This window comes from Aulonocara sp. 'chitande type north' Nkhata Bay, linkage group LG4 (genome assembly GCF_057382095.1).
Source record: "Aulonocara sp. 'chitande type north' Nkhata Bay isolate Kocher_YH1m ecotype deep benthic linkage group LG4, A_spYH_male_GT1.1, whole genome shotgun sequence".
Classification (NCBI taxonomy): domain Eukaryota; kingdom Metazoa; phylum Chordata; class Actinopteri; order Cichliformes; family Cichlidae; genus Aulonocara; species Aulonocara sp. 'chitande type north' Nkhata Bay.
Genome location: NC_141347.1, coordinates 26,606,742 through 26,843,450, shown reverse-complemented (window position 1 = coordinate 26,843,450; position 236,709 = coordinate 26,606,742). Strand labels below are relative to the sequence as shown.

Sequence of the window (236,709 nt, the reverse complement as noted above, 5' to 3'; positions counted from 1 at the left end):
TTAGATTATGGGATTATAGTATATTGTTGGGAGAATGCCAAATGCTAAAGGGGAAATATTTTTTGATGTAACTCAGTTACCATTAATTGTAGAAACACATGACTGATAACTGTTCTGTTTTAAGTTTATTTTATGACATACATTGGATCATGAGTGGGGAAACTGAGCATTTTAAGTTTTGTATAGTATCTTGACACATGAAATGTATCAAGATAAAGGGGGGTTTAGGGTTTAATAATTTAATTGTTTAATAATTTAGGATCATTTTAGGACCTTTTGGGTTTTTGATCATTTGGATATGGTAAAACTGAAACTGTTATTTTTAAGTTAAGGTTAAAGGATTAAAAGTGAACTTGTCACGGTTTGCGAGACAAGCCGTGTGGAGTTGTAGAAAAGGACCCAAAAGGCGGCAGCTCTGGTGCAGGTGAATATTTATTTACAACGGTGGGCACAAAACAGCACTGGTGGAAAAACAAGAAACCGGAAACCTAAATTGGGTAAGCTAATAACACAAACCAGAAACGAGGATCCTGGAGATCTCGAGGCCTGCTGAACCACAATGTATTGCGACCTCTGGTGTTCCAGAGGTCGTGAGAGGGAGTGTGGAGCAGGGAAATTATTTTACTGCTATTGTTAAATAATTGTCATCATTACCATTGCATTAATAATAAAATCTGGAGTTTATATTGCATTCAGGGGTTAAACAGTGTCTCTTTCAGAAAGACTGAGTTGCAGGCTGACAGGAAGTTGTATGCAGAAGTGAAAGCAGATAGTTATTTTGAGCCGCAGGCTAAGACGAGGCTTTAACAATGTAACAGATAGCTTTAAGAAGGCCTTAAGCAGCTATGACTATTTTATACACAATGCATATCTGTGCTTATTAAAGAGTTGGAGCTCGGTCAATTAATTGGGGGTCGGAAGCTTTGTTCGGCGCGATGTTCGGACAATCTATTGTGCAAGTGACTTGGAGCCATAGAAGGAATTGCAATACATGCTTACAAAACACTTATATATCAGATCATTTTATATTAAGCTTTTAAGTAGAGGTTCTTGATTAAAACATTTATTTAGTAGAAGACATACACATAGTCTCAGTGAGCCTCCGTTCTGGTGAAAGGTCAGAAGTGCAACAGGTGACACAGAGAGCATGTGAGGTCAACACACACACACATTAGTCTGGCTGTAACTGCAAAAGTGTCTCGGTAAAAGAGGAACCGTTCCTTGTTGTCTCGGCAAGAAAGAGGAACAAGACAAGAACTGAAAGGTAGACAGGAAGGGCTAGCCATGAAAATAGAAGATGATTTTCTAGGTGAAAAGTCATGATGATGTTGATCTGATCTATGTATAAAATGTACCGGTGACGCATGAAGGGGCGTCAGTAAACAAACCCTGATGCTATAAAATATCTGTTCATGCTTTGATTAAGTCGAGGACTACTGGCTGTCTGCGTACAGAGTGTCTTCCCACACGTGTGTTCATTAAAATCATTGTTTGACCAAGACCTTCTGGACCATGGGTGGTGTGTACTCTCCTTCCTCAACTTTGAATCTTAACATTTGGTTGCTCGCTCTATTTTCCCTTATCTGATCATCAACATCCTGTGCACAAATTGTCGCTGCTGCAAGTTCCTCTACTCTAAAAGAAAACAACCACTTTAATCAATTAAGTTTAAGCATATAAGCAATTACTCCTGTATACATTTCATCATAGCTAAATGCTGCCTTGAAACAACTCCTATGTGTTAACTTCATTTTAACCTCACATTTCCTATGTTATAACCCATTTTGGTATAGCCTTTATATTTCATTTTCTCCCTTTAATATAACAATACCTTCTAATTCTAATGTACCAGACTTAACCAAAATATATGCTTTCCTTCCTCTTTGGTCCTTCTTTAAGTTCAGTCAAAAAGCTAAATGAATTTAGGGCCTTTTGCCTGGAATCAATACTGTCATGTGTGTTTCTTAACTCTGTGTCTGTAAGCGTGCAATCCTTCAATAACTTCAATAACTCATATCAAAAAATGCAATATGTATAAAAATCATTTCTATTTATAAGCTCCCCCTTTATCCTAAAAATACCTCCTATGTAATATCTGTATGTATAAGCCTACATTATAACCACTACTTCTAGAAATCAAAAAGAAATCAAAGCTGTTCTACTCCTTCAACCCTCACTAATTTTCCCTCTAAGACTCATTCACAGCTTTGAAAAACCGGCATTGTATCTTCTAAACAGGATTCAGTTCTGTCTTGGTCCTGGGCCATGTTGGCCCAGTATTCTTGGTTCCTTGTATTTTCGCTCCTTATTTAGGCCAGGTTTTCTGAGGTGTCCTGTTGTGGTGTTCCCTAAGTGTTTTTTCCCTTTGTGACTCTTACCCCCTTGTGCCCCTCTGTGTATTTATGAGCTCTCGTCTCTCTTTGTGTTTATTCCATGTTTCCCCCAGCCTGTTATGTCTGTGTTCTCCCCTCGGTCTCCCTGCGTCTCGTTTCTGGTTTGTGTTATTAGCTTACCCAGTTTAGGTTTCCGGTTTCTTGTTTTTCCACCAGTGCTGTTTTGTGCCCACCGTTGTAAATAAATATTCACCTGCACCAGAGCTGCCGCCTTTTGGGTCCTTTTCTACAACTCCACACGGCTTGCCTCGCAAACCGTGACAAGTTCACTTTTAATCCTTTAACCTTAACTTAAAAATAACAGTTTCAGTTTTACCATATCCAAATGATCAAAAACCCAAAAGGTCCTAAAATGATCCTAAATTATTAAACAATTAAATTATTAAACCCTAAACCCCCTTTTATCTTGATACATTTCATGTGTCAAGTTTGTTTCTTTTGCAGAAGATCGATCTCGGCGACCACAGGAGGGGCGAGGATCCTGGAGATCTCGAGGCCTGCTGAACCACAATGTATTGCGACCTCTGGTGTTCCAGAGGTCGTGAGAGGGAGTGTGGAGCAGGGAAATTATTTTACTGCTATTGTTAAATAATTGTCATCATTACCATTGCATTAATAATAAAATCTGGAGTTTATATTGCATTCAGGGGTTAAACAGTGTCTCTTTCAGAAAGACTGAGTTGCAGGCTGACAGGAAGTTGTATGCAGAAGTGAAAGCAGATAGTTATTTTGAGCCGCAGGCTAAGACGAGGCTTTAACAATGTAACAGATAGCTTTAAGAAGGCCTTAAGCAGTTATGACTATTTTATACACAATGCATATCTGTGCTTATTAAAGAGTTGGAGCTCGGTCAATTAATTGGGGGTCGGAAGCTTTGTTCGGCGCGATGTTCGGACAATCTATTGTGCAAGTGACTTGGAGCCATAGAAGGAATTGCAATACATGCTTACAAAACACTTATATATCAGATCATTTTATATTAAGGTTTTAGTAGAGGTTCTTGGTTAAAACATTTATTTAGTAGAAGACATACACATAGTCTCAGTGAGCTTCTGGTCTGGTAAAAGGTCAGAAGTGCAACAGGTGAATTGAGAAAGAGCATGTGAGGTCGTGACACACACACATAGAGTTAAATTTATTTAGAGGAACCGTCCTTGTTGTCTCGGCAAGAAAGAGGAACAATTCATTTTAAGATAAGAACGGAAAGTACCAAGCCATGAAAATAGGAGATGATTTTCTGGGTGAAAAGTCATGATGATGTTGATCTGATCTATGTATAAAATGTAACGGTGACGCATGAAGGGGCGTCAGTAAATAAACCCTGATGCTATAAAATATCTGTTCATGCTTTGATTAAGTCGAAGACTACTTCCTGTCTGCGTACAGAGTTGTCTTCCCACACGTGTGTTCATTAAAATCATTGTTTGACCAAAGACCTACTGGACCATGGGTGGTGTGTACTCTCCTTCCTCAACTTTGAATCTTAACAGGTGTGATATGATGATCTGTATAAACTGGACATGAATGCATGGTAGGGTTTGGGAATAATTAGAGTTTTTCATTGTTCGTGTGTGTTGTATCTCACAGCTGAGGGAACTAGAAGTCGAAACTAAGCTGAGATGTGGAGCTGAGTCAGTTCTCTTTTAATTACAGTTAGTAATCTGTATAGACTGAGGAGGAGAAGAAGAATGTGACCAAGCTTCAGGATCTTGCCGTCAAACTGCAGTACTGTATCTTGTTCTTTGTACTGTACTGTTGTTCTTTGTCATTCCATTTCCAAGTCAAAAACCTGATTTATGAGTAAAGTTACAATTTAATGACACTTATGTTTGTTGAAAAGTGTACTCTACTGATCCATAAAACAGTTTAAGTGCAATTTGGCTCTATGTTTCTTAATGTCTCTTAATGTTCCAGTTTTGAGTACCCGGTTCACAGGCTGAGAGCTGGAAAGGGAGCTTTTTATTCAGGTGATAGCTAATAATTGCATTAGAATTGTTCACACATACTTTGCTGGTTAAAAGCTAAAAAAATGACTAAAAGATTTGAGTCTGACTAACACCACCATGGATTAATCATTTTATTATTTAATATAGTGAAACAAATTTTAAGCATTTCGCAATTTCCTAGCAAGCTTCCAAGAAGTGTTTATTGTTGTTTTCCAATTTACTATTCTTAGAAGAACTAAGTAAACAGAAAATAATAATGTTCTGTAATTAAAACTTTCCCAACAGCAACCACTGTCAGGCCAGTGTTTAAGAAGATGTTAGGACTTAACGGGGACTCAACGGCACTTGTAACAGTGAGGCACTTCCTGTTCTGGAATGACAATTAGCTTAGTATAAGCTGAAAACCATTGCAAGAATCCAAGTACTCTCTTGTGGCTTCTTGTTGGCCAGTATTGTCAATGCTATGAAAGCTCAGCAGTATGACAGCAAATTAATAGGAATCCTAATAGTGCTCTAAATTTATGACCAGGACCAGTATTTGTTGCCAACTTAGCCTGCTTGTAAACACAGTGCTGACTGCTGAGTGACCTATTTTAAATGAACCCAGCTTTCATCAAAGGTCACACAGGCCAATAGTAATTGAAGTGCTCCTGTGAGTGTTGGTAAGAAGAAGAAGAAAAAGACGAATCAGAACAAGACAAAGAACTTTATGAATGTTTGTAAAATGATTGATAATTAATATAGTATTACTCAACATTATATTATCTTTGAGGAGTATAATGTAAGACAGTTGTTTTCTTATTTCTTTATTTTTATTTGTGGTACAGCTGGGGTGTCTGCTACAATGGAAAACTACAATGTGAAGGACATGGCTATAACTCAATATTGTACACAGCAGGCTACAGGAGGCATGAAGGAAGTATTAATTAGATGCAGTTAAAGGAGCTTTTGTGCTTGGCACCAGAGGAGGCACAGGTGTTCCAAGCCCCCGGACAGATTGTATTTATGAGATCATATTACACTAGCAGGATGTGAATTTGTGAGCCAGTACATTTTTCGGGGTTAGCTTGAGCATTGTAGTGCACATACCCAGCAGCTGAAAGATATAGTCTCATATGACTGACACAAACTATGTTCCTTTAAACAAAGCTGTTAGCATGTCTCTAATGAATAACTGACCAATTAGGCAAGCAGCAATTGTCTGCTTGAACAAGGAGTGAAACTACTACAATTTAATGTTATTTATTTTCTCACTCAAACTACTGAAGTGTTAGGCATTTTTTTCTCATTTCATAGGAAACATTCTACAAGTATGCAAGAAGGCAAGCACTGTTTAGTTCACAATATTCTCAAACAGTTAAAACTGTGTTCTGTACTTTTTATTTATATGATCATATATAACATATAATAGCTCCAGTTCCAGCATGCTAATTAGTATTAGCTTATTAATGATCTGATGCAAAAATATTGTTAAGCACACATAGAGAGTTTTATAGTTAGTCTCACCTCTTCAAGCTTTCTTTTTCCTTCTTGTATTTTTATGTCACTTTATAAGTTACTACATTTCATATTAAACTAATAAGTTATCTTATAAAGGGGGCACTCTAGAATGTTCCCCTTCTCTGTCTGTACCCTTTTTCTGAAAACATAAAACAAAGATTAAAGTCAAAGAACGAAAGCCAAAGACACTACCCATCATTCTCCCAGTGCTACTACCCCGTCATGGAATAATCTCACACTCTTTTAAAGCTTCTTAGGCTCCTCCTTGCCAGACATGGTTGGCATGTTTTTACTCAGTTTAGGGCTTAGTGCAGAGGGCCATCTATAAGCATCTACACACCCAAGGACATTCAAAGGAGAACATTAGTCAGGACAATCAATCTCTGCCCATGTACCCATTGGCACCTTCTAAAAAAAGGCTTGTTTTATTCACTGTATCCCAGCAGATTAAGTGTAAATTGTATGATGTTTGGATTCACAGTAATAAAAAAGTTTAAGCAAGAAATCATTAAAAACTTTACATTTGTATACATATGCAAACTTCAAACCGTACTTAAAACTATCAAAGGTCAGTTTAAAACTAATTCTGCAACTTGAAGCAGGTTAGAGTCTTTCTGCTCTGGGGTTAATCACACTGGTATTTGAAAGTCTTTGTAATTCTACTGCAGGGATTCATTTATTTGTTGTTTTATTGATGGCAGAGGAGAATACAGTCTAACATATCTGCTTATCACCTCCCATAGGTATTTCATTGAGCTGAGATCGGATTCATACCATTTTCAAATGCATCAAACCATTAGCTGACCCCTCACACCATGTGGATGAAGGAATTGTGATGCTGGAAGAACCAACTTCCCATTCTGTCCCATCAGAATATAACAGTTTCATCACAGGACAAAGGTGATCAATCAGAACAACTCTTAAGTGATTTACAGTACAAGGCTTTCCTCTAAAGGGGGCCCAAACATTGTCAACAAAATACCTCCCAAAGCAAAACAAAGCCACCGGATCCCCTCACTGTGGGGGTCATGCATTTGTGCTTTTCCTTTAATTTGTCAATTGTGTGTATTTGGAACTGTTGTTACATTTTGTCACCAGAGATGAAAAACAGCGTGTATTCAGGGTAGCCCAGCACAGCTTTATTTGTTTTGTTTTTGTTTTTGTGTTTTAGGAAATAAAAAAAAGATGCTGCTAAATTAACATGGATGGAATCACAGATTTATATTTGTATGATATGTATGAAATAGTGTGTAACCATAACTATATCAAGATCATGCATACAAAGTTTTTAACAAGCAAGTTGACCCTGTTAGATCTTAAAACATCTATGGCAAATGCTATTAAGGGTGACTGAAAAAAACTGAAGACATTTGACTTTACTTGGGAAGCACGTGTTCTGCATGTTTGCTCTGAAAACCCACCTGTGCACAGAGGTTATATGGATTACATACCTCAAGGTCATCTCTTTTGAAGAATGAAGGATTGCTAAATTCAAAAAGGCAAAAAGAAAAAAACAAACAAAATACAGCTTTGTTTTCCTTTTTACCTTTATGAATTTATTATTAAGCTAAGCCTTAAATGTAAAAACAATCCCGGATATAGTTTTCATTCACTTTACTATTACAGTCCTGGCATCTCTAAAATCTTGTTTATTGCCACAGGTCTTATTTTGGGTCTTATCCCATTCTAGATGGCAACTGTTCATCCACTCCATTCCAAGACGATATGTAATCTCTTCTAAGCTTTTATGGAATGGCGCTCAATATCAGTTCAGACATCTGAGATGTATGCTTGTCCTGCAACTGTACACCAGTGACATTTATATGCTTCTCCAAAATCACAGCCTGTGTCATGACATGTTCCACTAGGATGATTAATAATAACATTGTAGAGAAGCAAGAACCAGACAGGCTTGTATGTTAATTAAATATTATAAGAATATATTTTCTACAAATGGTTAGAATCTTTGATACGTGCGCAACAACTGTTCTACACATTACAGAGCTAAATCAGATGATACAATGAGTGAGCATTAGGAGAAAAAGACTCATTAATCTGTTGATACTAAAATGTGTTTAAATCAGTCGATCTATATTGAATGTTTTGACCTTGCTTTATGGAACAGTTGTTCACTTGCTGCCCCCTTTTTTTATTGGACCACCAAATCTGACATGTGTGAAGAGCAACTGTACACCAGTGACATTTGGTGCTTCTCCAAAGTAAAAAGTACTTCTAATATACCTTCTGCTCCTACTGCTATGATGATAATAATAATAATAATAATAATAATAATAATTATTATTATTATTATTATTATTATTGATAGAAGTAATAATAGAAATGTATTATTAATAAAAACATTGATGCTCATAAATCGAGTTCATCTTTTATATGAACAGCATTTTACACATCTAAATTAAGAAAAGCCTTGTTACATGCCTTGTAAGTTATATAAATTATCAAATGTAAAATATCTGCTGTGTTATCGTTCAAAGTAATCGATCTTGCAGTAATTTTCTTTCATCTTCAATCAGCACTGTGTCTTATGACTGCTCAGTTTGGCCACCTTCTGTTATAAATGTTCTTGCAAAGCAGTTTAATCACAGCAACTGTCACTGTCACGGGATTAACGGCAACATGGCAAGAATACATGACCAAACTGAGCAAGGCACACCTACTGAGGAAAAAGTTCTCCCTCTATAAAAGAGGGTGCTTCAGTCTGAGTCAGCAACTGATAGGCTTCCAACTCAGGTAAGAACATTAACTTCAGCTATTTTGCATTGTGAAACACAATTTTATCATAGCTTTGGGATATTTAACACTGCACGTTTTAATGCTTTTAGAATTGTTTACGGTTACTACTACTACAACTAATAATAATAATTTTAGCAGTAGTAGTAGTAGTATATTTTGAAATTAATGGACACCCATATTTATTATAGTTGATGATAGGTTTTAGAGCATAAACCTATTCGCTGGAACGTTGAAGACAATATAATTACACTGCAAAGCAAGACTCAAGTAGGCAAGCTTCTTCATGTTACTCGTGCACGGGAGAGAACCGGACAATTCCTGGAATGCACACCAAGCCTTTGGGGCCTGCTAAAGATCACACATCCTATCACTACACAAGTGATTATACACCTCTAAGCATATATGGTTAAATATTTCTAAGCATAAATGACAATCAACAATACAAACTCTAACAGTTGATGGTTTGTTATTAGGATTCAAGCAACAGAATCAAGAGTTTACAGTTTTCTGCTGGGACTAAGGAAGGTACATTATAGTGTATTTTCTGTGATATCTGAACAATTCCCAAACACACACATTAGCATGGGGATGTTTATGAAAATAAAGACAACAAAGAAAACAAAACCTCTCAACCTCTCAATTTCAGCCCCCTAAAGTTCCATCATGAGCACAGATGCAGAGATGCAGGCCTATGGCCCTGCAGCCATTTACCTCCGAAAACCTGAGAAAGAGAGATTAGAGGCTCAGAACACTCCTTTTGATGCCAAAAGTGCCTACTTTGTAACTGATGCTGATGACATGTACGTGAAGGGTAAACTCGTCAAAAGAGAGGGTGGCAAGGCAACTGTTGAGACACTTACAGGAAAGGTAAGTAAAACAATTAATTCTTCAACTTTCTTAGAAAAGATTAGACTCAACTTTATGGATTATGCAATGTTCTGATGCTGGCCTATAAAGCTCTGAATGGTTTAGGACCAAAATACATCAATGACCTCCTGACCCAGTATGAACCATCCAGATCCCTCAGGTCATCTGGATCCGGTCTTTTATCAGTTCCCAGAGTCAGAACCAGACACGGAGAAGCTGCATTCAGCTTTTATGCTCCTTATATCTGGAACAAACTCCCAGAAAGCCTCAGATCAGCTGAAACACTCAGTTTATTTAAATCCAGGTTGAAGACTCACCTGTTCTCAGCTGCATTTGAATAAAGCACCAAATCCACACTTTAAGCTTAAATTTCAAAACTTACATTTAACTACTGATTTTATCTACTGTTCTGATTTTATCTGTTTTGATTTTATATACTGTTGTTTGTTTGTTTGTTTGTTAATTAGTTAGTTAGTTTATTTGCTTGTTTTATTCAATTTTAAATCATGCTTTTTATTTGTTCTTGTTTCTAATGTCTCTGTAAAGCACTTTGAATCACCTTGTTGTTGAATTGTGCTATACAAATAAACTTGCCTTGCCTTGCCTTACTATGTTAAAAAAGGTTTTGTTTAATTTTATTCTTTTTCAAATGCAGACAGTCACTGTAAAAGAGGATGACATCCACCCCATGAATCCTCCAAAGTTTGATAAAATTGAGGACATGGCAATGATGACCCACCTCAATGAGCCTGCCGTGCTGTTTAACCTCAAAGAGCGTTTTTCATCATGGATGATCTATGTAAGCTTTAATCTCATAATATACTTTGCTTGTATTTTCTCAGAGTAACAACTATATATATGTTTCTGTGTCTTTGTTATTACAGACTTATTCCGGCCTCTTCTGCGTCGTGGTGAATCCCTACAAGTGGCTTCCTGTGTATGATGCTCAGGTTGTTGTGGCATACAGAGGCAAGAAGAGGATTGAGGCTCCACCCCACATCTTCTCCATCTCTGATAATGCCTATCAGTTCATGCTCACTGGTAAAATCAAAGTTGATTAAAGATTCAGGTGCATGGGACAATGAGGATTGTCAACTGTAGGTTTAATATGCGTGTGCTCTTATATTTCAGATCGTGAGAATCAGTCTATCCTCATTACGTAAGTATAATATAAACATTACAAGAACACTTCTTTAGTAAAAATCATAATTGTATTGCAAAGTAAAAATCATGCTTTAATTCCCCAGTGGAGAATCTGGTGCAGGAAAGACTGTAAACACCAAGCGTGTTATCCAGTATTTTGCAACAATTGCAGTAGCTGGAGCTAAGAAAGCTGAAACATCCTCAGGAAAAATACAGGTAAAATTGTGTTCAAATCAAATGTGTTTGTCACAGGTGATTGCTGCTGCTGTTTTTAAACAGCTGTTTGATGTCTCTGTGTAGGGTTCACTGGAAGATCAAATCATTGCAGCTAACCCTCTGCTGGAGGCATATGGAAATGCCAAGACTGTGAGGAATGACAACTCCTCTCGTTTTGTAAGTATTCGTGTTCTGGACTCTAAAATTATTTTCTTACACCTACTGTTATCCAGAGCCAAACTGACATTTTGTGGTAAATGTTCAGGGTAAATTCATCAGAATTCACTTTGGCTCCACTGGAAAGCTAGCCTCAGCTGATATTGAAACATGTAAGTTAGCCTTATTTTCCTTTTGTAGTTAGTAGTATACAAATGAAATGCCTGTACTGTTTGATCATCACACTTCCTATTCAACAATTGTTCACAGATCTGCTGGAGAAGTCCCGTGTCACCTTCCAGTTGTCTGCTGAGAGAAGCTACCATATCTTCTATCAGCTGATGACTGGCCATAAGCCTGAGCTCCTGGGTATGTGATGAACTGAACAAGACATACTGTAAATTACTTTCCATACCCCCAGTTGTTTTAAACAAAAGAATAGTCTTTATCTGGGAACCACTCCAATTAAGCTACTTCTTTTGTTGTTTGGGGAAAAAAAAAACATTATTAATTAAATAACTTTTTAAGGTGCTACCTCTCCTCTCTCTCTCTCTTTCTGTTTCTCAACCCACTATATCCTTACACCCACCCAAACATATAATTTCACATAATTTCATAGTGTAAAGTTGTGTTTTTAACATATAATAATCTTGAAGTTACTGTTGGTTTTACTGTTTTCTTCCCCCAGTTTTCCTAACCTAGTCACTTTCTTCTCTGTGTTATATAAATCCTTATGTCAATCACTAATCTTGCACAATTAAAAAACAATAAGGAAATAACCATGTTCCACTCAAGCATTTCTTCTACTTTCTTCTAGAGTCTCTTCTAATCTCCACTAACCCTTATGACTATCCAATGATCAGTCAGGGTGAAATCACAGTCAAAAGTATCAATGATGTGGAGGAGTTCATTGCAACAGATGTAAGTTGATGGTAATGTGTAGAATAAAGGCAAACTGTCACAATAACTTGTTTAAAAATTAATGCTGTGCTTGGATTACAGACTGCTATTGACATCTTGGGCTTCAGTGCTGACGAGAAGGCGGGCATCTACAAGCTGACTGGCGCTGTGATGCATCATGGAAACATGAAATTCAAGCAGAAGCAGCGTGAGGAGCAGGCTGAACCTGATGGCACTGAGGGTAATCAAATTGATTTTGTAATATTACATCCTCATGAAGTAATAATTCACATTAACTCTTAGAACTACAGTGACATCCATAGCATTAACCATTCCCATTTAGACAGATAAATATCATACTAATATAATGACTGAGCAGAGTGACTGCCTGCAATTGTTCATAAAATGTAAAATAAATCTTTAGCACTGCTATCAATGTGGATTTTAGTTGTGTTTTAGCTCATTCCATAGTGTTAACATTTCTTTGTTACATAATGAAACATGTTTGTTTTTCCAATCAGTGGCTGATAAAATCGCCTACCTCATGGGCCTGAATTCAGCTGACATGTTGAAAGCTCTGTGCTACCCAAGAGTCAAGGTTGGGAATGAGTTTGTGACCAAAGGTCAGACTGTCCCACAGGTAATTTTTTAAAAATTGAAAGGATTAAAAAAAAAAAGTTTCATTTTAAAATACTTTTTACAGTGTTATCCAGGAATTTAGGAGAATGTTGAATTCTCTTCTTCCAGGTCAACAATGCTGTCTCGGCTCTGTGCAAATCCGTATATGAGAAAATGTTCTTGTGGATGGTTATCCGTATCAATGAGATGCTGGACACAAAGCAGCCCAGACAGTTCTTCATTGGAGTGCTGGATATCGCTGGGTTTGAGATCTTTGATGTGAGCATTTCAAAAATGTGAGACTGGATTTAAAGATAAATATGATTTTTTTTTCATGATATGAATTAGCTTTCTGTTACTACAGTTCAACAGCTTGGAGCAACTCTGTATCAACTTCACCAATGAGAAACTGCAACAGTTTTTCAACCACCACATGTTTGTCCTGGAGCAAGAGGAGTACAAGAAAGAAGGCATTCAATGGGAGTTCATTGACTTTGGTATGGACTTGGCTGCCTGCATTGAGCTTATTGAGAAGGTAAGACCATTCAGATGTGCCGTTCAGGACTAAAATGGCAGTTTCTGACTAGGTACTAAAATACAGATTTTTCCTGAATACAACTTCTCTTTTCAGCCAATGGGCATCTTCTCCATTCTTGAAGAGGAGTGCATGTTCCCCAAGGCTACAGACACTTCTTTCAAGAACAAGCTGTATGATCAGCATCTTGGCAAGAGCAAGGCATTTGAGAAGCCAAAGCCTGCAAAGGGTAAAGCAGAAGCACACTTCGCCCTGGTTCACTATGCTGGTACAGTGGACTACAATATCACTGGCTGGCTGGACAAGAACAAGGACCCACTGAATGATTCAGTTGTGCAGCTCTACCAGAAGTCATCAAACAAACTGCTGTGCTTCCTGTATGCAGCCCATGCTGGAGCTGATGGTAGGAAATAAATAATGTAAAAAAAATACAGGGCAGCTGTGGCTACAACTGTAGCTTGCCTCCACCTGTGTGTGAATGTGAGAGTGAATGAATAGTGGCATTGTAAAAGAGCTTTGGGTGCCTTGAAAAGCGCTATATAAATCCAATCCATTATTATTATTATTATTATTATTATTATTATGACCATTTGTGAATACTCATTAAATATGTTTCCTCTAGGAAATGAAGTTGAATCAGTGATCACACAGTTATTGTTTTCATTGAAAATATGGTTTAAAATTAAATTATTGTAAAACACTCACTATAGCATTAGTTATTCAGTTCTCTTAATTAAGTGTATTGAACAACAGATGCTGCTGGTGGTGGCAAGAAGGGTGGTGGAAAGAAGAAGGGTGGTTCTTTCCAGACAGTGTCTGCTCTTTTCAGGGTATTTTGAACCGCCACAAAAAAATATATTCAAATGTATTGGTTTATTTTAAGCAGCTATCATTTGTTTAAATATGTCCGTCCCCCCCCCAGGAAAACCTGGGCAAACTGATGACCAACTTAAGGAGCACTCATCCTCACTTTGTTCGTTGCCTGATTCCCAATGAGTCAAAGACCCCAGGTATAAAGCACACAGTCATACTGATTTTTAAAAAATGTTAAAAGTGACATATTGAAATGATTTAAACTATATGAATTTTTAACTTTCAGGTCTTATGGAAAATCATTTGGTCATCCATCAGCTGAGGTGTAACGGTGTACTGGAGGGCATCAGAATCTGCAGAAAGGGTTTCCCCAGCAGAATCCTCTATGGTGACTTCAAGCAGAGGTGACTTCTGTTTTCTTTATAAGAAAGTTAAAATAACTTCAAAGGTACTGGAAAAGGGAAAACACAAGGACAATGGGTGCAAAATCCAAGTAACATCACTATATTTTCTTACAGATACAAAGTGTTGAATGCCAGCGTCATCCCTGAGGGACAGTTCATCGACAACAAGAAAGCTTCAGAGAAGCTGCTTGGCTCCATTGATGTGGATCACACACAGTACATGTTTGGGCACACAAAGGTACACTTTATGATGACCTTTACAACCTCCAGTTGTATTAAACAGAACTAATTCATGTGAACTAATTTGTTTCACTTCAACACAGGTGTTCTTCAAAGCTGGTCTGCTGGGCACTCTTGAGGAGATGAGAGATGAGAAACTGGCTGAGCTGGTGACCATGACTCAGGCTCTCTGCAGAGGATACCTCATGAGGAAAGAGTTTGTGAAGATGATGGAGAGGAGGTATAATTCAGAAATAATATGTCAAATTACTATTTAAATATCATGTGATGTTACGCAAAAGCAGTATATCAAAGCATGGTAATTTGCGTTGTTTTTGTAGAGATGCTATCTTCAGCATCCAGTACAACATCCGTTCATTCATGAATGTCAAGAACTGGCCATGGATGCATCTGTACTTCAAGATCAAGCCTCTTCTGAAGAGTGCTGAGACTGAGAAGGAGTTGCAGAACATGAAGGAGAACTATGAGAAGATGCAGACAGACCTGGCTACTGCTCTGGCTAAGAAAAAAGAACTGGAAGAGAAGATGGTCGGCCTGCTGCAGGAGAAGAATGACCTGCAACTTCAAATAGCAGCTGTGAGTAACAAGGGGGAGGAGAAAATGCATGTTCTATTATAATAATGCTCAATTAGCTGAAAAATAACCACATATTAGTCTATTTATCAGTATGACTTTTTGGCTGGTGTTTGGCTGTGAGATGTGCTGTAACTGAGAACTGTGCTCAATTGCTGTAATTAAAAACATGATAATATTCTTTATTTATAAAAGTATGATAATAATTATTCTTCTTATACTATATTATAATAATATAATTCCCATATTTCTTGCCTTGTCACAGGAAAATGAGAATCTTTCTGATGCTGAAGAAAGGTGTGAGGGGCTCATTAAGAGCAAGATCCAGCTCGAGGCCAAACTCAAAGAGACAAGTGAGAGACTGGAGGATGAAGAGGAAATCAATGCTGAGCTGACTGCTAAGAAGAGGAAGCTGGAGGATGAATGCTCTGAGCTGAAGAAGGACATTGATGACTTGGAGCTCACCTTGGCCAAAGTGGAGAAGGAGAAACATGCCACAGAAAACAAGGTTCAGTTCATAGTGATTGTAGTTTTCACCAAAATACATACACATAATATGTTTATATGCTGTAATGTCTTATTTTGCCATGTTAATTTATTAACTTTCATGGGAAATTCCCATGAAATTCCCAATTATTATTTATGTCAGGTGAAAAACCTGACAGAGGAGATGGCATCTCAAGATGAGTCAATTGCCAAGTTAACCAAGGAGAAGAAAGCCTTACAAGAGGCCCATCAACAAACACTGGATGATCTCCAGGCAGAGGAAGACAAAGTCAACACTCTGACCAAAGCCAAGACAAAACTGGAACAGCAAGTTGATGATGTAAGAAAACATCATCTTTTTAAAAAAGGAGATTTCTTATTTTTATATTATTATGAATTATTCAGTTGTAAAAAAATATGTAACATTTTTTAATAGCTTGAGGGGTCCCTGGAGCAAGAGAAGAAGCTCCGCATGGACTTGGAGAGAGCCAAGAGGAAGCTGGAGGGAGATTTGAAACTGGCCCAGGAATCCATAATGGATCTGGAGAATGACAAGCAGCAGTCTGATGAGAAAATCAAAAAGTAAAAAACAGTCACTGATAAAGTTCCTACACGTGCATTCAGAAGAGCCACAGAGCTGTCAGAGTCATTTGTCTTCTCCACTTACAGGAAGGACTTTGAAATCAGTCAGCTTCTTGGCAAGATTGAGGATGAGCAGTCTCTTGGTACTCAGCTCCAGAAGAAGATCAAAGAACTCCAGGTACCATTATTTTAGGTGAATATTATGTTCAGTAAAACTAAAACATGTCAACTCAGTAAGTCTTTGTGGTGTTATTACCCTAAAGGCTCGTATTGAAGAGCTAGAAGAGGAGATTGAGGCTGAGAGGGCAGCTCGGGCTAAGGTAGAGAAGCAGAGAGCCGACCTCTCCAGGGAGCTTGAAGAGATCAGTGAGAGGCTCGAGGAAGCTGGTGGAGCAACAGCTGCTCAGATTGAGATGAACAAGAAGCGAGAGGCTGAGTTCCAGAAACTGCGTCGTGATCTTGAGGAATCAACTCTGCAGCATGAAGCTACTGCAGCAGCTCTCCGTAAGAAGCAGGCTGACACTGTAGCAGAGCTCGGAGAGCAGATCGACAACCTCCAGCGTGTCAAACAGAAGCTGGAGAAAGAGAAGAGCGAGTACAAGATGGAGATTGATGACCTCTCCAGCAATATGGAGGCTGTTGCCAAAGCAAAGGTATGCAATTTTGAGAAAAAGCGGCTATCTAAACAATGAAAGAGCGCAACAGTTATATCTTTCCTGGATTTGAGTCATGACAATTATGTGCAATTTATAGGGCAATCTGGAGAAAATGTGCCGAACTCTTGAAGACCAGTTAAGTGAGCTCAAGTCCAAAAATGATGAGAATGTTCGCCAGCTGAACGACATGAGTGCACAGAGGGCAAGACTCCAAACTGAGAATGGTGTGTATCCAAAGATATGAAGTATGTAACTGTATTTTATTTAGTAGCCGTTTTAAGTTCAGAAACAATTTAAGTTTCAAACAGATGATATTGTTTGTGTTTAAAATACATGGTGATTTTTCAGTTATGAAAAGTATTTTTCTTTAATCTGTTTTGCCCAGGTGAATTTTCTCGTCAGCTTGAGGAAAAGGAAGCTCTTATTTCCCAGCTTACCAGAGGCAAACAGGCTTACACTCAACAGATTGAAGAGCTTAAGCGACATACTGAGGAGGAAGTGAAGGTACCAGATGTCATATTAAAGAAGTATTATATTCAGCATTACATACATTGTAAAAGAACATTGATGAACCATGGATCTGCAAGTGAAAACAAGAATAAATGCAAGTTACTTAATGTCAACTTATCTCACATTAACTATATCTCACAACCTATATCTCAGATTTAGAATAACTTTACATTACTTTGTCAGCATGCTCTCTGAGAGATAAAAGAAAAGCAAAGACATTTATTATTATTTATTATTATTTAAAATGTATTATTATTAAAATCCAGGCCAAGAACGCCCTGGCTCATGCTGTTCAGTCAGCACGTCATGACTGTGATCTGCTCAGAGAGCAGTTTGAGGAGGAGCAGGAGGCCAAGGCTGAGCTGCAGCGAGGAATGTCCAAGGCCAACAGTGAGGTGGCTCAGTGGCGATCCAAATATGAGACTGATGCCATCCAGCGCACTGAGGAGCTGGAGGAGGCCAAGTACATAAATGCTTTCTTCTCTTTTGTGAATAAAAATGTAATACTGTATTACTTTTAATACATAATGGAATTAATACAAGCAAATTTTTGCAAATTGCAGGAAAAAGCTTGCCCAGCGCCTGCAGGAGGCTGAGGAATCCATTGAGGCTGTGAACTCCAAGTGTGCCTCACTGGAGAAGACCAAGCAGAGGCTGCAGGGTGAGGTGGAGGACCTCATGATTGATGTGGAGAGAGCTAATGCTCTGGCTGCCAACCTTGACAAGAAGCAGAGGAACTTTGATAAAGTAAAGTTTAAACATAACCAATATACTAACAAGAGGAATACACCCATAATGACAACTAACTGAATAACCTATATAAACCTAGGTCCTGGCAGAATGGAAGCAGAAGTATGAGGAGAGCCAGGCAGAGCTGGAAGGAGCCCAAAAGGAGGCTCGTTCTCTCAGCACTGAGTTGTTCAAGATGAAGAACTCATATGAAGAGGCTCTGGATCATCTTGAGACCATGAAGAGAGAGAACAAGAACCTGCAGCGTATGCACCCATAACTTGACAAAAAATGTCAAAGAATATAGATCTGGATCTAAGATAATAACAACAGTTTGGTTAATTTTTCTACTTTAGAGGAGATCTCAGATCTGACTGAGCAGATTGGTGAGACTGGAAAGAGCATCCATGAGCTGGAAAAAGCCAAGAAGACTGTAGAAAGTGAAAAGGCTGAGATTCAGACTGCCCTTGAAGAAGCAGAGGTTTAATATTTTTTATATCAATATTATTTATTTTGATGATTCTACTTGGTATTTGTTACTTATCTGACTTATCTCGCAGGGCACTCTGGAACACGAAGAATCCAAGATTCTTCGTGTTCAGCTTGAGCTGAACCAAGTCAAAAGTGAGATTGACAGGAAGCTGTCAGAGAAGGACGAGGAGATGGAGCAGATCAAGAGGAACAGCCAGAGGGTGATTGACTCCATGCAGAGCACTCTTGATGCTGAGGTCAGGAGCAGGAATGATGCCCTGAGAGTCAAGAAGAAGATGGAGGGAGACCTGAATGAGATGGAGATTCAGCTGAGCCATGCCAACAGACAGGCTGCTGAGGCCCAGAAACAACTGAGGAATGTCCAAGGACAGCTCAAGGTGACCTTTTTTCCTGATCATTTGTTAAAGAAACAGAATAGGTACTTATTTATTGATTGATTTATTTCATCAGGATGCCCAACTGCACCTTGATGAAGCTCTCAGAGGACAGGAAGACATGAAGGAGCAGGTCGCCATGGTGGAGCGCAGAAATGGTCTGATGGTGGCTGAGATTGAGGAGCTGAGAGCCGCTCTGGAGCAGACAGAGAGAGGACGCAAAGTAGCTGAGCAGGAGTTGGTTGATGCTAGCGAGCGTGTCGGACTGCTTCACTCTCAGGTTTGTTTATAATGTTAAGAAACATTTAACCTAATGTAATTTTAATTAGGAAATACATTGTAAATTTACTGTAAATATCTAGTATGTGAACTTACAACATATTTATATCATATAATCTTTCCTAAACCTTTAGAACACCAGTCTTCTGAACACGAAAAAGAAGCTCGAAGCCGATTTTGTGCAGATCCAGAGTGAGGTGGATGATGCTGTGCAGGAAGCAAGAAATGCTGAGGAGAAAGCAAAAAAAGCCATCACTGACGTGAGTTTAACTCTCTAAGTAATCTGTTCTATTAAACACTTCACATTCTTTCAGTGATAATAAAAGCTTACCATAGATTTTTAAATAGATTAATTAAATGGAGAAAATTATTTTAGGCTGCCATGATGGCTGAGGAGCTGAAGAAGGAGCAGGACACCAGTGCTCACCTGGAGAGGATGAAGAAGAACCTGGAGGTCACAGTCAAGGACCTGCAGCACCGTCTGGATGAGGCAGAGAGCCTCGCCATGAAGGGTGGCAAGAAGCAGCTCCAGAAACTGGAGTCCAGGGTATGAAGTGTATATTGCATGCTTATATACATAAAATATATTTTGATTAAATTATATGAATTTAAGTTTTTCTTTATATTTGAAGCAAAGTTAATTCTTTATCATGGCATTAAAGGTCCGTGAACTGGAAGCTGAACTTGAAGCTGAGCAGAGACGTGGTGTTGATGCTGTTAAAGGAGTCCGTAAATATGAGAGGAGAGTGAAAGAGCTCACTTATCAGGTAAGTCTTCTTTTGCCAACAACAAGCAAACGTGCCCTTTGTCTCTTCTCAAATACCTCTAAAGTAACAGCTGTATTTTGTGTAGACTGAGGAAGACAAGAAGAATGTGACCAGACTTCAGGATCTGGTGGACAAGCTGCAGCTCAAAGTCAAGGCTTACAAGAGACAGTCTGAGGAGGCTGTAAGTCAACTACAATTATATGCCAAATCTGCTTCAGCTTGGTTCATTGACTCCCCTATAACTAAGTCAGTATTTTTGTAAATCCTTTACAGGAGGAGCAGGCAAACACTCACATGTCCAGGCTCAGGAAGGTCCAGCATGAGCTGGAGGAAGCTCAGGAGCGTGCTGACATTGCTGAGTCCCAGGTCAACAAGTTGAGAGCCAAGAGCCGTGATGTCGGAAAGGTGGTATTTCATTTGCAATACTTTTTGTTATTTTATTTCTACTGCAGTATATCCCTATAAGCATTAACTCTATGGTCTGTATCTCTCTCTTGCTTTCAGGGAAGTGACTCGGCTGAATAGGAAATGCAATCTAGTTGCAGCATTTAAGAGTTCATACAATATGAACAACTTACTCTGTAAATCCTCAATAAATGGTGAAAATTTCCAAAGTATTATGTTTTCTTTTTATTGCTTAGCATGTTCTACTTCATATGGTCATGTTTTCAGCTCTGTAGGTGGAGTAGACGACCCATATGCTCCAATGCTAAATGCAGATGTCAAAGTTCAGAATTCAGACCAAAGGAAATGATTCCCCATTTATTGCTGTTGGGTTTTTTTTTTTCATGTTTGTTTTGGTTTGGTTTTTGTCACATCTTCACAGAGTTTAACAGACCAAAGGTTTTAATTCAAGATTACAATTATAATTGACAGAAAGAATAGAATTCCTTACAGTGTATTTACATTTAGAAAATTTGCAAAACTGAAAACAATAGACACAATATGTACTGTAAATTTAGCTAGCAAAGGACTATCCTTCAAATGACCCTATAAAGCAGAATCAACATAATTTCTAATAAGAGCTTTTAGCAATACAAATACAATTTTTTTGCTACTTATTTTTTTTACATTTAAATCCCATAATTTACAAGTACATTATTTGCCATTCTTCTTCATGTCTTTCTTTACAGCGCCCTTTCCTTTTCCATGCTGTGCCTTTTCCCTCACCTTTCCAAGTTCTCCTTTCCCCTTTTGTCCTTCTTGAGCAATTCCTTTCTCCAGGTGAGTCTTTTCAGTTGGGGAGAAGGAGTTTACATCTGCACTGATGTGGCTGGTCACAAGCTTCCCCTGTTCATGTGAGCATGTAGGATGTGCTTTACCAGTCGCACCTTTGTTGGGAGATGGTGGCCTGGAGTTGTTTTTTCTGGGACTGGAATGGCTTGGAGAGCAATGCCTGAACTTAACATCTTCCTTCATAACAAGGTTTAAGTCAAAGGACAAGGGCCTGCCACATACTGGACTCAGAGGTATCACAAGGTTGTCCCCTGGGGCTCCAAGAGTTAGATAGACATCTGGAAATGCATCTGGCTCATTGGCATTCTTCTGTTCATTTTCCAGAGAAGAAAAGAGTAGTACTGAAGGCACTTCTTTTATTATGGCAGTACCTTTGGGTAATAAGTTATCTTACAACTTACCTCCTGAGGTGTGAAGCTCACAGATACACTCACTGTTACCTGTAACATGTCACAAGTCACTGAACTCAAACAGTGTTACAGAATCTCTTATCAGCTTTTTTTGTTTTGTTCTGTTTTTTCATTTACTAGGATATCAGCCTTTGTGTTTCTAATTCAGGAGGCTTTCAAAAAGGAGAATCCGTTTGTCCCATACAGAAACATATAATATTTTAGAGAATAAAAATACTGGTAAATTGTTATACTCTACTAATGTGTGTTTACATTACTTGTTATATATTTGTCTACAAACTTGAATGTACTGAAAAAATGGAAAAGTGAAGAATTTACCTTAGCTGGGAAATTAGACTTCTTCTTAAATTCTCCCTTGGGAATAAGTGAAGCAGATTTGGGTAAGGCCTCAGTGGAACCAGGCTTTCCATATGCCATTTGAGGTTGTGAGGCAGGTGTAGGACACTTTTTTGAAGTTGTAGGTGTACATTTAGCCACTGTGATCTGTGGTAGTGGAGAGACCTTACAGAACAGAAATGATGAGAGACCGTTAAACTGGCAAGTGTATTGCAGAAAAACAAATGATCAGTTGCAATTTATTAAAATATAATCAGCAGTAGAATGGTGGAAAAACACTCTTAATTGAGGTTTTTGACAGAGTGGTAACTAAATTTAGAGCCATGAAAGAAATTTTGGTCATGATTATCTAGTTACAGTACTGTAGACAAGCCAAAGGTTACGAGAGATAGCCTAAGGTCTACATAATGGTCATTTACATGGTTGGATATGATGGGTCTCTAAGTATGATAAACTGAGAGAGAGAGAGACATGGTGTCCTGCATGCACTTAACTTCTGTGGGAGTGCATAGAGTTAAAAAAAGTTTAAAAAAAAATATAGAGTTAAAAAATATATATATATATATATATAAATAAAACCACATTTATTACACTTTTCTTAATTTTCACAGTACCAATAATTTAGATGTTGTGTAACTTACTGGGATTTCAGCTGTTGTATGTCGTTGTATGTCTACTTTTCCTTCAGAATTTCCACTTATCCCTGGCAAGGTAGGAAGTGCAACGCGCTGATCATCTAGTCGTTGCGACTGACTGGAGGTGATGATTTTGAAGAACGCCTCTGCTTCTGCACCTATAATGGAGAAATAATTATTCTTGACATTTCAGAGACAAAATACTCATATTCAAGTGCACTGTGCATTTTTCTGACCTATGGGTACTTTATTCAAAGCACTGCCATTGTGTGTAGGTGAGGAAGGTGTGCTTCTGCTGGGTTGTAAAAAGCAGCGTTGCTCTTCCATGCGTCCACTTTGTATTCGACTTATCATTTTAAGGAACTGCTCCTCCTCAGCTGCGGATATTCCCTAAATTTTTTTACAGAAAGATATGTCATAAGAAATGGGACAACTCTCAAAAAGACATAGCAAACAGAGGCTGCCATTAAGCAATCAATACAGCTATGTTATTTCTTTAAAAGACTAGATAATAAAAGTTCTAGTCAATCACTATATAGTTTTTGTGGCTTGCTTAAGAAATATAAAATTACAGGGCAGAAAAAGTATAGGTAAAACAATGTTGAGTGATATGTGGTATGAACATTGACCTGCCCACGCTGTTCAGTTTTGTCACGGTTTAATGAGGCAGACCTCCAAGGAGGTTTACCAGATGTGTGCTGAGCTGATGGGGTACCCAGATTCTGGAAGATGTGGGGTGCAGAACATCTCTGTTCATCCATCCTTGAGCCCTGTGGGTAAAAAGTTTGATTAAAGAAAAACTGATAAATCTATATGTGCAAAAACTTCGTGGATACTTAACAAAGAAACAAAAGCTGTGAATAACTTTTCGCAATGTTACATATAGGGCCAACCTGGACTTTGGAAACCAGATAACACAAGTAGCTTGCATCCGTCTCAGCAGCAGTGGGTGTTAATGTGGTACCTCCATTCTGTATTCCAGGTAGTGAAGGAAGAGACACTCTCTGGTCGTCCAGCCGTCGGCCCTGTGAGTTGGCCAGTAAGCTGAAGAAATTATCAGAATCTGGGCATTGGATGTTAGAGAAAAATAAAATACTTGTTAGCTTCATTGAGAAATGTATGCGCTGTTATATATCAACGTGCAAAACAATTTAGAAAAAATATCAAATGCAAAAAAAGAAACAAAGGGAAAATTTCCTGTTTTCTGACCTTGGGGGATTTCACTTTGACTGAAATGGTGCTTAGGTGTGGACTGGGGTGTAGCATTTAGGACACATCGCTGTTCATCCATCCGGCCATGGTGGGAATTACTAATTAAGGTAAAAAGATCTTCCTGTTCAGCTGGAGTCAAGAACTAGATGGGATAATGTGAATTTTGTTAAGTGAATGAATAATACAAAAATATAACACATGCAAAAAGAAATGGGGTGATCTAAAACCTCATTGTATAGTGTCGATGCCGTTTACAATTTCTTTTGGGGGGCTAAAACTGAAAGCGCGGATATACCTGTTTTTGAGGATTTTTATCCTCACTTTTTAGTTGCTTTATGTCTGAACTGGAGCTGAAGGAGGCTGAGCGTAATGGGTTTAAACCGGATTCAGACTGATCCTTGTTTGATGAACACGGTGTCTCTGGGGGTAGGATTTGAGGTAATGAACACCTTTGATCATCCATTCTGGAGCCCTGAAAATAGATTAGGTCAGCATTTTTGATCAATACGTTGACTATAAATACATAAAATAATATGGTTATTAAACTCTTAACTAAAAAGCTACACTTGTAGTTGACAGCTGTGGAAAATCTGCCTCAAATGTTTTAATGTGGCATTCCTGTTAAAACAGACTCAAAGCAGTTAATATCATAATTTCAAGCAGTCAAGTTCCATGCAGCATTTTGATACTTTGTATTAAAAGAGAACAAAGAAAATTCCTTACTTGAACTTTAGAGACCATGTAACACAAGTAGCTTGAATCTCCCATAGCAGTGTCCTTTTCATTTTGTAAGCCTGGTAATGATGGAAGCGACACTCGCTGGTCATCGAGCCGTCGGCTCTGAGTGTCGGCCAACAGATTGAAGAACATTTCAGGATCTGTCACTGGTCAAATACAGCAAATTTTCAATATAAATATTTAATCTGTCAGAACCTGAAACAGTCAGATTCATAAAGGAAGTTTAAAATGATGAATGCAATTTATTAAAATGGCAAGAAATTATTGAATTTTCAGCCATGTTTAACATACTTGCAACAGTTGTTTTCTCTGTGTATCTGGGTGTGCAAGGAGCACTCTTGCTTGGATCCAATGAGCAGCACTGGTCCTCCATGCGTCCACGCTGTCCATAGGCAATCATCTCCATGAACTTTTGCTGTTCAGCAGATGATTCTGACTTTTTGGGTTAAAACAGCATGATAAAGCTTCAATGAATGGGGTGATGTATATGTGATAACAATTATTAAACAAGTCAACATCAACAAATCTAATTGTTACAGCTATCAGAATAACACTGTTATAACTTGTTAACACATTAACAGACCTTTATAGAATTTGAGCGTTCACGTTGAGAAGGAATCTGTAATTGGTCAACTGGAACTGACAGATGCTTCCTGTTTCTATCTGGAGTACTCTCAGTCACTGAGATATGAGGTGCAGAGACATGATGATCATTACGTCCACTTTCCTGAGAAAACAGGTAATAATTGAGAGCTGATGTAATTTAATCATGTTTTACTTGTACAGTGTATCCCTCATCATATTATAGTCATAAGTCTAGTACTTGGTAATTAAATCCAGGCAACGATAAATGCGAGTTGACATATTGTCCCTGTTTATTATCTGAAGTATGGGATGATCTCTCATCTTTTGACCCTGTGGGAAGCAAGAATGAAACAATCAATAATCAGGCCAAAAAAGGGAGATGTATACTGTACTGTGGTATTTTCACTATTCCAACCTGCAGATGTCGTCTCTATTTTAGCAGGACTTAGAGTGCAACACTGTCCGTCCATTCGTCCACGCTGTGAGTAACTCATTATGTCCAGAATCTGCTCTAGTTCTGGGGATTCCTATTCAGTATAGAGATTGTTAAAATTGTTTGAACTGTCAACATTATAGTTTCTCAATATGAATAGTTTTTTCAGACCATCTTGACTCAAGGTCAAATGTGAATCTTAATGTAAAGATAATTCATCCTAATGGCTAATCTTTTTCCAATATCACAATAAAGGTTCTGTAAAGCTAACATTGAACATTAAAAACAAATTAATTATAGTGTATTACATCAATACATGTATCTATTATGAAGAACTAAAAATGATAACACACATTTTTTTTAACTAATTAGAAGAATTAATATATTTCTAAAATCTAAAGAATATAGTCCTCCCTATATAATTAGAACAAGAACATAGAAATCAGTTTTGCACTGACATCTTACCAGCACAGCATCAGAGGGTTTAGATTTTGAATCCATCCCAGCAGCTGCCATCAAAAAAATAACTGAAAAAATATATATAAACCCCAAAATGAAAACTAGATGCAAGCAAAGTGTTACAAAAAACTTCTATAAAAGATGAACTATGCATAAATGAAATGATACCGAATGATGCTTCTCTCAGTGTGTACTGGATATGAAGTGGAAGAAGGGTTTTAATAGTTTAGTCCTTAGTATAAACCGATTGCCATTAAGACCTCAGCGTCTGCCCTGTTCTTCATATTGCCATCTGTAATCCCAGATGAAAACATAATCCTCAGAGGGATGATCTTTTTTTCGTGGTAGGTGCGCATGCTCTCCTTTCTGACCTAACACTTTACTTAAGGTTCATGTTTACATTTTAAAGGCCCCACTTTCACTTCACATAGAGCAAGCAAGCAGGCAGGCAGCAGATAGACAAACGGGAATCCTAGAATGGTACTATGACTGTAATCCCAAGGCAAGGGGTTACATGAGGAGCATGTGGGACCTGACAATGAAACAACTAGTAGCTCAGATTTCCAACACGCGAAAGAAGCAACTGCTATCAGAACTAGAGATTTATGTGGTATAACACAATTGATACAGGAAGGGGGAGCCAGGACTTCAGGTCAGTGGGAAGTGTCATCATCTCCACCCTCCTCAGAAATACTGTAAGCTGCCCATACCTTTAGGCCTCAGAAACTGCCAAGAAAAGACTCGCAGCTTTGGTTAAAAAAAAAACATGTATACCATCAAAGGTGTACGATCCCCAGAAGGGACTAGTCCCCAGTCTACCTGCAGACCAGTAACCTGCCTCAGTACAACATGGAAGCTCCAGTCAGTCATCATAACAGCTAAAATGAAGAGGAACATGGCCCAATACATGAAATCCCAGAAAACACCAGTGTCAAAACACCAGCTACTGCTACCTAGAGCAGTATTTCGAGACCATAAAACCATACTGACCAACCTGTGCACTGTCCAGATTAAGTACAAGGAAGCCTATGACTCAATGCCCCATAGATGAATCTTAGAATGTCTAAAATATCAGATCATCAGGACCCCAAGAGCCTTCATCATGAATTTGATGGGGAATTAGCAATCAACACTAGAGAACAACACTTGCAGCCAATTCTACAAGTCACCATCAAGTGTGGAATTTCTGTTCTGCATAGGTCTGAACCCCCTCAGGCAGATCATTAACATGGATATGGATACAGACTACGGAATGGAGCAATCATCTACCATCTCTTCCACATGGATGACGTCGAACTGTTTACCAGAATATATATCCAAAGCACTCTGTCAGTGCAAACTGTTCTTTGTTTCATCCTGGAATGCCATTCCAACACTCACTAACCTCACTCTCCTACTTCCTGTTGGCCACAGACCCCAAGGGTGCTGGACTTTGGGTGGGGACCTCTCATTATGAGGAGTTTTTATGAGTTGACATCAGTGACATCTATCTCATCCTGAAGCCTGCTTATTATTCCACCTGGGTATCTAATGACCGGTAAGGACTACTCTGCTACTCTGTCTTCTGGAAATTCCACCCCTTCCAGTGTGGATCACCTTTCCTCTCTTTGTGACCCTTCGATCACACTTATATAGTCAAAATGACATCCTGATATCCTTGCTGTGGATCTGGTGAGTTGGATCAGTAAATTGATGTCTCACTTATTCCTAGCATACAGATTAATGTCACCCATGTACATGTTGTTAATGATCACTCCACACCTTAATCATGTATCCGCTCTTAGTGATGAGCTGGCTTAGGGGGTTGAGGCCTATACAGAACAGCAGCAGTTTTTGAAAAAATAAAGTTAAAATTTGCCTATATGGAGAATACTAGCAAACTTTTTAGCATAATATGAACAAACTATAATTTTTTTAACAAAATGAAAATATTATGCATATTGAAGCATACTAAAAGGTCCTATAGAAAAGAAAAAAGACAAATTAAATTCAATATATATTTTTTTATTTTATTGCTCATTTCCATCAACAAATAAACAAGCACCCACTGCTCTAGCGCCCAGCAATATATTAAAGTATCTAGTAAATGTGCAACGGTCATAACACAGCAGTTCTGACATTATTACTGAGATGAATATTTCAAGAAGAGGGTTGAGGGAGAGAGTTACCAAAAAAAATAATTTTAATCTACTTTTAAATCTATATACAATATGTCCTTCAATTGTGTGCAACTACAATATACTTGAATTAAGAGATTTCTATGAGGTGAGAGCTGCTCTTTCTTTGTGACAATTTTTGGAATTTCTGACTAAATAACTAAGCAAGTCAATTACAACAAAATTAAGAATTTAAATATGAATAGAATAATGAAAATATTAATATTGTTTCATTTATTACTTAAATACAATTTCAATCACAGCAGTATACAGAACCCAACTAACAACAAAAGAGCACACTATAATAGAATAGTCACAACTGCTTTCTTACATGACTACATCTAAGATTTCACATCAGAGATGTTAGAGAAGCTAAACAGGACAACAGAAAGACATCAGTTTAAAGGAACAACCAGACTCCTACTGCAGTATTGCTGTCCCGACTTGGGGATTACGGATCAGGATTAGTATCTTTGTCCAGAGTCTTCAAGTCATTGAGGAAGCTGGTTGGAGTTAGGATGTGAGATGATCCTGTCAAGGAAAAAAACAACAACAAAAAACAACAATATTTAAATAGCAGTTCAACAGTCAGGTTCATCAGTCATAACTTCTTAATTAGCAATTGCTTACCAATCAGGACTTCCCATTTCCCATCTGTGGCTCGAGTCACTTCATAAGCACAACGCATCTCAGAGTATGACACCCCACCAATCACAAAAACAATGAGACGAGGGCCAGACCGATACTCCGTTGGAGACTTATTTTTGTGCCAGTGTCCAAAACGTGCACTGCTGTAAAAGAATTTCGAAAATGATTGAGAAACATAAAACTACTACTAAAACTACAGCTCCCTTTCAGCTATTTATTGATTTTCTGACATTTATTATTTCAAACAATAATTAATACAATTGTCATACAATGGCTCATTTTCATACCGTGTTGTCAGGAAATTGACCCTGATGAATAAGTATGAATGTGAAAATACTAACAGAAACTCCTGAGTTTTTTTGTTTGGTTGGTTGGGTTTTTTTTGTTTTGTTGGGGTTTTTTTTTTTTTTTTTTTGGGGGGGGGGGGGGGGGTTTATAGCCAGTCTATATTATTATCAACTTCTCCATTTTAATTCTGCATTTTGCTTAAAAAGTAGAAAAGTACCTGAACACTCCACAGATTATGAGTAAATCTAGATCTACAAGCGTGGTCAGTATTAGCACCATCATTATGATGGGAATTCCCTAGGGATTATAGAGTATTCAAAAATGACTGAAATTTACCCTTTAAACTCTACTTCACTTTGTCAAAAGCTCGGCTCTGATTCATTTAAAAGGTTTTAAGGGGATAAAAGGTTTTATTTTATAAGATTATCTGTCATTTACCCCACTTGTTGCTAAATACAAACTGTTTTGGAAAGAGATCTACCCATCTATCTATATATATTTATTTATTTCTCAGATAGAGGGAGAGCACCGCCCGACCTGACTGCAGTCTGAGTTGTGTTGATGGGTGCTGGTTCAGCGATGAATGGCCACAGCTTTTTGTCCAGTTTGTCTTCTATGGCATTCTGTGATCCAGAAACAGATGTTATAAAAGCTGTGTTGTGAGCAAAGGTGAGCAGGTCTGCCAGTGACATCTGAAACCTCACTTAGGGCTTAATACCTCCATGATGTCCTTGACAGTGGGTGTCCACCTGGAAAGCTGGTATGTGCTTTCTGTACGCTGCTTACGATCTGGCAGTGTTTTCCCAGAATTGCGACCCTGAAAAACAATGTATGTCAAATATTCAGGGTTTTTTTTTAGGTTTTATAAAATTCTCAGTTCCACAGCATGAGACTGTAGCCAAACTTACCCCAGCTATAATATTACAGCCTAGGTTCTGCAGGTTGTAAATAATGTTGCTGTCGGCCTGAATATTTGCATGCTGGATGAGCTTGGCAAGGTTCTCCTCCCCAATGCCTGAATAGACAACCAGGCAATGAAAACACTGTTTGCTATAAATAAGTAACGACAAATAAAGCTTCTCTTCAATGTAACAAGATTAGGACTTAAAAAGATTTAAAATGTTTTGAGATCTTCTTACCCTTCTTCTTGTGAAATATGAACAGCAGTATGATGCGGATTTTGTCAAAGGCATCAATGTCACTATCTAAGAGCACAGGAACAATGCTCTTCATGGCATCTTTCAGTGGTTCCCCTTCTGCATTTGCTCCCATTGCAAGGTCCTGTGGAAGAAAGCCCTAGTTTACGATCAACCTTTACTGAATATCATCAACTTAAGACAGGCAGTTAAGAGAGGTGAATGAAACCACTTTATTCCCCTTTCCCCCAACACACGTTCTCTTTCAGAGCCATGATATTGCCATAAGACTATTGCAACAAGAAAATCTCAGATTGCAAAGTAAATCTCCAGATTTGCATTTGTAATCAGGTACGTTATGTCAACATAAAGCTAAATATTGGGTACACTAGCTATATGTAGCTTTGAGATTTCCCCTTTTTTGCAATCCTCCAATAAATGGTCACTTGGAACTGTGTAACTGCCTTAAATAATTTTGCTAACCTTACATGAATTTGGACTAAACTTCATTAAAGCCAGCAGCAAAACTTTGCGAGCAACTGAAAGATTATTTTATTTGCAACATTACACACACATTTGTAATGGGCTTCCAAACAATGTAGAACAAATGACAGCTGACAGAGCTGTTGCCATTTGGATCATACTGCACATCTTAAGAGCCAAAGCATGCCCAATGGATTAAAGAGACAGCTTTCAGACATGCTGACAATCCATTAGGGCAGTTGAGCGATTTACTCATAAAAAAGGCCCCATTAACACTTGCACCTCATAATGCCACAGCCATGCATAGCTTATCATTTCTCATGTGCTTGTCACTCATCTGATACTGGACTAGATATGGCCAAACATTTCCCCTCAGGAACACAAGGCATGTCTGGCACATATAACTAAAACACTGGGGTTTGGCTCCAGTTTGGATTGTGGCTTTTTTCCCAGGTCTTGCTGGTGGAAGAACTTCTACTGTACCAAGTGGTACATCTGTGTTATTACATGCCTTTAAGCTTACAGTAAGCTCACAGATCTACGATGATTTACGCTGCTGATGTGTAGTTTAAAGCGTTTTATGAAATATTATTATTTTTTAGTTAACAAATAAAAATATCAACAGACCAGAAGCAAAGAAGCACAGGAATTACAAAGATACATTTCAGGTCACTGAATGTGATGAGTCAATGTAGTTATTCCATGTCAGGCATTTTGTTTAGACAGTCTGTGTCAGTGTATTGCATTGTGCTATTTGACCATATGTGGCAGAAATGTGACAACCTAATAGACTTTTATTGCATTATAATTAATATTTGAAAACTATTAGGTTCAATAGTCCTCAAAGATAATAATTTTGATTACATTTTTTAAGTAGACATACATGATAACAAAAGCCAAAAACTGAACTGGACTTTCAAAGTGTAATTTACCAACAAAAAAAAAAAAAACAAAAACAAAAAAAAAAAAAAACACTATGGTGACTGCTGCAAGTCAAACATTTTATTACAAAAAATTATGTTGTGCACAAGGCTACTAACCTGCTCCACTTCACAAAGTTTATCAAGTGAGGCCTTGAATTTCTTCATACAAGCTTCAGCTAGGTGTAAGTGAGTGGAGTACTGTAAAAAAAATTACATTAAAATACATTACTAATTACTTTAACATATGGCATCATATTTTTATTAAAAAAAAAATTAAACATAATTAAGACTGACAACTCTGATATAAGAAAAAAACGTTTTCTAGGAAGTCTTGTCATAATGGTCAGATTATAACTAGAATTTGGGCCAACTAAACTTTAGCTGGCCCAGCTAATGCTTAATTGGGCAAAACAACCATGGTCTAAATTGTATCTAATTTATCATCACAAATGTATCCTAATATGCTTCAAAAACATTTCCCTATTTTTAAGTAAAGGTCTAAATAAACTGAACAGACAGCGCTTTTGGATTAGATAAATTAAAACAAACAAATAATGATAAGAAGTTACATAAGGGTTTGTTTGTTAGTTAATGTAACTCACCATGCTCAGCTCCTTCTGATACTGTGGCATCTTCTTTAACATCTGAGACAGATCTTTGATATTGGCCTGAAAAGAGAAACATTTTCCCCAAAGTTCCATCATAACACAAAAACAATACTCATGGTCTACCGTGGACTTTTCAAACACCTGAAAAAATAATGCACATAACACTCACATTGTCAGTGCACATCCTCTTGCTCTCACAAAATGTGCGAAGAAGCTCTGTCACCTTCCTACAAGAATCAAATGAGAAAATTAGTAGACACCTAACGCAGGAAAACTTTGACTGAATTACAATGACTCCACAATCAAGTTGTAGCAGTCGTAGAAATGTTACTGTGACAAACATACTTGGTGACATCAGCGATGTGCATGTGTCTGAGCTGAACCCAGAGTTCATCATCTTCATCCAGTAAGACGTCTTTCTCTTTTGAGTTCCCAATGCCGGTTGTCTGATAACTTTAATATCCAAAAATAAATTAAAAAAAATGTTTAAAAGTCCACAAATGGAGGGACTGGTATACCAAAGACACCACACCAAACAGACAGAGCAATATAAAAATATAAAGGTAGTCCCTTACGTATAGATGTCCTGTTTGATGTCTAGCAAATCATAAGCCATTGCTTGGAAGGTCAACTCATGAAGAACAGGTGAGACGGGATCAAACCCACGGTCAACAATGATTAGCTGTGATCGCGCCTTATCTGGACCCTAAAAATAATACAAATTAAGGATATCATCCAGTACTTTTGAAATATATGATTTAATTTAAAGATTCATTAAAAGAGACTGGCTGAAAGTACACATTAACTGTTGCAATGCCATGCAATGAAATCAATTAATTATCAATTATTATAATTTAGCATCACAGCTAGATGTAGAAAAAAGAAAAAAAAATACGTACAGCATAGTATGATAAAGCACCTGACATGCATAGACGCAAAAAGGGAACAGTAATACATGCCTTTTAAGACTCATCTCAGGAGCAAGGAAATGTCAGCTAAGAAAAACAGAAAAGAAGGGAAAAAAGGACAGGTCCAGCAAAGGATGAGAAAATAATCATCAGGAAATAAATCCCAGAAACCAAAGAAATATTCACAACCTGTTAAGCTGAAGAGCTGCAGAATCCCAACAGAGGTTTATTCTCTTACATGAGAAAGATGATTTAGCAGGAAAGAAAAGCAGTGTAAACATTTTGTTCACCATTTTTTTAAGATTTGAAATTACACAGCAGAGAATGTGAGAAATCGAGTGGTTGAAGACCAAAGTATTTCCTACCTCTCCCATGGTTGGGTTTTCAGCTTTGTGAGCAATGAGGCGCTGATAGACCTCTTCAGCCAGTCTAGCATTTTCCTCAGGTCCCCTAAAAACAAAGTAGAATACAACTTTAAAATCAGCATAATACATTCAGTGGGAAAAGATTTATTTGTTTAAATCTATCTCTCTTCTCATGAAGGGGCCCATACTTGCGATAACGAACTGCAGGGTACTCTTTGAGAGTGTCACACAGGGTCGCAATCTGCTCTGCCACATTTTCCATCATTTTATCTCTTGTTTCATTTGCCTTTGAACTGTAGAAGGAGTACAAGGATTTTGGGTCATCCAGTGAGAAAACCTACGGGGACAAGAGAAACTGTGAAAGGTATTGCCTGTCACAATAAACCGACAGACAATATTACTATAACTGATTGCAGCTCGGGAAAACGTTTGTCTTTTTGCCATACAATTAAATGATTAACTGTCAAATAAGTTTTGTCCAAAACCAAAAACATTTCTAATGAAATGTCCAAAGACAATTTGGACTCAATGAAATATAAGAATTTTACCCACCTGCGACTCATATGGAAGAAAAGCAACATTGATCTCTTTTAAAGTCTTGATAAATTTTGAAACTTTGGCTCTTCCAATATCAGCAAAGAGAGGATCTGGACAAGCTAAACAAGGCAAAAAAAAAAAAAAAAAAAAATGAATTAATGTCAGTTTTAGCGTTTTACACTGAAGTCTGGAAAAAAAAATACATTTCTCATATTTATAGTTCCACTCTTACTGTCAGTGAAGAAGATGTGTGCTGCCTTGTATGTAAAGGCTGCATCTTTGAAATCATCAATGAGACCATGAACCGACTGTAATTGAAAACATATTCATCTTTAAAATATTATGCACATAGTTATCTTTAAAATATTATGCACATAGTTATCTTTAAAATATTATGCACATGAGAACAATCTTGAAGATATGGCAACATTAAAAGACGGAACTCTTTTGAACCTTTGCAGATGGGGTGATTAAATAAATGGCCTCCAAACTGGAGATGGGTTCTCTGCGTTTATTGATGTCCTCCACAACTGAAAAACAGAAAAGACAATATGATAATTTAATGTCATTTAAACGCAGAAAATGAATTAAGTTGGCACATTTTACTCTTCAACAGCTAAAGGTTTGATCTCTCATTTATTTAAAAAACTAAACTAAAAACTATGAATTATATCCATACTTACTGGTCACCCCCTCCGCCAAAATGTCAGACATCTTGCAACAAGAGGACAGAATTCTTGTGGTCATGTGATCCACAATAAGAACCTAAACAAAGGCCACACAGTGGTAATAAATTCAGTGCAACAAAAATCAAAAGAATTTCTTCTTTTGTATCTACCGTTACCTTCCATTCTCCATCCTTTTTCACACTCTTGATCACACCACTGATGATTTCTGTAGATGAAAAGATAATTTTGTGATGCAAGAACCCATAACCTCATAACAAAAACAAGCTAAAACGGGTCACAAGTGGAGTAAATTTAGCAACAATAATAATAAAAAAATACTTTATGAAACATTCATATAGTCAAAATGCTCTAGATTGTTGTTGCAGCATTCATTAGTAATTTGAGCTTTTCATGAAATGTAGCTTACTGAATAGTTTCCAAAGAATTTGTGTGACTTATAAAACAACAACAAAAGTCAAAGGTCAGCTCTACTGTCAAAAATTAAAAAAAACAGGAACCCTTTTTAAACATATTTAACACTTGCAGTAACAAACTTGCTTGGGTGCAACTTCCTGGTCTTATATAGACAGAAGCACAATTGTTCCAATGACGTCCTAAGCACAACAGCTAAGGTGTGGTACGTGTGTTAAAACAAACAGCCAAATAGTCTCCTGCAGTGGGCCACTGTTCCCAAAAGAAGTTTTCATTGAATCACACAATAATTAACTAGGGTACAGAAGAAAGCAGTGTGGTAGGAAACATCAAAAGTTGAACTGCACCAATATGATGTCTTCACTTCCTTGTTAAACCACGATTTGAACCTGATTAAAAACATAGATTCTGCTCCCTAAGACATATGACTCACTGTTTTCACAGTAATAGCTGACATAAATAGCTTGTTATGGGAGTTCATAAAAAAAAATGTGTTCTTTATTCCGAGTTAGCCATCACTGTAATCACTATTTTATGATTGCTGTATAAATCCTGGTAAGGTTCCTGGTATTATGGTGGCTACTGAATATATGTGTATTATGGTTCAGGGCTTTTGAGAGAAAGAAATGGGGGAAAAAAAAAAAAAAAAAAAAAGATTTCTTTTTTTGCACCAAGTGTGACCTTCATCACTAACTAATGATTTTCCAGGTCGCTCATACAGGGAACTGGAAAAGATTATACTTTCGAAGAGTTTTGTTAAATCTAAATTAAAAATTAAAAATTAAAAAAAAACCCAGTTTGCAAGGAAACTTCCTTATTGGGATTTATTGTCTCACTGCTCTAAATACAATATTGAATATGAGATTTTATTTGATATTTTTGGCATACTCCAAATAGGTTAAGTCATCTTGTATGGACAACGTTTTCAGCTAATAATAGCAGATAGTAAATTACAAATCATACCGCTTTGTAATGGTATGTTTGTTTTTTATTTTTCAGACTTCTTAAAAGAAGTGAAAATGTGAGATGAAGGAACATAAGCCCAAATTTAATGCTTCTAAAGTCTAGCAGAAGCAATTAGCATATAATTACAAATAAGCATTACTAGATGAGCCTTGTGAATACGTAATGTTTTAACCCCGGCATGCGTTTTTGTTTTTTTGTTTTTTTTTTTTTACTTTCAACGCAATGTACTACAAGTTATTGTGTAACAAAAGTTGTGACTTCCTGACGTTTTACAGCCTAAATGTCCAGGATGATTTAACAGATCACAAGCGAAGTTACTAGACTTCCCTTTCAGATTAGCTAGCCTGGGTTAGCCTATAACTTGGACTGTCACAACATTTTCAATCCCTAACGTCGCGACTTTTAACTTTCAAGTGTGGCTAATGTCACAAAACACATGAAACTTCAGCAAATTAAGCAAATACTGCTATCACTACGTGTAACACTATTATTTTATATATATATATGACTTTTTAAATGATGACATCGGTTCCTTCGGCAACGTTAGCATATATATTAGGAGTGAAGCAGGAAGAGTTGGTGAACCGTCATCCACAACACGATTTTTTTTAATAAATTGAACGTCAGTTCATCAAGTTACAGCGATAAAGGTTACAATAAAGTACTTTTTTTTAACTGTAATAAACTGCTACAGTGAGATTAGATACAATAAATACGTCACTTACTTTCTCCGACTACAGCTTTCAGCCCAATCGGTGCCATCTTGACAGCAGTGTTCTAGAGAGTTGGTCACTTCCTTGTGGTCTAAGCAAAGCTTCGAAGCATTTGAAAGCTAAATACTGCCCCCTACTGTCAAATATATCACCATTACAAGAGTCTCGTGCTTTGGACTTTTTATTTGCCCCGGTCTTATGGAACAACCTTCCTGTTGCTATTCGGGCGTCTGACTCTATGCCACTGTTTAAATTACGGCTGAAGACTTATTTGTTTAATCTTGCCTTTCCACCTAGTTAACGCTTGGTGTGCGTTGGTACATTTTTATCCGTTATGCTTGTGAACTACTTTTATATCTTATGATTGTCAAGGTTTTTATAATTGATACGTGCCAGGTCCTTTCTCTTTTCCCTCCCATCTCCCTTTTCCTATTTTATTTTTGTCAAGCACCTTGGTATACCCTTGGTTTTTTAGTGTGCTTTATAAATAAAGTTTATTATTATTATTATTATTTAAGTTTTTGATTTAAATAACAAACATGTAGAAGTATCCTAGACTGCATTAATGAGTTATTTTCGCCTTAAACAACTGGACACAATGAAATTAGTAAGCCTTTCTATGGTCGTTTTGATTGGTTCAAGTGTAGGCTACATCCATATATCACCGCTTGGCTTCTGTCATTTACATCTATTATCATAAAATGAATAGCACTTACCTGCTTGTTACATCATAAAACAGAGAGCTTAAATATGGCTTCAGAAGTGAATGACAGTTGTAAAAGATAAACAGTAGTAAGAAAGAAATTCACACTCTCTCTCACCAGTGGCCCAGGAGACAGCCATGAGGGATCCAGCTGGCTGTATTGTACTGCCAAATATATTTGAGGATATGAGCTGACAAGCCAAGGGGAAAATCTGTCAGCACTTCAACACCATTGATAAAAAGTTTAGCTGTTGGCTCTCTCAGATGTAAATATTTATACTTAGAAGATTATATTTCCATTTGGTACGACTCCTTCAAAATGATTAATGATTTCAAATCTTCAGGATGTGGGAACAAGTCTCACCTCTTAAAACAAGTAGTATGAAAAGTTGGGCAGCACATTCATTCAAGGAGATATGGTTTAGTAGAGTATCAAGCCTTTACTGAAGGTGTACAAACTCTAAGTGTTGCAAATGAAGCAGTTATTAGCCATTATTAGTGTAATTTTGTTTAAAACATGTCCTACGTTTTGCATAATATGAGATGCACTTTCATATAACATCACTGTCGTTCATTCAGTAAATAAAAGCTTTTGCTTTAATAAATAAAACATTAAAAAAAAACATAATTATATGGTTTGCTAAGTATATGAATAATCAAATAATCAAGCAAATTCTTCCCCACAGTGATACATGGAAAATGCACTTACAAAATATGACATAACTTAATCATCATTATTAAAAATACCCAACTAGCATCATTCATTCAAACAGAAAGCACATCAAGTTGTGCTAACTGGAAAACAATTGGTTTATTCTGTTAATTATTTTAGAGGAGTTTGTGGAGAACTGATTAATAGTTAGTTTTTATTTCTGTTAATCTGAAGCACCATTATCTAGAATACAATGCTGCAATACACTACAATATAAGTAATAGGACAAGGTAAAAACAATTTAGGCACTGCACCTTGCAAATAGATAATAATAAACTAGATTCAATCTGATGTGCAGCTCAGTATTTATTTTAAGGCAATGTAAAAACAACAGCTAAGAAAACAATTGTACCATTTGAAAAACCATGTGGGGAAAAAAAAAGTTGCACACAAATGAAAGCACAATAAACTTATTAGGCATAAATAATTATTACCCAGCGCATCTTTGGGAAGAGTTAATCTAGCAGAAATTTCCAACATGAAATGGGCATACTCCAGTCCAACTTTTTTCCTTGGGCCTCAAAATCACTGCCAGACAGTTGGTATCATTGGTAAAGGGTGGAAAATCATTTTCTTCAACATGTAATTTTCAGTTCTCAGATTCTAGAGGAATATTTTTTAATAGCCGCTGCTCCTTACGAACACGCATTCGCTCTTTGAAGTCCTCCAACTCTTTTCTCTGAAAACAGATATATAGAACAACCATAATCAAATAATGTGCTGTTTAGCAGTAACTCAGCAGTCTTTATGAAAATACTGTTCTTTTTGAACAGGTCAAAGACATTGAGCTATTGACAGACAAGTCAAAATTTACAACTCCCCTATTCTTTTATGAACAGTCCATAAACATCTGGAAACTGAGGACAATAGGTATTCAAATTTTTTAGAAGACTGCTATGTTATGGGATGATATAAGATTCTAGCTGCTCAACAGTCCTGTCTGTCATATGTTTTTGGTTGATGTCGTGCCAAATGTTTTCATTAATGCACCCCTGAACCATTAGAGATAAAGGTTTTTGAACTGAGCAGTGATAAAAAGCTGGATAGCTCCTCTCCTCCTAATAACAAAGAACATTGTGTCCATGTTTTCCAAAAAAGAATTTCAAATTTCAATTTGTTCCACCACATAACAGTTTTCCACTTTGCTCAAGTTCATTTTAAATAAGGATTGACTCAGAGAAGACAGCAGTGTTTCTGGATCAAGTTGCTTCTTCTTTGCAATATAGCACTTTAACATGCAATTATGAATGGTGTGGTGAACTGTATTCATGAGCCTTTGCAGCAATTTTCATGTCAGAATCCTCCCTATTTTTAACACAGTCCCACCTCATGGCCTGGAAATCATGAGCATCCAAGACTGATTTCTGCCAATGTCCCTTGTTCACAGAGATTTCTCCAGATTCTTTGACACTTTTGGTGATATTATGTACTAAATATGACAAAGTCTTTTCAATTCTAAATTAAGGACGATTATTTCAACATTATTGATCCACAAATTTTAAATGCAGTTTTTTGAAGATTAGTGAAACTCTGCCCATCTTTACCTCCCTTTTTAAAATGTCTTTTTTTATGTTTACACACAGCACACACACACATCATGTTATTCACCTTTTGCCAATTTACCAAACTGGTTGCAAAATGTTCCTCCACCTGCTTCTTTTTATTACCACTTACCTTTTGAATTTAATGGCATGTTGCTGCCATTAAATTCAAAATAAGCTAATATTTTTCATGAAACAGTAAAACATTTCAGTTTAAATATTTGACAGTTTTCTATGTTCTACTGTAAATAAAATATGGTTTTGAAATCTGCAAATTATTCTATTCAATTTTATTTAGATTTTAAACAATGCCCAAAGTTATTTTGTTTGCTCTTCATCTAAGTCACAACTATTGATGAATACAGATTTGACTAGGAAGAGAAACACATTTCATGTCTTTATTAAACACACCGAGTCATCATTAGTCCATGCTGGAAATAAAATATTTGAATGTCTGCGCTAGAGTACATGTGTTTATGGCATTATTGAGATACTCCTCCTTATAAATAAAAGCACAAAGTCTAATTACTGACAAAGCCTTTCCCTTCTCGAGAAGGACTGGTTGGTGTGACTTGATGATAAAACCTTTCACAGGGTCCTAGAAAAAACTTTACAGATACACAAAGCTGGGAAAGACTACAAAGCATTCCTTAAGAAGAGGGTATTTGCCAGCCAATACACACTCCATACAAATTCTGGATTCCAGTTCATTCTAACAGTGGGTCTTGGTCAAAGATCACAACATACAAACCTGATAGAAGTGAAAAAACCCACAGAGGCACAGCAAAATACGCACGGACATCAATACAAGATGGGGTTTTTTCGCCACTGAGGTTCTACAAGTTACTAAATTCAACAATTAACGTCGTTTTTTCCAGCCTGCACTGTGAGTGATTCCTAAAGGTACTCAATGCAGATAAGAAAAATACAACCCTTGATTTGTGTTGATCGCAACTAACTTGTGTGCATTTTTCTTACCTGCGATTCCTCGTCGGGGGGGAAGATTTCCCTCTGTATACCACAAAAATAGACAACATGGCACAGAGAAAGATGCAAAAATTGTTACTACAAGAATAATTATCTAGAGAAGACCGATACATAAAATAAATTTCTAACCTTTCTCTTCACTATATACTCTTCAAAGTACTCTGCTTGATTTGAGATCCAAAACATGGTCACAGGAAAGGAGAGATACAGCATCATCTGTGCAAAACAAATTACACGCATCGGTTTTTAACATAGAGTAGAAAACTGTACCTCTGCTAGCATAATGAAAATGGCTAACTAGAGCGAAAACTAAACCCTAGAAAGTCGAAAGGTCTCAGAATGTAGGGAAAATATACATGTCCACGGCCTTAGTATAAAATAAATACTTACTCGAAATACCTCTATTTTAACACCCATTTTCACAGTGAACAAGCAACCTTATCCAAACTCCTACTATAAGCAAAGACCTTCAAACTACTTCCGGGTTACGTCTAGCGCAAGAAAACTATGGCGCATGCGTTGGTGGTTGTGAGAAAAGATTTTTAATAGATAAAAATTGAATGTGTCACTAAATCTGCTGCAATATACTACACAGTACACATTTTGGCTCCTCGATCAAATCAAATTTGTTTCAGACAAACACTTTTACATCGCACTAATGTTTGGATTATGGCATTATAAACCGAGGTTGTCCACAGAGGGGCTCCAAAACCACCGATTCTGTCCAAATGTAGTTGATCGGTCCTTTCTGAGTAATATTTGCAAGCGGATATTTCAGATAACTTTATTTGGTCCGACCTGAATGGTGACTGCAATTCTGTAACTTTGATATAATCTTTTAAGTAATTTCAGAACCAACGAGTGCACGCTAAGCACCATACTTTGGTATAGTTATGTTTATTATAGCTTCAGTCCTTAACGTGATGTATTCCTTCATCACCTGTCCCAGCTACCATAGGGGGAGGGGGACGGTACACCCCGGACAGGTCGCCAGTCTGCCACAGGGATAACACAGACAACCATTCTATGGACAATTTAGAATTACCAATTAACCTAACCCCACTAACTGCATGTCTTTGGAATGTGGGGAGCCTGAGTGCCCGGAGAGAACCCACGCAAACACAGGGAAAACATGCAAACTCCATACAGAAAGGCCCTGGCCTGATGATACAATCAAACTCAGTACCTCCTTGTCAGGCAACAGCGCTAATCACTGCGCCACCGTGCACTTATACTCTTACCTGTTTATTTTTTGCTCTCCCTCATTTTGTATGAGAAAAGGGACAGAGGTCCTTTTAAATGCTTGAGCACCCCTAAAAAGTGTCTAAACTCACCAATATATTCCTTCAAATGCAAAAACTCAGTTGATGCCTTCTTTTCCCCAAAGCTTTATTTCGAATCTTGAAGAAACTGAGAAAGGTAACAGAATAGCTATGTGTTGTAAATACATACAAATCGATCACAGTTACAGAAGGAGGAGAAAAAAATAGATGAAATATTTCAGTAACATTTAATTGCAGTTTCATCCCTTCACTTGAATGCAAAGTTGCCGCTTTTTAAACTTTTAAGTAACCAAGAAAGGTGATGCAAAAATAAAAATAAAAAATACAAACAAATAACTGAGTTAGATCAAGATAATAAAATATCAATAATAGTAATTTAAAAAAAAGAAAATCTTCTTTTGTCAGTGTGGAACAAATCAAGAGGTCAGCAACATGTTTGTCTCAATAATCATAGCGGGCAAATATAAAATTACTATAGAAAAGAGAATACCATATGAAACATTAAAAAAAAAATTATAACATTATACACCTTTCCAGAACCCTTATGTAAAAATAACAAGACCAAGGAACACGTTTCACGAGATTTTCATTCTTTAATTTTTGAAAGAAATTGTTAACTGGACAGAATCTATGGATCCGCTTAAATGAGACTTTGAATTAACTTTCTAACTTTGTTAGAAAGATCTTTTCGTTTGTTTAAATCAATATAATAACAGACTGTTGCTGTATTGGGCAACAAGTTTTCCGGCAACTTACTTGCCGGAAAAACAAACGTTATGAATGCCATCTGCACAGGGTAAGAAGACAACAGACGAGAGCTCCTCATTTGACGCTGAAGTTGCAGTCCGCGACATTTGTGACGCGCTCTCTACGTCCTCATCCAAAGACCTACGCGTGACGTCATCAACAACGAGAGGTGTTCAGGTTCCTCGGAAAGAAAGATCCCGCGCGCCCTAGCAACCTGAGAAACACAGGTAAAGGCTCTTGTTTAAAACGTTGTTGTGCCAGTCATGTTGTCTGTGTAAACCGAATGAATAACCTGCAAAAGAAACGGTAACAGCGGCGGAAAGGCCTAAGGGAGCGCACTGATGACCGGCGCCCACTGAGACCATTCTCTTGCACGGCGGCCTGTTTTTGGTAGCTAGCTTGCTGCTAAAGCTAGTTGGTGGTTGTGGATCAAAAGACACAATAACCGCACCTACAATGTGTGTGTACATGACACTCATTGTCTGTCTCACTCAATGTTAGCCACAACTACGCTAAAATAGTTAAATAAGTGATGATGCGATCATCATGTTTGGCATCTATTGCCAGTTTGCTCGTCGACTGTCTTGTGTTGTGGGAGACGGTGACGCCGTCACGGTGATGATGGCGCACACTGGAGCTTTTTTTTTTTGCTGGGAATGCAGTCAGTTGAGCGTGTAACAAAAAAACACAATCCTTATGTGCATTTTCCAAAGCGGTGCTGTCATAATTTCGGAAATCAAACGCCTTCATCTTCGTCTTGTTTTCTGTTCTGCTGTGCATGGTACCGACGTCCATTACGAAACCCAGGCAGTAATCTATGCCCTGTGGCCTAACTTTAAGATCTTGGCTCCTCGACGATTGTTGCTCGCCAGCAGTCATTACTGTGCAGTTTTTCTTTTTATTCACCACATCTGGTAATTGTTGCCATTCCAGACAGATGTGTTTGAGCATTATAGACACAGAGCACGGGCATTCATCCGACTGGGTTCTTCTAGAGATTGCTCATGCTGAGGCCCGTTACTTAGCTAATCATTCTAAGGCTTTGCAGATACGAAACTTGGGAGTTTATTTTTCAGTCTTTCAATCTTTGTAGTATTTTGGGGTGCAAGTGTGTGACCATGCACAGGGTAGTAATCTAAAAATTACTATTTGTACAAGCTTCTTTCCCTAGAGGCGAGTAATCATGAAGTCATACAGCATTTTAAAGCTTTAGCATAACATTTACTGGTTATTACCTATGGACTTTCTTTTAATTTTCTTTGAGCAGTATCTTTTAGGCTGTTGTTTTATGTATATACTTTAAAAGCCATGGTTGGATTTGGATTTTTGTGATTAACTTATCACCACTGAGGAGATAAATTATTCACCTGAATCTAAGGGATGTTCTCATGTGTGTACACTGTGTGTGTAAATAAATAGGACCAGCTGGGTCAAAGGCTAGTTACTGAGCAATGAGCAAGTCAAACAAGCTCACGGGGCTGAACTATTGATCACATTACTCCTAATTTGTTTTCCTTGTCTAAACTTATCATCTGCACCATAAATTAGCAAAGAAAGACTGGGTCAAAGTCCTTTGAGTAATCGGGTAGGCAGTATATCTGAGGGATTCCTAGAGCTGAACATACTTTTCTTGCACCTTTTTTGGTCCTGTTCTTTCTGGTTTAGTTGCCATGGTAACAACATCCTTGGCCTAGTTGTGAGTGACCCCTAGATCAAAAACCGTGTAGTCTGAGAACAAATGAACAAGCAAACAAAATGTATCCTACTGGTTGTGAATGTATTTCCTTTATTTATTAAGTTTGAATCACTGACAGGAGTCTTAATAGCTTACAACATGATCTTTTTGGTTTAATCAGTTTATTACATTGTGACATCTTGGGGTGAAATACACAGTATTAATAATTTATGTTGTTTTTTGCTTTTGAGGTTTACCTTTGTGTTACCCATTCAATTTTGAGATGTTTATTCATTGTTTTATTGCATGTCAGAGCAATTTGCCTTTGTGCACGGTTAATCATTTATATAAAGAATCCCAAAGTTGAATATGGTCATCTGAATGTAGCGTTTGGAATAGGAGAAATGTTTTGTCTCTGGTCCAAGTAAATTCTTCAGTCTCAGTGACTGCAGGTTTCCCCAACATTTTAAACAGTACATTTACATTATAACCAGAACTAGCACTATTGCCTAACAATGGGCTGTGAGCTCAGTTTCATGATCTTTAAAATGCAAATTGTCATGACTGTTGATTAGTGGCCATGAGTACCATTCACAGAGAGTTGGCTGCAATCACTGGATTCTGTGATTGTGAACGACGTACTCTTAGGACACCTGGGTGAAAATCAAATCTCAGTGATCACAACTTGGTGGACAAACACAGCAAGTTCACCCAGGAGGATATGAAAAATAATAGGTTAGCTTTCTTCAGTTTTATAGTCAACAGTAAACCACTGCATAGGGATCACTAAGGTTTGACTCTAATCATCCACTGGAGCAAAAACTAGATATCACTAGGGCACTACAACACAGAGCTAACATCATCCCCACAGACACAGACATGCCACAGAAGAACATCATAACGAAAAGCCCTGAGTAAATGTGGTTACCCTAGCTGGATATTTGTCAAAAGTTGGAAAGTACCTTAAATATGGTCAAAGTGATACCAGAGAAAAGGACAACCAATTCCTAAATGAAAACCTTCACTAATCCCTTAATATCAGAACAGGTGAGACACATTTTCTCAAAACACTGTCACTGTTGTTTTCAAACACCAAATTGTGCTACACTGAAAATTGGTAGACCCCAAGATTTAGTTCCCCCAACAAAGAGTAATATAATCTATGTTGTTAAGTGCCATGGACATTACAATGAGTTATTTATCAGAGAAACCAATCACCCTCTGGCTAAGCACAACACAGAACTACCTCATCAGGCCAGGACTCTGCAGTCTGTTTTAGAGATGGCACGATACCACTTTTTAATGTCCGATACCGATACCGATATCATAAATTTGGATATCTGCCGATACCGATATGAATCCGATATAGTGTTTTTTAATCAACAAAACTGTTTTTTTAAATATCTTGCTGCATTTTGCAAGTCTGCAAGTTCATACTCAAGTTTAAAACAACAACTACACTAAAGCTATTCTGTTATACCTGTATACAAAAAAAAATTTCATAGTTCAGCAATACTGATCAATCTAATAAACTTAGACCTACACCATCCTCCCTATTCTGGTATTTTAAAGAGTACTTAGCAGAAATATTAAGCAACCTAACTAATAGGGTTCCAACTCCCAGCAACAACAAAAATAAATAAATAAAAAATAGGGAACCACCCCTCACGCGCCACCTCATGATGCTTAATCGACGTAATCAACCTTAATTTGATGCAGTGTGAAAAAAAATGCACAGAAATCAATTATTTTTCAAGAAATATTAAATAGATTCAACATCTTTCTTCAACAAAATTGCAGACTGCACAGATGGTACCTTCCCAAAGGAAAAAGTACTATAGCTTACTAGGGTATATATATTAGACTTAATAGTCACTATATACAGTAATTGACTTCTATTCATTTTACATCAAATTAAAACTTTGTGTGTCAGATAATTATTTATTAAAAGCTAGACATTTTAAATGAGAATAAGAAAGAAAAGTATGTCTTTGTGCCCCCTTTTCCCAGTTAATGCCCTATCGGCCCCCCTGGCTAAACTTTGCTAGATCCGCCCCTGCACAGTTACCAGCGTCAGCTACGTAGAAAAAGATCCTGGTGTAGAAAGTAATATTAAATAAATTCTAACAACAGCTTATCAAGCTTAAACGTGCTGCTGTTGTTCAGCCGCTGGTTTCCTCTTTCTGGTGCAAAGTGGGCCAAAAACAAAGACGGACTCGCGACAGAAAAGCCGATCAGCTGATCATTTAAGCAGTTTCACGATTGAAGTAGCAGCCGGAGAGCGAGAGGCAGTCGCTCGTTAAGCTTAACGCGAGATGGACTTACACACTTGCTTTACTTCTCTCGGGGATAACTTTGTCGGAGATGAAATGCCAGGTTGCTAGCGAAGCTCCAAATGCTATCCAGACCACAGGTCCCGCATGCCACAGCCGCTCTATCACGTGATGCATACTGCTCCGACATGCTAACGTTCTGAGGTGAGTTACGGCGTGTTGCAAGTTTTGTGAGGTGCTTTCGTGATATTTAATGGATCGGATTACATTTTTTATTTTTCTCCGATATCCGATCCAGTCATTTAGGTCAGTATCGGACCGATACCGATACGTAATATCGGATCGGTCCATCTCTAGTCTGTTTACATCTGCACTCCAGTGGTCACTTTTTCAATATTGATGTTGATCCATCCAATGATTGATGTGCACATCCTGGACAGTGAGGAATCCTAATTTGAGTGAGGAGTCAAGGATGCCATTTATGTGAAAAAAAGAGAGAGTGTCTCTGAACTGAGGAGGGGGCAACTTTCACTGTCTTACAATGCTGTGATTGTGGCCATGACAATTTGCATATTAACGATCATGAAACTGAGCTCACGGCCCATTGTTAGGCAACGGTGGTAGTTTCGGGCATTATGCAGATGTACAGTTTAAAAGGTTGAGAATTCCACCGACAGCTGATACTGAAGAAGTCACTTGGAGGTGTGACGAGACATTTCTCCTGCTGAAAGTGCTACTTCCAGATGAACAGAGTCAACTTTCTGGGGTCAGAGCAATTTTTATTTGGTTAAAGTTTTAGGGAGTATCTCTATCTGTTGCCTTAATATATCCTTTCTTTAGTTTTTATTATTTTCGGGGTTTTTTTATTATGTATTGTCATTTTTATTATGCCAGAACCTGACTGCATCATGTCTGCCCTTGTGGTTTAGTAGTGTTGGCTTGTTTGGGGAAAATAACAGTCTACTGTTATGTAGCTATCAACACTATGAGAGCGTGGTAGCTAAACATAAGCTTACATCAATGCACAACTGTTGGCCGTGGCAGATTGTAGTGATAATTCCTGCTATGCTCCACCTTTTACTATGAAGGTATTTGATACATTGTTGTTAACGCTGCTTTATTCAGACCAACCAGTATTACATTTTTTCTTGAAAGTTTTCCATTGCGTTATTCTCTATGCTGTAAGATTGAAACCTAAAGTTGAAGAAGAAAGTGTTGGCATGATATCTATCAAAACATTTTTAATTATTTTCTATTAACTGTAAAAATCTATAATCTGTGTAGGGTAGAGATAAGAAAAACATGATCTTACTTTGGGGTAAAAATGTATTATTGCAAGGGGTGTATGTTTACCTGGCTGAAATAACATTTTGCTTGGATAGGGGCATGATATGCAGAGACAGTAAAAACAAAACATTAATTGAAACAAATTGAAAGTTGTCAAAATTGAAACAGAAAGTAGTAGTCTCTAGAATCAGTCAGGCTTTCTATTTTTAGACCTTCTTTAAGTGCCCTCCTTTTTTTCAAATGCAGTCTTTTTGATAAAACTTGCATGTCAAGGCTAAGTTGATATATGTCTGATGATAGTGAGGTTATTAGATTATTTATTCTGGATTCTTTATTTCATAGTTGAGAAAGTTTTTTTTTTTTGCTACAGAAGATATTAGGAACTTTATAGTATATATTGCATTGTTCTCTGGCAGAATGTCATCAAGTATTTCACTGCAGCCAAGAATGGGTATTGTCGGGATTTCAATGCTGAAATTATTTATCAATACCTATACTTTTCCATAAGTCTGTTGATGTTTTTTTTTTTCAATTCCTGGTGTAAATTAATAACAGAACAGTAGTTATGCCTACCATTGACACTTTGGGCTTCGAGGACCTAAGGAACATTTTCATGTAAAAAAAAAATAAGACAGTGAAATAGAGACATTGTAGTTTTTAGGACATATATTTCAGTGTATTTTAACACTCCTATTTTGAACTATCTAATTTGCCAGCATGAAGGTAACTTAGAGTGACATGGGTGTAGTCAATCAAGGCATAAGTGTATGTTGTTGTTGTTGTTGTTGTTGTTTTTTAACAGTTTCTTTCAACTTGGAAATAAGGTTCTACCATAGAGGGAAACAAAGTAGAATGAAAGTGCTGCATCACAACCAGTGTTGGGAAGGTTACTTTTAAAATGTATTCCACTACAGATTACAGAATACATGCCCCAAAATGTATTTTGTAATAGATTCCGTTACATTACTCAATGAGAGTAACGTATTCTGAATACTTTGGATTACTTAATATATTATCAAGCTTTTTACAACTACATGAATCTACTATTGATGTGTGATTTATTACTATTACTGAAGAATACTCGCCATACCAATACCAACTACATTTTTAAATCTTAATATAAATGAGTAACAGTAGGGTGGACATTACATAAGGCTGCACTTTTTGCAGCAGTCTCGTATAGAAAACTATTCCACGCGTATATAAAACGTATTAAAGGTGACCTCTGGCTAATACTTCGGGTTCTGTGTTGGGCTCGCAAACGAAAACTAGCTTTACTTTATTGTCTGGGTCAACTTTGCTAGTGAGAGGCAGAGAGAGGCGTTGAAAGGCTGCTCCAACGGAACTTATTGTTTCAGAGGAAAACGCGAACACAGTGTACTGTTCAGTAGGGCTGGGCTATATCATACCGCTCACGGTAATACCGGTGTAATGTTGGGCAACGATAAGAAAATGAAATATCGCGATAGAATATTGGTAAAACGCGCATGAGAAGTGCCTATGTTTACATACGCACATGGCAGTGACGCAGAATGAGAAGAGCGAAAGTGGATCGTTGAATGAAACGGATGAAACAGAATTGGTTTGTAAAAATGCTGCAATGTCAGTGGTGTGGAACTGGTTTGGCTTTCGTCCGTCAGATATTCAACAAAGCACTATTTTTGGTAGTGCATGCTAGTGGGCCGTCGTTATAGCCGTGTTTTTTTTTTTGGAAAATATGGCACACTTAAAATCAATCCTTTGATTTTCTGAAAATCGACAGTTCCCCTTATAATCCCGTGTGCCTTATGTATGAATTCTGGTTGTGTTTACTGACCTGGAAACGATTTTATGTGGTACACGGCGCTCGAAAATCTGTCAAATGTTTCAGTACGACTTTGCTAAGCTACGAAGCCGCACCGCTTGATGGATTGTCGGAGCATTACGGCTATTGTAGGAAGGCGTCTCGCGGAGTGATATGTGCTGTGCTTCAACATAATATTACCGTATTGTGTGTGTATAACCTCTTTTTAAGTTTTGTGGATATTATACATGGTTATGCTGAGGATATGTCGGCCAATTTCCACTGGAAATGCCTTTTGGTTAAACTGTCAGCAAGGAATTTGCACTGTAAATTTTTTCATATAACTGTAATGCACTTTAAAAAAGCTGCTTGTTTAAGTGAAAATACATTGATGTGTTGTTTTTTTTTTTGCACTAATAAAGTTGAGGAGTTGTACAGTATTTTGTCTAGTGTCAATTATATCATCACTTATATCGTTATCGCCAATTTTCAAATGTATATCGTGATAAATATTTTTGGTCATATCGCCCTGCTCTACTGTTCAGTCTTAATAGCTTACTTAAAACTGGGCTAAACTGCCCATGAGACTACATTCTTTAAGGCTATGCCTGTTACGCTCTGCCTATTGCCTTCATATTAAATAATTTTTAGAACAATCATTTTGAAAAAATATTTCATCATGTTATTATGCAATCTGCAAGTAGAGGTGACATGGCCCGCGAGATTGAGACACAGGCATTAGAGCCTCTTAATGTGTGTTTTGTATGTTTTGTTTCCACTGGCGTGGACTTACCAAAGATAGAGAGGACATAGCCTAACATATGAAACAGGAAAAGACCGCTGTGTAATCCATTTATTTCAACAAAGTAACTGTATTCTGAATACCACCTTTTTAAACGGTAACAGTAACGGAATGTAGTTACTCATATCAGAGTCTGTGTGTTGTTCATATGAAAACATCAGTGCCTTTACATAGATGGATATCACCTCAATTGGTAAATATACACAAGATAAAAAGATACACATAAATGCTTTTCAGAGAGGACAGAGGTGCGAGTCTGTGCGTGTACCCTGAAACATTTATGTCACAAGTGTTGGTAATGAAATGAAGATGAAATGAGATGAAAATATAATAAGGCAGATTCAATTTTGCATATTTCTTAAGTGTGAACAGTATGGTTTGTCCTTTGAGTGATCGCTTACATACTTTGTTTAAGGTCAGGGATAAATTTGCTTATGAAACTGAGTAGCAGTACAAAATAACAGATGAAATATGATATATAAAGTAGCTTTATATTGGAATTACCTATTCTTGCCAAAAATTATAGATGATCAGCTAGCTGGGATGACATGCAATGAAATTCTGAATTGATACTGATTTTATTTAATTTTATTTATTTATTCTTACCCCACCCACCCACTATAAATTGGTACATCTTAGGGCTGTGCGATATGACCAAAATCTTATATCCCGATATAAGACATGTATCGTCCCGATAATGATATAAATCACAAAAATTTTACATTTTCTGTAAATTCTGTGAATCTCGGGCAGCTCAACTTGCGTGAAGTGTTTCCAGCTGAGCGTCATGTACCTACCTGGAGTTGAGTGTTTTAACCGATGCATGAAATTATACATTTTTAGACATAAGTTGTAACGGCTGCCGTTTTCTTTGTGAGTATTTATCACACAGCGTGCTGCAGGGAAAAGCCTGTTCTAACGTTTGAGTCTAAGGTGTATTTTTTTAGCACCTGAGGGCTCTTTTTTGCTTCTCATCCGTAAATACTCTGCATACTCTTTCACGTGATTCAGTTTATTTTGAAAAGTCTCAACAGGATCTTGAGCTTTATTGTGAAAGGTTTATGTGGAAAATACATAAGCGGACTCGCGATGGTTTTACTGTCGTTCTTGCTAACGACAACGCATAAAAACAGGCGCTTGCCCGTTTTTTATGTGGTTATATTAAATATAAGAGAAAGAGAGAACTTTAAGAAATTAATAGAGCCACTACAGTGACCATCAAAACGATGAAAAAAATCTTGCCGTAAACAGTTTATTTTGCGACACCACGACACAAACGATAGCGTAAAATGAAACGACAGATGTTTTTAATATCGTCATCCAATATATATTGTTATATATACAGCCCTAGTGCATCTCATGTCAATAGTCTTCACAATATTCTAAACAATATGCAAGCATATATAGTACAGTTAAATATATATACTATGCCAGAAATATTGTTGTAACTGGACTGTTAAATGATGATGTCTGAAGATGACATTTTGGTATAAAATGCAACATTTTACTACAGATGAAATATTTGTTAGATTAATTAACTCCCAATTAATTGTTACTACCAGGTACCCATTTCACTATCTTTTTAAGTTTTTTGTTCTTGAAATTGTAATTACCCCCCCCCCCCTCCCCTCCCCCCCCCCCCCCCCCCCCCCCCACACACAACTCAGTGTAAAAGTTGGCAAATTGCCTGTTCCATGTGTTCTCTTATTTTGCACCCCGTAGATTTTGGCTACTCCAATACTCTGATGATTAATGGAAGCACTCTCAGACGTTCATGCAGAATCTCTGTGTGCTACAACCTCTTCTTCTGACCCAGCCCCCCAGTCTAAATGCAATTCTTTTGCATCCCCCTTCTCTCTGCTATCATCCCCCTCCCTTCCTTCCTTCTTTGCTGTGACTGAATATGATCTCCCCCACCCTTCCAATGTCATAGCCATTGGTTTGGCCTTCTCTGTATTTGGTGTAGATTGGAGCTTTGTCACTCTAGCAGCTGCTGTATTGTAACTGGGAATGGTGCATATGGCACATGGACTGGGAAGTGAGTCTGTGAGAACAGCATCATTGTTTGGCTGTTGCACGAAAGTGATGCTGCTTGTTTTATTTAGCAAAAATAAACATTGTGCGTTGCACTCACAAGTCACTTGACAAGTATACTTTGCACAGTGTGGCTCTTGTTTTTGTGTTTTGACATCTGACCGTTTTTAAAGTGCCTACCTTTTCATGAACATGATATTTTAAGAGAGATGTCAACTTGCTTAAAATTATATAATATATTGTATTATATTATGTATTGGTACAAAATTATATAATGTGGTGGTATATGGTGAATTGGAGACTGAAATTCTAGGATGCCTTTTTTTAATGCTTTAAGGAAAAACATAAAGCCATGAAATGTTGAGAATGCGTTCTCAATGCATTCCATGCATGTGAAGAGTTGCTTCCCAGCACGTTTTAAAGTTTGCCACCTGCTCCAGGTTCTTGGAGCGGCCTACAGCTCTCAGAAACAGAAGAATTGTAGTCATCAGCTGTAGTTCTGTAGTGGATGGTAGAGTCAGAGCTTGTCTGACTGCTTGAAGAGAGACTTGAGAAAGCTGATGGACAATTGATTGACAGCTACCACAGCAGCAAATTGACAAGCCTGAACACTAAAACCAGCAAACTGCTTAAGTGATATGCTGGGAAGCAGGGCTTTAGCTTAACTTTGTTAGCTTATAACACTGGTGTTACAGAGGTTACTAGTGTTGCGAGTTCCATGTAGCACAGACCAAAAAGTTGCAGCCCAAAAATGAAATGTCTGTTAGAATCTCTAAAAACCAAAAACAGTGCAGTTCATTACTTAAACACACTGACAAACGACAGTAATGCATACAATGAACACACAATAACAAAAATATTTTCAGACAAACATTTTTATTTGTTAGTGAAAATTTAAACAGAATAACTTGTATTAGTGTGTATGTGTAATACATAGGTATGTGTTGAGAAGTTTGTGTCATACTGCATGTATGTATATGTGTTTTAGAGAGATGTATGTGTCTGTATACAACACATCCATAATTCTGTGTGTCCGTATGTGTGTGTGGAAAGTTACACCACCAGCACATCTGCTGCCCACTGCTTTAATTGAGGCTTCCATGTCCTCTCAGAAGGGGACAACCTTTGTTTCTGCTGTTTGGCCTGGATTATTCAAATGGGCAGCCTTCCCTATTGATTCTGACCATATCTTCTGTAGTAGACACATGAAGGCTGCTGTGAGTGGTGTTCTTAATATGTTTTTGTGCAGAAAATCCTCACTCACACTGAGCAAAGGAGATTTTCAGTACAAGCAGTATTTCAACCAATTGTGGGATGTTCTGAAATATAAGAAGGCAATTATTTTTACATAGCACAGACATGGCTTTGTAAATATTGAAGAATGTCAAATTCTGTCCACACACCTCAAACTCCCAACAGTATGGCTCTTTGGTGAGGGTTGCCTACCACAGCCTTAGTTAGGACTTGTCCTTAAAGGTGGTCCTGACGAGCATTTTCAGCAGCTGCCATTCTCGAAGGACCCGCTCTAGCTGATATCCACCACTTTGTTAATAGAGTAACAGAAGGAAAAAAGGAAGGAAGAAAACTCTGGCACTACGGCCTTAAGTGAGTGGGCGATAGTGCCAGCATGCTCTGGTTGTTGTTTAAAGATGATTGCATCCCTGGGTGTTTGTTAACATTATCTCTTTTAAATATCTTGTTTCCCCCGACATAAGAATTGCTTGATTTGCCCTTTTTCGCTGCTTCTGAGCAATATTAACAAAATAAAAGATGTGCCACACTGTACTTATATAAACTTTTCCTTTCTAGTCAGACAGTTGGTGCAGGTTTTATGTGTCTTTTATCCCGATGGCCTTGTTTTCTTACGTTCTCATTTAAGTGTTTAAAATATCACTCCATTTTTTTCAGTATGAAAGTACAGCTTCCAAATTCCATTAGATTCTCTGAGCCATTTGCACATACGTCTACCAGTGGACTGGCAGCAAACACAAAGGAACTGTGGGAATTGTTGTGGAATTTAAGGCTAATTACGTTGATATGCTAACAATTTGTTATCACAACAGACTACAACTACTCTGCGGCATTACAGCAAGCCATTCCTTAACAACAACAAAAAAAAGCGGCTTGCAAAGCTGTCACACGAGTGCTATGTATGCAAAATAATTTATTGCACAGAGTTTATTTTCATCGCATGTGCACTATACAGCTCTGGAAAGTCAACTTTTTGCACTGCTTTTTCAAACTCACTATTGTACACTCACTGTTACACTGATAGGTGATCCCATGATCACACAGTGTAACAGACATTGGATGCCTAACATTGTTTGCTACACCAGTCTGTTAAGGTCACACGACACTGTCAATTAGACATAGACCACATAACGCCAGTCCTCCTAACAGCTGAAATCAGACATACCCAGGTCACTGATTTAAGAGTGCCACAGTATGTTTGCAATATTAGTCACACTTGCATCTGTGACAGCCATTGTCAATATGAACTAGTGAAGTTTAACTGTTGTCACTAATATCAAATATCAATAGTGTGAATATGCATTTGCTTCAGCAATACTGAAAGAGTTGTTTACAGCACCTAGTCCAGTTTTAGAAAACTAAGGTTCTCTTCTTGATTGTGAATTATAAAAATGTGTAGATGAGCATATAATCTTAGTGCAAATTAAAAACAAAATTAGTGTGATAAAGTGTCATTGTGTTAGACACACATTTTTGCTGTGTGATGCATGCTTTACTAAGCTGAACAGTTCATGCACGTGCACAATAATTGTGTCCGCTTATCTTTTAATATAACTGTATGCGTTCAGGCTTGTGAAATGATATTAGGTCAGATCAGTTAGGAAGATTTACAGCTTCTAATGGAAAGTGACTAGAACACAGATTCAGACACTAAGCTGATACTTTAAGATGCCATCAGATTAATTAGGAAAAAAGTGCATGTCTAGGGTTTTAACCTCTTAAATGCTCACACGTTCACTTTACCGGAGATACTTCTTGCCGCACTAACTAAAGGTCTTATAATATTCTGTATCCTATTCTTACCTCAGAGAGATTTACCTAAGCTTTCTTTTCTCTTTCCTCCACAACATTCTTTGTTCTTTTCTTGTTTGGTCAGCATTAGCACCTCAGCACTGTATATTTTGCAAATCAAGCATCTTATTTCAATATAGGTTACATCTGTGGTTCAAACTTATTTTGAGACAGATGCCCAAAAATGCATCTTTGGGAATGTTACTTTACCTTAGACAGGTAACAGTAATGATACTAAGGATCCCAAGGATAGATGTTGTTAGCATTACACTTCATTAGTGGTTACCTTAGCAAGGTCAGTTGTAAATCCACATGTTCAACTGTACATCTTTAAAACCTGGCAGTGATGTCACTCTCAGCTTACACACGTTCTAGTAGTAAAGTCAGAAGAGAAGGAAAAATGCCTTATTTTAGTCCTTAGCAAGGTAGAGCTGTTCGCTCTCGTGCATCACTTGCAGCATAGCACAGCGCTTGTTTTCTTGTATTTATTTATTTTTTGTGCTTAAAAACACCATTACAGCATGTTCATAGATAGGGCTGTGTTTAGGGCTCAAACGATTCATCGAGTAATTTTAATAATTTGATTATTAAAAAATTCTTGACACAAATTCTTTGCTTTGCTGCTTCATTTAACACACGGCTCCATACCGCACCAGAGTTGGAAATGCGATCCACATTGGCGACTAAAAACAGACTGCAATAGAAGCGTATTTAGGAGCAGCGTATGAGTAAAACATTTGATAACATTAAGCTCACTGACACTGATAACACAACAGCAGGAGACATGATGACGGTGCCGTAGTTTAACATGGAGTCGGAGTCTGTTTACACACCATGAAGAGCAAAGAGGTGGAAATGTTAGTGAGATGTTGAGCTCAGGTTGAGTAAAAGAAAATGTGTTTCTAGTGCAGGGGTAGGCAACTCCAGGCCTCGAGTGCCGGTGTCCTGGAGGTTTTAGATGTGTCCATGATCCATCACAGCTGATTTAAAGGGCTAAATGACTCCTCAGCATTTCTTGAAGTTCTCCAGAGGTCTGGTAATGAACTAATCATTTGATTCAGGTGTGTTAACCCAGGGTGGGATCTAAAACCTGCAGGACACCGGCACTCGAGGCCTGGAGTTGCCTATCCCTGTTCTAGTGTCTAAAACAACAGCGCTGTTCCTGTAATCACCATTCAAACCTTTACTGGGAAAAAGCTAGCTGCCCTTCATCCATCAACGTATAAATCCTGCTGCTTACAATCCATAAAACATAGCTTAATTTTTTTTCTACTTTATTATTTCCAATTTTCTTTAAATATTGTGATAAAATCCCATTTAGAGCCTGGGCAGTGTCCTGCATATGGTTCATTTAATGAGTCACAATTGCACAGCCACACAGTTGAAATGTTTCACTGTTTTACAGATGTTTTGTGCACTGCCGCCATATTGGATTGTAAAGTTGGGGCTGTGATTTAACAATCACCACTCTAAATCTCCCAGTTAGAAGTCTGAGGTGTTCCGGTTGAAATTTTTGAGTGGGGTGCCAGAAATACGACTTCTGACTTAAGATGGAATGCACCAATACTTCCACCCTTACAGCTTTTTCAGCGAGCCAGCCCACTTTTTGCAATGATGCAATGTTTGAATGCTAAACATTATTACGTAATACTCTCAATATTTGCAGTTTAAGTTTTCCACGCAATGATTGCAATCCTGCACTTAAGTTCAAGCCTTGACCTAGTCATGAGTTTATCTCCTGTTTTAAGCAGTCAGTTGGAACTTGAATCTGCCTCATAGATCTGGCCGAATATAGTTATGTTTCCTCTAAAAAAAGTCCCATCATGATATCAGTCTGTGTGCTAGACGAGGAGATGATGGACTACAGATAAGTGAGCCCTTAGATTGGTAGGGGAAGGCATATACAAGATTACTCTAAAGAGACTGATTGTATGGGGGTGGAGCGTGATGAAATGGACTGAGAAAAAGACAGGAAGGGGGTGGGGTCTTAAAGGTGTAATGGAAGGGGGCAGAGAGAGAGAGCATGGACCTCAAGCCATTGATGGAGAAGTGGGGAGGGGTGAAAAGAAAAAAACACGTAGGAGTAAGAGAGAGAGGGAGGGGGAGAGGGAGGGAGGGAGGAGTGTGTGGGCTGAGGCTTGCTGAATGAGGAAGCAGTTGAGCCATTTTTTTTTTTACTGTTGAGTAACTGCATGCTGGCCTGCCTGTGTTAGAGAGGGTGAGAGCGAGACCTGGACGAAAAAGTGTTTCTTCTGGATCTTATCAGAGCTCAGTCCTCTCTTTCACCTTCCCCTCTCAGTTTCGTATACATCTTGATTGCTGTTTGTGACTATTTAAGTTGGGGAGGCCCTGGAGAGGACACACAATGGAGCGAAGAGCCTCTGGCAACTGGGCTGTTGTACTGTTGAGAGGGGGATGGTGTAGAGAGAGGACCGGTTCACACAGCTAACACAGCCTGCCGGCTGTAGGTTTCCAGCAGCCTGTCCTCCCGCCTGGACCTACTCTTTCCCGGCTGGGGCCTCTTTTTCCTGGAACAGCCACCCTCAAACTACACTTGGACTACACTACGGATTACTCACCGTGTTCTGTGGGATTTTATAATACATACTGGAGCCTGAAGAATAAATCTATTATGTTTTTTGGATTGAACAAAGGGAAAAACTAACTTCTCTGTAATTCTTCCGTGCCCTGTTTTGGTTTTTGCTTTCTCTTTCTGTTTAGAGGAGTTCGTAAATGGATTACAAGATGCATGCCAAATCAAACGATTTACTGGATTTCCAAATACTGGATACACTTCTGGAAAAAATTGCGCATTCAGTCTCTGTTAAAAGGTAATGTTATCTGGTTACTTAGAGTATGTTACATTTTTCTTCAGAAACTCTGTTGAGTCACTGAAGGTCTTTATAGTCTTATATTTACAAAATGTTATAAATTTGTGTACATGGTTAAAAAGTATAATAGAAAACACTAAGGACAGCCTGGAGTCATGGTTCTTGGGACTATCATGTGGTTAGAAAGACGAGTTTTACGGGACCCAGCAATTCAATCCTGTTTAGAAATATGTCTTCAGTTTTATTCTGAATTGTATTTGGTATCTAGATTTCAGCCAGAAGCCTACCTCCTGGCGTGAGAGAGAGAGAGGAAGGGGGAGTACAGAGGAAGACTGTAGGGTTTTGTGTGTGTGTGCGCGCGTGTGTGTCTCTTGATTCCTGGCAGGGTTTGGCTTGCTTATCCTAACCAGCTGGAAGTTTAACTTAAAAGAGACTACATGATTCTTGCCTTTTCCTGTTATGTGTCTGACTCATGGTTAGTCTATTCGAGTCAGTCTGTATGACTCATGTAGTAAGCGGTTATAATCAGCACAGGGGGAATTTTTTTTATATGTGTGACCTTTCACTGAATTATTGAAAAGTCATTACTTTTATTTCAAATTTCCATAGAACAAATGTAAACAAAGACAAATTTTGTTTGACTTTCATATGTGATGAAACTGAAGTAGCACAGGTTATGGGTGGTTACTGATAGTCATCGAAAACTAGGATTTGGAGGTATCAAGAGTAAAAATACAGTGCATTGGCCAAGAAGTCTTGAATTGTTCCCATAGAAACATTGGCAAAATTTGTTTTTTCTTTGCTTCAACACCTTGAAATTGAAATTCCTGTCATATGCTGTAGCGTTTCAAGTTTATTTTGGTATGTTTCTTGTTCCACTGGTGTACCATGAGGATTAATACATACATTTTTATAATCAATCTTATTCTTAACTATTATTAATCAAGCATAATTTTACTGTAAGTTCTTCTAGTGCTTTTCTTGATAGTTGGCTTTTTGTTGCTCACTATGAGGCTGCTGTACACAGCCTGATGCGTGCATGTCTGGTGCCATCTGAGCCCTGTTTGCACCTGTAAATTTCACGTGGTGATCGCACGCCCACTGGGACAAGTATTTGCCCTTGCAAGATGGGATTTACAATCAGAAACACCCTTAATTCATGGATGTCTCGTTACCTTATAAAAGTTTTTCACATCAGTGCTTTCAAAATAATAACAACTATATTTGTGCCTCTTTTCCACATGTACGTACTGAGCTTGACTCTACTCTTCTTGGTTTTGGTTGTTTTACATTACAGTCAAGTACCACCTTTTTATGCTTGGTGTCCTTATAGCAACACAGCCAGTGGACCAGTATGCTGGTTTGTGTAGACCCATTTCTGTCATTGCCAGGTTTAAAAACTTATCAGTTTTGATTTTTGTGAAGGGGTCGCTCTAATGACTCATCAGTGACGCCACTAACTGGCCAGTTGGTGGCATTCAGGCTGATGTCACATTTTGTCTCAGAGCGCTTGGAACCCCGGCCAGGTATCAAGTACTACTACCTAATGAAAAACCCTAAAAACTGAGTCAACTCAAGGCAAGCCAAGCAAGCACTAGTGGAAAGGGCTAAAATTGAAACTGACTAAACCCATGTTGAGTTTCAAAAACAAAAGTACACTTACATTTCTTGTCTTACCAGTCGAAAGGAGAGGGGGAATAAAAGGACATATGCAACAAGAGTGTTAACGACCCGAGAAATAAAAACATAGGTGGAATCAGTACAAACTTGAAAATTGACTGTCAAGACAGTAGCATTAGGGTGGAGCTCCTCCCTGAAGAGGAGCTGAAAAGGCTGGTGTGTAAGCAGGGAAATTGTGCTGTTGGCTTTGTCAGTGTGGTTCAATTAATTATTTATTTTCATGCTTTCAGACAACATAAGCCATCATTCGAACTCCTGGGGCAGCCCCCCCCCCCCCCCCCTTAACCTTATACACGAATGATTAATAGCTTACTTTTACAGGGAGCACTGATGTCTTGCTATATTGTGTTTTGCTTCTATGTAGGACAGTCGGTGATGCTATATGTAGGACTAGATATCCTCACTTGAGATTTGTAACCCCCACCCCAGTAACCAGAACCACTTCCTCTCAAGAAAAAAAAAATTCCACAGCAGTCTGTGGTCCAGGTCAAAAGTCAACTATTATTCCAGGCCTAAACCATGCAGCCACAGGAAGCAAGCCTCTTGACCTGTGTTGGGGACTTTTGGAACCTTGATCTTAGATGCAAATATTACTGTTAAATTATCACAGCAGGTCATTCAAACTTGTTATATAAGTTTCTCTTAGAGACAAACTGAATGTGAATTGGTGCTTGCTAATATTTGTGCAGTTTAATATTAAGAAAATCTGAGCAAGCAACTTTGTCTTGCATGTAATTTATTTGAAGTGCGCAGCATCCAAATTAAAACATGTGAGGGCAAAAAGAAATTGCTGGAAAAGGCACTCACAAAAACAAGGCATATGTACACCTGCGCACAATAGCCCCTTTTCCATTTACCTACTTGGATCGACTGGTTTTCCATCCCAATTGAATACCACCTAATGTGTATAATCGTCAATCATATAAATGCTGCTGATCAACTTGTGACTTTCTAATATCTGATACGAATGCTACAAAAAAGGTGGATGTCGAGGCAGCTGTATACCTACCGCTCTGTCTGTGGCTTTTCGTCAGACTCTGGGACCATGGCGCTGTTTTTTGGAGCCATTTCCCTCATTGCCAGGTTTCAAAAATGGCGGTTTTGCTTTTTGTGAACGAGACACTCTCATGACTCATGGAGTGACACCACTGACCAGCCAATCGGTGGCATGTGACATCTTCAGTCACTTCATTTTGGATCGCTTGGAACCCCGCTAACCAGGTTCCATGACCTAATGGAAAACCCTGAAACCTTGAGAAGACTAATGGAGAATTGGCTAATGTTCCCTTTAAGCCGCAGTCAGTCTAAAAATTTGTGAATCAGCCTCAAATGCTGCACTCTAGTCACCCACTTTCAAGCTAGAATGTTTATGTATACAAATGAGAGTACTGATCGGAGGGTTCCTCAAGTCATGGTGTCCTCTGGCCAGTCTACAGCATAACACAAAAGTGTCATCACAGCATGTGAAAAGCATAACTGACTGATCCACAACTTTCGCAAATAATTGTGAGAAATAGTGGAATCCCTCTGCACAGAGATATCAATAAAAAATAGTCACTGATAAAAGTGATGTATTTATTTACATTTTTATATGATAAACTTGGCACTCATCATGAAGATATTGTGCGAGTGCTGTCATTGGCTTTATATACAGTAAGGATGGGGGGAAATTGATGTAGCATATTTTTAAATAAATATTTACTCTGCAAATACATTGAACAGTCACTCAACTCATCAGTTTACTAGTAGAGAATCTCCTTTGCTCATATTTTAAATGTTAAGTTGCTGATAACCAGGTACTCTCAGCACTTTCCTCTTATCCTAGTGGCAGGTTTGCTTGACACTGTTGTGGCAGTCTCATCCTGTAGTTAGACTGATTCCAACTCAATTGTCATGGACTACAGTTCATGTTCAGCTCTTGAGATCTGTTATGAGCTAGACCCCAGTCTAACAAGGACCTGTAACAGGTAGAAAACTGATTCAAGTGCAGCAACACCAAACTCACTGAGGCTGCAGAGCAGAATGACCACTACTACAGTCCAAGACTGTGGAGCTGGAGTTCACCTACAGGATGGGGCTCACTGAATATATAGCCTGTAATGTTGTTCAGTTACATAGTTTTCACGAATAACTTTACACCTATTTTTGGCGTAGAAACTTGTAAACGGAAGTGATAATTCACTTAAGAGAGCGACTGCACCTCCGTTTGCACTGGTCACATATGCAAATACTCACCTCCATAAATTGAATATAAATCTATGGGAAACACTATTTAACTGTTTAATGTTGTTTATGTTTTAAAGACGGTTATGTAGTTGGAAAAGTTTTTTTTTTTTACATGTATTAAACCAAAGTTTCATTTTACTCGGTTCACTTTTACTGGTTACTTCCTAAAACATGAAGGGAACCAGACAGAACAGGTTTAACAGGTTTCCTTCCTAAGTATTTTGTCAACAGCATTTATGGTGTTCTAAATTGCAAAGACCGCAAACCTTGTCCATGTTGTGTTTCTGTTAGTGCAAATGATCAGCAGGCCAAAAACCAAATCACTGCACGGTTATTAAATAACAAAATGCTCAATATTAGGTAAATTGACCAATATAGGTGAATTGGAGATGCCAAGAAAGGTGAAATGAAGGAGCTTTTAAAAACACTAGAGATGAGGCTTGTTGCTCTCTGCAATGTTTGAGTGAAGAGATCTACATGACATTTATGCTTTCAGAACATCTCCTGGAAACATTGTATTATAATGCGCTTGTAGTAATAAGTAAGGATGTAGACAAAAAGCTCAGGCCTGGAAAAAATGCAATAACTAGAAATCTACATACTTACCTGTTTGACATAAACATGAATGATATTGTTCTCAGTAGACACATTTGTACTGATTGTTCTTGACAGTATCCAAAAAAGGTCATGAGACAATATAAGACTAATGTTCATTTATTAGCATGTAGAGGAGAAGATATTTTGGCAAATTGTCAAATACATAACACCCACCTGTTTACAGTAGTGATTGTAAATGTGTCATGATGACAGTCAGAACAGGATATCTAAGATGATCTTTCTGATGTCCAGATAACTTACCCACATGTTGTTATTCTGGTTTTACTAGGCTAATTGTTTTCCTGTGACATTTAGTCTGCCAGGCATCTTCAGTCTTCGGATTTAAATATTTCTTTTAATGTTTGCGATTTTCTACACATCTAGTGATACTGTTGTGTTTTTTAAAGCCAGACAGGGAAAGAAAAATAGTCGTAGACAGCACTAATTTCCTTCGGGATTAATAAAGTATTCTGATTCTGATTTAAACTTTCCCAGGTGTTGTTGAGAAAAATTTAAGACTACAGCCAATGTTTTAAAATGGTGTTTCATTTATGTTGTTGAGCTAGATGGTTCTGCAAATGAAGATGGCAAAACATTTCAGCCAATTTCACTGCAGCCTTTAGGTTTCAAAGACACTATTTCACAGGAATGCATGCAAATGCTGGATGCAGTCAAATTGGGCATTAACCTTTGTTAACCTGCTTACTGTCTTCTGACCTGTGTGATGTCAGATCGTTCTGATTTAACGTGACAACAGAACAAGTGATCATCTAGCGAATTCAGATTGAGTGGAGTTCATGTGATCATAGCTTATGTTCAGCCCTGATAGGGAGGTCAGTTAGACATATACAGTCAAATGTTTAAGTCCACTTGAAAAATGGCAAACATTCATATTTTGCTTGATTGGATCTTAACAAGGTTCCAAGCAGAGTTTCAACATGCAACATTAAGAAATGGGAGTGAGACAAAACATTTTTCTGAGCATGCAATTTATTAAAAACAACATTGAGAGAGGCTGTTTTACAGCTGATCAAAAGTTTAAGACCACATGCCTTTAAAAGGCCAAATCTGTGCAAAAATGAGGCTTCATTGTCATTTTGTGTCATGTAGTCACACTGTCATGACGTTCTGATGGCAAAAGCAAAAAAATGTTCCCTTTTTGAACGTGGTCGGGTTTTTGAGCTATATAAACCAGGTCTCCCGCAATGTGCCATTACTGCTGAGCTGGGATGCAGTAACACAGTCTACTGGAATTTCTTAAATGACCCTAAGGGTTATGGAACAAAAACGTCAAGTGGAAGACCCCCCAAAATTTTGCCAGCACTGAGCCAGAGGATCTAATTGGCTGTCCGTAAAGACTGCAGCCCCATAACCATCAGACGGCACCTGAAACTGAAGGGCTTCAAAAACAAAAAATATCTTCAAAGGCCGTGTCTTCTTGAACGCCACAGAACTGACCGTTTGAATGGTCCTGATGATTTCTAACGTTACTGGCATGAAAAGCAGATTCCACCTGAGATGTTTTCTACGCCCTACATTTCAGGGGGCGCCATGGTCTGGGGTGCTTTTTCCTTCAGTGGAACAACGGCACTTCAGGTGGTGCAGGGCCGTCAAACAGCTGCTGGTTATTTCTAAATGTTGTAGAGAGCATCTCTCATGACTGAGGGCCCTCGTCTGTATGATAACACCTGGGTTTTTTTAACAGTGCTACAGTACACAGTGCCTGCAGGACAAGGGACTTTTTCAAGGAGAATAAAATCAGTCTTTTGGACCACTCTGCATGTTCCCCTGATCTAAATCTAATTGAGAACCTTCGGGTATGGATGACAGGGGAAGTTTACAAAAATGAACAACAGTTCCAGACAGTAGATGCCTTTTGTGCGGCCATCTTCACCACTTAGAGAAATATTCCCACTCATCTCATGGAAACTCTTGCATCAAGTATGATTTTTTTTTTTTTTTTTTTTTTTTTTTTTTTGCAATTTTTCAAGTGGTCTTAAACTTTTGATTGAGATTGTATGAAGGCTGATGCAAACATAAAAGTGTACTGTAGCTGAAGATAATACTGATTCTGAAAAAAGCAACATAATAGTCTTTACAACTATTTATAATGCTGTAATAACTGCAAACTTTTACATATAATTTTCTTGGGGGAAGAGAGGCGAGAGAGGTCTCCAAAGGTTTTCAGCATCATTGCAACATTATTTTCTCTGAGCACAGTGTAGAAAGTGCAGAAAAAAAGCTTGCATGTGCTTTTGGTGTACAAAATATCCATGACAATAAGTTTGATTTTCGTTCTGGTTTCCATCATTAGTCAGGAATGGCATCTGATAGTCAGTAGACTGAAATCATGCACAAAAAGGATGATTTGTCCAACAATCACTAAAGCAGAACACAAAAATGTGTTCTGCAAGTTGTGCGGTGCACAAGTTGTATCTGCATCATCACAGGTGTCATTTTTGGAGATGACCTTGAATATTGTGATATAATGTTTTATCGTGTATTGTCTACCACAACCTTTCATATTATTTTTGATCATTTGACAAACAAATTGTATTTTAGTGTTTAGTAAATTAATCCCTGCTTGGCTTGATTTGCACATCGGTGTGCTGAGTCTAGACAAGTTCTGTGGCTTTGTTTATTTTAAATTTGTTTTTATTTGGTCTTATTCACAGGGTATGGTACTTTTGCCTCCAGCTACAAATGTACCATATCACCTGGACCAGTACTGCTTCTTTTTTATGTGTTATTGGTTGTGGTCATTCAACATATTGGCAGTTATTCAGATTCTCCACTGTGCTTTAGTGCCTCGGGGGGGGGGGGCAACACAGTGATCATGTGGTGTGCAAACTGCTTCCTCCTTCTCAGAAAGTGACTCACCAAGAATGAGATTAGTCACAGATCCATATAGTTGTGTGTGTGCATGTGTTTATCTTTGAAGGCGGATTTCAGAGTATCAGACTGGAAAGCTTGAATACACAATCTGATGATCAGTATTTTTCCCCCAGAATACTGCTGCTGTTGTATTTTTACTCTGTTAGTCTAGATTGGTTTTTAGTTGGACTGTTGTCTTAACAGCCTTTGTGTGTAATTTGAATGTAATGTCCCTGACTGCCTGGGAGAGAGTACATTATGTAGGACTGAGCGTGCGGTGGAACACACAGTCCCTCGGCTGCCAGATGACGCTAATTCTCCTCTACTCTCCACCCCCTGCCCACTCACATCCAAAAGCACTCCCAGGTCTTGAGACAGAGTGGGAACAAAAGATCTACTACAACAACAACAACAACACACACACACAAAAACAAAACTGAAACAGTTTATGATTTTTATTGAATTCACATCAGTAGACGGTTCTTATTTTATATAGTACGCCATAATATACACTTTCTATGATCAATCATGAGTTAATGCATCTGATTGTGATATCTTTTTGGAAATAACATTTCTATTAACAGATAGAGAAACTGTTATGGTAAAATTCAGACAGTTCGTTTTTGGTTTTCATTTGAGTAGTGTTTCTTCTTTCGGTTGAGAGGAAAATTTGTGAGTTGGTGGAACTATGTCATAATACTCACTGAACTAACAGTTTGAAACCATAAAGGAAATTAAATCATGTGGTCAATTCTTATGCTGACAAAATCCCCAGTAGATTAGTCAATGATTTGCAGATCTAGGTGTATTTTACATTACGTCTGTTGCTGCCATGGTTACATATAGTCAGGGACAATTTACTTATCTACCTCAAAAATAGATACAAAGAAAAGTGAGAAAATAATAGAGCAAAAGAAAAGGCAAGAACTGTGCCAGGTTAAAAAGGTGCAATTTTCTGTGTCTGGGTAGTTCAGAGTAGGGCAGGGCAATATGGCCAAAAATATTTATCACGATATACATTTGAAAATTTGCAATAACGATATCACTGACGATATAATTGACGCAAGACAAAATACTTTACAACTCCGCAACTTTATTAGTGCAAAAAACCCCCCATCAATGTATTTTCACTTAAACAAGCAGCTGTTTTTTATGTGCATTAAAGCTATATACAAATTTAACAGTGCAAATGCAAATTTCTTGCTGACAGTTTAACCAAAAGGCATTTCCAGTGGAAACTGGCCGACATATTATACCTGGTTATGCTCAGGATATCCACAAAATTTAAAAAGAGGTTATCCACACACAATACGGTAATATTATGTTGAAGCACAGTACGTATCACTCCGCGAGGTTCCTGACTACGGTAGCCATAATGCTCCAACAATCCATGAAGCGGTGCGGCTTCGTAGCTTAGCAAAGTCGTACTAAAACATTTTTTGACAGATTTTTGAGCAGCATGTACCACATAAAAACAGTTTGGTAATAAAAACGGCCTGCTTGCATGCTCTACCAAAAAATGTGCTTTGGTGTGTATCTGATGGACGAAAGCCAAACCAGTTCCATACCACTGAAGTTGCACCATTTTTGGTTCATCTGTTTCATTCAACAATCCGCTTTCGCCCTTCTCATTCTCCGTTGCCGCCATGCTTTTTCCACCATGCGCGTATTAAAACAAAGGCACTGCACATGCGCGTTTACCCATATTCTATCGCGATATTTCATTTTCTTATCATTGCCTAACATTATTCCGGTATTACTGTGAACAGTACCCCTAGATCAGAGTATAATATCACAGTAACTCTCACATTGGACAAAACTCTAGTCACAACCCGTCCCCTCACCATGTGTGGATGGTGACTTGTATTTTTAAATAATTTCCCCCAGGGATCAATAAAGTATTCTGATTCTGATGGTGGTACGGGATAAGGAAGGGTGCAAATCCATATTAAACTGTATATGCATTTGTAACAATCATATGGTGTAGCTTATTAAGATGATACCATTAAGTTAAAGGAAGGGTACTTCTAACATTTGTTTATTACTTTTTAACCACGTTAGTTCATATGAGATTTATATATCCTGACAACATTAGAAGATGGCTTAAGAATGTCTGCCATATTGGACACGATACAACCACTCTTTGCTAAGGAAAAACATGCATTGCTGGCAATGCTTCTTGGAGTTTTCTAATTGTTGCTGGGTTGCAAAGAATGCAAAGAAAACTGAATAATTGCTTTGGTAGCCAGAAGACTTCCACAGTTGGCTGTTGTTATTAATTTTTGTCTGTAAATACTTGCTAACTGCTTGCTGAGTGGTAGCACAACTTGTGAAAAATTGTGACACGAACCAGAAATTAAAGTAAAAGTTAGACGTTTTGAAACATTGTTGCAATACTTTGAAGGCAAACCTTCTGCATTTCAGGGTTGAACTGCGCGTTTCACAGTCTATTTAAATATGAGGATTGTGTAGTCTTACTTTGAAGGCTTTTATAATTCTGTAATCATTTGTACATTTAAACTAGCCAAAAGTATCTATATAACAAAGACTGGAAGCCAGGGAGAGCTTCAGTTTAATGTACATCTGCAACACCAGTTACTACTTTTGCTTTTTTCCATGTTACCAAGTCTGTCATAGCATTTAATTACAGTTAATACTAATTCTTCCCTATTATACCAAAGTAGATAAAGTATTTAACATATTCAGTTATGAAGGATCTTTAAAAAATTCACCCCGCCAACAGTGTGTTCTGGTTCAAGGCCAGATTTTCTGAATGAAATCATCACTGGGAACTTTGTCTTATTTTTAATATGACTGTGTAAACATTACAGTGCATGTTTCATCCTCTACTCACAATCAGAGCTGACAAAGTGGACATTTTTTCAACTGATAGAAGAAACTAACTCATTGTGTTGTGATTAAATGGCCGGTATACCACTAGCCTTGCAGCTATTTTATTTATTTGATTGTAAACATGGTATAAGGGGTCTAACTAAACTTTGCGTTGAAATGTAAAATGTTATTGGCTGTGTAACAAAAATCATTAGTTTAGCAAAGACTTTGTTTATAGTTTTGCTAATTACTCTTCTTTTCTGTTTTTAGAGAGTCCAGTGAGGAGTGCAATGGGATCAGCAGTGCTCTGTCAGTGGAGTCTGTGCCGGGGCCAAGATTAAACTGGTGTCCTGCCAACACCACTACCTCTACCCCTGCCCCTGCTTCAGCTCCAGGGCCCGAGCCCAGGTCCTGCCTTATCAGAATGGGTGACGGCCTGGACACAGCGCAGATGTCGGGCAGCAGCAGCAGCCAGGGGCAGGTTCAGCAACAGTGTAACCCCCCACCCCCAGAATACATCAATCCCAACAGGCCAAAGCGCCAGACCAATCAGCTACAGTACCTGCTGAAAGTGGTTGTGAAAACCCTGTGGAAGCACCAGTTTGCCTGGCCTTTTCATGCACCAGTGGATGCATTGAAACTCAACCTGCCTGTAAGCTTTGTTTTAACATAAAATGCTTGATTTCTCCAAGATTTCATGGACTGAGTAGATGTCTCATAGATCAGCCCAGCTTCTACACAATCTAATGTCCTGTATTTACTTATTTGTACTTTTTTATGATTTATAAATGCAGGCAAACTGACTAGAGCTGTTCTCTGCATGTATATGCAAGATTGAGAGTAGCAGGGCTCTTTTTTTCTATTTCTATTTTATCATTTAGATTGTTGCATTTGTCATTGCACAGTATGAAGTCATATTAGACACACGCACATTATATCATCCTCAGCTGTTATAATCTGTAGTTAATGGAATTTAAATTTAATTTACAATTTTGGCTTCCACAAAACAATCAGAGCAAGATAACTGGGATTAAACAGTTACTGTGTTGTATGCTATTCTTTTGCTTTGCCTTTCAGCACACCACTCTCCTTTTGCACCTCTATAAAGATCTAAATTTAGTCCCCAGAAAACTGTGGCAGACTCATTTATGTTGATTTATTTATTTTGTTTTTCAATCTAATTACATTTATCATCCAATTGAAAAGCCATTTCTTTTTTTAAGTTTAATGAATCCACATTTTTTCCAAGCCCTGAGTAATCATGTTTAATGATATGCATCTCGCTATATAAAATCCAATCCATTATTATTATTATTATTATTATTATCATTAATTATCAGTCATCTCTCAAGCCACAATAATGAAATGTTTGCCAGAAATTGAACATTTATTGAACCTTCTGACATTTTTTAAAATTAGTTAAATAAAAAATTTTTGTTTGTGCAATTTATTTTGGTTTTTCGTGATGGGGCTGACAATGATGATATAAAAGTGCCAAATATAATACAGGAGGTGTTAAGGGGTTCACTTTAGTAAAGAACCAGATTGCATTGAAGAGTTTCCACTTGAGTTTTTTCTGACCAACTTATTTGTAACCATTTCAGGACTACTACACAATAATCAAAACCCCTATGGACATGGGAACAATCAAGAAAAGGCTTGAGAACAGTTACTACTGGAATGCCCAAGAATGTATCCAAGACTTCAACACGATGTTTACCAATTGCTACATATACAACAAGGTACATAGTTGTACAACAGAGCCTTATCAATATAACGTTGCAATAATTCTGAAGTTGTTCCACTTGAACTAAGACTGTTTTTCTCCCTTTGCAGCCTGGCGATGATATAGTGTTAATGGCTGAGGCTCTAGAGAAGGTTTTCCTCCAGAAAGTCTCAGAAATGCCACAGGAAGAAACTGAGATTGTTGTCATGACAGGAAAGGGACGTGGCCGAGGCCGGAGAGAGGGAGGTATGGGTCTCTAAAATTAATTTCTACCAGTTAGCATGTATTCCTAGTTTTTCCTCTTTAAGATTGTATATTTAGGGTTCTTTATTTATTTATTTCAGTTGAGTTATATTAAAGGATTGAGAAAATGCACCTTTTAAAAAGGCACTCAATGAATCAACATTTTTCTTTCCTCTGAGTAATCATGTTACCCCTATTTGACTTCAGTGTGGCTGCACATTTCGGTGTGCACATGGATAGGCATTTCTTTGGTCTACATTATTATAAAGACCAGAGAGAGTGTGCAAAACTCCGATATTTGTTTCTGATTCTATATGCAAGAAGAGTTTTTAATCTAAAACTTTCATGAGAAAACAACCGTTTTGTTCTTTCACATCCAGGTCTAAACTTGAAACCCGGGGCCATTATGGATCCTTTGTCAACAACTCCTCAAACACGTGGCCTATCAGCCCTCCCAACAGGGCTCCAAACTCGAGGACCAGTGCAGGGTCCGCCTTCACTACCTCCCCAGCCTTTGATGCAGGCCCTGGCAGGCCATGTGCCCCCAGCGTTATCCAGCCATGCACCACAGCTCGGAGCGCCATTCTCCCTGGGTCAGTCAGACTGCCCACCTCAAGTTCCTGTAATGACTTCTGTGCCTCCCCCTTCCCAGACCTCTCTTCCCCCAGCAACAATCCAGAGCACTGCCCCAATGCTGCAGACCTCCATGACCATGACCAAAGTGAGTGTACTTGACAAATGGATGAATGTTTGGGCATGAAGACTCATCTTTGACCATGCTTGGATCAGACATATGTAGATAAGATATAATAACTGCTTAATTCCCTTTCTTGTTTTACTGCTATCCAGCCAAGAAAGAGCCAAAAAAGGAAAGCAGACACTACAACGCCTACTGCAAATGACCAGCTGAGTGAGTCATCGCCAGCAGAATCTAAGTCTGGGAAGACACTACCCAGGCGAGAGAGCGCACGGCCTACGAAGATTAAAAAGGACGCTCCAGACTCTCAGCATCACATAGGCTTGGGGATGGGACTAAGCGGACCGAGTGGAGGTCATAGCCCCAAACCACAGGACCAGCTGGGGTATTGCGCCAGTCTGGTTAGAGAGATGCTGTCCAAGAAACATGCTGCTTATGCCTGGCCATTCTACAAACCAGTTGATGTGGATGCACTGGGACTACATGATTATCATGATATCATCAAACATCCAATGGACCTCAGCACCATTAAGGTGTGCAGAAAACACATATTTTCAGAGAAACTAAACAGGGGGCATTTTTTGATGGCAAGTAATTAATACCCTTGATGTATTTAATAGGCCAAGCTGGAGAACAGGCAATACCGGGATCCCCAGGAGTTTGCTGCTGATGTGCGATTAATGTTTTCCAACTGCTACAAATATAATCCTCCAGACCATGAGGTGGTAGCCATGGCTCGCAAACTACAGGTACGTACATGCTATTGTTACATTTTTAAAAAAGATGCAAGGCAAAAAGTTGATCTATGTAGAGTTTTACTAGCCTTAAAGTATCCAATATAAGGGGAGGCTGTTTTGCTGCCGTTCTGATCTCTGATTGCATTCTACTGAATTTAATTTTTTGTTTTGGAATTATTTGATTTATTTGCTAGTTTATACAGGGCTCCTCTGCAAAAAAAAAAAAAAAGCAAATAAAAAATAACACTGCAATAAATCATCAAGTCTCACATGCTGCAGTTGAACAGGGAGCAGAAGTCATTAATATGTTAGTATCCTGCCCAACTAATGTATGTGTGTGTAAAACACCAATTTTGATAGTATGCTTGCTTCTTTTCATTTGTAGGATGTCTTTGAAATGCGCTTTGCCAAGATGCCAGATGAACCAGAGAGCAAGCCTTTAGTTTCTGCCCCAGCTCCTGCACTTCATCACCCTGCCCCTGTTAAGCCTCAGCCTCCTCTGGCCCACGTCGCCTCATCTTCGGACAGCTCCAGTGACTCATCCTCTGAGTCTGAGTCTTCCACTGATGACTCTGAAGAGGAAAGAGCCCAGAGGTTGGCAGAGTTACAGGAACAGGTCGGTTGTCTAAGAAAATTCAGTTGAGTTGTTGTCCACACCCTGAAAACTTTTGTTGACAACTGATCTAATTTCTGTATGCAGTTGAAGGCTGTCCACGAGCAGCTGGCTGCCCTCTCCCAACCACAAGCCAGCAAACCAAAGAGAAAAGAAAAGGAAAAGAAAGAGAAGAAAAAGGATAAGCATAAAAGGAAAGGAAGCATGCCTGTCGATGAGATCCAGGATGCTACACCTCTTTCGCAGCCGTCTAAGAAGATTAAGACCAGTAACAATAACAACAAAGAGATTGTTCCCAAGAAGAAACCCAGGTGGGTATTAAGCGGTCTCCTAAAGCTTGAACAAAACCTTTATAAAGCAGTCAGCCTGACATTTCACAATCTGTTAATTACCCTTTCTTCATTTTATATACAGCTTATTGTTATGTTTTCAATAAATGCCAAGAGGCTTGGTTATCCTATGACATTTATTACATAGTTTATCTTCTTATAAATTATGAGTCTTAATTGTTGATTGTTGTAATCCAGCTTATTAGGTAACTTTGAGTGGACAGTTTTATTCATGTTAAGAGTTTTAGTCTCCAGCTGTAACTGATTAGCTGTAGGTATGTATTTTCTGTTTTTACCATTTCGAAAAGGTGACTGATTTACTAGAGCTTAGTCAGCATTGGTAAATTTTTGTGTTTTGCCTCTGTAGCAAAAAGGAGACGATGAAACCTGCCAGCTTGCAGCCTGTTCCTAGTCTGGAAGATGACCTGGGAGCCACTCTGTCATCAGTTACAGGGGAAAAGTGCAAACCTATGACCTATGAGGAGAAGAGGCAGCTAAGCCTGGACATCAACAAGCTTCCTGGTGACAAGCTTGGCCGTGTAGTACACATTATCCAGTCCAGAGAGCCCTCACTCAAAAATTCAAACCCTGATGAGATTGAGATTGACTTTGAGACGCTAAAGCCTTCCACTCTGCGTGAACTAGAGAGATATGTGTCTTCCTGCCTCCGCAAGAAGAAAAGGGTTTCAGGTAAGCCAGTGTATGAATTATAGTAAAAACAAACATCGGAACCAACTCCAAATCTATTTAAAAAAAAAAAAACTTAGTCTTGACAGAAAACATTCAGAATTCTGCCATTTACCATCACTATGAAATCAGGAAATGTATGAACATGTGCATTGTTTTGTAGTTGATAAGACTATGGAGCCCATGGCTACCTCTAAAAAGACCGGATCTTCTTCAGACAGCAGTGGCTCCAGCTCAGACAGTGAAGTGGAGGTGCCAGGTGAGTTACTCCAGATATGAGCATTCAGATTTACATAATCTCCCCCCCCCCCCCCCCCCCCCCAAAAAAAAAAAGAGAAAAGTATGAAATGTTTATGTTTGTACATGTTTATTTTCCCAGGAACGATAAAACAGCCGAAAAAGAAGAACCATGCTGTAAAGGAGGGGAAGGGGAAGACACATTCTCATATTCAGACTCTACCCGCTCAGGCTACACATCAGTCTCAAGCTGCAGGCCTTCAGTCCAGCAGTCAGATGAAGCAACAGCAGCACCATCACCACCACCAGCCATCTCCTGCAGGCTTCATGGCGCCCTCTGTTGCTCCTCTCGAGTCTTCTCAGTTACTGGAGACGAGCTTTGACTCCCTGCCACCTTTTGGTCAGCCCATCATGCACATGTCCCACCACACAGGCAACGCATCCTCGTCACCTGCACCTTCTCACCTCAACACTCATTCTGCTGGGCCAGTGTCCCCTGAGACACATCCTTTCCTCAACCAGCATTCCGTCCTCCCATCTCCAGGTAAGGTTTTATGCAGAGGCCAATTGTTTGATGACTCTAGTCCTGATAACTACCTAGGTTGCTATTGCTTTTGAAGCTACAACTGCATTTCTCCTCTACGGAATCCTACAGTTGTAATGCAGGTTACAAAATGACCACTAGTTCACTTTTTTCCTATTAAACCTATGTTCTAATAGAGCACATATACTAAAAATTGTATTTTTGCCAACAAATTCACGCTAATAAAGTTTTGCGTCTTCTACCCTTAGCCTTACACAGTTCCATGCCTCAGCAGCCTTCTCGGCCCAGTCACAAGGCAGCCCCTCTTCATCCCAAACCCCCTCAGCAACCAGCGCCACCTCAGCAGCCGCAGCAACAGCAGCAGCCACCTCTGCAGCAGCAGCCACCTCTGCAGCAACAGCCACCTCTGCAGCAGCTCCAGCCTCAGCCTCTGCCTCAGCCCCAGCCAACAGCACCACCACCACTGCCACAACAGCACCAACTCCCCTCACAGATTCTTCACTCTACTCAGCCTCTGCACCAGCGGCCTATATCCCCCCCAACACTCACACCCCAAGGCTTGTTGTCTTCTCAGCCACCCCAGATGCTGCTGGAGGATGATGAAGAGCCAGTGTCTACAACGCCAATTAACCAGTTATTCCTACCGCAGTTTCAGCAACCGCGTCAGACCCAGCAGGCTCGTCAGCAGCAGCAACAACCAGTACAGACTTCACTCCTGCAGTCTGTTCAGACACAATCTCAGCTTTCGTCTCAGACTACCTTGGCTCCTGCCCAGCACCCTGTTCAGTCCCAGGCTCAGTCAGCCCCGTCACATCAGACGCTGTCCCAACAGATGCCCTTACACCAGGCCCGCCACATGCAACATACTCAGCAGCAACAACAGCAACCACAACAGCAGCAAGTGAACTACCAACATTGTCCCATACTCCCTCCTCAGTCCCAGGGAACACAACACAAAGCGTCCATGCCCACCAATAAAACACAACAGATTATCCAGCAGCAGCAGCAAGAGCAGCCCTCCCCTCGCCCGACCAAGCCTGACCCTTATAACACAGGTTGGTCGAATGAAATAGGACAGAAATATATTTTGTTACCTGGATTTTTTTTTTTTTCCCAAATGAATCATGTTTGCAGACATCTTATTTCCCTTTCTACTGTTTACAGGTCATATGAGAGACAACCCATCCCCTCTCATGATGAATTCTCCCCAACTTCCCCAGTATCCACCTGTGTCGCACCAGTCTCCACCTCACAACATGCAGCCTAAAAAGGTGAGAACATTTCTGTCAGGTTGGCAACTGTTTTTAACTGAGGCAGAGTTCGAGGCTCGAATAAGGTCTGACTTTGATTCAATTTGATTGCCATGCAGCAAAGGGCCCCTGGGACCCAAGGTGTGTTAAAAGAGGAGAAACTTCCTCCATCACCAGTGATGAGAGGGGAGCCATTTAATCCTGCAATGAGACCAGATCATCATAAACATCCTGAGAGCAAGCCTTGTCAACCAAGCCACAGCCAACAGAGTAAGAGCTCCCTAACTACTTCTCCTTAATGTTTTCCCCCCAAAATGAAATTAAGAATTAAGAAACTGTGCAGGATATTGATTCTTCTTGTGTTGAGCAGATGTGAAGTCCATGGAAGGCTCGCGACCTGTTATCCGCTCCGCTGAGCCCAGTGGGCCACCCACCTCTTTGCAAGATAAGGAGAAGTTCAAGCAGGAGTCCAAGGCTCCTTCTGCCCCCAAAAAGGTACAGGTGGGTGCAAGAGTCAGTTTATAAAAGTAACTCATACCTCTATATACATCTGATTGTAGCCCAAAAGGATTCCACCTACCAGAATTTTTGATTTGATCTCTCTGTGTCTGTTCCTCAGGATGTGAAACTGAAGAATATGGGCTCGTGGGCCAGTTTGGCACAAAAATCCACGTCTACGCCCTTATCGGCAGTGAAATCCTCGAGTGACAGTTTTGAACAATTCCGTCGTGCTGCTCGGGAGAAAGAGGAGAGGGAGAAGGCCCTGAAGGCCCAAGCTGAGCAGGCAGAAAAAGACAGGCTACGCAGAGAGCAAGACAAACTACGGTGAGATCGTCAGTAACAAATACAAAAGGGGCAAAAAGCAGCAGTGATTGAGGAGATTCGTGTCCCGTATTTATTGTATATCTGCTTGAAAAAGTCATGACAGAATAATATAAAGTATATTATAGTTAACTGTGTATAGCAATGTGCAGTCATTCAATGAATTTGAATGACTGCAAATATCTGTTTGAGCTGCTTGATGTTTAATACACAGTGTGAATTCCTGGATTTAAAGATATCGTATGCCCTCTTGTGGTCATATTCTGTGACTGCACCAGCCACAGAGATTAAAGTGTACTGAAAGGGCACAGTAGCAGAGGAAATTGATTTAAAAATGATCAGATCTGACAAGGTTATCATGGAATATCATTAATCATGAGCCTGTCGACCCTCCACTTCTGTCTGATGTTTTTCATGCAAGAGGCCACTGAACGAGCTTTTAATTTTTCATCTATTGTAGATGTTGAACTGCTCATGAATTAGGAATAGTCCAGTAAATAATAAGGGTCCTAACACCCTCTTTTTAAAAATAAATACATTTTTGTAGTAATCTTTGTGATGATCCTGTTTTTGTGGGCTTTAAGTGTCCAGCAGGGCACCACATGTATATGTGAGGACATCGCTTATGCAGCCATGAACCCCCTTCAGCAACATGCTGAGCGTTTGACTGATGGCTGTTGCTCTGCTTTCCAGAGGTCGGGATGAAGAGGAGGTCATGGAGCAAAGCAGAAGGATGCACGATGAGCCTCGCAGACGTCTTGAGCAGCCACACATTCAAGCCCCGTCACAACAACAACATCAGCAGCAGCAACAGCAGCAGCAGCAGTCGGTGCAGCAGGAGTCCCAGCCTCCCGCCATTCAGCAGCCTCCTCAACCTCCCACACCGCCTCAGCTCACCACACAGAACCAGTTAGACCAAGAGAGAGAGAGGGCCCGCCTCCGAGAGCAAGAGAGAAGGAGGCGGGAAGCGGTGAGATGATTTTTCTAGGTTTAACCCTTCTGGGATCTGTGGGGGTCTTGAGCTATGTAAAACAAAAGGTAGTGAACTGTTTGAACATAAACAATAATGGCTGTTCTCTTCTCTCTCTACAGATGGCAGCGACTATTGACATGAATTTCCAAAGTGACTTAATGGCTATCTTTGAGGAGAACCTGTTTTGAGAAGAAGAGCAACTGAAACAAAACTGCAAAAAAGAAAGAAAAAAGAAAGAAAGGGAGAAAAAAGATGTAAACCTCCTCTAAAGTAAGAATGTGGAGATCATGCAGCAGAGAGGGACACGGACTGTACGTATATGTGACGGGCCCTGTTGAGACTGAGTACAAACACTGGACGGGCGGTCACAGCTTGGTTTGCCCACGTGGACTGAACACACAAACATCACACGGGGACGAGTCGCTTAGTTTTGGATGTCGTTTTCCTGGATATTTAGCATTACCTGGCTGATATCGCGTAACAGGAAAAAAGCGGACCCCTGATGGCAGCGCTGCCTTTTTCACACTTGGTTTTTACAGTGTGTGCGTGTGTGTCTGTGGGTACAACGGTAACCACAAGCGTGAAGACATCCCACTGATAACGTTCAGACAGACTGCAGAGACACTGAGAGAACTGCCAGATGTCTGAGTTGGTGAAGAAGACTGATCTTTATGTGTTCTGTTTTGTTTCTTGTAAGTGAAAAGATTACATTTTTGTTTTGTTTTGGGGGTTTTTTTTTTTCGGGGGGGGGGGGGGGGGGTGCTACTTCCATACTGTAAATCATGTATATTTCTCAGCAGAGAAGGTACAGTTTGCCTTACACCTCTTTTTCCTAAACTGACCATTATCTTCTGTGGCCTGCACAAACGGACAAACAAACATTTGCAGACGAGGCGAGGAGCAGTGCAGACCTTTTTTCATTATCTAGTATCTACTGTAAAGAAGTATTTTCTTATACTACAATAACTGTTTATTTTGAATCTCTTTTCTTTCTTTTTTCCTTCCTGTTTGAATCTTCTCACCAACACACTCCGCCAGCTACTTCTATGCCAAACAACCCCTGATATCTTTTATGCTAAATTACTTGTCCTAAAACATTTGGTAGCTAGTTAAAAAAAAAAAAAAAATTTAAAAAAAATACCCTCAATATATGCATTATCATAGTTTCAGCAAGTATTTATCAAAGACAGAGTCAGTCAAGTTTTTTCCATCTTGCCTTTTATTTTTTAATTTAAAGCTACAGTAGGAAATCGGTAGCAGAAGAGGGAGAGAGTCTGGTCGTTTCTAAGCTTTAGTTCTGAGTTTTCACTACAAATGTCGCACCATCGTTTGCATTACACTTTTAGATACACTGTTGGAGAAGTTTTTCTGAGTGGCCGGTTCACAACAGTAACTACTGGGTCAGTCAAGCCCCCTTTTGTTCCCTCTGATGAAGCTGGGACTATCAGGGGAATTAGACAAACATCTTTCTGTAGCTGTTACTTCAATCAGGTTAGTAAAGTAGTAGACTGGAGAGAGCTCCCTGTTAGATTTTTCACATCGAATCGTCTTCTAGTTCACCGAGGGCACAGTGTCGACGGTATAAACTAAAAAGAAACAGTTACCGGTACACAAGTCAAGAAACGGAAAATGCTGAAAAAACAGTTTTGATTTCTATCTTTGTTCTTGTTTGATAAAATTGTGGATGTGACTCTTCTAATTATGTTCTTGGAGACATTTGTTTGAGCGGGGATTGACTGAAATCCGAACACATCTCGTCCTCTCTACTTGTCTCTTATGGTGTTTTTTCTCCAGTGCCTGTATTGTATTGCAGTTCTCGTTGGCTTATATTACACTTTGACCGGGTTTAGAAAGGGGCGAGTCAGCAGTGGGCGGTGTAATATTTAAGTGGGGTGGGAGATTTTTTTTGAAGGAGTTTGTGTATAAAAAACAAACAAAACAAAAAACACACAACAAGAAAAAAAGAAAGAAAGGGAAAAAAGAAAAAAGTAATAAAAAAGGAAAAGACAGCGTTTTATACTTTACCCGTTACCAATATTCGGGTTTTAAAGTTAGTTTTAGCTGGACTTCTATGAGTGTACACACCTGACAACTACTTTCTCAGTTTGTTCAATCAGCACATTTTAGATAGATATGTTTCAGTGTCACCACACTAGCGTTTGAGTCTGGTCTGTGAGTGTGATTGTAAATTTGGATGGCTGTATGAGTGTGTGTGTGTGTGTGTGTGTGTGTGTGTGTGTGTGTGTGTGTGTGTGTGTGTGTTTTCATTCTTTTCTCAGTGTGTGGTGCGGGAGGTCTGTTTCCCGATGTAGATAAGCAGTCTGTTAATGAGGAGAATAAAAAGATGGGTGAGTACTTCAGGAGAACTCGTTTCTGTGCTTGAGTCACATCTTTTAATTTCTATGAAGTCCACGATATATAACTATATAATTTTATTATTAGATTGGTTTTGAAAGGGTAAAAAACAAAATGTCATTCCTTTTTAGCCTTTTTTTCCCTTGTCATAATAACTGTTGGACATAACGTGCCATGAGTTTTACGGAGAATGTGCTGACCTGCAGCTCAGCCCAGAGTTTGCTTTATTCAGGTATCTTATTTTGTGTTACATTTGTTCTGTTTTGGGGGTTTTGTTCAGACATTTTCCTCGATTATCGTATGTGAGTGGTCTATCGAGGTCTCTGATTAAGTCTGTTATGATCATTAAATAAACTCATCTCTCTCTTTTTTTTAAATTTTTTTTTTTTATAGAAAATAAAAAAATAAACAAAGATTTTCCCTTTCCAGTCTCTTTCTGTTTGAAATCTAATGGAGCTTGTGTGCAGCACAGTCTCAACTGGGAGCAGATAGTTGGGATTACTATGAAGAATGACAAATGTGTTGCTTTAATTTTCCCTAAACACAGACTAAATGAGCACGGGGCTCTGCTTATTTAGTCTCAAGAAAGCCCCAGTTTAAAAAATAATGCAATCTCCTGTATTTATGAAATTTAAAAAATTGCATTTTTATATTGAGTTCTGCATCATACTTCACAGGTATGAACAAAAAGTCAAAAGTCAAAGAGACAGCTTTTGTAACATACCTGCAGAAAGCACGTATCAAAGTCAAAATTAGCACTTTGTACATGGGGCACAGCTAATCAGTCAGAAAACATTGGCTAAGCGGTTTTCTTACGGTTCTTGCTGTAATAATACATTCTTCAGACTGATAATGTATTATTTCAAGCTGTTTACTAATGTTGTCAAGTAGGAAAATATAGAAATTTAGGATGTCTTATTTTGAAGGTACTTGTCGGAAGTGATGTTATTGTATTATGTCTGACTTGACATCAAACTGGGCACAATGCCAAACGCCCTCTGGTGGTCACATTGGAAAATTTAGAGCGAGCGCATTGTGTAACAAGTCAGATTGAATACGTGTATAAGAATTGTTAATAAAGACTGAAGTTAATAAGGTCACGTCAGATGTTTACTAGAGGGGCATTACAAATAATTAACTGCGGGCTTGGCCCACATGCGCCGTTATAACTGCTTTTAGGTTAGTCAAGATAGGAAAGGTCAATATCTATAATAATAATAATAATAATAATAATAATAATAAAGTTCACTGCCCTCTGGCGGTCAAAGGCAGGAACTACATTTCAACACGTCTTTTCGCCGTCAATACAAACTTATAAGGGACTAACACTTCTGAACCTAATTTAATGAAAAAGTATTAAGCATACTGATATTAAGCATATGAAAGCGCCTAAATTAAATGTGATTTTTAACTTATCAGGTTATATTTATTTATATTGCTGAGTACCTTTGGGCATTCTCTTTTAGCCCTCCCATTTATGCATGCTTTGGACAGGCACTACAATAGAAGTGCACAAGATTGTGACCCCGTGACTTTATTAGTTATTATACAATATTAATTTAAAACACAGATTCCCGAAGATATATCCAGCTACATTAATGGACGTTGCTCACACGCGCAGCTAATAACAGTTTGTTTTTCTTTGGGTTAATAAATAGTCCTTTACTAAAGTGAACGTTTACTGCCCTCTTGCGGTCAAAATGCGGAACTACTGCACAAGTTGCGTCAAGTTGCCGCAAATAACAATTTAAAACGTATATTTCCTGTACGTAATTTCAAAATAACTGTAGCAAACAAACTGACGTGTTTAAAAAAATAACAGTAAAAACGTAAGGTAAAAAAAAATTTGGCTAATTATTAGTTGTATCAATTTAACTGTTGTTTATCAAGTTATATTTGTTACTTCTAAATCAATCAAAAATAGTGTCACACTTCTGTATAAAATTATCATCAGTGATTTCCAGTTTGGGCTAAGTGAAAACTCTCCTCTTGCGGTCACATTATAAAAGGGAAACGTGCCATCACTTTCCGCTAATTAATTTCAAAATAAAGTAGTACATTTAAAATTAAGTAAATATTACCCTTCGTTTCAGTCTATACATCGCTGTGCTTTAAATTGTCAGTGCGATTATTACATGAAATAGTAACAGTTGACCAGTTTACTGTAGCAGAGCTGCCGTTTTCCCATCCAAATCAAGCAATACAGAGCTCTACTTGCGACTGAAAAACTCACCTCACACAACACATTGGTTTACTGTTATTATTATTCTTTTATTACAATACTTAAAAGTATAAAGATAGAAAATTAAAATAATTATGGTCACGTTACAGCCTTCAGAGGTTAATGAACGAAATACGCCACAGTATGCTTTTTTAATGTAGTGTAGTTCCACAAATGACCGCAAGAGGGACCAAATATTAAGTAATGCTATTTGATCACCTCTGTCAATAACAGAAATAAACTTCTACCACCGTGTTTGCTGTTTCAGATATTAAGTGAGATAGCATGTATTTATTACTGGTGTATCATTCATTTAATAAATAGCTTTACTTACTTATTAATATTACTCTACACAACTAGAACAGGAAATTTACTGTGTATTTATTACAGATCAAGAGTATCTTACTACACTCATCTATACAGATCTCGGGATTTATCACAGGATCTGACTTGGACGTCGCTTTCCACATTTCTTTCAGCTGTTCGTTCAGCTCTTGGTATTGGGATTATCACATGTATTGCAACTGCCCTTTTCTTGTAGTCAATAGAAAAGAGACCACTGTGCCTTGCAGCAGCTGATTGAAGTCCAACCGGTGGTATTATCAACCTGCTTCAATTATGTTCCATAGGGTTTGCACGGCTTGCAACCTGGGTCCTGTCGGCATTGCTATACCCCCTCTTTATGTCAACCACCTCGTCTTATCTGCTGTTGATACATCTCATGCTTAGTCTTCCACAGCATTGCATTTTCCTCCTCCTGATCATCTGTTTTCTGCTATGTGAGATGCTCTCTTAACTCTGATGTGCATAAGGTGCATAAGATGCATAAAATCAACCAGTCAGGCTGTTTTCTTAATGAAAACTTTCTATCACTTCATGTTCCAGCTATTCCTCAAAAAACATGTTTTTGATATCATGCCATTTTGCCAGGCTTCTAGGTTCAGGGAGGTTTACAGCACAGAGTTTGGCTTCAGTGTCCACCTTACTGTGGTCAGCTATATCAGAAAGAAAGGAAAGGTTGTTGTGATGATTAATATCAATGGTGGATAAAAATACCAGAAAGAAATAAACAGAACTGATCACATTCTACAACAAGGCCAAAGGAGGTGTAGACCCCATAGACCAAATATGTTGGCATCTACACTTGCAAATGTCACAATAGAGGCTGCCCATGGTGCTGTGGTACAACTGGACATCACCAGCCTGAATGCTTACACCTTTTTCATGGGTCAGCACCCTGAATTCAAGAATGGTATCACCAATGCAAGATAGGTCTTCCTCACTGCGCTCTCAAAAGAGCTTGTCACAACAAACATGAGAAGTCGACTGTAAGGTTGCACCCAACTGCAAACCCTGATCAGCGAAATGGTAAGTTGTGGGGTGACAAAAGCCACAACTCAGCCACAGGAAAAAAGCAGACAGGACTAACCAAATGCCATGTACCTGTGTGAAGTAATTACAGTCAGAAACAGACAGTGTCTCACAAGTGAAAAGAGAGAGAAACTGTATGGACAGTGACACACACACACAAGTGGATGCTGTTGGTTTGTCTCTTTTTGTCCCAATTTACAAAATGTTTTAAAAATGTAAAAATAGTGAAAAATATAAAATTAAAACAATGATTGATTCTTGTGTAGACCAACATATAATACAAATGATTCTTCTTAACCAAAAATGACACCAAATGAAAACAAAAACACACTGATTCTAGACATTTTTGACCCAGTGATGGAAACGTGCAGGGTCCAGCCATTCATGCATCTAAAGATTAACCTTCCACAGAGTTTCAGGGTGCTCAAAGGTGTATACATGCCTTGATATTTAGTTGCATCTCTCTCCACATAGTATCATTGGTGTGATCAAAAGCTATAACTCAATGTGACCGAGAATTTTGTATTTTTAGGGCAGTGTGTGTTTATGGCTGTATCAGAAATGTCATACTTTTTTGCAACTTGGTGAAAACATTAGGTCGTGGGAGAGAAATGCTGTCAGAAATCTGGTTTTGGTGATTTAAAGAGCAGCATCGTTGATTTGCTGGTGTTATTTTCAGTATCATCAGTCTGTATATGTAACATGGTTAGATTTAAACAATGAAAAGACTGTTTATAAATATTTTTAACATATATCAAACGTGTCTTAGAAATATATATATATATATTTTTTTATCAGAAAACAAACTTCTCACACATCTGTTAACTCACGGGATAGCACAAAGCCACCCACTTACGCAAATCTGCATCTTTGATACTAGTTTTGCACTGTTTTAAACGTTAGATTTATATCAGGTAGTCACTGTTTTCCAGCCTTTTTTTTTCTTCCTAATGATTTTAAGTCCCAAAGCTATTAGAATTTACAACAGTGATGAGTCACTTTCATTTCTTGACCTGGAGCAACATTGTGTGGAGTACAGGAAAAATCACTCCGACTGCAATGCGTGATCGCGGCCACTGGAGGGCAATAAACCTTCGCGATTCAACATTCACACTGTTCTAATACTGCAAAAATTAAATAACCATTAAATACAAATACTCTCAACAAATGTGCAGTACTCTGGTAATTTAGTCCACGTTATTAAAATTCTGTTGTTATCACTATAGTGATTTTTCCCTCAGTGTAAATGTCTTTCTATAGTCAGTCCAAATTAAGAATTTGAACTCAGAAAGATGAGGGGGGGTCTGCGTGTGTTTCTTCTGCATTACTGTTTCTAATTCGAGGTGCATTTTCTTTTGTATTCCTCACTGATAAAACTCCTCCAGCAGGTCCCAAAGCTATTTCAAATTTAGTTCATGTTTAGCCTTAAACAGAGTTTCTGTTGTCTGATTTTTCAAGCTGTACGTGGAGGCAGCACCGATACCTGTCTGTCAGGTCCAGCTGATCCTCATTCAAAAAGGCGTCGGCTTGAAAACGTGCGGTCGCCTGAACACTTAACAGTGAGAATAACCAGAGGGTCTTCTGTTTTCCTTTCAAATGGCACCCAACACCCCCTGTTTCATGTCGGACCTGTCTTGATGGAGGACACGCTAAGACGGACGGTAGGGTTCATGTCGTAATTTACTACAATTATTATATATTTTACATGTTAAAAGTCTACATGAGATTAAGTTGCACGAGCGGGTATTAGTGACACATAGGTCACTTCACTTCAGGTCTGAACAGGCTGTATTAACGGAAATGTCTTACTTTCCGACTTTTATCTCCTTTAACCCCAGCGGTCTCAGAAAGAGCACTGTTTTAGACTCTAAGCGCACACCTGAAACTCTAAATTCACAACGAAAGCCTTGCGTGTGCTCACAAAACCAGAATTTCTTGCGCATTTTCTTTCTTCAGATTTCTAAAGCCGCACCTACGCACGGTCTTACTGCTTTTGTAATACTTTTTACTATTAATGTTGTTTTGGATCATTGCACTTGGACGAGGCCAATTAACAATCCAATCCAGCCCTAAATCAATGCAGAGACGTCCATGTTTTAACACTTGAGTCTAAAGTCACTGCTGGGTGTACCATGACTCAGATACGGGAATTATTTGTACAATCGTGTCAGGTGTTTTTACAACAAGTGATATGGGTGCAAAGAATCACTTTCAGTTCAGTCTTTGTAGAAGAATGTCTTTACCTCAGAAGTCACTTAACATGAATTATTCAAGCATAAAAAGGTCTCCAACTTGTGAGATGAACCAGTGTTGAGTCAACAGAAAAAAATAGCAAAATTGAGCAAATTCTAAGTTTGATCTGTAGCCATTTGTTATTAACAGCCTGTGGTGAAAACGCATAATTTGTTCTCGTTTCTTTAGTCGATGACAACAGAATTGGACAGGCAGAAAAGTAGTATATTCTTACACCAATAAGGTGATTCTTCCGTGTGTCCTTCAAAAAATGAGGAAACTAGATAAGTGTAGGACCAAAAAAGAAGGGGTCAAAATGAAACATAAAATGAACAGTATCTGAAAGTAATGTCCTTAAGAAATGGGAAAGACCTGACACAGGAGGGCCGCTGGTGTTTCAGTTGATCCATCAACTGTTCACTAAAGTCTCATCAGAAATGCTTTCGGTGGAAACGGGGAGAGCAGGATGAGGTCTGCCAAATTACACAAGAACTAAACTGAAAATCAGTGGCAACAGGCCTTATGAAGTGATGAATCCAAATTTTGCATTTTTGGTTTAAATCCTTGTCAGCGTGTACACATGAGGTCAAGACAGAAGTACAACAGTGGGTGTCTTCAGCACTTTCTAAAATTCTAAAGCCATTTCCTTTCTGCATTTTAGTCTGTGGTGCTGGGGAGCTTGTCAAAATTGATGTAATTATGAACACAGACAGTACAGTCAGATTTTGATCCACCATGGAATACTCTGGAAAGTGATGTCTCCATTTTTTCAGCGTTGCAGCAATCCAAAAAACAGTGGCAATGCAGTAAAAGCATATTTGGATAGGAAAAAGCTCCCCATTGGAACACTAGCAGACATGGATTGGCCTCCCCAGAGCCTGGACCTCAAACATTATTGAAACAGTGTGGGATCATCTAGACAGAGCACGGAACAAAAGGCAACCAACATCCAAAGAAGAGCTCTGTCCTTCAAGCAGCTTGGAGAAGTATTCCTGAAGTGTACTTGAGAGCTTGCCTAAGAGCGTTCCAGCTGTGCTGAAGAACAAAGGTTTTCATTCCAAACGTTGACTTCAAAGCTTGTTAGAATTGCTTAAACTCTTTTGTTTCATATACGAAATTTTTATGCATGTTTGCACACTTTCCAAACAAAATATAAGCAAATGGGATGTGGCTCAAGGATGAAAAATTTCCTTGTTGACTCACTACTTGTAGACAGCAGGTTAACATCTTGAACATGTACTTTGTGTCTGCAGATATGGCCACAGAGAGCATTGTGGAGAATACCTGTTACTACAACGAGAATGTCACCTTCTTCTACAAAGTGGTGAATAAGACGATCAGTACAGGATGGAATACACGGGACTATGTTGTCATTGGACTGGGCTTGACAGTATGTGTTATTGTACTCCTGGCCAACTTGCTGGTGATGATAGCCATTTTTATGAACCGCCGCTTTCACTTTCCTATCTACTATCTCCTGGGGAACATGGCTGCAGCAGACCTGTTTGCAGGTATTGCTTATACCAACCTGATGTTGCACACAGGCCCGTGGACTAGAACACTTACCAAGGAGCAGTGGTATATCCGCGGCGCTTTGATTGACATCAGCTTGACAGCCTCTGTGGCCAACCTCCTTGCTGTTGCTGTGGAGCGACACCAGACCATCATCACCATGCAGCTTCACAGCACTATGCCAAAGCGGCGTGTGGTGCTGCTGATAGTATGCATCTGGGCCACAGGTATCATCATGGGCCTGGTGCCGACATTTTGGAACTGCGAGTGTGATCTTAAGGACTGCTCCACCCTTGCGCCGCTCTACAGCCGCCGCTTCCTTATCTTCTGGGCAGTCCTCAACCTGCTCACGTTCTTCGTTATGGTGGCCGTGTATACTCGAATCTTTATCTACGTGAAGAACCAAAGTAAGAACACGTCTCAACAAGTCACAGAGATCCGACAGCAGACTGTTGTCAACCTGATGAAGACGATATCCATGGTCCTGGGTGAGGAGCTGTTTACTTTTCGGTCAAAGGGGAAGTTAGAATAGTTTCATTTCTAATAAGCTTGAAAATTTTAGCACTCTTAAATTACTAACGTACATGGTACAAAACTTTAACATACTGATAGTCGTTGGCGGCATTATTTTCAGATTTTTGCAGGAAAGCGTAGTGACTTTTATTGAATTTCACTTCATATGAACTTTCAGTATTGTTTTCTGTAGTAAAGCTGACTATTGTTGATGTGCTTTATCTCACTGATCTTAGTTATAATGCTTGGCGTGTGTACACCCAGTCATTTATCAACCAGTTTTGCAGCTCTTGTTTGTCAGATCATACCCGATTACTGCTGATCTTTTAAGCTGATAGATTGTTAGGATTTCCGAGTAAAACTGACATGTGGTTATCGTCATAATACAACTTTTTCTTTAGGTGACTCATCTCCTGAGCATAAATGTGTTCTCTCTGGCAACTAGCCTTGAAATTAAGCAAGCAAGCTACCAGTATGACCCAAGAGACTCTGCTGTGTCATTATGTCCCATCTTTAAATAAAGTTTACTTCCAGTTCTTATCAACAGTTTGCATCTCTGCAGGTGCCTTTGTAATTTGCTGGACGCCTGGCCTCGTGACTCTCTTACTGGATGGACTGTTGGGTAAAGAGAGTCATGCCAACCGCTATGAGAAATACTGTTTGTTCATAGCTGAGTGCAACTCTCTGGTCAATCCTATCATCTATTCCCTACGGGACGACGAGATGCGGACGACGTTCAAGTGGATCCTGTGCTCTCTGTGTCGGAGAGGTGTTCATCAGCAGAGGCAACTTTCACTTGTCAAGAGGGGCACATCTCTGCGAGAGGTACCCTCACTTATTAGGGTGTTGACCCGGTGGTGCAGAATACAACCTGTGAAATGTAAACCTTAGACCAGGGGTGGCCAACTCCAGGCCTTGAGAGCCGGTGTCCTGCAGGTTTTAGATGTGTCCTATATCCATCACAGCTGATATAATGGCTAAATTACCTCCTCAACATGTCTTGACGTTCTCCAGAGGCCTGGTAATGATTTAGGTGTTTTGACCCAGGGTGACATCTAAAACCTGCAGGACACTGGCTCTCGAGGCCTGGAGTTGCCTGCCTTAGACCTTCAAAGCACTTTAAAAAAGGTACCCCAAAATAGTCTTTGGGGCATCTTTTTCAAACTTGAGATTATTCTTCATTGCTTCAGGTTTCATTTGTGTTTCTCACATTTCTTCACAATGAGTCATGAGAGCTTTCACTTTCCATATCTGCTCTATATGTAAGTGAACAATATGATGCATGAAAGTATTGTTTCCTGTCCTGGGCCTTGTTCCACAAAGCAGGTTCAGCAAAATCAGAGTGTAACATTGAGCTAAGAGGTTTGATCATAGTTGGTTCAATTCATTGTATGTTCATATGACAACCACTTTCTGATGCCAAGATTCACCATGGGAATGGGTAGAAGATGAGCCTCCATTTTTATTTCAATATCAGGGACGGCTTGAGGTTCAGTATCTTGCCCAAGGATATATAGACTGGAGGAGTCGGGGATCAGTCCACCAACTCTTTGTGTGACATTGCCGAAAAACAAAAAAGGGATCAAGAGTCATCTGCTCAGTCCTCATTTACATAAGATTTACATTTTATTTTGAAATCTAATTATTTAGCTGTAACCTGTAGAAACTTGAGATAAAGATGTGGCTCAAACACATAAGATGCAGTTTTATGATATAGGACAGACCCAATAAGATTTTTTTTTCATTGATTTCTTATTTCCTTTAGGTTTTTTAATTTTAGGATTTCTTTGTGTAAATGTTGATGATGTTTACATTTCTGTGAATTTAACTGTATTTAAATCTACAAAGATACTATTTCCTTTCTGTAACCTGGATTTTAAAAAACTAAAGTACAAGACTGTCTTTAGTTCACACATCATCTCCAACACAACATACGAGTCTTCACTGAACAGTATTTTGCCTCAAAAGCTTCATGCAGATTGGGGATGGGATTCAGAGAGAGCCTGCCAGTGAGCAGGTTAATTTCAGTCATTTACTCAAAACTGGTACTCTTCCCGAAACAGAAGACCAAGTGTTTGTCTCATCCAAGTATTAACAAACAAGAGTTTTCACTAAACCTGCTTCCTGGAAAAGGCCCCGATTAGATACAGAATAATTGTTTTGAATCTTTAAACACCACTGGGTAAAAGTGGTTAAAGGAAACACTGAATTAAACTGCTAAATGTAAATTGAGTCCATTTTCACTATAAAATATTATAACTCTACCTTGAAATTCATAAGATATCTTCTGTGTCATGTTACCTTCAAATTATTTTCTTTCCTACAGGAAACACTTGGCTCTGGCCTGAAGTCAGAAGCCGAGGCCTTGTGTTAGGACGACATCAAGAAAGACAACGCCTGGTCAGTGACTAGGTTATAAACGGCAGATCAAAAATAATATAAGTAAGATGTATAGATCAGTTAATTCTTCTAGATATCAGCCAAATTCTGCAAAGCTCACTTTTCCATGTTTGCTTTTTGATACTGAATTAAAGGCTGAACAAGATTTTTTTTTTTTTTTTTTTTTAAAGTCTCCACGAGACTAACAGAGTCACATAATCATCAGATGGTGCAATCTCTCCTTTTATTACGTTTGACTATCACAAGAGCATTTGTGACAAATTATAAAATGAAACACTTCTAAAATCTGAAATCAAATACTGAAGGGGGGAAAAAAATCACACTAAATCATTTTATTAATTTTCTAATAAGAACACTACAATTTGTCATATTCTTCCTTTTTGTTTTACTCTTTCTAGAACAATTCTAAAGTTGAGGTATAAAAGGAGTTCATACAGACTCACAAGTCTGAAAACAGTGGGGGTTATATACAAGAGAAATGGAAAGACAGAGGTAGAGAGAGGGGTAAATACAAGGGAAAGAAGGGAGATACAAATTGACTAATAAAAATCAAAGAAATCAAAGGGTTAAGAAGCCATTTGGTGCTGTGGAAGTCATTTAGTCACTTACAGAATCCAAACAATCATAAGGCTGAAATGTGTCAAGGAGACATACAGTGTATGTATCAACATTACGGGATTTGGACAACTGTATTTAGGCTATATTCACTGTTTATGGTGTGGCACACAAAAACAGATCTTCAGATTAAATGTAAAACAATTTTTTTCTAACAAAAAACCTGAAAAGCATTGACTCCTGTTTGCAAATTTGCTGTCTGTATTTTTTGAAATTACAGGTATCTACATTTTAGATATAACTGAGAGGCTTATTACAGCTCAAAAGAACCAATTTTGTATTTAAACTGCAATTTTCTGTTTCTTGGAATGTTTTGAGAAGGTAAAAATTTCACCAGAATTGGGGAATATTTGGAAAAGTGACTGTATAACTGAGGAAACTTGGAGGAGATTAAGAAAGGAAGTGGATCCATAAATCAATACATGAAATAAAATGTTTATAACCTCAATTCATACAGTTATCTTTCCACAGCACCAAATACAATTACATTTGTATAGCATACATTTCAACCCAAGTATGTAACAAAAGACCTAAATAATATTTTAAACTGATAGTTATTGTGAATCCTGTGATACAAAGGCCAAAAATAAACAGGCATTTCAACCAAACATCAAAACTTATATACGAAAAAAAGAAAAATTACTGAAACATTACACAAACTGTACAGTGACATCCATTACAACAGGTAGAAAAAGGCGGGGGCGTGATAATTTGGTGTGGCAATAACATTATAAGATACAGTCATATGAACTGCAATGAGTAACAAAACGAGTACTCAGGGTTATCACATGTGATCAGCGTTCAAGCTCAAGTTTTGTTCTGTAACATATGCTTCAAAGTCTTGACTGACACTTAAATCTTCATAAGGCTTTACCTTACTATCAAAAATGCTTTGTTATTCACATAATAGCTAATGTATAAAATAGTTCCAAACAATGAAATCACCCAAAATGTTGCGGGGTTGTCTGAAATGTGGGTTAAGAGTTTTGCTACACCCAGGACTGCCTCTTTTTTGGTAACAGAGGAGAGAGAGAAGCCCTTGCCCAATTGGCCATAGAACTAAAGATAAAATAATTGTAGTTTTACCAGAAGGTATTAAAAGATGGGTAAAAAGGAGAGCATTCCTTCTATGCTCACAATCAAATTACAAGTGTGATACGACACTACTCGCCCCACAACGAAAAGCCCCAAAAATCAAATCAACTGAGGCATGACAACACCACACAGAGAGACACAGATACAAATATAATTCCCTCCTCTCCTCAAACTGAGAAGGTGGCTGTGCACCAACTTTAGAGACACAGAGTAGCATTATTACATTACTGAACTTGATATTTTTGGTTTTGGTACAACAGAAGGTTGTAGTGTGTTGCCTCGGGCTCACAAGCTTAAATGTTTCAAGATTGGGGGGAGATCTCAGCTGAACCCCATCTGGTGTGTGATCGGCTGGTGGAAGCACCCAGTCTCTATGTTTACAAAGGTCAGAGGGCACCAGCCATTTTGACTAAGACATCCCAAGAACACTGTACACACGCCCACAGAGACACACACATCATAGCAATACATGATGCACTTTTTTCCTTTTTGGTCTGACTGTAATAATTATACCCTTTATTTTTTGTTAATAAAAATGAAGCTAAAAACTCGGAAGGTTAAATGAAAACAATATCACGCCTAGAAGTCCTACATGCATGGAAGACAGTCACGTTTCTAAATTCATGACACGTTTTGTCCCAATAACACATCAATGCCCCAAAATCTTTCCACCCTTCTTTTATCGTCATTTAGATGCTTTATTGAGCAAATTTTTGGTGGTGGCTGGTGCATTCTTGGTGAAACAGCATTAGAAAATAGCCTACAATCAAATAAACTAGTGGACAGAAAGCAAGAAGTAAAGTCTACAAGCCATCTACCAACACCCTCTATTGGTTAGCAACAAAAAGGGCTATTAGTTACATCCACTCAACCAAAGATGTTGTCCTCGCTCTGCCCTTTCCTCCTCTTCTCATCAGCCCTATTATCACTTGTCCTGCCTGGTTTAGAACAGTGATCCCCTTAACTACCCTTTTACAGGTAGAGACACCCATAACAAGGATGCTAACTTTTGTGCTTGACACATCTTTTATGTCAGCTCACTATGAAAACAACTGTAAAGTTGCAAAGTGTATGTTGTGGAAGGGTCTTTGAAATCTCCAACAGAATGAAACATCGAGCTATAAGGACCAGAAGATACAGTAGTCTCTTGTATTGAGTTGGCAGAAGGTGATCTTTGAGGAAGAGATGTGTTGACGACTACTGGGGCAGCACTTTGGTACGAGCAAGGTGAGCAGAGCTCCCTGGTGATCCGTATCAACAGTTTGGCTGTCAAATGCCAAGGCTTCACGAGATACAGGCAATCACACACAGTTTTCCAAAGCAAAGGGTTAAGTGCAGAGGTCAACAGCACGTGAACAAACTGTAAGTACTGTGTGAAGTTAACGTGCATATACACATAATGTACAGACATCATGATCATCTACACAGCTGGGTGAGTGGTCTTCAGAAATGTCCTTAACAGAACATGTTTTCTCAGCCTCAGTAAACTCCAACCCCCTTTCAAATCTGAGTTACGAAGCGTTGAGCATTAGGGTAGAGCTGAATTCAGAAGAGCTGGATGGAGAAGTCCTCCTAGCTACTGTTCGGCTGTCCTGTGTTCCAGCACAGTGTGTTTATGAAATGCAAATAAAGCCTTGTGTGGCCATCTAGTTGAGTAGAGAGACAAGAAAGTAGTGAAGAGAAAAAAAATAAAAAATAAAAAAAATAAAAGAGGGACTGAAGATGGTAGTCAGAGCAAACTGCGGTGGGACTGAAGTGATGGCAGGAAGAGCCAACAGATCAGTTGGAGGTGTCGGAGTGGACACTGCCAGGAGGACCGGGAGGGGAGGTAACCGAGGGGAGGTTGGTGGTGTCCTGCCAGCTGTTAGCCTGCAAAAAGCAACAGAGGAAGGATTCTACATGAGAAGGGAGGTTTTAATAAATAACAGTCTTAATCAGCTACATTTGTGCTTAGTAATCAAAGGATGCATCCGCAAGACAAAATGGTTCAAATAATAGGGAACCACTTTGTTAAAACACAGTACTGCTTCTTCCTGGTTTTCTGAATGTACTAAGTGAAGGTGCTCAAATCCAGAGGCGTAACTCCAGAACATGTTTACAGTAACTCATGTTTTAGCATGTTTTAACTTGCAGTGGGTATTACTGAAGTAATAGAAGTAAAGTTACCAACCTGTTTCTAAAAAAAAAAAACAATAGGTGCACAACATCAAAACAGAACACACTGATTTGTAAAACATTTAGTTTATGTACAAGTTCAAAACTGAAAAGAACTCTCCACACACACATTTGCAGAAATCAATAAATCCTGGCACATACAACCCCACATTTAATTTAAACTGGAGGGCAAAGCAAAATTTCTCTCTTTCTCTGCTGTTACTTTTCCTGCATGAAGCAAAGTTTATTTTTCTTCTTACATTCATATATTTAGTCATTTTCTTAAGTAACCAAGTCAAAAGCTAAATGAACTGAAACTCAGCGAAAGTGCTTGGATTTCATCGACCTTTAAAAAGTTGACAATTTCAACACAATTAAAATGTTCTATACTTTAAGAGCACTGTACAGAGCAGTATTCAGGCATCCCAAATACTTATTGATCAGCTACACCACATGAGTTTAAGTTGGTACTCACATCCAGGCGATGAGGGGTGTAGAGGCCACTACCTGACAACTCCTCATAGCCGCCCGTCAGGTGTGTAGCAGGGTGCAGGGTATCCACCTGTCAGAGACAAAACATTTAAAACACACACACACAGTTTAGCACAATTAGACAAATATTTTTTCCACAGACTGACCAGTGAAGTTACAGCATCCACAAACCTCTCCTGTAGGCATCAGAGCCAGACTGCACTACTCAAAAATACAGCTCATCTACTACCCTGTTTCAGTGCGAGCACTAAAATTTGCAGCTCACCAATCAGCTTCATGACTCTCCATTAAACCACTTATGGTCTGAATGAAAGACTGCAGCTGAAGCCAAAATGCAGTGCTTTACCTCCTCTTATACTGGTGCTTAACAGAAGAAATCTGTGGATCCATCCAAAACAACAAAATGACAATTCTTTTCACAGACAAGTAACAAGAACAATTCACTTTAATAAAATCTCTTCTGCATCTACGTGAGTATGGTGCACATTACTCCTATGAATTCAACACCTTTTCCAAATGCTAGGATTCTGTATAAAATGCAAATAAAACAGAATGCAATGATTTGCAATAACTAAAATTCTATACAAGTGAAAGTTGAATGAAGATTACATATCACATACTATAATTTGGATTTTTATTGACACGTGGTAACAAAATGCAGTAAAATGACAAGAAAACCACAAACCAATAAATTTAATTGGCAACAGGTCCCTTAACAGGATATGTGCATGTTTGGAGCAACATGTGCTTCGATCTAAGCAACATCCTTTTCAAGGAAAGCCTTGCTTATTTTGGAAAGACGGTGCCAAGCTACATTGTGCATGAATTACTACAGCTTGGCTCCATAATAAAAGAGTCCAGATGCTGACCTGCCCTGCCCGCAATCCAGATCTGTTACCCATTGAAAATATCTGGCAGAGAACAAACAAAAAAGTAAAATAAAGAACACCCTGAAATGTTGAGCAACTGAAATACTAAAGCAAGCAAAAATGGGTAAACAATTCCTTTTCAAAATTACAGTAACTGGAGAAGAGGTGATGCAATAGTCACAAACATGCCCTGTGTCTCCGTTTCAGCATCTGGCTTGCTGGTTTTGTACAATTCTCAATTAAATATAAGGCTTAAATTGTCTGCTGATATCTGCATTCTGTTTTGTTTACATTTTACATAGTGACCCAGTGTTTTTGGAAATGGGTTTTATATAAAGACACGGGATTTTTGGAACACTTGGGGGAAAACAAGGACTGAAAAAGGCAGGATACTGTGACACACTTGGAAATATAGGACAACCTAGACATAGAGAAACAGATGATTAACCAGAGGGACTACAGGATCAATCCCCAGACCTGGTTTGTAGGAATATACCAGCTGCATGAAGACAACTTTGTGAAGAACCCCGATGACCCCACACAGACGTTTCCATATTGAACCGGGTCCTATGCTTGCTGAACATATGACACAAACTACATTGCCTACATTCTCATGAGTAAAGGCAAATGCTCCTCAAGGTTTCCTCTACATAGGTCTGTGTGGAGCAGGAGTCAGTGGTGATAAAGACAAAGCCAAGGGGAGGAAATGAGGAGAGGTCAAAAGGAGCTAGCCTAAGGGAAGATATCTGGGGAAGTGGGGTGGCTAGGTTAACAGCATTGAGGGCAACTGCCAACTCCACAGCTGTCCTCAGTGCATACCTGTAGAGAGGGGGCGATGTTGAGACCCTCCCCGTTGAGGGAACGTAGGCCAAGGTAGGTGTCGCTTGTGTGAGATAAGCTGAATGACCCTGGTGACCCTGCAGGCAATGTATATCCAATAGCCAATCAGCCTCACCACGTTGTAATGGACTCAAAAGGTTACCATTGCTCAGGGACAACGCTTTGAAAATCAGGGTCATTGTTACTATTTTCTCATATTTATAAAACCTAAAGGAAGATTCTGCGCAGAATATGCTTCAGTGTCCACTAACTGGTGAAACAGCAAAACATCAACACAAATACCTTTTTGTTTTGAAATAAGTCGGTTTTGTTATCTCCATGTGTAATGCCTGCACTAAACCGGTATTTCCACACCACTACAACGGGGCCTTTTGAAAATGTAGCTGACTCAGTTTCAATGTGAAAACTCCAGGATTGCGTTTTAGTCCAGATGGCCTGAAATTTAAAGCTCTGGAAATGATGGCACAGACAGCTGCATTTATCCTGTGTCTTATTAGATGAAATTAAGACGAAATTAAGCCAAAAAGCTAAAATTCAAAAGGAAAATGTATGTTTCAGTACACAGAAGCCCCAAGAAGGGAAGCGATTAAATGAACCAGAGCCTCTACCTAAAAAGGTCCACTTAAGCTGCTTGCATATATAAGTTCAAGAAAAAAAACGAATTAATTATGGGGGACCATTTGTGTCAGTGTATCAACAACATCAAGTATCCTTTCTAATATGCTCTACATCCCTGTAACTTTAAAGTCGCAATGTAAGTATTATCATGTCAGGATCTCTGTACGTACATTAACTATGAAAGTAAAACATTCAACATAGCACAGGTCTGAATACACAAAGTCACAATGACAGACTGTAGATATTAATTGAGAATCTTGCACATAAAATTTTGTACAACACTTCAGACAGGTGAGCGCTCAGAGCCGCATTTTATAAGCTACAGTTTAGTGCTGTCACTACTAGAGTTACGAAATGTACCATCTACATTTTACATGTGTGTATGGATGCAGTCCCATATCTACATATAGAACATATCATTAAAAAATACAAAACTATAAAAAAATACAGCAACTGGGGTAATAATGCATTATGACATAATGCATAACATAATGCATTATGTCATTTCAATATTGCTTACAGAGCATAATATCCTGTAAGTACTGTGGCTCATTCCATTAAAAGGTAATTTATGTTTGAATGACAAAATATAATTACTTAAACAGATTGGTGAAGGAACTGCTCAGAAAATATAAGCATATAGTTTCTTGTAAAATATTTGGATAAGCAAGGTTCTTTAAAAAAATAAACAAGCTGAAGGTATGTGCCCAAATTTTCCAAATGGTACATGCAATTTTCTGTTTCAGAATGTAAAAGTGCATACTATGTTACTGCCTCAATACTGATTATTATAACTAATGTAATATGTACCAGCATACATCCTTCTTTCTATGAGATCATTTCAGAGAACTACAAACACTTAGCGTGGTAGCTGAGTGAGAGCTTATTTGCAGTTTGCATTGTGAATTTTCCTGTGAACCATTATGTCAGTCCACTATACACTCATCCTGTGGTCCAGTTATGCAAGGACAAAAGCTTATACAAAAGGAAGAGAAGCTTGTTAACAAGAAAGGTGAAGCCTATGTGGGTAGAAGAAATGGAGCATGCGGTACCTGAGTTGGGCGTTGCCGGAGAATTAGCCTGGCTGGCCTGCGCCGACACATTGGCCGCATCCACCGCTGTTTTAACTGCGTAGAGGTTCGCTTCCTCCTGAAACTTACCAATATTCTTCTTGTAGCGTATTCTCTTGTTGCCAAACCAATTAGAGACCTGAGGACCAGACAGATGTCATTTGCATTTATTTTATCTGCCGTGCATCTCATCTGTTGGCACCCCCACCCCACAATTGTTTAGTTATTCAGTCTTATTTTACTTATATAAAAAAAAAAAAATGAACTGGCTAAAATCCTGGATTCAACAACTATATAATCTCTACTCTATACCGGATGACAGTTATGTTGGCAACTCACCTGAGACACAGTGATCCCACACTTCTTGGCAAGTTCCTCCTTGGCTTCCTCACTTGGATAAGGATTAGAAAGGTGGGAGTAGAAATACTCGTTCAGCACCTCCGTAGCTTGCTTGTTAAAGTTACGCCTCTTACGTCTGAGAGACAGAGAAAGAGAGACAGCAAGATAATGACCAGTATCTTTGGAATGTGCATCTGATAAAACAATCATTTCTAAGTGCTCAGATCATTTCTGCCCACAGGAAGGTAACCAGCCAGTCAACACACAGATGATAAACATATCATGTAGACCCACACAGACAGACCTGGCATCAAGGAAGCGTGAGCGCAAAATCATCACAGCCTCACAGGTGCTCTGTTTGAGCTGCATCTGAATGGAGCTGAACTTGCGGTGGATTATGGCCACCATGCGCTCAATCTCCTTGGGAGAGATGGGCCGTGTGCGAGACTGCTCTCTCAGCAGGTTCATTACATGGTTGGTGAACTCACTACAGGCCTGGAACAAAGAGAGAGGAAGGGGGAGAGAGAGCAGTTGAATACTATTGTCAAAAGAAGGACAAAGCACAAATTCTGCCCAGTGCCAGTGGGATCGTTTTGAAGCATCTGCTTTCAGACTACTCTGAATAACAATATAGCATCTGATAATAGAAATTATTAAACAAATACATTCTTTTAAAACAAATATTAGATACTTTGTTCCCGTTTTAATTCCTGTACATTTTTTTCCATGTGGACCTAAAATATATAATTTCCCAGTGCACTAGAAAATAAACTGGACACTTCTTTTGTCCATTGTACTTTTTGTCTATTACACATCACTAGCCCTGTTGAGCAGTTTCACAAATGTATCTTGTTTTTCCAGTTATCTTGTGTTTGACCAAACAACAAACAAAGTCACTTTTCATCTTACGGTCAAGGGTTGCCAAAATGTTTTTTTGTACAAGCAAGGAATGTGTCACATATGCATGTCCCCGATGTGCATTCAGCACAAACCTGCTCATACTTCTCCAGCTCGGAATGATATATCTGGCGGATCTGGGCAAGCTTGGCTCTGTAGTCAGAGTGTTCGATGCTGCTGTCGGTGGGGGAGCCTCCGGCTGCCGCTGCAGCTGCAGCCGCTGCAGCCGATCCGCCGCCCTTTTCTGGTCCTGACACACCCTCCGCTAGCAACATATTGTCCAGCCGCATGATCTGAGGATCTGGGGGGTCCTCCTCCTGCACACCTCGTATACTCAGAACTGGAAAAAAAGAGAGAGACAATGTGATTTAGGCAGATAAGGTTAGCATTTACCTGTCTGAGAAAACACCTGCTAAACTACTCATCTAGATCTAAGAAAACCTGTTGGTTAAAAAACAAACAACAAAAACAAAAACAAAAAACCAAAACATACACACACACGCAGAGAAAAAGACAGACCATACAATTTTCCAAGCGAAGGTATACTGCTGTGGCTTATAGGAATGCACAGAAAGACAATAAATCACTGCTAAAATTCAAAGAAGTGGAGTACTGTCAAAACCCAGTCACAAGTTTCTCCCCTGAGTCATTGCTATGAATGCCTGACTGAATTCTCAATAAGCCTGAACTTCCTCTAAACCAACAGCAGAGGGCAGTGTGGTCCCTCAGTGGCACACTGCCAGAGATAAGGGCATGAGGCATGGGACCAGTAATAGGAGTGCATGTGCTGTCACTATGAGCCCCAGTGGCCATAAGTATAGTTATCAGTCGCTGCTCTCCACCACTGTATTATACCAGGACCTCTGTCAGCCTGCAGCCATGCTCTCATCTCTCTCTCTCCCCCTCACACATGTGCACAAACACATACTCCCTTAAAGACACCTTTGTTACAGAAAAGTTTTAACTCCAGACAACCATCTTTTCTTCAGAGCCTGGAGCTTTTAACACTTAACTAAATTCAATTTCACTTGCCCCCCTTTTTTTTTTGCCTCTCAATCATTCAACTTCAAAAAGTAAGAGTAGAAACTTGGCACCACAATTTAGTGTCTCGAGCTGAACGTTTACAAACTGTTACATTTTTTGGGAAATCTTATACATTATATTAATAACAATGCATGAATTCAAGAATCGTTTTTTATTGCTGTGATTAAAAGACTGAATTTAAAAAATAGCTATGAATGCCTATTTGACTTTAAAAGGAAAGAAAAAAAATTCTGACAGCAATTTTTTCTCTTTTAATCTTTTGACCATAAATGATTTAAAAAAATAAAATAAAATAAAATAAAATAAAAATACATTTTCTGTTTCCCATCACTTTAAAGTGAATATTCTGACTGTTGGTCACAGAAATCAAGCCATTTAAGGACATCAAAAAAAAAAAACAAAAAAAAAAACTAAGGAATTATGATGCCCCCCCCCCCCTCCCTACTACTAATAATCTAACACACCTAAGCTTTTGCACAATAGTAAAATAAATACATTTAAGGTCATATTTACATTATGATTGGAAATATTGATTCATAGTCACATATAAAACCAGTACTGTAACCACATTTATGTTGATCTTTGTAACTTGAGACTAAAGGAAATAAAAAAAAGAAAAAATTGAAAACAGACAAAGTTAACAGGGATTTTAAGGGAGACAGATTCTACGAGTATGGATGATGAGATTAATCCCTGTGGAAACTGAGTGGCATTAGGCACTTGTCTTCCTTAAGGATTACTCTAGTTTGTCAGCGTATCAAAGTTCAGTTCTTATGAGACCTGTGAGTCTTTACTTGGAGTCCTTAAGGGTCGCAATGAAAAACAAGTTTTCCGCAGCTGTGGAGAAGTCAAAGCTAACAAATGACTGGAGCTGTAGTGTAGGGTAACAGATGTGAAGAAATGAGGACAAAAACAGTTTTGCTTAAATTTTCCAAGTGCAATGGAGCAAATGAGTTTTTTTCTTTTTCATAACTTCTTTTTGATAAATGAGTCTGTTCCACCATTTTACAAGGCCGTAAGTAGTCAAGTGTCCAACTTTCCCCATTTCCTACCCTTCACTTTTTTATTTCTTGTTCCTTCTTGCCTTTTTCTTTTCCCTCTGCTTAGGTCTCTTCTCTCTCCAAGGCACATTCCTGCTCTGCTGCTCCCCCATCTCAGGGCTCAGGAATGCAGCAGACCCAGCCGCCTGAACTAATGACCCTGATTCGCCCATCTCTTTCCCTCCTCTTTTTCCTTTCTTTTCTGTAATTCACAAAAGAACTGTACAATTTTTAGCTATGTGAAGTATATCCAAATTGCATATCAATGGCAAGATCTTTTTTGTATCCAATATATTAATGGTTACGCAATTATTAGTGTTGCCTAAGTTTTATGTATGCCGATTATAACTACATAACTATGTGTAGTTATGCTTTGTTCTTTACAGCCCATTTACAGAGATGTACAACTGACCTACAGTTAAGAGGGCAACTGTGGCTCTTGAAGCTTCTCACCTCTTTCCCCCTCCCTTTTGCCCCCACTCATTATGGCCCCCCAGCTGTAGCCTAATGCCCCTACATTCCCCTAATTACTCCAATTAAGCTGTGATTATCCAGAATCACACTCATGCACAGTCTAGTGGTCTAGTGGTATTATAGCATCTGTTAAGATGAGTTAAGATACCACGCAGAAGAGAACACCATATGACACAGACACATATAAAGACTTTTTAAAGAATAATTTAAAAAGTCCTTGACTCTGAAGCCACCAATACAACTCGTGAAAACTAGAAACAACAAAGAGTCTTCAGGTCTGAAAGCTGGCTGCATATTAGAACCTAAACAGTGTTTCCATTTGATCAAATGTATCCCAATACCCGACTGGGTCTATTACCGAGAAGCTAAAACTCAGCAGTGCTATAAGTAATAATACTTAAATTCACCTTTAAAAAATAAAAAATAAAAAAATAGTACGACTGCTTAAGGCCCATACGCTGCATTCAAAGATCTTAGAAATCACACTATTATGCACACGTTACCAGCCAAGCTGGGCGGTGTGGTATTGAGAGACGAAGCGAGCAACACATACTATGAAATATTCAGGGTATCCAGCTGGGCTTTCACTGCATACATAATCATTCTCATTTCTGCACAGCCAATGTGGAAATGGTGTGCTGTGCAGACAACACAATATATGAAGTGCTGCAGGTAAGGGTGAACAACCTAACCAGTAGTATAGTGCTGTACATTAACTGTAATGCCTTCCACACATAGGCATAGATAAGGCTTAAACGTAATCAGTATATCATTGCTCAGCTCACAGCACAAGCTTTATCCTTGTCTGTCTTTTCCCTCGCTAGCATCCCCTTTTTCACTCCGTCTCCCCAACACACGTCCCCTCCCCCCTCCCTTTCAGCGCACCCCCCTCCCCACACACACCTCCCCCAGTGCCCCCCACCCCCCTGTTCTCCATTTCAGTCGAGTTCTCCATGTGAGCCGCAATCCCTCATGCTGTCAGCCCCCCCCCTCCTTCTCCCTCTCTCTGTAGACAGACAGGATTAGCATTTTAATTGCATCAGCTCCCTTGGGTATTCTCAGCCTTTCACTGGGAGAGAGCAAGGGAGCGGGAGAGAGAGGAGGATAGAGAAGGGAAAAAAAGGGGGAAAAAAGGTAAGGAGAGAGGGTAGAAGGAGAACCAAGGAGAATTGAAAAAAGGAGTCACAGGAGAAGATATGTGTGCGGGAGAGAAAGAGACAGGGGCCACAAATATACAGAATCCAGAGTACAGACGTGCCAGAGAGCGAGGGAGCCAGAAAGGGAAAAAAAAGATAGGACTGTGAAAACATCAGTTTTTCCTTTCATTATACGGAATTCAGATAAAGAGAATGGCCCATAGAAAGACTTTTTTTTTTTTTTTTTACAATGAAAAAAAAAATTGCTACATAAATATGCTAATTTGACTTATAAAAATGCAGAAACAAATCTCAGCACCAGCTCTGGTGTTATGATAGGTAAACCCATGTATAAAAGACTAAAACTGACTGCAAGTGATAAAATAGCACCTGCGTAATAGAAATACAGTGAAGGGAAATAAGAAGTGGGGCCAATCTATCTATTAAACTACTCTTTCACTATTTTATCAGATGAAAAATAAACAAAACCTCTGGGAAAAATAAACTTCTTCTTGAACTACGCATGACACCAAACGGCAGCTGAAAACCCTCCAGGTTGACTGATTTGATTTCCACAAATTATTTATTAAAAAAAAAAACCAACAGTACGGTAAATGCAAGTTTGATGAAACTGGAACAGACTCCTAATTATCTTTTGTTGGATGAGTTTGACTTTCATTCTGCAGAAAAAGAGTGAAATGTACTATTTAAGAGACCAGTTTTCAAACCATGGAATGAAATGCAAACTTTCTATTAATTAAATCCAGATCCATATATGCAATATGACAAATAGTTACCTGGATGCCAAAAGCAATTTCATTACAAAACCATAAGTTATAATGATTAATGTCAATATTCACACCTAACCTCTTCTCTGTGTGAACCATTTTGATTTACCATGCAATTTTGGTAAAAATATGGGTTGCTCAAAAAGGAAAAAAGAAGACCTGTGTGAACAAAACTGTGCCTTAGGCAGGTTGAAAAATATGGCACTCAAACTGTAAAACTAGCATTAAAAATGAATCACTTCCCTGCTGAGTTTTATGCTAAATGGGCGATGTATAAAAAAACAAAAGTGAAAAGTGTAGTTTTACACAAAAATATTCAGTTATTCTTCTAAAAAGGAAACGTTTTGTACTATTCAGTAATTTTAAGCTTTTTCAGATACAGGATTAATCCTGTAATCGAGTGAGTGATGGCATTTTTTCCATTAGGTCATATGTTACACTTACCTCAAATTTCTTCACAACTAAATTTAAGTAAACCCACAACAGCCTTTGACAAGACATGGATATGCTTAATGCAACTAGAGCTATATTTGACCAAAGAAAACCAGACTTGACCAAAACTGAACCTACTCCTCAATTAAGTGTGCTCTACCTGATTTATTTACAACAATATTATTACAATTAATATTTCAGTCTTGGCATTTTATACTGAAGTTGAACTTACCAGTTTGTTTGAAAGTTTACACTTGGCTTTTTGATCATATTAACAAAATTCATCACACCATTGGCTTCTTTGACAAATTGTGAATTGTTTGGATTTAAATCAAATTATTGATTAAGTAAAAGGAATTAACTACATTTGAAGCTAATACAAAGAGCTAGATATAAGTTGTGAAAACATTAAAATGTTAATAAAAACCATTCGTCTCCAAAACAATCAGGTTTTTTAGGAAGCTGAACAACTTAAAAACATAGGCTGTGCATACAACAACCTGTTGTGCTGCCAGCAATGCATAAATATGTTTTGCTACACTTAATTTATCCTGGTGTGATGGCTACGTAGAGCCTATGGCGTAGCCTCGGCAAATGGCCAATGCCATTGCCAGTATTTGTACCTGTGCAAACTGTGGACGTGGTGAGTATAGTTACATTTCCAGGGAAGTGAAGTCAGGTTACAGTTGCGACATACCTACACTTTTCTACACATTTTACACAGGAGTATAAATCCTCTCTTTACCTCACCCATTCAAACCCAAAGTTTAGCTATTAAAAATAAGTAAATGCTAGCAGGTACGGCCTGGCTTTCCAAACATTAAACCTGAACTCTGATTGTTTTGTTTTTTTTAACTAAGAGATTTAAATGAGAGAGATGGTGATTTAAGTTTGTTCAATCAACTAAGTGTATGCAACCCGCAGATATGTTTCTGTGTGGGTGATAAGAAAAGAGAAAAGAAAAAAAAAAGAAAAAAGAGAGAGATATACAAACTACATTTTAAAACCATTGAAGTGAGAAATATAATACAGAATAATATGAGGTTTTCTTCAATAATGAATGGCAGGTTTTCTTCTGTTACTCTAACAGCTGGCACAAAGTTTAAGTTTTTATGGAATGAAAAATCTATTTTTAAAAATCTTTTTAGATTTTAAAAGAAGTAAAAAAAAGAAAAAGCTTTCTGCAAGAAGCCCCTAGCTAAACTGTGATTGCAACTTTTACAGACTGACCAGGGTGCTCCTTCGGACATGAAACTGACACGTTCAGATGCCATCAGATTAATAGAAAGGAGTGCATGTCTGAATGGGGCTTTAATGAGCCCAATCCATATGTCCATTTATACTTTAAGCAGCTCACACTAATCAGCATCTGTTTGGGTAGTTTACAAGAGTCCTGTAGCACACAGCCCCCCACACTGACACAAACACACACTGAGAGGTAAGCATTTAAAGTAAACACTGTGGTTTTACGAAGGTGTGAATTGGAGAATTCACACCTTTAGCAAACAACACTTCAGTCCAACACATCATCAATCAGCCCTTAATTAACTAAACAGAGAGGCTTGGACAAGGACAACAACAAATGCAACACAAACACTGAAGGATATCAATTGTGTTGTCCCTTAATGAAAGATCAACAAAGCTTTTCTTTCTCTAAAATCTATATTTGTATTTTAGGTAAATAATGAAATTAATTTCCGTGACAACAATTACAAACGTAAAAAATTTTTTTTATATTGTATATATCTTAATCTGAAATATCAACTGTCAGAGCTGGACAATGTAACAAATTTGAATGTAATCAATGTTATGGCTTCCAACGACTATGAAGACAAGAAAATTGGGACTAACTATTGCTTTTTTGGCTTTTCAACACAATGCACTCATTTTGTTTTGAGTTATTAATCAAGCACAAGCATTTCCTGGTACATTTTAGTTCAAAAAGATCTATTTAGAAGAAGAAAAAAAAATCTACAAGGTTTCTACAGATGAATCTGTGAATCATTAACAGTTGTCTGTAATTGCTTTGGCCTCCAGATTTCCATGTTTTACTCCAATTTCAACACTGTCCAAATGAGTTATTAATTGGCCATCTCCCTACCAGCATAAAGGTCAAGGAATCCCTTTGTTAAAACAATCGATAATCATGTAAACTAACTTAGATTACAACTATTCACCAACTTTTGGCATAACAGAGCAGTCATGCTTAGAGATCCAGAGATAAATTTTCAGTCCTTCAAATGTTTGCATGCTGAACAGCTGAAATAATCGAAATTTTTGAGGTCAGTCTGGTTTGTTACCCAACTATCACCACAAAACATTGTTTATTGTACATATTTATGATTTCAGGGGGAGGGATGTGCGTTCCATCTCTGCTTTAAGCTTATGCCGATAACACAGACATTAAACAAGCAGACTGTGAGATGCAGTAGGTATACTGGTATTTTCTCACAGCTAGTCATCTGACAAAGCGTGAATTAAACTTCCAGCACAGTTTGTAACCAAACTGAGCTGTTATAGGAATGAATAATACAAGATGTTTTTCTAGACAACATTTTATTGGCAATAAGGTACAATACCTAAAATCTGTAATGTTTAAAGTGCATATTAAGCACAAGCGAGCAGCTGTAATTACATCTCTAATATATCCTGAGTCCAATGCATTTCTGCACATAACAAAAGACAGACATGGAAGAAAAATTTTCTAAATGTCACAGGAGGAAGAGGAGGATGACGAAGAGCACCTAAGCAGGAGGCTTGTTATAGCACTGCTAGGATCTTTCCCCAGTCAACTCTCATCAGGCCAGCTGCCTCCTGTGCTCATTAGCACAGACTCTTAAGGAGCTCCTAAAGACTTTGTGAAAAATGAACGCTCATTTGAGAGGTCGTTAATTTGCACTGTTATGCAAATTAGGTGGCAATTAAGCGATAGATCAGAAGAGCAGTGCCCATTTATAACAAGTGAACAAGCATTATGACACAGTCAGATGGTGCTAGAGCGAAGTGAGGCTACATGGTTAGTCTGAACAGGTTCAAAGTTCCACCCTTGTGAGGAACAAAACCACTGTACCTATAATATGTTTGGCTGGTCACGATAAGAATATAGCAATGGGTTTTACAGCACTATGGATTGAGTCTGTTAACCTGCACGCACAAAGATTAGTCTACATTACAACCTGATACTGAAGCGCATACCAATCATGTTCCCAGAATATGGCTTTAATATACATTAACCAACAGTGGTACAATAACTAGCTACACTAATGAAGGCAGCATCCCAATGCATATTGCTAATCTAGGGTGGAACGCATAGCCCCTCCCTCTACCAGCCCTGATGTTTCTATTTCTCCTCTGCATTTATGACATGGTGTGAAATATACAAACATACTGTCTGGGACAGCAATGAGCACTGCTGCAGAGGGGTGGAAGGCACCCATCAATTGTAATTAATTGTTAATTAGTCAGGATTAGGAACTGGGCTCTGACACTCTCCCACCCCACCACCACCAAACTAGTGCAATCCAGCTGAGACCACATTTACATATCTTTAATTAAAGAGATGCCAGCTTCCTTTAAGAGCAAACCCTAAAAGAAAAGTAAGGCGCAGGCATGCTGAGAGGGAGGGCAGATGAGAGGTAGGAGACTTCCCTGTTAATGATCCTCAACAAACACTGATGGGTTACCTTGTTTGGCATAAAACTGATTCTGGGAACTAGCATGGCCTGTTACCAATATTGAAGTAATTACAAGTGTTTCGTTTCAGCAGCAGTTCTACCGGTTATCTCGCTTCAAACAAAAACAAACTAAACATAGTAGTCTTAACAGCAAAGCATTTGGCGAAATGCTTGATCTGTGTTGTCCAATGGTCTCAACTTTTCCAATAAACCCACTGTTCTGGCCATAATGTGTAAATTGTGTTATTAAAACAAAACAACAAAGCACACTCAACCCAGAAAAAAGGGGTACATCCACTAGAGAAAATTCTCATTTCCACCAAAGAGAAACCACTCCCACTGGTGACAACTCTGTCAGAAGGGCCTTCAGAGGGGGGAAAAAAAGAAAAGAAAACATACACTGAGAAGTCCATTGGCCCGCACACCATTAGGCCTCTGCTGAAGGTTGGAGAGCTCTGACTCCCCAGTTAGAGTTAGGCTATGTGCGTGTGGGGTGGGGGTGTCTGTCAGGGCCAGGGGTCTGTGTGATATTAGCCGTCTGCCAATCTGGCTTGGGGAATGGACACCAAGTAATTACTCCTTCTCTTACTGCCTCATCAATCTCCCTGTATCGCTCCTGCACCCCCTCAACACACACCCTTTTTTCATCCTTTTCTGCAAATGAGCCAGGCAAAGAAAAAAACAAAACAATTGAGTGGCAGGACAACACAAATCAAAGCAGATTCCTGAAAAGCCCATCTAATAGTCCTGTACTAATGCATAGTGAAGGTAACTATGAAACAGACTTTTTAAAAGAGAAATCACTGATTTTTTTTGATCAAGTGAGAAAGAAGTTCACCTATTCTCTTTTCAGATTGGACAGATGATAGAACTGAAAATGTAAATTTGGTAGTTTCACCTACATTACATTTTAGTCACAATCAATTTCTTATCTTCTTAATGCTTTTGAGTTTAAAAGATGCATGCTTCTCCTCATAAAAAATAATGAAATGCTTCCCTCAGGTTTCTAACAACACATAAAATGTTATGGCTGTTCAAAAATGGGCTCTCTGAAAACTAATAATAATTAAGTCTCTTTAATGAGGCATGGTATTCACTAGACTTTGAAGAACTGTACTCAGTCTGTAGAATACAAACATATAAATCATTCATGTGGTTCTAAAAGGGATTTTCCTTTACAATAATGGGAATATTACCAACTTGATTACACCACTGTGTGACATTCTGTTGTTAGATTTTATGCATGGCCAGGTCCAAAACAAAACGTTTTTAAAATTAAAGTTAGATTTCTCAAGTTTATAAGGTGTTTAGCCCGGTGGCAAATAAACGTGTAACAACTATGTGCGACATTTACTTGTGTTGTTTCAGTGTTTTTACAACAACAACAACAAACAGGTCATAATTCACTTAATATGTCAGTGGGTCCATTTGGATTGTGAAATGACATTGTAATGCAAAGAAGTACCTTGAATAATGCAAATAAATTGAAGGTAATAATTTAATTAATGAATTAAAGGACTCTCGCCCGATGACTGACTGAGGCACAAACACTGCACTGGTGTGTCATAAGTTATAGGTAAAAGATAAGGCATGAACAACTTTAACAGTTTATTAAATACCTTAAGAGCTCTGGAAAGAACAACAATAATTATAAACATGGGCATGAGTTATAAAATGCCTGAAAATTAAGACTCTATTCTAAAAATGGAGTGACTAAAAAGTTGTTGTTTTTTTAAATGTGCAGGAAAATGGATTGGAAATGTGGCAGAGCCAAGCACCAATTAACCGGTTCCCATAACGCATTGTTTGAATACTGGCACAACTGGGCACGTACCAGAGTAACCGGCTCAGGTTAGCATCACACTGGCTAATAAACTTGATGTTAAATCCTTTTTGTTGTTGCTGAAAGGATTGATGGCCCATAAGATTTGATAATAGATACTTGCATATGATTCACATCCATTAGGGCCAACAATTAGGGGCCAGCAATTTCAGTCTTAGCCAGGTAGGATGGTAGTTAGCTTCTTATAAATGGTGGCAAACTAACTCATGGCACTATGCCACAGAGTTGTTTATCAGACAGCTTATCAACAAGAGTGGCAAGTGTTGGAGTGTGAACTTGTCCAAGTGAGTGGGAGGAGGGAGAGGCTCATTATACCGCTGTGTTGTCTCCAAGCCTAAAAACTATACAGCTCAAATTTCACTTGAAACTCTATTTTTGTTTTCATTTAAAACATTTCCAAAAATAAACAACGTGAATGTTCATGCTTGAAAAACAGGGACTTAAGAAGGTTATCAAAACAGAGTGAGTGACAGATTCACTGTTGTCATGTGTAAAGCACAAGGAATGCATAAAAGTGAGGAGAAATGCCTGAAACATGCCCGAACTGAATTTAAAAAAAAAAAAAAAAAAAAAACTTCTGAGAGTGAACTGCAGTAGCTTGTGAGAGATTTTGGCATAAGCTGTCCCATTGCACCAAGAGCTATTTTTACAGCAAATACCCATGAGAGCAAGGGGGAACAGAACTGAGTTGAAGCAAAGCCACTGGTTCTCAACTTTGATAATTTCTAGTCTCTTTCCAAGTGCTTTAATATCTTTTTTTAAAAGTGTATCTTTAAAAAAGTATTAACAAGAATCAAATTTCACACAGACGGAGGTCATGTTTAATGTGAGAGCTCAGGACAACGCATGCACTGTTGAAAATAAGGGGTGTTTTGGGGTGGTGGCGGTGGGAGGGTGGGGGATACTGGCATTTGCGCAGAACATTTCCTTTACAATGAAAACAATCTAACCAACTGCAGCACTCAAAGGAATTCACCTCCCATCCCCCATGCCCCACCTCCCCTCCTCCACCACCACCATTACATTACCATATCAAAGCCCCGAGTTCAGAGCAAGTCTTCTCTTTCAAGAATGGGAGCGAGGCAGAGAGCGGGAGGGGGAAGAGGACAAGACCGAGGCAGTAGGAGTAGACCCAAGACTGAGTTCGCTTTTATCCCTCTTTGGTGTGCGAGTATATGTGCAAGGGAGACAGAGTGTGTATGCGGGTGTGCCAGCTCAAGTCTATGTTTGTTAGCAAGAAAACACTGTAGAAAAATCAGTGGAGATACTAAAGGACTACTGACTGAGTCTTTCACAAGCTGCAATGAAGAGAAGTCAATTCACATTCCAGAGGCAGACAATGGGGCCTACAGGGGGTCTGAGTAGCAGTGAAATGCCAAAGCAGGTACACAGTGCAGTTAGGAGGGCACTTTGTGGCAGATGGCCAGCAGAGTACAGGCAAAGCCACAGATCTCTATATCTCTTTGGTGCCATATTCACCTCAAGCATTAATCTATTGTTAACCTACCCTTATTCCTTGGTCTGTTTTTCTGCTCAGTTTACTGTACAAGTACTCATAGACCCTCTCTGTAGTTTGCAGGGAGACTAAATGTGAAAATCAAAGTGAATGGCATTAGGGTAAATAAGACCACTGGTTGCCTGGGAAACAGTGTACCCTGCCCCACTCACTCAAGCCTAGCCTTTACTTTTCTCCAATCACTGGAGAGCAATAATACATTATTGACAGAGGGCCACAACAGGCAGCAGTGCAGCATTTTCAAATTGTATTTGAACAACAGAGGCTTACAGTTAAAAGATACACAAAGACAGAGACAGAGAGAAAAGCATACAGAACACACGAAGGGAGAGAAACTGACAGAGAGAGTCAAGGGGAGAAGATTCGAAAACCCACACCATTCAAACTAACATAACCATCAATCTGCCATCCATCCCTGGCCTCCTCCTTTGAACGACACTAAAATCTGTCAGATAGCTGACTGGAATAGCTAACAAGATGAGAATAAGCAGCGTGTTTACTTTGAATACACATATACGTAGGTAATAATTTGCATCAGATTATGTGTATTTTAAAGTCAGCATTATTTGTTAAAATGGTGTCACAGTAGTAGCTTTTTAATGTTGTGTTTGGGTAAGAGTACTGCATTTATATGCATAGCAATTTATTCCAAATATACAATTACCCTACACTGTGTGGTGTAGCAGTTTTTATATAGTGGTGTAGAGAAGAAAATCTTTGTACTGAAACGGCATAACAATTTGACTGTAAAGCAATAACCCCTGTGAAGTTTTTCATATCTGCCGGCTTCTGAACAGCTGTGCATAAGCTTTCTATCTGGAACAGGTTTGATTATTTAAACGCAATATAGTGGTTTGTACTAGTAGTACTTGTAGGTGTTTTCCATGCCTTAATATAACAAACATTGTTGACATCAAATCAACTGAGACCATTTTTTGTCCCAAATGTTTATCATCTGGGAACTTACCAAAATGTAAAACTGTGACTGTGTTGCCACAGATGAAACGTGGTAACCAAGTTACAGTCCAATAAGTAAGATAACAGTTGTTAGCATGTTCTGCAAAAGGTTCTGCAGGACTCAAGTTTCAAAGGCACTAATCCACTAAGAATAGTTTCAGCTGGTCAGAGCAAAGTCTGGACGGTAGCCAAAAATAGGTTGAAGAAACTGTAAATACAAGGCCGGAACATACAACACTAAAGCACACATAACACACACACAATGTGTGTTTAATACCTGACAATAAATACTATCAATACAGTTGTGTATGGCACCATTATAACAATAACTTGGTGCTGGGGAATCTGGAAAAGATGCACTACATCTCAACACTGCTACAATTTGTGCAGAGTGGAGAACACAGTAAGGAGTGAAGTAGAAACTTACCCGTCTTCTCTTTGATCTCACAGAGAACACTGAAGAGGGCTGGCTTCATTCTGTGACAGTTCAGGGCATGCTTCCTGTAAAAGAGAAGAGGGAATAAGAGGGGGAGAGAGCGAGGAGGATTACAATAAACAGACCTCCATCTCAAGTCATTCCATGTCCTCCTCTATAAAACAGGTAGAGGAGCTGTATGTATTATGAATAGAGCATTTCAAGAATGCCATGCAACTCAGCGGGACAGAGTCATATTGTTTAAAGGCATTTTCAGTAGCCAAATGCATTTGTCGGTGCAAAAAACATTCCTGATGCATCAATCCGAACTAGCAAGAGTAATGTTGTCATTTGAATGCTTTGCACTATGGGGCAGGTAATGATGCCAAACCTCAAGGTCATCATTACTGAGCACCAGATTTCAGAGTTAATACACACTAATCTAATTTCTTCCTCTTAGAGAAATACTTGTTCCATGATAGTAGACAGTGAGTTGATAGAGATGACTAGGATTAAAATGCAATTTTAATTTAATCAAAGGCATTCTCTTTATTGCCAGACAGGCTAACGGCAATTAAATGAGATAAGGCAAAACTTCTACACTTCAATGTAATCAAATAATCAAAACACCTCAGCAACAGAATTTCCTGCCAAAAAACATCCATGCACCCACACACACACCCATACAGCTCATTAAAAACTGCAAGGATGGAGAAAAGCCCTGATCCTACTACGACCCTAAATGACTTTACACCATTGTTTCATATCTAAACTCTTTTACTGGCAGTGTACAATTAGTGTACAGAAAGAGTGAGTCTGTTAGTTGCTGAGCGAATATGGAGCTATAGTTCAAAAGTTTGTATTCTTTTCCCCACGCATCTGTAATTAACAAAAACATGTTAATTACAGTAAGCATGCAATAGACTACTGTGCCCTGTTAATCAAGTTGAGATGGTCATGGAGGTGTTCTTAATGCCCCCCTCAGTGCTCTTGCAATATTTAATTATCTTGGAATAATGGCTGTAAATTTGTGCACCCTGTGTATTTTTAAAGATTTGACCTATAAATTAATAAATCCATTTGGATGTGCTCAATGGGGAGTTCCACAAATCACCACAGTTACCATTTATAGTAAAAATGGGTTTAAATAGCAACAATGTTGATATGCAATTACATGAGCAATATACAGTTAATTTAGGTGATAAACAGCAAAGTCAACATGAAGTCTGTTAATAATGAGAATGAATTATGATCCTCCTTATAATAAAGAAATAAAGCATTTCTTTCCATACAACATCACTGATGACACATTCAAAACAACCACATATGAATATGATTTGGCTACACCTGACCTCAACACCAATTCCAGTTGTGAATCTTCACTGCAGTATTAATGAGGGGACTAGAAAATAGTGCACCCACTGTGCAAGCTGTTATATGTGTAAGGTATGTGTCTAGCACTAAATGTGTAATTTTATCCACCAATTCAGTCACTGCTGGATTTGAGTTGGGGGGAGGGCTGCCTTCAGCATGGTGGGTATGAGCACGAGGGGGAGAAGGGGGTGCTCATGCGGTCCTGTACTGACCTGTGCTGGAAGTTGAGTGGCAGGCCACCCCCTGCCATGCCCCCCCCTGCTCTCCCTCCCTCTGTGGGGTCGTCTGATCCACCCCAATGCGCCGGCGATTCCTCTGGCCAGTATCTGAACATATGGCGACAGGGTGAGAGGATGAGGGTGGATGGTGCGCAGGAAGTGTACTCTGCAACACCGAGTTCTTGCACTGCCCTGGCCACTCCCCATCCCAACACACTGCCACCCTGCATGACAGGGACGTCATGATCACATGTGAGCCCCCTCAGTAATTAGTGGATCATAACTGAAGGAATGATAGATGTGTGGGCGGCAAACTTTTTCAAAGTTAAGAATTATGTTGATAACAGCCATGGCATCTGCTCTGTATTAACAAATCTATGTGTATCAACATGGTCTGTGTTAGCCTGAATCTGATTATGATTTAGTCTGTTACGTGAGATGTAAAATAGAAAACAGCCAAACAAATACAGACTAACTGCAAGCAAGACTGTCAGTTAATGTTGAGCATACGGTTCTGAAGGTGTTTTATCCTCAGAAACGCCAGACTGTTATTAGCAGGAGTTTAGATCAATACAAGCACACAGGCAGGGACACCTCTGGCACTTCCGCAAGCAGCCACACCTTTAATTTATTTTTCAGAAAACCCTGTTAACACCTCAAAATAATTGTGTTACATGATTTCCAAAACTATATTTGGCTTTTTAAATACAAATACTCATTTTAGACATTATCTTACAGAAAACGACTCAACCTTTTTAAAATTTCAACAAAAATTCTAAGTTGAAGAAACAAAGTAGGAAGGGAAAAAAATTTAACCTTAAAAAGGAAAAACGAATGTAAAAATGTTTGAATTAATGAAGTGAAGCCCAATTAAGTCTTCAAACTTTTAGTGAAGAAAGGTAATATCCCAATGATCATAGGCTGCCAGTACAGCATCATCCCTCCCCCTCACCACCATCTCATTAATAGAAACTCGATTTGCGGACAGCTGCACTCGCGTACACATTATAGGAGAATTGATTGCACCCAGCACACAATGAAAAGGATGAACACCAGGGAGGGAGGGAGTGAAAGAGGAGTGAATTAATTAAGAGAACCAGGTGGTCAAATGTTGGGTGGAAAATCACTAGCTAATGACACATCACACTGTGGCCACAGTGTTGCAGTGGACGATTGCCTATTGTTGAAATACTGACGCTTCTTTTGAAACTGACCTTGTGCTCCTCAAGCCACATGGCAAATGAGTGTGGGTCAGTCACTCAGTGCAACGCACCATTTCTATAGGAATCATGCTTAAAAAGATACCTCTAACACAAACATCATTTGATGCATCATTTCAATGAGTAATTGCTGTCACAGACGGCACTTGGCTAGTCTGTAAAATTGACTAATCCTTTACCTTAATTTATCCACTCATTTGCACTTCAATACCCAATTTTACTGACACTAATTTGATGTAAACAACATTTCAGATACATACTGATAATTATTCTAACCTAATTTAGAATAGTAATGTTTAAAATGCACAAAAGATTTGGCATCATAACCAGAAGACATAATTACACTTAACTATGGCAACTTGCAAAAAATCCACCATCTTAAAAACCATTTTTACTTTTGATAATTCTGCGCCATCGATTCATAAATTTTCCTAAGATGCAGTGGGCAGAGGGTTTTTATATATAAACATATAAAGTTATTACAAAGTATATTTCAAGTTATTTTAAAACAATTTTTCCATACAACGAAAGTACAGGTAAGGCTGCACCAAAGTGTCTATGTGTGCGTTTTAAACGGCAACGACTGACCCAGAAATGGGGTAGTTCTTAAATCTGATACTTCATTGATTACCCAGTTAAGATTAACGATAGCCCCCTAACGTTATTTTAACCATATGGGCATGTATACAAACTACAGTTTGAAAAAACAAAACAAAAAAGCCAATCTGAAGTAACAAAGAGCTTCTAACAAACTACAACACTGTAATGAGACTATTCGAGAGATATTCTAAATGTACTTTAACGTTACTGCTTTAGCTGCAAAATACACTGTAACGTGAAGTTGCATTAATGTTGCAATTACGCATTACCTTACGTGAATGTTTCACACAAACAAATGAACCTAAAAACGAAGACATACAACTCACTTTAGCTTAGCTATCATGTGTGGAAAATGGCTCTTCGGTTGTCTTACCTGGCCTGTGCTTCGTCCAGGCTTTCGTCAGTGATGGCCATTATTTGCTGTAGGATATCCCCTATGTCTTGTTGAGGCTGACCGAGGGACTGTTGTTTTCTGACCGAGTCTGGGTCACCAACATCGGCTTGTGCTAGTCCACCTAGTCCGGTGAGACCCGTCATCATCCTGGTCTGGTCATCCATACTTTCAAAGGAAACTCGCCGTTTTCCTCCGTCGAAGAATACACACAAATAGCTAGCCTATTAGCTAGCCAGCAAAGTATTTTCTACGACAAATCATACAACACCGCTTACGGTACCGACAGTGACGATCAGCAAATAATTGGGGACTGTTGTCATAAAACAGACTATACAAATACGCTTTACATTCGTTTGTCTTTCCCCCCCTCCAGTCAATAAACGCGGCCAGGCTAAAGTTAGCTAACCACCGACTGAAAAGCAGCTAGGTTAGTAGCTGTAGCCCAGCAGAAAAGCAGCAGCAGGGACACACATGCACAGACTGTGTGAGCTTGCCAACAGCGTCTCGCACATTGTCGGAAAAAATGTAAAGCGAAAAAATAAAAGCACGGACGGACACGCGGGTATTAAAAATAAAATCCACCAATTCAAGAAAAAACAAAACAGGATTAATAGAGTTTCAGATCATGTAGCTCCAATCCGAAATCTCCTATCAAAACAGACTACGGTTTGCCATTGTTGTTGATGTCGCGCGAGTACGTGGGATGTTCTTATCTGCGCGAGTGGTGTGAGTCGCCTTGACCATTAAACTCATAGCACCACAGAGTGCGAGCTAGCGGGTGGGTCCATTAGCAGCCCATATAGTACAACAGGAACGAAAGCTAATGATATAGATAACCTCACTACACTGCCACATTACATTTAAAGCACATGCTTCCAGATACTAGAACTGGATTATTCCTTCAGGTGACCAAGCTCATCTCGTGCACGACCTTTACAAATTGATAGCCCCTTACGTCACCAGAACTGCTTGTTCTATTGTAATTGGTTAAAGCTTTTTTTTTCTCCCTCACTGATATCGGGTAAAATCATGCACATTTAAATGTCAGGGATGGGGATAGTGATGTGTATATATATATATATATATATATATATATATATATATATATATATATATATATATATATATATATATATATGTGTGTGTGTGTGTGTGAAACAAACACTGTAAATAAAACAAATAAATAAGGTGTTACCGCCTCAGTGACTGTGCCATGTTATATTTGTTGGACCAAGTGCAAAGTATGCTGGTGCATGCTACTAAAAAGCCACAGTCTATTCTTGCCCATGAGTAAGTTAAGTGTATTAAAGGAATGATTTGTTCCTCGTGTGTGGTGTCACACACTGTATTAAGGTGTACCTAAAAGTCAATTAACTTTATGTACGCATATATATGCCAATTTCACTTGCAATATTAAATCCCAAAGCAGAACAGCCCAGGCTTAAAATATCGCCTGTCCCGAACCCCCTATGAATGAAACAACCCATCAGTTTTCAGTATGAAAATGTTGACAGCAGATTGAAAACAAGTGTCCTTGTTTTTTGCAAACTGGGCAATTCTGCTGTAGTTTATCACTCAGATCAGAGAGACAGCTTTCCAAGACGAATGGCTGACTGAATGGATGTGGAGGAGAGTTGCACCCAGCCTTGCTATACTGAGAAGAGATGATGGGTGTACATGAGGGAGTATAGAGCAAACTGGCAGTGGTTTATGCTGACTCTCCAACCATCCATCCACTACAATCTGTAGCTAATCAATCTAAAGTTAGAGACAACAAGAATAGAATATACAGTAAACCTACACAGTAATTGGTCTTTGCATGTGCAGGCGGTACAAGTCATGGTTCAGGTGTTATACACAGTGGCTGTACACAGTGCAGTTCTTACAAAGTTGTCTTTTTCTTTTTGATACAACCACACCTCTAACCATATAAACATTTGGGTTTAAACTACATAACAAATATAAAACGGGTTAATGAACTTTTTCTTGTCGCTTCTAATAATAGTCTAAGAACAAGAAGGAAGCCTGTATACAGAATAATTTAAATAATAGGTACTTTAGAGTGTCTTCTTCTATAGAAGAAGACACTCTAAAGTACCTATTATTTAAATAGACATTGCACCAAAATCAAACGCTTCTAACATGCCAGTTATTGAAGTTTCTTTTGTTTTTTAAAGCAGCAGTGTATCATACAATTTTAAGTAACTGGCCCCTAAAGTCATTTTCCGTCACTGTCAAGAGACCTCCCTTGACAGTAAAAAGGCTGTCATTGGCTCTGTAAACTTTGGTTGTTTTATTGTTGGTGATTCATTTAAGGATCATTTCTGTGAAACTTCTATTCATTTGGATGCTAAAGCTGCCCTCCTCTCACCCCACAAGCATCAAGCCTCATTTTCATCTAAATAAGAATCGATCTCTCCTGCTGTGCACCGTCCTCCCTTACTCACAGCTCTCACGGTCACAACCCCACTTGTCTTCTCTTTGCTTGTTCCTATGCTAGAGAGCACAGGGACAAGCATCACTCTCCTGAATACATTTAGATGGAAAATTCGCCATACTCCATGTTTGAGATCACAACTGCAAAGCAGAGGAAGTAATTTACTCTTATTTAATGCTGGCAAAAGGGGGGCGGTGGGATTTCTTGCTGTAGTCATCAGAGAAGCAAATTAAGCATGAACATTAATGAGTAAATGAGTCCAAGACATCGGAGAGACAGCGAACAAAGCTTTGACTGACTGGTACAATGTCAAAGCTTCGTTCTGCATCAGTGACCAAGCCAAACGCAAGAGATGGGGGTGAGTCACTGTGGGGGAGGGGCCTCCTCCTGAATGGTCAGGGGACACTGATGAAGTGAAATAGATGCGGCACCGAAAGGAGAGCAAATGTGACTGAGGATGAGCATATGAACCCTGAATAATCCCAAATGAAAATCCACCTGTATTCAATCGCTTGCGGTTTTCCAGTAGTACAAGTCAATTCAAGCTGCTAACGTATTTCATTTCTGCATAGTTTACTGACATCATTTATACTATACTGACCATGTGTACTTACCAAATTCTTTCGGTTATCATTGGTGAGAATAATTATAGTATAGTAATAGTCAAACCACTTCAAAAGCTGTCACATCAAATGCACGCCATTACTCTTCACTCAATAAATACAATATTAGTTTTTGACTTTGATACAAATCACCTCAGACAGGTCATCAGCTCCTGGATGTGGGGATTTCTTGCAGTTTTTTTTTTAAAAATTGATGAACAAGCAGTAACCTTTATTTTGCAGGATTGTGACAATCTTTCACAAACAACTTTTTATTATCTGCCAGTCTTAGCAGTCACCGGTTTTTACAGGTGAGAAGTACTTAATTAAACCTTGACGTAAAAACCGCGCTGGCGATTTACCAAGCTTATCACAACTTTATATAGCCAGCTACTGCCATCTGCTGGTCAAGCACAAGCATTACCTGAACAACGCCCATCACCATTTCTACTTCTGACTGAAACAGCCTTATTTGACTTGGAAAACATTAGAGTTGACTTTGTCATGAAACAAGACATCAAATCAAGAAAAATCACATACTGGTCAAATTAACAGAGACACATACAAGCATACTATATAAGCCAAACAAAGCCATGGTCCACCAGAAGCCAGACTGCTAATGATTTCCTTCCTTATGAAGTTGCAGAGGATAAAGGTGCTGTCATAAGATTCCTGAGCACGTCAGATGAAAGATCCTGAAATCCAGCCTTTGCCGCTGGTAGAAAAAGAAATCATATTGGTCAGTCAGTTCATTAAACCCTTGTCTAATATGCCTAAACAGTTGCATGCTAAAAAAAAAAATAATAATGACAAAACTATTACCCAGCCGGCCACTAGTTTCTTTCACCAATAACTGAGAGTGTGTTTTGATAGACAGAAGCTCTCTAACCATCTTACATTGTGTGTCCATCTAAAGGCAAAGAAGAAGAAGAAAAAAACAAAACCTCATTGCATAGCATTTGCAAAACAGATGAATATAGTTCTGAAGTTAAGGCGTTTTTATTTGATTTGATCCTCTTCCTATTTGACTGTTCATGTATATGCTCTTAAAATAATCACAAATAATCACACTAAACTCACACTAAAATATAAGCAGCAATAAGAGTTAAAGTTTGTAACTTAGATGTTAAGTGCCCAAAAGCCAGCACATGTACTCTGGTTAATCAAGGATGTATAGCTCACATTGCTTTCAAGTTTTCTAGTGATGATGATTTAAAAAAAAAAAAAAAAATAAAAAAAAAAATAATCCAACATACAATCATGGACATGGTGTGAAGTAGGGGTTGTTGTTTACACAGGACAACCTGGTAGTCAGGTTTACTCTGTATGAAAAGGTGCTGTGAGGACTGGGCCACTGATGTAGACTCTAGCGATACACCCGTCTCCTGGCCATTCTCCACCTTCCTGAAATGAATAAAGGAGCAGATTACCAAGAAAGTTTTGAGAAGACAATAATGGAACATTAATGAGTCAGTGATATAGTAATTCTTCAATAAGAACAAATATAGTCACATTTCCAGTTCCTTTGCTTTGTTTCTGTGTTTGTTCAGCAGTGTCTCCCAAGATTCGCTTTCAGCCTGAAGCCTAAAACACAAGAGTTAGTTGAAAAAAATTTATGTTGCTTTAATGAATACCATGTGGCTGACTGGTAATTTCTTTAAATGGCTATAAGGGCATAAAGAACAACATGCCTGTTAATGGCTCTTTGGTATTTTTCCATGGCTTTTTGCACTGCGGGGTTACTAGATCGAAAAGCAAACAGAAGCAAAAAAAAAAAAAAACACTAGAAAATAATCAGTAAGTATGGAAAAAATAAAAAAATTATAATCCATGTGAATTACTGGATACATAAATTACAACTACAATACCTGGCTGCACTAGAAGGTTGTTGATGTGTTTCATTATGTAATGTATCGGCCAGGCAACCCCACTCTTTCTGGATGTGCTCAACTATGCAAAGAAAGGCCAGGAAAATAAACAGAATATTTCTGTATCATACAATAAAGAGCCTCAAATCCAATGTATATCAAATGAACACCAACCTTGTTTTTGAAAAGTCTCCAATGAGGCATTTGGCACTGACTGAAGCTGATTTTGAGTTCTTCCTATTGCCAACTAGGGATAAAACAGATGATTAGGTGGATAACCTTGAGGAATCTTGACAATTCACTACATGTGCTCCACTAAAGTAATGCAACCAAGATCTTTCCAGTTAACTGTGATTGTAGCTGAATGATTTTACACAAATGGCTTTATTTCTCCATTTATTCAGTCAATTTTCTAAATGTGCGGTACGTTTAAAAGCACACACACAAGCTTTAGCAGTGAGATGAACAGTATAACATTGCCCCTAGTTATTTAAATTTTCAGTTTGTTATAGCTAATGTTCTTAAGATCATACCTTCATCGAAGCCTCCATTAATTTCACGATCCTCTCATGGTGTGATAAGGATGTGCTTATGTTTCCACACAAAGCTGTCGTAAACACATAGATAAATGTTTATATTGCAGGGGGAAAAAATGAAGAGGAAGAAGAAGAAGAAAAAAAAACACTCCATGACCATACTTTACAATGGGCATAAAGCCTCACATCTCACCCTGATATGGATTGGGAAGGGCAGGGAGAGATCTTCGGCTTATAGTAAACCTCCTCCAGGATTTCCTGTGTGCAGTGGGGCTCACAGAGGACCCTGTATGCTCATCACTATTTTCTGGCTGAACCTCTTGGACGTCTATGTCTGGTTGCCCTTTTGCCACATCTGGCGTCTCTGTTGTGGGTGATATCATGTCGGTACGGGGAGACTTGGGTGGGGGAGATGTACCGGGACTTGTGGGAGAGCATCTTTTCGAAGACTGTTTCCCTGGGTTGGCCTTGGTAAACACAGGTTGAAAAACATTATATTTAGCACGAGTGACGTTGTTAGCTTAAATGTAAGTTAAAATGCCTTACCTCACTCTGGCTGTCAGCTAAGGCGACACTTCCGCAACTGTAAGAATATTTTGCGAATTTAAAAGACAACGACACATATGCAAAAATATTAATAATATACATTTGGATAAAAAAAATACTATTACGTATCGCTGAAAACTTTACTTTGCTAAGCAACGGCAAACTACAGTGATTTTCGTTCAACAAACCTCTGTCAGCCATAAGCCTTTAAGAAAAAATACTTAATTCATCAACTCCTGTTTATAATAAACTGCTTGCGTCTGGCTTTATAAACCAAGATACGTACCCGTCTTGACCAACTTCCAAATCCTTTTCCGCCATTTTTCTTTCAAATAGTTGTTCACCCAGCGCGCCCAAAAAACCACACCCCTCCAGGGAACTAAGCAGCATGGGAAATGTAGTTTTGCATTAACATATACAAACGAGATCGCGGCCAACATAGCGAATGCCCTCGAAGCATTTAAACATAGTTGACAAAGCAGTCCACCTTTACTTTCAGTGTAGTTACAGACATTGACTTTTGAATAGAGATATGATGGTTTTCGGGAAAAGTGTTTAACTTTGTAAGGTTATTAGGAGCCGTGTGGTGGTATGTACAAAGGCTGTGTGTAGAACACAAGACACAGGACATGTAGTTTGCATATTCCCAAAGAGTTGTGTCACTTTTTCTTTCTTTTTTATTTTACATATTGAATATCACAGTGAAGTAAAATATGTGGCTCCACAATATGCCTATATTGTAATGACATGTAGAAATTCAGGATACAAGTTCTGACACCTCCTTGGATCAAGCTCGACCTACTGGGGTTGCCCAATGTAAATGATCAGCTCCATACCTGGTCTTTTTTGTAAAACCTGGTTGAATTTCTTTTGGATTATCTGATGATTTTCTGGCGTTTTGTGACCTCTGAATTTTAGGCCTTTTGCTTAATCTCCTTTATGGCATTTCCTGACTGCTGGCAATTTTAGTTTTAAGTTAAACCCTTGTTATTTGTCAAAAGCACTCTGTAGTACATTTCATTTTGTTAAGTAATAACTATGGATGACAATCAGCTCTTGCTGGGACATTTACGCCAAAAATTCTCCTCTATTTCAGAAGCCACCTACTTAAACTGGAGTATAAGTGATTAATATTGCAACCACCTCTATTGCACAGATCTTGTCATTCATGTGCTCCCTTTGTCCAATCATGCACAAACACTTACCCAAGCTTTTTAGCAGACCACTAACCTATGATGATACATTGCATGTCACTTTTAGATTTTCCTGTTAAGGTTTCAGTTTCTGTGCTTACTCTTTTCATTGCAATTAATTTTTTACCATAATGGATCCAGCATTCCCCTACTGGTCACTCAAATCTGCATATTCACATCCTAGTAATCTTTCTAGATCTCTATCTCTATCATAGTGTCAAAATTAGAGAGTTGCAGTGAAAGCATTTTTTTTCTCTTCATTTGTTTACAGCAGAGTTTAAGGTTCACTGGCCCCTGGTTGGAATGTGTTCATAGCTGCCAAGTCACCTTCATGTCAAGTGTACATATGTATCAAAAATATATAAAATTGGATGCACCATCCATATACAAAACAGTGTGAAATGTTAAAAATTCAAGTGATAATCAAGTTCAACCATTTCAAAAGATTTTTTTCACTTTTTTTTTAAATGACCTTTTCAAAAAATAGTGGAACTATTTGTTACATTTCAAAGGGCTAAAATGTTCCCCCGATCAGCAAGTTTAAGAAACACAAATACGGTTATTTAGGACTTAATATACATGTTAACTGTGAAACTTTGACAATGAGGAAAATTACCACTAACTGTGTTTAAATCTGTCACTCCATCTGTCTTTTCATTAGTAAAGCAGAAAATTAGCCCTGGCAGCTAATGAAAAGCTAAAGCCAACTTCTCAGAAAATAATTGACACCTTTCCCATTGTCTATTCTTGACACTGTCTGAGTATATAAGCACATTTTAGATTTTATGTCCCAGTAAAGGGGAAAGTAATTGAGTAATTGGTACACTTCTTGATCCACACTGAAATCCAAATTCTCCCTAATCTTTTTGAGAATGGTGGTTTGTTTAAGATGCTTTACTTTGCTCAAAGATTATATATGGTGTGCTTCTATGACCGACATGTTTGTTAGATCAGTCAGCAAGTAAACAAAAAGTTCAAGAGCTCACAGGCATCTCTGATAACCTGAAGCTAGGTGAAATGGCACATTTGTTTTGGCCAGTGTCACAAGTCCCATGAGATAAACGCTTTCAATAATAACCTTCTTTGTACATTTACATTGTACTACAAGTCCCTGACCACGCTTTACTTACCTATCTTAAGGAACAGGGTTTTTCATGACCAGTTGGACATGGTCAACCTTGACAAAACACGTGGCAGACTTCACAATTTGTATTAAGTCTTTATAAGTCTGTTAAAGATGTTTCCACTTTTTACAAAATCAAGGAGGGGAATCAAAAAAATCCAAAACACTTTCCCAATTCTCTTGGAGAATGCCCCTTTTTGTGCCTGTATGTTTCACTCTGGCTGGCACAATCTCACACTCCACTCAATACTGCTGTCTTCATGGCGTTTTGTAACAGTGGTGAGCAACAGATAAGGAAAGAGAGAAATGTGGAAAAAAATGAGTCATGAGGAAAAGAATGAAAACAATTCAAACATAGACTTGATGAAAATACAGAAACACAGATGGTTAAGGAGGAGGGCAGAGCAGGACATAGGAAGCGATACACAGTGTGCAGTATTGTACGCCATGACTGTCTCAGCTGTCCCGTATTTTTCACAACAGCTTTTCATTCTCTTCCTCTTCCAACATCATCTCTCCCTTTACAGTTTGGTTGGTAAAGGCAGTGGTTGCTGTTGGCACCAAGTTTAAGAAGGCAGCCTGAGAGTTCCTTTGCCCAGCAGGAACTGCAAGACACGGTCCACCAGCAGAGCAGCAACAAAGTCCACCACCAGAACCTGGGCAATGATGAATTTGAACTGCAAGAAGAAGAAGACAGGTCAATCAGGAGGTATATAATTATTATGAGGATATTAAAACAAAACAATGCATAGTAAAACAATGTCAGCTCACCTCAGTTGGAATATCTACAAGAGCAAACTGTTCATTGAATTCTGGTGAGGATCCAGTAAGAAGTCCGACAATTGCTAAACCTGACAAAGCGATACTCCACAGTAGAGGTCGATTCTCGCTAAGAGACTCCATGAAGGGGTGACCCTAACACGCACAAAGAAAAATGCTTTGAGTCTTCTATATAAACGCTTTAAAGATGCAGCAATAACAAATATTAATACTAAGGATAAATACCTTGTAGTTAATGGCAAAGGTGGCCATCTGCATGGCCATTGACATGATGTACACGGTGCTGTTAATTAGACTTGGTTCAAACTCTTTATACAGATCTACAAACTGCTCCGCTCTGCAAATGAGAGGACACAATTAAAATCTAAAAAATTAAACAACTATACAAAACTATAACATTAAATAAATTAGGTAATGTAATCAGGTAAAAATTAGAAACAAATTAGAAGCAGGTTAAACCAGGATGGTAAATTCCTGGTTTAATTCTTCTTTTGCCTTTGCATTTAAAAGGCAAAAGAGATCCTCAGTCAAGTCATTTAAGAGGCCTGTGGCCCTTACAGCAAGCACATTTTATGCCTTTGGAATTGTACAAAGAACACATATAAAGCAACAAGTTACTAAAATTTGGAAGCTCTTTAGGAGACCTATGCAATAAGACATTTAAAGATAAATTAAAAACATTTTATATCCAGTTGTATAACATGCAGATAGGAAAGCAAAAAGTAAAGTAACTCGAATGATTTTCCCAGTTTAAGTAAAAAACTTCAATATCTGAAGAGCCTTAGAAAATGTTAGTACTTAATGAATATTTGATGTTGAAATGCCATTCATATTTTATTTTTAAATCAACTTCAAATTATTTTATTTACATAAACTGCTGCTGACTACTGATAGGACACCCAGTCTTGGCTGATTTTGGAGAGAGAAAAACATCTCTAATCTAGTCCATTACATCTGGAATTTATCTGTGAAAGAATGAAAGTTCAAACCATATCTGAACAATACTAACAATGTAAACAATTAACCATAAAAGCAGAAGTGATTTTATTTATTTGTTCATTAATTTTTTGTCCTGTTGTCCCTTTCTGTCCAAATTTGATTTACCTGGGCGGACTTCTACTTTGTGCCTCTTTGTAAAGGTAAACAAGACTGCAGAAGTGAACAGCAAACTGCAGGAGCACAGTCAAAACTGTATATAGATTGAAGATGTTTGGTAAGGGCCGCTCTCGAGACAGTGTTTTCAGTGGCTAGACAAAGAGGAAAAGAGGTTCTTAGTTTGACTGTAATTGAACATGGTGAACAGATGTCATGGTAGAAGAAAAACATTAGGTAAATATTCTCACCTTTGACCTAGAGATGAAAAGGAAGCATCCAGCCAAAAGGAGACCTTGCAGAGTTGCTTGGAAATCACTGAACTTCACTCCCTCGAGGTAGAGGACAGACTGACTGTAGGCTAGCACTAGAGCATTGAGAGCAAGGATCTTGAACATCTGGAGTGTTGTTACCAGAGTGCAACGGCCTTGCTTTATTACATGGCAGACTGGGGGCAAACACAAAATAACAAGTTTTAGAAATGGTTAAACACAGATGGTTTGATCGGTGTAGATTATGAAAAGAGATAAAATCAAAAGGTTGTGTAACTTACTGCACTGTATGGAAGAGAGTTTTGAGGTGAAGGGAGCAGCAATGGAGGCATCACCTAGCTTCACTACTTGTACCTGATCCTCTTCAAGTTCACGCAGGACTTGACTGATCCTCTCCTGTTCCAGAAAAACCCTGATATTAACACCAGTGTACTACAACTCTTATTACTCAAGTAAAAGCCAAGTTAATGACCTTTTCTAGGAATAACATTTTTTTAAATTACCCCTAGATAGATAGGTAATTACAGAGCAGAATAGACTAGCAGGACAGACTAGCGTGCTACATTCAGTAGACTAATGAATATAAATTGGTTTCAAGAAGAGTCATTGGAGTTTAAGCAAATTACAGTTACACACCTTTTGTGCTGCAAGCTGCTCTTCTCTCTGGGCCATCACCCGTTGTCTAGCGGCCCTTGAGCTCAGTTTGCCTCCTGAAGTGACAGGCGGTAAAGGTCTGGTTTCTGATGTGGATGACTCCTTTTCTCTTCCACGCTTCTTTTTTTCAGGCATGCGCTCAGGGGCATTGGCTAATAGTGCAACACCTGAGGGAGGAGGAAAAAAAGTAATCATTGCAATCTGCTGGTGTCATAAATGCTAACTCAATTATAGCTGATAAATCTTACCTATGTGAGCATGTTTCAGAGCTCCCACATCATTTGTACCATCACCGCACATCAGTGTCACATAACCCAGCCCCTTCAGACTGGTGATCACAAATTCCTGAAACACAATGGATGAGTAAAGTATTGTTACAAACACTGCCAGTATTTCCTAAAATACATTTCAACAAACCCCAGAGAAGTCTAACCAAATGTGTTCCAGTTACTACCTGTTTTTTTACAGGTATAAAATGCCTCTGTTTTGAATGCACTACAAACAGACTTCTGAAACTACTACCTGTCTGTACTCTGTGATAGGTCCCACTGTAATATTCTCATTACTATTAAGAAACAATTAAGATTTTAAAATTTGACACCAACAAATTGATAACTAGTGCTTGACATAGACAACAACAAATGATTGCCACACTCCACTGAGGTCCCCCCCCCCCACCCCTTTTTTAAAACCTGTTAAGCTACTTTCCCATGGCTGCATATAGAGGCACACTAAATGTAACCCAGGGATAAATTTCTATGAGTTGATCTTTTGAAATGTTTCAAAAGTATGAATCATAACACTATTAAGGGATCCAATGGTGCTTAGGGCCCTACCTTCTGTTTTGGACTGACACGAGCAAACACTTGAATGTGAGGCAACAGGGTGTGGAGTAGCCGGGGATCACAGCTCAATCTGGCCAGCCCTTCCCCTGTTACACATAAGTCAAACTCGCGCACAAATGAAGAAATGGATGGCGGGGGCAGTGGTGCACACACAGTGCCATCAATGGATTCCCACTGCCATGTACCTGGAAAAAAAACATAATTTTAATACATAACATGTTTTGTTCTTGATCTAAACACCTAGGCCGTTATTTGAGTAACACACGTAGTTCTATAATGCGATACTCCTCTTACCTTGATTAGAGCTTGGCTGTAATATAAGGGTGTGTTCTTTCTGGATGAAGTGGAGTTCTCTTGCTACATGACATGCCGTTAAAGGGTTATCACCTGTGATCATGACAACCTGAAAGAAGACAGATGTATTAAGCATCTTAAAACATTACTCAGTACATTTGTGTAATTTTGCAACATCTGCTTATTTACATGATGAGATGCTTCTTGGATCTCTCTGATGACAGCTTTGCTGTCATTCTTAAGCGGACAAGACACGACCATGAACCCAGCAAAATGAAGGTCACACTCCAGAGCATCGCGACTCATCTCCCGAACCTTTGTGATCACCCAGAAACAATCAGGTCAGTTTCAAACAAATTTATTTTCAGATAAGACAATACCTGAACATTCTGAGTAAAATGAAACAAGAACCTGCTGATGACTAAGGTGTCCCATCTCTTTGTAGCCCAAGGCCAGCACTCTAGCTCCCTCCCGTGACATTTCCTTGTGCACTTGGTCATAACTTGCAGGACATTCTGCAAACTACAATGACAGACATGTTAGGATATACTTGATTATGCTGTAAGACATGAGCATTTTTTTCAGGATGTCAGCCTATACCATTCCTCTGAGTGTCTCTGGAGCGCCCTTAACAGTTGATATGTAGCAGAGTTCAGTGGAGCCAAGTTTCTCGTAGGAGGCCAGGACAGACATCCTCTTTAGAGCGCTGGCAAAATGGAAACGCTGGTGGATCTTAAGTCCCTGGGTTTTAATGCCTCGTGGAAATACCTTTTCATCTGGTCAAAGAGACAAAAGTTAGCATTGTGTAAAAGACAGATATACCCAAATACTAATATTTGCTGTAAAAGTACAATTGTATTTAAAAATAAGCATTGCTTTAAGATAAACTACAAGCTCAACACAACGGGTATGGTAATGCAAGCATGAGAAAATTTGAAAAGGAAACATTATTTAACAAAAACATGAGTCTATACTGCACATGTTCTGTCACACACAAGCCATTTCCCTGCACTGTGTATCTGAAGGGATTACTTTCTGGTACCTTTTGTAAGGGTCCAGTCAGCAGCAGTCAGCATGGCCTTCTCTAGTGGATCTCCAACTAGTTGTCCATCATCCATAGTGACCAGTGAGTGACAGGTAGCCACCACCCTGTGTGTCTCAACTGGAATCTCAGATACAGGCATCACCTCCTTCCCCTCTCTGTCATAAAAAATAAGTTCCACGTAACGTAAATGTATGTAAATATTAACCAACCTAAAGTACAGTGTAGTATGCTTTGTCACTGTGCTTCACAATTTTTGCTGTTATGGCAAAACAGTAATATCGGTGCTGAAAGTGTTTACCTAAGACCGGCTACTCCTCGTACTACCAGACTATCACTGGTGAGTGTTCCTGTTTTGTCAAAACAGCAAATCTCCACTTTCCCAGCAAATGGTATCCTGAAAGGCTCTGTGCAAAATACATCTGAGGAGTAGAAAAAGAAGAATGAAACATTGCTGTTACAAGTTTTGTTTTATAAGCTGCCTTTCCAAGTCTTCACAAGTTTTTACATCTAAATCTAATCTAAATGCCTAAATGTTTGAAACTGACCATCTAAACAAAATCATAGGAATTTGTTCAGCTTTTTGTTTTGCCATTTTTCTCTCTCATATGTAGCAGATAGCAAGAGACTGTCCGTGTCACATGGAAATACTGTGGGTGCATTCAGGCTTGACACAGACTTTGTGCTACGGAGCTGGCAGGGTAAAACGGGTTTAATATCTGATCAAACTAATGTGGCCATTTTCCTTTTCACATTCAGCGCTGATATCTAGGAAAGTTTAAGGCTATAGTGCACATCTTATATTCAACAAACAAACACAAGTCATGCACACAGACTTACAAAGTTTAGCTAGGGCAATAAGAGATGTGTTAACTGCTAGAGAAAGCTCTATGGGAAGTTCTGGTGGAACCACTGAGGTGAGGATAAGCGTGCACTCCAGAAAGAGCTTGTATCGGTTTCTGCTTAGGTCCTTGGTCCCTAACAGGATGAAAGCACAAGTACATTATTTAGATACAATTTATTCCAGACACATGACGTGTTAGTTATGAATTACATCTCAGTAAGCTCATTCTTGGCCTCTCACCTTCAACCCACACATAAACAGCAGCAGCAATGGCAAACACAAGAAGGAAAAGAATGAAGATGAAGGTCTCCAGGTTGTTCGCTGTCACTCTCTTCACACCAAAGAGAATTGTCCTTAACAGTTTACCCTAGAGGCAAGTTTGACAACACACATTTAATACACTTTCGGGTATGACATAACACAGACTATAGATTGCTATCAAAACTAGAATATAAATGCAGTAAGCAAATTCCTGACCTGAGAGGTGTAGAATCCTGTTCTCAGTACGTAGGCTACACAACCATTGTCTACCGCTGCACATAAAGAAGAAGACTTTAAAGCATGCACCTAATCTTAAAAAGATATATAATACATAATCATTATCAGGAATCATTTACAGAAAATGGAATTAGGACTTACGCTTGAGTCCAGCACTGGCTTTTAAAGGCGGGCTATGCTGAACTACTTTAGTCCCACCAGAGATGACATGGAGGCGAGAGTCTGTCTGAAGATCCAGGATTCTTTCTGGGTCCAAGTCCTCAATTGGCTCCTGATCACCACATATTTTTAGCAATTAGCTGAGCTACACAAAGACTAATGCCATTTTGAATAATTAGACATTGTAATCACCTATATGTTTCTAACCTTCATCTGGGGCACAGATTCTCCAGTTAGCATGGCCTCATCCACAATGCAACGGCCCCTAAGCAGCAACACATCACATGGGACCAAGTTGTCCTGTGGTGAGCGCCCTATTAGGTAGAGAAGTAGAGAATATACATTTAGCCACAGCTAAACAGAGTTAAGTTGATTTTTGTGTTGAGAAATCACGAAAACATTGACTGGAGACTCACCAATTGAGACAATGTCTCCAGGGACAAGTTCGTCACTAGAAATATGTCTCCACTTCCTGTTGCGATATACCTGTCAAAAAATACATGTATTTAATATGGGCTGCTTTAAATACTTGCACTGATTAAACAAAACATTGCAAGAATCCTTGATGAGCTTGCTACCAAATCTCAAATCAATTAAGGCAAGAGAACTACAAATCACAACGCTCAGTGATGCTTTCAGCATAGCTTTGTATTAGCCATGGTCCTGTGTTAAAGCAAGCATGAATCAGATTTGTTCCAACACTCTGACCCTGGTTCATTGGTCCCTTCTCAGACCAGTGTCACTACCTGCTAACCACTGATTATGTGGCCATTATTAAAATTAGGTTTTTAGAACTACGCATTTATCCCACAACAAGTATATTCACTATAAGAACCAACTCTTCACTTAACATCTAATATATTTTAGATGTTGACGTGTTATGATAATTAATGTAATTGCAGGATTTCTTTGGCTTGTCTGCAATATTGACAATAATGTTTTTTGATTTATACTTTCAAAACATATCATACAAAACAATAAAATACATCAACCCTACCTGAATCATATAGGGCTTGTTTCCCATGCGCCGAATCTCTGACATATTTCTCATTTGCTGCTGGACCAGAGAGGCCTCAAATGCCACCAGCATGAACAGCGTGAAAACACTGTAGTACCAATACTCATCCAGGCACCACAGCCCCACACAAAACACCTGATATATGGACGAAGGTGCGTAACAATACATGAATGCAAGAATATTTACATATATTTTTGAAATATAAAACCTGTCAAATACTTCCACACATACCTGGAAAACAAAAAAGGGAGCTGTGGCCCTTTCTTTGAAGAGCTCCAGAAAATCTGGAACAATCATTTCAGCACGATTGGTGCCATAACGCTTCTCTGCAGCTTTGAGCTCAGTCTCCTCCTGGTAGCCACGCCAGGATTGAAAGTATCCCAGTGGGTTACTTATGGGAAATGCTATTGGAAGAAAACATTTCTTTTCTTTGTAGTCAAAGGTGTAGCGGATCTTTTGAAACTCGAAAGACAGAGTTCTTTCCCCGTTTTCATCCTGTTGGACAAAATAAGAAATTGTATACTGAAGCATTCACAAAAGGCTGAAAGGCACTTGATACTCCTTACAATTTTCACATCATGTCTAATTATAGCAAATTATATGTACTCTCAAGTAGGGGAATATTTTAGAAAAAGATCCAACAAAGTTGTGGCCTTTTCAGTGGGTAAACTGAAAATGGTTTATCTCCAGTATACCAGTGTATCTGCTATGAAAGCGAACCTAACACTGAGCACTTTGTCAAGACTGCAGAGACAGCAAGACAACACTTTCCCATTTAACTTCTGTTACTACTCAAGCATGATACATGGGACTATCAATGCTGCAGACTGTAAGCTATTAAAATTATTTTCCTTGCCTAAAGTAAAACCAAAAACCTTCCCAGAAGGTTCACACATAAGCAGCATTCATAAGAAAGTGACAAAGGAGACAGTGTTGCTTCAAAACCTTGGGATTTGTCAACAGGAAGCATGCTCCAGATCAACAACAAAATCCACATCATTTCAGAGGATGCCAGGAGTAAATTATGTGCACTGACCTGGTCCCTCTGTAGTGCTACTAGCTCCGCGGAGCCATTGTTGGGGGTGGGTATGACCTTTGCCAGCGTAGCCTTTTCTGGGTCTGGCTCCTGCAGACGTCAAAAAAGACAGGTGACAAATTCACACACAACAGTCACACTTATTTTTGGCATAGTCGTGTGCCTCATGAATTTTGTTCCTCTAAAATAAAGCATTCCCTGATGTACAGCAAACATGCATTTCAGGCAGAATGTGAAAATGCACTTGTCCATTATATTTTGTGGGCTTTTAGTCATTATTGTATTAAGAAAGTAAAGAGAAGACAAGAAAGCACAGTAAGTAGCCTCAGGGCAGATTTAACCTGCTAAACTATACTGGGACCTCAATATAAAACTATACTTAACTTTTATGTCTGACTGTAAAATTGAGCTTGATTACGTTATTGATGCAAATATAACTTTGATTTTGTGAAGGGGAAACTATTCTTATGCAGCTGCTTGCTAAGTAAACACAGAAATGCTGAGCACCAGGGTTTTCTTCCCCCCAAATTAGGTTTGCTTTACTTAGTTGGACATAAAAAACAAACAAACAAACAAATAAGATTATGCAAATATTTCACATACTCATTGCTTTTCTGTACACAGACCACTTGTGTTTAGATACATAATACGCCCACCAGTTATTGGTGTGGAGGCTTCCATCCTAGTCAAGAAATGTTCCTATATAAACTTTCAGCAATAAGTCAATCTCCCATTGGGAGGATTAAAGTCACGTAGGTTTTTACGCCTTTTTTGATTCACATCTGCCCCGTTTTAGAACACAGTGAATTTGGAAATAATGTCCAAAAGTATACTGATGACTTTAAATGAAGGTACTAAATGTTGTAGCGAAGATTTAAAATACGATTTTATAAGGGAAATGTGGAGATGTACGGTGAAAGTTTGGTCATTTGTGTCCATGAAATTAGTGCAGTGATTATAACCAGAAAACCTGTTCTGCTCCACTGGTTTCAGACACCTGTACCTGCACTTGAGCTCATGATGTTCCTGACCTTTGACATAGACAAACACAGAAGGGCAAACCAGTGGGATCTATTTGGATATCAGCAGGCTTAATAAGATATTTATTAATTATGTTTACCTTTGAACAAGTGAGCCAACAATGCGCGTGCACAGACCAATAACCGGAAAGTGCTGTGAGGACGTGCGCGATCCCGATAGCAGCTAACGCCAGGAGGCCTGCCTCTGGATAATCTGGGGCTCCGTACACTCCTAGCCATACGTACAGCCAGCCCGGGTAGAGAAAAGCCAGAAACGGGAGCACAGTGCCGTGCAGCAGTCGGGGCCTTCGCCTGTACAGCGTCACCGAGCTCACCAGCTCATCGCCGGTGCCGCTGTCATGCTGGTTATGGTTCACAGAGGGGGCCATTTGCAGCTCACCCGGTCCCCGGATTCCGTCTGCAGCTATTCTCCCGTCTTTCTTGGTGTCATTCATCGTACTGTGCTCGCCCCTCTGGCCCCCTCTATCATCCACCACCACCCGTCGTGCTGTAGCCTGTAAAAATACGAATCTACACACGGAACGGTGAGCGGTTTTGCCCTCAGAGCCCGTTTACTGAATCGCTCGCTCCCACGGCCGTGTCTTCCGCATACGTAACGACGTAAAGACACGTAATGTTCTAGCTGGCACAACGCGATTGAACCGGGAAAAACAACGTTGTTTTTTTTGTTTTTACCTCGAAATACTTGTAAAATTTACTGTTTAAAGTAAACATTAAAAACATTAACACTTCTAAATATAGGGGTGTATCTGGCAAAATGTAGACTTTATTTGCATGTTAATCGAGCAAGTGGCTTTCCCCTTTAAGGAAAGTGACGTCACTGTAGGGGCGTAGCCAGAGTGTGTGACTGATGCAATCCTGAACCAATAAGATTATAGAAACATTGGCTTTCCTGTCCAGGCATGGTTCCACATGCAGAAGTAGTGGTGGTGTAACCTTGGCTGATTAGCGTCCTCGTTTCAAACACCATAAAAGAAGCAACATGTAAGAATTTTAAATAATCAGTTACATAATGTACACGTTGTATTTCCTAGATAAAGAATCTAATGTAACTAATTACAAGTATTTGTTGCATCCTCCAGAAAAGTACTTTATCGTGTTGAATTTACTGCACACAGGAGTGATAGTTCTTATCTGTTCTCACGCACTGGTTTAAATAAATCTGTCACCTTTCAGGCAGGCTGCTATGGATATAACTGCAAAGTACTGCCGTAAAGAAATGGAAGCGTATGGGTTATGTGTAGCCTCCAATCCATCAACATGGCAGCAGAAGTGTCACGAGCTGAAGATGAATGTTGCACAATGTACATCATCACAGTAAGTCCATTTATTTGTTCTGTCATTCTTACTCGAGTGATTCTGGCATCCTGCTGTAAATATTTTCCAGGCGTATTTTAATCTAACCTCTAACTATGTTAAGCCCAGTCATCCAGAAGATCAGGCAGGAGTGTTCCAATGAGTTTGTGGAGTTTGAGCGCTGCCTGAGAGAACATCAGGGACAACCTGTCTCCTGCTCGCCACATGTGGCTCGCTTTCTGGGCTGTGCAGAGACAGTCGACCTCAGTGGAGTGGGTACGTTTTTCAGTGTGTTTTTTATGGAAACAGGTTGTGCATGCTGGTTTTTCATGCATCATAATATAAAACAAATTTTGAAGACACTAATGTTTGCAAAAATAATAAGAATATTGCATAAGCTTTAGTTGCCAACATACCAAACGATTATTTTTATCTTTTCCAGCTACAAATCCAGTATCTCAACCATCTTAGCACAGGATGTCCTCCATTACCAGAAAAAACCTGTATCTACACCACTGCCACCAGGTGGGCTGGTTTCAAATGTATTCCAGACATGTATGTACAGTGGCTGATAGAATACAATACTTCCCAATTCCTACTTCCTAATTTTATTTTGCATATTTATCACATTTACATGTTTCAGACCATCATCATCATTTTAATATTAGACAAAGATAACCTGAGTAAATACAAAATGCAGTTTTTAAATGATCATTTATTTTGTTAAATCATCATTTAAACCAGGGGTAGGCAACTCCAGGCCTCGAGTGCCGGTGTCCTGGAGGTTTTAGATGTGTCCATGATCCATCACAGCTGATTTAAAGAGCTAAATGACTCCTCAGCATTTCTTGAAGTTCTCCAGAGGCCTGGTAATGAACTAATCATTTGATTCAGGTGTGTTAACCCAGGGTGCGATCTAAAACCTGCAGGACACTGGCACTCGAGGCCTGGAGTCGCCTACCCCTGATTTAAACCTACCTAACCCTAGCTGAAAAGCCTAAATGTAATAACTGATTGTGCTACCTTTGGCAGCAAGAATTGCAATCAAGGGTTTGCAATGACTGGCAATAAGTCTTTCATTTTAATTCAGCTGAGCTGCAGGGTTTTCAAGGATGAATGACCTGCTTTAAGGTCATGCCAAAGCACCTTATTGACTAGGCCACTCCAAGTCTTCATTTTGTTTTTTTTTTTGGTTTTTTTTTTGCAAGGTCACACTTGCTTGTGTGCTTGGGGTCACTGTCCTCATGCATAAACCAAATGTGCTTGATTAGGTTCTTGGGTAATGGAGTCAGACAAATTTGATGTGCACTTGATGACGCTTCCATCAGTCAAGTCGTTCAGGTGTTGAAGCAGCAAAGCAGCCCCAAAACATCACACTACCACCACCATGGATGACTGTTGGTAGGATGTTCTACTTCTGAAATAGTGTGTTGATTTTATGATGTTAGGAATTACTTTTTCGTGTTTCTTTTTCATGAGTTTGGATAGCTTTTTCCCCCTTAAATAATTTAAGTAATTTACAAAGTGTATTTTATTCTTTATTGGATTATTGTCTTAAATTTGTTTGATAGTCTGAAACATGTAATTGTGACAATTATGCAAAAAAAAAAAAGACAACATCAGGAAGTGGGCAAATACTTTTTAACAACACTGTATTTATTTAAATTTGCGTTAGTACTGTGGGTTACATGATTGCATGAAGTATTTAATTGCTGTGTCATTCCCTAATTTCTCATGTAAGTTTTATGATTTAAAAATAAGATTTATGTCTCTGAATGTGAGAAGGTCAGGTGTGTACTGATTTATTGAACAGTTTCATTAAAAAAATGACCTTAGACTTCTAATACTCTTCTGATGTTGTCATCCTCTTATTGTTTCTGTTTCTTGTGCCTATTCCTCCCACCCGTGCCCTCTTCAGGTCTGAGTCAGAGTCAAATATTAAACTGGAATGTATTGCTCCCACACAAACTATCCTGGCTACTCAGTGACTGAGCAATAGGGAGTCTGGGAAGAAAGGAGAGGGCTGTCCAGCTCTAATCAGTGGGACTACTGAAAGAGACAGAGGGAGGATGTTGAGTTATGAACCCTGTGACCACTAAGCAGAACAGACATTTTCTGGTTGAGTTATTAAAGTTTTGAGTGGAAAGACTGAGAGGAAACTGATTCCTTGCTTTTAAAGTGCATCTTTGTTTCATACCATTTGAGCAAGTGATAAATGCGTCATCATTTATTGTATTTAGGACAAAGAAGCCAAGTGTTGTTCAAAGACGAAACCGCAGATTGTATTGAAGATACGGCAACATTACATTCAAAGCACATCACCTGGCAGTCACTGATCAAAAAAGTAAGATAAGAACTCATCTACTGCACAAATAAGTTACATTCACAATATTATCACTTTAAAAACACCATGAGTCAGTTATCAGAGTCAAACATAATATCAGGAAGGAATGTCACAGGCTGTAGCCAATTACTGGCTTCTAAATGAAAAGAGTTTCACCCTAATCCTATTTTATTCTGCACCACTTCATGATTCTGATCCTGATGCCTTCTGCAACACTTGAATTTGGAGGCTATTTCTTCATACCTACTTGTGGTACATAAATATCATGCTACAGTTTAAATATTTGCTGATTATCACATAAGAAGATACGAAATACCTACCTAATGTGACTTTCTGAGAAGGAAATTATTACAGTTTGTGACTACAACAGTTAATTATAACACAGTCATACACACATTTACATTTGGAGTACCTTCATGTACCCAGTATCCTTCATTTGGGAAATTATATACCAAAGAGTTGAAATTTACTGCACTGTTTTTGAGTGATCACATTATAAAAGAGAAAGGAAAACTAAAACGATAACCACTTAAACAACCCTGTTTCCGCATAAGGCTCCTCAAATGACCCTGTAGAGTTTATAGCTAAATGCCAAAAAAACCCACTTTTTTTGGTCCATATTTTATCAGTCATGCAGTATGAAAAACCAAGGATATAGTTTGAAATAATTTTTCACAGAATTTCTTTGCAATCTCTGTCCTTCAAGTCATTGGGCAAGTTAAATTGTCATCCTATCCAGCACAATATCCTGAGTTGTGGCTCAGGTTCCACAAACATACACACTAACCTGAGAGCAAAAGTGTACTCCAATCCATATACAGTGCTGTATACGCTGCAGTCATTCACACAATAACTACTCTAGTCCTGGCAAAACAAAACAAAAAGTAATGCAATATACTAATTTAATTTAAACCCTCAGCTGCCCATCAGCTGCCAAGACTGCTAATTATATGTGATTTGATTGATGAATTCACTTTCAGCAACCAATTATCATCTGTAATTCGTGATATACATATTGATAGGTATAAGTGTCTTAATTTTTTTTTGTTGGAAAGTGCCATGAAGCATTTTTCATTAAACATTACATAAATACAACAGAGTAAACTGAGGTCCTTTATCTTGGACATTTACAGTGTCTGTATTTCCAGCATGTGATTCTTATCTGGGAAAGATGTGGGATCACTATGTTAATCTGCTGCAAATTGATATTATGACTAACTATGTCTAATTGATGTTAGCCTGTGATAAAAGCTCGTAAGTGTGTTTGGCTGTAGGGTGTTTCATGGAGAATGGTCCCACAGGCATGTTGATGGACAGACTCCATTAGCTGCATCTCTGAGGTGAAAGGTGAAACAGGAGGGGAAAGAGTGACAGTTTATAAGGGTCAGGAGGTGAAATAAGAGTTCTGCATGGAGTACAGACGGTCGATGGGATTTCCCACTCGCCCTGCCAGGAGACCGCCCTCCCCTGTTGCTAAGAGGCAGTCGCCAAGGTGACCAAGGCTTCCATCGCTGTCCAGGTCATGGAACACTGTTTCTGAGTCTGCAGTCAAAAGGAAGGAGAGTGTGGACAGCTGAAGTGAAAGAGTTTTTAGTGAGAGCAAGAAAAAAAAAAGTAAAAGCAAGTTATTTTTTTTTGTAACTTTTATCTTTGTCTTTCTGTCATACCATAGGAGTGGAGCTGCTCGCTATTCAGTTGAGGTGGTGTAAGCCCATGTCGAAATGGCTCTCCACCATAAATGTTGGGGTCCAGAGCAAGGAGCTGCTGACGTGGCAGAGATGGATATCCCAGCATCCCATCCATGCCATGGGTACTAGATCCATCTATATAAAGATTCAAAATGCCCAAAACTTTAACCATACCAGTCTTTCTTTCCATCTTTTTTTCTTTCCTTCTTGATCTTGTACTGGTACTCAAAGCTCTTACCCTCGCTGTCATCATTGCTTTGGCGGCCCCCTCTGCTCGGTCCCCTCCTGGTGCCTCCCAGCTGCTCTTGTTCCTGCTGTTGCTGCTGCTGCTGTTGCTGTCGGCGAGCTAACTTTTTCATCTGACGCACAAAAGCACATGGTGTACAAATTTTCTCTTTGTGCTTTTGTGAGCATGCCTTTAGGAAAACTATAAAGTCTTACCTTGGCTCTCTGGTTTTGAAACCACACCTGAACAACACGCACTGTCAGCCCAGTCTCTGCAGCCAGTGTCTCTCTCACCTAGAGGATAGAGTTTTTAATTGTTTTAAAAATCTTAACTTCACAGTGCCAAACACAGCAGCCATACCCTTGAAAACTAAAGTTTGGAAAGCATGACCAGGAGTATCTTGTGGCATACTGACAAGACCAACAACCCACCTTACGGCATGGTTTGGCTGACACTTCAAAGGAGGCCTTGAAAGCACGCCGCTGCTGTGTGGTCAAGATAGTGCGTGGACGTTTTGAACGCTTGTGCTCCTTGCCTTCATCACCGCCTTTCCCTCCTCCGGAGCCTCCTCCACCATCCTCATCCTCACTTTTTACTGAGCAAGTTAAGTAAACAATAGCACAATCAGAACAATGCTCTGCAAACAGTGACATTTGAAACAAATATTTTCCATGTAGTTTACAGTAACAGTTTGTTCGTTCTCATGGAAGAAAATGGTACTGCTTAAATTACTTTCAACATACTGCTGAAAACTATTCTCACTATTTGAAATTCAATAATCGCGCCTTCATTTAAAATTTTTAAAAAGGAAGAAGCTTGAAACTTTTTTCTTTTTTGTTTTTTCTTGAAACTGCTTTTGTCTTAAATATTAAGGTTTTTCTTTCAAATACTGTTTACTCATTTAAAGGGGATGAAAATGATTGATTTTGACTAAAGGCATGAGTGTAAAAAGAAAGATTATTTCCCCAAGAAAAGTAATTTTGACCTTTATTATGTATCCTCCGAAGAAACCTGCTTTACCTGATTCAGTTGGTGTAGGGCTGATGGCAGCCAGCATTTCCCTCTCCTTTTCATAGTCCATGCGGCAGAGCAGCTGGCCTTCTTTCAGCACAAACTCATCACCTCTCTGCAGCCGACGTTCACACTCACAGCAGCTGAAGCAGCCCAGGTGGTATACCTGGCCTAGCACACGCATTATCAGCTCAGAACGTCCAATGACTTGCAAGCAGGCACTGCACTTTCTTACAAAAAGCCTGGAGGGGCACAGAAACATACACACGTGGGCTTATATTTTCATGGATACATCCATAAACTGTGAAACATGGCATGATAACAGTCTAGCAGCTTAGAATAAGAAGTAAATTAATTAAAGATGGCAGCACAAACAAGAAGCTCTGACACATTTACCCTTAGCGCCAATGATTCTGGAGATTAGCATAGTCTCTTAATTAAAGGTCCTATAAGCATTACCCAATTCACAGTGCAACAAGGTGAACATCTGTTAGATGGGTTACAGTAGTCTGTATTATTACATTGTTTTTTATTTTTAACATTCTCACAGTAGGGGGCAGTAGTTAGCTTCTTAAAAAGATGTCTGTGGAGAGTTTTTCCCCATTTAAATCCTTAAATGTTAAGATTTCCTTGGTGAAGTGAACTCCACTCTGTCCATATATTGCCCATAATTTATGTATTTAACTCAGTGAATAAAGCTTAAAACAGTCTTTCTCAGGTCTATTACTTTTCCCCATGACCACTTTCCTTCTTTTGTCCCCCCATCTCTCCTCCTGTGCTATGTTACAACCCCTAACTTTCTCTCCCACATGACAATCTCTTGCACATCCCTATTTCTATTCACAGGGCCCAAATCTATGCCGTTAAATTCCTCTCAAATCCCTGCTCTTGCACTTGGTTTCCTCCCCTTCCCTCCTCAGTATTCAGTACTTTCTGCCAGCATTCCCAGTTCTCCCTCATGCCCTCCCAGCCTGCCTCCCCAGTTCACTGAAACTAATAAAGACAGGATTAATTAGATTGTTGTTTAAACAGTGAGATGGCCAGACAGACGCTGTAAACTCATAACCAGGGATTGGGGATAGCATGGGGTTAATCTCTCTCCTCTCACTTATGCACGCACACGCACGCACGCACGCACGCGCGCGCACACACACACACACACGCACGCACACACGCACATGCACATATGCACGCACACACACACACCATCACCACATTTGCACACACTCACCCACCGAGTATCAGTATATATATATTTGGATAGTTACTCACATTCACCATATCATCAAAGCAGTGGTGCAACACATCTATGATTAGGAAATATTCTTGATCGTCATTACAATTCTTCAGTGGGAAAAGTTACGAGGAAGCCTGAACATGGGTGTGAAACAGATAAAGGTTGATGTATACAGAAATAGCAGCACAATGGAACACAAACCCTGTTAAGAAAGGAGGGAGGATGGGAAGGGAGGGAATGGGGGGAAGAAGGGATGAAGCCTGAAGTGTTGACGCTCCCTGACTGAGTGATAGGAAGGTGTTGCTGCCCAAATCTGGAGAGTAAAGAAGGAGCCAGGTCTGCACATTAGAGCTCCTAATCTGTGATTCTGTCCCAAACGCAGCTGCTACAGCTAATCTTTCTCAATCCATCTGCCAAACGCTCCCCAAATATCCCCAAATGACAGTGTCGCTAACTTAACATCATAAAGCAAACACAATACTCCTATAAGCAACCATACAAAGACTATTATGATAGGACCTTGTGTTTGACTAAATGTTGCTTAAATTACTTAGTCACAGTAACATTACATTGCATTTTAGAAAGATGCTTCCACTGTAAAATTCCTGCAATAACGCACATGTCAATCATAACATGTGGTACAGAACATGCATGCTACAAAAGGGCGCAATCATCACACCGCTCTGCACAGCCTCACTCTCAGTATTTCAAATACGTCCTTTCATTGGGAACAAAAAACAACAAAACAGAATCGTCAGGGTTGCTTGACACAAGATTGATGAGGTTGGTGGTTAAGTCCCACACTCCCTAATCAGGGGTGTACACAGCACGGTAGGAATTTACTCAACATGGCAAATAAAGGAAACTTGGGGCAACTGCCACAGAGGGGGGTCTGTAAGTAGATCAGCATAATCCCTCTAATAGAAGTATCATTCACACATGGGCCTGACCAGGGTGCAGCTTCCAAAAAATCACTACGGGCATGACGGATAAAGAGCAATCATACGATTAAGGTGAATTTAACTTTACAGGATTTATACATTCTAGTCAAACATGGCCACACATGCAGCCCAGGTTCCAGTGCTTGAGTAAATTTGTCAAATTCATCTTGAGTTCTTTATTTTAAATCATTAAAAATAATAAGTCTCTATGGTATGGGTTAATATCTGTATTTTTTCTGGTATGGTGGGTGTTACATAGTTATTTATGTTCTTAATTTTGTTTTAACTTTTTAATGTGTACAATTCAAAAAAGTGAAAACTAGAAGTCAGACAGCTGATGTATATTAAGGAACAGCTGTGCTGAAAGCTAAGCGAATAGATAGTTAAAAAAAACCCTCTTTGCTTTGGATTTAGACAGCTTTACTTTAATGAAGTAATAATATGATATATGCGCGAATGCGTAGAATAGAGTTGCAAGTGCTCACAGGAGGCTGAAGGTAATGATCAACCTTTAGAGCTTGTGATGTACAAAACATTATAAAGACTGGGTCTAGGCAACTTTATGCTCAATGCCATGGATTTTGGAGGGGTTACGGGGCATGGCTAATTACAAGCTCACTGATTACGAGATCAAGTGTAGAGAGGCAGAAAAAGGTGCTGTATTGTAAGTATTGTCTTTCCCTTTTGTTTATTGCAGAGCCTAGGCATACAAACATCACAACACAATCTTCATCACCTCCCTAAGCTGTGTCATGTGGCATTGTTTTGCCTGAGAGCTGTGACAAGCATGACATTGTCTGGTCTGCAATACAATCATTCCATAAATATGTATGTGTCTCAGAGCAACTGCAGTTGTTGCACTTGCTTTCATAACTGATGAATATTTATACAGGTATAGGTTTGGTTATACTAACTCTCTTTTTAAGGAGTTTCTCTTATTGCACTAAGCTTTGGTCTTTTGGTCACCAAGACCAAAAGAACCTAACTTAGATAAATTTAACTTTCACCACCAAGGATCCACCACCATTGTCACTCATTTTGATTTTTGACCTATAGTTTAAGATGGATCTCTTTCTCACAAGGTGTGATAAGCAGAGGTTTAGATGTCCTAGCTTGTGATTCCCACATATGTGACCGTAGTGTGCGACAATGAAGGTATAATAGAAGATTCACGTTACAGATGCAAAAAGTACAAATGATATGCATCAATCTTAGTTTTAAGTTGTATTCTGTTTAGTATCAATTTCTTAGATGTGTGTGGAGTGTGTGCGGTTGTGTGTGTGTGTCTGTGTGTGTGGAATTGTGTGTGTGCACTTTTGGCGGATATTGCTCTGTGAAGCAAAATGGCTCAGAGCCAGGGTTCAGTAATCACATCATCTCCTTTTATTAAATCTCCCTGCACTGCTTCTGTGTTATTAAAATCTCCCAGCATTCCCCACGATACTTGCTACCCTGCCACCACTCACTCACTCACACTCTCATAGAGAAATACACAGGTTTAAAGATATATATATATCTATAGATATAGATATAGATATAGATATATATAGTAAAGTCATGCATACAAACACACGGATATATACAGCCGCATGCACACATAAACACAAATATGCACAGTTAGTGTAAACATAGATAAGGTGCCTGGGTACAAACATCAATAAAACGGTGACAGATGCTGCATCTGTGCACCACGTCCATCCATGCATCAGTGCAGTAACAAGGTCAATGCATGCTCTAAAAATGTGCAACATGTATATAATACTTGCTATCCAACGGACACAAGGGCCAACAGTACATAGAATAGATCTTTAGAGGTATTTGTGCACACTGAGGCAGTCCCACAGTTATAAAGTTACATGTTGTGACTCTTGCAGTAAACCTTGGTAATGACCAGCTCTACATGAGAGCAGCACTGATGTATATAATATTCAAGACTTTTCCTGTGTAAAGTAACAACCAAATACCTGCACGATGTGCATGGTCTCTGCATGCATGATATGTGTCTCTGGGTGTGTGGCTGTGAGTTACACCTGATGCTACCAAGAATGAATGCTATGTGTCAGGATATAGATGTGTGTTTGTGTGTGAGTGAGTGGGTGTGTGTTAGTTTAGATAAAACAGTTAATCCCCAGGCCACCAGAACGCAATATCCTGTCTGCCCGTTTCTCATTTCCTGTCTGTCTCTGGCGGAGCGGGAAGCAGCGGGGAGGGGGTGGCGGGGGACAGCGGGACCCGTTGCCCCAGAAACAGGAGATACAGCCGGTCGATTTGCGAGAAGTCTACGCCGATCTCCCTATCTCTCCCTCTCTGGTGCGACCCCCTATTCGCACTCTCTTTTTTCCTCTCCCTCTCTGCTTTTATTATCTCAGATTTAATAAAGCTGAGGCGAGCAGCTTGTTCTGCCATGAAACATTTATTAGCTGTCTGTTATAAAATTGTTGTGGGGGAGGAAAGATGATGGGGTCTCATCTCACATTATGCAAAAACAGTGGCAATATCACCCCCTCACCACCACCACCATCACCATCTACACACATACACAGACAAAAATTTGCCCTGGTCTGAAGCCGTTCTGTCCTTAAAACTCTCCCACACCTTGTCCTTTCCTTCTTTAACCCATTTTGAACCCTTTCTCCATCAGTGACAGTTCTCCCTGATGCTCTTTCATTTATGCCATCAAATCAGACTGTTTTTCAACAGCACACCATCAAAGCTCAAAAACCCATCCATCCGCACTTTATTCTCATCTGGCAAACCTCCAACCATCATCTGTTGAGCTGCAGGTGTAGCTAATATAAGACTCTTAGGTGAGAGAGAAGTACTTCAACTTTTGAGCATTGCATGTGTATATGATGTACAGCCAGAGCAGAAAAGCTACATTTGCCTTCACCAACAATGAGCTATAAACCTTACGCTCTCTGAGCTGAAATTTCCAGTTATTTAACCTAAAATTGCTCAGATTTCTGCCTCCACCCTCACGCTGTCATGGTTTGGTTTCTACAAAGACAAATTATTTTGTCTTCTCCTTTGTCAAAGGGATTTCATAATTATAGCCAAATAAGTCCAAAATATCAAACTCTGTTGTGGTTGACATGTTTTAAAATGGTCAATGTTTTTTTTTTTTTTTACGTCAATAGTGACTCATTTTAGGCTTATAGGAATAAGGGTTTGTATTTCCACTGACATATCATTGCATAATTATCTGTAATAGTATTTCCCTGCAGCCCAGTATCAGACCTGTCAACCCAGGACAGCCAGAGCTGGGCAATTAGCACTGTACCCAATCAGCCACCCTGCCACCTCCTCCTATTCCCCTCCTGAGAGACAAAGGAGCACTGGAGGGGGGGGGGCGATTAAGAGAAAACAAGGGATAAACGGGGAGATAAACTGTTTGGTGTCATCGCTGCTATCAATCTCAACAAGAAGGAAATGAGGTTTGGAATAGAGAAATATTATTACAAAGCAGACAGTGATGAACGATGGTGAGATAGGGAGCGAAACGGTTGGTGGGGTGGAGGTATAGAAGGGAGAATGGGTAAAAGATATGATTTCTAACCTCAGACTTAGACGTTCACTCGCATAAATGCACTGAGAGGATACTCTTTCAGGTCGTTAGTGTTAGACTCACGTCTAACTACTCGGTCAGCAGAGGATGATTCTATAGCTGTGGCCGCTAGGCCTCCCTCTCTATGTCTGTGGTGAGAGGGTTTGTAAACTTAGATGTAGTCTCTGTGCCCTCCACCCCACAGCGTGAGGCATTAAACTCAAGGTTTAGTGAATATCCACTCTTGTGACCTGTTTTTCACAGAGCTGGAGCTGCCTTTATGTGGCTTTCAAGGGAGTTTGGAGGCTTCTCACAGCCAGACTACCCTCAGCGCTGTTTGGGTTCAGTACTATTGAGAAGAGAACACTTGTTTTATAATTGTCACTTTGACAAGGAATCATAATAACCAGTTTTAGGATTATGCCTAAACAGCTTTAAAAAAAAGTCTGTTTTTAGTTTAATTGTAATTATATTAACATACAGTACAACTAGAGTGCTGTACTATTAATAATTTTGTCAGAAAAGTAATATCATTGAAAAATTCCATTTAAAGTTTTATAAAATTATCACTTCCTAACTTTTTCTAGCCAGATTTGTATAACTGTCCATTGTGCCAGTAAATGGAATGTATTGCGCCTGTGCGTAAAAACAACCTTAAGGGAATTTGTGTGCAGCGAAGTCTTATTCTAGTGCCTCATGTTGAACATCTGGTCCATAACAGGATGGAGTTCCAGAGAATTTCTCAAGGTTTCAAAACAAAAATAAATCCACAAGAAAAATCCACAAATGCACTTGAGTTGTGTCTAAATCCCTTCATTTCCATAACAGATTGAGACCAGGGAAACTTAAAACTGGCACTACTAAAAAGGCATACCTCCAGTTTTATTTTATTTTATTTTTGTTTTATTAAATAAATAGTAATGATGTGCTTATTTATGTTCACATACTTAATGTGAATGAGAGTGACATACTTAAGATTCAGTGAGGGTGTTCTGAGGCATTCTCAGAACCGAGCAGACTATGATTATGGTTCACCTGCCCCGCAACCCCAAATACATAAATAAATAAATAAGATGTTTAAAAAATCATCAGATATTTTGAAACCTTATATTGACTTTTTGATAATCAGTGTACAGTAATACAGAAGCAATGTATCCTTCAAAAGCATTAAACATGCAAATGTTGAACAAACCTTTGCCTTGGAGGCAGTTAACGCCACACGAATCAGGGTGGAGGATGGGTAACATTTGAAAATTTGATTTCCTTTCTCATTTGAATCTGCGTGTGTTTTCTTTTTCGTGAAGACCAGATAGATTAATTAAAAACATATGCCTACCCACAAATACATTTTGTATTTGTTTCTTTTTCATATATTAAAAGAAAGCTATGATTAAAAAAGCACATGCACCATGCACTGTTTGGTCTGGTCTGTTTGTGACTAAAAAACATATATTTGGACTAGCCGGAGATAGTGCACAAGGAAGACATCCCAATATTAAAAACCCAAGCCTGCTTGCAAAATGCCATTTTTCAATTAATGCATTACATTCACATATTTTTCAGTGAATTCAGTTTTTTTTAACTCCTTACAATTCCTGACAAAGTAAACTCATCAGCATGCAGTGACAGCACTGAAATGATGTGCATTTTCCTGTCTGAAGCAGGATTTGAGTATCCATACCAGGATATGGATATGGATACTCAAATCCATATCCTGGTATCCACTAATAATTGTACAAATTCCCCTAAAATTCTTATGCACATTCCAAATTCTTGGACATGGTTATCACACACCTGCTCTAGATGGAGGTGGTGGGGGTGTAGAGTAAGGCGCTGATGGACAGACTGCTGGGAAAACAAGGAGACATTGTTGCCTATCCACTGAAGGTCACGGGCATAACTATGTGCCAAGTCTGGCACCGACTCACACAACAAGGCAACAAGGCATATGCAATGTATAGGGTACTAAATCAACAACATAGTGAATGAGCCTCTGACTATTAATTTGGATCTGCAATTACAGTCATTACACAGTGAGAGCAAATATACTTTTTCATTCCATCACTGAAAATGAGCCCAGTTCTTCAGTTATGGTACTACTGCCTCCAAGTTTCCCACTCATTTTTCCAGATAAACGTCACACAATGGACTTTCATCACAGTCCCCCCCCCCTCTCCCCCCCCCCCCCTCCCTCTCTTTCTCTCTCCCTCACTCTCCTCCAGATGTCAGGTACAGTGGGAGAGTCTGTGCTGCTGGATGCCGTCTGACACTTTTCATAACAATGATAACAAGCTGCAGACTCGTCCTTAAGCTGTCCATCCCTGGAGCTTCCTTTGCAGGCACACCCAGTGACCACAGCACACACAAAGCAGCCAAAGTTAAAATGTAGAATGGCCACAAAAATGTACAGTGGAGTGAGCCATTAAAGAAAAAAAATCTCTGAACTTTTACATTGCAATATATTGTAGTGTGTCCAGATGCTGTACTACAAGGTACTGAATAGCAGTGGCAAGGGCTGTTGGTTCAGTTAAGATTGTAAATTTAAAAACAAGGGAAATAGACTTTGCCTTTGTGAAACGACTAGATCAATAAGCAAAAATAAGCTATAAAAACTGCTACTGCATACATTCAGTCAGTTTTCATATCTTATATTGGTTGTGGCTCAATTCCAAAAATGTGAAATTGTAAGCACACTGACCCTCTGGGTATCTTGAATTTAAGTAAAGCCACATAGGTTTGACACACAAATCCAGCATTGTCTATAATGATAGATGTTTCGGATTGAATGTGGATTTTCAATTTAAAGGCCCATGTATTTTTACACAAATTTCTGTTATAGAAATTTGCAAAGTTTTTTTTCCAAACATTAGTACAACATGTAGCCTGTATTTGCTACTCTCATTTCTCAACTTCATAAGTCTTCCTCATCTCTAAACTAAGTCGTTAAAGTTTCATTAATATTATTTAACCAGATTTGTTCAGTGTGAGGATTGATTTATGTGCAGGTCATTTGTACAGTCTAAATAATCTCCTTTCTTGACACCTACATTAATTTTTCAGAATTAAAATCACACGTGCTCTTGCAGTGATTAACATTTTACTACATCTTTTGTTGGCACATTGATAGATGCTGTTAAGTCTAACAAAAGACTTCCAGTAGATGTAAAATATGAAAGACGTGTTCCTCATCTGTTTTAAACAGAAGTTCAACTTCACTGTTCTCTCTCTCACTCTCTCCTTGCGTGTGTGTGTGTGTGTGTGTGTGTGTGTGTGTGTGTGTGTGTGTGTGTGTGTGTGTCAGTAACACAATAATATCACATCAGCAAATGTTACAAGATTAGTATGTCACTATACTTATATAACAATTACCTCTCAATTTGAAGTCTCAAAACCTGTTTAGCTTGGAAACAGGAGACTGGCTAACATCAGTTCAGTTTGATTGAGTAGGCAAAACTAAAATGTTTAAAATAGTCTCCATAAGTAAACTTACTCTGACCAAATTGAGAATTATAATTACATTTCAACGTACAATTAACTTTATTCTTTCCATTATTATGCAACTGTATTTCTTTGCAGATTATGTAAATTATTTTCAGCACGAGATAAAGCTTGTTTTAGTCACAGGGAATTTCCCAACCTAAATTTGTAGGCTGTGTTATCCTTGAACTGACAGTGTGTGTATGTCTGTGTGTGAGCATGTGTGTTTGTGAGTGTGTGTTTTTACTTTTCATAGTCGTGCTTGCAGTACAGCAGGCGGTCCCGGCTGTAACAAGTCCCAGTGAGCGCGCTTAAACACACGGCGCACTTGACACAGGTCTCGTGCCAGGAACGCTCATTCACGCGCAGCAGGAAGCGGTCGGCGATGGGAGACTCGCAGCCCGCACACACCTCTCCTCCTCTGTACTCTGGACCTGAAGGGAACATATCAAAGCATGAACAGAGAGATTGAGAGAAGGTAAAAGCCAAGATACTGGCCAAGTTTCCACAGTGTAACTCCAGCCGTATAAAGTAGCATGCTTCTAAATTTCCCTGCATCATGGTCATCGATAATGCAATAAAACACGTTTTATTCAATCGACCAACGCGTGTGTACTACTGTGTGTATATGCAATCGTTTGTATATGCAATCTGGCATAGAAAAACCGATGTTCTCTTTCGCATGGATGGAAAATGACAGGCGCATACTTCGCACAAAAGTTTATGGCAACCTCGGTGTTGGATATTAATTTTTTCAATCAAAAATCTGGATATTTAACATCTGGATATTTGTTTATTTCATTCCTATTTCGACTTTATGTGAACGATCATCTTGAATTATTTACATTTATAAACAGTCGATGTTGCTTTTATTATATTATTATTTTAATTCTTACGTTAGGGTAACATAAGTCATATGTTACAACATATGATAACCTTGGCTTTGTTGCATTTTGTTCCTCATAGGGTAAGCCCAGTATTACGATAATAGTCTAATGTTGTGTTGGTTGTTAAAAAACTGAATCAATATTATATTTTATTTATTTATTTATTTATTTTTAAATAATATTTTTTTTCTATTATAATCTTAGGCCTGAATGTCTATAGGATCCTAAAAACGCGGACAAAATGGACAGGATCAAATGCTTTGATATTCTTATTTGTGGTCTTCATGATTTTCATAGATGATAAATTAATCCAAAAAGCTCATCCTGTGATTATTATACTCACTGTATAGTGTATCGGTTGTCGGACTTACCGAAAGGCGTGGAGGATGGAGGCTGCTGCAGACAGGACTGCTGGCTCTCCTCTGTTTTCATCCCTTCTCTCCTCCCCTCAGTGTGATCGCTAGAGACAAAAATGAACCATTTCTATCTAAAATATCAGTGGAACCATGCTATAGTAAATCAACCTAAAAATAAGGGGATTGGTAAGAGAGACGTTTTTATTTTTTATTTCATTATTTTATAATAGGACTGTCTATGCCACCATTATTTAAAATCAGACTGAATCAAAAATACACACCTACAGACTGGATTGCACAAGCTTATTAATTGCAGGAGAAAAAAACACGATAAAAAAGAGAATTTGAGAATGTTTCTCTTCCAACAAAAATTCTAATTGAAAGGGATTTTTTACGAGCATCAAATTGTATTTCAAACTTTGCAATAAGCTATAACTTCTGCATTATATATTCTACTTCTAATGGTGCAAGGCAATTTGTATGTATCGTGCATTTTATGGTTTCTTTTAAGAAATGATAACAAATTAACAGTTCTAATGCAAAAAATGTAAGACAAGCAAAAAATACATATTTAGATTTATATTGGTTTAAATTTAAAATTTTTGTGTTGAAATTATTTTAAACATATATATATATATATATGATCAGGTTAATTGTAAAATGTGCAATGTTTCCATTTTATTCTTTACAGAATTTTTCTTTTTTTAATTGACCCGTTTAATCAAAACGGATAACGAAAAGAGAAACTTTTCGGACGGCATTTTGTATTCTACTAATTTACCTGCTCAAACAAACAAAAATGAAAGAGGACAGAAAAAACAAGCAAAAATGGCGAAAGATTCAAATAAAAATAAATTAGTTGTGGAAACACTGACGAAAACTTTCTTTGATGTTTTTCTGCAGGCTGGAGTTTCTCAGCACTGGTGTCACCAGATTCTAGTGTTTTGTGTAAAGTATAATAATATAATGATAGTCTATATTTTAAATGAATAACACACTAGATTTGTGTATGTTCTTATTATTGCGATAATTGTAAGGAACCCTATTGATTTCTACATTTGAGGGGCCTGTGGGGTGAACCTGTAAAATACAGGGAATATAAAATGGATTGTTGCCTTAGAAAGTGAAGTAATTAGATAACACCAAATGACTTATGTAAATACAACTAATCTGATTTGGCACTTTTCCTAATTGCGGGTTGAATACATTCATGACACACTTGTGTAAAGCACCAATAATTACACGTCGACGCTAAAAGCCGGTGCTGTGATCATCAATATCGAAGTAATAACGATTTCTGGATTTCCCGCAAGTCACCTGGAGCTACAATTAAAGAAAGCAAAACTGTCATATTTATGAGGATGAACAATGTTTTCTTTAAAGCTGAATGTTAACTGCATTCAAATTAATGCTAAGAAGCCAATCTCTGTTTAATGAAACAAACAGTCTTTCTATTTTGAGAGATTTGTTTACAAGCTGTTTGTAATAAATAGCTGGAAACTATGAAAAGTCAGACCTTCCCTCGTGCCATCAAAAGTAAAAGACAAAGTTGAGTTGTAGATGTGATTGCTGAATTCAAGTCACGTTAAAAACTACTGTAAACGAACATAATAATAATAATGATTATTATTATAATACTCTAAAAGCGGCTTGCAGTCTGTAAAGCAGCTGGTTCCCTTTAGCATCATATTTTTAGGACTATTTCACATGCTTGTGCCAATACATTAAAGATCGAAGATCATAAAACATAACAGACAGCAAGGTCATCAGGATTTAATACTTTATCCCGTGTATTTGTCAAAAGACCCCTAATAATGTTGGATCTAAGCACGCGCTGCTGCTGGAACACGAAATGCACATCAATTCAAGCAACACGGTTATTTGGAAATCACGAGGCTGCCTTCAGTGACAACCTGTTCTTGAGTTGCGGAGACCTACCTTGAGGTGAAACACACTCCTCCTGAAATCTCGGTTGGCAACATTAAAACCTGGGGAAACTTTAGACTAGTAAATGAACAGACGCGATCGCAGATTATCCACCTGTACCTCACAAAGCGCCGAGCATGTTGCCTACGGTAAAAATCCAAATACCATGATGACCCGAAGTACTGCCTATTGTCTCTCCTGTTTTCTCCGGCAGCCGTGTGTGCGCTCTGACTTGTTTTGTGCGTAAAAAGGCGCAGAGGGAGGAGATGGACAGAAAAGGAGGGAGGGAGAAGGTGCGGAAAATGATGAGGGAAGATGAGTGATAATACAGCCTATTGATAACTCAGATGGGGAGGATCTTTTGCATTTGTGCTCACGGTTACACGGAAACTTAAAAGGGCACAGCTAAGGTGAAACAACTTGTGATGACATATCAGCCCCTTTCACACAGGAAAACATATTTAAGTTTTTGTTGTATTATACACCAAAACTGTCTGAGTTTGATGCAAAAATATCAAAAGAACAAAGCCGAATGAAGATGATATCACTTTACTCCTTCTAGACATCAGGAAATGTTGCTTCACTCCATTTACTTACACCAGGCTGTAAAATCAAACAGGTGCAGGCACTAAAATGCTGACATGGAAGTAAAAAAAAGTGTCATGTCCAAACGCAGAGCACTGAAATTAAAGATAAAAGGTTTATTGCCTTTTCACTATTTTGTCTGACATGCTTTTCCCGCATACTGAGAGAGGACCGCCCCCTTGTGTTAAAACAAGAAAGGTGCATTAAGCTAAAAATGATCAGTGTTAGGGTCAAGGACACCAGTAAAGGCATATATTTGTTTACAGACTATAACATTTTTCATTTATAGGCAATAATACATTGGGAAAGCACAACAAATGTAAAACAGCATTATATCGATGACACTGCATTTTACAAATATTCATTACAGTTTGTTCGGGTCAAAACCGTTATACTCAGGTGCTAGTTTGTATCTTTTCACCTCGCCTACTAATTAAGTCAAAACACAAGAGCTAATTAAAAAAATAATATATAAACTTCTCATGTGTGGTCTGTTTAGTGAACTGCTGGATTATCAACAGACCAAAATCTAAAGAAGATTAAGTGTTAATCCAAGCAGGCACCAGGATTGAACTTTTCCATGTGTTTCATATGTTAGTTCAGTAGGTTTGATGACTAAAGACTTTGTGTTCCTGTGGTGACATTTGCACCTAAAATGTGGATGTATTCTATTCATAATAAAGGCATAATAATGGTAATATTGACAGAAGCATTTGTTGTTACATACAATAATGGTCATATTAATGATGTCCTTTGCTGTATGTGAAATCATTCCAGTGAACCATCTGCAGATTTGTATCTTCCCTCAGACAAAGAGCTGCTCATCCTTCCCTGAGTGGCTGCGTCTCAGCCTTAGACCAGACAGGATCTTCTGGGCTGGTGAGGTAACATTTTTCTCAACGGGAATTGTCTTTGGTGACGAACACAGATGGTGATAATGTCCAGTACTCTGCTTGTTATTGCTCTGATTTATGTTGCGATTTGCTCGACATCCTCCTGCCACCTCTTCAGCAGCCTGCGTTGCACTGGATGCTGTAGAAGGTGAAAGTGGTGCATACGTAGAGTCCAAGCCCAGCATGTACTGCACAACCTCACGGGGGCTTAGTGGGGCATCCATTTTATTCACTGTGTCAGTAGTCACATGCTGGGGCTCAAGAATGCCCTCATAATGGATATCTATGTCTCGAGAAAGTCTTTGTGCCCCTGGCTCTGGAGAAGAGCTGCGACTGCTGTCTGCACTTCCTGTGTGGCCCCTCGGTTGAGGTGCAGCCTGTCTGGCTGCACATGCTGGGTTCGAGACTCGGGTTCCTGTATTATGATGTCGGTGATACTTCACAGGCTGTCTGGTGAAACGGTAGTATGGCTGGACTCCTAAATCAGAGATAGCTTCTCCTACCATCTCACCCTGAGGATCACTTGATACATCTCTCATAGCCAGGACTGGAGCAGTAGAAGGATAAGCATGTGATTCACAAAGTTAAGCATTTCCAACACCAGTTATTGATTATTTTGCTTAAAAAAACCAAAATCATTCTATATGATATATAGTGCAACTTGACTTGAAATCGAGGACTTTTGAAGCTGCTGTTTTAGCAACAGAGAAGAGAGCCCCTCAGAAACACAGCGAAAGTACAGAAAGCAAAGAATGGTTTGAGCCTCAGACTTTCCAAATCCCCAAACTCCAAAATCTAACTTTGTGTTGTCCAAATTCATACAAAAACTCAAATGTCAAACTGCAAATTCCAAAAGAAATGATCATATTATAATTAAAATCACACGAATTAATTCCTCAATTCCACAAAGACTATCCCCGACAAAACGTACTCAACCAAATTCAGCCACTTTTACTGAATAGCAACATATAAGGAAGTCCTACTTCTAAAGATAACTGGATGATGTACGCAAAGTAATTAAAAAAAAACAGACATTTTAAGTATTCTACACCTACATAATCTCACCCTTAGAAACACAAGCTACTTTGTAACTGTAAATTAGAACCAACCCCCTGTGTGCAAGAAATTAAGCAAAACACTTGGGAGCTGTTTGGTAATACCTACAAGAGGATTATTTAAGACATGTCCTCAAGTAGCAAAACTACAAGCTGACACAAGAGAGAATTCGTTGTACTTGGCAACTGAAAATGTCAACATCTTTAGGTTTCACAGGACATAGACACAGTGGATAAATTAATTTGCTGACCTGCTCTAGTCAGGAGTAACTTCTCTATCACTATGCCCCGCCTACCTGCTCTCTCACTGGCTTCAGCGCTGAGCTGGTCCACTGCCTCATTGGATGAAGACTTGTCAGATATATAACCCTCGCTTGACTCTCTCTTGATTCGATTCTGCTGGAATGACACAAGTTGAGTGGTGGATTACAGACCACATCTAAACCTGCAGCACTGCATTATTATAGGATTCCTACCGGGGGAATGACTACTTGGGATGAGTCTTTTTTTTTAAATTTTTTTTATTAGGTACAAATATAAAAAGTTTTTACTCTCCTAAAGAAAGGTGATATCCTTTTTGTGTTTTAATTCTTTTGATGCAACCCAGCTAAAACCCCACAATTAGGTGAACTTTAAAAATCTTTTTTACAGGAAAGAGCTGTGTAAAGCAGAAAGTAAAAGCTAGAAAGACGGTCATGCAGGCCAGAGTGCAGAGGGCAGGAGAAATGCAGCAGTGTGCGTGAGGATCTTGTTAATCCTGATGGAAAAAACGTGAGGTTAAGGTGGCAAGTGTTAAGGCTCTTAAAAAACTGGTAAGTGTGTTTACTCTCACATGGTGTGAATGCTAAGCAACTGCTGCTTAAAAGGGAGCAGTTAAAAATTAGCCATAGATGTTTAAAGCGCACTGAAATACTTACTTCTACTGAGCGTGGCCGCTCTCTGGACGTGGTTTCATTTTCTGAGTCGAGATAAGCTACCCCATCCAAGGGGCAGGAACCTCTGGGAGGGGTGTCAGGAAGAGGTGCGGTAGGGGGTGGAGGAGGGGGTGTATCGGATCCCTGCTCCAGGCCGAAGATTTTGTCGTGGTGTGTGATGAGGAACTCAACAAGTACAGCCTGGTAGGTGGTCTCCAAGAGGGCAATCATTGACATGTCTGTCGACACTAGAGGGCGCAATAACGTTGGCCCAAAAACAATGCCTAAATTGCTGGGAGACATCTTGTTCTCGTAGTTTTCTGAAACTCTGTAAATAAACACATGAGACAAATTCAAGGACAGCTTAAGTTAAATTTGACTTAGAAGTCAAAGTCAGTGGTCCAGTATAGAAATAAGTAAATGTCATCTATCAGGTTTAGGCCAAGTTAAACTAGAGAGGTCTGTGGTGCCAGAGCATGCTCACCTTTGAAGATGAGATACAAGATGCTGCAAGGTGCTGTAGCAATATGGAGGAAGTCTGTGTAGTAGCTTTTGCAGGTTGTCAGTGATATCCATTATCTCATTAGTCTCTGGTGATGTCTCCCCATCATTCAGGTGCTGAATTGCTTTCCCCACCGCAACGAAATCATTGTACAGGTCAAAAGTTAGTAAGGGCTCAGGCAGCTGCAAGAGATAATATTGAAAATATTCAGTGCGATATCAGACAAAAAATTACATCTCTTGAATTGTGCAAAAATGAGGTTTGTATTTTAATATCTCCTTTACCTCCTTAAAGAAGTGCTTAAGGATAGAGGTGATGTCATGTGGTGAGAGGTCCGAGAGGTCCACTTGCTCTTTTTGTGTTTCAAAGGCATGGCAGAGCTTCTGAATGCGAGGCTTGGACCCACTCACGCGATACACACCCTAACAGAAATGATTATTAGATCACTATTCATACTTGACAACCAATGTATTTGTACCAGTGTGAGGATAAATAATACCTGGACAGAGAGAGCACGGCTCTCAATCTCAGATGTGCAGAGAATCACTACAAAGGGCACCTCATCTGGCCTGTCACGTGGCAGCAGAGAGAGGTCCACTCCAAACACCGATCCCTTCTTATGCTCACATTCTAGCTGACACACCTCCATACACTTCCTGTGCAAAGCTAGGCCACACTGAATGTGAGATAGAAAAGAGCTAATCTCATTAATAATCTCATGAAAGACAGTTTTCTGCCCATGTTACAATATATTCATCAAATGTGTAATCATACCTCTTCACATTCAACTCCACTGACAACAATATAGTTGTCACACTGCTTGCATTTGGCCATTTTGCTTTTCATTTTCTTGAGTCGATGTGATAGTGCAGCTCGCGAAACCTGTGGCACTTTGGCTGGCTGACTATCATTGTACTCTGGAGGAAGGTGGAGAAGATAGATTTATTTGCCAGGATCAAATAAAAAATATACTCTATTAACATATTCTGTTCATGAAAAGAAAAGGAGGTAAGAACCTGATTCATCCCGGTCATCTAGGTCGTCTGATGACACTGTCAAAGTGGATGCGGTTTTACCCAGCCTCCTAGCTTCAGTTATATATTCCAAATAAAGCAAAAACACAGTTAATTTTTTTTTTTTAAAGTTCCGAGTTACGAGATGCATGTACTGTAAATTAAAAGTTAGATACAAAATGTAAGCCTGTGCCTACCAGGGCTAGACAGGGACTCCGAACTGCCTCCGATGCTCTCACTGTCACTATATCCAGTTTTCCCTTAGGTGAACCAACACACAAATATTATTAAAGAGAAAGATTTTTTTTTAATATAAAAAAGTATAATTAGGTGGAGCCCTTACTGCAATCACTGGATCGTCGCAAAGGACTATCATCTGCCATGAACGAGTCTGGCAGAGTGTTCAGAGCGCTGGTTTTTCTTTTGTTGCTTTAAAGAAAAGAAGTTATTGAAACAATTATTTTAATAAGTAAATAGGTGGAATATATCAAACATGTTTTCAATCCTATTTTATGACAAGGATATACACTCAAATACATCTGTCCCTACTGACACATGTTTATATGTTCACATTTATATTTAAAAACATGCTACATAAAAGAAGCAGCAATAAGTCCTTTTAACGCACCCTTTACCGTGAGGAACATACTCCTGGAAGGTAAATTTTTGGAGAATCTGCTCAGGGCGACGCTTACTGAGAACATACTGCAGATAGGGCTCACCAGACTCCTGGGCTCTGCATGTTACCTCCAGGTTGTGATAGCCAAGTGGAACAGGCTCTGCCTGCTGACGCTGGAAGTAGAACAGGTTCACTGTGACCTAATACAGAGAGAAGACATCATGTGGAGTCAAGGAAAAAAATTTTAATCAAAAAAAGTGATATAAAATATAAGAGTAGTGTTTTGCTCACAATTTACTTTTCATACCCACAAAAAGTAAAAGAAAAAAAGAAAAAATATGCAAAGGAATCTTGTAATTTTATAAAACATGGTAGTTTTTTATTAAAATTCTTTATACTGTATGATGCAAAACATAAATCACTGCTTAGGTAGATTATTATTTTCAGGTACATTTTTGTATTAATCAAGCTGATTAACTACTAATAGTTAGACATGTTAACTTCTCTTCAGTGATTAGACTGTTCTTAGGTAATGATCCTGTAAATATATATGTAGCTATCCAAGACAACTTATAATATCAACTATATAGTAACACATATTCTATATTTATACCAAAATGAAGTACTGACCTCTTTGAGCACAGTGTCTCCTTGAAAGATGAGCTTACGAATGTGTGAAATGATTCTTTCTTTCACCTTCACTAACTCATCTTGGTGGATCTTTGCATCAGTCACACACTGTTTATATGTCAACTCTGCCTCTAACACCTGTGAGGACAGAAAGAAAATCTAAGTGGATATGCAATCTGTGTTTTCCTCTTTTTGCATCGTCTCATAAGCCATTATTAAGGATACCAAAAAATATTTACTTTTTGTTTGCTGAAACCTTAGGCCCTTATTTCTACAGATTATACAGTATTTAGTCTATTAACATGACACTCACCTTAGTCTGAGCTTCATCCTTAGACTTCCTCCTCTTATCTAGTGTTTTGCTTCCTACTGTGTCATCTGCAGCCTTAGCAGAGACAGCTTTCGCCTTTTCTAGCTCATCACAGCGCTGGAAGTACTGTTGCTTGGCCTTTTTATAAGCTGTAACTGCTTCATTCTGAAAACGGGGAAGGGAGATACACAGAGTGGAGAACACTGTTTATTACTGGCACAAACTTTAGCACAACATACGAGAAAGGAAACATGTTGGTTACATCCATAACAGACAAAACAACATATACATGACATGCAAACAAGTATACTGTCCACTGTTTATACAATTTATACACAGATACTAATTTTAGATGAACTGAGACAAAAATATGTAATGATTCTGGCAACAATTTTACTATTTTCATGTGCAGTCTAATATGACTTTAATAGATACCAACAAGTTCACTAACGGTGCAAATAACTCTGCTTAACGTCAACCAATACCAGGAGTGATTATTTACTTACCATCCTCCTTTGTTCTCTTGCCCACTGCTCTTTAAATTCTCTGCGCCACTTATCAATCTCATTTCTCTTTGCACTCAAGGCCTTTGAGACAGAGAATCGATATTTAACACATCTACATCTAAACATTAGAGATGGTTTTAGATGATGTGTTTGTAGGCTTCTATACCTGGTAACAGCGACTTTGCAGCAGATCAGAAGTCCTTCTAGCGTTCAGACAATTTTTGATGTCTTGTTCTAGAGCCAGTGTGTAGATGTACTGTAATGGCATCATTTCCTGCATAGACAAGAGCAAAGAAAGAGAAACGCCACAGTCTAAGAAAGAGAAATGCCACAGTCTCTGTTCTAGGCACCATTATAAGTAACCCATTGTGATGTACTTTAGCAATCATTGGTACAGTTTTTGTCAAGTATCCAGTAAACCATACCTGTTGGAGTACATTGGTTTTTGCTCCTTCAGCCGTCTTCATTATACTTTTTGCAAATTCCTGCTCTGCAAAGAAAAAAACAAACTTTTTTTTTCTTTTTTATGTAAAAATAAAAAACACAGGCATGGTACATGAAGATAAAAAAACACAAGTAGAATCCACTGAAATTCTTGCACTATACTGAACATTTTTGGACATTACCTATCTTCTGTGTCTCTTCACAAGTCTGACATTTGATGAATAACCTATGCAGCACCCACAGAATAACTAGAACCTGTAGTGTGGTCAAATCTAACCTGTGTCTATTTTGAAGTTAAAAGAGGAATTAATTTGGTTAAAAATACCTGTGGTTTGCATTTTGCATCAGTTCAAGAACTGCAACAGGAAATGAACCAAGCTGATGTCAGTATGATCTCACTCACACTGTGCAAGTACTGATACAAACACTAAGTCAACAGCAGTTTGTGATCTGACTGCTCTCTTTGAGCAATGGGCTCTATACTGTTAGCAAACTCAATGTGTTGCTTTACTGTGTAATCACTAGTTTGGGGCTGAGCTTCACCCAGCATTACTCATGTGTTATCATTGCCTAACTGATCTCCTTACACACTTGAGGTTGGTAACTGTTGCTCTGTGTTTTGAATGATAACACTAGTATCAGGTAGTGATGTCAAAGTATATTGACATCACTACCTGAACTCATAGGATCTGAAAAGGCTCACAGAAGAGGAATCGCTGTGTACTCCAAAGGCAAGTAGTGTCTTTTATTGCCCTCCTCTTTTCAGCTAATCTGCTCTTTAATCCTTTCTGTTTGTGTGTAACGTGCAGTTCTCTGGAAGGACTGCATAAACTCACATCCTCTTTAACAGAAATAATCCAGGCAGGAGATGAAAATTACTCGATGGTACTCCAGCTAATACTAAAAATGCATGTATTATGATTTTTCTTTCTTAATGGGTAATACAAAGCAGCAATCCAATCTTCAGTGTGCACCTCTTCTCCTTACAGGGTGACTACTGCAGCACTATTTCAAATGTTATTATATCAAAGCAAACAAAAAAAACAACAACAACCATTTGCTCTAACTCTAGATGAAAATACTAGGACACATTCACTTATACCTAACCTACTTGCATGAAATGATCATTTACTAACACTTTAAACCAATTAATGTTGGTACTACTCTAAGACTACTGACTTCATAGTGGATCAAAATTATTTTCATTTATATTGTACACATTATGGCTTTGCATTTTGTAAGAAATCCACCTATTCTTGTTTCTGTGTGCGGTTTCTATTCAAATATGCCATCTACGATAAGACACAAAATTTGCATGTTACACTACTATTTCCTTTACTCAGCTGTGTATTTACCCAAGCTGATTCTCTTCTCCATCCAGGCAAGAAGGTCTTTGGCATATCGGCACCACAACTTGGCGTACTGCAGCGCCGTCTCCACTCCATCCTCACAGCGACATAGGGCCAGGTCTGCTTCTTGGACTGTGAGAGAGTACATCATCATAATGGTAGGCTCAAGGTGTACCCAGGAATTACACTGTAATAGCACCTAATATCCCCTTTTCTCAAGAAAACGTTTAGTCTGTCCTTAAGTGATATTAATGGTCCCAGACTATATCTGACAACATAAAGAAATTTAAAAATCAAATACCAGTTTAAAAAAAAGATATACACAAACCCAAAACAGGAAATAATGGCTGGATATGACAAGTCATAGCTGCTCCTCAGAGTAAAGGTCCTGCAGTTTCCAGAAGGTGAGAGCAAACTCTAGCATGTATACTAAAATATACATTAGTTTGTCGGTAAAAAACAAAGAAAAACCCCCTCTTAAATTAGTCCTATGTCTCACAGTTGACAGAAAAAGGATGTAACTAGAGAGAGGACAGCCCCAAAACAAACTGCTTTAGCTAAATAACTTCCCTCCTCTCTCTTCCCTTTTGCCTGGCCCCTCCCTCTCACACCTGTTCACTCGTAGTCAGCTACTGACACAAGCCATGTTGTGAGAGCACATAACAGCACACTAGCATGTTGTTATAGCGCTACTGTGGTCACCAAGGCAGGGCGTTAATACGATAACCACTCTTCTTCCTCTGTGAGTCACACTAGTGCAGGGTGGATGATGTATCTGTGACAGTCACATGGTCTAACAAAAGCTCCCTACACTACTTTCTCAATGTGTTCCACTTCCAGCACAACCTTCGCAAAAAACCTTCTTTTAACCAAAGCTGATGCATTTCAGCAACTTTCACTTCTTCTAGCGGTCCATTGTGCAGTGCTTTAAAACATGCAAGCATGTTATGACAGAGAGGCAGATTTTATACTGCTCTTCCCCTTCAGATAGCTGCCAAATCCAGTTAGAGTGGTAGGAAAAAAAATCAAACCAGACTTTCTTCTGCCATCATGCGCAGCCCACAAAATAGAACATGCAATTCCAGAGATATGTTAGGTTTTGTGCTATGGGTGACCTCTCTTAGCCTTTCCTCTCTAGGGAGAGCTCTGAGCACTTTCAGAAATCAATCCTTTGGAGTTCAAGCACTTGGAATAAGGATTATTCAAGTCAAGTCCAGAATGCAGAGTGACAGGGTTTAGAGGAGCGTTGAATCAGGTTTATCTCCTGGCATGTGAGAGAGCAAGCGTGCTAAGGTGGTGTGGGGGAGGTGTTCTTGAGATGAGCTTCTATGCCCCAAGAATACATTTGACATTGCTCACCATCCAAGTTTAACACAGTGTGCCTCTGTAATATCTTATCTTACCATGTGCCTATAATTTGAGTCAAACTGAAGTTTGTGCACTTAGCCCAAAGTCCCACTGTAGACTATGAGTAAGTCTGGTGCATTTATCCATCTGACTTGTATTTATGCCATAGACCATGTAACAGGAGATTTCTGTGACTCTCTTTTTTCCACTAGTCTAATGTAAAAACTGAGAGCAGCTGTCCCCTGCTTTAATCCTCTCTCTTTAGCCTAATCTTGTTACAGAGGGATCGTTACAACTCACAGCTGATTATAAGACAATAAATAAATGTTGAAGAAGAGTATTTGTAAAGTGTCACAGGCAGTAGCTCCTGCTACATCTAATGATCCGATGGGATGAAGGATAGTATCCTGTCAGTCCCAGGAAGGTTAGTGCTAGGTTAAACAGGTGACTGAACCACTTCAGCAACAGGTTCACAGTGTAAAGGAATGTCGCATTGAGACCAACTGTTTATAACAGCTGTCGTTATTCACTGACCCTGACCAGAGAGCATGCAGACAATAACACACTCATTTGGGCTTTTTCATCCCTTCTGTCACACAAACCATACCTGTCTGAGTTCCATCCACGTCATTGGGTTCGGCACATATCTGTGGACAAAGTGCATCTTCAAACTGGTGGAACTCTACAACTCTATCAAAGCACATCTAATCGTCTAAAAACAAACCATCATTTGAAAACTGAACCTGAGCTAAACTTTAGCATAAACAACAGCATAAATGACAGGCCTTTGATTAAGTAGGTCATTCACTACATTCAAAAGGTATTTATTTCTTACAGTCACGTCATGTTGCTCTGTGGTCTCTGCAGTTTCTACAGAGATAGGTTCTGAGATGGACTGGGAGTCAATCTCTGCTAGCAGATCATCCCCTGAGCTGAGCACAGAAAGAATGTATAAGGAGAGAAACATATTTGTCAAGGAATATGCCAGCAAGCATATGCTACTGGGCCTTTTAGTACCATAAACAAGCCCCTTAAGAACCTTTCAAGGTCCAGTTTATGTATTTTTATCATCTTAACTATATTCACCACTGCACCTTTGCTTTAGAGAAATGTTATAAACAGTTTCCAGTCAGTGCTTCTAATAAAATATGAGTCACAATCAGGATAGATTAAACCAGACATGGCAATGCTAATATAGAAAGTTATTAAACCTTTAGTTAAAAGCTTGCACTAGATAAATATACCGACAGATCATACATAATTGAGTTCATGTTGATGGATTATTAAATGATAAAATATAAATTAATAATTCCATCCTCAAGAGCTTCTTATCATTTTCCATCTCTAGACCATTTGAAATACCAATTCACTAACCACAGTTTTTACTTAGCACCCGAGTGATGCAGGAGAAAAGGGTTGCACAAGGTAATACTTACGAAGAGATGAAAGATAAATCAAGGTTATCAAAATCTCGGAAGATCTCACTGTATCGTTTTGTTTCCGATTTCTGCACTCGTTTCACATCTGAAATGAGAAATGTAAAAGCTAAGATACACACAAACTTTACATTGTATTTATGTTACATAGAGTAAACGGTGATCCTGACATGTGTACCCTTCCCCCACCCCGAAAGAGCACAAACTATATAGAAATGCATATTATACCACAGTATCAAAGCTAGTTCATCAAGTATATGCCAACATTTGGTAGCTTGCAAACACACAGATACACACATAGATGAACTGAAAAAAGGATCCAGTTCAAAAAAATAATCAAACTTAGCTTCTCATAAAATCCTATCTGACAGCATTTGCACTTAATGTGAAATAAAACTGACACATTTTGTTGCTTAAACTTTTGTGCTTTTGTGCAACACTTTGACCGTTTATAACCCTCTGACATAGCAAAAAGTTAAAAACTGATAATTCACAATAGGTGTAACAAATGTAAAAAAGAAATCACTCGCTCAAAGAGGCCTCCATTTTGGTCAACCACATCCTGCTTGCAGTTTGTGTCACGTCCCATCGTGTACATAGAGTCCTTGTTTTTCACACCACCAGTGTTTCAGCTCAAGAATAAGAGCTGACAGGAAAGTAAGATGTTTCAGCAAAATTTGAACACAGGTTTCCAATGTAGTTGCACTTAACTCTGACAGTTGTGTTTGCTGTTTACCCGCAACATTTGCAAAAGCTACTTGCATGAATTGAGGCTACACTGCAACAAGCTTCTGAATAGAAACTTTCAAGCAAAGAAACATTTCTAATTTCTAGTGTGTCAAATGACACAAAAGTCTCCAAAACATTAGTTTTAAAAGAAGTGGACAGTCTTGGCTTTTTGGAAGGAGTAGGCTAATTCTGCTGAATAAAAATACAGAAGTTAAACAAAAAGACAGAACAAGAACCTTTAAAAAAAAGAGTTCAGGAAGTTCATCAACAAGGAGGATGCTGCACAGCAGCAGAAATCTTCTGACAGACTCATTAACAAAGGCACTTTATGCATGCAGCGTCTGCATGCACCCACATGAATACCCATGTCATAATGGCGCTACACTGCTTTGAGTAGATTTCCAGTAACACAAACCAAAATAATATTTGGCAATTAAAAAGTTTGGGGTTTCTTCAAATGAAGAAAAATGTGTATTAATAGCAAAAAAATTTGAACATTTTGAAAGGAAAGAAAACAGATTTAAGTTTCATTTAAGCATGGGCAAGTTGATATTTAGAGTAAAGGATACAATTTACTCAAAATGACCACATGTCATATATCTTATTTGTGCTCACCTGTGCCTTGAGTAGAATCCTTGTTTTCCACTAAATCTTCTTCCATTTCTGCGCTATTTCCACAGTAGGCAGACCCTAACAACACCTCTCACACATTATCTCGCATCAGGGTCAAACTACAATACACAGTAAAACACTTTGTATTTGAAGTGGTAGGAAATCAGGACTGTAGTTTAAACACAGCGATATAAAGCTGAGCCCCAAGCGCGCTGATATGCAAGTTCTTAAAATGATCTTCCTCTGGTAGAGTGAAGGTTGGCCAATGTTTTCGCCATCAAGGGGAAGAGGAAGTGTATCTTACAGTCACTGGAGGCCCCACCTACATTGTCTAACCATATATAGTGAAAAGGTACCACTGTGATAAATTTGTATTGTCGTAGTAAGAAAGATTGTTCCTTAAATATTGGCATGTACCACTGTAATGTAACAATTACACTTCAGAAAACATATCTTGGTTAAAACCAACTTGGTTAAAAATTAGTATATACTAAACACAGTTGTTAATATATATAATAAGTTATTTAAGAAACATTATTTCACTGTCATGTAAGCTACCTTATTCAGCCATCTGCAGGTGTGATAAAAACCTCAATGAGAAAGTCGGTTGCGTGACATGCCGAGAATAATCAGCTAAAAAGTTCAATTCTACTTGTAATCAGCAGCTTGGGTACTCTGTGTTTTCCAGTGACAATGATGAATGAAATGGTGAAGGCAAAATCTGCATTCAGGTCACAGTCTACAATGTGTGAATGACTTCACAGTAAAATGTTACTGTGCCAGAGGCTACACAGTAACAGACAATTTTCCATTAGTCACAATATACAGACGTCATAATTTGTATTTGGACAGTCAACATTAACTAAAAAAATGGTTACTCCAACAGAACAGTAAGCATATAATGACAGAAGTCGAACCTGTTAAAAAGAAAACATTTTATTTTTTGTCGGTACAAGCACCACTAACATTTTTGTGCACACTTCGTGAGTGAATAACTCCCATCAGGACTCAACAGAAACTGGCTTCATCAGAGATCTGTGTATGTGATGAGGGAAACCATGACACAATAAATATACTGTGAGAAATATGATGATCTACACTTATCTTATGTAATGACAATTCATAAAGTCTACCACAATCAAAATGCTCAACATTCACACTGAACTGATCTGAGATGGAACAGCAATACAGCTCTTTTCCACCGATGCAGCGCTGGTGCTTAATCCAGAACCTGTTTGATAGAATTTCTGCCAAAAAGGACAAATGCATTCACAACGCCACAAAACTAATGGGCCCAAAATCAGAACAATCATTGGCAAAAAGAAGGGCAACCACAAAAATTTCACAGGTAATTTATAGATGCAGCCCACAGTGGTGCGTCACTGCGCCATAACTTTATGGACATGGAAAATACTTCAAAGTCTGCTACATAAATGTGAGCTCTTTCTAAAAAACCCCAAAAACTAAGGCAGAACTTGCACGGGTACCAGCACCGCATCTGTGGGAGAGAGGTAATAAAGTGGCTGATGTGCATTTGGATGTGGGCAAGTTGAAACACCAGTGTGTTTGGTGGCTTGTCTCACGTCTATTTGTATGAAGAGGTGGTTGGTGGAACTACAAGAGTAAAAAAACCAACCAACCAAACAAAAAACAGGACAAAACAAAACAAAAATTTAAACAAAACAGCAACATTTACTGGTGGTAAATCTGCCTCAGTATTTCTGTAAATTAAATTACTTGGTTCTGAATTTTGTCACTTTGATAGAAATTTGCTACAGGGTTCTATTGTACCGTCCAATGACCAACTAAAATTTTTTTTTAAAAAAGCACTGTTATAAAATTGAACAAAAACAAACAAAACGATTCAAAATGCCAAAAGTTCATAGGTTTTGCATAGGTTGATTTAAGACGTCTTTATTTTGCTCTGTGGTGCAGATTTGTTGTTGCAGCCAAATTCATTAATTTCTCAAGGCTACAAAACGCAGTCTAATCTCAAATTAGCACCACTGAAATGCAGCAGTCCAGTTTTGTTCTTTACCAGTATACATTATTTCTGTATGACAGAGAGTAGGTGGGAACTGCAAATGCCATTCCAAATGGCAAGTCTAGTGCCTTTATAAAGTAAAAACCACAAGCTGACGACAGCAGAAAACATGACATGCATGATCCCTTTTTAACTTTTCACTTCTGATAATTTAAACTTCTCTATATTCTTTGATACCACATCTGATCTGATGCAAAATCAAAGTGATCAAAGGTTAAACATGATTACAAAACTAATGTGGTGCGTTTTATGGACCTTTTTTTATTTTTCCAAGGCTCTTAGTGACTTCCTCTCATAGCTCATCCCGTGCTGTACTGTCCAAAGGAGACTGGAGCACATCTGAGTTCTGTGCCTCTGTGCTGATCTCAGCCTGCTCATGACTTTTTCCTGAGCGTGCTCTGTCCCAGTCTGTGCGGATTTTTTCATTGTCCCACACAGTGGAGGTCTCAGTGTCACTGACGTATCCTGGGTCACCGGTATAGTGAGTTGGATACACAAGGAGAGGCTCTGCGGAAAATGCCAGCAGGTCCCTGGTTTCAAACTGTTCCATATAATCAGATCTGGAGAGTAGGAAAGGTCAAGAAAGAAAGATAAGACTCCTGAATAGAAACACAGTGCACTGAAAAACTCTTTAGAAATGTTGTTTCTAGTGTTTAGTGTTAGTTTTCTTAGTATTTTTTTATGTCTTAACACAGATTCAGTTTTAGTTCTCATCAGATGAGATCTGGTGTATTTTACTTCTATGACTGTTCCTTAAAATATCTCTAATGGGTGACTCAAGTCTCTGTGTCATAAATTGAATTCAGATTGTGCCCAGATGTACAAAATATAACTGTGTCAGGGTTCAAATCTAGGAGCCAGCACTGATAATGGAATAAGTTGAGAGACTTTTGACCGTTGAGGAAATACAAACTGAATACATTTTAAGATAAATCTGAAATGTTGAACTTTTGCACTCTTAAGACTACCTATAAACCTTTGAAATGCATGATATATTATGTGTGTGTGTGGTCTTGTGTTTGCTGGTGTTAACACTTACACAGGGTGTTTATTGTACATGAGAGGAAGAAACTCATCCACTGGCAAAATCCTCTTTAATGGTTCTGCTTTTAAAAGCTTCTGGGCACCCTGTAATGATATCATATATCCTAGTGTCCAATATGAATAGTCTGCCTCCACCAAGTTGTGTATATTTGGCACTGCTTTCTCCGGGTGAGCCACTTGCATTCTCTTTCGACCAATATAACTAAAAGAAGAAAAAAACAACAAAACACAGAAAGACAAGTTGATAAGAATTTGTAAACTCTGTGGGAATGACAAAAAATATTATGAAGGAAGTAAAAACATACATGAGATCCCAATCCAGACCTTCACGGTCCACCTCACTCATTAAGTTCATCAAGCGACGTTTGAAGAACACCTCAAAGCGCAGGTCATCTTCGATCACTAAAGATGTGTGGAGACTTCGTTCCACAATCTAAGGCCAGAGAAATCTTTAAGTCACACATCCGTCTGGTTTGGAAATATTCAAATTCTTGGCTTCAGGGGTTTACCTCTTTCCAGATGTTATAGTGGGAAAGAAAGCATCCCAGCTCTCCCTTTGTTAGTGGACGACCATGATAAGGGTCACTGTATCCAGGAAGCATATGGATACCCAAAGCATGAATTTCACTGACATTCATTGCTCTGAAATAGAGAGAAGTAGAAATGTGACAAAATGACAATAAAGATGGGCCAGTCAGTGGTAGTTACTAATTAGTATATAAGTGGAAAGCATCACTTACTTTCCATCCACGGCATTAACAACTTTACAAGCAATCTCCTGCTCATGCAGTGCCCTCAGCATACGTTCTCTGCGGTCAGTCCGCCTCTGCAAGTTTATCATGAACACCTACACAAAGGTAAACAGTGGAACCAATCAGTGTAATTATAGATTTCAACAGCAGGCAGAGAATTTCAGCGCAGAAACAGAAAGTCGGCCATTTTTGCAGATTCCATCTTCACATCACTTCTTACCTCATCAAAGCCCATTTTGTCAGGTTGTTTTCTAGGAACACTTATGTATTTGGATGGCATCACTGGGGCATTTCGCACTACACAGTCAGAGGGAAGATGGATGCAGAAATGGTATAAATGATATTTAGAAACTCATTCTGAAAGTTACCATTAGATGAAGCAGAAGAGAGTAGAATTAAGACTTAAATAAGCCAGTGGTTAAGAGTGAGGGGGTTGCAAAAGTAAAGCTCTCAGCCACTCACCATTAACTTCTAACACAGTGTGTAAGAAACTGTCCACTTCATCTTGCAAAGTATTGTGGGAACGTAGTGGCACAGGGAAGTATCCATAGGTCTCCTTGTTACATACAAACATTTGAACCTCTGTAGCGAACACAGAATAGGAAAACTTAATCTGAAGCTACATTATTTATGATAAAAATAAGTAGACTTTAAGTTGGATAATATCAAATTACCTGCCATCTTAGCAGAGTAAGCAAACACAATAATGTCATCAAATGCCCAGCTGTATTCTGGGTGTGGTGGGTGAAAGGCTAGCTGCCTGGAGGCCTCTTTCCTGAGGTCTATTAGGAACGTGGAGTGTACCATAGGAACGGCAAAACAGCCCTTTCGTATCTGCTTCCTAAGAGGTATGTAGGCAGGTGTCCTCTTATAATAACCCTGGAGGATGAGAGTTGTTAGGCTGTTTATTACAGAGATTATTGAAACTTTCTGACATACACAAAGGGGTTTTCTCAGTGATCATGACAGTACCTGGGAAGTCATTCCACACCAAAAATTTGAGTAGGCTGCACGAGAGTCAAGCATCGGCGCGATGATAGTCTTGTTCTGTTTCATCAGCCCCCGGAGCACATTTGAATTGGTGAGGAGGTTGTCACAATCTGCCAGCTGCACAAGGAGCATAAGAAAAACAGCTAGTGTATGAATAACACACTGTACACAAAACTCTTGAGAAGAAACGCTGAACAGCTCCCAAAGGATAAATGGGGTAACTAAAACTGAGTGATCTCTGACCAGCAGTATATATACTACAATTCTGTTTTTTAGAGAGAAAGTTTAGATGTAAGATTAAAAGCACGAAATTATTGCAATTTTGGATAGACTTCACTTCAAAATTATACCCTGCTGAAACAAGACAATGTGGGCCAGGCTGGTGAATACAAATAGAAATGTGCATTTAAGATTTAAGTGTCCAGATGAACTAGACTGAAAGATGAACTTTAACCATAAGAAACAGAACATAACTGGGAAAAGTTTTAACAGTCTGTCTCCCTCTTAAATTAGTTGTGGTGGCATTTTGGTCCCAATTCTGTACTTTTTCTTTGGCTTTTATTACTGAATGTTAAAAATAGTGAGGCCCAGTGTTTATAATCAACATTTTGAGTGTAATTCTGCTTCCTTTTGTAACTGTAAAGAGTAGTTTTATTTACCTACCATAAAATAGTCTGCCCACATCTCACGAGCAGACTCCAGCGCTGCTTGCCGAAGCTTCATAACATGCTCATAACGAGGATCTGTCCAGTCTTTTGGACCTTCCTCATCTTCATAATTTCTACACAAAATATTTCAGTATTAATTAAACTCATTTCATGTGATGTCTGACTCAATTTCCTGTGAGCTATTTGAGCATTATACAATTCCATCTTTAAAATAACAAACCTGGGCTCCTCTTTTGGCCTCCACTCTACATAATGGTAGAGCTTCTGTACTTTTACAAGCCAGTCATGCAGAATGGCTGTGGTGTTGTCCTCATTATGATCAGTTGCTACCCTGTCAATGCAGAAAAAAATGTAAATTATCAGAATTAAGTGCATTCATCAAGAACCTAGGTAAAAGGAGGAAAACTGTAACAACGAGAAGAAATTTGTAACAGTGGTTGACTGTAGGCAGCGGTGCCAAACTGAGTTCTAGTTGAGGCATGAGTGAAAGACAAACCCAAGGTTCAAATAACAATAGCCCTGTGTTCACTTTTTGTAAATGCATTATGTACAAGCTGCAGGAAGTGACACAAGTGTAAAGGACACCAGCTTCAGAAAAACACACAGCAATAAAAACATCCCCCATAAAAAAACAAAACAAAAAACTTTAGGTCAGCATCGACAAGTTATGTATAAAGGAAATGTGAAAAAACGATAACAGTACGGAAACTACTTTACAGAAGTGAAACCTCTGTTTGCAACAGACAGAGAAGGAAATTGTTTAAAGTGACTTAGGCTATGCGTGAGGCAAATGAACCCAAGTTAGACTGCCTGCATGTTTGATCTAATTCTACACGAGGATGAAAAGCCTAGAAATGATACTCCAGAATAACCCAATACCCGCAGGATTCATTTCTTGGCCATGTAGGCCAACATGATTTGCTGTCCCCAGACACCTGCTCTACAGCCAGCTGTGCTTGTATTCTGGCCCTGGGTTTACACTAGAACAGATTTCCATGGAAATTCCCCACTGCAGCTCCTTGCTAAAACACTTTTCAGTCACTCCAGCTGTCGGTCTTTCCCATTTCCCTTTTGTGCTCAGATAAAATAAGTGCTTATTAAAGAACACTGTTTAGACCTATGTCACTTTTTCATTGTAAACATACATTTAGGAGCGGTGTGCCACTTCCACATCAGCTATTATTTCTGTAGCGGTGTAGGAATGCTGGCATAAGACGCCAAAGATTTCAATTACAGCTGCAAAATGTGTGCAGTGTATAGTGTTTATAAGATCACACAGTTGTTTGGTTTTTCCAGATGTAATTTAATGTGTGTCAAACAACACTGTCCTTACCGCCAACATATTTACACAAGACTTTACAAACTACCAAACAAAAAAAGGAATTTAAGACACTCTTACTCCTGCACAAGGTGAAACTTGCTCATCAAGATAGCGAATGAAGACCACGCCTGTCCGAGCCCACCAGGTAGTCATTCAAACTGCTTGAGGATACAAGTGCAGGTGGGCTGTTCAAGCATGTTGATTAAGTATAGGGTGAAAATAGCTTTCCTTCACTTACTTGACTGACAGATGACTAAGGAGCTTGGGAAGTCATACTTTCTGGAGAGGGTGCAAAGATGTTAGGTCTAAAATGTGGTCTACATAAACATGTTTAATGAACCATCAAGAGAGAACTGAGTTTAAGCCTCCATAATCATTTATCACGGAGAGTCATTATCTAAGGTTGGCCTTTACCTAGGAGAAGCTTAATAATCAAACTGCACCATAACGTCTTTTCTTACTTAGCACTTCATTGTAATGTAATCAATAAATTGTCTAGAATGTCGTTATTAGGTGATTTATTTAACACATAATAATGTCAGAAAAACACTTCACAAACAGGGACTTGTCTTGCCAGATGCATATCTCTGTTTAACTTCCAGTCAGGAAGTGGAGAAGATGTAGGCTTTGGTACATGAAGACTGGAATAAGCTTAAAGATGAAGATATGTTATAAATTAAAAGAAAAACGTGAAACTTTGAACCCTGAGGTGATGGGATTTGATAGCTATAATGTCCTGGTTTGACCTCACTTGCCTTCTTTCTCCTGAGATGTAACATTTCGCGACGGAAGGTGCCTCTTACTAACAGACTACATGGGTCAGGTAATTTTCATGGTGCTAATCCAAACTCAGTTGCACATGGCAGACACTTGTTTTGCGTTTATTGTTAATGTATCAGGCATCGGTATGCTTGTGGAGCACTGTGTCAGAGCTTGTATCTTAGATCACACACAACACACAGCTCCCCTCGTGGTCAATGCGGTCGTTCACTCCCATCCACGTATACAGATCAATACGACGCACAACTGTCCTGATGAGCAGATGTGCTCACTTTTGTCCCCTACCCTGACTGCAAAATATTGCCTATTTCTTTTTATATCCTTGGTTTGTACTCATGCATTTGTTCGTTCTTGTATTATGCTTGAGTTTTTCACATTTTCTTTTGCTGTTTTTTCAAAGACGGAATGATCTCTGCGCAACACTTCGCTTATTTCCAAAGCCATTTTGTTACCCCCGACAATCTCTGCGGGTCCACCCCTTTTCTTTCCCTTTCCTGCTAATCGATCTAATCAATCAGAAAAGTATCCTTCGGTACTTATTTTTCTGTAAGAAACCTGTGGCAAAAACAAGAATTACTTTCACTTTTTGCTGCCTAACAGTCTGCAACATCTAACATTACCCAGTAACAACTTACCACAGTGCCATACGGTCCTTCGGGTAGTTGAGGCGCTCAATAGTACCCAGGAAATACGGCAATGAGTGCTCGGAGTTTCTGCAAATGAGGGCAAGAAGAACCCGGGGTGCGAGGAGTGAAGATTCGGGGTTCCAGCGCTCCTCCGCAAAATATCCCCGGACAGGACTGCAGCAGGACAGGAGCAGGAGGAGCAGGGCGTCGTTGAGGCCAGCGAGCCTGGGCATCGCGATAGCAAATTATGGAATAGAATAATGATAATTTATAAGTGGACTGTGGCTCGTCGGGGGCTATAGAGAAATATCTCTTGACTTTCTGCCGTCATCACAGATAGGGAAAGTCTGTGCTACAGTCCTTGATGTAAAAGCAGTGCGAGGTTAATCTCTAAAGGGGTGGGATCTGTTTGGATGGTAAAGGGGGTGGACTAATACAGGCCCTGCAGCACAGGAAACACCGAGGGCAAATGCCCAATTCGAATGAATGGATTTTTCTTTAAAAAAGGAAAAGAAGAAAAAGATATTTTTAAATACACAAGTTAACCTGTGTGTCTTTTAATCAAAATTATATTCTGTATACCCATTGCAATGTTGCAATGTTCACCACACCACAGTTGAATATACTGCTGAACAACTGAATGGAGTTTCTAGTGTCTGAACATGCACTGTTACACACATGAATCATGAGCAAAAAAAAAAAAAAACACGAAGCAGAGCTTAAAGTTTAATAAAGGTACCGTGACACTACCCCACAGTCGTCACCCCCCCTCCCCCCCAAACACACACACACACACACACACAGACGTGCGCACGCAAACAAACATTTCACTGATTGAGGAATGAACTGCACTATTTTCCAGACTCTTCATTGAGCTCCTTGCATGTATTAGTCAGGCAGATCTACAGCTTGGCTCCTGAGCCTGGCCTCTCTACCTGGATAGTTAAAGAGGCAGCTGCTGGTTCATCAACAAGCCAGAACAGCTCGCCCTTAGTTGGGACAACTCGTGCTGCTGGAAACGGTGAAGCTTCTCCATCCTCCAACACTTCCTGCAAATAAAAAGAGAGAAATTAATGTGCTACAATAGCACAAACACAAAACTATAAAGCATGAGGTTATTACAGTTTAGCGTTTTCTAATTAGTTTTTTTTTTTCCATTTTGACTTTGTTTTTAAATTAAGTTTCAGTTAATTTTCAGATTTTTTCTATTTCTGTTCATTTTTTATTCTTTGAAAATATTTTAGTTTAGTTTTTATTAGTTTAAAGTTAACTTTTTAAATTATTATTTTATGGATTGTATATTGTTGGGTGTTTGTCAACAAAAACACACAACTGTTTGAAAACATCCAGAGTCTCAATAAACATGATAATCAGAGCCTCGTCAACAAGTTGTAATTACATTTTTACTAAACAAATACTAAAAACTTGCCTCTATATTTTTATTTAATTTGTTAGTTTTAAAGTTTGCAAAAGTTGTTTCAGATGTTTTGAAAAATCTAGTTTTCACATCTAGTTTTAGATTACTGTATAAAAATATAATAAATGAATAAATGCAATGATTTCTGCTCAAAGTCACATCTCTGGCTTATTTAGTCCCATCAGTGTTTCTTCTGGCCCCAGTCCTCCTTTCAACTATAAATATTGAGTCACATGGCCTAACCAAATTACCCTTGTTTCTTGGTGCGTCTCATTTTTGTCTCATCACTGTCAAAGTTTATTTATTGCGTTATGGAAATAGTAGGGTGTTAAGATTCAGAATTTGAGATGTGTATGTTCAGCAGACGCCCCTAAGTGTTACCTTCAAAACGGGTGCTTTGCTTCCTCCTGTTGATATAAAAGCCACACAACGTGCAGAGTTCACCGCTGGGAAAGTCATAGTTACACGCTGTGGCGGTGGTTTGGGAGAGTCGCTGATAGGAGCCACAATCTTCTTGGTTTCCTGAATATGGGGTGCACCCAAAGGCAATAACTAATCATTGCACCAAAAGTGACAATATGAGAACCAAAAGCGTATAATTTTAAACTAGCAAATATGAAGGCTCAGTTTCTCAGACATGGATTAAGCTAAAAAGCTTTTTTTTTTCTCCACTGGAGCTGAACACGAAGCTTAATACATGTCTGGGAAACTGGATAATGTAACATGAGACAGATCTTTTTCAGACTTCTCACAAGGATAACTATGAAGACCATAAAATCCAAACTGTGCTGTCATAAAACCCAGTGATTATCCATGCATTGTCGAGAGAGTGACTGGAAAACTGCAGGGAGAAGACATTGTTTTCTTAGAGTAGCTAATTAGGAAACCACATCCAAAAGCAAACTCAGGCATTCTTCCACAAATGCTGTGCCAGAGTTCAGTCAAATGTGCTTGATATGCCTTTTATACAAAATAACGGAGAGATAATATTTAGAAGAACGCCCAAAATGCATTTTAAGAGCACGAAACATTGTTTTTAGGATCACGATGACATATTGTGTTACAAAATAAAACACATGTTTTGAATTAACTATAAATAATTCCTTTCTTAAAAAAGCTGTAATTTTGTATCTGCACTCATTCTTTTTCATAATAATTCAACATAGATCTATTGTAGAAGACAATTGTTCATTAGAATAAGAGCCCTCACCTCCAGAAGAGGGTGGTCTGGGAAAAGAGAACAGGTGTGTCCATCAGGCCCCATTCCCAACAGCAATAGGTCAAACACAGGGAAGTCATCATCTGGGAAGACCTGTGTGTTTTAACAGCGAAAATAATGATGTAAACATTCTGCAGACACTAAAATCTAAAAGCCTGTGATTGCTGTGTACCTCTTTCAGTTTACGCGTGTAATCCTCAGCGCACTCGTTCACTGGCAGAGAACAGTCGATCGTCAAGATCCCACTTTCGGGGATGTTGATCTTGGAAAATAACTGACTCTGCAACAAGATGAAAAGGTCTGCAGTTCATCCAACTGTAACAGAGCAACATACATTTATGTTAACACAAACACCAATTCAAAGAAACCTTGTACAGCCCGTAGGTGCTCTCTGGATCGTCAAAGGAAACCAGGCGCTCGTCGCAGAAACCGACCAACCACTTGCTGCAGTCCAGCTCTGACAGGGCAAGCAGCTCTTTGCTAAGCATGGACACAAGGCTTCCTCCAGAGAGTCCCAGAGTGAACCTGCCATGAGAGCCGATGGCCTTCTCAGCCCGTGAAGTCACCAGCTGGGCCAGGACTGGACCGAGCTCTGCTGATGAGGGGAAGACCAGGACTCTCCTTCCAGCCATGACTACACTCTGTGAGAAGGACTGACAAAGTAAGAAAGAAGAAAAGTGAACAACATATAAGGAAGTCAGTTACCAAACAGTTTTGCAAGCCATCATGCTATCTCTGTAAATGTGATTTACTCAGTCGTTTAATTTAATTTATTTTTAATTTTACACTGTTGTGAAGCTGTTATTTTTGCACTACTTTGAGCAAACTTAATTGGCTTGTCTTGTGATTAGACCACTCAAAAAAAGAAAAGAAAAAGAAAGCCATTAACGCAAGAGCAACAAAGCATCGCATCTTAAACCAACCAGCCTCGCAGGGCAACCTTTACCTCTACAAGTTCCCTCATAGTGACATTCATTTACCTTGTAGTTGGAATCTCTGAGGCAGATTATCGTGAGGATTTTCAGTTGGCAAATGGGCAAATGTAATTCACCACACTGCTTCCTGAAGCGAGTTTTCACCCACCAATCACATTCCGATTGATAACGTGCTGCATTCTGGTTAGCGTAGTCCTGAACAACAACCACGACGTCAAAGGCGTTAAAAAGTAAACGTAGGTTGCAATGAGCAAATCGCCCCGGAAGCTGTGGTAACTTTTACAAATCAACAATCATCCCTGATGTCAAAACAGGACTCTTTGTCAACATTAGCGCTAATTTTAAAGTTTTGTTTGTAATTGCGATGTTTCCTCCCAGCCGACAGATGGAAACACTGAACCCACTTCAGCCCCACTCGAGTTTTGGAGCGACACTCACGCGCACCTCGAAGGCATGCACATGCAGCTTTTCTCCTGCATTACATTTCAACAACATTTTTGCTGTGGCCATTAAGACCCCCGTGACAGCGTCAGGTCGTTCGCGTGATACTACTGGACCGTGACAGGAAAGCCAAAACAAAACAAACAGAAATCATGTCGACAGTCTTCTCTTTCCAGACGCAGCTCGTCTCCATCATGGATGCGTTATCCAAAACAGCTGTAATGGAAATAAGCAAACTGGTCGAAATCGAGTCAAAGATGCTCAAGATCGAGATAACTCGCGGGCGCAACGAAATTGCCTCGCTTACAGAGAAACTACAGCTGATGGAGAAGCTGCTTTATATGGCACAGGGGGGCAGGCAGGATGCGACAGAAGTGAGCTTAGTTGGAAGGGACGGTTTAGAAAACGGAGTACTGGAGACTGAAAGGACAAGACTTGAAATTAAAAGGTAGGTATGTTGCTTTGTGTGTATATTATGGAACGTAGCTGTTTGCTGTGTTCTTCTTGCTTGGTGTGTTTAATCTCAGTGTTTTTCATCCTAGTGAAATCCCGTGGGAAAGTTTTTCTTCTGAGACTGGCAGTTTGCATCAAGGTGAAGAGTATGCTGCAACAGAAGTAAGTCTGCAATAACCAGCCATTTATTTCTTGTTATCATAGCTGATTACTCTGTGGCTGATATTTATAATCAATGCCCTTCCCCCCCCCCCCCCCCCCCCCCTGTCTTATCAGCTTCCAAACCAACCCAAAGAGCACCCAGAACTGGTAGTGGTGAAAGAGGAGCCATGTGAGGTGGACAATGGAAACACTCAACAAGACAGGACAGCTGAAAACAGTGACTATAAATTTGCTTATTATGTCGGATTGCACAGCTGTATGTGAAATTCACGAGGACTTTCAGTAACCATGCTGGATTTGACTTTTCTGCTCATCATAGTTGTACAAAATTGTCATAACCTTCTATCATCAAGGTCATTTCTACAAAAAGAAAATCTGAATTTTAACTTGTACGTCTACTTTCAACAGGAAGAGAAACAGTCACAGACGCCCAGAAGGCTCCAAATGTGATGCAGCGTCCCAAACACATTGCAGACCACCAGCAGCCACTGTTTACTGATAGCTTTGTGCCTCTAAGCTCCCTGCCATCTTTCAGTGAAACAGTGAGGAGGGAAACGCACTGGAACCCACAGCTTACACCTGCCGACACAACCCTAGAAGTTGGGAAAAGCTTGGCTCAAAATATAACCTCCCAAAGCTTAAGTGTGCTCAGAAATATGAAGCTTCATAACTTGAGGAACTCAACCACTAAGAGGTTTGGCTGCTTGCAGTGTGGCAAGAGCTTCAGATGCTTCAGTCAGCTTGAAATACACCAGAGAAGCCATACTGGGGAGAAGCCGTTCAGATGCACACTATGCGGAAAGCGATACGCACAAAAAGGACACCTGTATACACATCAGCGTACGCACACTGGGGAGAAGCCGTATCGTTGTCCTGTTTGTGGAAAGGGTTTTATTCAGAAATGCACACTCGATATGCATCAGCGTACACACACTGGAGAAAAACCCTTTGTTTGTATCAAATGTGGCAAAGGCTTTACAAAGAACTGCAATCTGAAAAAACACCTTGCAGTACACCTTGATCCTACTTCAAATGTATATGGTAGTGACTCCAGTGCACCAATGTTTAGTGGGACATTTGTAAATGGAACCTCTTAAGACATCAATCATATGTAACATCTGTATTTTTGTTCTGGAAAATAAAGTTATATTTGTTCCAGAATTGAGTTTTTGATGCTTGCTTTTCAAATGGTTTAATATTTTGGATGCATTTACTGTGTGTGTGTGTGTGTGTGTGTGTGTGTGTGTGTGTGTGGTTTAAAAAAAATTACTCTAAGTTACACAGTTGCATATTTACATTTTTAAGTCAGGGAAACACAAGTAAAGCATTTGACAGCATTTTCCTTGGGCTGGCATTACTTGAGATGGTTCAGACCCACAACAGAAATTTGTGACTTGTCCATACCCATCTGAGATTGTGGGCTTAATGTTATGTTTATATTAGTTAATTAAATTAGCTATACAGATATATGCTGTGTGTACGCTATATAATAACTATATGCGGTGAAAAAATGGTTAGCAATGTTGACTCAGAGTAAGAAGGTTAGTGGATCTTCATCTAAGTCCTTCTTGCTGTTAGGAAACATTGCTATCCAGTGGACCACTATGCCATCTATATCACCCATTCACAAAACAATCATAATTAAACAGAAAATATTCTTAATCTTAAAAAAATCTGAATTAAGGATTTTAAAGTGCTTCATTGTTACCACTAGAGGGAAGTGATTCTAATAGAGTGATTTAAAAAGCCATATCAATGAAACTATTATCATGCCAGTTTCTACTATTAACTAACAATCACAAAATGAATGAATGAATGTTCTTCATAGTGACACTCATTTTGCTAAAAGTCACACCGATACTTATCATGCTGGCAACAAAGTTGTGTTGCAGATTTTAACAGTGACCGAGAGAGGGCGCTCAACATTACTGTGTATATTCTAAATAAGTACAGACGCTGTGAGAATAAAATAAAAAGATACATTTATTTGTTATACTTTGCTCGTTGTATGTGAATTCACAGTGGTTCCTTGCCATCGCAGGGCTGTGAATTGCACGGACAGTGTGGTGGAGAGGTTGGCAATAAGGTGTGATTTTAAAGAGATGTCTTTATTTCCACATATATTGTTATAATAGGGAGATAAAACATCTGTGCAGGCAGAAAACATATTCTAATGCTGCGTTGAATTTTCCACTGTGTTGTCTTCAGCAGCTTGGGGGTGGGGGCGAAGAAAGCGTGTTCCCACAATTCCTTGCGGCACAGCTGTACATTTCACATTTGATTAAAGGAGCTGCGTTCCTACGCTGAGAATCGTTTCAATATTTCCAAATACTGAGCCTCGCTGACGAAATGATGTGCGACACCACAAACCGCAGTTTTAGGACGCAGCTGGCCGTTATTCTGGATAAGCTAACAAAGGCGGCTCTGGTTGAAATAGGCAACCTGGCTGATGAGTGCTCCTCCGTCCTTCACACCGAGATATCCTTGCACAAGACGGAGAACGAGGCGCTGAAGAAGAGGTGCTACTCTTTGGAGGTCCAGCTGAGAGCAGCGAGGGAGGCACAGACGTACCCCGAACACGTCAACAACAGCGTCAGTCGCCGGGATCGGCACCCTGCAGGTAAGAAATCGGTGCAGACTGGTACATACCAGGGGGCTTCCACATCCTGCATGATATTTATAGTATGGGGCTAGAATTACAGTGGACCGAATAGCTTTATTGCATATAATCTCTTCTGAGATTCTACTCTGCATACTGGTGATCATCATTCTCTAGCAAGTCCCAATGTTGCATGTTTCTCTTCTTCCAGAACAGCACCAACCTGCTCCAGCCATTGATGGAGTTTTTGGGAAGGACTGGTGCATGGACCTGTGGAGAGAAGAGAAGCTGCCCTCTCAAAGAAGAGAACCAGTGGAGACTGCCGCTACAACCAGCATGGGAGCTGCGGTTGGTGAATCAGTTGGAGTCTGGGTTTAAGTTTTGTATTTGTAACAAGCAGCAAACTAGCTGAATGATTGCTGTGTTCATAGCTACTTGTCATTTCTTGTTGGTAGGCAATCAATATGATGGAAAGAGAACCTGATCTGATTTTTGTCAAGGAGGAGATGTTTGATGATTATCCCATTGGACAGCAGAGGAGGCTCACAGACAACAGAAAAAGTAAGTGCATATTAAAAAGACACCAAACACAAGTCATAATCCCGTCCTGTGTGTGTACTGGTTTACAGTGGCTCTCTTTTTAACAGTTGTTGGGATGTTTGAAGAGGACAGCATGCTTCAAAGATCTGTTGATGATCTCCAACTTCACTCGGGGGAATTGAACAACTTCTCTATGACGACTGACAGTGAAATACAGCAACGCGCACAGCCGACAATTATGGACAAATTAATAGACGATGCGGCGATGGGCGCTCTGATTAACAACACAAATCCTCCTTCAGTTGCCACAGAATACTCAGACTATACGAACAGTATTCACATGAACGCAACCAAAGAACTCAACCTTCAGGAAAAACCGGTGAAGCCAACCAAACAGTTTGAGTGTTTATTTTGTGGAAAAATATTCAACTATTTAAGCAGCCTGAAAGTCCACATTAGGCGACACTCGGGCGAGAAGCCCTTCAGCTGCCCAGTGTGCGGAAAGAGGTTTGCACAGAAGACGTACCTGAAACTGCACCAACGTGTGCACTCGGGTGAAAAGCCGTACAGCTGTCCAGACTGTGGAAAAAGTTTTTCTCAGAAAAGCTCTTTGAATATACATATCCGGACACACACGGGTGTAAAGCCTTATAGCTGTGTGGATTGTGGGAAATGTTATGCGTACAAGTATGGTTTAAATCACCACCAGTGTTTTAATTTGTCGGTCAAACCAGAAGCTTTTGACAGAAGTGCTCTCAGTATCACCCACAGTTGCTCATCATCTGCCAACATGTCCATATAACCCTCAACGTGGTTTAAAAACATTATGAAGATTTGAAATACTTGTTCTATTACAAAACCAACTTTAATGCCCATGTGGTTATCATTACTGCTCATTCTTTGGCACGCTTTTAGCTTTGTTACAAATGCAAATTCAGCAACAGCCAACAACAGTATGGAAAATGTGTCCTTTTTTAAATGAGCCATTAGACTGATGGGATTCAGTTTGACAGGTTGGAGTCCCCAAGACATTTCACATCACGCTTAACAAGGAAGTGATCAAAAATGAGAGAGAACTTCTGATTCATGATGAAAAAACAAAAACAAAAAAAGCTTTGCTGGCTTCTCATCCATGCACGTGTAACATGTTTAAATACCTCATGTTTCAGACCACAAAAGGCTTGCCCAAGCTGGTGGCAAAATAATTACTTTAGGCAGGTTCTCCATGATTTGCACATGTGTAGCATAAACCTTCAAACTACCTCTTCACATCAAAATAGAAGTAGATTAAATCAGTTTGTGTCATGTTTTATATTCCACATATGCCTAGACTTATGTTTAGGCAACATACATTGTTTCTTTGAAAAAATTGTTATTGATATTTAAAAAAAAAATGCTTGTGTTTGTCATATAATATTTGAATGAATTCCAAAAAGTTTCAAGATTAAGTAGTGTTACTGTTTGAAATAAATATTTATATTGTGTTGAACTGTCTTAATGTCCAAACGGAGATTTACAACAAATGTTCCTGTAATAATTGCCCTGAACAGTCTACGCTGACCCAGCTCAGTGAATTATATTTACCAAAGAAAAATCTGTTCCTGAAACTCCTCCCCTTTGTACTCACATGCACGTTCATCGTTATAAACCTTGTAACTAAAACTGACAAATTTGTGAGTTTTGAACAAAAAAAGCAATTTTAAAAAGTAGAAAATGTAAGAAATTATATCATAATGTAAACATTTGCATTTTATTTGTAAAGTCAAAACACCAAACTACTAAAATATTTTTCTTCCATACAAGAGTTTTTAAGCACAACACTACAGACTACAATTTATTACAGACGTAACATTAACTATCCTTTTGCTAAAGTTTTAAAACCGTAGAAGAGGCGTCAAAGTTGATAAGTTACTTCAGTTTGTTACTGACTGACTGCTGCTATCATGTTCTTCACGTGTCTCCTAGGTATGGGCCTCTCGCCTACAACCTCTCGATTTCTATGTGCCATTAAATGATGGTTGAGGTTCACCTTCTGCGTGAAGGTTTTCCCACATTTAACACAGCGGAACGGTCTCTCGCCCGTATGGATGCGCAGATGACACTTCAGATTGCCTTTCTGGGTAAACCCTTTCCCACATAAGCTGCACCTGTGGGGTTTCTCACCTGTGTGGACAACGTAGTGAATCCTCAGAGCTGATGGGTTGGCAAAGCTCTTCCCGCACAACTCGCACGACTTACTGATTCTGTGAGATGGCACTGGAGGCAGGCAGCTGTGTGAGTTTAACTTGTTCCTGTGTGGGAAGTGTTGCTTACAGATGCTGCAAAAGTTTGACTTGTGTGACTTCATGTGGTGTGTTAGAGTGCCCTTGTGAAAGAATGTCCTGTTACATATTTGACAAGTAAATCTCTCTCTGTTTTGATTTCTGGAAGTTTCTGTGTTACGCACATTAAAGTCATCGTGAGACTCTTTATCCACAGCAGAGTCTTTTTCTGTACTGTCTACTGGCATTGTTTGCTGCTCCTCATGGCTGGGCCCAACTTCAGTAGTGTTCACTGCTGGCTCCTGCTGACTTTCCTGAACAAACTGAACATCATCATCATCGTTGTCATCCTCTTCGATTGGAATGATATGAGTGCTGAAAGCTTCTTCTGTATCATTGATGGATACCACCTGCACAGATGGTTCTTCAATACCACCCACCGATACAACCTGTTCCCCATCTTGATCAAAAGACAGACTGCAAGTGCTGCCATCGAACGTGTAACCAACAGAAAGTTGCTCTGATTCCTCAGCCACGCTGTCTTCATGTTCTGCTGCACAAAAGCAAAAATTCAAACACTGAAAAAGCTACTAAAGCTGCTACATCTGCAGGGTATATTCCCCTGGCTAAGTTCTTCTTCCCTCACTTACCTTCTGTGCTGAGCGTTTCTTGCTGGCAGCGACTGACAGCATCCCCCTCGTAGTCTTCCTCTTTGATCTCAGTCACAGTTATTTGGTCAGATAGTGCTGTCACAGACTACAAAACAGAAAACATCCGATCCTAAATTGTAGTTTAATACAGCAATATGTTTGTAACAGTAACGCTTTGTCAGTTGTAACTAATGATGAAATGATCAGCAGCAAATTTTGATATAAAACCAAAACAAAAAGATGCTGTGGAAGATGTGCACGTGTTTAGATTTTTTAATATCATAAATACGCCATATTATTCCAAATGAATTGTTTAGCATTACTTTGTTTACATTTTATTATTAAACACATTTAAAATAAGGTCTGCTTTTCAATGTGCACAAGCAGAATGTGTGTACCCTGGTAATCAGTATTCTATATTAAACCATTTATATATGTTGCCTGTCTGGAAACTCTGTTATAAATTGCTCATAGGCATAAAGACAGCAAATACGTCATACCCGAGTCTAACTTGTTCTCACCTTATCAGGGGACTGTGGTGAGTCTGTGTATCTCTGCAGACTGTACGGGTCTCTGTCTTTCCATAGATTCATGCACCAATCTTTCCCAAAGATTCCCTCTATGGTGGGAGGCCCAGGCACTAAAGAAAGGTCAAACAATAAAAGTATGAAATAAACACACAACGAAATACAAAAGTGATGGCGATCACGAAATCAGATTTGCTTTTGCGAATAAATTCAGCTACCAGCAGCATCCTCGTCTCTGAAGCACATAGTTTGCACACCCACACTGCGATAACTTTTGCACAAACTAGGGGCGTCGCTTCTCACTATAGTCAGCTTGCACTCCAGGCTGTTTACTTTCTCTGCCAGGGCTGAATTTGCAAACAGGAGCCGAGACAGCTCCTGCCGCAGCTCAGCCGAGTCTTCGTCCACAAGTTTGCAGACCTGGCTCAAAGCAGACCTGGCCATCGTCTCCATGATGGACGAGAGCTGCGAGTGAAAAGAGCGGCGGCTCGCCATGGCTGCTGATTGTGGCTACGACACAAACAGCTCAGAGAAAGTATGCTTAAAATCCAACGTGCGATGTCGTTAGCTAGCAAAGAAAACGAAAACGCTCATTGGCTGAACACGTAACTAATCAAGCTAATCTGAGGTAACGATACACACAAAGCGGGACCCAAATAAATGTTGCAACTGTGACGTATTTCCGGTGGATGTAACCGGTCAGCTGCGTTGTATTAGAAAGCTTCCTGGTTTAGCAAATGAAAGCAGAAGCAGCTGACTGTCTCTTCATCAAATTAATTAAATGCAATACGTTTCCTCGCATATCGACGCAGATTTGAGCAGACCGCATCCGGGACCAACGCAGCTGCGAAAATGAACACGGAGAAAGACTTTTCGCCGTTGACGCCCAACATCGTCAGGGCTCTGAATGATAAACTGTACGAAAAGAGGAAAGTCGCAGCTCTAGAGATCGAGAAGCTGGTGCGGGAGTTTGTGGCTCAGAACAACGCCACTCAAATCAGACATGTGATCCAGATTTTAGCCTCGGAGTTTGCCCTCTCTCAACACCCGCACAGCCGGAAAGGGGGTCTCATTGGACTGGCAGCTTGCTCCATCGCCCTCGGAAAAGAGTCGGGTCTGTATCTGAAGGAGCTCATTGAGCCTGTACTCACGTGTTTCAATGACTCAGACAGCCGCTTGCGCTACTACGCCTGTGAGGCCCTCTATAACATAGTCAAAGTGGCTAGGGGAGCTGTGCTGCCCCACTTCAACCTGCTTTTTGATGGTCTCAGCAAACTTGCAGCAGATCCTGACCCAAATGTAAAAAGCGGATCTGAACTCCTTGATAGACTACTGAAAGACATTGTCACCGAAAGCAACAGTTTTGACTTAGTGGCATTTGTTCCACTGTTGAGAGAAAGAATCTACTCCAACAATCAGTATGCCAGGCAGTTTATAATTTCTTGGATTCATGTTCTGGAGTCTGTGCCAGACATCCACCTGTTAGACTATCTCCCTGAGATCTTGGATGGGCTCTTCCAGATCATGGGGGACAATAGCAAAGAGATTAGAAAGACCTGCGAGGTGGTGCTTGGAGAGTTTCTAAAGGAGATTAAGAAGATTCCCTCTACTGTGAAGTTTGCTGAGATGGCCAACATATTGGTTATCCACTGCCAGGCTGCAGATGAGACCAAATTAACAAATGATCTGATCCAGCTGACAGCTATGACATGGATGAGGGAGTTCATCCAGCTTGCGGGCAGAGTGATGCTTCCGTACTCTTCTGGCATCCTGACTGCAGTGCTGCCTTGCCTTTCCTATGATGACAGAAAGAAGAATACTAAAGAAGCTGCTAGTGCTTGTAATTACAGTCTAATGAAACTGGTCACTCCTGAGGATGATGAGGAAGAGGAGGAGGAAAGGCGTGAAAGCACAGGGTCACCATCTAAGGAAAATGACAAGCCCAAAACAGAGACAGACAGCAATGATATGCTGAATGCATCCCAGGAGTCTGTTAGTTTCAGCAATATCAGTTTCTTCACTCCAGCAAGTGCTGATAGGCCTCAGGTAACTCTGGACCTGGATGGCATTGTTCAGGTGTTGGACCGCCACCTTCATGACTCCTCCACTGGCATGATGACCCGCATAGCTGTGCTTAAATGGCTTTATCACCTCTACATCAAGACACCACGCAAAATGTTCCGCCACACAGACAGTCTCTTTCCCATGCTCCTGAAAACTCTGTCCGATGAGTCCGATGAGGTCATACTGAAAGATCTGGAGGTCTTAGCTGAGATAGCATCATCCCCTGCTGGCCAAACAGACCAAAATTTGTCCTGTGACAACGCTGACAATAAAGTGGTGCTCAAGGTACCAGAGAGTGTGAAGCCTGCACAGCAGTCCAGCACAGGATCCAAGGGGGTGGACTCATCCCCCTCCACTCCCAGTATGAACTCTTATTTTTACAAGTTCATGATCAACCTGCTCAAGCGTTTCAGTCTGGAGAGAAAGCTTTTGGAGAACAGAGGAGCTTTCATCATCAGACAGTTGTGTCTGTTGCTTCATGCAGAGAACATCTTCCACTCCATGGCTGACATCCTGTTGAAGGAGGAGGACCTTAAATTTGCATCCACCATGGTTCAGACACTCAACACTATCCTGCTCACCTCAGCTGAGCTCTTTGAGTTGCGCAACCAGCTGAAAGACCTGCGCACTCAGGAGAGCTGTGCTTTGTTTTGCTGCCTGTATCGTTCCTGGTGCCACAACCCTGTGGCGACTGTCTCACTTTGTTTCCTCACGCAGAACTACAAGCATGCCTATGATTTGATCCAAAAGTTTGGAAATCTCGAGGTTACAGTTGACTTCCTGATGGAGGTCGACAAGCTTGTACAGCTTATAGAAAGCCCCATTTTTACATACTTGCGTCTGCAGCTCCTCGATGTGGAGAACAACCCATACCTGATAAAGGCACTGTACGGTCTGCTGATGCTGCTGCCTCAGAGCCAGGCCTTTCAACTGCTCTCCCACCGCTTGAGTTGTGTTCCCAATCCAGAGCTCATGAGGACTGTAGATGAATCCAAGTATATGGACTCTAAACAGCACGTGGCTTCCAGACGTGCCTCTCACGCTCAGGTGGATTACAGTGAGCTGCTCCAGCATTTTGAACGTGTCCAGAGCAAACACCTTGAGGTACGACACCAGCGCTCTGGGCGTTCCTCTGATCACCATGACAGGAAGCTGATGTGAAGTTATTATACCATAGTAGGATGAGATTAAAAAAACAAATATCAAGGAGTGAAATAATAATATGGTTGTAAGATGAGAACTGTTACTGAAGCCAAATAGTATAACAATAGTAAGTCAAATTGTAAGTGTTTGCTAATGAAATACTAGGTAAAAAAAAAAAATCAAATAATCAGAATATGTATTTAATACAGCACACTACAAGGCAAATTAATAGTTAATTTCTTCTGTGTAAATTTAGTATGGAAAATGTACATAGTTGCTCATAACTCATCTAATATTGGTCATATTAGGCAATATCTTGAGTTCCCATTATACCCTGTCAGTTTGTTTTTCTTTTTAAAGGTAAATTAAACATTCACTATGTTTCGTGTTAAACTGACAATCATTTACTTTAATCATTTATTCTAGAGTTAAATGGTGCACAAGTAATTCACCATGTAATTCAATTTCCACGTGAGCCACTGTATTTCTGTGGTATACTTTGTTTAGTAGTACTACTAGAGTTTATGTTCAGTTTGGCCTTAACCTCACTTCAGCCAGAAAAGAAATCTTTTTAAGATTGACTGCGCTAAAGTAAGACTTCAAACTTGAAGGAGCTGATGAATGGTCTATGCTGTTGTTTTGTTTCACAACAACTTACTTACACACTTTGAGCATTTAATTCTTTTGCTTTTTTTTTTGTACAGTGTCTGTTCTGCTTACTCATCAATGCTCTTTTGTCTTTCCACATTTGTCATTCCAATGTGAAAATGATTAAAGTGGACCATGTGATTCGAAACATTTCAGTGTTGTTTTTAAAATGTCTTAAAATAACAAATAATTACTATTTTGTTAATAGTCAGACATTTTCTTTTAGAAAGTTAAGCCAACTTTTGCACCATATTTTCAGTATTTAAATTATGTTTGAAGAGAAGGCGTTCTCAGTTTTGGTCACATTGGGACACTGACTGGGAGTTATTCTGTCATAATAGGCTGTTAATAGTAAAAAAAACAACAACAACAACAACAAAAATCCCCTCTCACCCCTGCTGGCGGTCAGTCCTTCAAGATCATGTCCTCTACCAGAGGCCTGGGAGCTTGAGGGTCTCTTAGCTGTTCCTAGGACTGCTCTCTTCTTAACAGAGATCTTAGATGTTGTTCCTGGAATCTGTCATATAAAACAGAAAATCCTTCTTTTTTGTTTTGTGTCAAAGAATTTATGTGAATTTATAAACAGTCTAGTGTTAACATTACATTACATAACATTACATATATTACATACTTGTTACTATCATTATAAGTATTATTATTGCTATTACTATTACAATTATTATTTTAGTCTTGGTTAATTGCTTTCCTCACTGTTTTTCTATTCTGTTTTAGGCCTGTAAGTGTATTGTTAATACCAAACCTTTTCTAGGATCTTACTTACATAAGGAATTCCTTAATTATTCCCAATGTTAATTAATTCTTCTACCAGAAAATGTATTTTAGTGCTGATCTTTGTACTTGAAAGAGGGAGTGACAGGATACACCCTGGACAGGTTACCAATCTATTGCAGGGGCACCTAAAAACAGTTTTCACTTAATCAATTATAATCATCGTGGCTCATACTTTGTCTTTTTTCATCACATACATACAAGAGGAATATTTTCACTTGTGTTCTTTAAATTTTACATTAGCCTAGCTTGAAACCTTCCTTTCATATGTGTTAATTTGTGGTGAAACTAAAGGCTCTCTCCCACTCTATTTGGCTACAAGGGGATACTTATTTGTATGTAATACATGCACAGTGATACAGATCTTTTTGGTACTGAGTTAAATTTCCAAATGGTGGATGATTGCTGCTGCAATGTATGTGGAAAAGCCTTCTTGACTAAAAGTGTCCTCTCTATTTTAAAGACTCTCGACTTCACACATCCATAGTGGCAAGCACATGGTGACAGATTTTTCCCACTCTATGTAGCTGATCAGGAGTGAACTGTAATACCTTCAAACCTCATCATGTGACTGAACACATAAATCCACAGAGCAAAGCAGCAATAATGTGTTTTCCTAATTATTTTGATCTCATCCATTTAGAAACCATTTACAAGTGAGTATCACTGTAAACAGCTGAAACATGATTACAGAGCAAACTCTTACATGACTGTAGTGTTTATATATATGCAGTATGTGTGTGTTTAAGTTTGTTGGCTCTTGTGTTGCTATTAGTGTCTGAACTGCTACCCTGGCTCTGGCATGAGCACAAATCAAATTTTCACTTTGGCATCTCAACAAGAAGGCAGGCGGCTAAAAATAAAATTAACCCACTTTATTTAATGTTCATGACCAAATTAATCTCAAAGTTCACACGGTTTGCTTAGATGTGTTAGGAAGCTTTTTAGGCAAAGGTGGACATAAAAAAGAAGCAACATCTTTTTCACTCCATCACTAATATAATAATTGGACTACAAATTCCTCAGAAATCCCTGTGCCCTTTTCCCATCAACACACTCAACCTAATTTGGGGTGGGTTGATTGTTCTAATAAGAAACAGGCCAGCTTGCTTTTATAGATGTTTAAAATGGACAAATCCACCGCCATGACCACCATGTGACTGTTTGCACACCTTTTTTGAAATATAAGGACTACCATAAGGGATATGGAAAAATGATGTGTCACTTCCTAAAAGCCTCATGTCCAAAGCTAAACTTAACAGAGAAAAAATGTTCCAGTGTTGATGACTTCTTTCTATTTATACTCCCACCCTGAGTCTTATTTTGGACCTTGTTTCTTAGTCACCTCTTTTATTACACACAGACTTCAGAAACTTCTCAAATAACTAGAGGCGATAATAACACAAGTGTAATGAGAAGATCACCGAGGGTGCAGCTACTCTATCATCACTATTCTCCCTTCTGTCATCCCTAGGATTATATTATTTGTGCACATCTGAATAGATAAAATCTCTTTGATAAAGCGATGTTTTTTTTCTCAGAGGTGGTGTTTATTTGAGAAAGCACAATCTGCATGCACAACACAACACAGCATGCCTGTGTGAGCTGAGATATTAACACTTATTTCTGAGGCTAAGAAGTAGCCGTCCAGCACATGGGAGTGGCTTTGGATCCTGTCATATCATCAAAGCTCTGTGTAGAAGAATGGCCACCAGACGTGCTCATACTGAGGATGACCTTTCCTGCCCAGTGTGTGGACATATTCTAAGTCAGCCTGTGGTGCTCACTTGCAGACACAAATTCTGTAAAGCCTGTCTGAAAGACAGCTGGGACACACAAGACAGTGGGGATTCACATTCACACTACTGTCCTCTTTGCTGGCGCCGTTCCTCTATGGATCAAATAGTCGTGAGCACTGTGCTCGAGAAGGCCTGTGAATCCTTCAAGAAGGACAGAAGCAAGAATGACCCAGAGGCTTGCAAAGAGCATGGAGAAAAGCTCACACTCTTCTGTGTGGAAGACTTAGAGCCAATTTGTGGTCTATGTGGGAAAGCAGCTGCACACTCTGGGCACCGGCTTTATGCCATCGGGGAAGGTGCCCATGACTGCAAGGTAAGCATGTTAAGGTCACAGGGATACTCAGACCATTTACTTTTTGCAAACATAAGTTGCACGGTTTAATTAGATTTCCTTATCTTAAACATAAATAAATTTGCACAAAACAATCTCTATCTGCAAATGACGCAATGGATAATGAAAAAAATGTTTGTTGATGTATCAGCCACAGTGTTTGCAAGGTAAATGACAAGTCAATGACTACAACCTAAGATTAACAATAAGGTTAAGCCTGTGTAATTAAGGATATGAAAATATTTCAGAAGTCAGCCTCAAAGACTGTTTATCACTTTATAAACAGGTGATGCATCATGTTGTACCTCAACTGTATTTTAATTGAAATCTTGTCAAAAAAAAAGAAGTTTTTTCATTACTTTTGACTTTACTCTTCTGAACTTCTTTTGTATTTCTCATAGTCTGATATGCTGATACAATATGTGTGAAGCTTTTTTTCTGACAGTGTTCATTAACATTCTAATAATAGATTTATATATTTGGTTTACTGTTGCTATTGCTGTGCGAAAAGAACTGAAACTTGACTCCCACACGGTTTCTCTGACACCACATTAACTCTACTCATGCCTTCTTCTGCCTGGTCTCAAGACCAGTAAACATTTAATATTTATCTGGAAAATAAAACTATAGGAGCCTATATTATACTCCTGTTTGGATGCTTGATATTGTTTGTGTCACCAGATAAAAAGATATTTGTCTCTTAAAGCCAATGCTGATGTAATGTGCAGCTTTGCACTGACATGGAATGCTGCCATGAAGGGTATGCAGCAGCTGAAAGCCCCGCTTTGTGCTGGCAGATTGGCCACCTGCCAGAGTGACCTTGTTTTAAAGAGTTGATGGCCTGTCTTTTTTTTTTTTTTTTTTAAAGGAGGAACTAAAGAGTGCACTCTTACCATTGAAAGAGAAATTACAGCTGTACAAGAAGACAAAAATGGTCTGTGAGGAAATGGCAGAACATGCCAAGGTACTGTCGGTTCCATCAGTTCCAAATGTTGCTTTGGACTTCAAAAAGAGCCAAGGTGCGGAAGCAATGATTACTCATCAATCATGTGTCTTTCCAGAACCAAGCTGAACAGACTGAAACACAGATCAAACAGGAATTTGAAGCCCTTCACCGTTTCCTTAAAGAGCAGGAGGCTGCCAGACTTTCTGATTTAAAGGCTGAGGAGGATCAGAAGAACTTAATGATTAACCAGACGATTGAAGAGATCAATGGTGAAATGGCATCTCTTTCCAACACCATCAAATTAGTTGAACAGGAGATGTCAACTCAAGATATCCCATTTCTTAAGGTAGACCAGATCAATTAGAACAGCAAGCTGACTGTAATGTTTTTATATATTTGAAAGTATCATTTGATTAATGATCCTCTTTATTTTTACTTTCAGAAATACAAGGAAACAATAAGGAGGTAAGTGCTACCACATCCACTTCAGCTTATTAACAATATTCACAAATTAACTGCTCGAGTATCTTTTCAGAACCTGGCAAAGTTCTCCCGATCCACAAATGGTATCTAGTGCTCTGATTGATGTGGCCAAGCACTTGGGCTCTCTGAAATATAAAGTGTGGGAGAAGATGAAGAGGATAGTCAAATACAGTGAGTTTCACACACAGAATTTGTTTACCAGTTTTACTGTCATGCTTTTATGCCAATCACAGCACCAACTTCTTACTTATTTCCCCAAGCTCCTGTGATTCTGGATCCGAACACAGCAGCTAGCTGCTTCATCATCTCCGAGGATCTCGCAGTTGTGCAGAACTCTACCCAGATTTTCAAGCTCCCAGACAACCCAGAACGTTTTGACGTCAGTGCTGAGATGCTGGCCGCTGAGGGCTATTCCTCTGGACGCCATAGTTGGGATGTAGAGGTGAATGACAACACCTACTGGGTGGTCGGGGTAGCCAGTGAGTCAATCAACAGGAAGGGTAAACACATTCTAACACCAGCAGAGGGATTCTGGACTATAAGGTTTCGCAATGGAGAGCATAAAGCCTGCACAGCACCGTGGGAGCCGCTCAACATGACCAAGAAGCCGGATGTGATAAGAGTGGTTTTAGACATGGACAGAGGCAAGGTGACCTTTTACGACCCTAGACAGAGAACACCCCTCTACACCTTCACAGATGTTGTCACGCCTAGAGCCTTTCCTTACTTTTGCACTGCTTGCAAAGAGCATCCACTGAAAATTCTACCCTCACGGATATCCTTATCAACAGAACAGTAAATCAACTTGAAGACATTATGAAATTGTTCTGTAAACTCTGAGGCTCTTCATAATGATCCAGGTTACAGTAGGATATTAAAGTAACCTTTAATTGCTTTAAACAGACACAGTTTAAAATCTTTCATTTGAGTTAAAAAATTTCCAACAGATCCATGATTGTGAATATCTTCCCAAGCTTTACAACTACATCTTACAACAGTAATGAGATTTTTTACACAATAACAGTTACTATATGTGACCTAGTATCGTATGATGAAAATATCACTTCTGTGATTTCGACACACAGTTAAGCTCATATTAAAAAATAAAGTCATTAAATACAGATCTTAGTTTCTTAGTTTCATAAAAGGCACATAAAACAGCAATGCTGGCATATTTGTAAACAAGTGTCCTCAGAAGTTCAGATTTGACAAGTGGGATTAGTTTCCCATTGCAATAAACATGTCAAAGATAAAAATGTCAAGGGTGGGTGTTCAAGCTAGTAGCCACATACACTGAATGTTGAACTCTGGTCTCTTAGCCTCATTCATACACACAGCAATAACACAAAACTATTGTTTAAACCTATACAGAATTAATCTTGCAGCACAGTTTATAAACAGGTACATACCATGTAACAAAGTTTAACCTGACTACCCTTTTTTCCTACTCACATTAATGTAAGATTTCTACTCCACTCTATGTGCGGTGATGCTCAGATTTTAAAAATGGACAAAGATGCTATTAAAGGGAATAAATGCCCACACATCATGTTCTGGTGTGTTACTATACAGTGTTAAAACATCATCTGTTACAGTACTCTCTCCATGTCGGAAGCCCGCTCAGTCTCTTCCCTGCAACTGTGGTACATCAAGGCTGAGTGATGCACACACTCCTATATCCGTATATTACTCATTCTCTGAAAAGTAGCTGTTTAAGTAAGGGTCCCTGACTGCCCTGCTAAAGCCTCCAGATCATAAAGACATTCTTCCCTCGACTATAGCGTTGTATAGCTCCTCATTCATGGCCTCGTAACGTGCACCTCTGGTGTTTAAAAAGTAGATCTTGTCATTCGTGAGTCGTGGGTCGAATCCCTCCCTCTGCAGCCTGGTTTTCTGGATTTTAAATGTACCTATACAGAAATATTGATACACACAGATTATAATTTGTTTTCATATGTAGTCATCAGTGGTAGCATAAAACTAAAGGAGCATTTTACCAGTGGTGTCTACATGTGGGGAGATTCTCAGGAACACAGGGCGAGCATACGGAGGAAGAACTCGTTGGATATCCTGCAAGAAATTGCTGCAGTCAAAACTCCCCGTGGCATCTGCAATGGCAGCCATGCCTGCCTTACCTTCCACACCTGGAGTTAAGCATAGAAATAAATAGTTGTAGTATTGAGTTCTTTTAAAATCACTAAACAATAAAGGGGAACTACATAGTCCCAATGCAATGCTAAAGGCAGTTAAGTACATGAACCATTACCTGCCACTGCCACACCATACACTGCAACATCAGTTTGACCCAGAAGATTGCTTAGTATACCCTCAACCTCAGTGGTGGAGACGTTTTCCCCTCGCCAGCGGAAGGTGTCCCCACTGCGATCCCGGAAGTACATGTAGCCCAGCTCATCCATCACTAACACGTCACCTGGGGTGGAGGTAAAGCAAAGTACCTGTGCGGTTTTTACAGCTATTAATCACTGACATGAGTTATTTAAACTTCCAAGTTTTGTTTGAATAACAATTACCTTGAACACTTGAAAAACACAAGTTTAATGTAGCAAATTTTAAAAATGTGATGTGCAAGCTATGCAAGCATAAACAATGACAGGCAGAAAAATGGGTGAAGCTCCCACTACATCGATAATCAGCTGTAGCAAGGTGGATGTCACAGTAAAAGTTTATATATAAACTCTGAAAACAAAACTTTGTGCGAGACATCATTATCAACTTGATCATATGGTAATTTGCTGATTTTGCCAGGTAACAGGGAGAAATGACTCCAGGTGATCTGAATGATCTGAATGAACTTAATCTATTTCCTGCCAAGCCGACTGAACTGCAGTAGACTTCATGAATGTTTGTTTAGAAAAGATGAGGGACAATAATTTCTTTATAGGTGCATCAAACAAAAATTATTCCCAACCTGATAAATAAGCAGAATCATTTTTCTTGAAGACATTGTGAGCGATCTTCTTCTTTGTAGCATCCTGGTTAGCATAGCCATCAAAACGCCTTAATGGGTCTTGTTGGTTGATGCGGCCTACCAGAAGGCCTGGTTCCCCTGCAAGGCATGGAGGACTATAATTTAGCACTCTAAGAAGACCAGCATAGGTCAAAGACTCCCAAAACCCTTCAAGTTGTAACTGCTGTATAGATGTTCAGTACCAGGGCGGCAAGGCACACAGAACCCACGGCTGTCCCGAACAAGTTCCATAGTGTCTTCATCAACCCTCACCAGACGGATGGGGTACACATTGGGAAGAATACGGCTGTTGAATCCACAGGCTCCCACCTGGCAGGATAGAATCAGCTAAACTCTGATCCAATTAACATTGTAATAGTGAGGACATGCATGTCAAGTTACATGGTAGTTGCTGACCTTGCCATCCATGTTAGCAATGCTGCAGTTGCACTCGGTGGCCCCATAGAACTCGCCAATCTGCGCCACCCCAAAACGCTCCATGAAGGCTTCCCAAACACTGGGGCGCAATCCATTTCCCACAGCAAGCCGTACTTTGTGTTGCTTCTCAGCTGGCCGCACGGGCTGAGACAAGAGGTAGCGGCAGATTTCCCCAATATACTGCACCACCTACAAGCCGAGGGAAGAAAAAAAAAAAAATCTTATTGTTCAAAACCTCATGGTTTATGAATAACTTCAAAAAAACTATTATAAATGCCATACTAATGAAATCAATAGGTGCTTACAGTGCAGTTGTACTTAATACAATCTTCCCAGAAGCGGCTGGCAGAGAATTTTTTCTTCACTACAACAGTGAGGCCGTGGATCAGACACTGGCCAACTCCAATAATGTTTCCTGGAAAGAGAGGAAAACTTGATCAAACCTTGAAGGTGAAACTGTAGTCATTAAAAAATCTGTAGACTAGCACCACATACCTGCTGAGTGATAGAGAGGCAGGCAGTCATAGACAATGTCATCAGAGCGCATGCGAAAGGCAAAATACCCAAAAGCAGCAATTCTGTAATAGCTGTCAAAGAAAACAGAGATTCCCAGATAAACATTAAATGTATTAACTTTGAAGAAAGGTGATTTTTTTTTTCTTTTGGTAGTGATTCTTCAAGAAAACATACCGACTGTGAACCACAATGGCAGCCTTGGGCAATCCTGTGGTCCCCGAGGTGTAAATATAAAATAGGCGGTCTGCAAAACAATAGAATATAGCATAAAAATGCACCCTGCAAATTTACATAGTGTTTTATTTACTGCTGGGATGGCATTTTGGAAACCAATGCATTAAAGAACTGAAAATGCAGACATCGTTTCTACTTTGCTTAATATTTCCCTTTGCAATTTCATCTGAACTGTTATGTAAGGTATATCTGAAGCTCACACCTTTAATACTGGCTTATATGTTAATTCATCTAAGACAGATTTACCACTGGGCTAGGAAATGGTTTATTAATATCCAGACTGGACAGTGCAAGCAAGTCACTCTTATCTGCTCCAGACAGCTGTCTAAGAAAAATAAATGCAACTGTCATAAAATGACTCGCATTATTAGCCAAGTATTTTCCTTATCAGGCTTGAGATATATAATTACTGGAAAGTAATTTTAGTTTTGAAATAGCAGTGTGAGAAAAATGAATTACTATGGCGCATACACTTTGGGAATTCAGAATCAACCAAGAACCAAAGGTTAACAGCTACACACACTGTAAGGAAATTGTTTAAGAAGGCATTTGAAATGGAGTCACTCATTAACATACAGATTAAGTGTCAGAGTGAGAGCTGAGTTTAGTGAGATACTCACCATTCATTCCTTTAGGGGGAACACAAGGCGAAGGGGAATGTTTAGGTGCAGCAGCTAAAATAGGGTCCAGAGGTTGAGCAGCAAGACAGGCTAACTGTTCTGCACTGAGGTCTCCTGTACAAAATCGTACCATGGACTGGCTCATGGTGGAACTGATGTCCAACATAGCTGGCATTCAGGAAGAAACATAGTTAGATATAAAAAGGGGATATAAGTCAACTCAGTTCAGACTCTCTAGATTGTATGTGTGTGATCATAAAGTTGTCCAACACCATTAGATGATTTTAATTCAGCTAGTGCTCTTCAAGGTCATAACCTTGGGTAGTAATTCACCACAATCTGCTATTATTAGATCACTTCTGAACACTTATGTTTTGATCACTTGGTCTTCTGGGATTCTCATTCGCCCTTTAACTTGAATTCCACTTTGGTAAAGGGGAAAGTTGCAGGGAATCTAATCACATACTTGTGTATGTACAGCCAAAAATTCCTGGCATTTGCCAGTTTGACACAGTTGCTGATGTTTTCTCTCTGTGCAAGTTTGAGATTCATGGGATCCATGCCACTTGTAAATGATCAGAATAGGACCTCCACTAAGTGATTTAAAAATAGCACTGGAAACTAACTAAAGAGCTCAAGGTCGCACAATTGAAGGAGAGATCAGCCAAATTCATATCAGGTATTGTCTCTGGCTTTTAGAAGTTGTATTTAAACTGCGTTAACTAGCTTCACCAAGAATTTCACTGGCAGCATGGATGCCAACGACAGGTCCAACTCGTCTTACATTTCATAGGCCCTGTCATTATTATTGTTTGTTTTACAGCAGGCTGAGGGTCGCAGATGTGGATACTGCCAATATTGTTGTGACGGTGCTGGACTCCCTTGTTGTCAGAGAGGCGGATGTTGTCCAAGATAAGGACAATTCTGGACAATACCCTCCACCCACTCCATGAGTGCCCAGTCACAGGAGCACGTTCAGTGAGAGACTGAGATTACCTAAATGCACCACTGAACCACACAGGAAATCATTCCTGCCTGAGGCTCTCTCTCGGTACAATTTCTCCATCTAATGCACAGTACACAGTGCAATAGTTAAAGCCTTAATATTTGCATATGCTCTACAGTGACAATAACAAAATACAGTTTTACAGTTTAAAGTTTAGAGTACAATGTCACTCATATATTTAATCTCTGTAATATTCTGGATATTTATAATTGAGCTATTTCTTATACTTTGTAACTTTGTAATATTTTAGATTAGTTCAGTCTGTTACTGTTCTTATTGTCTTGGAGCAACTGTAACTACATCATTTCCTTAGGGATTAATAACATATTCTAAAACAGATTGAGTGTGAACAACGACACCACCTAAGATGACCATCTACTATACCGTTACAGATATCAAGCAAGGAATCTGTAGCTGAGACTAGCTGTATTGTGGGTGCAAACATAACACCTGTCCCTTGCTGACAGTATAATACTGCATCACAGATTTATACAAACAGCTCCATTTATACAAAATTAAAACAAATACTCATTTTATGATCAGCTCTCTCTACATCATCTCTACATTCTTACCATCCGCCAGCTCAGCTCCGAACACAATCGCCCGTGACTCTGATACCCCGATACAGTGCAGAAGAGGATCACAGCGGAGACTAAAGTTGATGAGTGCAGCTTCCACTCCAACTTTGGCCAAACCCAGCCAAAGTGCCACCTGTAATGGCCTACTTTCCATGAAAAGGGCCACAACATCTCCGGAGACCCATCCTTGACCTCTCGCCCAATGGGCGACTCCATTTGATATCTCATCCAGCTGGGTGAAGGTCCACATTTCTCCTGTGGCCTCATAGATGAGAGCTGGTTTATTTGGGTGGAGTTTCACTGTCTGGGTGAAAATGGAAGGAATATTGCTTCCATGGTGCATGTAGCGCCATAAGGCCAGCTTCACTCTCATGAGCACATACAAGCCACTGGGGGAGTGTGACAAGAAAAATCAGGTCTAAGCACAAAGATGTATACAGATATACACGCAAATGAGTCACAACTTGATGTAGATGTCGTTAACTTACTTGAGGTCTCTCTTGGCCGTGCGTGCTGCAATGTAGAAGTATTTCCAGCTGCTTGTGCCTAGATATACCCCAAGACCTGCTGCCAGACTCCAGGGCCAGGACACCCCGAAGAGACGACACAGTCCCATGGACCCCAGAGAGGCTGAAACACTCGCTGCATTGTGCATTCTTGTCACAGTATAAAAGGAGAAAGACGAAGCGTTTAGCAGAAAGAAGTGGCTTGAGCTAAAGCCTACATGAGTTCCACTCTGGAGGCTTAAAGTACTACAGTTGCAGGTCAGTACACACGAGAAACTTTTGCAGGTTGTAACTAACGCATTACTCCACTGAACGGAGATTACGTTTTTAAAGAGAATTCAGCTCAAATTTAAGCATCGTGTGTGAACAAGCGGCATTTAAAGAACCACTGTTTACTCACAAACTTTAAACGCATAACTTACCTACAGGTCAATTAGACAGAAGCACTGTCACCTTTCACCCGATAACCTCGCAGGTCGGCCCGCCTTATTATTTAGAAAACTAGCGGTATTTCAAATCGTCCTTCCGTTTGTTGGGAGCGTCGAGAAAGTCCCCAATGAAGCGTTTTCAGGAAAATCCGTATTATTTTTTTTCCAAGTCTTAGCACACTTTTACTTCTTACAGCGCAGTTGTGCTCAAGTATTTATTAGTTTATTCAAAGTACATCTATAAATATGTCAAACATACGTTAGCGAGTCCAGTCACGTGTCCTCTACGAGCCTGCGATTATAATTTGTGCCCAAGTGGCACAAATGTGAATGAGAACAGTTAAACTCCAGCTGAATGTGGCTATTTTCTGTACTCCATATTGAACAGAGTCGCTGCCACAGAAGCACCACCCACCACGGGCGTTAACCTTCTCCTGCAGGTCCGCTATTTGTTAAACTCACTGCTTGTCAAGCTTTTCTCAATTTTGATTGGTCAAAACTAATACCGCCCCATTGGCCAATCTGCAAGTAGCTGCTATTGATGACAGAACCGGTACAGACTACTAAATGTTGTGAAATGTAGTTCAAGTCCGCCTCCATCTCTTATTCACTAACTGCTTGTGTAAATAAGCTCTTGGTTTGTTAATAAATAGAAAGTATCTATGTTCTCTATACAAAAAGTCCATGAGTATTATAGTTAATGCAAATAGTGGAACTATGTTCTTGTCAGGGTCCATCTCTGTCCACAAACTCTGAAGAGCACTGTCTTCCTCAGTAAGATGTAAACCCAGGGGTCTAAGATCTGATTCCAGGAGGCTATACGTAAAGCCACATAGATGAGCTTTTGAGCTGATGTTCCAGGGCTTTGCTTGAGCTGCATCAGAAGAATTTGGATCTAAAATGTAGGAGAAAAATGAGAGAAAACAATTATGATGTGTTATTTATTCTTTGTCCCTTTTTATTAATCAGATCTAATATTAAAATAAATCATATCTAAATTATTGTAGAAAAAAAGTCTTCAGAATAACAAAAGCAGCACTCACAAGGAAGGGGCTCCAGCAGACACAGGAAACAACAGTGATGACTACCAGTTGCGCCATTACCTCTATATCCAATGAAAAAAACAGCGAAGAAGATGATGTACGTGATTCATGACGACCAAAGCGGGTTGTGTGGTTTGTTTGACCATTGGGGGTCTTCATTCTGGCATGCACCAATGAAGCAACACTCATTATGTTGCTGAACAGGGAAAGGGTGAGCGCAGTGAGGCCCAGACATGAGAAAATCAAAGCCAGGTAAGTGTCAGCTGCAAAACATGGAGAAGTAACTCTCAAAAAACACCAGGTGCATGGATATTGGATAGTATAAGTCCCTACTTTGAGTAAAGGCAGAATTGCCAGAACAAGTGCAAGAGCGGAAAGGAATAACACCACCCGTACCACATGAGCCACAGTAATCATATTAAAACGACAAAATGGCTTAGTGATGGCCACACAGCGCTCCACTGCCATAACACAACCGAACAGCAAAGGGCACAGGCCAAAAAACACCATATTTGTTCCAAAGACATCACATAGTTTCATAGTATACTGATGATTCATGTGGAGATACAGTGCAAAGGAACCTAGGATCACATGACCTCCGAGGTCAGCCAAAAGCAAAGCCACTGTTAGAAGTAGGAATGGTGCTTTGGACTGGCGGCAGAATCTACCACGAGACTTAGCCAGGATGCTCAGTGCAGCAAGGTTGGAGATGGTGCCGAATAACATTGTGAAGCAGGATATTGCTAAGCCTGAATTGCTCATGGGAGGTGGGACGCTACTATTCGGCTGGCCACATGTCTGATTCAGATGGCAAGTTGTCATCATTTCCATTGATACCTACAAAAAGAAAAATTATGAAAAAGTTTAAAAGAACATGCATTAGTTAAAGTCTACAATTTTTTAGCTAATTTCAACCTGTTTTGCCATCTAGATATCTCAAGTAAATTGCAGACAACAACACATCAGAGAAGTTAAAAACAAACAAACAAAAACTCAGTAGATACATGCTTTACTGGGCAGCTCAAAGTAATAATAAGTGGTATGTTTCTGACAAATGGGATTTAAAGAGCGTTTAGATGAGCCTCTATTCCTTGGCAAGAATGAAACACAGTAGATAAAACCCTGCTTTTATTCCTAATGAATGATGTAGACTAACAATGCTTAAAACATGCCTCAAATAGGGTCATGCAACAGGCTTGATTGAAGTACAGGAGCAAATCTATACTAGAACGGCTGAAAAAGAAAACAAAACAGAGTGCTGCAATGCCCAAGTCAAAATTCAGACCTCAACTCATCTAAGAGAGCTGTGCATAAATGAACTGAAGCAACACTGTAAAGGAGAGTGGGGAAAGCTGAGTTAAACTGCACTTGAGCTTTTGATGTTATAGGCCTGAGATAATAGAGTAACATCAACTAGAGCTTTAATGAATATGAATAATCTCCTTTGGTCTGCTAATCAGTTATTTCAGTAAGTCTGAAATCATTACAGAGGAATTCAAGGGTAATACTAAGAAAGTGTCACTAGTGTCCAAAGAAGGTTGTCCTTTAACTATGACTGGATCTGTTTATTTCTTTTTTTTTGGGGGGGGGGTAAGTAAGAAATGTCTTGCCAAGATCTCCCCACAATCACGTTTTGCTTAAATTATTTCAGTAGAGGGGAATGTATCTAAACATATAGTATTATTTCTATGTAGTAAATTGCCATTAACTTACCTTCAGACTCCTTTGATGAACACTCAAAAGGAATGAAGGATGATGAATGTGCCTCTTGATAACACAGATGCCTCATGTACCAAATCACAGTATGATCACAGTTGCCTACGATTATTTACTTTCATTCCCCTCCCCTAATTTTTTTTCTTGTCCTCTGAAAGCTCCTCTTCCTGCCTGGTCTACCTTTCTCTTTCTCTATCTGCAGACAGGTTTCTCTGCATGCTATTCTTTCCCGTCTGAACATGTCCTCTAATCTACTCGTAAGAGATACTCATTTGGAACAGAGTAGAGCTAAAAAAATGTTAGTCCTCACTAACATTTTCTTCCTCAAATTCCAGCATTTATACACCAGACAAAAATCATCAAAAGAGTTTGAAAGAGTAGATGATAATTAGATACTTAGATGCACCATCACATGCTAAACAACATCCTAACAGGTATCTCACATATTAAAAATTATATTATTGAAAAAGTATTTTAGACATGTATTTAAACATTTTCTAAACAAGGAATTTGCAATGATAACTTAAACAGCATTATTCATAAACCTATGTGTAGACTTCAGAGTTGTTCAGAGTTGTTATCTGTGATCTTACGTAAACAGGAAGGAAGTGGAGACAGTCTCCCATTTCCTCTCTGAGTATAACTATTTCAGTCTTTGAAGTTGAACCCTCAGATCTAAGAAACATAAGGGGAAAGATGGAAAATGTCATTGAATGGAAGCGGAATTATTTATTTTATTTCTGCTAAACGACTAAAGAAAAATAGAACTCTTTATCCTTCCACTGTTTTTATTTTCCAGATAAAATAAAATGAATGAAGTCGGAAATGTCAATACACAAAGGCCTAAAATATTACAGAGAATATGTATTCAGTTTAAAGCTTCTGAAAATGTAAACAGAAAAACATTAAAATACAATTTTGACTAATTTAAAGACATGTCAGAAGGTGCTTCTGGAGAAAATTGTGGATGCCACAAAAAGCATTATTATGTTACCCTGTGTGGAGCTCTGCTTTATCTGTTTAATCTCTTCAAGCTTCTTTTGAAAAATAAATAAACAGAAATGAAATTGAAAGGAAATTGATGTAACAAGCTTTGTGTAAAGTCATGTTACCAAGAAAGTTTGAGTGCTGTGTAAAACGCAACACACGCAGACACAAACACACACGATGTGAAATAAAAGTTTTGAAAATTGAATATTCTCTGTGTTGCAGCAAGGATTCTTTTAAAAGCACTGTAAGTGTAAGTGTTAGGACACTGAAGGGAAGAACTGCTGTAATAGTTTTTATATATATAATGTTTATTTATATAACGTTTTTAGTCTCACAATTTTTTGTGCCAATGTGTTCTTGGCACCAAATTAAAAATGATATTATTTCTTCACAAGCAATCAAGTTTGACAGTTTTTTTTGTTCCACATTCTTTTTGAAGAAACCATCATTTTTTGGGCCTAAAAAAATCTTGTATATGCAGTTTTTCTTAAAGCTGTTTTTCTTTTGTGATTTCATCTCATCAAAGAAAGTATCTGTAGCTCATCAATGACACTGCTGTAAAGCCTGTAGCAATAAAATCACAATGTGACTGGAGTGGGTTACAATCTGACAAGATTGGTTAGAAATGCAGTATATGTTGGCATGTGATTACCAGAGCAAAAGGCAGGATCTCCAGCAGCTATCTCCATCTGGATGTCCAAATTAGCATGCTTAGTTGATAAAGCCGTGCTTCCTTTGGATATAACAGGCCCCTTATGTACAAGCAGGTCCGCCTCTGAAACCAGACAGACTTTTCTGAACATGCGTTGCTTCTTTGCTAATACTGTATAAAATATAAGTTAAAGGTTGAATTCTACTTAACGAATGGTCAAAAATTCAACTGATTTACCTCTATTTAATGTTTGTGAGTAGAACATATCTCTGAAGTGGTAGTTAAGTGCCCTATGAATCTCAGAGCATTTCCCACTAAGACCAGAACATGTGAAACTTTCCTTTTAGAATTGACTGCTCTGGGCAAGAGGTCATCACTCAAATTCAGTAATCTCTACAGGCACAGGAGAAGAGAAGGAGATGGAGTGAAATACAGTTAAAGTCAGAAAATATTTAGCCCATGACACAATTTTAAATAATTTATTTCTGTTTTTCAGTAGATGAGAATGCAACAAGTTAAAGCTAAGCTAATGAAACTCAGCTTTAATTCAAGTGACTCAACAAATAAATAAATGAACAAATTAAAACATTATTATAATTATTCCTATTTTTCTACCCAGTCACCTTTACTAATGCCCTTTGTCTATTTATTAATTTATTAATTAGAGTCATAACAAATTAATCAGAAAGAAATAGCAAGCGCAACACGAACAGTTTTCCAACATCCATCCATAGGGTCACCAGACGCTATCCTACAAAGAATGTCCTCTTCATTCAGGTCCACTGATTTCTTACTGTCTCTGAGCTCCTGAGAGATTTATTTCAGATAATTCACAAGGGCAGTTCAGTTTTTTTGTATTCTCACTGGCTCAAAATGGTTCCATTTCTGCAGTGGAAATGGGCATTATTAAGAACAAAAATATTATTGATCATTTAGTGGGAAAGAATGGATGGATGGGTTTTGAGATTAAAGTTAAAAAAATGAGATTAAAGTAATAATTCTATTTTGAGAAAAACATCATAATGTGGAGATTACATTTGTTGTTTCAAGACAAACTGGCACACCTGCTACCCTCTACAAAATGCCCCGTGTAGATGAACAAATTGATGAGCTGTCTTATTGTGTTTTGTTATACAACATACATCCTCTTTATTGAACAAGGGTGTAATCATCAATACCGTTGCATCTGTCCATTGCCAGCCATTTCACTACAAATCTGGCCAACTCTTCCAGGTTTGTGCGTGCTTTTCTTTCTGATCGCATGCAGCTGTCTGAAAATTAAGCTTCTACAATTTAATGTAATCAACCCCTATAGTATGTCTGTGAAGGTTCTCAGTCATCCAGGTCATCGTAGTCAAAGGAGCTTGCAAAGAAAAGCGTCTGGACTTTAACCCTTATAGTAGTTTTCTAAATATTACAAATCTAATTATATTGTTATATAACAATGCCTAGAGACGATAAACATTTTGCTGCATTATGTCATACTCAGCCCTCACCTCCTTATTGTTCCAGATTCCCAGACAAGTTAAATCAGCCAGATTTTAGTCTGAAGCCAGCATTGCAGAAACAGTAATAACTGCCTTGTGTGTTGATACATGATGCATTGTGAACACAGAGATTTCCTTTTTGAAATTTGTTAATGTCTAGATGAGCAGAAAGAAGACATTTAAGAAGAGCTGAGAAAAAAAATCTTAAGCCATCACCTTGAACACAGAAGAGAAAAAGTTTGTTGCAAACACAGATTTCATTTATTCAATGTTATTTCAAAAAATCATGTTGCAGATTATACATGTCTATATATTTGCATCTATAGATATAGATAGATATTACATAAATTATATATTGGTGTCAAAATGTAATATAAACAAATCATAAAAGCTCTCATTCAAAACAAGGATACCTAATTATTCATATTTCTTAATTTGTACATTATAAATGCTCTTTGCAACTGTATTACACAAAAGAAAAATGAACCTGGTCAACCTGTTCAACCTTCACTGTTCATAATATTTCAAACACAGGATGCCAGATGTGTGTCCTGAGTGAAGTTACTGTTAGTAGTCTTATCTGCAAACACCATCAGCCTTCCTTTCTGGTGAGCTAGCATCCGAATGTTGCATGTAGTTTCTGCTGAGTGGTTATATTTCAATTTACTCTGAAAGCATACATAGAACTTCTCAAGTGCTGCACCCTTTATATTTTCCCTGTACAGAGAAGGGAGTGGGAGCCCCAACTAGTGGTAGGTAACACAACAACATTACAGAACCAACAGTTAACTGAATATAAATTCAGGCAAAAAAAAAAGATGATTAGTTTAACCAACAACAGGGTGATGGTAAATATGACTGAGGTTAGGGTAAACCTCGGCTGCTTGAAAATGAAGTCAAAGCAGAAATTGCAACTATTGCAGTTTCTCTAGATGACACAAGAAGTTGGTTCCAAAAGGGGAGTCAGTCTGCATAGACTATGTTAAAAAGGCAAATTTTATAGCATTAAAAAGCATATTTACAGCCTGGTACAAAAACCCTTTTGACATCTTCAGAAATTTCCGCTTCAGAAATGACCAGGGGAATTCTACAGATATCAGCAAGTATACAAAGTCATCATCCCTCCACTTTTATAAGATTGCTTAAGAGATATTTGTCCAGTACAAAAACTGAAATATACATGTCAGCAGTTTTTATCCGGCAGGTGATTACTTTCTAGCTCCTCAAAGTTGACATTCTCTTGTATCCTGGGCACTCTTCGAAACCTGATGATGACAAAATGAAGAATATTCATATTCAAAAAATGATCAAAAATGTCTTTCATTATAACCAAAGGATCTTATTCACTTCACATCTTGATGTCCTTCAGAACAGCTTATCAAACAAACAAAATGGTCAAATTTCGAAGGTGTTCAAAATGAAACTTCAGGAATAGTTTGCGGCAGTACCGCTGCCGATCAAATGTTAATCTGTGCCATCAATTTCTGTAAATAACTGCTTACACGAGCTTTTCTGTCACTCTTCTTCCGAGGAGCACACATTCTGGTCAAGGCATGTTTGTACTCTTCCCTCACCTAAAATGAGGATATAAATGAAATTTTACCAACAGGCAAGAACTTCTTATTTAGTTAAGCATGAATATTACTAACCTGCCTGGAAAACAGACAATACACTGCAAAGAGTGTAACTCCTTCCAGGCTGCCAAAGATGGTGAGGTAAGCCATGGCTGTATGGTTTTCCTGAAACTGGAAAGAACCAAAGATCCAGGTGTTGCCCAATACAAATAGCTGAGCCACTGCACTAATGGTGAATGCCCTGCAGAAAACATGTTGCAGGCAAGAAAATGAATGACCGATTGAAAAATCAGCCTTTGTTGGCTACGGACCAATCCCAAAACAAAAATCCAAAACCTAGATAAAAAATTCTAAAGCAACGTAAGAAATAATCTAAACAGCACAACCAAAACTCAACAGGATCATGATAGTGATTTCTATGCGCAGCTTATGGGTAACTTACTCTATTTTGTGCAGGTCATCCAGGTCAGGGTTTACACTTGAGAACTTCTGTGCTAACTTCCATACAGTTATGAAAAAGAAGAAAATGTTTACCTGAAAAAGCAAAAACAAATGAACAACAAAAGCAACATTTATGTTTAAATCAGCTTTTTTTTTTTTTTTACACATCATTTTACTCTATAATCATTTCCCTAAATTGATTTCAACTTTACTTACAATGATGATTACACATGCAGGGCCAAAGTAATTCCAAATAAATCCCTGGGTTACCCAACAGCTGAAATGCACATTAAGAGTTAAGATAAATAGAGATTCAAGGATAAATTGATGATAAAATTTTAGGAATAGAGGGAACTTACTATCTCTCAGTGCCATGTCCCCTGGAATTAGCTAAGGCAGAGATGGCAACAATAACAGCTGGAACTCCATAGGCAGCTGCCATCATGTGGAGGGTTTTAAAGTTGGTGTTCGAAACAAGCATTATCATCCTGAACAGTTGTACACTGTCCAGACACATCCATAAAAATGTTGCCAGATAGGAAAAATGCAGGATCCCTGTCACCACTGTGCAGCCATCCTAATGGGGAAGAGATGAGATATTGCCGAACTAGACTTACTAAACTTCTGTTCTTTTCCTCATTTTGTCCCTTTACATCACAATTCAAGTTAAGTAAAAAATTCTGGATCTGCATTCATCTGAGCTTCAAACACAGTTAGTATTTACCTGGTTCTCAAAATGAGAGATTCCTGCTAGAAAGGCAAGGTTTGCAATGAAGAGGCTGATGCAGAGATGCAGGTGGATGGTGGTTCTTGGACTTTTAATAGAGCGGATCATTGAGAATGTCAAGATGGAGATGAATAAGAAAATCAGTGAAATGGACAGGAACACCCATATGATCAGATGAAATTCAAACTTCTCCTGTTGGGAAAGTAAATGAAAGTACATGAAAGTGGATTAAAGGTTTAACTACTAAATAGTCTGAAGTTTAAATGTTGCGGTTAATTAGTTTAAACCTTAATTTCATTGTAAGCCGTGAGTATAGCAAAGGTTCCCAGGTGGTTACAGGAACAGGAAGTATATTCCAGGTTTGACTCTGCCACACCGCAACCACGATCAGACCATGATCCTCCATTCACCGAGGAATCCCAGAACACACAGATGTGGAATGTTTGATTTGCCTATAAAACAAATATATGTGGTGTTTTTTTTGGCAAAAGTGATCACCACAATCTGAAACAACAAATGAGAGATAACCTCTACCTGTTCTTCTAGGTGGTTTAAAGTTAGGTTAACTGGCGTTTTGAGGTGGCTTGTATTTCTGTTGCTGACAGTGACAGTCGCCACTTTGGAGTTTATTTTAAAGCTCTGGTTCTTTTGTGGTTTCATTCCATTAAAGAAGCCATCTGTAGAGTTTTCCAGGTTTGAATAGCTCATCAAGGACACTGTTGTAAAGCCTGTAAGAATGAAAGGAGAGCATCATTAGAGGGGCTCATAATTTGATGAAATTGGTTAGAAATATAGTATTTGTTGGCATATGATTACCGGGGTAATAGGCAGGATCTCCAGTAGCTATCTCCATCTGGATGTCCAAGTTAGCATGCTTAGTTGATAATGTTATGTTTCCTTTAGGTATAACAGGCCCCTTGTGTACAAACATGTCCAGCTCTGAAACCAGACAGACTTTTCTGAACATGCATTGCTGGTTTCCTAAAATTGTATCAATAAAAAATCATCTAAAAGTGAATTGATTTATTTTCTTCGAATTTCTATTTAACCTGTCTGAGTTGAGGAGATATAAATCCTTGAAGAATTAGTGAAGGGTCCTATGAGTCTCAGAGCATTTCCCACCAAGTCAAGAAAGTCTGAAACTTTCCTTTTATAATTAAGAAATGCACTGGACAAGAGCTCATCAGTCATATTCAGGAATCTCTACAGGCACAGGAGAAGAGAGGAAGATGGAGTGAAATACACTTAAGTCAGGCAATATTTACACATGGGCAGACATGCAGACACACATTCAGGGTTACAGGGGGCTTTAGTCTATCTCACATAAATAAAACAAAAGAATGAAATGATGAACTAAGCAACACAAAAAGGCAGCAGAAGACAACAGCGTTGGATGATTGCTGAAAACTTTTCACCCAGTAAAAGAACACCTTAACATCCAGCAAGTGAAGAAAACTCTCTAGTAGGTTGGCATATCATATTTACAAATTAATTATCCAAGCCTAGCACAATGAAAAAAACCCACAAAGACTACATGAAAAGGCCAGATTGTGAATGCTCTTCACTCAGCATTTAAGACAAAAAAAGAGATATTTGTGATTATGTGTGAACAATGCAATCATTCTTTAGGAGTTAATGTAATACTTTCTTTAGCTTGAATTACAGCTGAAAGCACACATTTTAATTGCATTTAAATGTTTCATTTAAAATCTATTGCAGTACAGAACAATATCTCTTAGAAATCTGTTACTGTACATTTAGAAAAAAAAAAAAAGAAAAAAAAAAAAAAAGAAATCTGTTACTGTCCAAATGTTTCTGGACATAATCGTAACTGCAGGGTGAAACAAGAAAGAGTCAGACTGAGGCAGACTTTGATACTGGGGTCAACATCAACAGTCTACAAGAAATCTGAACACCATATCCCCCCCTTCCACCCCCTTCCAAAAAAAAAAAAAAGACTACAGTTTACTTCAGTTGTACCTTTAGAGTCTCCTCTCCATTCAGCTCTACCGGTCTTTTGTTGTTTGTGAGTTCCTGACAGGTTTTTTCCATGTAATTCACTAAGCCATCTGCAATATGAAATCCCTAGAAGAGGGATTGGAGGATGATAAAATAAATCTATGAGATAATACGCATTTCAAATATATTTTGACTCGTGATATAACTGTGTCTTGTGTGGAGTTACCTCTTTCACATCATTTATATCTTTGAAAACATCACAGTTTAATTCTGAGGAAATAAAGTATTAAAAGTTTTTACTGATGACCAAAGTTTTCTTGAAGTGTTCTGTTCATGCATTTACTTTGAAGAAAATCAGATTAAAATGGATCTTGGCAAAGTTCAGTTTTTATTGTATTCTCACCAGTGCACCGTGCCGTTTTGTTGCCATAGTTAGTGAACCCTGCGTTGCACATGCAGTAATAACTGCCTTGTGTGTTGTTACATAATCCATTCTGACCACAGGGATTTCCTTTATGACATTCGTTAATATCTAGAGCAGCAGGAAGAAGACATGTAAGAATACCTCTGAAAAAAAATCCTCTGCCATCACCTTAAACTGAAGAGCTCACTCTAAAATGGCAGCACCAATGAGAGCAACATTTTACCTTCACATGTAGCATTTTGATCGTGATGAAAGGTTTTATTCCCAGTAGTAGAAATGAATCCATCATCACAGGTGCACGAGTAATAGGGGATAATATTCACACATTTGGCGTTAGATCCACAGATGTCTTTGATTTCCAAACATTCTTTAATATCTTTAAAAAAAAGAAGAAGAGACCTTTAATCTTTACATACATTATGACTGTATGACATAAACTTTCTCCAAACCAACCACAGAGTTGTTGTCGCAATAAATTTGAGATGACTTACCTATACATGCACCAAGTGTAAAATTCACCTTCCCTCTTGGGTGTCTGAAACCACCTTTACATTGGCAGTAGTAGCTCCCATTTGTGTTTGTGCAGTTTGTATTTTGTCCACATGGCTTCACATCATCATTACATTCGTTTATATCTTTGTAAGGACACAGAAACGTGAAAAGATGTATTTGCATAAATATGTGCTTTGATATGAATTTGTTACAGATTTAAAAATAAAAATAGCTTGAAAATCCAAAAACTCAAACTTTTGATAGAAAAGGTTTAAAACACATATTTGTTGTTTTTTATTTAAAATAAATTTCAGAGATTATACATGTTATATGTTTAATTTTGTTTTAAATACAAATGCACACATTGCTCAGCTTGCACGTTTTCCATTACTGATTAAGTGTCAGATGTTTTGTTTTGTAAAGATTTTCATACCAATGCACTCTTTTTTCTTTGTGAGAAATCCTTGAGGGCAGCCTGCTGATACTGACAGCACCATGATGAGGAAGAAAGACAGAGCTAAAAAACAAGCAGAGAACTGTCAGCCTAGTATATTATGGTTCAGTACCTTTTGAACATTAATCTATTCTGATGTTTTATTCTGATTATGAATTTTGTTTATCATATAAATTGCACAAAAATGGTTGTGATAGTAAAAGGTCTGGGAAGAAGAAGCAAAGGCCCTCATTCTCTATCCTAATTTCCTCACATTAAATATGATTCTAAATAAACAGCACATTGGTGTCTGGAGAACTGTGCTTCCTATGAGTGAGAAAACATTACATGCCAGAGCACAAAAACAAACCATTATTACATCTGCGAGTTTGCACAGTCCATTTACTTTGAACTCCTAACTGACAGCTGATGGGTGCAGTATAAAGTTGGCCATTTAAAAACACAAAGAAATTTAGTGTAATCTTTGAAACAAATAACTAATTTATTGTTACCCAGTCAGCTGAATATGCTCAGGAATATGCCAAACATTTTTCTTTTTTTGGAGGGGGTGGAGACTGAAACACCTGTCATTGTGTTTACAGTTTATTGTTTTCCATGAAAGAAAACTGGGCCCTGTTTCAGGAAGCCGGTTTAGTGGAAAAACTGAGTAAGTATACCCTGAGTTAACGAAAACTCTGGGTTTTCGGTTTCACAAAGCGAGTTCAGCTGCAGCCTGAGTGAGTCACTATGACGACACACTCCGTGAAGCTAACCTGCCCCCTAGCAGGTTTACTACAACTAACCCTGACTGTCTCCGCCCCTTTGTCGGAAACCTGACAGTAGGAAGTGTCGGACATGGCGTGCCACTTCCTTGAAGAGCCAGTAGATCGTGAAGCCCAAATTCTCCGCAGAGCTCTCCGCCGGGAGAGAGTGATCAGAGCGCGTTTGGACATTTTATCATTTCCTGATGATTTTCTGTGTGAACGTTACCGTTTCTCAGCACAATCTATAATTTATTTGGATAACATCCTCAGGCCATATATTACGCATGTGACACATCGCGGACATCCTCTCAGTTCATTGCATATTATTTGTATTGCACTTCGGTTTCTTGCAAACGGGAGCTTTCTGTATAATATTGGTGACGCTGAGCACGTTTCCAAGGCTACCGTCTGTCGGGCAGTCAGGAATGTTACAGTTGCACTGAAACGTCTCCTGTACTCGTCTGTGGTGTTCCCCGGTCATAGACCCACAAGATTCATCAAAGAGGGATGCCACAAAATTGCAGGTAGCAGGATGAACAGAACTTAATTCATGATGTGGTGATACTTGAACTACTACTTAAATTTTACATTTATTCCCACGGTTCCCAGGCGTGATTGGCTGTATAGATGGCACTCACATTCCAATCATTGCTCCTTCAGTAAATGAAGGAGACTATGTGAACAGGAAGTCTTTCCACAGCATTAATGTGCAGGTACATAGTTCCCTGTAGCATGTCAAACTAACAAATTATTTCATTATAGTAATGGATGCTAATTTGTGTTCTCTGCACTGTGAAGATCATATGTGATGCTGCCAACATTATCACAAATGTGGAAGCCAAGTGGCCAGGCTCTGTCCATGACTCACAAATATTCCGTGAATGTACACTGAGCACAAAATTTGGACATGGTGAGTTGAGAATACTTTAAAATATATAAAGACCAATTGCTTCAGGGACATTTGAACTGAAGTGTACCCTTCTGTCTTAGGAGAGTTCACTGGCTACTTGCTTGGTGATAGGGGGTATCCATGTTTACCCTATTTGCTTACCCCTTACCCTGACCCTGAACCGGGCCCACAGCAGTGATATAATCTGGCTAATTGCAGGACAAGAGCCAGAATTGAAATGACTATCAGAATGCTTAAGGCCCGGTTCCAGTGCCTGCAAAGACTCAGGGTCACCCCAGAAAGGGCATGTGACATTATTGTGGCATGTGTGATTCTTCACAACATTGCCACAATTAGAGGAGAACACTGTCCTTCTGAACCAAACATCAGCAGTGATCCAAACCATGAACATCCTGACCCTCCCACGGACATACAAGATGGAAGCGCAGTCAGAGACACCATATGTCACAATCATTTCTTTTGACCCATCACCTCAACATGTTGAAAGAAGAATAAACAGATTTCTTGTTCAACTGGCTTTATTGGTCGCCTGTATTTCCTGTACACAAAGTATTAAAAGATGTAAACCTCATAAAGTGTCTCTGTTGCTTCCTCCTCTGTAACAGCTGTCAATGTTTCTTCATTATTTTCCTGTAGTAAAGAAATAAACAACATTGCTGTTCTACTGTAAACTCATATAATCTGTGGAGTATTACTCACAACTGCATGTTGGTCTGGCTCAACAGGAGGCTGCACCAGATGCAGTACACCATCACCATCAACTGATAGAATATGAGGTTTATACAGGTCACTTATAACTTACAAGGGACCAAATGGCAATTAACAAACATACCAAGCACCTTACACTTCATTGTCATTATGCTCTCAAAGACAACCAAGGCTGAGGGAAGGCAAAATCAGTCGGAAAATAACTTCACTACAAAATAATTCATTATGGTAAAGAGTTTATCAAATGAATGAGTAGCACTGCAAAGGTGACTGTGAAGAAAGGATGTCTGCACATCATGTATTATTTTGAATTTACCCCTTATGTAGGCACTTGTGTCTTGCGGGGTTATTGACTCAGAGGATGTCCCCGCAGAGATGCCTTCGGCCACAGGGCGCCCACTGTTTTGGCTGAGGGCCAACTGCTCAGCCTCTGTGAGTGGTGGTGGTGGAGGACCCCCACCTGTTTTTCGGGCCTCCGCTTTTTTTCTGTTGGCTATAACGGGCCACATTTGAGCATACAGAGTAAGCAAATATGTACTTGTAATGTGCTCAGATAATTTCAATAAGTGCTTACAGAAAGAAAATTAATGTAGCCTCTAACTGCAATTGATTTACATGGGACAAACAGACCAAGCACTATGGCTCATAATACAATTACACCTTACCTGTTTGGACTATATTTTTATATTTCATTTTTACTTGCTGCCAGGAACGTTGGGGGCCTGTTGGGTTGCACCTGCGCTCACATCACATCACAAAATAAAATGTATAAAATAACAAATAAAATAACATATGATCAAATAACGTGTTAAATGGGTGGAAATCCCTCGATCAATGTTTAAATTAACACTCACGCATTGACTCTGTCGGCTATGTTTTGCCATGCATGCTTTTGCAGCTGTGGCTGTGTTACTTTTTTCCGCGGAATTTGCATGTTATCGGCATATGCTGCCATTAGAATTTCGGCCTCAAGCGCTGTGAAATACATTGACCGCGCCTTCTTTCCCTCCGTCTCCATGGTGACTCGCTTAATCTGTGCTCCGCTTATCAGGGCTTTATGTATCCTCGTCCGCGCGCTTCACTTGGGGTTAAAGCAACTCCGCGTTGATTGAACTAATTGTTATCAGCCTTTCTGAAACGGAATATTCCGAGTTGGACAGTTCGGGGTTACTCAACCGTGAGTGTCGTTTTTCACTCTGAGTTTTCCAAACCGGCTTCCTGAAACAGGGCCCTGTTGTCAGTTTAAAACTTTTGGTTGCTAGCTGCAGCAATACTTAATCATTTATTTGCTGACTTACTGTAACTCACTGTTAGACTCACTGTTAAGGACACAGAAATGCAAAAGGATGTGTTTGTATAAATATGTGCTTCAATATGAATTTAAAATAGATTTTAAATTCAAAATGAATTTTGATGCTACAAAAAAGTTTGATATACATAGTTGTTATTGATATTTCATAAAAATAATTTTAACAGATTATACATGTTATATGTTTTTATTTTTTAAATGAAAATGCACACATAAGTGTCAGATGTTTTCTTTTTCATACCCATGCATTGTTTTTTCTTCATGCTGAATCCTGGATTGCAGCCTGCGGATACCAACAGCACCATGACGAGGAAGAAAGACAGAGCTGAAAAACAAGCAGAGAACATTGGCAGTGGAAACTTACATTTGTGTTGTTGCACACTGTAATTTCTTCACACCATTTGTAATTTTCACATTCATTTATATCTTTGTTAAGGAAACAGAAATTTGAGGGATGAATTTGTACAAATATGTGCTTCAGTATGAATTTGAGATTTCTCTACATGGCTTGTAATTTTTATCTATAAAAAAATAATGTGAAACAATGTAGTTGCACAAATATATGCTTCAAAATGAATTTGATATGCATTTAAAAATCAAAATGGCTGGTTAGGGGCCTAGCAGGGCCTCTTCTTGAAATTGCCCTTGTGTGGTTGTGGTGTTCTCTCTCCGCCTCCTCCTCTCTTGCTCCACCCCTCTGTCTCTCTCTCACTCTTCTCTCTCCCCAGGACACAGCTGCTTTTGATTAGCCTCATTTACCACCTGGGCCCAGTTAGCAATCACCTCTCTGAGGCTATATAAGCTGGGGATGAACTGTGAGTGAGTTGGTTTTCTTCCCCCTGTGGCGCTACACGGTTTCCCCCTAGGTTTTGGACAGGCTCCTTCGAGTCGTGAGTAGATGGGCTTGTGGGCTCCGGAAGTGTCTCCCTTATTTGTTTGGTAGTTTTTTCCTTTGTTGCTGCGACTAGTGATGGGCAGATGAAGCCCCATGAAGCACTGAAGCTTTTCATCCAATTGGTTCACCCCAACGCGAAGCTTCATGAAGCTTCATTTGCTCTAGCAGGACACCTACTGGACGTAAAAATAATAGCTGGCATGAATTTGAAGAGTGTGGCATTTTGCACACAGCCTGTAAATGTCAACAACAAAAGGAGTGTGTAAAACACCTATAGTGTAGTGATGGCAGTATACTGTGTATATTTATGCTGGCAGTATGGAAAATGATTATTTGCGGCAAAGTTCGAACCGCTTCATGAACCAGTCACGTGGTACAGCCGGGCAGCGAGGCTTCGGACGTCATCATTTTCAGCTCCTCCCATAAATGAAGCAAGCCTCGATACGCGCTTCGCGGAAACGCCCCCTCCATTACTCGACACACGCTCCGAAGCCTCGATACAGAACGTCCCATCACTAGCTGCGACTGCTTCCTTTGTTTCTTTGGCATTATTGGTAAAACGGTGTTGCCGGCTCTTTAAGTTAAGATTATTTGTAATAAAGCTATAATGTATACTGAGCACTCTGTCTGGTTTCCTTTCATTCAGCTCTGGACCCATTTGCTACCGGTCCCCACACTCATACCCCTCGACCTCATCGTGGGGACGTAACAAATAGAAACTTGATACTGAACTTTTATGTTTTCTTTCTCTAGTATACTAGAGAAAGGAAAAAAAATAAAAGTTCAGATTTAGCCAACAGTACCATCAGTAATCACCAGTGTGGTGTGAGGTGAACTGTATTTCCTCTAAGAACTGAACTGTATTTGCTATGAAAGAATGTAATTTGTTTTGTAGAACCATGTTGATATATGCTAACATTACATTTAGTATATATACTGACAATGTATGACCAAAAGCTCATACATTTTCTTATTTACCGGCTGCAAACTTGGTATGCAGGTTTAAATGGTCCTTGAGTAGGACAACATGTTCAAGTGCTCTTAATCTATTACAGCATTTATATATTTGCATCTATCAGACTGAATGATTCCCAAGTTACCAAAATGATAGCAGTAATAATCCATTATGCTTGGATATTATTTAAAAATCAAAGTTTGGTTGGTAAAACACTATTTATTCATTTATGTAAATTTTATTATGGTGAAGTTGTAATTCACCATTACTGCAGGAGGAGGTCAAAAACACAGAACACATAGAGACAGGGTAAAACCCTCAGTTCAAATCAGTTAAAAAAAAGGAATAGCCATACACAGGAAAACAGTCAGCATGACAAAAAAAAAGTCTATTAAACAATGTAGCACTCACAAAAGGGAGACCTGAAGGACAACATGGAGACAACATGCAACAGGCTGTAGAAACAGCCCTGATAACAAAGTGAGTGGAGCTATAGGTTTGAACTGATGCTTATCTTTTATAACGGAATGTCAAGGATATCAACAATTATCAAACACTCAGGTGAAGAAACGACACTTAGACACTTGGAGAGAATTTTTAACGTGCACGGGTGAGAGCTCAACAGAGAGACTCACACCCAGCTGCAGGCGTTTTCTTTAATTAAAGCATAGATAGCGGTTCCTGTTTTTCATGTTCGTGTGTATGTGTGTGTGCAGCAAGTCATTTTCTAAGAATAATAAAAATAATGCGAGTCAACTTCTGCGGATGTGTGGGTGCGGTGAAGCTCCTATCAGCTTCTGCAAATGTGTATTTTTGTGCTGATCTTGTGGCCTTATCATAAGGCTTGCAGTTTCATGTTTATCAAGCTGAGCTGCACAGTGAAAATATGAACATTATCAGTATTGAAGCAAAGCATAAAAACATTTAAACATTATTTCTTTAACACGGAAAGATGATTTTATAAATAGTTTGTTACGCAAAAACAAAAAGCACCGCTCATCAGAAGGTTTTTCTAAGAGTATCTGTAAATAGTATGTTTTATGAAGCAAAAATAAAAGTGCTCACATTAATCACCTGTAGCACCATTTTCCCCTGTCTCAGAAATGAATACATGTGTCAGATTTGTTAGGCAGATGCTCACATTCTCCTGTGAAGCCTTCATCCCACTTTGTTTTTATAAACTAAAGCTTCCCATGTGTAAAACAAAACATTTAAAAAGAAAGAAAGTAAAAACATATTTTATGTTAGTCAGTTAATGAAATATGTCATCTTAAATGAATTAATTCATGTTTTCACTTTATTTTTTACATGTTAACCTTTTGAGGTAAGTCATCATCCATCATGTCCTTAAGCCTAGCTTCAAGCCACTAACCCTACGTTCTGGACAGAAGCAAAACGATCTGTCAGGATTTGGAAAATGAGGACCCAAACGCAGACACACGAAGAAAGACTCACTAAAAATAAAACACGGGTTTATGGATAAAAATCCAGAACTCCATAAACACAAACCCAGAAAAAGAAATGCCACACGGAAATACAATGTGAGCATGATAGAAACTGTGACGGAGGGGAAAAAACACTATTTATGAACACACAGACACACTAAGGGATAATGAGGGAAATGGGAAACACAGGTAGCAAGACACAAAACACTCAAGACCACAAGACAGGTGAAGTGGAACTAGCTATAAGACACAGAAGACAAACTATCAAAATAAAACACAAAATCATTGACTAACATACATAATGAACATGATTATTTTGTTATTATATTCACTAAGATGTGGGAGAACAGGATTAAAACATACCCATTAGCATCTTTTTTCCCTCTGTTTTAGCAGTTTATTTTTCTTTAGGGAGACAAATGAAGCATACTTTATTGAGACTCGTAGTTCAGCCACTGCCATATTTGAACATGGAGAGAAGCAGTTGAGAAAGGAAGCGGAAAAAGAGGGTTTAGAAGGTGTTATGGTGGAAGGTGATCTTTATTTTCATTTATAGTATTGTAACGATGGTTAAGTGTTATTGTACAGTGACATGTTGGTGATCTCTGCACACTGTTGTTGTTCCTTTAAGATTCATGTTTGGTTGTGGTGTACAGGAAGGGGTGGGTGGGACCTGGTTGTTCTGTGTGTGTGCCAGGCTGAAGAGAGGTGGAGTTCGAGAGCGCTTCCCCCTGAGTTAACAACCCGCTGGCTTATGTGCCAAATAAACGGACAAACTGAGACCCCAACCGTCTGGTTCTTGTGAACGTTACATTGGTGTCAGAAGTGAAGAAAGAAAAAAGAACCCCAGAACGCCCGACACCCTGTTGCTGGCGACGCTTGCCGTTACGAGACGAGGATGTTGCCGGGCAAGATTAAGAAGGAGACGGAGGAGAGGGAGGTTCGTCCGCGCTCGCCCGCCCATGGAGTGAGGGAAACGGCGCTGCGGCTGTCTGCCGAGGCTGGATTTTCTCCAGGTTTGACTAGGCTCGGGAACTGTTCGCACAGCGGCCGCGATTCCGGCGGGAAGGAGTCGACCTCGCTTGGCGCGCCGTCACGTGATGTAAACAAACATGGCGGCGCCCAGCAAGCTGCAGCGAATATAAAAACGCCTAAGTTCAGCGGCAAGACGCCATGGGAAGTGTTTATCGCACAGTTCGAGCTGTTAGCTGTCGCAGCTGGCTGGTCTGAGGAACATAAAGCTCTCCAACTGGCTTTGTGTCTGTGTGAGGATGCAGCTGCATGCCTGCTGCTGCTGACCGAGGAGCAGAGGGGAGATTATAATGCTCTGGTCGGAGCACTTCAGAGGCGCTTCGGGCAGTATATAACCAACCAGTGCTGCTGAGGTCGGAGTTCCACAACAGACGCAGATTGCCAGGCGAGCCCCTCCGCATTTTGGCCCATGAAATCGAGTGCCTTTGCCGGAGGGCGTATGACAGCATGCCACCATCAGTGCAAGCGGAGTTAGCTCGGGACCAGTTCCTGCAGGCCCTGAGCCCTAAAGAGCTCCGTATGCAAACTCAGCTTGCTCGGCCAGCCACACTCAGTGCAGCCCTGGAGCTAGCGTTGGAGAGGGAGATGCTTGCAGGATCCTCTGGGGGCGCTGATGACGCACACGTGGTGAGGGCTGTGTCAGCACCTGTGGAACAGATGGAGACGCCAGCGGGCTTGTGCAGTTTGGTGCAGGCGGCTTCGCTGCAGTCGCCTTCCCCTCGGGCTGGCCCACACCGCCGACCACAGAGCTGCTGGGGATGTGGACAACCCGGACACCTCATCAGGCAGTGCCCCAAGCTTGCAGCGGTTCAGGGAAACGCCCACGGGCCCGTGTAGGCGGGAGTACACGGGCCTGGGAGAACGACATCCCCACACCACCGCCACCTCCACCCGGTGCGGCCATCGCTGTGGGCTGGACCCAGGTTGGCGGCTTTTGCCATGTTCCAGTGACGATCGCGGGGGTGTCCTGTACGGCCCTGCTGGACACGGGGTCCAATGCAACGCTGGTCCGACCCGATATTGTCCCAACCGGAGCTGCTGTGCAACCGACTAATGTGCAACTTAAGACTGTGACCGGTGATCTGGCCCCAATGAGAGGGAGGGGAGTGTTCCAGTTCAAGGTGGGGGACCTCGGTGTGTCTTATGCTGCCTGGGTGGCTGACGTGCAGGACGCCTGCATCCTTGGGCTGGATTTTTTACGAGCCATTGGCGGTGTACTGGACTTAGGCAAAGGCTTCCTCGTAACCCCTGATGGGAAGAAGGTGCCGCTTATTCCTCCCCCGGTCTGCACAGCATCTGCCGCGGCGTCCACCTCCACCGCAGAGACCGCTGCAGACCCGCCAGCAGAACAGCGAGCGGAGGAGGAGGAGGAGAGGCTCTTAGCAGTGAGGAGTATCTGGTCAAAGAACTGTGAGGGGCTGACTCCACAGCAGCAAGAGAGTCTATGGCAGGTACTAAAAGAGTTTAGTGACATTTTTGCCCTGAAAGAAAGTGATGTTGGCTTGACACACTTGGTAGAGCACGTCATTGAGACCGGGGATGCCCAGCCTATTAAAGTGCGCCCACGCCGCCTGCCCCTGGCTCATCAGGAGGCTGCGGACAGAGAGTTGTGTGAAATGATGAAGGCGGGCATCATAGAGCCATCTGATAGCCCGTGGGCCTCCGCGGTGGTGATGGTGCCTAAGAAAAAAAGTCCTAGGATGCGTTTCTGTGTGGACTACAGACCACTCAACAAAGTGACGAAGAAGGACTCTTACCCCCTTCCCAGGATTGATGAGTCTCTCGACTTAGTAGCCGGGTCCTCCTGGTTCTCCACCCTGGACCTGCGGAGTGGCTACTGGCAGGTGCCACTGTCCCCGGAATCCAGACCGAAGACAGCCTTCTGCACTAACAGGGGACTATGGCAGTTCAAAGTCCTGAGCTTTGGTCTTTGCAATGCTCCTGCGACCTTCGAGAGGCTTATGGACAGTGTGCTGGCTGGCGTCCCACGGCAACGGTGTCTGGTTTACCTGGATGACCTTCTAGTGCACGGGAGCTCCTTTGATGCTGCCCTGGATGCCCTGAGACAAGTGTTGGAGAGGGTGGCAGCTGCAGGCCTGAAGCTGCACCCCGACAAGTGCCACTTCATGAGGAGGGAGGTGGAGTTTCTGGGCCACAAGCTGGGTCGTGAGGGCATCAGCACGTTGGAGGAAAAAATTCACACCATTACCGAGTGGCCCACACCAGCAGACCAGAAACAGCTCAAAAGCTTCCTAGGACTGGCGTCTTATTACAGGAGGTTTGTGAAGGGCTTTTCCTCCATAGCCGCACCACTCTTCCACCTGCTGCAGAAGGACCGTGACTTCATCTGGACCCAGGACTGTCAGCAGGCGTTCGACACCCTCCGCAGATCGCTGACAGAGTCTCCAGTCCTTGCCCCCCCTGACCCCGCCCTGCCTTTTGTCCTGGACACTGACGCAAGTAATGTGGGGCTGGGAGCGGTGTTGTCGCAGGTTGGGCCGGAAGGGGAGAAGGTGGTGGCGTACTTCAGCCGGGTCCTGAACAGGAGTGAGCGGCGCTACTGTGTCACACGACGAGAGCTGTTGGCTGTGGTGGCGGGGGTGAGACACTTTAAGTACTACCTGTGCGGCACAGCATTTGTTATCAGAACTGATCATGCTGCCCTTCAGTGGCTGATGTCTTTCAGGGAGCCAGAGGGACAGGTGGCTCGCTGGCTGGAGGAGCTCCAAGCCTTCAATTTCACTGTGGAGCACAGAGCAGGGACGCACCATTCTAACGCAGACGCCCTCTCTCGTCGCCCATGTGCTGCAGCTGGCTGCCGTTACTGTGAGAAGCGAGAGGAAATAGAGCGGGAACTCACGACAATAGACGGAGCAGCACAGCTCGCCTGCAGGGCTCTTCTGATGGTGGATGCAGCGGAGTGGAGGGCACGGCAGGAACAAGACACGGACCTGCTGCCGGTCCTGCAGTGGCTGGAGAAGGGGGAGCAACCCCTTTGGGATGAGGTCACTGGGTTTTCCATCTGTACCAGGGGGCTATGGGCCAAGTTTGCAGCTCTCAGGCTGAAGGAGGGGGTGTTGGAGCGTGCCTGGAAGGATCCTGCCACGGGGGAGGAGAGGTGGCAGGTTGTGGTGCCAAGGTCGCTGAGGTCAGCTGTGCTGGAAGCCTGCCATGGGAGCACTGGCTCCGGCCACTTTGGGGTCTCCAAGACTCTCCGCCGCCTCCGCCAGGGCTATTACTGGGGTCAACAGCGGAGGGACGTGGAGGACTTTTGCCGCAGCTGTGATGCATGTTCCTCACACAAAGGGCCACAGGACCAGTCCCGGGCTCAGCTTCAGCAGCAACCAGCAGGAGCCCCAATGGAGCGAGTAGCTGTGGACGTCATGGGCCCATTTCCTCGCACAGACAGAGGAAACCGCTATGTTCTTGTGGCCATGGACTATTTTACCAAGTGGCCGGAAGCATACGCCATCCCAGATCAGGAGGCTGAGACGGTCGCTGATGTATTAGTGGAGGGGATGTTCAGCCGCTTTGGAACAGCAGAGACCCTCCACAGTGACCAGGGGCGTAACTTTGAGTCCAAGGTATTTGCTGCCATGTGTGAACGCCTTGGGGCTAAGAAAACCCGCACCACCCCACTTCACCCCCAAAGCGATGGGCTGGTGGAAAGGTTTAACAGGACGCTGGCCCAGCAGCTAGCCATCCTTACCTCAGAACACCAACGGGACTGGGATTACCATCTTCCCCTTACCCTCATGGCCTACAGGTCGGCAGTACAGGACTCCACCCAATGTACGCCTGCCCTGCTCATGTTAGGGAGAGAGCTGAGAACTCCTGCAGAGTTGGCTTTTGGGAAGCCCCCGGACGCGCCAGAGGCACCACCGGGCCGGGACTACGCAAGGAAGCTGCAGGACCGGCTGGATTCTGCACATTCCTACGCCCGAGAGCAGCTGGCGAAGGCAGGCCTGCGCCAAAAGAGGAATTACGACATCACCACTAAGGGGAGGCACTTCCATGCTGGGGAGCTGGTGTGGGTCTACAGCCCAAAGAGGAAGAAGGGACGGTGTCCTAAACTGGATAGCAGCTGGGTGGGGCCTTGCAGCGTTCCAGAGCGAGTAGGGGAGGTTGTTTACAGGGTGCAGTTGCCTCCTAGGGGGAGGATAGTAGCGCTGCACAGAGACCGGATGGCCCCCTACAGAGGGCAGTCCCTCCCCTCCTTTCCAGAGGGACGTGTACAGAGCGTCCGTGACCCTGCTCAGAGGGACCCCCGACCGGGGCTGCGTTCCCCTCCCTCGGACTCTCCACCCCAAAGCCCCGAAGCTCCGCGTCCACCTCAGGGGCTCAGGAGGTCAAGGAGGGAACGTAGGCTACCACCCCGCCTCAGAGACTGTGTCGTTCCCTCGGGGACGAGGAACTTATTGCTGGGGGGGGCAGTGTAACGATGGTTAAGTGTTATTGTACAGTGACATGTTGGTGATCTCTGCACACTGTTGTTGTTCCTTTAAGATTCATGTTTGGTTGTGGTGTACAGGAAGGGGTGGGTGGGACCTGGTTGTTCTGTGTGTGTGCCAGGCTGAAGAGAGGTGGAGTTCGAGAGTGCTTCCCCCTGAGTTAACAACCCGCTGGCTTATGTGCCAAATAAACGGACAAACTGAGACCCCAACCGTCTGGTTCTTGTGAACGTTACAGTATATATAAAATAAATTCCTGCACATGCAAACATGCAGATCTGTGCATATAGTTTCTGTATATTACTGTATTACAAGGCATCAGTCCACTTGTAGTTGAGTAATTGCAAAAAAAAATTACATTTTGAAAATTGTGATCCAACATTAGATTTAATATGAAAAGCATGAAAAAAGCTATGAAAGGTTTGTATGTAACTTCTTATAAAATATTTTCCCCTGTTACTCCTGTGCAAATGTATGATAGATGTGACTCACCCAGTATCAGCAGGATCCGCGTGCCTGTTATGTTGGAAGCAGTGTGCAGATCTCTATGGATGAAATCAGTGAAAATGTAAAAGTAGCTACAAGTTAGGCTAATATTGTAAAACAAATATATATATTTAAAAATGCCAAGATCTTAACATTACATAGAATGACCAGGTCTTTTTCTCTCTCTGGCTAGCTGTCTTTTCTCGTCACGTCAAATTCTTATCCGCCCATATCATCATGCCGCCAGGGGTGTTCAATGCTTATCACCATAAAGTGTCACTGTGGTGACAAGACCCCGTGTTTATCGCTTCCTGCTTCTATTTTTTACTATTTTTTCAAGACTATGTATCTTTTTTTTTTTTTTACATGAACAGTATAGCAGCACTTTATTTGCTAGCACTTCAGAATACACCCCTGTCATGAAACTGTGTTTGGCAGGCAGGATTGCACCCAAAATGCAGCTCTCAGAGACAGAACTGAACTCAAAATGAAGCCTTATTCCTGGATTCACAGAATACATTAAACTAGGAAACAACAGGGAACCTAAACTGGGAAATACAAACAGACAGTAGACACAGCCAGAGAAATGAGGGAGATCTCGACACTGGATGGAGGGAGACACAGATGATATATACACAAGAGGAAATCAGGGCAGAGACAGGGGAAGCAAAACTGAACATGATGCACACATGACAGGTGCCTGTCAAAGTAAAACAAGTGACAAGAACAGTGAGACTAAGGCACATGTACTCGTGCCTGGTTCTGTTGGAAGTTTCTTCCTGTTAAAAGGGAGTTTTTTCTTCCCACTGTCACCAGAGCTCTTGCTCGTAATGGGTCATATGACTGTTGGAATTTTGTCTGTTTTCTTTGTTTTACTGTATTACGGTCTTTACATTAAGGTATAAACCGCCTTGAGGCAACTGTTGTTTTCATTTGCCGCTGTAATAAATTGGAATTGAATTGAACCTTGCAGCTGCAGCTCTTTGCAGCAGATTCAGCAATGGAGGGGCTATTTCCTCACCCTTTTTCTGAATGCTCCTGAATCTCTGCCAGAGATGATCTGTGCCAGCAGTGTACACTCACTATATGTTTGGGTACATTATATTTGTCCACCTCTCTTCACCCAAATGTCCAGTATGGCGGCTGAAGATATAATAACAAAGTTGATCACTGATCTGCAACTTTGGGTGTCCATATGCTGGAACGTGGTGTCCGTCATGAAAAAGCTGTGATTAGCACGAAAGTCCAATAACAGAACACCAGTTGAGTTAAGATCAGACATGCCATTCCTCCCAGTCATGCCCTTTTAGGTCTCATTGTTGTTTCCCACATGGGCATTGAAGTCCCCCAGCAGAACAATGGAGCCCCTGGAGGGAGAACTCTCCAGCACTCCACCAAGGGACTCTAAAGTGGGTTTTATGCTGCTACAGATGTGTTTGTCTGTGTACATTTTTCTGTCAGGCAGAGGGGTGAGGGGTCACCCACAGGAGACGGTACCGTGCAATTCTCCAAGTTGTTGACTGCATGTTGCTGGAGGACATGATCTATGTGACTGATTTATATAATATAACATATCGAAAATATAACATTTGAAGACAATGTCAGAAAATACTACTAAAATGGATAAGTATTACTATTATTAATATAATTATTTTTAGAGGTGCTCAAAACTAAACTTGCCTTTGGGCTGCAGTGACACTTTATTTTTGTTATTTTTAACACTTGGTTTCACTTCAGCTCTTTATATGTTATAACTTCGCACTCCTCTGCGGCTGGCTCACGAACCAACCACAGCATGAACATGAGAGGCCCACAGACCAGCTGTGGCACACTGCCTTTATCTGACAACAGAGCCCACTGAAAAACCAGCAGGCCCTCGAGTTGAGAGTGTGTGTGAGAGAGAGACCTTTGCCTTGTGTTTCAGGGGTGAGACCTGTTCCTGAGCTCCAGCACTCTGGTTTCACACACCTGAAGGTAATTAACTCAACTGTCTATTCTCACCCATCACCAGCTGCTACTTAAGATGGAGGGGTTCCTTCACTAGAGTTGTTGGTCTGTGTCTGCAAAGTGTGGCTCCTCAAGTTTTACAGTGTTACTCTTGTGCTTACCTGCTGTGCCCTTTAGTCATCAATCTCTCTTTGTGCAGAAACTGTGGTGTGGAAAATTGGGAAGAAATAGTCATGTGGAGAGAAGGAATCGGTGGTCTTCCATGTTTGACCTGGCCACAGAGCTCACTGCATGAAAGTCATTGTGCTGAATCTTTGTACTCACTTGCTGTAAATAAACCTGTGAACCCTTACTTCAGAGCCCCCGTTTGAGTCCCCCTTTGACTGCTGGATATGACTGAAACATATGTTCACTAACAATTTTACAGCTTATAACCAGCTGATAGACCTCAATGTCTCTTACTGTTAAGAAAACCTAATGCATGGATCGGTTGAGTCACATGCTTTTTCAGCATCTGTACTAACCAATAATGATATTTGGTACTAATTTACATTTGTATTAAAAATATAATATTATATAATATAATCTTCATGTCAAATTACAAAATAAAATAAATCTCAGCTTCAGTATGTGTTATATAATATGTTATGGGGAAATACGTTATTTCAAATATGATAATTCAAAGCTAATTATTTTTATATCATAATTTACTCTTGGTGACTCTTAAACAAGACAAAAAATGAGTCTAAAAGTACAAAACAAAACAAAAACACTCTAACTGATGGCATTAAACATTGAGCGTACAAATTTGTACCAGTCATATTAAAAAAAAAAAAAAGGGGGGGGGGGGGGGAGATGTGTTGTTTAACCAACACCAGTAAATATGCATTTTACTTTTTAAAATTATTTCTTAGCATATCAACTTGCCTGGACTACCAAAAATGGGACTACTGCATGATGGACTTATGCAGTGTACACTTGAAATGATGTGGATTGTCTCTTGGGTGTTTACTAAGAAACTGAACTGCTTGTATGAACTGGTGATGTTAAAGAAAACTCAGCCATCTGGTCTGCTAAGCAGCCCCTAATGTGTGCAGTGTAAATGAATGGAACTACATTTACAGGACTAATTTAACATGAAAACATAAACATTATCTTAAAGAGTCTAAAACTCCATAGTTCACCTGACTACAGAAACTTTCAAGATATTAGAAGTTTTTTTTTTTTTTTTTTTTTTTCGCCTGTCCCATTTGGTTCTTTAGCCATCAGAATTGTTGTCTGAAGACCAACAAGAATACCCAATGGATTTACTTTGCCAAATGGATCATCGTGGCATTGCCGTATTGGTCCATTTGGTCGATCTTTGTTTTTATTATTTATTATATTTTATTTTCAGATGTTACAGACGGGACAGACATGAGTGAGGGATAGGAAAGGGAGAAAGAAAGAGGAAGGAAAGGAAAAACAGAAGGGGAGAGGGACAGTGAGAAAGGGGGGGAGAAAAAAAATAAAAATCTCCTGGATCACCTGTTGAGAGAAGAATAGAAAACAAGCAAAAAAAGACAAAAAAAACAAAACAAAGCAACATACTAAACACAACACCATCGCATTAATCTAGCTAAGTGTAAACAGCAGTAAATACTAAATATTCAATGTTGTTGTGCAGCACGCAGGACAGATGTGCTTCGAAGTAGCAGCCAAGAAAGGTGTAATTTGGGTCTACGAGCAGTGAACACCCGTGTGCATACCTGTGTGGATCAGCGTGCTTGTATTCCAAAGGTTTCTCCATGTAACGATCTGCTAGGGAGTGTGGGGGGGCCACAGCCCCGTCCTCCAGGGTGTGAAGCAGGTATGGAGGAGATCAAAACTCCAGACATCCAGAGGCCCCCAGAACACAAGAAACCATGGAAGACCAACAGAGGGGCAGCCGCGCCACTTTTCCAGTAAGAGCTGAGGAGAGTCCCAGATGAGGGTTCACTCAGCAGCCGCGGAGCAGAAGCCAGGGGGAGTTGCAGTGACGCGCCCGTGAGCTCCGCCGGCCGCCAGCTGTGCCTGAGTGACCGAGCCCCAGGCCGAGAGGCCGGGGGCACCCCACCCCCGAAGGGGCCCGAGCGAGCCCCAGGCTCCAGGCCCCGATAAGCGGCCGCCAAGGAGTGAGCCAGTGTGTACCTGGACGCCCACCCCCAGACACAAAGAACCACCAACGCACCGACACCTGAGGGAGTCCGCCACCGGCAGGGGAAGTGGTGGTAGGTGGAGATAGGCCTCCAAACCTTGGAGGGCCTGAGGTGTCCCCAGAGAGGTGGCGTCTGATACCCAGCCTGACATATAGACACAGACATACAGGCACACACAGACACAAACATCCATTCCCCCCCTCATGCTCTCATATGCACTCACTCCACACTCAACCAACGTGGAGACAGACATAAAGAGACGCTGTACACACGATCACACTCCCCAAGCGTACTCTACAAACCGGGTCTAGGTACCCTTGCCCCTGGAGGGGGGAACTGCACCCAGACCCAGGTGGTGTTACCCTTTTCCCTGCGGTGGGGAGAGGCAGACCACCCCGACTCCGTAGCAGCAGGGAGGCCCCACACTCCAGACCGCAGTCGGACGGCCAACTCCACCTAGCCCTCCCGCTCCAGCAGGCCGCAGAGAATGGGGGTGGGAGAAGACTCCAAACCTCCCTCCACCCGCTCATTGTAGTGTTGATGCATGTGTGTTCTAAGGTGCAATTAAAACCCAGGAGGGCATGGAGCTACCTGCCAAGGAGCAGCAGGTAAGCGCATAGTCCCTCCTGATAGCCCTCAATGTCTAAGTGTATTTAAAATTGAGAGGTGGGCAACGACGCCAGGGGTGAGGTGTACACCCTGATGGTAATTTGGACTCCGTGATTGTGCCCACCCCCAAGATCCTATATGTATGTGTAATGAGAGTGTGAATAATGTGAATGTCTAAGTTGTGGGATAAAATTGAGGCAGAGGCAGCCAGAAGGGGACGGGGGGGGTAGCCTCCTCTGCACCCTGGTGACATACCCCTACTCCAAGGCCCTGCATGTGTGGGTGGTTGTGGTGGAGCGGGAAGAGAGAGGCAGCTGGAGATGGGGGGGGGGAAGGAAGGGAGGGGCAGGTAACCCCTCCCTGGGGCCAGCTCCCCCGCTGACCCCAGTAGGCACTCCCACACTCCGCGACCCGCCAGGGAAAGGGGGCCCAGGCCCATCCAGACCGGGGCCCAGTGCAGCAGCGCCTCCCGGCCCCACAGAGCCCGGGACAGTCCACCCAACCCCACCACAGAGAAAACTGCACCCACCCCACCATCCACTCATCTTCCAGACTACATAAGACAGTAAACGCCCAGGCTGAGATCTTCCTCCACCTCTCCTGTATCTCCCCCTCCTGCAGAGAGAGTTCCTGAAGAGAGGAAAGCTCCTGCAAGATGTGACCATCTCCCCCACCAGTTGAAGAGCCCCCCAGGTGGTTCGACGCACCGGCGGCACCCTGCTCCAGGGCCGGTCCCCCATGCACCCACCCGCCAACAACCCCGGCAACACACCAACCAGGATCCAAGCCCCCGAGGCCCCAAAAAAAAAAAAAAAAAAAAAGATATTAGAAGTTTTTAAAAAAGGAATCTGAAACACTCTCGAAGTGGCAATATTTCTTCTTCTCCACCAAAAGATCCATTTTATTTTTATATTTTTCTTTTCCTTTGAAAGAAATCTTTTGGACCCTGAATGTTTATGACAGAAAACAAAGATAAATAAATATATAAAACATATAAACATGTTTTGGTTAAATCGCTTGGAAGTCACACGGCCTAAGTCTTGTAATATTTGATAGTGCTTTTTTGCATTTATAATTATAATGCAGGAAAGTCAGATCAACACTTCATCAGATACAGTCAACTGTGCATGAGAGTAAAACTGACTATTTACTACAACTATGGCATAAACATCAAGAATCACTTTCTAATTCCAACCTAAAATCGGGAAACATTATTTGATCTTTTTTTCTAAAATACACTGAAATTATATAGTACTTAAAATGTCTTCAAATGTCTTTTTCCTCTAAAATATATAATATAATAAATATATTATATAATATATATAATAAAACTTAAAGTTATTGTCTACTAAGGACGTACTTTATGAAAATTATACCCTGATTTCAAAAAGATGACATTGAAATCATATGCGAAATATGGGGAAATTACACCATAAGGTGCAGTCTGTATTATGAAAATGCTTTAACATTGAATTAAAGCTTTGTGTTCTGAAATAATGGCCAAAAAGTTGACTTTCTGGTGTTCATTGCTAGTTTATTCTCTATATCAAATGCGATACATTTTAAAATCACTAAAGATGATATACATCAGAATATGTATTTACCCTAAAACCTTTAGGAGAACATTAAAAAAATAATTAAAAAAACGTTTTTAACAATAAACATAAATAAAGAAGTAATTGCAAACTGTAAATGCATTAAAAAAAATTTACAATCTTCTAAAATAGCTTCATGATAAAACACAGAGAATGGATGCAGTCAAGAATGAAAACACAGGAAAATTGCTCAGCAATATAAACACAAACTTTTAAAACATTTAAATATATGTTTCGGTCTCATAATTGTCCTCTTATTGTGGGTCTTTCAGAAGCTTGAGGAAGTGGTTGAAGAAGGTGCTTTTCAGCAAATATGTTTCAGATTGCTCATTAAATACAGTACCTGAATTAAAGAATTAGCATTATTAGATTTACCTGATACAACAGGTCTTTACACAATTATGATAATCTGAAAACATTTTTTCATATCTGAAATTTTTAATACTTGTAGATTTATGCTTCTAAAACTACTTACATAATTTCCTGTTTGAAAAACTTAACAAAATGCTTCTTTTGTAAGGATTTTGTAAGTTGCAATGATTTGAATAGATAACTCAGTGACTTAAAATAAAAGGCCCACACATAGTAAAGAATGATAATATTTACAACATTTTGCAACAAAGCAAACAGGTGCAAACAGATGCGTTATAAGTGCGATGTCAATATGTCCCAATGACTGAAAGTCTCCAGCAAATCAGAGTTTGTCTCAAGTCAGGTTTTAGCTTCTCAAAAATGAGACTCTCCTGTGTCCTGGCTGCTCTTGGATGCCTGAAGATGACAAAGGGGCATAGTTCAATCAGCTGTGAAAACCATCTCAACTGTTCCTTAAGTATAGGGAACAGTTGAGGAACAGTTGCATAAGTATGAAAAAGTATTAAGTATAACATTTTATTTTCTTCTTTAACCAATGGGAAAGAATTGAGTTGGGTTTAAAATTTAAGTAGTTGTTCCATAATAGATCAAATGTTCAAAATGAATGAAAATGAAATGAATCAAATCAAAATGAATGTTCTATAATAAATGTTTGATTTCACTTTAATATTGCTTAGTGACAAAGTCAAAAAAGGAAAACAAAATATAAATAGCTGCTTACTTGAGCTTTGCTGGAGTAATTGAACTCTTTGTAGCTCTTCTTCTGAGGCACACAGAATCTGGCCAGGATGTTTTCATATTCTTCTCTCACCTAAATTCAGAAAATCTTTAGTATGGGCATCACTAAAGACAGCAGAACTCGTCCCTTACTTTTGAGACAAATGTGACTAACCTGTTTGGAAAACAGACAGTGCATGATAAAGAGCATAACACCCTGAAGGCTGCCAAAAATGGTGAACAGGTAAGACATGGCTACAGTGCTTTCCTCAAACTGGAAACAACCAAAGATCCACATGATGCCCAAAACGCACAGCTGTCCCACTGCAGTAATGGTGAATGCCCTGCAGGAGGCAACAAAGATGCATACATGTCATGTGCGAGGTACTTTGGTGAGGCAATAGATTACGTTATACTTTCCACACAGCAATTGCATGGGGCGTTTAGTGTGGGCAGCTTGAGTTGTGACTTACTTTATTTTGTGCAGATTATCAAGATCAGGGTTTAAACTTGAGAACTTCTGTGCTAACTTCCACACAGTTATGAGAAAGAAGAAAATGTTTATCTGAAAGACCAAAGAGATGAGGTTTAAACATAACACAAGTCACCATTTTGGATCACATTAAACTCAATAATTATTTAAATACTTACAATGATGATGACACAGACAGGGCCGAAGAAACTCCAAATGATTTCCAGATTTAGCCAACAACTGAAATGCACATCAAGAGTTTAGTAAGTAAGTAAGTAATTCAAACTTGAATTAACGATAGAACAATATAATTGGAACTGGGAAAACTTACTATCTCTTAGTGCCATATCCTCCAGAATTAGCTAAGACAGAGATGGTAACGATAACAGCTGGAACACCATAGCCAACTGCCATCATGTGGAGGGTTTTAAAGGTGGTGTTGAAGACGAGGACAACCATCCTGAACAGCTGAATGCCCTCCAGACACATCCAGCAAAACGCTGCCAGGTAGCAGAAATGCAAGATTCCTGCTACCACTGCACAGCCAGCCTAATAGGGAAAGTGAAGGAAAGAGGAGGATCAGGGTAACAGACATGAATAATGTGGATGAATATGAAGAGGGAGAAATGTCTAGAAATTTTTCAATTGTTTATGTGTCTATTATATATCTCTTATTAATATCTCTTATGAATAATTCAGTAGTGTGAGATTATTACACTGTCTTATGTTACATTATACCTCTGATTTAAGCTTATGAAATCATTATATAGTTTTCGGTTGCATTATACTATAGTTAGAAGGTGAAATTATTAGATTGATTAGGCTGGTTTGTATTACATTTGACTGCTGATTTACTGTGAATGAATTACACTATCCTATGGTACTTCGTACTGTTGATTTGTAAAGAGAATACTGTTTGCAGAGAATCGTGGCTTTGCTTTTCTGATTGTAGAAAGAACAAAACATATTGCACAGGAAGCCAAGGTTGTAACTTAGGCTCACTGAGAGAGAAAGAATGTGAATGCTTAGTTTGGAGGAGGGCTGAAGCTATAAGAATGTGAGAAACAGTCAGACACTTTGAGATTTTGCCGGACACCCTCCCGTGCACATCTCCCATTCGGACATTTGTAATGCTCAAAGTGTTGTATGGAATAAAGAGAATTGTATAGATTAAAGAGATTGTTGATTGAGCATTTATACACTGAGTGTTGTTATTCCTTCAGCCCAAAGATCAAAGAGTTGGGGTATTTAACAGTAGCTTTGCTGCAACTTAGTATACAGTTCTCTGTTATATTTGAAGGTGGCAGAAACTTCTGCTAATGCACACATGCTGATGGCAAGTGGAGTTTCTGTTTACCTTGTTCGCTGTCTGAGAGATTCCCGCTAGAAAGACAAGGTTTGCAATGAAGAGGCTGATGCAGAGATGCAGGTGGATGGTGGTTCTTGTGCTTTTAATGGAGCGGATCATTGAGAATGTCAGGATGGAGATGAATAAGAAAATCAGTGAAATGGACAGGCCCACCCAGGTGATCAGCTGCAACTCGAACTTATTCTATTGTGGAAGAGAAAGAATGGTAACATTATTGTATGAAAATGGGTTGAAGTTTAAACTTATTCTGAACTAAAAGCATTATGGTATATATAATTAGTTTTAACCTCCATCTCATAGAGGGCCATCAGTACAGCAAAGCTGCTCAGGTGATTACAGGAACACACAGTATATTCCGGGTTTGACTTCACCACATCGCAGCCACGATCAGACCATGATCCTCCGTTCACCGAGGAATCCCAGAACACACAGATGTGCGTTTGATTTTTCTGTTAAACAGATGTACACCAGAGATACTGACTGTTCTGTTGTTCCTGTTTGTCAACGTAGATTAACACAGTCCCTAAACATTAGTAGTAAGCTCTCCTCTTTACCTGTATCAAGTGGTCCAAAGTCAGATTCACTGGCGTTTTGAGGTGGCTTGTATTTCTGTTGCTAACAGTGACAGTCACCACTTTGGAGTTTATTTTAAAGCTCTGGTACTTTTGTGGTTTGATCCCATCAAAGAAGGTATCTGTAGAGTCTTCCAGGTTTGAGTAGCTCATCAAGGACACTGTTGTAAAGCCTGAAACAATAAAAGGAGAAAATAATTGGAGTGTGTCATAACGTGATAAAATTGGCTACAAATTTGATATTCGTTGTCATTACCAGGGTAATAGGCAGGTTCTCCAGCCGCCATTTCCATCTGGATGTCCAACTGAGCATGCTTAGTTGATAAAGTTGTGTTTCTTTTGGATATAACAGGCCCATGATGTACCAGCATTTTCAGCTCTGAAATCAGATAAATGTTGTTGTTTTTTCTTATCTTACACTGCTTGTTCAATAATGCTGAAGAAAATGTAATTAATAATAAATGTACAAGCTCTAGGCAAAAGCTCCTATCATATTTGAACATATCTACCTGAATTGGACATATTTGTTTGTTGGTTTGTTTTTCTTTTAAATTCTGCTGCAAATGCAAATTTTTATTAAACCTGTGTGAGTGGAAGTTGTGTTTCTCCCTGGCATCTTCGTCATGGCTCCAATTAGCCTCAGAACATTCTCCACCAAATCCAGAAAGATGGAGACTCTTCTTCTGTCTTTGAGAAATTTACTGGACAAGAGCTGATCTATTTCTGACTGCAATCTCTAAAGACAAAGAGAGGAATGAGAGAGGAGACCATGAGAAACAAGAAACAGAGGCAGACTGAGGCAGACTTTCAGGCTACCTCAGTGTAAACGGTCTATGAGACATCTGAGCATCATGTGACAGTTTGAAAGAGGCAGAGCATTATTTTCCTGCCTGGTTTCAAGAAACTTGATGATTTTTTTTTGCAGTAAGGTTAAAATGTTCTGAATTTAGTAGTACCGTCAATAAGTCCTCTTCAGTCTGGTTTGTCCGATCAGATGGATTCTGACTTTTG

At 39.5% G+C, this 236,709-nt stretch overlaps 23 protein-coding genes across 45 annotated transcripts in view; 8 read left to right on the top strand and 15 right to left on the bottom strand.

Moving 5' to 3' along the window:
- Positions 1–8,514: 8,514 nt before the first annotated feature.
- LOC147332785 (myosin heavy chain, fast skeletal muscle-like) lies at positions 8,515–20,775 on the top strand. Its single transcript, XM_086289520.1, has 41 exons — positions 8,515–8,590; positions 9,067–9,118; positions 9,240–9,460; positions 10,116–10,259; positions 10,345–10,501; positions 10,592–10,619; positions 10,708–10,819; positions 10,904–10,996; positions 11,085–11,148; positions 11,246–11,344; positions 11,793–11,896; positions 11,978–12,116; positions 12,397–12,515; positions 12,623–12,772; positions 12,858–13,028; positions 13,125–13,431; positions 13,782–13,858; positions 13,951–14,038; positions 14,128–14,245; positions 14,360–14,483; positions 14,569–14,705; positions 14,806–15,061; positions 15,324–15,566; positions 15,708–15,884; positions 15,981–16,126; positions 16,214–16,304; positions 16,390–16,779; positions 16,880–17,006; positions 17,168–17,286; positions 17,559–17,755; positions 17,856–18,039; positions 18,122–18,287; positions 18,378–18,502; positions 18,582–18,890; positions 18,964–19,167; positions 19,301–19,426; positions 19,543–19,713; positions 19,829–19,933; positions 20,019–20,114; positions 20,207–20,338; positions 20,438–20,775. The coding sequence occupies exons 3-41, from the start codon at positions 9,257–9,259 to the stop codon at positions 20,456–20,458; spliced, it is 5,820 nt and encodes a 1,939-aa protein (XP_086145646.1). The 5' UTR covers positions 8,515–8,590; positions 9,067–9,118; positions 9,240–9,256; the 3' UTR covers positions 20,459–20,775.
- Positions 20,515–27,828, bottom strand: LOC147332784 (uncharacterized). Its single transcript, XM_086289521.1, has 16 exons — positions 26,146–27,828; positions 25,984–26,045; positions 25,501–25,612; positions 25,324–25,415; positions 25,084–25,227; positions 24,792–24,936; positions 24,486–24,646; positions 24,058–24,234; positions 23,760–23,904; positions 23,444–23,613; positions 23,180–23,320; positions 22,787–22,940; positions 22,557–22,708; positions 21,898–22,080; positions 21,571–21,609; positions 20,515–21,478 (listed from the first exon to the last, which is right to left on the bottom strand). Exons 2-16 carry the CDS (start codon positions 26,032–26,034, stop codon positions 21,032–21,034), a joined length of 2,313 nt encoding a protein of 770 aa, XP_086145647.1. The 5' UTR covers positions 26,035–26,045; positions 26,146–27,828; the 3' UTR covers positions 20,515–21,031.
- A 137-nt stretch (positions 27,829–27,965) lies between these two features.
- Positions 27,966–36,959, bottom strand: stxbp2 (syntaxin binding protein 2). Of its 2 annotated transcripts, none has more exons than XM_086289523.1 (19): positions 36,821–36,959; positions 34,874–34,923; positions 34,713–34,794; positions 34,483–34,559; positions 34,262–34,337; positions 34,045–34,148; positions 33,681–33,829; positions 33,493–33,577; positions 32,795–32,925; positions 32,565–32,672; positions 32,389–32,446; positions 32,214–32,279; positions 31,729–31,809; positions 30,209–30,350; positions 29,978–30,084; positions 29,788–29,886; positions 29,607–29,692; positions 28,764–28,921; positions 27,966–28,664 (listed from the first exon to the last, which is right to left on the bottom strand). In XM_086289523.1, the coding sequence occupies exons 1-19, from the start codon at positions 36,855–36,857 to the stop codon at positions 28,585–28,587; spliced, it is 1,776 nt and encodes a 591-aa protein (XP_086145649.1). In that variant the 5' UTR covers positions 36,858–36,959; the 3' UTR covers positions 27,966–28,584. The 2 variants fall into 2 exon arrangements, with proteins under 2 accessions (XP_086145649.1, XP_086145648.1); XM_086289522.1 differs by having other exon boundaries at positions 28,764–28,924; positions 36,821–36,956.
- A 1,557-nt stretch (positions 36,960–38,516) lies between these two features.
- Positions 38,517–41,244, bottom strand: pet100 (PET100 cytochrome c oxidase chaperone). The gene is made up of 4 exons (XM_086289519.1): positions 41,142–41,244; positions 40,881–40,967; positions 40,743–40,775; positions 38,517–38,902 (listed from the first exon to the last, which is right to left on the bottom strand). Exons 1-4 carry the CDS (start codon positions 41,166–41,168, stop codon positions 38,813–38,815), a joined length of 237 nt encoding a protein of 78 aa, XP_086145645.1. The 5' UTR covers positions 41,169–41,244; the 3' UTR covers positions 38,517–38,812.
- A 1,688-nt stretch (positions 41,245–42,932) lies between these two features.
- On the top strand, positions 42,933–77,815 carry brd4 (bromodomain containing 4). 4 transcript variants are annotated; one of them, XM_086289515.1, is made up of 20 exons: positions 42,991–43,008; positions 58,399–58,508; positions 68,988–69,369; positions 70,322–70,459; positions 70,554–70,689; positions 71,067–71,407; positions 71,536–71,916; positions 72,004–72,132; positions 72,506–72,736; positions 72,821–73,044; positions 73,430–73,752; positions 73,913–74,008; positions 74,129–74,530; positions 74,779–75,585; positions 75,695–75,801; positions 75,900–76,050; positions 76,151–76,281; positions 76,400–76,605; positions 77,296–77,572; positions 77,695–77,815. In XM_086289515.1, exons 2-20 carry the CDS (start codon positions 58,411–58,413, stop codon positions 77,761–77,763), a joined length of 4,629 nt encoding a protein of 1,542 aa, XP_086145641.1. In that variant the 5' UTR covers positions 42,991–43,008; positions 58,399–58,410; the 3' UTR covers positions 77,764–77,815. The 4 variants fall into 4 exon arrangements, with proteins under 4 accessions (XP_086145644.1, XP_086145641.1, XP_086145643.1 ...); XM_086289518.1 differs by lacking the exon at positions 58,399–58,508 and having other exon boundaries at positions 42,933–43,008; XM_086289517.1 differs by lacking the exon at positions 42,991–43,008 and having other exon boundaries at positions 57,860–58,508; positions 76,151–76,275.
- A 7,225-nt stretch (positions 77,816–85,040) lies between these two features.
- Positions 85,041–91,258, top strand: lpar2a (lysophosphatidic acid receptor 2a). 2 transcript variants are annotated; one of them, XM_086289513.1, is made up of 5 exons: positions 85,041–85,183; positions 86,528–86,802; positions 87,008–87,754; positions 88,342–88,604; positions 90,106–91,258. In XM_086289513.1, the coding sequence occupies exons 3-5, from the start codon at positions 87,010–87,012 to the stop codon at positions 90,151–90,153; spliced, it is 1,056 nt and encodes a 351-aa protein (XP_086145639.1). In that variant the 5' UTR covers positions 85,041–85,183; positions 86,528–86,802; positions 87,008–87,009; the 3' UTR covers positions 90,154–91,258. The 2 variants fall into 2 exon arrangements, with proteins under 2 accessions (XP_086145639.1, XP_086145638.1); XM_086289512.1 differs by lacking the exon at positions 86,528–86,802 and having other exon boundaries at positions 90,106–91,256.
- On the bottom strand, positions 90,386–117,215 carry pbx4 (pre-B-cell leukemia transcription factor 4). Of its 3 annotated transcripts, XM_086289509.1 has the most exons (10): positions 116,273–117,215; positions 114,074–114,187; positions 112,500–112,573; positions 99,264–99,508; positions 98,576–98,766; positions 98,272–98,407; positions 97,915–98,071; positions 96,224–96,321; positions 94,519–94,605; positions 90,386–93,758 (listed from the first exon to the last, which is right to left on the bottom strand). In XM_086289509.1, exons 1-10 carry the CDS (start codon positions 116,455–116,457, stop codon positions 93,669–93,671), a joined length of 1,377 nt encoding a protein of 458 aa, XP_086145635.1. In that variant the 5' UTR covers positions 116,458–117,215; the 3' UTR covers positions 90,386–93,668. The 3 variants fall into 3 exon arrangements, with proteins under 3 accessions (XP_086145635.1, XP_086145637.1, XP_086145636.1); XM_086289511.1 differs by lacking the exon at positions 96,224–96,321 and having other exon boundaries at positions 116,273–117,211; XM_086289510.1 differs by lacking the exon at positions 114,074–114,187 and having other exon boundaries at positions 116,273–117,211.
- Positions 117,216–119,689: 2,474 nt separating this feature from the next.
- dsn1 (DSN1 component of MIS12 kinetochore complex) lies at positions 119,690–122,687 on the bottom strand. 2 transcript variants are annotated; one of them, XM_086289507.1, is made up of 11 exons: positions 122,569–122,687; positions 122,283–122,319; positions 121,930–122,203; positions 121,734–121,807; positions 121,375–121,447; positions 121,201–121,282; positions 121,024–121,074; positions 120,845–120,916; positions 120,589–120,736; positions 120,155–120,242; positions 119,690–120,047 (listed from the first exon to the last, which is right to left on the bottom strand). In XM_086289507.1, the coding sequence occupies exons 1-11, from the start codon at positions 122,670–122,672 to the stop codon at positions 119,965–119,967; spliced, it is 1,086 nt and encodes a 361-aa protein (XP_086145633.1). In that variant the 5' UTR covers positions 122,673–122,687; the 3' UTR covers positions 119,690–119,964. The 2 variants fall into 2 exon arrangements, with proteins under 2 accessions (XP_086145633.1, XP_086145632.1); XM_086289506.1 differs by having other exon boundaries at positions 121,024–121,081; positions 121,202–121,282.
- Positions 122,688–124,681: 1,994 nt separating this feature from the next.
- atp13a1 (ATPase 13A1) lies at positions 124,682–134,772 on the bottom strand. Its single transcript, XM_086289502.1, has 25 exons — positions 134,253–134,772; positions 133,133–133,222; positions 132,328–132,591; positions 132,076–132,231; positions 131,495–131,564; positions 131,286–131,392; positions 131,061–131,190; positions 130,899–130,954; positions 130,662–130,788; positions 130,418–130,555; positions 129,879–129,999; positions 129,578–129,735; positions 129,136–129,311; positions 128,947–129,057; positions 128,725–128,850; positions 128,536–128,644; positions 128,233–128,426; positions 127,645–127,741; positions 127,379–127,563; positions 127,024–127,138; positions 126,722–126,918; positions 126,483–126,625; positions 125,604–125,715; positions 125,370–125,513; positions 124,682–125,275 (listed from the first exon to the last, which is right to left on the bottom strand). The coding sequence occupies exons 1-25, from the start codon at positions 134,604–134,606 to the stop codon at positions 125,165–125,167; spliced, it is 3,591 nt and encodes a 1,196-aa protein (XP_086145628.1). The 5' UTR covers positions 134,607–134,772; the 3' UTR covers positions 124,682–125,164.
- On the top strand, positions 134,678–141,447 carry chchd5 (coiled-coil-helix-coiled-coil-helix domain containing 5). 5 transcript variants are annotated; one of them, XR_015128838.1, is made up of 7 exons: positions 134,679–134,696; positions 135,073–135,156; positions 135,349–135,489; positions 135,593–135,744; positions 135,911–135,993; positions 139,485–139,622; positions 140,066–141,447. XR_015128838.1 is itself a non-coding variant. In XM_086289508.1 (5 exons), coding segments are annotated over exons 2-5 (324 nt in total). In that variant the 5' UTR covers positions 134,679–134,696; positions 135,073–135,154; the 3' UTR covers positions 135,940–137,335. The 5 variants fall into 5 exon arrangements, 1 of the variants encoding a protein (XP_086145634.1); XR_015128839.1 differs by lacking the exons at positions 139,485–139,622; positions 140,066–141,447 and adding an exon at positions 136,740–137,334 and having other exon boundaries at positions 134,678–134,696; XR_015128836.1 differs by having other exon boundaries at positions 139,485–141,447.
- lmx1al (LIM homeobox transcription factor 1, alpha-like) lies at positions 137,121–153,327 on the bottom strand. 2 transcript variants are annotated; one of them, XM_086289504.1, is made up of 9 exons: positions 153,118–153,327; positions 151,195–151,283; positions 150,184–150,370; positions 140,747–140,979; positions 140,158–140,321; positions 139,942–140,019; positions 139,739–139,859; positions 139,480–139,662; positions 137,121–139,354 (listed from the first exon to the last, which is right to left on the bottom strand). In XM_086289504.1, exons 1-9 carry the CDS (start codon positions 153,159–153,161, stop codon positions 139,197–139,199), a joined length of 1,257 nt encoding a protein of 418 aa, XP_086145630.1. In that variant the 5' UTR covers positions 153,162–153,327; the 3' UTR covers positions 137,121–139,196. The 2 variants fall into 2 exon arrangements, with proteins under 2 accessions (XP_086145630.1, XP_086145629.1); XM_086289503.1 differs by having other exon boundaries at positions 137,122–139,354; positions 139,480–139,635.
- A 311-nt stretch (positions 153,328–153,638) lies between these two features.
- gmip (GEM interacting protein) lies at positions 153,639–166,289 on the bottom strand. 7 transcript variants are annotated; one of them, XM_086289494.1, is made up of 21 exons: positions 166,053–166,289; positions 164,709–164,796; positions 164,108–164,204; positions 163,880–163,919; positions 161,932–162,057; positions 160,558–160,622; positions 160,299–160,406; positions 160,133–160,213; positions 159,630–159,791; positions 159,317–159,454; positions 158,696–158,886; positions 158,411–158,496; positions 158,265–158,327; positions 158,071–158,142; positions 157,829–157,971; positions 157,554–157,730; positions 157,339–157,476; positions 157,037–157,236; positions 156,556–156,880; positions 155,935–156,037; positions 153,639–155,130 (listed from the first exon to the last, which is right to left on the bottom strand). In XM_086289494.1, the coding sequence occupies exons 1-21, from the start codon at positions 166,096–166,098 to the stop codon at positions 154,496–154,498; spliced, it is 3,084 nt and encodes a 1,027-aa protein (XP_086145620.1). In that variant the 5' UTR covers positions 166,099–166,289; the 3' UTR covers positions 153,639–154,495. The 7 variants fall into 7 exon arrangements, with proteins under 7 accessions (XP_086145620.1, XP_086145622.1, XP_086145624.1 ...); XM_086289496.1 differs by having other exon boundaries at positions 155,935–156,034; XM_086289498.1 differs by lacking the exon at positions 166,053–166,289 and having other exon boundaries at positions 160,558–160,617; positions 164,709–164,751.
- Positions 166,290–166,999: 710 nt separating this feature from the next.
- On the bottom strand, positions 167,000–174,671 carry colgalt1a (collagen beta(1-O)galactosyltransferase 1a). Its single transcript, XM_086289488.1, has 12 exons — positions 174,284–174,671; positions 171,768–171,878; positions 171,543–171,660; positions 170,862–170,996; positions 170,564–170,768; positions 170,352–170,471; positions 170,110–170,186; positions 169,878–169,984; positions 169,647–169,779; positions 169,443–169,570; positions 169,133–169,339; positions 167,000–168,653 (listed from the first exon to the last, which is right to left on the bottom strand). Exons 1-12 carry the CDS (start codon positions 174,505–174,507, stop codon positions 168,386–168,388), a joined length of 1,833 nt encoding a protein of 610 aa, XP_086145614.1. The 5' UTR covers positions 174,508–174,671; the 3' UTR covers positions 167,000–168,385.
- Positions 174,672–174,797: 126 nt separating this feature from the next.
- On the bottom strand, positions 174,798–178,038 carry pgls (6-phosphogluconolactonase). The gene is made up of 6 exons (XM_086289493.1): positions 177,891–178,038; positions 177,279–177,563; positions 177,083–177,190; positions 176,902–177,003; positions 176,073–176,213; positions 174,798–175,323 (listed from the first exon to the last, which is right to left on the bottom strand). The coding sequence occupies exons 2-6, from the start codon at positions 177,540–177,542 to the stop codon at positions 175,177–175,179; spliced, it is 762 nt and encodes a 253-aa protein (XP_086145619.1). The 5' UTR covers positions 177,543–177,563; positions 177,891–178,038; the 3' UTR covers positions 174,798–175,176.
- A 19-nt stretch (positions 178,039–178,057) lies between these two features.
- LOC147332771 (uncharacterized) lies at positions 178,058–180,055 on the top strand. The gene is made up of 4 exons (XM_086289492.1): positions 178,058–178,734; positions 178,829–178,901; positions 179,016–179,118; positions 179,310–180,055. Exons 1-4 carry the CDS (start codon positions 178,439–178,441, stop codon positions 179,996–179,998), a joined length of 1,161 nt encoding a protein of 386 aa, XP_086145618.1. The 5' UTR covers positions 178,058–178,438; the 3' UTR covers positions 179,999–180,055.
- Positions 180,056–181,153: 1,098 nt separating this feature from the next.
- LOC147332770 (uncharacterized) lies at positions 181,154–184,749 on the top strand. Its single transcript, XM_086289491.1, has 4 exons — positions 181,154–181,521; positions 181,712–181,848; positions 181,956–182,061; positions 182,148–184,749. The coding sequence occupies exons 1-4, from the start codon at positions 181,251–181,253 to the stop codon at positions 182,840–182,842; spliced, it is 1,209 nt and encodes a 402-aa protein (XP_086145617.1). The 5' UTR covers positions 181,154–181,250; the 3' UTR covers positions 182,843–184,749.
- LOC147332769 (uncharacterized) lies at positions 183,775–186,598 on the bottom strand. Of its 2 annotated transcripts, none has more exons than XM_086289489.1 (4): positions 185,697–186,598; positions 185,473–185,591; positions 184,952–185,057; positions 183,775–184,854 (listed from the first exon to the last, which is right to left on the bottom strand). In XM_086289489.1, exons 1-4 carry the CDS (start codon positions 185,971–185,973, stop codon positions 183,962–183,964), a joined length of 1,395 nt encoding a protein of 464 aa, XP_086145615.1. In that variant the 5' UTR covers positions 185,974–186,598; the 3' UTR covers positions 183,775–183,961. The 2 variants fall into 2 exon arrangements, with proteins under 2 accessions (XP_086145615.1, XP_086145616.1); XM_086289490.1 differs by having other exon boundaries at positions 183,775–184,851; positions 185,697–186,593.
- On the top strand, positions 186,042–189,474 carry vac14 (vac14 homolog (S. cerevisiae)). The gene has a single exon (XM_086289487.1). The coding sequence runs from the start codon at positions 186,331–186,333 to the stop codon at positions 188,701–188,703; it is 2,373 nt and encodes a 790-aa protein (XP_086145613.1). The 5' UTR covers positions 186,042–186,330; the 3' UTR covers positions 188,704–189,474.
- Positions 189,475–191,713: 2,239 nt separating this feature from the next.
- trim35-13 (tripartite motif containing 35-13) lies at positions 191,714–195,555 on the top strand. Its single transcript, XM_086289484.1, has 6 exons — positions 191,714–192,234; positions 193,121–193,216; positions 193,314–193,544; positions 193,641–193,663; positions 193,734–193,852; positions 193,942–195,555. The coding sequence occupies exons 1-6, from the start codon at positions 191,827–191,829 to the stop codon at positions 194,478–194,480; spliced, it is 1,416 nt and encodes a 471-aa protein (XP_086145610.1). The 5' UTR covers positions 191,714–191,826; the 3' UTR covers positions 194,481–195,555.
- Positions 194,551–201,355, bottom strand: slc27a1a (solute carrier family 27 member 1a). Its single transcript, XM_086289482.1, has 13 exons — positions 200,970–201,355; positions 200,530–200,697; positions 200,036–200,430; positions 198,458–198,625; positions 197,778–197,847; positions 197,583–197,674; positions 197,393–197,502; positions 197,067–197,276; positions 196,853–196,979; positions 196,611–196,748; positions 195,948–196,112; positions 195,679–195,825; positions 194,551–195,591 (listed from the first exon to the last, which is right to left on the bottom strand). The coding sequence occupies exons 2-13, from the start codon at positions 200,694–200,696 to the stop codon at positions 195,434–195,436; spliced, it is 1,947 nt and encodes a 648-aa protein (XP_086145608.1). The 5' UTR covers position 200,697; positions 200,970–201,355; the 3' UTR covers positions 194,551–195,433.
- A 194-nt stretch (positions 201,356–201,549) lies between these two features.
- Positions 201,550–203,812, bottom strand: ptger1c (prostaglandin E receptor 1c (subtype EP1)). 2 transcript variants are annotated; one of them, XM_086289485.1, is made up of 3 exons: positions 203,732–203,812; positions 202,019–202,855; positions 201,550–201,870 (listed from the first exon to the last, which is right to left on the bottom strand). In XM_086289485.1, exons 2-3 carry the CDS (start codon positions 202,847–202,849, stop codon positions 201,691–201,693), a joined length of 1,011 nt encoding a protein of 336 aa, XP_086145611.1. In that variant the 5' UTR covers positions 202,850–202,855; positions 203,732–203,812; the 3' UTR covers positions 201,550–201,690. The 2 variants fall into 2 exon arrangements, with proteins under 2 accessions (XP_086145611.1, XP_086145612.1); XM_086289486.1 differs by lacking the exon at positions 203,732–203,812 and having other exon boundaries at positions 202,019–202,971.
- A 3,506-nt stretch (positions 203,813–207,318) lies between these two features.
- On the bottom strand, positions 207,319–216,909 carry LOC147332764 (adhesion G protein-coupled receptor E5-like). Its single transcript, XM_086290715.1, has 17 exons — positions 216,846–216,909; positions 212,914–212,997; positions 212,480–212,623; positions 211,968–212,096; positions 211,791–211,834; positions 211,586–211,690; positions 210,655–210,808; positions 210,422–210,544; positions 210,140–210,333; positions 209,893–210,057; positions 209,603–209,797; positions 209,238–209,455; positions 209,095–209,155; positions 208,880–208,971; positions 208,513–208,678; positions 208,366–208,437; positions 207,319–208,128 (listed from the first exon to the last, which is right to left on the bottom strand). The coding sequence occupies exons 1-17, from the start codon at positions 216,907–216,909 to the stop codon at positions 208,087–208,089; spliced, it is 2,052 nt and encodes a 683-aa protein (XP_086146841.1). The 3' UTR covers positions 207,319–208,086.
- Positions 216,910–231,939: 15,030 nt separating this feature from the next.
- LOC147332763 (adhesion G protein-coupled receptor E5-like) overlaps positions 231,940–236,709 on the bottom strand; it is a 7,392-nt gene continuing 2,622 nt past the window's right edge. Inside the window, exons 7-18 of one of the 2 annotated variants that reach the window (XM_086289480.1) lie at positions 236,655–236,709; positions 236,281–236,434; positions 235,955–236,077; positions 235,681–235,871; positions 235,414–235,575; positions 235,115–235,309; positions 234,089–234,306; positions 233,937–233,997; positions 233,759–233,850; positions 233,461–233,629; positions 233,290–233,379; positions 231,940–232,964 (exon numbers count right to left, since the gene is read on the bottom strand). The exon at positions 236,655–236,709 is cut by the window's right edge and continues 53 nt beyond it. In XM_086289480.1, the coding sequence (XP_086145606.1) occupies positions 232,923–232,964; positions 233,290–233,379; positions 233,461–233,629; positions 233,759–233,850; positions 233,937–233,997; positions 234,089–234,306; positions 235,115–235,309; positions 235,414–235,575; positions 235,681–235,871; positions 235,955–236,077; positions 236,281–236,434; positions 236,655–236,709 (1,552 nt within the window). In that variant the 3' untranslated portion in view covers positions 231,940–232,922. The remainder of the gene's footprint in view (positions 232,965–233,289; positions 233,380–233,460; positions 233,630–233,758; positions 233,851–233,936; positions 233,998–234,088; positions 234,307–235,114; positions 235,310–235,413; positions 235,576–235,680; positions 235,872–235,954; positions 236,078–236,280; positions 236,435–236,654) is intronic. The other variant, XM_086289481.1, reaches the window with a different exon arrangement.

Excerpts from the sequence above, each read along its gene's own strand:
- colgalt1a (XM_086289488.1), bottom strand. The coding sequence starts at position 174,507 with ATGCCCAGGCTCGCTGGCCTCAACGACGCCCTGCTCCTCCTGCTCCTG. Across the intron at positions 170,187-170,351 it reads CACTGTGTTAGAAGTTAATG|TGCGAAATGCCCCAGTGATG; the intron begins GTGAGTGGCTGA and ends CTGACTGTGTAG. Across the intron at positions 169,571-169,646 it reads ACTATAACATCTGGAAAGAG|ATTGTGGAACGAAGTCTCCA; the intron begins GTAAACCCCTGA and ends CTCTGGCCTTAG.
- LOC147332769 (XM_086289489.1), bottom strand. The coding sequence starts at position 185,973 with ATGGCGAGCCGCCGCTCTTTTCACTCGCAGCTCTCGTCCATCATGGAG. Across the intron at positions 185,592-185,696 it reads CAGAGACGAGGATGCTGCTG|TGCCTGGGCCTCCCACCATA; the intron begins GTAGCTGAATTT and ends ACCTTTCTTTAG. Across the intron at positions 184,855-184,951 it reads AGAAACGCTCAGCACAGAAG|CAGAACATGAAGACAGCGTG; the intron begins GTAAGTGAGGGA and ends GCTTTTGTGCAG.
- LOC147332785 (XM_086289520.1), top strand. The coding sequence starts at position 9,257 with ATGAGCACAGATGCAGAGATGCAGGCCTATGGCCCTGCAGCCATTTAC. Across the intron at positions 11,149-11,245 it reads CTCAGCTGATATTGAAACAT|ATCTGCTGGAGAAGTCCCGT; the intron begins GTAAGTTAGCCT and ends AATTGTTCACAG. Across the intron at positions 11,897-11,977 it reads AGGAGTTCATTGCAACAGAT|ACTGCTATTGACATCTTGGG; the intron begins GTAAGTTGATGG and ends CTTGGATTACAG.
- brd4 (XM_086289515.1), top strand. The coding sequence starts at position 58,411 with ATGGATTACAAGATGCATGCCAAATCAAACGATTTACTGGATTTCCAA. Across the intron at positions 72,133-72,505 it reads CCATGGCTCGCAAACTACAG|GATGTCTTTGAAATGCGCTT; the intron begins GTACGTACATGC and ends TTTCATTTGTAG. Across the intron at positions 74,009-74,128 it reads CAGTGAAGTGGAGGTGCCAG|GAACGATAAAACAGCCGAAA; the intron begins GTGAGTTACTCC and ends TTATTTTCCCAG.
- pet100 (XM_086289519.1), bottom strand. The coding sequence starts at position 41,168 with ATGGGTGTTAAAATAGAGGTATTTCGA. Across the intron at positions 40,968-41,141 it reads TTAAAATAGAGGTATTTCGA|ATGATGCTGTATCTCTCCTT; the intron begins GTAAGTATTTAT and ends TGTTTTGCACAG. Across the intron at positions 38,903-40,742 it reads CCCCCGACGAGGAATCGCAG|AGAAAAGAGTTGGAGGACTT; the intron begins GTAAGAAAAATG and ends ATCTGTTTTCAG.
- LOC147332771 (XM_086289492.1), top strand. The coding sequence starts at position 178,439 with ATGTCGACAGTCTTCTCTTTCCAGACGCAGCTCGTCTCCATCATGGAT. Across the intron at positions 178,735-178,828 it reads ACAAGACTTGAAATTAAAAG|TGAAATCCCGTGGGAAAGTT; the intron begins GTAGGTATGTTG and ends TTTTCATCCTAG. Across the intron at positions 179,119-179,309 it reads AGACAGGACAGCTGAAAACA|GAAGAGAAACAGTCACAGAC; the intron begins GTGACTATAAAT and ends TACTTTCAACAG.
- LOC147332784 (XM_086289521.1), bottom strand. The coding sequence starts at position 26,034 with ATGGCAGCTGCTGGGATGGATTCAAAATCTAAACCCTCTGATGCTGTG. Across the intron at positions 24,647-24,791 it reads AGAGAAAACAACTGTTGCAA|TGACAGATCCTGAAATGTTC; the intron begins GTATGTTAAACA and ends GTATTTGACCAG. Across the intron at positions 23,321-23,443 it reads ATCTGGTTTCCAAAGTCCAG|GGCTCAAGGATGGATGAACA; the intron begins GTTGGCCCTATA and ends TTTTACCCACAG.
- stxbp2 (XM_086289522.1), bottom strand. The coding sequence starts at position 36,857 with ATGGCACCGATTGGGCTGAAAGCTGTAGTCGGAGAAA. Across the intron at positions 34,149-34,261 it reads ACACATCTTCTTCACTGACA|CTTGTCCAGATCCTCTCTTT; the intron begins GTAAGAGTGGAA and ends TGCCTTGTTTAG. Across the intron at positions 30,351-31,728 it reads AACTTTGTGAAGTGGAGCAG|GACCTTGCAATGGGAGCAAA; the intron begins GTTAGTAGCCTT and ends TTTCTTCCACAG.
- vac14 (XM_086289487.1), top strand. The coding sequence starts at position 186,331 with ATGAACACGGAGAAAGACTTTTCGCCGTTGACGCCCAACATCGTCAGG.
- ptger1c (XM_086289485.1), bottom strand. The coding sequence starts at position 202,849 with ATGGAAATGATGACAACTTGCCATCTGAATCAGACATGTGGCCAGCCG. Across the intron at positions 201,871-202,018 it reads TCTGCTGGAGCCCCTTCCTT|ATCCAAATTCTTCTGATGCA; the intron begins GTGAGTGCTGCT and ends CCTACATTTTAG.
- trim35-13 (XM_086289484.1), top strand. The coding sequence starts at position 191,827 with ATGGCCACCAGACGTGCTCATACTGAGGATGACCTTTCCTGCCCAGTG. Across the intron at positions 192,235-193,120 it reads AAGGTGCCCATGACTGCAAG|GAGGAACTAAAGAGTGCACT; the intron begins GTAAGCATGTTA and ends TTTTTTTTAAAG. Across the intron at positions 193,217-193,313 it reads AAATGGCAGAACATGCCAAG|AACCAAGCTGAACAGACTGA; the intron begins GTACTGTCGGTT and ends GTGTCTTTCCAG.
- pgls (XM_086289493.1), bottom strand. The coding sequence starts at position 177,542 with ATGGCTGGAAGGAGAGTCCTGGTCTTCCCCTCATCAGCAGAGCTCGGT. Across the intron at positions 176,214-176,901 it reads CAGACCACCCTCTTCTGGAG|GAAACCAAGAAGATTGTGGC; the intron begins GTGAGGGCTCTT and ends CCCCATATTCAG. Across the intron at positions 175,324-176,072 it reads GCAAAGCACCCGTTTTGAAG|GAAGTGTTGGAGGATGGAGA; the intron begins GTAACACTTAGG and ends TTTTATTTGCAG.
- pbx4 (XM_086289509.1), bottom strand. The coding sequence starts at position 116,457 with ATGGATGACCAGACCAGGATGATGACGGGTCTCACCGGACTAGGTGGA. Across the intron at positions 99,509-112,499 it reads TGAGATCAAAGAGAAGACGG|TTCTGAGTATACGAGGTGTG; the intron begins GTAAGTTTCTAC and ends CTTTTTTTCCAG. Across the intron at positions 93,759-94,518 it reads ACACCCCTCATCGCCTGGAT|GCTAACAGCTGGCAGGACAC; the intron begins GTGAGTACCAAC and ends TGCTTTTTGCAG.
- lmx1al (XM_086289504.1), bottom strand. The coding sequence starts at position 153,161 with ATGTTGCCAACCGAGATTTCAGGAGGAGTGTGTTTCACCTCAAG. Across the intron at positions 150,371-151,194 it reads TCCATCCTCCACGCCTTTCG|GTCCAGAGTACAGAGGAGGA; the intron begins GTAAGTCCGACA and ends TGTTCCCTTCAG. Across the intron at positions 139,860-139,941 it reads TTCAAAACCAGAGAGCCAAG|ATGAAAAAGTTAGCTCGCCG; the intron begins GTAAGACTTTAT and ends TTTGTGCGTCAG.
- chchd5 (XM_086289508.1), top strand. Across the intron at positions 135,490-135,592 it reads GCACAATGTACATCATCACA|CCCAGTCATCCAGAAGATCA; the intron begins GTAAGTCCATTT and ends AACTATGTTAAG. Across the intron at positions 135,745-135,910 it reads AGTCGACCTCAGTGGAGTGG|CTACAAATCCAGTATCTCAA; the intron begins GTACGTTTTTCA and ends TATCTTTTCCAG.
- dsn1 (XM_086289506.1), bottom strand. The coding sequence starts at position 122,672 with ATGCTGCTTAGTTCCCTGGAGGGGTGTGGTTTTTTGGGCGCGCTGGGT. Across the intron at positions 122,320-122,568 it reads TTGGAAGTTGGTCAAGACGG|TTGCGGAAGTGTCGCCTTAG; the intron begins GTACGTATCTTG and ends ATATTCTTACAG. Across the intron at positions 120,243-120,588 it reads TTCACACCATGTCCATGATT|ATGGACACACAATGTAAGAT; the intron begins GTATGTTGGATT and ends CTTTGCCTTTAG.
- gmip (XM_086289494.1), bottom strand. The coding sequence starts at position 166,098 with ATGGAAGAAGATTTAGTGGAAAACAAGGATTCTACTCAAGGCACAG. Across the intron at positions 160,214-160,298 it reads TGCAAAGTCGCTGTTACCAG|GCCTTGAGTGCAAAGAGAAA; the intron begins GTATAGAAGCCT and ends TCTGTCTCAAAG. Across the intron at positions 157,972-158,070 it reads AGATGACCGGGATGAATCAG|AGTACAATGATAGTCAGCCA; the intron begins GTTCTTACCTCC and ends ACCTTCCTCCAG.
- LOC147332764 (XM_086290715.1), bottom strand. The coding sequence starts at position 216,909 with ATGGTGCTGTTGGTATCCGCAGGCTGCAATCCAGGATTCAGCATGAAG. Across the intron at positions 210,545-210,654 it reads TATCTCCTCAACTCAGACAG|AGCTGGACATGTTTGTACAC; the intron begins GTTAAATAGAAA and ends GTCTGGTTTCAG. Across the intron at positions 209,456-209,602 it reads TCTCTCATTTTGAGAACCAG|GATGGCTGCACAGTGGTGAC; the intron begins GTAAATACTAAC and ends CTTCCCCATTAG.
- LOC147332770 (XM_086289491.1), top strand. The coding sequence starts at position 181,251 with ATGATGTGCGACACCACAAACCGCAGTTTTAGGACGCAGCTGGCCGTT. Across the intron at positions 181,522-181,711 it reads CCGGGATCGGCACCCTGCAG|AACAGCACCAACCTGCTCCA; the intron begins GTAAGAAATCGG and ends CTCTTCTTCCAG. Across the intron at positions 182,062-182,147 it reads GCTCACAGACAACAGAAAAA|TTGTTGGGATGTTTGAAGAG; the intron begins GTAAGTGCATAT and ends TCTTTTTAACAG.
- slc27a1a (XM_086289482.1), bottom strand. The coding sequence starts at position 200,696 with ATGCACAATGCAGCGAGTGTTTCAGCCTCTCTGGGGTCCATGGGACTG. Across the intron at positions 197,848-198,457 it reads TCCCCCTAAAGGAATGAATG|ACCGCCTATTTTATATTTAC; the intron begins GTGAGTATCTCA and ends ATTGTTTTGCAG. Across the intron at positions 197,675-197,777 it reads GCCATTGTGGTTCACAGTCG|CTATTACAGAATTGCTGCTT; the intron begins GTATGTTTTCTT and ends TTTCTTTGACAG.
- atp13a1 (XM_086289502.1), bottom strand. The coding sequence starts at position 134,606 with ATGAATGACACCAAGAAAGACGGGAGAATAGCTGCAGACGGAATCCGG. Across the intron at positions 126,919-127,023 it reads ACTCTCTTCCATACAGTGCA|TCTGCCATGTAATAAAGCAA; the intron begins GTAAGTTACACA and ends GTTTGCCCCCAG. Across the intron at positions 125,716-126,482 it reads CAAAGTAGAAGTCCGCCCAG|AGCGGAGCAGTTTGTAGATC; the intron begins GTAAATCAAATT and ends TCTCATTTGCAG.
- lpar2a (XM_086289513.1), top strand. The coding sequence starts at position 87,010 with ATGGCCACAGAGAGCATTGTGGAGAATACCTGTTACTACAACGAGAAT. Across the intron at positions 87,755-88,341 it reads GACGATATCCATGGTCCTGG|GTGCCTTTGTAATTTGCTGG; the intron begins GTGAGGAGCTGT and ends GCATCTCTGCAG. Across the intron at positions 88,605-90,105 it reads GGGGCACATCTCTGCGAGAG|GAAACACTTGGCTCTGGCCT; the intron begins GTACCCTCACTT and ends TCTTTCCTACAG.